Source organism: Styela clava, chromosome 12, assembly GCF_964204865.1.
Source record: "Styela clava chromosome 12, kaStyClav1.hap1.2, whole genome shotgun sequence".
Classification (NCBI taxonomy): Eukaryota; Metazoa; Chordata; class Ascidiacea; order Stolidobranchia; family Styelidae; genus Styela; species Styela clava.
The window spans coordinates 1,379,306-1,667,663 of NC_135261.1; the positions used below are offsets into that span (position 1 = coordinate 1,379,306).

Here is a 288,358-nt window from a genome sequence, read left to right on the forward strand (position 1 = left end):
AATAAGGCAAACTCTACAGCTTGGTTCTGCTGCCCCCCTACATTGGGCTGCCCGGGGCGGTTGCCCCTTTCGCCCCCCTCTAGGCACGCCACTACGTGCAATGCCCACATGTCACCTATATAATGTTTTGACCACAATGCTCAACTAACAGACCGCGGTTCGAAACCGGACTTTTCGTGTACGTATTTGAAGATTTTTATCATTTGCTCATATTTGCACTTGCTACACAAAAAGAACTGACGCCATATTCAACAATACGAACTATAGCAAACTGTAATGCGCACTACGAAATGTTTTGCGGGTCGAATTTCTTACGGCAACTCAGTATTCTACGAATCGTTTTTCTGTTACCTCATTAACATTAAAGTTAAAAGTACTGAAAAATATTTAGGCGCACTGTGACCGAATCCCAGTGATTTGAACTCCATGTTCTTATATCTGAGTGCGCTCTTTAACAACCAAAAAACGAGAATATCGGTCAGAGACCGAAGACTTATCGTTAGGGGATCCCCAAAACAGCGCTCTTACTAATTAATTAGTGACACCTAATTAATTAATAACTCGCTAATTATACGACATAATTATTACATTACACGACATTCATCCAAAATCGATAGGCCGACATATGATGAATGCACATGCAAAATCTGGAGCAGATTCAATCTCTCGTTCGTGAGATATCGCGTGCATCTAACAGACAAACAAACAGACAGACAAACAGACTAATACCTATCAACATACTTACCGATTAAAATCGATAAGTAAAAATCGTGTTACAGCGTCACCAATGTAATTATGTACACCACTGTGACATTGCTTCACAAGGCCATCGTGTTCTTGAAAAATGTAAACTATATGCCACGGGCTAAAAAAGAACATTTATCAGTTATTTTTAAAATATGTATGTTTATATATAAACACAGTGCACTTAATCTGTATAATAGCAATGATCACGCCACGCGTTCGAAGCAAATCGCATTATAGGCTTTACCATTATGACGAATAATGCGTCACGTGTCAACCGCAGTAACGACTTTCGTATCAATGTGATCGCGCTACTGGCATTCAGCTTCCTGCCATTATGACCTGGAAAATTTAGACGAGGCGATTTTTATCTCCAATGCATGGCCTAGTCATAGTGTATAGGTTATCAAAGTGCTTCATACGGATGATAGAAACCCAGAGGCTCCGCGAGCTATTCGTTTACTTATTAAAATACTGACTAGGATAATTTTGTAACTGTCCAAATTAGCAATAACGGTATGGAATATGGAAAGCCTTGTTGAGAGAGAAAAAGCGTTTTATAAAAAAAACTGTGTCCAGGGACGTAGCCAGGGGAAGGGGAATGCCCCTTCATTTGTTCAATGTTTGATTTTGATGGATCCTCATTAGTGTTATGCAAGTCGCACTCTCGTTTTTACACAGATTCAGATTACATCGTGTGATAAATAGTTATTATAGTGATAATGAAAAACTAAAAAACGTCAGTAATACTACAGGAAATACTAAGAGAAATTCCTGTCCAATAATCACAAAATTTAAACCTAATCAAATCAATCATTAATTACCAAAACCTATTCCACGGCTCGCCGGGAAAGAGTTTATGGTCTACACAATTATGCTTGTGTTAGATATGACTTTTTTGGTGTTGCAGGTTAATATTCCGAGTTCATTGTCACTTTGTTACTTAGATTGTCGATGATATCGTAATACACAGTATTATCTAGTCCGTAACGAGTTTGACATTTTGAAAATTGCGGGCTATTTACAAAGATTTGCGAATTAAAAGCTAAACAAACAACATCGACCTTTTATCTACATTGAAGTGCATGTTTCGAACTCATGTTGCGTAAATTTTGAATTTGCGAATTGACATTCAAAAGATGTAATCCATTATCTTCTAATCTTCCACCTCTCCTAATTTGAAAGTTGTTGAAATTACCTGAGAGGCAGTTATCGTTTAATAGTCACAGTAAACAATTCCAAATTTGACAGAAAAAATTAACAAGAAAGGAAATTGAACGCGGTTTTAGTTTAAGGATTAATCGGAAGTTAAAACTGAAAATGTGGCCTGGAGATAATAAAACGGATACCTGCTTGTATAGCGTTGTTCAGAGAGTAGATGAGGAAATACATCATGAAAGTATGATAGCTGTTGCTAAACTGACCTTATCAAAAAAAGGGTCGTTAATTCGCTCAAAAAGCCCAACTTACGTAACCCTCTCCCGCCCTCAAGTGTGTGCGCAATAGCCTAGTATTTGTTGCGTTGGGTGACCGTACATTTGAACCCACGTACATTTGAACCCATGCGTATATCCACGGGTTCAATCTATATGCGAGTGCTAAAACCCATGGGTTAGGGTTAGTACGGGTTTAACTATCCGTGGAACAAAAAAAATCCATAGGTGCAATAGCATACAGGTGGAATTGTCATGGGTTCAAATGTACGTGGGTTCAAATGCAATGGAACCGTTTTTATTTGGACGCATCTTTTTATTTATTGGATCGTTGGCTTCACTCCGGATAGGTGAAGATTTTCTTTTATCAAATGCGATTATAAACAATGCGAATAGCGCTATCCTGTTTAGCGAATAATTACTAGTCGGCCGAGTAATCGCGTGTTTAACGATGTCGAAGTGTAATTTCTGGAAAGACCGGACCCCAGTGATTTTGAAAGTTTTGTATAAAAATAGGTGAGTATCCCTCGATTTAAAGCACCGCACGTGACAAGACAGCGATTTAAAACAAAAATGCGTCACCGCATATTGTGCTGATGTTACATTCTTAAATACATCCACGTTTTATCACGAATTTATTCCAATTATTATCATAGTTTCCACAAAACAATATTTTTCTATAAGCCGTGGCTTGTAACTCATTACATGAATACATGCGGTTTTGTTAAAATCAAAATGTCGTGATTCCGACATTGAACTAAAACAAGGTGAAACCTCTCCGCATCATTTAAAGCCCTAAAATCGCAATTTAACATTTCATAACAGACCACAGAACACGCGTCGATTCATAAAATTTTTTGGTAAAAGTATATACAGTGTGTAAGGAGAAGCTCAAATACAATAAAAAATCTTGATTAATTTATGAAAAGTGTCATTACCAGGACGTGGCCAGAAATTTTTAAGAAAGGGTTCCGAAATTTCTAGTTGCCAAGTTGGACCATATAAGCTAGCGAGTCCGGCCGACATCATATAAAAAAATTAAAAAAAATGAAAGCAAGTATAATATATCAATTCAACCTCCATCTATTTGTAAGTCTCATTAAGTTTCTTTTTATAAATTTCGATGTCCGAGGAAATCAGAAACATTTGGGCTTCATAGCAATTTATGGAAATTATTTAAAAGTAAATTTATGTGACATTGAAATGTTCAAGACGTCTTCCTGTGATATAATATGGGTAAATTATTTTTATTTGCAACGACCCAATTTTCTCAAAATTATTTATTTTTAAAGTTTATTTAAGTCCTATATTTGGCAATAAACAGGATCAATTTCAGGAAAACGAAAATTGATTTTATTTTCGTTTTAAAAATGGCAATTTGTGGATTCACCATGAAAATGTGGATATGGTTTGGGTAGTTTTACTTCGGCGAAATTGAAAAAGTTAATGACAAAATACACGGAAAAAATTTGTTTTTTTTATATCTAATTTCTTTGAGAAAATGCGTTTTGTGGAGAAATTGTTATTCAATGTTTTCAATGGAATATTACTTTTTTGTGGAAACTGTGAAAAGTTTTCACTTTGTAACTTGTCTAGTAGTCAATATTCTGGATTGGATGTTTTTTGGTTGCATGCAACTGTGAAGTATTTCATGTTTTAACCAATCCCGCCACAAACCTCTAGACTGGACATTCATAAACGTTGCCTTCCAGTTTTGATTTTCTCTTTGTACTGCTTAATAACTGTGTTTTCAGGCTCCGTATTTGTATGTTTTCTGACGCAAGGCGTTTTGCGCTACTAGTGTGTTTCAAACACGCATAGCCTCAGATGTTAAATATTGAGATAGAAATAGGTTTAACTAGCGGTTACCAACCGGGGGCCACAGAGCAGTTGGAGGGAGCCACAATGCTAGGCTCTAAACCAGGGGTCGGCAACCTACGGCCCGCGGGCCGGATCCGACCCGCGGAGCAATATAATTCGGCCCGCGACGCTTCACGGAATTATAATAACAAATTATAGCTGTTTTGTCGATTATATTCTTTACGCAAAAGGATTTACGTGTAGACTAAATTATATTATAACGTAACAAGTATATAGTTCACAATTACTCGTTTAATGAGCCTATAATTTAATTATAATTTAGACAAATGACAACAAGACGCAGAAAAGTTGAGGCTAAGTGCAAATGGTTTAATGGCGCAAAAAATATTCAAATTTCAGTATTCGCGCGCTGCTTAAAATTTAACTTCTTATCTGTGTGATAAAATGTGATTCATCGGTCACCGATTCGATTTTTAACATTCTAAAAATATGTGCGGCCCGCCAATGATTTGCAACCTTTAATTTTGTCCCGCGAGCAACAAAAGGTTGCCCACCCCTGCTCTAAACTGACTTTACTTTTCAATTTACATTAAAACACCTCATTTTTTCAAGTTTCATTTCTTGGCGTTCCACAGGACTTTCACTTTGTTGAGCATGAATTGTTTGAACATAATGGATTTGGAATCTATCAATCAAAATAATGGCTGGAATGATAAACAGGGGCCACATAAAAAGGTACATCGCAGGGTTGTATAAAACAATTTGACAATTAGTTAGGGAAACCATATGAGTTGGGAATAATAAACTGTGGAATCACCACTAGATTGTAGATAGGGTTCCGGTATTTTACCTCGGCGAAATTGGAGATATTGATACAAATTACATTAAAAGAAAAGAGAAAAGTTTTTTTTGGCCACGATTACATAAAGTTTTACGAGTAATATATGCTTACGCAACAATATATAAAAAGTAATAAGAAAGTCGTTACTATATATATATGGTCTCCGGTAGAATAAACTTTTTTTGGAAAATTCACACAAAGTATAATAACAGTCGATGCAGTATTTTCATGGAAACAGTTAATTCCCGTGGTTCCGCTCTATGGCGTTGCCTCATGTAAGTTAAACACAAGAAGCACAGTGCATCAAGACTGAAGGATTAGGACGACTAGTTCAAACTGATCATGTTCAGCAACATCTTCTTTTTATAAAACATTTTGACCTATACCTTTTTTAAAAAAAGTAGACTCTCCTACGAAAAAGCAATTGTTTTTTGAACTTGAATCTTTATCTGCAACAATTGTTATTTGCAGTATTCGCAAGATACCTTTTACATAGCTTTTCGGGAATAGCAAAAACGAGAACAACAAAAAGAAAACTATAAATACCGAAATGTGGTTGTTAAAGTCGACGGCAGACCTGGGGTTGTATTTCTTGATCCCAGGTCGCGTTTAGGCCGTCATTTGAAATATTCACAAGACAGATGAATTTGGGAATAGCAAACAACGAAACAAACTCAAAAAAAAAACTATAAATACCAAAACTCGGTTGTTAAGACCGACGGCAAACCTGAGCTTCTATTTCTTATAAAAGTGTCTGCGATAACAGGATGTTATAAATTTAATGATCCAATTACTGCATATACGGCTGGAACTTTGTGTCGCAATGGCGGAACTGGGTTTCTCTCGTTCACTTTCCACTTACAACTCAGATATGGCCATTATGAGTCCAATTATGGTTTTTACACGAGCAATTTGAAGTAAATATAGTTTTGATACGATCTTACATCAGAAAAGTGCAAATTACGTCTCGGTCTCGGAAACAGATAGAGAGTCCGAAATATCTCTAATAGGAATCAAGATAGCGATCCTCAAATATGTGGACACGAAGATACGGGAGTCACTTGACTTGTCCCCAAACTCGTAATAGGACTGAACATCAAAAAGCGGACGCGGAACCGCCCCGAGGTGCGTCATTGCAATTTTCTGACGTCATCGCAACAAAAAAAATGATACCCATAAAGCCCACAGAAATTTTGAAAATGAATAAAAATATTAGCCTTCTAGCGAAATCTACAATTTTTACCCAATGAAAATCCCAAAGCAATTGAACGAGTAGTTAAAAAGAGTAAAGCGACACAACACAAGATAAAGGTTTCTAATAACAACATAGTAACAAAACGTTCCATTTGTACATTTCGTGTCCTATTTCAATGGTGCCTATTTCAAGAAATTATGATCAAAATTATGGAGAGGGAGACATTTATATTTATTTAGAAAAGATTGCACATGGCACGGGAAATATCTAACTTCAAACAAAACAAGACGTGTGTAAGTTTGTTGTAAGCAATGGAGAGAACATTTAAATATTAGTAAATTGTGAAAATGACCTTGCAAGAATAGTACCGGTAATTGGATGCACTTTGGTGATGAGACAAACAAAACAAAACATTCTCTTATATTTTTCAACAAATTAAACTTAAAGTTTGTAAAATAAATGCTTGACTTGCGTTATTTTCGATTTTAATGATATCACAACATGACACTTTCATGCTGAATTTCACCGATTACGTTCGCATGTCGACACGACATCCCTATATTAGACAACTAATGTAAACTAGTGCAAAGTGCGCGTAGACAATTACTCGACAAGATCGTTCCGGTCACTTGCAGAAACATGAAAAACATTGAGCATCTCACACGAAGACCAAACCACTAATCTTACGAATTGAATGTGATCAAAATTATCAGAGTTTATCAGTAAAATTTCCGAATTTAGAACATGGGACTAACAATGGATAGCAGGAGGGTTGAGAGCCGGAACCCCCCTTTCAAATGTAAAAATAAAAGCCGCTAGTTGGCACGGTCTAATTTTTCAATTAGAAATCTCAGATACCACCCCCCCCCCCCCATTTTTGAAAATGCCAGGCTACGCCCCCGATGGGTAGACTCGATTCGTGACTCGGCTTTAGGTACTTTCACCCATCAGGGGGTACCAGAGCATGACGGTTTCATATCAAAAACCACTTTTTCACCATCATGCGTTGCACGATTTCCCCTAGCTATTGTAAACCGGTGCAAAGTGCGCGTAGACAATTACGCGACAAGATCGTTCCGGTCACTTGAAGAAACATGAAAACATTGCGCATCTCACACGAAGACCAAAACACTAATCCTTTGAATTATACTATAATCACGTAGTTTCAAGAGTTCAATGGCAAAGAATTTCGTTATTTTGTGTCTTTGGCGAGTGAGATTCGAGTTCCCCCTTGAAGATGAAATTGGAGAAGCAAATGTAGAGTTTTAAGTTGGCATTTGTTCAGAACAGATTTGAGCATGGGCCATAATCCGGCCCGCTAAGCCATTTAGTGTGGCCCTTGTCTGCACTCAGATTTTCTCCCATAGAGAATAAAATTATATTTCGACAAGTTTATGTTTGAAAAGACGCCCCATGGAAAAAAAGCATAATGTTTTCTTTCTCTTGTCAATGCGTTGCATTTATTACTGTAAAGCTAAGCATTATCCGTATTCTCCACTTGTCTTCCTCGCTTAATTCTTTATGTGGCCCAGCTAAATGTCTGAGGTTGGTTATATGGCACGGACAAAAACTGCTAAACTCTCCTGGACCGAACGAATAAAGACGCTGTCACTATTCGAACAATTATAATGCTTCAATTTCAACTACAAAATCTGTTAGTAGTTGAATTTAAAATCTGTTTGAATTCACTCACTTTGAAACATGCATTGGGACCTAATTATCATTCTGTTAGCAGGTCCTGGTAAGTTGATAAATTGTTGGGACATTGTTAGGTCATTATGTGCGAGTTTGACCTCTTTTTACAAATTCAGCCATGCGTAACTGTGTAAACAAAGATAAGGGATTGTTCGGAACGTTAGACTGATTGTTGTGCTTCCACCTTCTGTATTTACTCCACGATTAACTAAATCGCAATGCTTAATTATTTAATATTAATTGATTAATTAATTAATTATTTAATAATTTAATAATTAATTAATAAAAATAGCCTTACTTAATAAAGCAATCATCTGCGAGCATAAACAATTCGAGAGAGCTCGGATAGTGTGGTCTCTAGCCCTTCATGCTCACGAAAGCTGTAATAAATTAAGTAGGTGATGCGGAGCGTAAAATTTTTTATTATCCCAGAAATGAAAGTTGGTGTCAACAAAAGCTTGTATTCTTTGGTGTGAAAGCGGAATTGAGCCCTTCATAATAAATAAACTTTTTTGTGCGAAGAATTCCTCTCTCAGTTAGAGCAACGTACGTGATATTCCTTCAAAACCAAGCATTCGCCGATAAACAATTGTAACGCGACACGAATGCACATGTGAACTCGTGTGTCTTCAATTTCACAAGTATCATAAAATACTTATTTTCATGTGAAATCATTTTGATTCAATTTCACGTGAAGTTTCATAACACACATATTTATATGTAAACAAATGTGGATTCAATTTCACATGAAGAATGATAACATACTCATATTTGCATGTGAACTCATGGGAGTTAAATTTCACATGAAGTATCATTAAATACACACATATATGCATGTAAATTCAATTTCACACGCAGTATCATAACACAAATATTTGCATGTAAACTCATGGGGGTTAAATTTCACATGAAGTACCATAAAATACACACATATTTGCACGTAAACTCGTGTAGATTCAATTTTACCTAAAGTATCATAATATCAAAACAACATATTGAACTGCCATACCATCCATAATCCAATAATAGCCCTAATTCGAGTCGTTAAATTTCACTTCAAAGATTTCCCACGACAGATCATTATCAAATATGGCGGTCAGAAAAAGGAAGCGACACCGCTGTTACGTACGCTTTACCTACATCTGCTTTGAACTCTTTATCTTTGTTTTCGACTTCCCAAATTTGGTAACAGTACCTGTCGTAATGATGCTTGTTAGCGACTTGCAATTTCTGTGACATCCTAGTTTCGGATCCGATTGATCGAAGCATAGATAAGCGAATAGGTGTCGTTCATGTTGAAAATTCGCTGCATCAATTTTTCATGCATTTTTTAACCTATAATTATGTGCGTTACGCTATCATGGCATTCCTAAATCATTCTCATAGCCCTATTTGACACGAAATGTACCTATGGATCGTTTTGCCATCATGTTGTTATTGTTCGTGTTGGTATTTTTTTATTCATATATAGCAAATATATCAAGCAAATATACCCCCTGCCCATAGGTTTCAGTCGGCGAACAAAATTAGTTACCCGCATATTGGTACACATACTTTTAAAGCGCCATATTGCTAAGTATACTCGCGTTACTGACGTGTGAATTGCACTGATAGGAGGAGGAGGAGGAGGAGGAGAAGGATTTACATATTTATCCCGGAGAGAGGAAACCAATAAGACGGCTTATCCATATGGCGAACCACGGCCTCTCGTCCGGTTACCATTCCAAGTCGGGTATGGGATTAGTTACGGGAAGCATGGACTTGGTGGTGGGGGATGCCGTAACCGACCAGCGGTTACGTGAACCACCCAACGACGGCGAGGAGTCCAGCAATCCTCTCGCACATAACCATCTCTGCATGGGATTCGAACCTGCGAACCCACGCAGAGTAATTAGAGGTGCGGTGGCGAGCGTGTTCCTAACGCTTAGCCCGTTGAGCCATACCGCCGCGCCAATCTAATCTAATTACGCGCGTGGAATAACCGATGTGCAGAAATTCCCCCAAAAGCGTAGTCAACCTAAAGGGAGAGGGGCAAATTTTTTTTTGTATAAGGATTTCATACAACGCCTACTCGTGCCTTTCGCTACAAACAAGGCTAGATACAAGCGGCCACTAATATCTAACAATATCGAATCTATCAGATTTACTGCGCTGTCGAAGCTATCCAAGGTATATAAGCGCGCATTTCCATCTATCTCGGCTGGTTCATTTGGGGAAAGGATTATTGATAGCAAACCAGGAAAAGTCAGTAAATCGTTCAAGGATAGAGTAAAATGCTGTTGGACAAGGCGTAAAAATTTATTTCTCACTGCAAACTATTTTGCTCTACCATTCCAAATAAAGCAATCGGTAAACTCCATTATATATTTACTTGACGTTGTTTCTTATACTTACATAACTCAATGGCGTGAGCAGTTCCAAAATTTAGGGATCTTTGGTACAAAGCCTCTGCCACTAATGAAAAATTGTGATATTCGAGAAAAACACACCCGTCGCGTTTTGAAATAACAAATCAGTGATTATTCAGTTCGGGTTAGAGTTCGGAATGATTCTATAGTATGGGCGTATCTGGGGTGTGGTAGCCATGGCCACATTGTTCATTACGAAAGATGTTATCAGATACACTATGGCGTCACAAATATTTGAAGTCAATATTTCCACAATGACTCAACAATGTCATTAAAGTTACGACAAACTAATATATCAATGTCAATCTGCATTTCTGGTGCAAATCGTTTGAAGACGTATGGCCGTGACAATTTACGATGAATTCTTCTTTTTTACATACTCACTATAACTTATCCGGTAACGGAATATCTTTTGCCGATTCGTTCGACATGTTTTACTGTGTGTAGGTTATTCATTCAACAGTCGTGCAGAATAATATGGTATGTATACTCGCTATCTATTCCGCAGTTTCCCAACCTTTGGATCGCGACCCAAAACTTAGTCGCCTGTTTTTACAACAAAAACTTGAAAAGCGCATGATTGCCACCAGGTTTATCCATGTCATGATAAATAAATCACAACCGGGGTAATTCGAAACGTCGGCAAATTACAACGTTTTGCTATACACTGGTTGTGCTTTATTTATCATCGACAAAAAACTTGAAAGTTATTGATTTCATTTTCTAGTGGATTTTATTGTTTATTTTATATTTGGTATTGAAGTATTGCTCGAGATTAATTGTAAATTATATGTGGGAAGTATCGAAGCATAAAAACTTGTCAGCATTTATTTTCTTAAGTAAAGCCACGACACGATTTTAAAAACTCATTGATGGAAAGCAAGTAGGTTCTCACTTTGAAGCAATTTCACGTAGAACAGCGCTCTTCAACAGGGGTTCCGCGGAACCCTAGGGTTCCGCAACACATGCAGTGGGGTTCCGTGAGTTTATAGGGTTTCCTTAGAGGTTCCGCGTAAAGGAAAAATTGACTGCTGGGCCAGTAATGTTGCAAAAAATGATTATTCTTCTTTCCCGTTTTGGGGTAATTTTCTGAGTGCGCAACAGCAAGAAGGACTTCTAGATATCCGTAATGATATTAATTCGGAGGAAACCTTTGAAAATCATGGAAAGGAATATTTTTGGAATTCTCTTCACAAAGAGGGTACAGCAATTGCAAAAGAAGCATTAAAACTTCTGTGTCAATTTCTCAATATATATTTGTGTAAATCATCATTTTTTGCTTTAACAACTATTAAAAACAAAAAAGAAGTTTTTAAAGAGTGTAGACATGAGTATGAGAATTGCTGTGAGCGCCGTGGAGCCACGATTCAAGAAGATTGCAAGGGAAATGCAAGAACAACATAGTCATTGAATTTCACGCTTGTTACCTTCTTTCTGTTTCGTTGTTGAAGTAGAAATATTTGAATTACAAATATTTCGTGTTACGAGTATTTCGTGTTTTATTTTTGTTATTTGGGGTTCCATAAAAAACGAAAAATGATATCAGGGGTTCCGCAATAACAAAAAGGTTGAAGAGCACTGACGTAGAACAAACGTTACTCCCAAAGTATGTGAACCGAGATGGCGGACACCGAAACGTAGTATGTGGTTAGGGTTAAGCCATAATTTCCGATACAAATACTACGTGGATCACTTGGCTAGTCCCCGAACTCGTAATCGAACTAAAAACAGGAAAATTGGATTAAAATTATGGCCTAAACATAACCTGGTACACATACTTGGTTCCGGTATCCGCCATCTTGGTTCACATACTTCGGCATTACCGAATAAATGGTGTATATTTTAAAAATTATTGTTTTGTATATAGTATTTATATTTGACTCCTTGAAGGCACTACATGCCGTTTAGTATTTGAGGATATCCTTGGGTCAAAGCTTTTACAAACTTGATTTTTTTAAATTTGAGTTGCTTGAAAAAAGGTTCAAAACCACTGATCCAGTCCATGCACGGCGTATTTCTTAATACGGTCGTAAACTTCTCTCTCATACTGCGTAAGTTTTGACGCAAAAGTTTTCTCTCACTTTAGGTTGACTACACGCATTACGCATTCTCTCAAATTTTAAAACGAGAGAATCACGCACATCTCACGTTTTCTCACTCTAAAAAAATTAAATCAAAAGAGTAACAAAGGCTTTGCCGCCAGGGGCGTAGCCGGAATATCTTAAAGAGGGATCCTGAAAATTCTAATTGCCAAGTAAGACCGTACAGCTAACGGGGGCCGGAAACGTGGGTTTCAAGAGCTTTTAGGGTCTAAAAAGCGTTTCAAGTTACGACAAATTGCTATGCACGTTACAGAATTTTTTTTACATATTATAAGGGAGTCCCGACTCCCAACCCCCCTCCTGGTTACACTCCTGGTCAATATAACAATTCCACATTTGTGGCAAATGTGCATGGATTTAAGGTAAATAAGACCCGTCTGTCTACTTATAGCACTTTCTTCTGCCTACTTTACAGTTAATATACGTTTTAGAAGAAGAGGTCTTTGGAATTGACACGGTCAGTAATGGAATTGACTTGATACTTTTTAGCGCATCGAACAGTTATTAAGCCCAGATCTCCAGTGAAAAGTAAATATTACAGTCCACACACATTCCAATCATAATCCCTCTTCTTGTAAGTAGTTTTTATTAATAAACGATACCACTACAATATACTAATAAAAATAGACATAATACTCTAATAGGATTAACGCTTATAAGGGTATTGAACAATTTGTTAAGTTGCCTGTCTTTGCTTGAAAACCCAAAGTAAATCACACATTCCAACCCTAATCCCCATCTCGGAAGCATTTTGAACTGACAGCCGCAATGTTATTGAACTCTAAATAATAGGTCTGAGTTAAAAATAGATTCGTCAAGTCGGGCGCCTTTTATATGGAGTTAATTACCCGTATCGCTCGGGGTTCGGATTTGGTTTATCACGGGCGGTAATTTCACTTTCTGAAAAATAGGTGAAAGATTTTGCTTTGATTTTTTATTGACGTGGGTTCGAATCCCACTCAAGACATTGGCATTTTCATTGATGAAATGGTCGACATCGATTTGTTTCTGGTGTGGGTTCGAATCCCAATGAGACCAGTATTAGCATTATTTTTATTTAAAATGGGTGGAATAGTCTACATCAATTTGTTTTTTGGCTTTTATACGAATCCTACAGGGCAGCGAATGTTTTCAAATCAAATAGGTTTTGTGGTCAAATCAAGCTAATAAACAAATTTTTTGAAATCATTGCAGTGATGAGTCTTTTTTACTTCTGAGTGAGTGCCCGCGAACTTGCTTGGAGAGAGCTTTCTTCCAAAAAAAAAACAGTCACTGGTTATTTTACATATGAGCTTCGATGATGCTTCGAAGTATCAGATGAACCATAGGAGTTGTAGGTATGGTTACTAGCTTAATATAGTTTCGCGCTCAATGCAAGTGCGTAGCCAGGGGTGGGGGTCAACCCCCCCCCCCCCCCCACTCCTCCTTTGGAATGTAAAAAAAATATTTCTGTATCATCATAGCAATTTTTCGTCTGAAACGCTGTTTAGACAATCGAGGCTTTTGAAACCCCACATTTGACAACACCAGACCCGCTAACTTGGCAATTAGAAATTTAATATTCCCCTTAAACCCCATTTAAAAATTCCTGGCTACGGCTTCGTTGTGCGATATTATATCTTCTGAAATTTTCGTAGAATTTTAACATTTGTTTTGGAATATAATTATCGTTCACAAGTTTACGGGTATTACCTTCTGAAAGAAACTTCTTGGTTATTGTTAAGCTCCCATTCATTAAGCAAAACAAAAGAAAACATTCAGATCATTTTTTGAAAAAATTCGTCTGCGGCAAGGTTACACGCACTCAGTCAGAACTAAGGAAACTCGTACTTAGGCAAAGTTATGTAAACTTAGTTCTATGGAACCGCACTCATGCCGCCGTGTCTCTGTCAATATAATGGTTCAAGTGAAGAACAACTAATTTATCAATGTCAGCGTTTCGGTGGTGAAATTTTGTCCGTTTCTGTAACTCACGGGCGGAACTAATTGGCACCAAAGACCAGCGTTTCTCACAAAAACAAAAATGCAAATGCATGAATAATCATGTTTTCTCGATGATATTTTCAACATTGAAGTGTTTTTCTCTCACTTTACCATTCCTACTTTGATAATTACCTGATAATATTTGCAGAGGGATTCCAGGTCGTTGAGAATACCATAACATTGCTGATAATTATATCATATTGAAGACGCCACGTTAACTACTAATGATACACTTATGTTTGTAACATGTTTTGGAAATTTAATTAACGGCGCTCCGGAAGTATTCGTACCAAGATGACGCACAACCTGAACAACTCTAACTTGGTACACATAGTATGTTCAGGTTGTGCGCCATCTTGGTACACATACTTCGGGAGCACCAATTTAACAGGTTAGTGGCCTGTCCCTAGTTAGACACGAAGACGACCTATTCTTGTTGTTATGAAAAAAATCGCCTTTTTCATGAATTACTGGACTAACTGCTTTGACTTTTTCAGTAGTTAACGACTGTATTTTTCGCTAGAAGGTTATTATTTTTATTTATTTTAAAAATTTCTTTGGCCTTTATGGGATTCGTTTTTACAAAAGTTAAAAGTGTTCAATAAAGACTTTGAGGAATTGGTGCAGTCGAGGCGCTAACGTTGCTATTTTTCGTGTGACGTCACAGGGAACCTTTTCGTCAGCAACAAACCAACAACAAGTCCTAATATTATTAGGCCGCTCCGGGAGTATTTGTACCAAGATGACAAACAACCTGGACAACCCTAACCTGATACCCATACTATGTTCAGGTTGTGCGCCATCTTGGTACGAATACTTCAGGAGGTATACTTGACGAATACTTGGTACGAAAAAAGGTCACGGATTTTCACGTTAATATACCATCTTCTCTGAATTTAACGAGGTACTCCCGAAGTATGTGAACCAAGATCACGGACACCGGAACGTAGTATGTGTACCAGGTTACGGTTAGGCCACAATTTCAGGTACAAATGCTTGGAGTCACTTGGCTAGTCCCCGAACTCTTAATAGGACTACAATAAAGAAATTGGAATAAAATTATGGCCTAACCCTCATCTGGTACACATACTACGTTCCGGTGTCCGCCATCTTAGTTCACATACTTCGGGAGTATTTTTTAACTGTATATTATGACTCATATTGTGCCCATCCATTACGACGCATGCTGAGCCTCACGTATAAAGATGCAAATACCGCTAAACATTGATAGATTTGTTTGTCGTTAACTTTTAATGACATTGTTGAGTCATTGTGGAAATATTTTTCTCGAGAAATCACGTGACTTCAAATATTTGTGACGCCATAGTGTATCTGATAACAATTTTCGTAAGGAACAATGCTGCCATGGCTGCCACACCCCAGATACGCCTCTGACAATAAATAAGTAAATATAAAAACGTCATATTTTTGTTGGTTTAAATTTATTCACAGTGAATGTTCATGAGTAGAAATCCATTGTTTTCCGCGCATTAATTTCTTGTTATGCAAATATTCCTTGCTCTGTATCTTTTAAGGCTTTTAGTTGATTGATATGCGTGTCCCAGCGACTTTAGAAGGGTTAGCTGTGATGTGAAGAAAAATAAAGTTAAATAAATAAAAAATGAAGTTATTGAATTGAAAAACGAAATAAATTTGATTATTGAATATGTGTTGGTGGATAGGTGGATATTTGTGTTAGAGTGGCCTTAAATGCGTTAGTCATTGTGATGAAATTGAATTAGCGCCACCTAATGTGGCCAACGCGGCACCATCGTCGAGCGATCTGAAGATGTTAATAGTCGCATGGCAAAACTTGGGTTTTATTTGGTTAGCTTGCGTCAAGGTTGCTACATCTTGTACTTTTTTCTTTTCCTCTTTTTAGAATAGCAGTGATATTTAAACTAATAAAAACCTAGAAAACGGTCTAAATGAGTTTTCCTCGAATTGTTTCACTGCAATAAAAAAAAGAATATATATATAGTTAGATAATCCAAACAACTGAAGTTACAGAACAAAATTGCTTTTAATGGTATGCATGTGAGTGCGTGTAGGATGTGTGTACGTGTTTGTAAGAAAACCATAAAATACGATCATCAAAAATTTAGATAGTGAACATTTAGAAAGTATGTGTGAATATGGCTTGTGTGTGTAAAGTATAAAATAAAAAACGAAAAATTCAGTTATAACTAATCATGTTTAGAACGTATGGGCGTGTTGGTGGAGTGTGTGTGTGAGAGAGGCGTACATGTTTGTTAGTAAGACCGTAAAATATCGCCGATCAAATCAAAGTAAAAAAAAATTCCTAAAAATATTAAAGACATGTTCACCTGTGATGTAGATATATGAATTATGCGCGTGAATATAAACCACGTGACTTTGCCACACCCATTCTCTTGCTCGTATCTCATTGGTTGGTTTAGTATATGACGTATATGTCTCCCTCGTCTGTTGTGAGTGTCACTTAGGAAGCTGTAGAAAAGAAGTGGTAATGTCTTTGAAATTTGTGTTGTTTTTGATTAGTGGACATGAAAACGCACAAATAGACAAAAGATTTGAATAAATAGGACAAGATTTACATATTTATCCCGGAGATGGGGAAGCCAACAAGACGGCTCAATCATATGGTGAACCACAGCCCCTCGTCCGGTTACCAGTCCATGTCGAATATGGGATTAGTTAGTCAGTTATTTGATTCAGATGCATGTACTTGATGGTCGCAAAAGGTCAGAGTAATTTATTTTCTGAAATTTCTGCTTTCTTTCACTCGTCTAGTAAACACTATTTAATTCTATGTTTGTTACACCGATATTAAAAATCTTTGTAAGGTTCTTACTTTTCTAATGAAGGCGGATTGCTTATCATAGTCCTTGTTCCCAACGTCCTATTTGTTGTCACTGCTTCAATTAAGTCTTTCCATTCCACATTGGGAGGGTTGTGGCGAGTCTAGAAAATCAAAATTTATCACTTAATGTTGTTGCAACATTTACACATCTTGCAATACTTGCACTAATAATCAAGGTAATAATATGATTTTTAATCTCATTGACATAATATGTGGTTGCACTATACTTTCCATGACGTCGCAGACTACAGATTTATAGTTCAAACTGATGAACGTGCCCACGGTGTAATAAATTTGACACGGTATGTACATACGGATCGTTTCAATATTATGTTCGTGCTGGTATTTTTCTTCTTGTTATGAAAAAAAATCGCTTTTTTCCTTGAAATTTTCAGAGGGTAAAGATTGTTATTTATTGTAAATTTTCTATGGGATCTGATATTTCATCTAAAATGTTGCTGTTTTAAATTTCTCCGTGGGAACACGATTTTATGACACCATGGCGGCTGGTACGGGTAGTATACTGTGACAGACTGCATACCCTTACTACGTTGTTTAGACTTTTGTGTCTATATGTCCATCATCGATTTCTTGTTTGGTCAGCGATACCAAACCCAAAATTTCTGACTTTCGGGAATAAGTACATCCTTGGGTATCAGTGGATACATATAAATAGCTTTATATGAACTGCAGGTGTCAAAATCCCTCGATAAAAAAGAAGGTAGGGCAAGAATACGGATTATTTTTGAAAATTTGAATTTATTTTAATGATATTTTCGACAGATACGTACTGCACTGTTTTACTCGATCAGCATGAAGCAAATTAGCTCTCTATTGACACGTAGCGGTACTAACCTTGATTAAAAATGTAAAGCCAATTCTCCCGAGTGTTGCATGCTTTTCATGAATTATACCGATCTAGAAAAAAATAATAATTGTTATTGTTCGCAAAATATATTATGATATATAATACATTTATCATTAGTGTGATTCGGTTATTATTGAATGTTATGTAATTTTAATCTCAACGAGGCTCTGGGTCACTTCAACTGGCTAGGGTGGCAGAACAAGACTTTTCAATTTTTTTTTACTCTCGTGTTTTTTTTCATACACTTGTATTTAATATTTATTTTGTGGTGGGACACCGACAGGATGGGAATGAGATTCACATGAGAATCCTATGAATAACTCCCGTGGAATGGGATAGGACACTGTACATTCGTATTTCCCGTAGAACAATACCCCCGTTACACCGACCTGATTACATCAGAGCTAAACTTCTAAACTTGGTCGCAGTACTCTACTACCTTTTAAATGTTTTTACTCTTTTTGTTCTTCATATACTTGTAATTATTATTTATTTTGTTATAGGAGACTGAGAGAGTTGTCCATGGGAATTGGATTCCCGTGGGGCGGGCTGGGATAGCCCACGCTTAAATTCTCATAGGATTGAACATGAAAAATGTCCTATAGGCAAGCCTGATTTTTCATTTTCATGCAAAATTTTCAGAGTCTTAAAATCACCTCAGCTGCCTTTCTTTGTCCAGCAAATGAATGTCGAGATCCCAATCTTTTCCCGGATTTCCATTTTATGTAGATTTTATCAACGAATAATTTCTCATCTTCTACGTGTGATATAAGAGATCGTCTCGGAATGGTTTCAATTTCGACTGTAGAAATAAGAATTAAGTACTGGTTGCAATGACCTAACGCAAGATGACTGGAACTGGTCAGTGGGCACTCGTTTTCCCCTAGGCCTAGGCGTATAAGGAGAAATTCTAGCGAGGGAACAAGCAAAGGCCTTCAATAGGTACCGTTTACGATGACTAAATTAATTTAAATAAATTATTTGGGACTTGCTTAATTACTTTACTGTGACTGTGATTTGGTAATTTTTTGAAAGCATTCATTCAATTGCTTTAATATGCTGACTTTTTGTATTAAACGCATGTTCCTATCTTGTTTACATTTACAAGATGAACAGTTGATTTTGGATTCAGATTAATTAGAATAAACTTATGTTTTCTAATTTTATCGTAGAAACTTATGACTTTTTTTATCACTATTGAAAATTAGGAAGATAATTTGGCATTCAATTATTTTTGCGTCGCTCTCTAGTTTTCTTTTACGAAATAAGCCACTGATGTTCAGTGTATTGAATAAAAATGCAGTCTTACTGTGTTCTCCCTTATTAGTGATCATCCATTTGTAGTCCAATGTTGAAGTCTCCCATCTGGCAATGTAGTTGAGGCCTCTTCGATTATCACACATTGGATAGAAATGTAAAGGGACATCAACGGTCTCAGATATGAGTTGTTCAGTGCATTTTGTGTTTGAATCCTGCTGAAGTCTGTCTGTTAGATATATTTAAAATGTTTCTTTATTAGATGTGTTGGATTAACAAAGTGCCATTAATTGGAATAAGCAAGTGCTTTTAGGAAACCAAGGTAATGGGGGCACCACAGAAATTTATATAGATAAATTTCATTAGTACCTCAGTGTTTAATGAAACACATATCTCAAAATTGGCCCGGTCAAAATAAAGTTCTCAAGTAGCCTATCATCTTGAACCATTCTATCAATGTTTGTAAGTACGAGAAATGTTGCAATCGTATTAATCGTATCTTGCACGCAATTAGTATTGAATATATCGAAACTTACTCATTCGATTTCAGATAGCATAGAACGCCAGTTTCATTAAAATTATTTCTATATATAGAAAACCAAAATCCTAAGCGCTTATGGCCCCTAAGGGCATTGAAAACACTGCGTAACAGAGATTGAACAAGAAAATTCTAATTGCCAAGTTAGACAATGACATCTACCGTGTTTTATTTAAAGTCTTGAGGGTCTAAAAGCGTTCCAAGCTACGAAAAATTGCTATGTTAGATACAGGAAAATTTATTTACATTTCAGAAGAGAGGCCAGATCCTCAACCCATTGCCTATGCCTCTGGTGTTATAAGCAAATCGGAGTAGAAACAGTTTATGAGTAATACTTACCCATGAAACGTCCTGAACTTGTCATTGACGGTACAAGAATATCTAAAAACATGAAATGTAATTTTATAGTTACAGTATTTACACAGAAATAATTTTGTCTGAAGGAGATACAGTTTGATCTCATTCAAAGCTTCCAAATATGCTTGCTATTACGTTTTGCTATTGGGGTATCATAGACTGCAGCATGGTGATAATTTTGATACAGTGCTATGCGTTCTCTGAATAGAAAATTCCAATGGTACCTGCGCATCTTACTTACTTTGAAACTAAAAAATGACTTTTTGGAGCGTAATAGGACGCACATTAATAGTAAAACACATGTTATACGTTTCTGAAGTTTTTTATTGACTCTCGCAAACAAATTGGGTTTCTGACGGTTGTCGCACAAAAAAAAAAGATTAACATGTGTAAATATTGTCGCTAAAACTACCAAAAATCACGCTGAAATGTGCAAAAACCGTCAAAGGCAAGGTCAAATCGTGGAATTCTGTAAAAACAGTCAAAAATAACAAAAACCTTGTTAAGCGTGCAAAAACCACAAAAAAACGCGCCAAGTACTATTCTATGCAAACTAGTCAACCAACTAATAAAATCATTATTTTATTCACGGACCTTTTTCACATATATAAAATTTCCGCTGATTGCAGTCAGCATCCATCCATGTTCCTGTCTTGTATCCGAACTGTGGAAATGCATCAAGCATAAGTAGTACCATGCAATCCTCGCCTCCGTGATTGTTCGGTTCCAAAGGCCCCCAGTTTTGAAACTTCTGTGGGAATTGAAAATAATGTTGAGCAAATAAGTGGAAACGAATTGTGTTTTTAATGGGAGAGGGGGGGGGGGGGGGGTCATGGGGAAATAAAGGGGTCACAGTCACAAATATATTCACACCAAGCGAAGCAGTACAGTAAGACACAAAATGGCGTCCGATGTCCGCAGAACGTTTAATAACGTCATAGCAAACAAAAACAAATCTCACCGAGCTAACAGAAATATTTAAAATGAATAAAATGAATGAAAATTTTTATCTTCAACCACTGAAAATTTCAAGGCAATTGGTCCGGTATTCGAAGAGAAAAGCGGTTTTTCAATATTTCCACTAGGTGTGTTATTCTGTGTCAAATAACAAGAACAACAAGAACAAGAACAACATAATATTTGAAACGATCGTTATGTCCACTACGTGTCCAACAATTCACTCTTACTCAACCTTTAATTCATTCATTCTCATGTATAACAACATCTATAATTTGTTTATCTCCCAAATTATTTTAAGTTGGGTATAAGAGGTAACATTATCAGAAAATGGCCCCAGGCAGGAGTCATGGAGGTGGCGAAGGTGGCACAAAGTTAGATCTCATTGATATATACGGACTGGTTGGGAGTCCAATGTTCCCTCTAATTTTTTGTAGTATGTGTGCGCAGAAATTTTAGTGTGTGCGCGCTTTTTTGGAAATGACTGATATTTGTGCAAAAACCAATGAAGAAATTTCGGCGTTCTAACCGGGTAATAAGTGGGTCAACAACAAACTTTCTCAACCTGCCAACCGAGCACATTGTTACATTACATCGAAATACGTTTGTGCGCAGTAAATCTATTCGTGTGCGCACCCTCTGAAAGCTGTGTGCGCGCGCACACGCGCACACCTTAGAGGGAACACTGGTTGGGACTCTGACAAATTGGTATAGATTGTGTGAATGGTGAGTCTTGAACCTTGCGACGCAAACATGGATAAATTCAGAAGAATTATTACACATTCAAATTGTTTATTTCATTTTGCCCAAAATATTACTTCGCTTCCAGGCTTTGGTACCGGGTTCAAATTCAGCCATATCCAGTTCCCCTCGTTGTTTCTATCGTGTGCTCCGACATAGAATCCAGGTTCAAACGGATCGGCTGATTTCCAGTCGGACGGAAAATACGCGTTTGAAGATTTTAGGTGATTTTCGATGGCTGATTGGAGACTAGGGTTGTCAATGACAACAAGTCTTCCTCTCCAAGATTCACAGTTTTCTGAAGCCGTCTCGTACGTCACTTTATCGTGAAATATTCCAATGCCACGTTTCTCGTAATAAAATGATGATGACGGCGCTGTTAATATGAATATAATTTATTGAAATCGGCAAATACTGTAAGTCCAAAGTGCATAAGTTTTCCAGGGCCCAGTGCAGGGAACCTAGGGGCTGCGCGAGCTATTAGTTTATTTATTAAAATACTAACTTGGCTAATTTTGTAACTGTTCAAAGAATCAATAACGACTTTAATAATTAAATATCCAGAACAGGGCGGGCATGATCAAATTAACAAATATTTTTATTTATCATTAGCTCCACGCCCCATCAAAAATAGGGACCTTCAGAAGTATGTGCACCAAGATGGCGCACAACCTGAACATAGTATGTGTGTACCGGTTAGAGTTCAGGTTGTGCGACATCTAGGTGCGCATACTTCTGGAGCACCAAAAATTGTTATGTGGCGCTCCCCACCATTTGAAACAACTTATTTAGATAAAAAAAAATCAACAAACCTTTCAATGAAATAGCAATTCGAATTTCTAAAGACAATAAAATGAAATATTGAATCTTTGGACCCAGCATCGTGCTACTCAGCTAATGTATTCATGAGACTGAAAATAGAAATATTGAATGAAAATGAGTTCGGTTAAAATATCTTCTATGTCATTACATTTAAGTAATATATCATATATTAAAGTTTGTTATAATTTTTGCATAATTGTTCCAAGAAAGAATTTACATTCTAAAAAAATATGATCGATACATTTGGGAATCAAAATAATAATAGCAGCAACAACAATTTAAATGATTCTAATATAAATTCACTTCGCGTCCAATAATAAGAAATTCTCTCTCAAACGTCTGAGCTAAAACTACCAGAACAGCATTGCTTCTAGAAAATAAAAAGGCAAATTTGTTGGGAGATTTTCCTGATTTTGACAAACGCCAAATTCCCCGGAATCAAATTGCACACTGTAGCAGTTTTGACAAATTTTTTCAAGTTCTATTCTTACAGCTATTGTAAGCTCTGACAAGACACCGTGTGACCATTTAGCCGTCATCCTTCCTACTCCGAGCGAAAGTCTGAATAATTTTTATCGTTTCTATTGGTTTTATTATGAATCTTCGCCTGAAAGGCCGATGAAAACGAACGATATGATTGTAAAAATACCCGAATCTATTTTTGCAAACAGTTTAAATCGCAGTAATTGTTTGTGGTTATGCAATACAAACACCTTATGAAACCCTTATGACATGATAAAGTTCACGGTAACGGATTGTGGTTATGCGGTTTTGGAATGACATAGCATAAACCGATACTTTGGGTTATACAAAATATATAAATGCTTGTCTGAATAGCTAATGAAAACAAACGATTTTATTTTGTACTATTTCTAAAATACCCTTGTACTATTTTTACAAAGCATTCAGATCGCAGTAATGGTTTGTGGTTTTGCAATACAAACAACCTTAATGGAAAAGTAATTGTCTGTTGTGGGCGGCGACGCTTTATTTGTGTTTTCTTATTTGTTTACTTAGTCATGCTAATTTAAATAACAGCAACGATTGCTCAAAAATAGTTTGTGCTAGATTTCAAGAAATCCTGTTCAATTGGTGTTTGCTGCGCACGATAAGCTACTATAATTTTAAATAGCAGCGGTTTCCTAACTTTGTGATCGTCCGCGCCAAATTATCAGGAACACACTCACAGCGCACTTTTACAAAAAAATGCTTCTTTTAAATAAAACTCATTTCTGTGATCGTTAATGCTTACTTTACGCCTTTTAAAGTTTGTGAACATGAAAACCTAAGAAATGAGGACAAAAGGTTAATTTTTCCTCCTCGTCTCTGCCTGATTTTCCTTCGAAATGTTAAAAAAATCGCTCATGTTCGCTAAACTCGGTTTAGCAGATAAATAAACTGCAGCTCGCTATTGCAGCAAGCAGTGTCTACCTCGATTTTTACGTAACAATAGAGGATGACACTACGTAAAGGGAAGTAAACGGCATAGAAAGGTAAAATTAATTCATTGATCCATATACACATCATTTAAAAAAAAAAAATTATAATAAATATAATATGTAAAATATTCAAACATATTTTAGTTATGTTTAACACAATTATGTTATTTAATAAGTTTAATACCAAGTATAGAATAAAACAATGAAATTTACTAGAAATAAAAACCAATGGCTTTATATTTTTATTAAAAAAGACAAGCGATTTAAGAGCAATTCTACGCGAACCAATTTTGGTTCGCGATCTTTTGGCTGGGTTACACTGCTTTTAGTTGTAGCCTGACTGCCCTGATTTGGTTACACCGTAATTCAAACCTAAACTTATGTCCCACTTATGTCTCAGGTGAAAATGGGTACTCCTGGAGTATGCGCACCAAGATGGCGGACACCGGAACGTGTATGTGTACCAAGTTGGGGTTAGGCCATAATTTTAGGTACAAATACTACGGAAGTCACTTGGCTAGTCCCCGAACAAGTAATAGAACTAAAATAAGGAAAATTGGAGTAATATTATGGCCTAACCCTAACCTGGTACACATACTACGTTCCGGTGTCCGCCATATTGGTATGCATACTTCAGGAGCACCTAAAAATGTACCCCATGCAACACTAACATCTGCCACACCAAAAGCTAAGAATTTGGGTTGTAACCTCCTATTCCTACTACGTTAAATCGCTGTTCAGTCTATACGGCATATTAACGAAAATCTGTGTATTCATGCGCGGTAACACATGAAAAATGAAATAATTTCAGCAAACTACCTTATTTGAGGCTATTCAACGCAAAGATAGGAAAGTCTGTGAATATTTATACACATTACTCCTAAAAAAATGAAATTATTTTCAATAAATTCAGAAGTTCATAAAATGCGTCATGTGATACTTATATTGATCATATCTATAGATTGTTTGTTATAAATAGGGCTGAAAGATTAAACATTTGTCTAAATATAGAAAGACCAAACATGTAATGAGCAATTCTCATGGCCTGCTTTTATGCAAAGTAATAGCTATAAAAAATTGTGATTAAGGTCATTATGTTGTGCTTATTATTCGTCAACTTTGTAACATGTACATTTGTTTTTTCTGTGATATTATGGTAGTAACTATTTCTCTTCCATGTCTCTATGAAGTTGCCGAAAAACCGAAATTCGCTAAATTTATTATGCGTAAGGAAAATTAGTCATTAGATAAAAATCGAACGAGTTTCTAAAAAAAATTGGATTTTCAAATTTAAAGCCTTTTAAACCATCAAATCAGGCGCAATATTCCCACCTACATCATTATTTGTAATATGTAATTCCCAGAAAAGCAAAATTTAATCAATTAACTATCTAGGTTAAATAATTTTCAAAGCACTTTCCGAAGTTAGGGCTCGACTTTCGATCCAATCGGAATTGGATGAACTCTTCGAAACGTGTTATATTTCTATTTAGATCTCGAGAATGTGAAATTCTATGAATTAGTCATTTATAACAAATTAGTCATTAGATCAAAATCAAACGGGTTTATATAAAATGACTTTTTGAGAAGATGTAAAGAGAAGAGTGAAATTTTATTAGTGAGTCATCCATTTTATAATAATAGCTGATGATCCTGATCAAAGTGTTCGAAACCAGTTTATCTTGTAATACACGATTACGATTTTGGAAAGAAACTCAATTTTTTGTGTGGCCCAGCTAGATGGCCGAAGTTAGTTATATCGCCCACCGACAAAAATGTTTTACACCCTTGCAATAGATCATGGAAATTTTGCCTACTTAGACTGTCGGACCATGTGAGTGTGACAAAAACGTTACATTTCATGAACAATTTTTACAGTGGAAAACAATAAGCCTCGCGCCAAAACTAAGTTTAATCGCAAACTCAACAAATTTCTTGAGCGATTTTATAGCTAAGACATCCAAATTTGATGTTAGTTTTGTTGTGGCAGCATCAGACGGTTCAGAATAAATTACTCAACAGACTGGATTTGGCCCACGGGCCGTAGTTTGCCCATGTCAGCCCTGGATCATCAATTCAAATCATGTTACGGACTAAAATTAAATATTTTGTTTTTTCTACGCACAATTAAAAGAAGTGAAGGTATCCTTGCCTCGGGGCTTCGTGAAGTATTTAAAGCAATTTTCCATCAGTTATGAGGGCGTAAATAAATATGATTACATATATAAATTATATTAGGGAAATCGTGCTGAATATAATTGAAGTAAAAAGTTTGTGCTTGGGGCACCATCGATATCAAGTAAGAAGAAAATTTTGAAGAGGTTGAACAATACAATTCTTACATTCCTAAGTAAATGAGCTCAAATTATTCAGGGCGCTAAATATACGTCAAAACAGTATAGCACATTAACCATATCTTTTTGCTCGCGATTAATTTGTATGTTTTTTTTTTGTTTTTGAAAAAAGTTCTTGTACAGTACTTTAAAACATTCATAGGAAGGCTTAAGATGATACAATAAGTACTCTATTCCAACCGGTTTAATATTGTAGTCTGTGTCGTCTGACCAAACCGAAGTGCTTTGTTTAACACTGATACAATCGTCTATAGAAAATTTGGTACACTCGTAGTATGTGTACCAGGGTAGAGTGGGGCCATAATTTTATTCCGATTTTCGCTATTTTAATTCTATTACGAGTTCGGGGACTGTCTTTGTTAGCCAAGTGAATATACCCACTGCCCATAGTTTTGGTCCATTTACACAACTTGATGTAAAATAGAAGAAAAAAATTAGTCCCCTCCATATTTGTACACCTACCTATGAAACGCCGGAAATTCTATGGTGCCCTTTCCCTTGGTGCCCTGAGAACGTGTTTAGTTTGCTTAATAGGTACTAATCCAACGTCAATTTCTGTGTCATGTCTACATATTCAATAATTATGACGTAATATTTTTTTATTATGACGTCACGTACAATAATATCACGTCAAGTTGTATCGTAGAGTCGTTATTGGGAACTAACCTTTTGACACGGCGTCTTTCACGCTTTTTTTAGCAAAGTCTGGTACATGCATGCAACCACGAATATCTAACAATTTATGAGAATTATATTTTTGACGTCACTTCCATCCCTCTGCCTTCCTCACATGAACAACAAATGATCGGTTATATATATTGAATAAAATTTATTATACAATGACAAAAAATATACTCAATTAGCGCTTAAATCGAATAAAAAGAAGAAAACAAGAAATAGAATAAACTTTGAAACATATGACAGTGCAAACATGGTAATAAGACGAGACAGTGCGGAAATGTGGATATATGTATAAATATAGAGTGTCCATAAAGTCTTGAGATTTTTTTTAAATTGCAAAGGGAATTCATCGATACCCTATATTGTTTTGGCCCTCACAGATGTATTAAATGCAGTAAAAATTCTTAAACATTTACTGATTGAAAACTAAAAACCTGGTTGAGATATATTTAGAACAGACTTCATAACAAAATTTGAAATTGTAAAGGGACTTTATGGACACCCTGTATATATGTGTTGGTGTGTGGCAAAGCTATTTAATCAATTAAAATTAGTCTTAGCATATATATGAGACACAAAAATAGGACAGTACGGATTGGACAAATCTTGGTTTGATTCCGAGGATTAGTAATATTCAACTCGTATGAATATTAGAAATATTCGAATAATTAGAAAACGTGCATTTTTTTAGGTATTTTGAATAATTTAATGGAGGGCGGCTAAGGTTAGATGTTAAATTAGCGTATCAAAGCAAAGGCCAATAAAAAACAGAAGGAAAGAAGTGATTGGGAGCATCTACCGCCCATCAACAGCCTAATCCCAAAATCGAAGAATACAAAAAAATTTTGTATCGATATTAAATGGAAAAAAAAAATTATGACTGCCACACCGCATGACCGGAACATTTAAGTTTACCGGACGGGGCGCCGGGACAGCTTATCAAAATGATGACTGTCCCGGCTAAACCGGGAGTATGGTAAGCCTACTTAGAATTAGAATTATTACTAACGCTACAGCATCCTTGTATTTTGCTGTTGCCATGGAAACGAAATTTTAATCCAGACTTTCGATGAAACCCACATTATTAAGGTGACAAGATAAGCCAGTGTAAAATTTCATCCAGATCGGTCAGCCGCTAAGACGCTACAGTTTAGAGACACAGACAGACAGACAGAACGACCAAGAATATGGAGCTCTAATAATCTCAGAAAACATATAACAGCGCAAAAAAATCGATAAGACGAGACGGTTCAGAAATGTCCATATGTATATGTTAGGATGCAGAAAGGCTATTGAATCTGCGCTCCGGAAGTATTTGTACCAAGATGTTGCACAACCTGAACAACCCTAACCTGGTACATATACTATATTCAGGTTGTGCGCCATCTTGGTACGAATACTTCGAGAGCACCATTGAATCACTTAGAACAGCATGCAATTTTTACTAACGCTACAGCATCCTTGCATTATACACATACCGACTTGAATAACGCTAGCAAGTCCAGCATTAGTATTGCAAAAGTAATAAGATCGACACGTATTTCGCTGTTGTCATGGAAACGAAACTTTAATTCAGACTTTTGATGAAGCGTACATTTCAAGAGTGACAAGATAACTCACAAGTGACGTTGCAGCTTCGACACACAGACAGACAGACGAAACGACCGAAAATAAGAGTCTCCCGGGTACTCCCGTAGTATGTGAACCAAGATGGCGGACACCGGAACGCAGTGTGTGTACCAGGTTAGGGTTAGGCCATAATTTCAGGTACAAATACTACGGGAGTCACTTGTCCCCGAATTGTAATAGGACTGCAATAAAGAAAATTGGCATAAAATTATGGCCTAACCCTAACCTGGTACACATACTATATTCACTTGTCCGCCATCTTGATTCACATACTACGGCAGAGCCATCTCCCGGATACGGTACGCTAGCATGTCTAGCATCGGACCTCCTGAATTATGCACACCAAGATGGCGCACAACCTAAACTCAGGTTGTGTACCAGATTAGGGTTCAAGTTATGCGACATCTTGGTGCGCATACTCCAGGAGTACCCTAGCATTAGTACTGTAAGTAATACCGCAAGCCTCACAGCTTTGATTCAATGTTTACGTCGTTTTTCTGTTGCAAGCTCGAGAAATTCAATCCAAATGTTTCAATTTTGAGTTGTTTTTCCGTAGCTTGCTTTAAGTAGATCGAGTTGTCGTTTTCCTGCTTCTGAATTCCCAAACAAGCAATTCCTTAGGAATAGACTAATTGACTTATAAACGTTCAATTCGATTTTTCTTGCTTCGTTTGAAAAAGTTGGGGAGGAAGGGTAGTATTGAACTTCTACCGCCTCTAGTGATAGATCACTAAGCATCGCCGCTCGTTCAAGGAGTACTGATTGCTGCATGTTGACTTTTTCTGCAAAAAATATGAATGTTTATTACATGGCGCTTCTTGTTGCTATGGCTTTTTCAGAATTTTAAAGCAAAAAGATCGAAAAATCAACTTTGTTTGTTGAAACGGTGACTGCTTGGCATTAATCGGCTCGCCTTGACATTGTTTTTCAAATAGCATATTTTGTTCGTCTTTATTCTATTTATCATGTTCTGTTAGACTGTCCCAAGGATGTTGCCGCTCGATAACCAATATTGGTTTTCGGCGTCTCCTCCCACCCCGAATTGCAATTTATTTTATTTTTCTGAATTTGTGTATGTATATTTCGCGTTTCCAGTATGTTGAAGAAATAAATTTGTGATTGCTGGTTATTTTTTTATGTGAAATTAGTGGTAATGTTGTGCGCCAATTGCCTAGAGTCACATTTATCAAATAAAAATATTATAATCCAAAAATTTCTCCAATCCAGTAATCAAATATAATTAAATTTAAATGTATATTGCATGGCGCTTTTTTGTGGACATGGCTATTTTAGAATTGTGATTAATTAATGTTCTTTTTTTCATGGTCAGCTGAAAAGAATGCGCAAGTTGAAGATTTCGGCTCCAAGCTCAATACTCCCCGCGGAAATATAAAATATAAAGATATAAAAATTAAAGCATAGCAATTCTTTACTTATCAGTCTGCTCAGCCTGGCTGTCTGCTTGTCTGAATCCCTATTATAAGTAGGGCTGGGCATTTCGAATCGAATATTTGAATCAAATCGAATATTAAATTTTTCAAATCGGTTCAAAGCTAAATTTCGAATCGCCGCCATCTTTTTTTTATCTTCCCGCTAATGGTCGAGGTGAATTCCCAATTTTTTTTATATAGGAGCCATATTTTTTCAACGCAATTGACAAATGACTATTTTATGTGGTGAGTTTTTGATAAAACGTGTTTGTTATTCTGTGTGAACGCTCAGTAATCTATCTGAGTGATTTATTCTATGTCTTCAGTAATTCATTTGTTGAGATGACCAATTACTATAATAAAGTCGCTTACGATTATATATTTTCGAGATTCGATTCTGAAATCACAAGGTATTCGGAAATGACCAGCAATAATTATAAGCAAAATATCTACCATCCACCTAAATATGAAAAAACTCCACCCCTTCTTCTCTAAAATGAAAAACTGGGGAACATAGCCATGTGGGTTGACTTGAGACCTTGAGGCCCGGGGCCTCCAAACTGATTTTGTTTTCCCTCTAGAAGAAAACACCCGTTCATCCTAGTTTCATTGCATGACAAGGTTATTTCACGGGATGTTTCCACTTTGTTGAGCATGAATTGTTTGAACATAATGGGATTTGGAATCCACCAATCAAAATAGCACTAAATGATAAACAGGGGACCAAGATTTCTAAAAGCTTCCGAAAGGAGAACGCGAGATCTGAAATGTTGAGAACCACTGCTATAGGGTTTTAGCAACTCGTCACTTTGCCATGACCAAATCCATGGTGGCGAGAAGAACAGCTGGCAAGCAAACATGCACAGTTTTCACAAAAAACAATTCAAAGAACTTACTGTCTTGCAATCCTTGGTAAACCCTTAATCGTGAGTCAGCAATTTCTTCAATTTGATGAATCATGTTATTCTTCTGATAAAGTAAGGAATTCTTCCCTGGGGATCCAAGAATACGTTCCGATCCGAATGAAGCTTTAAAGAGATGAACAAGAAATATTTTTTTAACCAAAAAATAATTAAAGTTATACGTTACTATTGGCATCGCAGGTTACACACCTCGTGTTTAAATCCCTTCCTACGCATATTTAGTCTCTTATACAGAGATTTGTTTAGACTCAGAGCGTACCACTAGAATACTTATATTTACTATACAAAGACCGACCCAAAACTCTGCACCTCCCCACACATAAATAGCTCCTTGTGTGGAGCAGACGACTCGAATCCCTATATTTACTAAACAACTTTCAATCCGCAAATGCAGAGTTCTGCATAACCTAGTAGCTTCCCGTCAGACGTAGCCATGACTTTTTGAAATCAGAAGGACTGAAATTCTTAATTGTCAAAGTCGGGTCCAGCCGGATGCCCGGAAAATATAGGGTTTCAAGAGTCTTTAAAGATATAAAAATTGTTACAAGATTGCTATGTATCATATAGAAAACGTTTTTTTTTTCACATTTCAAAACAGGGGTCCGACTCTCAACCCCACCCTCCTGGGTACGCCACTGCTCCCAACACATGGATTACTTACTTCTACAAAGCCTTTTTCAGAACCTACTATTCAAATCGTTATACTTACTATATAACTTCCAATCCACGACCGGGGATCTCGCAACTGCGCAAATGAACTCTGGATGAGTGAGTGCAAGTATTGCAGTGTATCCTCCATAACCTGAGGTGCCAACGATTCCAACATTCTCAGTGTCTATGTTTTCTTCAGGTTTCAAGTATCTGTGTAAATTGTACAAATAAAATGAACTGGGTATCTTATGATGTTTTCCAAAGCATCGATTTCCTTGTTTATATCCGTAACAATACCCAATCAGCAAAATGTCAACGATGACGTAACAATTGTAATTTTTGTATCGGTATGAACAGTATAAGTGAGAAACGTTTCTTGAGAGTAAAGGGACATAGACTGTCAGTTTTCAGTTGTGAAAAATTAGTTATAAATGAATTATATAAAAAAAAAAAAATCCGTTAAAAAAGTCGGCTCTTTTAACAAGTGGCGTAATCGCGACGCAAGAAGACGCGAGTCAAGTTGAACACAATAATATAAAAAGAGATTTTATATTCTCGTAGTTGCGACTGGTTAAATATTTTACGCGACACAAAAGTCATTATACGCTGAAAAAGTCGACTCTTTTAACCCCCTCCCACTTTTGAAAATCCTGACTGTGCCCTTGAATGCGATCTTGCTTGTTCCAGTCCTTGTTCAGAGTAAAAGTCGTTTTAAATAGATCTCGCATAAAAAATAAGCTGACAGTCATTCCAACCACTTGCACTCACTCAATCACTGCTTTCATATCTTCAATCTCAAGGTTGCCAGGTTTCTCTGCAATTGACTGCTGAAGTCGATCTCCATTGTAACCCGACCCTGAGAGAAATTATAATAAAAAATTACTTTTTGATGAAATTTAAAATTGAATTATTATTTTTGCTTATTTTCATAATATTCCTCAACTAAAAGTTTTTTATTGGGGTTTTTACTTTGGGGCTAAGTTGGTCATTTTTTATCAACTGGTGTCCACATTTTACAAAGTGATGCATTCGCTTGAATTCGGTTACGGTGTTCACCCAACACGATGAGTTTTTAATAAGATGACAAGTGGTTCCCAACGTTTATGGCTCGTGGCCTCCGTCTGGTGGGTTTTAGCACTCATGGCCTCCGTTTATCAATTCAGTAATATTTATAGTGTCATTTTGATTGGTTGATTACAAATTCCACTATGTTGAAACAATTCTTGCTAAACAAAGTGAAAACACCCCTTGACAAAACGTTATCAAGCAATAAAAATGAAAAGAAAGGAGAGTTTTCTTGTGAAAGAAAAGTAAAACCATTCTTGCGCCTAGCATCTTCAACCACTACAAACTGCCTCCAATTGGGAACCGCTGAGTTAGAACCTTTGAAACTTTGGTACAAGCAAACTTGCATGGGAAACTATATAGTTCTTTGAGCGCCAGCGGTCACTTATATTTCCACACGTACATTTTTGTGTCTATGAACTCATATATATTAATGACCTCTGTAACTCCTCTATTAGCGCTATCCCCGTTATTAGTTGAATGTTGGGGACTTTTATTTGTGTATAACACCTAGCGCATCAATTTTCAACTCTTTTGATCAACTCAAAGCCTTGTTTTGAGTTAGGAGCGAGGCTAGACTTATAGGTGCAATATAGACATGCTCTTTCCACTATTAGTTGAATGCTGGGGTCCCCGGGGACCTTGCTTTGTAACGCCTATCGCGTCTCTTTTCAATTTTTTTACAATTTTTTTGAAGAACTTGGAACCTTCTTTGAGTTAGGAGCATGGCTAGATTTATGAGTGCAATATATTTTCTTCCCGCTATGAGTTGAATGTCGGGGTCCCTGGGGACTTTGCTTTGTGTATAACGCCTATCGCGTCTCTTTTCAATTTTTTTACAATTTTTTTGAAGAACTTGGAACCTTCTTTGAGTTAGGAGCATGGCTAGATTTATGAGTGCAATATAAACATACTCTTCCCGCTATGAGTTGAATGTCGGAGTCCCTGGGGACCTTGATTTGTGTAACAACTAGCGCGTCACTTTTATTAACTCTTTTACCAATGCTTTTTTCAGTTGAATGAGCGGAACCTTACTTTGAGTTAGGAGCATGGTTAGACTTATGGGCGTGGTACTCCCGTAGTGTGTGTGTACCAGGTTAGGGTTAGGCCATAATTTTATTCCGATTTTTCGTGTTTTAGTTCTATAACGAGTTCGGGGACTGTCTGTGTTAACCAAGTGAATATACCCCGTGTTCAGAGGTTTCAGTCCATTTACCCAACTTGATGTGAAGTAGTCGAACAAAATTAGTTGCCTCCATATTGGTACACACACCCTGGAGCGCCATGAGCGCCATATACCAGAGGGTAAGAACGACACGTTAAACCATGTATCACCATGTACTTACCCCTTCCATCAACGAATGCAACCACTGCTCCCATACTCCTCACAATATATGAAGCAAGGCCGACTTGAAACTTGAAATCAACAGTTTGAGAACCGACATCATTTCTAAATATACAACGAAATACTAGTAAACTGACCTATGGAGAAAAAGACTAACATAGGGGTACAAAGCAGCATTGAATCCGCCCTCACCGCGCCTACACACACACACGCACACACACACACACACACACACACAATAGAACAGCTCATACCCTGTTGGGTATTTCTATCTTACCCTGGGCTCATGTGAGATTATTCGTGGATTTAACTTATTTACAATGAGTAATTTGTAGGAATTGAATAACAAGTGCGTTAACGTGGTATTAAACATTCGAAGCGTGAGGATATACTTCATAATATTACTCCTAAATATACAAAAAAATAAACCCGCCTTGTTGGAGTTCAAAACTTTTGGATTTATTTTGTATTAGGAATGTAAAGTTGATACGAAAAATTGGCATTTCTTTGCAATAAATGAAAATTTAAAATACAGACGATAATAATATTCAATTTGTAAAAATATTGAAACTTACTTGAAGAACACAAGAGGTCTTTTACCCGCATGAAGGCTCGCTGGAATTAGTAGTTTTGTCTTTATTGCTGAAAAATAAAATATAAATTTTGTTCACCTACTTTATATCAAGTTGTATAAAGAAACTGAAACCTATGGGCACGGGGTACATTCACTTGGCTAACACAGAGTCCCCAAACTCGTAATAGAACTAAAACAGGGAAAAATGATTAAAACTCTGACCTGGTACACACACTACGAGAGCACCATTTTCCATTCTAGTACTGAGAAAGAGTAACGTGCGAATCCGGAAGTATGACTTTTAGGCATTGTGCCTCATCATAGGCTTTCAATTTTATTAAATGTTAGTCGATCACAAGTTAAATCTGGAGTGTGCAACTTGGGGCCCGCGGGCCAAATGCGACCCACAAAGAAAAATTGTGCGGCTCACGAAACGAGTTTTCAATTTAGTTTAATCTGCTATGCGCGAGTAATTCCAAGCCTACCTGGCTCTATGCTCACGACGTTATAGTGACATAACAGCTAGTCTGGGCTAAGCGAACAACCCATGCCATAAGATCAATAATCAATAATTTTGTGCCTGAAACCTATGTTAAAAAAAAGATGCGGTCGGCGATTTCATCCAGTTGTTTGTATCTGGCCCTCCTGTATTAAAGGTTGCACACCCTTAGTTTAAACTACCAATTAAATCAGTGATGTTCAACCTTTTTTGGTGTAAATATTCCAGAGGATCGGGGAAGCCCTGTGCAGTAGTTTATTCGCATTTCCTTATCTGAATAGTATAAACCGGGGCAACTCAACTGGCGGGTCGCGGTCCGAATCCGGACTCTTCAAATATTCGATTCGGTTAACATCTGCTTTTTAATTTTGTTGCATTAGCCTCATTAACTTTGGATATGTGAAAGTTTATTTTTGCTAAATAACATTTTCATTTATATTTTTAAAGGTTAATTTATTTAATATTACAACGGGCGTTGAGAATGTTGAATTTTTTGCGTTACTCATTTTTGAGACGCTTCTCTGTTTAAACCTGTAAGCTCTAAGCACTGAAATATAGTTGGGCGCAACGTAAAATTTATTTTTTTGAAAGACCAGACATCAATATTTTTGAAGTTTTGTTTCCGGATCTTTGGTGAAAATAGTTGAGTAGCCCTGGTATAAACTATGAAATTATATTAAAACAAACCTAATATTGGCAATACAAAATGATCTTTAAAGTTTAAAGTGTAGCAAGTTTTATAATAGTGGCGAACCCAATAGGTATTAGCTATTTTTTTCAAGTGTGGCTGCGTCGAAATTAGCAAACATCAAGGGAATGCGGTGTTTTGCGGAGAGTCAGTATACGCGACAACGTCACAAGAATCTAGTATGTGCGAGTAATTCCAAACGCTGTGTTGCAATGTCTAGTGCAAAGTGACTAACGCAAGTTACAAGATCAATAACATAAATTTTCGTGTCTGCATGTACTAGATAGCCTATGTTAAGTAAAAGTGCGTCTCGCGGTTTCGCCTGGTTGTTTGTATTTATCCCTAAAAGTTGCACACACCTGTCATAGACTATTGAATTTAAAACTGTTACATAACTTCTGAATTATGTCGCGCAAACCCGGTTGAAAACCATAATAGTAAGTCTAGGAGACTGCCCCGTTGCTCAACGTATTATGTTTCTTTTCCTAATCCCAAATAAAGCACAATACACGCATTCCTGCGTTCGTTCAACAGAAAAATAATAAAAATTCAAGTAACTTACCGATTCCGTTGCTGTAAATCGTTTCATATCTTGCAAGTGGAACAATCATATGCGCCAATGATTGAATAGAAGGTTGTATGACACTAATCATCGTATTTGAGAAATTCTGCGCATTTGTACGAATGATACCACTGAATGGCAAACAGGGACCTATGAGACAAAAACAAAATTTCATTGGTGATAGTAATATCTGAAAAGCTATACCATTAAAATTAGAAACAAATTCATTTTCAATTACAAATTTTGCTTTAAAGATTGTTTTCTACCCAGAATTGGCCCGGCTCAATTCTTCATGCATTGGTTCCCAAAACAGGTCAACACGGTGAATTATCAACATGGATCAGGGGGGGGGGGGGGGGGGTATTACGGCCCGCTGGCTGGATCCGGCCTACTGTAGTTTTTCATCCGGCTCACTTGTGTCTGCTGAAATTACGGCTATAGTTTTTATGGGTATAAATTTCCGTCGAAAACATCAAGGAAAATAACCTCATAATGACCCTGATTGTTATATTGTGCTTCAATCGTCAGCCTAGCGTTTGTACATAAATTGCTTTTTAATCCCAGTTTTTCATATAGAGTTTCAAGCCCCCGGCCATAACCTAGTCAATTTTTTGTAAATGGCCCCCTTAGGAAAGTAATTGCCCACCTCTGATATACAGTGAAATAGCTTATAAAAAGAATAAACACTAACCCAGGCACCGTATCATGAACCAATCAGAACTGTTTCCGAAACTTGCGTCATAATAGAGACACCTCTTTTTCCCGCCACAAGTTAAATCTTCATTGTCGTTAGCGGAAGAGAGCGAACTGATATTCACAGAACAAGTTATACATTTCCGAACTCCGCTTATATTCACTCGATAAACGTGCCTTGATCCGGAATGCTGTTCGTTGCTTATGTAGTATACTAATCGTTTCGTGGCGTCGTAATGTAGCAGCTTCGTGACCTCCCAGTTTCCGTCTGTGAGGAATCGCACCTTTGATGGTTTCTGAATAGAGATTAAGGATGCCAAGTATGAGTACTTACAAGTATTCAATTTTAATCCGATTCCTAAATTTTCGATTCCGAATCTCGATACCTCGACATATCTTACCGAGAAACACATACCCACCTAAGCAATATCATATGAAATCGGACAAGAGCACGATGTTCAAATTTTGGACGGAAAAGAAGGCCGAAACTAAGTAGTATGGGTATCCAATCTGTCACAGGAGACAAAATCGCACAAAAAAACGAATCTCTCAAAACCTACAAAGATTTTTAGAATAAATAAACGTTAAAGCCTTCTAGCGAAATATATATATATATATATATAGGTATATGATATATAGTGAAGTTTTCGGCGTCGTAGCAACTCAACATAGCAGTGAAGCAGTTTATAAATATACGTGGAAGAAATTGTCACAAAACGTTACACATTGTTTGCAATCCAAGTTTTAAACTCGAGAATCGATTCCAGTGCATCGTAATCGATTTTTGTCGATTCCGCGAAGAATCGATTCTGCAATCGAATCCGGACTCGATTCCGCCATCCCTAATGGAGATATGTTCTTGTTAGATAAAAATGTATATTCTTCTACAATATGTTATCAATTGTGTTTCTGTGGGACTGACTACTTGACCTTTTTCTATGCTTGTGTACTTGTGGATTCGTATGCATATAATAATGAAATATGGTGAGAGTAAAGGTGACTATTCTAAGCAAGAAATTGCTGACTAACATAAGCGTCGATAAAGCGTAGTCAGCAACCACAAAACGGGAAAAATCGTTTCATGTGTTTGGAGTTATAGAAAATCAATAAAATTTAAATTCGACAAGAGAAAAATTATATCAATAATTGAAATAGGCCACACTACAGAAATTGAGATGAATAAGATATGCAGAATAATGAAAACATTAAGTATATGCTTTCAGATACGGTAATCTATCGTTGCCGACAGAGCGACAAGCGTTTAATAAAAATTATATCATCATGACTTGCTGAATAAATCCAATTTAAAAAATATAAATTAAATATTGCGCGAGTCAAAAATGGGAAAAAAATGACTAAAGAAGTCACTCTTGCTTTGTTTGCTTTGCTTACAACAAAGAAACTGCTGACTAACATGACGCGATAAAGCGTAGTTAGCAACCACAAAACGGGAAAATCGTGTTAGGTGTTTGGCGTTACAGAGGATCAACAAAATTTACATTCGACATTGAACTTATATTAAATATGTACGATCGAACTATAGACAAAAAAATTGTGGGCAAACATGTTTTTAAATATACATATATATGATACTTTGAATGTCATGATGGTATGCCAAAAACCGTTATATATGATTTGATTATTCGTGGTAACTCATTGGAACAGCTTTCAAATTAACAGCCCGCTTAACCTTCTGAAATGAAAAAGAGCGCTAGCTGAAGCGGTCTAAATCAGTGGTTCTAAACCTTTTTTCTTTCGTGGCCCATTTTCGTTGCCCAAAAATTGTTGTGGCCCAGTTACTCTTTATTGCGAGGGAAAAACTACAAAAAAATCAAGATCTCCCTGCGAAAATAGACACTTTCACTACAATAATTAGAATGAAAATTACCACTCTGCAGCAAACAACAGCATCGTAATTGATTGCTGCTACAATGAAAGTTGGGACCTCCTGAAGTATACGCACCAAGATGGCGCACAACCTAAACTCAGGTTATGTACCAGGTTAGGGTTCAGGTTGTGCGACATCTTGGTGCGTGTACTTCAGGAGCACCGAAAGTTGCCTATTGTGACATAAATAAAACTAGCATTTTTCGATAGCTCTGTGGCCCACCACAAAATCTTTCTGCGGCCTAGCAGTGGGCCATGAGAACCAGTGGTCTAAACTGACAATTACAAATTTAAAACCCGACTCTCTCTCCATTTGAAAATGCCTTGCTATGTCCCTGTTGCTTACAATATAGGACTGCTTGTACAGAGCCGTCTTAACAGTGGAAGACACATGAAGCGACGTATGAAACATAAATTACCTGAGTTTTATTGACCATAGCAAGATGGCTGAACTCCCCTTTTCCTCCATGATCGTTCGGTAAAATATGAAAGAACACTGCAGAATTGCCCGATGGTAGGGATGGTTGGTTCTGTTCAAGCAAAAATATCATTAGAGCATTTGTGCATTTCCAACGTTGACAAGGCTATATGTATAATTTGTTTATCCCCAAATTATTCCGGAAGTTAGGTATAAGGGGCATCATTATCAGAAACTTGACCTGGGCAGCAGAAAAGTGAAAAGTTTGACACGTCACTGAACAAGGTTAAATCCATTGCTCTAATGACTGGGTGAGCGATTCCAAACTGGAACGACTACAGCTCTTCTAAATTAATCAACTCTTTGAATACCAGTGTATTCTGGTACCCACGGCTTTGGTCTGAGTGAGGGTGGGAGTGAGAGTGGGGGTTAAGACAACGTGTGAAAAACATTTGTTGAAATTTAGACTCACAAGGTTATTTAGCCATCCTGCTTTAGTATTTGGCTCTTCGTTTTTTGGGGGGACAGTTCGTCTGAGAACGTTATCCATGCATGTCGAAATATTTGAAAAACATTGTTGTGTCACACTTGCTGTCATTGTTCTATTAGACCACGTGATCAAAAGTTCGTCGTCATTTAACCATGTGAGAGAATTAAAAGTATCGAGTCGTTCGCTGTAAAAAAAGAGAGCAATGATAAAAGATGTGCACCGAGCGAATATTGGGTCTCGTGGGACTCTGATGAAATTTGGAAAAGGGAAATGGTTTCTAGTGTTTCTGCACTTCTATTCTATTTCTAGTGTTCCTCATCTGCCCCACTCGTACAAACATGTTCCTAATGCACAAAAGATTTTTTTTGGTAAGAATTGGCATTTCTTCACGCAGGTAATCTGCGACGATAATCTGAGATAAGCGAACAGTCAAGTCAAGATATTTTTCATGCCTAATACAAATAAAAAATAATCAAATTGTTTTTGTTTTAAATGACGTTTCATCCTTCACGCCAAACTAGATCATCCGGTTCAGATAAGCTTACCGTACATATCATTCAAAGAACTTTTTGTTTGCGTTTACACTCGCTAGTCCCTGGGCCCGCTACGTGTTAAGGACAAATCTTCACAATTTAAAATTTCAGACTCTCTCCCCCATTTCTAAATTTTTGGCTACGTTCTTGGATTAGGTTTTTATTCCGTGTTATCCAGCGATATCGATAAATTTACGTTCAACGTTCTAACTTCACAATTAGAGCATTTCATTTGATTTTCAGGCCAACAACCTGTCCCACTTCTTACCCATGCAATGTCGGCTTTATAAATGTTACTTGGTCCAAAGTCTTCATGTCGATTGAATGAATGCTGACAACGGGATTCGGATATCCGGCCTGAAAATAAAGAATATCTCGTGTTACAAAGAATTTTATTTCTTGTGTTTATAATAAAAAAGTTAAATATGTGTGAGTTTATGTTTACCTTTCTTTAAGCAATTGGCAGGAACCTAAACGATAGCTTAATTTGCAAAGACTATGAATTGTCGAGAAGCATAGAGAGAAGAAAAACTGCAGACACTAGAAAGCCTGGACCAAACTTTAATACTGTCACAGTTTAGGTTTTGCCACTCTATATTTGAAACATAAAAAACAGACATAGAGACATAACCCAAAATCAGCCGATCTCCAGCCCGGCGGTCGAAGTAGAAAGCTCGAGAAACATTTTTTCTGCACGTGTGACGGATGGTCGGAGTCTAATAATACAATACTCAGATCTGACAAAGCAGCATTGATCGAGGTGTAAACATATAAACATGAGAAATATATCACACAACATAAATACCGACACTATGGCCCGTTACGTTACAATACAAATAAGCAAAAAAAAAGACAATGACCTCAGAGAAAACACTTCCGTCTTCAGCAAAAAAGAGGAAAGAAACTAGTCAATAGATGGATGTCTAGGATGTTAATATTTCGGTACTCCCGTACTGTGTGTACCAGGTTAGGGTTAGGCCTTAATTTATTCCGATTTTTCTCATTTAGTTCTATTACGAGTTCGGGGACTGCCTGTGTTAAGCAAGGGATTTTAGAGATTTCAATCATTTTATACAACTTGATGTAAAGTAGGCGAATAAAATTAGTTTCCTCCATATTGGTACATACATTTCTGGAGCGCCGATTTTTCTCAATGACTAATTCCTCAACAAGTTTGCTTTGTGTCCATCAGCATTTATACTTTAAAAATTGTGCTACTTAGGAAATTACAAACACCAAACTACATTACACCAAAAAAATCACAATCTTCATAAAAGTCATAATATAAAGTGTAGCGCCAGAGTATCATGCATCATCTATAAAACCCCCAATAAATAGAAAACGCCGGCGGTCATATTGAATTAATTGAAGAAGCTTTCACTACTTACTTTCGGATATTTGTACTTTATAGTCTTCTTGTATATTGTGTTATCACTATCATACTCTGTTACGTAACTATCGTGTACATTTCTGTCATCAAACGTTGCATAAGCAAGGTATTGGCCATTTGGCGACCACCAGAGTGCGGTAGAGGATTGAAGAACTTCTTCTGAAAAACAAATAATATATGTATTATACGAGAACAATGTTGAAATAAAGGATGTTTATAAAGTCCTTTTATAATTTCAATTTTGTTATGAAGTCAGTTCTCAATATATCTTAACCAGGTTTGTTGTGTTTTGAATCAGTAATTGTTTAAGTATTTTTACTTCATTTAATACATCTGTGAGGATCGAAACAATATATGGTATCGATAAATTCCTTGTGCAATTTTAAATATCTTGGGACTTTATGGACATTTTATGTGCACAAAGGGAGATTATCATAATTTTTGGTGAAGCGATTGAACAGAATTATTCCAAATTTAGCAGAAGTTGACTACAAGCCCAGGGAAACCGCTAATGGGCACACATAAATATGACTAATATTAGAAAACGACTCTAACTTCCGTCCTGATGATAACAACAACAACATCTAACAAACAAAACCAATTTTGCAAGTCCATCCAATTTGTATTCAGTACATTAATCTTTTAGTGGGAAAGTCCGTAATATCATAAGAATTTAACCATTTATGGATTTTGAAACTATTGTGAAACCGCTAGATGTCGGTAGAGGAATAGGTCGCACAGATATATTAATATTCAGATGGCGCTAGAAGTCGCAAGCGGTGCATTAAGTTTGTATGCCGGTCTCAAATATAGATATTTTTTAAGCTTTTATATATTGGTTACATGAGCACAATCTAACACTTTCTGATTATTAAGCTTGGATCATAAGCAGAAGGTCCGCCACTTATCTGTATGTAAAAACTTTTGTACTTTTGTTAAAAAAAATATTGATCAAATGTGAATGATTTGGAACAAATAATGAGACCCACCATTACCAAAATAGAACCAGGATTTAATTTTCTGTGGAAAAATAAGCAAACACATGAGTCTCATTAAAGTTCCTGGAAGTCGCAAAAAAATTTGTTCATGCCAAGTGGGTCGTAATGAAAAAAGTTTAAGGGATATTTTCTAGATATTAGGTTTTCCATATTTTTCGGGATAAAGGAAAGTTAAATCACAAGGTTGTCTCTGGATCGGGGCTGTTTAAACATGCAATCTCGATCCCCGGTGGGTTGCGAAAGGGCTCAATGGGAGCCGCAGTATCAAGAATGTAAGAGGATTCAATTTTAAGCAAAGCAATTAGTAACTTTACCTCCATAAACCCAGTCAGTCATCCCATTCTGATACACTCCCAGAATCCCTCCGCTTGTCAGTTTTTTTCTCCCACTATCTTGCTTTAGGTACAAATCTCCGTTCAATGAATACAATATTGCCTTCCCATTTGGTGTGAAGTCAGCGTACTGAAAAACGCTCACTGTTTCATCATGAAGTAACTGTTCTTTGGTTCTAAAAAGGTAAAAGGGAGCACCTTGTCTATAATATTAGTTCCAAAAACATGAGTGAACACCTAGTCGAATACTTTGATTCTAAAACTAAAACAGGTTGAACACAGAGGCAATATCCATAGAATTAAAAACAAGCAAAAGCATACACCGACTTGAAATCTTTGTTCAAGTCCAAATTGCAGAAAAAAATCGCAGTATGACGATCAGTATCCCAACAACATGTAGAGCATTTCCTATTAGCCTATTTACTGGGGATAAAGTACCCAGCTTACAAGTATTATCATAGATTGATTGAAATGTAATACAGCAAAACAAATCAATGGACATTTCAACCTCACAGGGAGTACATTAGGTTGAGTTTAAGGATTTTCCTTCCGTCCTAACCTACCTCAAAATAAATTTTATAGCCAGATGTAAATAATTTGAAGATATATATAAATGTTTTGTCTCATATTAATCAACTTGTTGCTAAAATCAGGATCATCCATCACGTTAGCTAGGATTGCTTGGCTTTTTCAGCCGTTGAACAGTCAGAAACATGAGAATATTTGGAGGGTACATAAGCGATCTATAAATTGTCAAAGTGTCATCGATGAACAGAAAGTTTGGGAACCCTATCTAAACGTATCAGGGGCTACTTATGCAGACACCTGTTGTGAATGTGCGAAAGTTTCTTTTAAAAAATAATTACTCAGAATAGACATACCTTGTTTCAATGTCATAGATATAGTGAGATGCGTTGCAAGAGTAGGTATAGATCGGGACTTTGTTGTAGATCAGCAAAGCATATCTTCCGTTGTTAGAGATCTTGTAGTCAACTATGCCGTTGTGTTTCTGTGAAAAAAGGTTTTTATGAATATTTTTTTAACGATTTTTCTAATAGTTCTCTCTAAACAAGGCTCTGTACGAATAGCCACTGATAATTAAGTAAGAAGATACTGCATGGGGGAGTTTTGCCCCACTCTGCGTGTTTTACAAGAAATGTGATGCCCAATGCCCAATATTGCAGAGTTGTACAATCGAATTGAAATTCAAACAGATATATTGAAATATACTTGCATAAAGTTTACGATTTCTATCTACTGTATACGCATATGCAAAACAGGATCCAGAAATCAGATGCAAAAACGCTTCTACATGGTTATAGAGCAGACATGGGCAAAGTAAGGCCCGCGGGCCAAATCCGACCCGTTAGGTTATTCAAACTGGCCCGCCTGATGCTGTCACAACCAAACCGAAATCGAATTTTAATGTTTTAGCTAAAAATAGCTCAAGGAATTTGTTGAGATTGCGGTTAAATTTAGTTTTTGCACGAGGCATATTGTCTTCCACCTTTGCTTTGTAACACCGTAAATACTGTTCATAAAATGTTAATTTTTACGTCACACTTGCATGGCCCGCCAGTCTGGATGGGCAAAATTTTTGGCTCCACGTTCAAAAACCTTGAGCTATAGAGTCACTATTGGCAATAACGACATAACTCAATTTCTTTATAAACCAAATACTTACCAATGTCTTTCCTGTAATCAACATTCTAGGTACGTCATCAGGTGACGTCATCATGACGACATTTCCTTCTTGATCTTTATATACAAGGTTTGAACCTCGCCAAATTCCTTCATCAATTTTCCATTTCTCTTCCATTATATCAGTCAAATTAACGTTTGGAATGACAGGAAATTTACTTTCTGTATGAAATCAAAAAGAAATTAGTCCCTTTTTTCTACAACTCTTATCCACTCCTTTAGTTACGGATAAGAATCTAGAAAAGCAGTCACCGATATCTGATAATGATCGCGCCTTCAATGCTTTTTAGAGGTCCCAAGCACTTAAGATTTTGATGCCTATATAAATGGAAGAATAAGTTTGAAACTAGTGATCCATGTTATCTGAAATTACATATCCTCGCACATAAGCCGAGTTTGAACCCCAAAAAAGTTGCTAAACTGAGGGATCGGATTATACGCGGTGCCCTGCACGTGCTTGTTTTGCTTAATGGTTATTTTAGCCCTCTTTTTGTACACATATACACATCCTCACGGTGTCGCAAAGTTGTGCATGTCCCAACTGTTCCGCACTCATCACCTTATTATCCCACTGTGACCCCACTGTTCTGAGTTAGGATGAATGTTTATTGATCAACAAATATTCGTAGTATCTACATACGTTTGTTGTTTGGGCGCTCCAGTAGTATTCGTACCAAGATGGCGAACAACCTGCTATCCCTAACCCGGTACACATACTATATTCAGGTTGTGCGCCATCTTGGTACGGATACTACGGGAGCACCGTTGATTCAGGTTGTGCGCCATCTTGGTACGGATACTACGGGAGCACCGTTGTACGTAGCCTTCATTGTTTGGAGCATTTGCGTGATACACCACGTAAAATATTATTAGTAATAATAATTTTACATTGAGCAATCTTGAAAACCAATATCTCTGTACTTTTGTAGCTATTCAGGAAAACCTTATATTCTTTGACGTACTACTTATTATTGGGAATGTTTGGGCATATGCTGACCACGGGACTAAACCGTGCTCTACAACTTTTCCGGGTCAGGGGGTGGGTATGGGGTTCGATCCCGAGGTCTTTAACCTACGATGCATAAGTAAGCATCCGCTCCATGTACTTACCCGGGGTCAATAGGACAACTGATAGTACGACGAGTCCGCAAACGACCAGAATCACGAGCAAAGCAATGGCGATTCCTTTCCAATTTCGGCTTTCAGGATTGCTCCCAACAAGCTCCTGAAAAGCAAGAGGAGATAGGATTAAAAATGATGCATAACACATACAAGTATGTGATTCCCCTTGTGTGTGTGTGTGTGGCGAGTATGTGACTTGGAGTATGTGTGTGTTTGCATGTGATTGGCTTAACACAGAAAAGTATGTGACTTGGTGTGTGTGTGTGTGTAATCGTATATGTGATTTGGTGATATGTAGAACCATTGTCATAATTGCTGCTTATATGTATATACAAGTATGTGACTTGGTGTGTGTGTGGAATCGTATGTGATTAGGTGATATGTGGAACCATTCACGGAATCGTTGTTTATATACATATATTGCAAAAAATAATAAGAAGAAATAAGTTGAAATAATACATAACAGATAAAAGCATGTGATTTTGTGTGTGTGTGGGTGTGGAGGGAGGTGGGGGTGACAAGGTAACATGTAGAACCACTGTCAGAAACGTTGTTTATATAGATATATTGCCAAAAATAAATAAAAATGATTTTGGAATATTACATAACAGATAGGAGCATGTGATTTTGTGTGTGTGTGTGCGGATGTGGAGGTGATATGAGGAACCATATTGTCGTAATATTTGGTCACTTTATGAGCAAATCTATATGTGTATCGGAATGTGTATGTATGTGTGAATAAATACAGAAAGCTGAACAATACGAGTTTTTGTTTCCCTCTCTATATCATTATATGTGTACTATATGTTTGCGTGTGTGTATGAAAAAACACATAAATCATTGCCACAGGTGTTGATCCATACAGCAAGAATACAAACAAATCAATTCCCATCTTGCTGTTGGACATGATTCTAAGCTTACAAATAAAACAAACATAAGATACTGAACTATAACTATACGTGTCTTTGTTTGTCTGTATGTGTGTGAATAAACACATAACGCATTGCGATCATTCATGCAAATGAAAAAATCAATTTCCATTCTGATGTTTGGCATACTTCAATCGGAGAACAAAACAAAATGTCAGACACGGAATATTTACGAATCGGTATATGTGAGTTTTCGTGAGTCGCGAGTGCAAATAAAAAATAAACATTACATATTTTAAAAATATATATATATATTCGGTTCCGCATGTATTTCCCAAATTAGTAGACCAAGTGGAAAACATTGGATCCGAACCCAGGATTCTTAACTTGTTATGCCAACAAAGTCAAGTTCAACTCCACATTACCTGCCAAATTTATCAAATAAGGTGGAGGCCAAGGGATTCGAACCCAGGATTCCTAAATTGTGATGCCAAAAAACAAATTATAATTCTCATTAGTTGCCCAATTTACTAAACGAGGTGGCGGGCATGGGATTCGAACCCAAGCTTGTCAACCACAAGCCTAACGCTTTATCTATAAGGCGTTCGCCGAAGAACAAAACAAATTATAATCCTCGTAATTATTTACGAATTGGGAGGAATCCAAACTTTCCATTAAGCAACGTATTCACAACTTAGAAATGTTAATCCTGCATTGATCTCAGACTGTTCCAATCCCAAGAGAGAAAAGTTGTTGTACTTAGCGCTTCTCTTTGATGAATATATAGGCCATCCATAAAGTCTTAAAATCGCATTTATCGATACCATATATATTGTTTTGGCTCTCACGAATGTATTAAATGAAGAAAAAATACTTGAACATATATTGATTTAAAAACAACAAACCTGGTTAAGATATATTGAGAACTTACTTCATAACAAAATCGAAATTGTAAAGGGGCTTTATAGACAGACACCTTAGTTGTACTTTGCTTACATGTATTCAAGATACATTAGGGCAGTGTCCTGCCGAGTATTTTCCTGTGGGCCTCCAATGAATTTCAATTATGACAGTGATGCACAAAAAAGGTTTAAAAATCCAACATTGGATATTAATTTTTTTAAATGGTTTATGTTTTTATATCAAACGATCATACATTACGTTCCTTTCAACTAAACAAATGAATATCCATCAACAAGTTTATTGCGGGATTAAATCGATTACAAAATAAAGAATTATACTAAAATATTACATACACGTTTTAGCTTTTCTCTATTCCCAGTATGTTTTAGATAAATTCATTTTTTTAAAGCAGCCAAATATTTTTTATTAGAATACGGGCTGTCCGGATGAAAATTTGACTATTTTTGCTTTCGCTGTACTATAGTTATTTTCAGCCCATTGGTTTCGTGGCTACTTGGAAATTAAATGTAGCTTGTTCTTAAATTTTTCTAATATTTTAATAAATTACGCCACGGCGCTGATTTCCGACTCAGTCAATATTGGCCATATAGCCATCGTTATATTAAACAGTCTATGTGATCTGCCCAGGGGTGTACACAGGGATGACACCGTTCTCCCATTTTGAAATGTAAAATAAAAATCATTTTTCGGTATCATACATAACAATTTCTCGTTGCTCAAAACGCTTGTTAGACCCTCGAAACCAACGTTTTCCACCGGTTGGACCCGATAGCTGTTATGTTCTAACTTGGCGCATAGATATTTCAAAGTCCCGCTTTCGAACATTCCTGGCTCCGATCCTGACCCAATACAAGCTTTTTAAAAGTCGAATAATCCTTATCTTTCCGATTTATTCTCTCTGATTGATATTCCGCGTGTCTAATCAACATTTTGAATAATTAATGTGATGGCTGTTTTCAATATGAGTCAAATTGTGAATCTTATCATAAAATTATCTAGAATATATACAGAGATGGCTTTAGAAAATAAAATCGCCTTCACATATAATTATCGTTTAACCATGTACTACAGCGTTATTGAATGAGAGTATAAATAGAAGCCATGTGCAAAAAACAAAAGACATAGCGTTTCAATCCCGACAAGCATCTGCATATATTGCTACTGATATGCAGGAAACTACATTTTTCACTGGGTTCGTTTATACTGCAGTGGTTACGAACCGGGGGTTAGTGGCTCCCAAAGAGAGCCAAAGAGCAGTTGAAGGGGGCCACAAGGCTAGGCGCAAAACAGATTTTACATTTCTTTTACAAAAAATCCCCGATCTCTCCAGTTTCATTGCTTGACAAGACTATTTCACGGGGTGTTTTCACTTTATTGAGCATGAATTGTGCGAATGTAATGGGATTTGGAATCTACCAATCAAAATAACACTATAAAAACCACTGGAATGACAAACAGAAGGCCCATGAGTGCTTAAAGCCTCCAAAAGGAGGCCACGAGCCATGAAAGGTTGGGAACCGCCGGTTCATGGATTACGTAAAGCAACATTAAAACTAGGGAATGACAGTTTTTATTGCATATTAGTTCTTGAACACAAATAAAAACTATTTACTAAATAAACAAAAACCCCAAAACATAGAAAAAATGTACGAGTTTACAACAATACATCAAAATGTGTGTCTAATCTGACGTCTAAATTACAATTTTACGTTACGGGTAAGGTATTACCCATTGGTCCTCGTTACGGAAGTAAACAAGAGGGTCAATACTCAAACAAATGAACTACAAACCTTTCCATCCTCAGAAGAGTTCTGGCCTCCATTTATTTTCTTTATAGACGAAGGAGGTGGCGGAATGCTGAAATCTTTCATTAATGGCATAACAGCAAACGCAGGAGTGAATAAATTTGATCTTGCGGCTAGCATGATTGCGTTTACTAGTTTCAAAATTTTTAAGGAAATGTCTAGACTTTTAAAAAGTTCAATATTTTTTTAAAGTAAATCAGGTTGACACACCCGTCTGAACAGGCAGTAAAGGCCAATATTGCCGTTTTATCTAGCTTTAAATCTTTTCAGTATTAGTTGGTTATATAGCCCACCGGCAAAAAGTGCTGCACACCTAGGTACTAAAACGATAAAGAATTATGATGGTGCGTGACGCGGCTGTAAACGCGGTTGCCGCAGAATTTGTAGAAACTTCCATTAACTTATGAGTACCATCGCTATTTTTAACTTTTAAATTAATTAATTAATTAATCTGAATACCAACGACCTAATAAAAAAATCAATATTTCACTTCCAAACCGTTTCAACCTCCGCCTAATACAAGAGGACGATGCTCAAATATAAATGGACACGAAGCCGAAACGTACCGTAAACTTCACGACTAACGCAAACGTAACCGCCACAAGATGCGCATTTTTATATAACACCCTCGCACACAAAAATCCAAACCCATACGAAAATGTTTAAAAAAATAAAAGTGATAGCATTCTAACGAAAAATACAATCTTCAAGAACTGAAAATTTCAAAGCAATTGGTTCAGTAATTAAAGAGGAAAGCGATTTTTTACAACAAGAAGAAAAAAATAATACTAACAACAAGATCAAGAACAACAACATATTTAACAGAACAACATTTTGTACATTTGTGTCCGATGATTCTATTCTACATTTATTTTCACAAGGCTTGCCAATCTGAAGAATATTATACGAAATAACTGAGCTAAATGTATCGGAATTAGTTGAACGGTGCAGTTTTTGGCTATACTACTTAGGGATGGGACGAGTCCGGCATTACAGAGATTCGTCGAATCCGAGTAATAGGTCGAGGACTCGAATCAAATCTGCCGAGTCCGTGACGTCATAATAGAAAAACAGAAAAACAGGTTTTTGACCATGCTAAATTGAAATAAGGAATATTGGGATAAAATTATGGCCCAACCCTGACCTGGTACACATACTACGTTCCGGTGTCCGCCATCTTGGTTCACATACTTCGGGAGTACCTAAATACCTATCCTTTGAGGGTGTCCTGATGTATGGAACTCTGCTCCATACAGACACATCTCTATATAAAGACTAAAGAAAACTGAACTAATTTGAGTGAAAAGACTTGCCAATCTGACGAATTTGAACGGAAATAAATTAGCGAAATGTATCGAAATGAGTTGACTCTGAACGAATGATCTGACAGTTGCTTGTCTATAAACCTTTCAATATCGCGCATTAACGTCGAGAAGGGTGAAATAAATAGGACTTAGTAAATGAATTAAAGACAAAGACTGAAAACGCCTAAATAGATCGATTCAATATCTAAATAAATAAATTCGATAACTTTAAAATTCGCAGTTCAGGAAATATGAGGTGAACAGTTGGTTAATTAATAGTTTTCTATTCTTATTTTAGAGTTTTCGAGAATTAAATGAAGCCGTTTCAATCATACTGCCTAACTTCAACTGCTCTGAATATAGCTCTGTCTTGCAACTCTTCTATCAATACTTTTCCACTTTAAGCTGACGGATTGCTGACTATTTTTTAATTTAATCAAGCTAATCCGTAATATAATTTAAGCAATGATTCTATCCTTATGTTGACGCTACATTTATTTAATTAATCAAATCAATGAAAATCAATTTCTCATATATGAAATTGATTTCATTAAATATATGTTCCTTTATTTGGGGATTTTAAAAATATAAAAAATGTGTTTAATGTGGCACTTTTTATGACTCTTAATACGGCTCCACAGGGGCGTATGAAAAGGGGATTGAGGGCCTGGACTCCCGTTCCCCCTCAGCCATTCGAAATGTAAAAAAGTGCATTTTTCTATACCATACATAGCAATTATTCGTGGCTTGAAACGCTTTTTAGACTCTCAAACTCTTGAAACTCACGTTTTTCGTTCTTTGGACCCGCTAACTGTTTCGGTCTATTTTGGCAATTATATTTATCGATAATATATAATCGTTTGATTTTGTAACAAACCGACTCCTTATGAATTTATTCTGCACTTTTCACTACAAACCGAGCTTTGAACAAACAGCCAACAATGCAAAAGAGCTTTATAATATTTCCTATTTCTTTGGGGGGCTGGCCCAGTTAGATAAGCCGCATTATTTACTTATATATTGGCATGTGGTATTTTAATTACGTGTTCAATTTAATTCTTATATAGATTAAATATCATTTGCATTTATTTTTCAAATACTGTTTGAGCCCACCTAAGAAATAAAGGTACTCAAAGTCAAAAAGTCTCGTACATTATATCTTGCTTTGTGTAACGAAGTTGATCCAATGAAAGCTCACAAAATATACTTGCCATTTTCACGGAAAGAAACTATGCTATTCCTATATCGTCGCGGCGGTGTGGCTCAACGGGCTAAGCGTTAGGAATACGCTCGCCACCGCACCTCTAATTACTCTGCGTGGGTTCGCAGGTTCGAATCCCAAGCAGGGATGGTTATGTGCGAGAGGATTGCTGGACTCCTCGCCGTCGTTGGGTGGTTCACGTAACCGCTGGTCGGTTACGGCTTCCTCCGCCACCAAGTCCATGCTTTCGAAAAAAAAATAAAAAATACAGTAAATCTAATCCCATACCCGACTTGGAATGGTAACCGGACGAGAGGCCGTGGTTCGCCATATGAATAAGCCGTCTTATCTGCTTTCCTCTCCCCCGGGATAAATATGTAAATCCTATCCTATCTATCTTATTCTATCTCGTACAAGCATCCTTGTGGCAACTAACACATATGGATCCGAACTAGAAAGTAAACAAGAAGAAAGAACTTGCAGTTCAGTACACAATACCCTAATATCTTCTGTATATTATGAAGGTCCGGAATATTTTCGGTACGGCATTGCCTACTCATTACATCCGGGGTGAGGTCATTTCCGGTATCAACCAGGGTACTTTAACATACGATGCGAATTGCAAATATTGGAGATAAAATGGACCTTTCAATCGTTTTGATAATATTATGTTGTTAAACTTGGTGCTTTTCCTTCCGTGTTGTAAAAAAAATCGCTCTTCTCAGTAAATAATGAGTGCTCCCGTAGTATTCGTACCAATATAGCGCACAACCTGAACATAGTATGTGTACCTGGTTAAGGTTAACAGGTTGTGCGCCATCCTGGTAGGAATGCTACGGGTGCGCCGAATAATGGACCATTTGCTTTGAAATTTTCAGGCTATTCTATTTCATTTAATTCTAAATTTTCTATTCTATTCAAAATTTCGGTATATTTATATTTTCATAAAATCACGGTCTTTAATCCGCCAAGCGTGGCGGCTGTTTCCGAATTGACGCGACGCTACGCAAAATTCGGAGATTATTTGATACAGATGGGCGCGGTACGAAAAGTATTTTGTTTTGGATTTCGTGTTTAAATATATGAGCATCTTTCACAATATTTCTCCAAACTAAAGCCGCATGAACTCAGTACGAGGTCACAAACGTCCGCGGGCATGCAAGTTATCAAATATTCAACAAGTCGCCATCAGATATTGTCCGGTACGAGGCTCAGTGCATTTCAAGTTAACACGGACCGGAAACAGTGTCAGTAGCCAGATTTATTTGCAATAAAAACAACCGTTGATGGAAGAGCTCTACCATTGGACGAATAACAAATCTAAAAGCTTTTCTCTATACAAGGATGCCGTGGCGTATCTATGTAAAATGACGCCCATGGTGAAGTTTAAAATTTCACCCCCTTGATCGTTAATTGACAATTTTTAATAATCGTTGTTGTTAAAATGGATTCGGTGTACGGTATTATTTAAGAAAAAGCACGGTCTCATTTATTTTTCAAAACCTCGTACGATCAAAACTTTTAGCGTTTTCAAACGGCGCCCAGGTCACGAGCCATGGCATCCATACTCCAGATGCAACCACTGTAATAATGCCTTCTTTGCTTTTCAACATTTCTGCATTATTAAACCTATCTTGCGATTAAAACCTTGTCTTTAATCCGTTAAATCTATCTCATAATGTAATTCTGTTTTATATAGTGTCTTGCAACCTTTGTTCTTAGAACATGAATCTGTGAGCCAGCCTTTACACAAAGGAAGCTACAACTTCCAAAGAACCTCAATTATTCCTAGCCTCGAACCACCTACATCATTACAAACTCGATATCTTGCATAAGCTAAGCGACTAATGAACGGTCATAATAAGCTGCCTTAAATGAATTCCGCGTAAAGTTAAACCTTTAATAAAATAATTTTTGAAATATTAAATATTTGATCTCGGCCATGCCTATATTCATTCCTTCCCCTTTAATCATTTTCTGAGCCGTATTTATTTCACCATTCTCGACGTTAATGCGCAATATTGGAAAGCTTACAGACAAGGAACTGTCAAATGAGTCAACTCATTCTGAGATGAATGCATTCGATTAATATGGAGCGTAATAAGATTGCAGTATACTAAGTATAAAACAAAAATGCTTCTGATATTCTGTACGGATAACCTTTGCAACCCTAAAATATGAGACCATCATGCCATCAATCAATCTTACTGCATTTAAGCGTATCTCATTACAGTCTAACTTAATTATAAATTAAAGTCACCTTCCTATCAAAATTACCTGACTGCCCTTCCTCCCTCCTGTATTTGATAGGTCATCTTACTCTATTAGTAAGTCTATCCATTTTGTTGAAAACAATAAGTGACCCAAGGAAATTTTCAAGTAATCCAGTTTTGGTTCGCGACTCATATGTTGGGAAACATTGCCCTAAAAAGGCCAAGTACTTAGCTTAAAAAAACCTGTTTTAACGAACATAACCAACATACTTGAGCAAAGATGACAGCCTCTGATAAATTTGTCGTCTCGGAAAGCATCGCCCTAAGTGCTATGTTTGACAGGTTTTAATTTAAATAAACATTAAATTTTAATGCAAGGTCGCGTGGCCATAATGTGGAATTCAGTGTGTGTAGTGCAATTTAAAATTGAGCCTTGGAATGCAAATTTTATGAACTGTTGATCACAGTCTGCGACCACATCTTACAGAGTGTAAAAGTGATAATAATGAATTATATATGAAAGTTGTGGCGAGCTGCGCCAGCCTCAGTTTTTGGTGAAGGAATACAAAAGTAATCATCATAAAGTTTTATAATAACACATTCATAAACACGCAATTCCCAATTAATAGAGGTTAGGGGCATAGGCAGGAATATTCGAAGGGGTTAGGGAGGTATGTGGCTTTTCAAGAGTATTAAAAGCGTCTAAAATTACGGATGGGATACAAAAAAATCCTTTTTTTTTGCATTTTTAAAAAGGGTTCTGATTCTCAACCTCCCAAAGCTACACCCCTGTTTACGGTAACTAATCACTCCCGACATTATAAATACAAGTTTGAACGCCGCATGAATAGGATTCATCTCACACAATTTACATAATCCCTATTATTTTAGACAGTGCGACATGTGTTCCAGAAAGTAAATCCGGCCCGTCTGGTCAAATTCGGCCAGTTGGGTAATTCAATCTGGCCCGCCTGATGCTGCTACAACTAGACTGAAACCAAATATCGATGTTTTTACTAAAAATAACTCAATAAATTTGTTGAATTTGCGTTTAAATTTAGCTTTGTCACGCGGCTTATTGTTTCCCACTCTTGCCTTTGTAACACTGTAAATATTGTTCATAAAATGTAACTATTACGTCACACTTACATGGCCCGCCAGTTTAGATAGGGACTAGCTAGGGTTGCCCACCCCTGATATCGATTTAAAAATAAACTTGCGGGAAATCTTGAACTTAACTAACGAAACCCTGAGCTGCTGCAGAACCCGGGTTGAAAACTACAGCCGCACAACAACATATGAGTATTCTTCTAAAACTCTGCTTGGTGAAGTCATTCAACGCCAGATAAATACATCGACTAATCGCTCTTAAATCCTGCATCAATCTGCGCAACATTCAACGCAGAGCGTACACTCGAGAGACGTTGTTTACGTAAAGCGTAACTCACGCAAAATACAATAAAATGCATTATGCGTAACGTGCGTCATGTTCGTCGCCCACGCTCCAAACGTACAATCAATAAATCAATGCTACGTCCAAATATTTATTTAATTTATTTACAACGGGGATGGTTATTTCATTTTAACTGAGAATTCCTAATGTGTAAAGAGAAGCGTGGTTTATAAATTAATGGATTCCAACTGGTTATTTTTCCTCAGTACTTATTATTTGATCTAATTTCCTTGATACTTTATTTCTTAGGTAAAGTCAGGATATCGTCACGATTTTCGGATGGTGGACAGAGCCGTAACCAACCAGAGCATACGCGAACCACCCTCGGCGACGAAGAGCAATCCTCACACAATTAATTATCCTCCACGAGATTCGAACCTGCGAACCTATGCAGGGTAATCAGAGGCGGCAATGCGTATGGTGTGGCTTCTTGCATAGAGCCATGTTCGGTGTGACGGTTCGGTTCGGCGAACTGCAGGGTAATCAGAGGCGGCGATGCGTATGCTGTGGCTTCTTGCATAGAGCCATGTTCGGTGTGACGGTTCGGTTCGGCGAACTGCAGGGTAATCAGAGGCGGCGATGCGTATGCTGTGGCTTCTTGCATAGAGCCAGGTTCGGTGTGACGGTTCGATTCGGCGAACTGCAGGGTAATCAGAGGCGGCGATGCGTATGCTGTGGCTTCTTGCATAGAGCCATGTTCGGTTCGGCGAACTGCAGGGTAATCAGAGGCGGCGATGCGTATGCTGTGGCTTCTTGCATAGAGCCATGTTCGGTGTGACGGTTCGGTTCGGCGAACTGCAGGGTAATCAGAGGCGGCGATGCGTATGCTGTGGCTTCTTGCATAGAGCCAGGTTCGGTGTGACGGTTCGATTCGGCGAACTGCAGGGTAATCAGAGGCGGCGATGCGTATGCTGTGGCTTCTTGCATAGAGCCATGTTCGGTGTGACGGTTCGGTTCGGCGAACTGCAGGGTAATCAGAGGCGGCGATGCGTATGCTGTGGCTTCTTGCATAGAGCCAGGTTCGGTGTGACGGTTCGGTTCGGCGAACTGCAGGGTAATCAGAGGCGGCGATGCGTATGCTGTGGCTTCTTGCATAGAGCCATGTTCGGTGTGACGGTTCGGTTCGGCGAACTGCAGGGTAATCAGAGGCGGCGATGCGTATGCTGTGGCTTCTTGCATAGAGCCAGGTTCGGTGTGACGGTTCGGTTCGGCGAACTGCAGGGTAATCAGAGGCGGCGATGCGTATGCTGTGGCTTCTTGCATAGAGCCATGTTCGGTGTGACGGTTCGGTTCGGCGAACTGCAGGGTAATCAGAGGCGGCGATGCGTATGCTGTGGCTTCTTGCATAGAGCCAGGTTCGGTGTGACGGTTCGGTTCGGCGAACTGCAGGGTAATCAGAGGCGGCGATGCGTATGCTGTGGCTTCTTGCATAGAGCCATGTTCGGTGTGACGGTTCGGTTCGGCGAACTGCAGGGTAATCAGAGGCGGCGATGCGTATGCTGTGGCTTCTTGCATAGAGCCATGTTCGGTGTGACGGTTCGGTTCGGCGAACTGCAGGGTAATCAGAGGCGGCGATGCGTATGCTGTGGCTTCTTGCATAGAGCCATGTTCGGCGCGACGGTTCGGTTCGGCGAACTGCAGGGTAATCAGAGACGGCGATGCGTATGCTGTGGCTTTTTGCATAGAGCCATGTTCGGTGTGACGGTTCGGTTCGGCGAACTGCAGGGTAATCAGAGGCGGCGATGCGTATGCTGTGGCTTCTTGCATAGAGCCATGTTCGGTGTGACGGTTCGGTTCGGCGAACTGCAGGATAATCAGAGGCGGCGATGCGTATGCTGTGGCTTCTTGCATAGAGCCATGTTCGGTGTGACGGTTCGGTTCGGCGAACTGCAGGGTAATCAGAGGCGGCGATGCGTATGCTGTGGCTTCTTGCATAGAGCCATGTTCGGTGTGACGGTTCGGTTCGGCGAACTGCAGGGTAATCAGAGGCGGCGATGCGTATGCTGTGGCTTCTTGCATAGAGCCAGGTTCGGTGTGACGGTTCGGTTCGGCGAACTGCAGGGTAATCAGAGGCGGCGATGCGTATGCTGTGGCTTCTTGCATAGAGCCATGTTCGGTGTGACGGTTCGGTTCGGCGAACTGCAGGGTAATCAGAGGCGGCGATGCGTATGCTGTGGCTTCTTGCATAGAGCCATGTTCGGTGTGACGGTTCGGTTCGGCGAACTGCAGGGTAATCAGAGGCGGCGATGCGTATGCTGTGGCTTCTTGCATAGAGCCATGTTCGGCGCGACGGTTCGGTTCGGCGAACTGCAGGGTAATCAGAGACGGCGATGCGTATGCTGTGGCTTTTTGCATAGAGCCATGTTCGGTGTGACGGTTCGGTTCGGCGAACTGCAGGGTAATCAGAGGCGGCGATGCGTATGCTGTGGCTTCTTGCATAGAGCCATGTTCGGTGTGACGGTTCGGTTCGGCGAACTGCAGGATAATCAGAGGCGGCGATGCGTATGCTGTGGCTTCTTGCATAGAGCCATGTTCGGTGTGACGGTTCGGTTCGGCGAACTGCAGGGTAATCAGAGGCGGCGATGCGTATGCTGTGGCTTCTTGCATAGAGCCATGTTCGGTGTGGCGTATAAGATGACTTGTCTTAAACGCTTGAAACATTTTCAAAAGAGGGGGGTTCTGACATTTTTAATTGCCAAGTTAGACCGTAATATTTAACGAGTCTAGCGGATTCGGCGGAAAACGGTATATAGGAAGTTTCAATGGTTTTGAGGGTTTAAAAATTGCTTGAAGCTATGTGTGATACAGAAAAATGCTTTTTTCATACATGTCAAAAGGAGAGGTTCCAATCCTCAACCCCCTCCGTCTACGCTCCTGGCTTGCGAAATAAATGTTGGAATTTTATCCATCAAATTCTCTCAAATCCATGCCAGTCAAACATTCCCTAATCATGTATGCATGGGTGAGCATTATGTTATTCTGTTTGATGTTTATGCATCGATGGACTAAGTACATGCATTGTCCGCAGTTTGTTTTTACAAGTACGAGAGAAGATACATGGAAAATAGAAAAGTGGGAATTTTTTTTTTGATCGTATAATATGACTAAAAGTCATCGACGGAGTAAGCCCAATGGGCCTTTTTTATTGATGTATATTTTATAAAAAAAAAAAAAAAAAAAAAACGATATAAGAAAAACTTCCTTCAAATAGGGCCGCCCACCCCATAGAATTAATCAATCAATCATTTATTTGCAAACAAAAATCAAAGACATCATGAAAAACGTGTTGAATAATATTAAAAGCCTATATATTGTATTGTAAACGAACTTTAAATATGTGACGAGATTCGCAAGGGACCACAGGAGGCGTTTAAGTATCGAACATTACCCAATGATGCACAATAAAGGGCGCTCCGGAGGTATTCGTATCAAGATGACGCACAACCTAAACAAACCTAACCTGGTACACGGACTATATTCAGGTTGTGCGCCATTTTAGTACGAATATATTGGGAGCACCCAATAAAGTACAGACTGACTTTGAGAGAATTGTACTTGGGCACAACGTGCCAATCACAGAATCATCGCGCGACCGAACGTGAGCGAGCTACCATCTGTAATGTGTATGACCAGCTTGGCAACATAGTGCGTTTTAGTCATATATGATTGAAAAGTTGGCAACCATAAGCGTAAATCAATCGATATTAGAGCATATACCTATTCCCTCGAGATGTCGCACTCGAGAATTAGAGAGTAAGTCCGGTAAATTCTGGAAAAATGTAGAATAAAGCATAAGCAGCATTGAGCATTGCTTGTACTCAAGATTTTGTTTTGGAGAAATAGACGTGGACTGGTAACCGAACGAGAGGCCGCAATTTATCATATGATAATGTCGCAGAAAGAAAGAAAGAAAGAAAGAAAGAAAGAAAGGGGTTTGATATTTTGTCAACCAGAAAATGAGCATTGCAACAATAATAAAATATAAACAAAATACGCAAAGTTATTCGGTATAGACTTTGGGGGGGGGGGGGCTACGGTCATCAAGGTCAGAATCCCCAATATTCAGTATTTGTGAAGGGGGTAGCCAAGGGGGTTGGGGGGGTCGAACCCCTCCCCATTTGAAAGTGGAAAAAATAAACTTTTTTTGTATTCCGAAACGCTTTCATACCCTCCTTGGGACTCTTGAAAACTCATGTTTTCCGGCCGGCTTGCTTATACGGTCTAACTTGACGAAAAGCAAATTTTAGAATAACCCTCTGATCTATCTTAATATGTGTAAGATTACGTCTGTTGTGCAGATCTAAAAAAGAGGCCAACTGTTGGAGAGTGCTTTGTTAACTCTCGTTCCAGCTACTGCGCCACCTAGTTGGGCAAAACAGCTCCACGAAGATCGAGCCAAGCAGAGATTACCAGCGACATCTCGCGACCATTCATCGATGTCCCTAATTCTACACTCGTTCTAGTTGGCCTCAAAGGCGACATATAACGATTGAGAATATTGGCAATAGTAATGTACTACGATCAGTACTCAGACAAAAGCCTTGACGCCTTGCTACTACCGACTAAAGATGCTAAGTATGACTACTTACAAGTATCCGATTCTTATCCGATTCCTAATTTTCCGATCCCGATTCTCGATTTCTCGAAATATTTTACCGCGAAAACATACCCGCTCAAACAATGCTATATGAAATCAAACACGAGAGCGATGATCAAATATGTGGACAGACAAGAAGGCCAAAAGTAGTATGGCTATTCAATCTGCCACAGGAGATCAATCGCACAAAAAAACGAATCCCTCGGAACCCACAGAGACTTTTGAAATAAATAAACGTAAAGCCTTCTAGCGATAAATACATATATATATATATATATATATATATATATAAGTGACGGCCTTGCCATAAAACATTACACATTGTTTGCAATCCAAGTTTTAACCTTAAGAGTCGATTCCGATTCTAGTCCAGACTCGATTCGGCCATCCTTACTACCGACACATCAATACATACAAACTAAAAACACATATGATCATAATCTTACCATTAAGTTCCCCTGCATTTGCGCGATCTTTATCACAGGCGTAGATCTTCTGCCTCCCAGAGTAAATCGTCTCCCTCTTAGGTATTTATCCATGGTTTTACATTATTTATTTACACTAGCATACTATCGTAGCAAAGAAAAGGACAACAAGTTAGAGAGAGAGAGAGAGAGAGATAGAGACAGAGATTTATCATTTGTCAACCAGAGAAAACATAAATACATTGAAAATATTAATAAATATAAAGCAATACGCATAACGTTTCTTCGGTAAGAACTGGAGGGACCATGCGGTCATCAGAGTCAGCTCCCACCACCGTCGTGAGACAGCTTAGTTTTACCCTACTGATGTAGTGTTGTTGCGATAGTAATTCTGCTCAGTACGAGAGGAACCGCAGATTCAGACATTTGGTTCATGTGCTTGGCTGATAAGCCAATGGTGCGAAGCAACTTTGAACCAACGGATTTAATCACTAAGCAAATATGCATTAGCGGAGGTGCAATGCACTAGTGGCTAAAGCAGTAGTTCTCGAACTTGCTAATCTCAGCCAACTTTTTAGAGTTTGCCAAGTCTCGTGCCCCAGCTCAAAAATAATCAGTCAACAAAAAGCTACAAATAACAGATAGTAAGTATGTTTTAATAAAAAACACGTTGAAAATACGTGTTTATTTGAAGAAATGTAAACAATAGAAAAAAATGTAAATATCCAAAGTAAGGCGTGCACGATGAAATCTAACAAATATATTTTTTTCTAACTAACTTCACACCTCTCAAAAAATTGTCTACTGCCCCCTTGTGGCGTGCCCCATCATTTAAGAAGCACTGGGTTAAAGCATTAGACTCCACTGGGCTGGTATCACGTGGAAAAATCTATCTTTCATAAAAATAGTAGTAACATAGGTTCTAGGAAAATTCGCGGCAGGTAATTTCGACGCATAGGAAAAATCGCCGCATGAAAAATCGCCTTATTTAAAAAATATTCGTTATTTAAGAACATGCCCTAAGCTTATAAACCTGACTGTTTTATTCACAAATACTTGTTTCACAGCAAAATGCTCCTGCGAATTTTCCTATGCGGCGAAATTTCCTGTGGCGAATTGTCCGGATATGGCCACATATACAGTAGCTAAATAGCAGTTCATGCTTACACAGGGACTCGTTCAGAGCGAATGGCGTGAGCAGGCGTCTTATAAAAAAGTACTAGTTGTAAAAAAAAACTTCTTATTCAAAAACCTATATTTTCTAAGTTTTCCTGACATTGTGACTTGAATTTGAAGTTCCAACCTCTAACTACCGGTATATCCTCCACAAAAATAAATCACTATTCACAGATTTAGTGCTTGCACGTATTTCTATTTATAATTTTTTTGATTTTAGTTGAAGGTCGGGAAAAGGTAGAATGTGGAATACAATAAACCCGACTTCTTAAAATTCACTCCAGTGAAAGATCAATAAAGTTTAATAAGAGGAACCGATATTTATAGACGCACTTGGCATTAATATTGATCTGTTTATTACTCCGAAGCGGTGATTGTCAACCGGGGTTCCGCCAGTACAGTCCGGGGATTCCGCAAGTTTCCTTTGAACTATGAGAGTCTTTAACTGACATGGGCATACTACGGCCCGCGGGCCGAGTCAATCTGGCCCGCCTGATGCTGCACAACATAACTAATAATCAATTTTGATGTGCTAGCAAAAAATAGCTTAAGGATTTTGTTTAGATTGTGATTAAATTTAGTTTTGGCACGACGCTTAATGTTTCCCACTTTTGCTTTTGTAACACTGTAAATATTGCTCGTAAAATGTATATTTTCACGTCTCATTCACATGACCCGCCAGTCTGAACGGTCAAAATTGTTGGCCCGTGGCTCAAAAACTTTGCCAACCAGTGGTCTAAAATAATATTTTCATATTTTCAAATATATACTTGCTACATTTTAAACATCATTTTGTTTCATCAGTATTAAGTTTGCTTCTATATATATATTTATAGTTTATGCAATTCAGACAATAAAGGTCAAACGGACTATTGCACGGGGATTCCCCGAGACTCTGAGATGTTTCATTGGGATTCCAGTCTACCAAAATAGCTGAAAACCGCGGAAGAACTTCTCCCATAACAAAGTTACCCATTAACTTGTCTTACCTCTGTTTATTATTGAGTAATAAATGAGCATGGACATACTCTATAACAGGGCTGGACACGGTTTTTCGACCAGGCGCCGAACATTTTGGCCACCTAGACTGGCTGGCCGTGTAAGTGAGACGTAAAGAATATATTTTATGAACAATATTAGGTGTCACAAAAGCAAAAGTGGAAAATAATAAGCCTCGTGCCAAAACTAAATATAAACGAAATCTCAACAAATTCCTCGAGCTATTTTCAGCTAAGAAAAACACAATTTGGTTTTAGTTTGGTTGTGGCAGCATCAAGCGGGCCAGGTTGAATCACCCAACGAGCTGGATTTGGTCCGCAGGACGTACTTTGCCCATGTCTGCTATACAACCATTCTCGATTGCAAAAAAGCTGATTTTTTCATTGTACTGGCTTTAATCAACACAGTTACGGAGCTTGTTTCACGAGGTGAACACATGGATTGTTGTGCAAAAACGCTTCGAAATTGCTTTTCGACGCATAATCGGGTCAATTGATTTCAAATATTCATGACTAAAAGATGAAAAAAGTCGCTCGGAAGATAACACTTTATTTTTAAATTCTCCAGCTATTTCTAAATGTAGAAAGAGTACACAATGACGAGTTGCTAGGCTGTTCAAAGCTAGGCGGAGTACCATGAGCAACTATTTACCGCAAAAAGCGACATAGATGTAAGCGTAGACGAATAGATCAAAGAAGACCAGTTGTATACAAGTTTTTTCAAATCCAAATCTCAAGCTCTCAACTAAAAGTTGAAAAATTACCGATACTGACTCACTAAAAGCTGTATTTCTGTTTAAAGCTGAATAACAATTGAGTATAGTGATGTGGCAAGGACACACTGTGCCTATCCTATACTGAAACATGCTCTATGTCGACTCAATTTCATTTTAGAATAACATGAGCACAATCGATTGAGCGTCATATCTTTTGCCAACCTATCGCGACTTCTAGACCTGACCTCATATGAGATAATCTTGTCGCCACCTACTCAATTATTTATCAGTGCGACCTGATGCCGTCAACAACATCAAGCATAGGCGAAAGAACTTTGTAAACAACCGAACAGGATGACCTTGTAGTACAGACATGGGCAAATTACGGCCTGCGGGCTTTTATAATGGTGCTCCGCCTAGCTTTGAACAATCTAGCAACTCGCTTTTGCGTACTCTTTCAACAATTGGAAATACAAGGAGTCCTCGGGTTACGACGTTTGCGACTTACGCTGTTTCGAGGTTACGAACGCACTCCATAAAAATATAAAAGATAATACTGTACTGTAATATCTAAGCCTTTAAACTGGATCATTGTGATCAAGAAAATCAGTGCTTTGGGCTCATTGGTTTTCGTCATTTACATCGTACTTTTCGCATTATATGCGGGCCAAATCGAGCCCGTTGGGTAATTCAATCTAGCCCACCTGATGCTGCCACAACCAAGCTAAAACCAAATTTTGATGCTTCAGCTATAATATCTCAAGGAATTTGTTGAGATTGCGGTTAAATTTTGTTTTGGCACGGGGCTTATTGTTTTCCACCTTTTCTTTGTAACACTGTAAATATTGTTCGTAAATTGTTACTTTTTACGGCACACTTACATGGCCCGCCAGTCTAGGTGGGCAAAATTATTGGCCCCTGGTTCAAAAATCTTGCCCACTCTTGTTGTAGAATTATAATCCGTTGTTAGTCAAAGATCGCAGGTTCAAACCCCACTATCACCACCTCACCCAAGTTGTAATAAATTCTGTAGGCTATGCCGAATCAGAACGTGTAGAATTATAGTTACTTATCGATTTTAATCGGTAAATATGTTGATAGGTATTTGTCTGTCTGTATGTATGTCTGTTTGTCTGTTAGATGCACGCGATATCTCACGAAAGCGAGGTTGAATCTGCTCCAGATTTTGCATGTGCATTCATCTTATCTCGGACCAGAAGCCTATTGATTTTGGGACAAATTTTGTCGTATAATTAGCGAGTTATTAATTAATTAGTGATGGGACACAAGGTGTCACTATGGAGTAAGAGCGCTGTTTTGGGGGATCCCCTAACTTTTGATCGATAAGTCTTCGGTCTCTGACCGATATTCTCGTTTTACACTGTTATTAAGTCAAAATTGTGGGTTAAAGTGGGTTCAGGCCCCATGTCCCCCACGGAATTCACCCCGCCCTTTGTGAAGTAAAAAAAATTCTGTACCTTACATAGCAATTTTTAGAAGGTTGAAACACTTTTCAGACTCTTGACACTCAATGGCTGACCAAAAGCGTAGCCAGCCCAAAATCGGGGGGGGGGGGGGGTTACGAATTTATGTCTCACTGCAAATGTCGCAAAATTACATTTTAAAAATAGGTTGAATTTTTGGGGGGGCGGAGAGGGCATGGCCCACATGCCCCCCCTGTCTATGCCTATGTGGCTCGATCTTCTTCAACATTGCTCTTATCACCAATAACTACTATTCTTTCAAATAGATGGCGAATTTGTTTATTTCGATATTTCGACCTATATAACTGACTTGTACCCTGGTATTAACGTTGTCGTGACGAGGTGGTTACGTACGGATTAATCCGATTTATTGATTTATTTCATGTCCTGAGGCGTTATTTGGGATGAATAACTGTTTACTGTATTATTATATGCCTTTCGTGGGGAACTTTTAGCGTTTGGATTACAGAATTGGGTACTCCCGAAGTATGTGAACCAAGATGGCGGACACCAGAATGTAGTATGTGTACCAGGTTGGGGTGAGGCCATAATTTTACTCCAATTTTTCTTTTTTTATTTCTATTACGAGTTTGGGGACTAGCCAGGTGACGTAGTATTTGTACCTGAAATTAGAGCCTAACCCTAACCTGGTACACATACTACGTTACGGTGTCCGCCATCTTTGTTCACATACTTCGAGAGAACTCAGAATAACAGAGCCGTAAATATGGCCCAGTAGTCAGAACGTTGGACTTAATTATGCTGGAATTGTGGGTTCGAGATTGGAATTAAAAAAATTTCGTAACAACCTACAAAACGAGAATATCGGCCAGAGACCGAAGACTTATCGATCTTAGATCGGTAATTAGTTAATAACTCGCTAATTATACGACATAATTAACCCAAAATCTATAGGCTTCTGGTCCGAGGTAAGATGCATGCACATGCAAAATTTGGAGCAGATTCAACCACGCGTTCGTGAGATATCACGTTCATCTAACAGACAAACAGACAAACATACAAACAGACAGACAGACAAACAGATTTTAAACGACGTTCGTTTCAGAACTGATCGCGCTCCGACTGAAGCAGAAAACTCCAGAGAAAGTTTCTTAAAAAAAAAATGAAGTACATTTCTCAATGCGGCCCTTTGGGAAAAAGATTCTACAAATTCGGCCCTTGCAAAAATACTTTGCCCTGCACTGCGACATTGTGTGAATAAACAACGTGAGTTTCAAGAGTTCCAAGCGTCTGAGAAGCTACTAAAGATACGAAAGCTACGAAAAATTGCTATGTAAGATACAAGAACAGTTTTTTCTTGCATTTCAATAAAGGGGGCTACGCACTTGGCACTAACACATTGAACCTTTTTGTTATTGTGGAACCCCTGATATAATTTTTCGCTTTTTATGGAACCCCAATTAATAAAATTAAAAAACAACACGAAATACTCGTAACACGGAAAGCTGAACAACAACTCTACTTTGTAGTACTTACTCTCGATCAATATCTACATACTTTGAACATCATGTAACTATGGTGCAACAATAGCGTTCTTGTTAGTTGCATAACAATGACTAAAGTGACGCAACAAACGAAAGTATTTCTGTTTTGTCTATTAACTGCTTAACTGCACTGTGACTAAATTTCCTGTTCAACGAACTTGCCTACATGGAGTTTGAATGAGACACGGTGGTCTAAGAATAATTATAATGACGCATCAACATGCTGAAGCAAGAACTGATTTCCTTTAAAAAAAACGCGGAACCCCTGAGGAACCCTATAAACTCATGGAACCCCAATGCATGCAACCCTTGGGTTCCGAGGAAACCCTGTTGAAGAGCACTGCACTAACAGCTCGACCCAAGTTATATATGAAACGAAATAATAAAATACACAATGCGTAATATTTTGAAGGAAAACTTCTTTCGGATACTGACTCCTGTCCTGAGTGCGACAACTGATTTCAGTCAACACTATTACGACAAGTTTGCGATTTCTTTGATATTATCCCTCTCATTTGCACAACACTATTTAGGCCATAAACTGTACCTGTTAAGTAAATTAGTAAGATATTGACAACTGCTTTGCTTATCGATAACTCTGCCTTCAAGAGCAATTTGACTAATTCATCTTGCGTTGCGCGCTAATTACTGTTATTATAGGACAAAAATTCCATTTTAAGTGCAGTGAGTTTCCTAATTGAATATTTATTTATCCAAACGACAAATGTGTTATTTTATATATACATCAAGCGAAGTGATAGGCAAGAGTTTTGAACCAAATTCTATGGTGCATCAGAATGTGTGCGACATTTTTCAGACATCTAGCTGGACTACAAAAAAAACTTGAGTTTATCCAGAAACTACGAACAATACAAATTCAAATTTCCTCCAAAAATAAAACGATGAAATTCCACAAAGAAGAGATATTTCATCCTCGTTGCGAAACACTACACTATATATTGCAATTAAACTACACGATAATTCTCTGCAATTAAAATACCACCCCCCCCCCCTCAAAAAAAAAATTTAATAAAATAAAAATCTCTCAATCCCAATCTCACCGATTGGAAATTGTTCCTCTAACACTTACAATAAAAATCTACTATCATTCATCACAATTGAAATTTATTCTACAATAACAATAAAATCCACCAATGTGGAGGAACTTTCCTTGTGGAAAAATGCTGCACTAAAAATTCCAACGACACTTCACAATTATTCTCTCCCCGATCGCATATTCATCCACGCGACGAAATAAACTAATAAAGGCAATTTCCCGAGATTGAATGCAATTTATTTTCTTAAGTGCACTCGAGGGTGACGAAAAGCTTTATGACATGAATAATTTAATATTTTTAACCAGCCAATCAATACGTTACAGACGAACTCGTCATGAAGCCATTACTCCGTTGTTTCGAATGACAGTAATGAACCGGCGCCGTCATAATTTGACATTTTTAATGGGTTTATGCTAAGAGCGTTATGTCGAAATATGTTGGCATTGTATATTAAGGGTCAGGTTGGACCCCCAATTCTGTAGCCACTCCAAATCATGGGAGGGGGGGATATCTTTTTTTTTGTATATTGACTTGATACGACGCATACTCGTGCCTTTTGCTCCGAACAAGGCTAGATAATATCAGTCACTGACATCTACAAATATCTTGAAGAATCTCTTTACAGGCTTACTTCGCTGCCGAAGTTATTCGTGCTATATATGCGCGCATTTACATCCAACTTAGTTTCTCCAATTGGAGAAAGGATTATTAATTGTAAGCCAGGAAACGTCGGGTTTTCAATGAATCGCTCAAGACTAGAGTAAAATGGTGTTAAAAAACCCGTAAAAATTTATGTCTCACTGCAAATGCCGTAAAATTGCACTAAAAAATATAAACTGAAAATCATGGCCCTCGGCTTTTCCTTCCTGACTACACCTATGCTCGAATCCCATGACCAGCATCTTACCCAGAGTGCAATACAGGGAACCCATAAAGTCGCGCACCAAGGTTACACTCACAATTTATTATGACGTCGATGTACGTCAGTAGGTGACGCGGAATAGGTGACGTGATTGTTATCACGATAAATCAGAGAAGACTGGGTGCTCCCGAAGTATGCGAACCAAGCTGGTGGACATCGGAACGTAACATGGGTAACAGGTTAGGGTTAAGCGATAATTTTTTTCAAATTTTCCTTATTTTAGTCCTATTATCAGTTCGAAGACTAGCCAAGAGCCTCCCGTAGTATTTATACCTAAAATTATGGCCTAACCCTAACCTAGTACACATATTACATTCCGATGTCCGCCATCTTGGTTCGCATACTTCGGGAGCCCCGAAGACTGTGTATCAAGATCAATTTGTTTTGCACAAAGTCTCCACTACTAATGCAAAAATGTGAGATTTGAAAAAAAAACACTCCCGCCACGTTTTGAAATACCAAATATGTAACTATCTAATTAGGTTTAGGTTCGGGTTAGAAATGATTTTAAAATTTAATTTTTAAACGCAATCAGCATTCCTCGCCCCAACCCTAACCCTAACTAGATAATTACTTTTTTTTTTTTTTGAGTGGCGAAGGGGTTGTTTTCGGACGGGTACTTTGTACTGAAGATCCAACTTCTTTTGAACACTAACTCTACCTGTCTTTCTTGAGCGCTAACTGCTTTGAGTCAACACTATTATGATAAGTTCGTGAATTCTTCGTTATCGTCCTGTTATAGCCCCACCACTATTTTTCTGATTTTTTTTCTTGATTCTGTTCATATTATTATACAACATGAGGTGAAAATAAAAAGTTATAGAAAGGGTTTAGCAAAAACTTATACTCATCTAAACGTAACTAAATCAAGAAAAATTAATGCAGAAATTAATAACAAAACATTACCTAAAAGTGAAATCGGCGGCCGCGGTTCACATCCAACAATTTAGAGTGTCCCTTGTGAACACGCAGATTTTTCGCCATCAAGCATAAAATCCGAATCCGAAAGTTTATGTTTATTAAAAAGTTTCTCACATGAGGAAAAATGCATAATGTTTTTTTTTGCTTTTTTCGCTGCGTTAAATCTTTCACCGCTTTGCCCGGTACATTTATTACTGCAAGGCTAGGCAATGGCCTCATTCTTTTCTCTTGTCTATTCATGCTAAATATTTTTGTGGCCCGGCAAGATGTCTGAAGTTGATTATATGGACAACCGACAGAAAATGATACACACCATTGACCTAAACTTATTTGAGAAAGCAATTCCACTCGTCTTCTTTAATCCTGCTCAACTAACTGTCTGCCGTAAACTTCTCGTCTCTCGTTCGAGAACCCAGTCAATTTTGTGGTAATTCTCAAACGTTGGGACGCGCCTCACAAGGAGTACGTAGACATGTGAAGCTAATTAAAAATAAAAATATTTGATAGACTTGATCGTACCCGCTTTATTTTGAATATTTACATTCCATAACTTTTCATTTACGTTCCATCAACGTATTTTCAATTTGTTTTTTGAATAAAACTTACTTTCACTTTACTATCTTATCTTTGTAGCTTATTGTTAGCTAGTTATTTTCGAGGTTGGGCGCGAGACTTGATGAATTCTAAAAATGGGACGCGGCCTAAATAGTTTGCGAACCAATGATTTAATAGACCACAAGACACAGCAAAACTATACTAATCTAAAATCAACATTATCAAAGAAAATTATGGTGAAATTAATAACATCTAGCTAAACATATTTGAGAGAGGAATTCTAATCGTCTTATTTAGGCCAGCTAGCTAGTTACTTGTCTACCGTAAACTTGTCGTCGTCTCCCTTTCGAAAACCTAATCAAGTTAGTGGTATCTTTGATATCATTTTAATTAGACCACAAGACGTTATATTAAAGCCAACGCGGCATGCGCTGACGAAAAAGTCTTCTGTCCCAGACTTGAGTATGTGACCTCATACATGGAGTATTATTACAGCACACAAGGGATGAGTATCATCATTGTTGTGGAATAATGGACTTTTCGTGTACAACAGCTATTTAGCATATTGAATCAATTTTTTGAGGTCGCTCGTTTTGCTTTGTCGTGTGGTAATGGTGGGTGTGAAAGAGGTGTGTCTACTTTGCATGCAAAAGTGTTAGTTTTTACGAATTCTGGATTTCAAAACAAATTATCTTATACATTTCGCCACCGCCGTGTGATGTCTTCTATTTGATACTTAAATTTAGCTTTCGGCTTTTCGGAATTTTTTTTGTGAGTTCGCGAGCGTTTGTTGTACAAGTGCTAACATTATTACAACAAAAAATTTTACTCTGTAAACTCCCGTCTGATCGCAGTCAGACTTCTTCAGACAAGCAGTTTGAATAAAATATGTGGATATTTTGTACAAAGCCCGTTTTAATTCGATTATGATATAGAATCATTTGTTTCGACATTTGTGGTTTCGTTTCAAACATCATGAATATCAAATAAAACGGGATTTTTTGTATAAAGCCTCGCCACTAATGTAAAAATGTGAGATTTAAGGAAAACATCGCCACCACGTTTTCAGATAACAAATTATTAATTATCCAGTTGGATTTGGAAATTTGATTTTCCAGCGCAATCTTCATTCATAACCCAAACACTAACTTGATGATTACTAATTTTCTTATTCTGATCGTTTTCAGTTTTTTTTAATAGTAGAAATAGCAAGCATATTCGTAAGCGTTTGTTAAGTCAAAGTTGATGTCTTTCAGACAAAACAAAATATTTTCGTATAAATACTGTAACTGTAAAAATGCATATCATGTTTTCAGATATTATTGTACCATCAATGACGAGTTCAGGACGTTTTATGGGTAATGATGATGATAATACTAAATAATTATTAATTTTCGTATTCTAAGCGTTGGCGGGATGTTTTTTGGCGGAGTTTTGTACATTAGAACCAAATTTGCTTGATGCGTGGTGAAGCATTAGCTTATCGAATACATTATAATCCTTGCAGTCTGTAGTAGTTCAGCACGTTAAATATACAGTCATTGTAAGAATTGCAAGTAAATCACACACAAAATATTCAAATCATTTTAAAGCGAAATTTACAATCCAATTCTCACTCAATTTCTGACATACTCAGATATTAATAATTTTAATGTAATACCATAACTACAATAATACTACTATTGAATTTTCATTAAAAATTTTAATTAGTTTTTTTAAATATATCAATGTATGATACAAACAAACAAAATTTTATATTTTAAAAAGGGGGGTTTCCGACCCCACCCCCCGGCCCAACGGCCCCTGCCCCTACGGCTTAATCGAATAAAATGTGCCAAGCGCCCAATCCCCCAAGGTCAACAAAAAAATTGCGCCAATTGCCCGTAATATATTACGAATAAAAGTCATAAATATTCACATCCATTATCGCTCTGATAAATTATTGATACTAGTTCAGTGGAAAGCAATACCCAGGGGAAATCCTAATTTTAAACATAGTTGCGATAATATCGGGAAATCCCCTGGGGATACATTAATTTTGCGGTCTGAAACTGATTATTGTAATACCGCGTGTCATACATGGGCCTTGCGTGGTTTTAATAATAAATTACTTTTAACCAGGGAGTCGTGACATCAATCGTGAGATAATACCATGTAATAATGCGAAAACGATGTTTATTATTTGAGCCGCTCAGAGTTTGAGCACAAATGAAAACTCAGTCAAAATGGAGACTGTTAAGTCCACTGTGATAATTTAAAAATTAACGTTATTAGTTGGAAACGTGAAAAAAGATTTTGCCTTATATATGCTCAGGTAGAATCAAGTTTACGAGGAATAGCTGGGCACGATGACGACGTCATTTTCGAATATATGATGATTTCAGAACCGAATACTTTCTTCGAATCTCGAATACTTGAGAAATACGTAGTTGTATTGACCGTTTCATTGTGATGGGTCCTTCAGACACAAAAATTAGGGAAAACGCGTAATCCATCTCACAGACAGATCACCGACTAGCTCACTCGGAAGAAAAGAGTCATATGTCAGAATTGCATTGAGGGATCCATCTTGACCTGCAAGCGAAAAAAAAAAGATGGCGGCGATTTAATATTATCTGTATTAGCCGATTCGAATAATTCGCTATTCTATTCGATTCGAATATTTGTTTCGGATTGCCCAGCCCTAGAGACGACTTACCGTATAAGTCCACAGTGCGTTACCGGTATCGAAAAACTTCGTTCGCAAAATCATAGCGGAAGACTGACGTCACTCTTAGCGGAATGAAAAACGTGTTCCCGCGAATAAAAATAATACACCTAAATTTTGGGTGAAATGTCGAATCTCATGGGATTAGTAGAAAATTGAGAAACGGATATAGGTAATAGCCTTCAAGTGACAATAACAGTCTTTAATCATCGAAAAGGATCGGTTCAATCGGTCCAGTAGTTAAGGAGAAAAGCGATTTTTTTCGTAACAACACAAATTCTAACAAGGAAATTGAGATGGAAATAAAAAACGAAAACAACATAATAATAAAACAACCTCAACACATAACACGTCGTGTCCGGTGATTCGTCAATTTTCTGAACTTATAAAATTCTTCGTAAAGGTCTTACTCGGACTGACATCGCTTGACTGACGTCACAACTCCCAACTTGCAAATGTAAAGTCTCAAAATCTATATCACATTGTAAGACCTGACAACATACAGCTAGAGCATCGCGCTCGCAATAAATTTTGTTGATATTTATGTCATATGCGTGACGTCACAAATAAAAGGCATTCATTGAAATATTGTTTTTGACCTTATTTATTTGAGTCGGCAAAAGTCCAACCTTTTTTCACAATGCTGCCAAGATTGACGTCACATGTGTGACATGACAACTTGCAAAGAGAAAAACTTGCTCAAATCAAGCCCACACTTTTAGTCAGATTTACGTCACAACTCACAACTTGCAAAAATAAAATCTCAGCCAAAACCTAAATACAATACAAGGCGCTCCGGAAGTATTCGTACCAAGATGACTCTCAATCTGAACAACCCGAACCTAGTACACATACTAATTTCAGGTTGTGCGTCATCTTGGTACGAATACTTCGGGAGCACCCAATGTAAAGCCTAACAACCTACAGCTAGAACATCTCGCTCGCATTATTTACCGATCTAGCAAATGCACCGTAACTGATTGTACATGAATAAATAATTACTTTTCAGTTTGCGATTATTCTCCTGTGCCTACTTGCTTCAATGGGCAATTATTCAGCTTGATTGCGTCACAAAAATTAATTAGAAAAAGTCGCTGAGACAGAAATGTTGCACTTGGTAGCCCATAACCAGAGAGTGTTGAGGGTCGTCAACCCGCACTCTCCTTTTTAAAATGTATAAACGCATTTTTTCGTATATACATAGCATTTTTTGTCGCTTGTAACGCTCAAGACACTTTTAACCCCAGCCCCCCCCCCCCCCCCCCCCCATCAGCCCCCCTGACGTCTATTTTGAAATCCTTTGTACAGAGCCTTCTCCCTCATTTGATCGATTAACATTGCAGAAACAGTGCCACTCTTCCCACTGAGATCACATTAATGGATAATAAATGTATTATTATGTTCATGTTTAAATTTGACAAATTGATGAAAATTTTAGTTTATAAAAGCGTAATTGAGCTTTTGTTAGTTTGAGTTAGACGTAACGATATCAAAAAGTTTTCAAACTATTGGACTAAACCAGGGGTGTGCAACAGGCGGGCCACAACCCGGCCCGCCAAGACAATTAGTGTGACCCCTGTTAACATTTTTGCCCATCAAGCATAAAATCCCAATCCTACATTTTTTGTTTAAAAAGGCGCTCACGTGAATAAAAATTGATAACGTTTTTTGCTCTAGCTGCGTTGAATCATTCGACATTTTGCCTACAGCCTTTTTTATTGCAATTCCTTGTGTGCACGCGAACACGAATCTTTTGTGTGACCAAACTAGATGTCTGACGTTGGTAATATGGCCACCGACAATAATTTTGACCACCGAGTCTGGCGGGCTATATTAATGTGATGTAAAAAGTTACATTTTATGAACAAGATTTAACAACGAGAATATCGGTCAGAGACCGAAGACTTATCGATCGAAAGTTAGGGGATTCCCCAAAACAGCGCTCTTACTCCATAGTGATACCTTGTGTCCCATCACTAATTAATTAATTAATAACTCGATAATTAAACGACATAATTCATCCAAAATCAATAGGCTTCTGGTCCGACATATGATGAATGCACATGCAAAATCTGGAGCAGATTCAATCTCGCTTTTGTGAGATATCGCGTGCATCTAACAGACAGACAAACAGACAAATACCTATCAACATACTTACCGATTAAAATCGATAAGTAATGAGCATCGTGCCCAAACTAAATTTAATCGCAATCTTAACAACTCTTTGGGCTAATTTATAGCTAAAACCTTAAAATTTGGTTTCTGTTTGGTTGTGGCAGCTTCACGCGGGCTGGATTGAACTACCAACGGGCCGTATTTGGGCCACTGGCCATCGTTTGCTCATATGAAGCTAGAGTCTCCTTTGCTCAAACTTTAGGAAACAAAAATGAAAAACAATAAAAGTATAATTTCATAACCGTACCTCCAAGTATTCTTGCTTTACGTTAACCGGTAACAGGTCTCTTTTTCTTCGGAGGGAATTTCGTCCGCTTGACTGGGAATTCATTTCCCCGGCAGTCATAGCGGCTGCTGTGGTCTCTTGATTCATTTTAGCTAGTTTATGTGTTTGTTTGAAAACTGACAAAAAAATAGATTGGGAAATCCAAAAAAGAATCTAAGTCATACAACAGCGTAGCCATCCCCAGTATTATTTGGGGGGGGGGGGGGCAATTTTTTTATAAACGACGTTTGACTAGTTCAGTACTTTATGTGTTTGGAAACTAACAAATGGATAGATTGAAAAACACAGAAAAAGAATAGAATAGTACAAGAGCGTAGCCACCCCTCATTTATTTGAGGGAAGGGGGATTATTTTTGGGGCTCCCGAAGTATGCGAACCAAGATGGCGGACATCGGAATGTAATATGTGTACTAGGTTAGGGTTAGGCCATAATTTTAAGTATAAATACTACGGGAGGCTCTTGGATAGTCTTCGAACTGATAATAGGACTAAAATAAGGTAAATTGGAAAAAAATTATCGCCTAACCCTAACTAGTTACCCATGTTTCGTTCCGATGTCCGCCATCTTGGTTCGTATACTTCGGGAGCACCTAATTTTTTTTATACGACTCTTACTCACGCCTTTTTTTCGAAGCGTTTAATTTTACTTTGACTAGTTCATTACTTTACGTGTTCGGTTAACTAACAAAATGATAGATTAAATCAGAAAAAAAGGAAAATCAATGTATTGCTTCTCTATAAACGGGATTCTTTTTTAAACTGGCCCCGACCATATTCAGCTATTCCCAACCTGCTGGCCATATCGCAGTTAGTATGGCGTCTATTAGCGATATGAGGCCATTTATTCATCCCTTTTTCGAAACTGCTATCCATATGACAAACCAATAGCCCTCTGCAGAGAAGACCAAATAAAATGGCAATTTTGACCATAGGTGTATGCGTATGACATCCCTATTTCGAACCTACTGTCTATATGGCTGCCCAATAGCCCTGTATGAAGGAGACGATTTCAATCGCGATTGATACCCTATATCCATCCTTAATCCTAACCTGCTGTCCATATGACAGTCCAATCTCCCTCTACAGAAAAGAAAATCCAAATAGCAATTTCGACCATATATCCATCCCGTATTCCTAATGAACTATCTATATGGTAGCCCTTATGAAGAAGGCCATTCAAATGACGATTGGGACTTTATATCCATCCCTAATCTCAACCTGCTGTCTATATGGTAGCGGTCTATATGGTAGCCCTCTACAGAGCTGTCTATATGACAGTCCCACATGCCATTTACAAGAGATGTAATTTCGATAGCTATGTAAAACCATATTTCCAACCCTATTCCCCACCCTTGCTATCCATATGACAACCCAATAGTTCTCTACGTGGGATACCACCAATATGGCCCTATCCCAACCTATTCCAACGACAAGTTTACAATAACAACAAGAAAAAGGCGAACCAAGTTTATACAAACCCTCAAACCTACGTCAGATATAGCCTCGACATTTACAAACCAACTTTCATATACAGCCCTAATTACTTGACCAATAACTCATTGAGTAATCACGCCAAACTAATTAAAATCACATCTGTAATGGCACACTGCGGTATGGTACTGGTCCCAAAGAGAGAGGCAAACTTAGCACGTTTTAAAACATTTTTTAAATTCGCTTCTTATGTTTATAAGTTCACCTAAGTTCTGCAGAGTGTTTATCTTGCAAATATAATCAATTTTATCATATTTTCAAGCATGGGGGTACTTTAATCTCATTTAAAAAGCTTTTGTTATCAGTATACCATACGTGATAAAATATATTCAAAATTGTAATCGGAGTGGTCGCATGGCATCGATATTCGCGCGTGTCGAACCCTCTAGGGAACGATATCGCCGACATCTCGTTAAGTTGAAATAACATTACATGTATCCATATAACGCAAATTATGGTATAATGACCGTTTGCTTGATTGCCTATAACAGTGGCTCCAACCATGGCTCGCAGCCCCTTCAGAAGTCTTTCTGGACTCATGGCCTTTTGTTTAATATTCCAGTGGTATTTATAGTGTCATTTTGATTGGTAGATTCCAAATCCCATTATGTTCAAACGATTTATGCTCAACAAAGCATCTGCTCTATAATTTAACCATAGAATCATTTCGGAAATTAAGTTTATCGTTACAATTTTCATGAGCAAACTTTTCTCGCCTTTGCAAGAGGGTTCACTTAACTGGTGAATTGCAGTATAAATACCACAAATCATATTATATTGGGTATTTACTAAATTGCCTATAATTTAACCCAGGGGTGCACAACACGGGGCACGTGTGCCAAATTTGGCACACCAAACGCTCAAACGTGGCACGCGAACGGTTTTGTAAAAAAAAAAAAAATTTATGATATACATTAAAATATCACGTTTATATCAAAATCAGCAGTTTTTCAGGACATTAAATTGTTGCAATAAATAGATATCTGTTATTATGTATTATTATTGAAATTTGTTGTTTGTTTTGCATGAGTTAATTTACAATACCACAACTGTGCGTGGCATGCCACAAGTTTATTTTGAAAAATTTGGCACGTATCCTCATTTGAGTTGTGCACCCCTGATTTAACCGCACGCTATAGGCCAGTGGCTCCCAAATTCTTTCGTTAAATTTCCTTTATTGCCTATTTTGGAACTTTCTATTCTCCCATCACTATGCAATAAAAATTATTTGTTAAATTTTGGAGATTTAGCTAGAATTATGCGTCAGTAGCACTCGTGCTATTTTGCAGTTTAAGTAGTTTATGTGTTCATAAATAAGATTTGGTAGTGATGATAACGAAAAAATAATAAAGAATATTTGTACTATATCATACATATAGATTGCATACCCCACTGTCCAGACTCTTTCCAGATTACATAAATGAACATGAATGAACCACTCAAACAACTCAATTTGAATTTCGCTTTTTTTCTCCTTTTACGCAGGGTTTCCCAAACTAGGGGACCTTTCAGATGGCAAGCAACGAATTTAAGGGATCGCAAAAAGTATACCAATTTCACACAAAGTACTATCTATTGTACGTTTTTGGACTTTTGATTTGAAACACGATTATTAAAACTAGTGCAAAACATAAATCTCGCTATTTCAATAGAATACATAGGATTGGAGAAGCGGCGAAATTGCATAACGACGCTGTCTTCACAGATACTTCGCAAATATATATATATTCGAAAAAGGGGGCTCCCGAAGTATGCGAACCAAGATGGCGGACATCGGGATGTAATATGTGTACTAGGTTAGGGTTAGGCCATAATTTTAGGTAAAAATACTACGGGAGGCTCTTGGCTAGTCTTCGAACTGATAATAGGACTAAAATAAGGAAAATTGGAATAAAATTATCGCCTAACCCTAACCTGTTACCCATTTTACGTTCCGATGTCCGCCCTCTTGGTTCGCATACTTCGGGAGCACCGGAAGAAGTCGCGAGCTTAAAAGTTTGGGGAGCCTTCATATATACATATGAACTGTAGTATTTATAACCTTGAAAAGTGATTATTCTTTTATTCTCGTACTAATCACTAGTGAGAGGAAACACATTTAATCCTTGTGTTAAATGTATACGTTTTAATAGTTCAATATAAAAGCGGAAAATCAATAATGTCAAAGGTGAAGGGAAGTGCAGTAATTGTTCCGGTAGAGCAACCAATAGCAAACAACCCATCTATGTGCCTCTCATATATAATCCAAGCTCGATCTAATGTCGGAAAATCAATAATCCAGAAGACGGCAAAGGAAGCATCACTTTGACGCAAGGCAAATAGGCAACTAAATGTGGTACAAAAAACAACTGAATACCGCCACCAAGCGAATGCGCTATAATGTGAACTTTGCCCGCACGGGGTGGGTAAACTGCACAAAATTCCCACGACTCAATATTAGCAGTTTTACCACATATCTGTATAATTTGAAATAAATTGAACGGTACATTGCATACAAAAATGGCAAAACAAAAACAAAAAACGTGATCAAAAATGTAAAATTTTAATATATGGGTAAAATAATTGATTGTCTATATATGAATTCGCATATATATTTATTATGGTTATCGATTAATGATATTGTAGTTGTACCAATCAACTGTGCCCTTTTATATATCAATAAATATCACCGGCAATTCAAATGTTGTGTAGTTTAATTTTCATGGGGCTTTTTGACATATTTGTAACGTAATGTGATTACTTAAATGATGAGTGGGGCAACAACTCTTAAATGTTGGTGGCCGCGGGCCAAATCCGGCCCGTTGTGTAATTTAATCTAGTCCTCCTGATGCTGCCACAACCAAACTGAACCAAACTTCGGTTTTTTAGGTGAAAAATAGCTCAAGGAATTTGTTGAGATTGGGATTAAATTTAGTTTTGGCACGAGGCTTATTGTTTTACACTTTTGTATTTGTAACACTGTAAATATTCTTCATAAAATGCAACTCTTTATGTCACGCTTACATGGCCAGTCTAGGTGGACAATACTTCGGTCCCTGGTTAAAAAACCTTACCAACCCAAGATTAAAAGCGATTTACAAAAATTAGGTCACATATTAAGTATACAAGGATAAACCCTCTTACTTCAATTCTCGCTTTCTTCTCTTTTCGTTCTGTTTCTCCGTGATGGTGGTGCGTACTCAACATGGCTGTCCCATGAAAAATAAGAAGAAGTGAAAATTGAAACTGCCCACATGCCATTACCATATGTTTGCAAACTCCAAGTGTGGTTAAATTAAAAACTAATTTAAGAATGACATACTAATATACTGCTACTGCTACTATTGATATATAACGTTTCCACGTCTCCGAGGCCCCAGTAGAAAAATCTCAACCAATCTTACAATACTGAAATAATATACGATTTTACCCACCAGTTAGGACGCATCACCGTTTTGTCATTCCACAATTTGTTGCTCTTTGTGTCTTATTTTTAGTTTAAGTTTATAAAATTTGCTCAACTGTACGGTCGTAAATCTAAACAAGAGAGCTATGATCAAATATATGGACACGTAGCCCCACCCAGTGGCAACAATTTTGATGACGTCATAGCGAGAGAAAAAAGTAATAGCCTTCTGGAGAAAAATTTTATCTTTAACCACAAAAAATATCAAAGCAATTGGTCCAGTATTCGAGGAGAAAAGCGATATTTTAAAAATGGAGACGGAGACAAATAACAATAACAACAAAATTTTGAAACGATCGTTATGGCCACTAAACGTGTCCAATTACAGTGTTTTTGGACCTTTTTGGTGGTGCGGGACCCCAGTAAAGCATTCCAGAGGCTCGAGTAACTCACGTGTAATAGTGTCTGAATTGTATAAACTATAAACTTCAAATATATGTAACCGGCAATAATGTAATACTGGCAAAACAAAATGGTCTTCAAAGGGTAGAAAGTTTAACAACTAACAGTTGAGGTTGCATGAAACTAACTACCTTTCCTTGCTTTCTATGCCTTTGTGCAGGTGGATTAGTATGCGTATAACGCAAGGATGCTATAACAAGAGTGAAGATAACTATTCTATTCAATTCAAGGGTCTTGCTGCACACTAACACAAATGTATTTCTGTAACGTTTCGTCTGACCGAGGTCAGACTTCTTCAGACAAGCATTTTACAATATTTATTTCTCTCTATCGTAAACAAACCCAACATTTGATACCATTATTTATGTGCATGTTATTGCGTTTCTTGCCACAGTTGTAAAATGCTTGTCTGACCTGAGAAGTCTTAGACGGAAAGTTACAGAAATACATTTTTGTTAGTGAGCAGCAAGAGTCTTGAATTGAACAGAAAAGTTTACCAATAGAAGGAAACATATTAGGTATTTGAATATGTCTAAACCAGTGTTTTTCAACCGGGGTGCCGTAAAATAATGTCAGGGGTGCCGTGGAAAATTCTCCAATTTGTGTGTCTATGCGTTGTTGCGCTCGTCAGAGTAATCTGTTCCATATCAGAATGTGGCAGCAGTAGGTGGCGATTTGCCTTTTTTTCCTTGTTTTATTTGATTACTATTCAAGATGTCCAATTCAACATCTTTCTTCAATGTTAAAAATCTTATATTAACAATATATCACTTATATTGTGAATATTAGGTCTTTTCCCCACATTTTAAGCTGGGGGTGTGCCGCGGGATTTTCTCAGAGAAAAAAGTGTGCCTTGGCTCGAAAAAGGTTGAAAAACACTGGTCTAAACAATATTATTAATACAGTTATTGGCATCGACTCTCGGAATTGGATGGTAACTTGCGGAACCCCTAGACCAGGGGTTCCCATGCTTTTTCAGGGCGACCCCGAAGACAACTTTCAAGTGTCCAGTGCGACCCCAGGTCAATATATATATATATTTCATGGAGCTTTAGAGCTTCTTTTACGGAGCTTTTGAGTTTGGTCATGTGGTGGTATTAAGTAAAATAAGCTAAAACCAAACAGTGATGTCACAATAAGCACCTACATTTTCTATAGCATAAGCATAGAGCGATGCATATGGGCTTGTTTTACAGAAAGTCACGGTACGAAGTGCTAAATTTAACATGGTTTGTCGAATCTTAGATGTTTTGTTCATCCACCCTCTACCATACCTTATCGACCCCACCGACCCCATGACCTGTTTGCGACCCTACCTACTTATCACTCCGACCCAACTTGGGGTCGCGACCCCTGGTTTGGGAACCCCTGCCCTAGACAATATTGGCGGAACAATAATATAGTGCCACGGAACCCCGGTTAAAACCACTGTAATGTGGTACCCTAGTGCAGGGCTACTCAACTATTTTTAACGAAGATCCGCACACACAACTTTAAAATCACTTGGGCCCGTGGTATCCAGAAATTATATTCCTACATCCTTAAACGCGCACCTCCTCGGCCGACTGATATTTATGACTAATCAAGATTGTTTATTATGGTGTTATAGTTCTTTCCATATATATTCAAAACAATAAAAGTCGTTTTATAAAGTGAAATTTCAAAAGTGGGGCTAATGATCCAAAATAAAGAATTAGGTGCGGTCCGAATCAAATATTGGAAACGTCCGAATTCGGACCGCGGTCCGCCAGTTGAGTAGCCATGTTCTAGCGGTCCACTGTCACCTTTCCCCGATTCTGAATATTTTCGGCTAATGCCTGGATAGACTGAGCCATTTTTTCAGCAAAAAAAATTTGAATCTTGAACATGTGTGAATGAATTTAGGAAACATACGAGGATCGCTTGGTAGGTTTGGGGAGAGGATCTCTATATCATCCGAATTTAGTTTTTTTATAACTTTACTATACATACCTTATAAATTCCTCAAAGTCCAATCAGTTATCAGCTGGTGCTTGTATTATTCTCGCTGCCACACTCTCGCATCCAGATTAAAGTAAGATTTTTATTAGTGTCCTTATCTGTAAGATGCGAAGATACTAAAATTAGTTATGGGTGACGTGAAATCACAAGAGTTGCTGACCCCATATAAAAGTATGCTGGTGCATTACGCACACTCACTTAGAGGTAAAGAAGATTCTTCTCTGAGCATAAAATGGCCACTGTAATGCCAAGCGCTACTGAAACTATATTATGGCGGAGCATTACGTGCCTCTGAGCAAAGTTACGGAAACTCACTCTTGAGGAAATAAGACTCATCTCTGAGCAAAGTTATGTGCGCTTACTCAGACGTAAAGGAGACTCATCTCTGAGCAAAGTTACAGGCACTCACTCAGAGGTAAAGGAGACTCATCTCTAAGCAAAGTTTACGTGTTGTGTTAGTAAACTGCCAATTGGCAAGGGGTTTTAAAACAGTTAGATTTATCACGATTTTATAGCTAGGTATGTTTCATGTAAATTTGCTAAAAACAATCACATGCACTCATTCAGAAGTGAAAAATCTTTCTGCAAAGTTACGGCGACCATTGAAATATCGAGATTTACTGAAAATATATAGAATTATGGAAGTGCATTACGCGTTACTAATTGTCGATTGTCGCGAGACTTAAGCAGTTCGATTTAACACTAGAGCTAGGCCTCGCCTCATGCAAGCTAGCTAAAAACGAGGTCACACACACTCATTCAGGGTTAATGGATTCTCATATTGAAGCAAAGTTACCGTTGAAATGCTAAGACCAACTGAAACTATATCGACTTACAGAGATACGTAACGCGCACTAATTCAGAAATATAAGAGGCTCATCTGTTAGCAAAATTACAATTGGCCACTGAAATAGACAAGGCTACTGAAACCCTGAACATATGTGGATTTATGATTGTGTACTCAGGGTAAGTATTTTTAATGGAAAACTTGCAGGCACCACTGCCGGCCTGAGGCTATCAATACGTCTATTAAAAACTTTGCCTTTTCTGAGTCCTCACGTTATGTTAATGAAATGTATTCTAAATTTCTAACGTTTCATCTTTCACAAAACTCAAAGCTTAAGTCTAAATCCAAAGCGATTGTTATCTTTTTTTATTATTATGCATCGTTTATCGATACTGTTAAAAATACACGCAAATAACATTGGAATTTCGTGATCCTAAAAAAAGAGGTAATTTTCAAGAATATTTCATATCAATCACTGGGGACACATTCCCGATAGAAACAAATCACAAAAAGGATTCTTAGGAAAAGTAAATGTGACTCATCTCTAAGCAAAGATATAAATAACAATTCAAATATCAATAACCACGCAGTTAAAATTTACCGGTAGCCAAAAAATACGATACTTTATTGAAATGTTTCCTAATAAACTGACGTTTAATCTTCTACTGAACCCCAGGGGCGTAGCCAAGGGGATGGTTTTGGGGGTCGGAGCCCCTCCCCTTTTGCAATGTAAAAAAATAAAAGCATTTTTCTGTATCGAACATAGCAATTTTTCGTAGCTTGAAACCCATTTTAGACCCACAATCAGGAGCGTAGCCAGAAATTTTCAAGGGGGGGGGGGGGGTGAAATTTTTTTTTTGTCAAGTCAGATTGAAACAGTTAGGGGGTCCGATCGAACGCTGGATTACGCGTGTTTTTATTAGTCTTGAAGGTCTAAAAAGCATTTTGAGCTACCGATACAGAAAAATGATTTTTATTTACCTTTTAAAAAGGGGTGGGGTGGTGGACCCGCAAAACCCCTCCCCTGGCTACGCCACTGCCCTCAAGACTATTAAAAACGTTTTTCGGCGTTCGGCGGAACCGCTAGCTGATTCGACCTAACTTGGCAAATTGAAATTTCAAGTTTTTAGGGTGATTCAAATTAGAAAGTGATACACGATCCCCCGTTACTATTAGTCAAATTGTAACTAAACCTATATAGTTTTGCGGTATGATGACTCACTCAAAAAAAATAGGAAATTCTCTCTGAGCAAAGTGACAAACGACCATTGAAATACCAAGAATACCAAAACTAAATAGAATTAAGGTTTTACATCCAGATAAGAGTAGAAATAATATTAATAGATAAGTTACAAGCGCTCACTGACGCACTGAAGCTATTAATACGCTCAGAAACACTTAAAAGGCTGCCCTTCCTATTTTTATTAGATCTACAACCCAATAACTAGACGCTTAATCTTCTACTAAACCCAAAGCTCTCGTTTATTGTTTTGTTCGATTACGCGCCCTTTTTCGATGCTGTTAACAATACACGTAAATCACATCGGAATTTCATGATCATACAATTTAATCACAAGGAAAACAATCGAAACAATTTGCTTCAAAATTCAAAAAGAATAGGATCTTTCGGACAAGGCCTCACCAAAAAAAGTATTCCCGCCAACGCTCAAAAGCAGAAAATTAATATCTATTAAGTTAATGCTAGGAAAGCAGGTTACGCTGAGAATTGAAATTTTCAAATCATTCCTAACCCGAGCTGGATAATTACTAAATTGGTTATTTTAAAACTGAACAGGTCTTTTTCTCAAATTTCACATTTTTGCGATTGCGGCGGGGGTTTTGTATAAAATACCTGAAAATTTTTTTTCAGAAATGACTAAATGTTATACGCAGGAGATTGCTTCTAAACGATACTGGTAAAATATTTCCAATCGCTTAATGACGCAATAAGATTATTATAGGCCAACACTACAATATAGGTGCAGTTTTCTAATTCATTGTTAGACCAGTTATAGCGCTACAAAGAGAGGGTGTCCATATAGTTCTAAAAAATTTTCTAATATTGCAAAGGGCCCTCACAGATGTATTAAATGAAGTAAAAATACTTCAACAATTACTGATTAAAAAACAACAAACCTGGTTAAGATATATTGGGAACTCGCTTCATAACAAAATTGAAATTGCAATAGGAACTTTTCGGACGACACCATATATAATACATAAAAGCAACTAAATAAACGATTTTTTGAACAGTGTTCCCTTTTAACCAACTTCAATCTAATCTGCATCCATTATTCATCACCCACAACAAACGCGGGTTTGTAATTTTGTTTTATTGCAATCCCGGGTTGCAAATAGACCAATAAAAATTGATTGCAGAGTTTCGGAATTACAGCTCTGACATTTAAATTGTGTTGTTCAAATTTGGTATTTTCAATCCGCTTTTACGGAAAAAGGCTTTTAGCAAGCTATCACTTTCACGTAGAAGTTACTTGCTAGATTTTAAACAGACCGAATTTTTTTCGTTTTGACATTGTCTACCCCTAATGTTTAAAATAAACTCAAGTTGATGGCACATTTACTTACTGCTATTCAAATCATGATGCATCGAAAACAATAATTTTACCGTATTGCACTAAATTTGTTAAGTAAATTATCAATATATAAACTACTAAACAATTAAATTAATTGACAGTTTTATATTATATGTACATTTGATCAAGCATCCTTATTTTTGGGTAATACCGTGGTATGTGTACAGGGTTAGGCCATAATTCCCGATTTTCCTTATTTTAGTTCGGGGATTGTATGTGTTGGCCAAGTGAATATACCTATTGTCCATAGACTTTCGTCCCTGTACACAACTTGATGTAAAGTAGGCGAAAAAAATAGTTACCTCCATATTGGTACACACACACTTCTGGAGCGCCTATTCTTGTGCACAACATAAATAGCGTGGTTAAATGTGCGAAATAGCTTATGTATCCTTCTCTCAGCTTTGATTTCAACAATTTTTATCATTTCATGAAGAGTCCAAAAGACAAGCAGAAGAAGATATGATTTTTTAGGAAAATAGCTGATATTTGGCGAAGCACAGTCAAAACCACTATCCTTTTCAATATTATACAATGTGATGAACAACTGGTTTGAACCCGTGATTTTTACCTGCAATATCGACATCTTTCGAGTTAAACTCATTACCAATCTCTCATACTTACACTCGTATATAGACCGACCCCCTGAAAACGGCACCAACATGTGAATTTATAAAAGTTTGCTAATAAGCTTACCAATCGCTGCTTCACGTGTGCGCGTGCACGCTCTTTTCTTGAGAACTTAGCGTGGTTTAAATTGTAGCTGTTGGAATTAAATTAGCATAATGTCATTTTGTTTGAGTGCGATCAAAGTTATTCTTGTATAAGCTAGCCCCTTAGTTTGGCAGCTTTCAGTTTCAAACTTGCCTTATATGCGAGGGTATATTTTATTGCTTGCTAACAAACCTGTCATTGACTTGGTGCCAGTAACGCAAAATGAACAGAAGTTAAGATGAAATGCTACTCAAAACTTTTAACGACTGACACTATTTAACAGTATTGAATTACTTTGAAATGCCATTCAAACATTCCACGACTGACGCTTTTTAACAGTTACTTTTTTAACGTTGCCATAACGAAAAAATTTACCTTAGTTGTGCGTAACTTTTTTACCACCCTGTATATATACGATTTTCATTTAAATAACTGCGACTTGTAGTGACATTGATACGTGAAGAGTTACTTGTGCTCGTGATCTAAATCTACAATTTCACCGTAGCGTAGTCCATAGTTTCTCAAAGTGCTCCGTACGGAGCCCCAGGGCTCCGCGAGAGAAACCCAGGGGCTCCGCGAGCTATTCGATTACTTTTCAAAATAATGACTTGGCTAATTTTGTAACTGCTCAAAGAAGCAATAACAGCTTTGATAAAATTTGACAACAATATAGCCTCGAAAAATGGCAAAGATGCGGAATCGAAAAATGACATTATTTATAAGCTGGAGCGCAGCCAGGATTCTTAAGAGGTGGGGATTTGAATCGGAAATTTCTGCGCAACATTCTTTGCGATTATAAAAAAACGGATAACCAGATTTCTGTTGCGTAAAATATTCAATGCATGGCCGTTAAAGTGCCTTGTCGTAATATTTCAATTGTACTCATAGTTACTCACGTTTCATTCGAGATTACTATTAGGATTACTGAAATGAAAGAATACTATTCTAAAATAACATAAAATACGTGATAAACTGCCAACTATAAATAAATTGGAGTCGTATTTTTGCGATATTGAAATTTGTCAAACTTGATTTGTTCTTTTGCACTTGAGATTATAATAAATAAGCAAGATATCGCAAGATATCGTCGTTTTCAATCAAGAAATTTGGGTTGCGGATTTACCTCTTTATTATTTATTATTATTTTTAGCACTTCGTCGCCGATGACTATATGGTAACATGTTTTTCACATAAAACTCATAATTCCCCACGAGAACAAAAAAGCAATTATCGTCGTCATTGTGGAACAATACATGTATATGCCAAAGAAAATTTTTGATTTAGGGAGAATAAACACCGGCGTAAAGATGTTTAAAAACATGCCATGCTGACGAAAACTATCGGTGATTGTGACAAAATGCAATCGCGCACGTTATTAGCGGCCTTCCGAAAATGTCAAAAGGGAAAAGATTCGACCCCTAGTTTAATATGTTTGTCAAGTGTCAAATTTACAGCTTTAGTAAGAGTATATATAATTTATCTTTGAAATTGAGATTTATTTATGACTTGCATTAACCCTATTAAAAAAGGTTCAGCATTTAAATTAAGTAAAGTACGTTTAACTTGCTCAGGAATATTAATCTGAAAGTAACAATTTTAACATTTATTTTGGGGCTCCGTGAATAATAGTCAACCTTTTCAAGGGCTCCGCAACACCAAAAGTTTGAGAACCCCTGGCGTAGTCCATCCAATTAAAGAGTCCTGCTGCACACTAACACAAATGTACTTCTGTAACGTTTCGTCCGACCAGAGTCAGACTTCATCAGACAAGCAGTTTACAACAATGGCAAGGACTTCTCGTGTTTCCAAAATCATCATGCACGGTGATAGATAGACAGACTTATTTACAATTTTCATTATTCTACACTAAATATTAAATGCTCGTCAAATCCATACAAATTCGATCTGAAGGCAATTTATGGGGACAATCAGGCGCCTGAAGCACTTGAGAGCAAATAAATGTCTGTTAGATCGATATAAGTACACTTTGTCGAAAGTGTACCATAAATGTATTACAAATCGGGGTCACGCTCATTCGCATGTCGATATTATTACCTGGACAACGTTTTCAAATTCTCGAACAAGGCAAAAGACAAGCCTTCAGTGACGTGTCTTTGTAATATCGATAATATTTACACTTCGTCGAGAGTGTACCATAAATTTATTACAAATCGGGGTCGCGCTTCTTCTCGTGCTGATAGTACTACTTGAACCACGTTTTAAGTTATCGGAACAAGGGAATAGACAAGACCTCACTGGCGTGTCTGTGTAGGATCGATATGATTCTACTTTGTCGACAGTGTACCATGATTGTATTACAACTCGGGGTCGTGCTTTTTTGTGTGTTGATAGTATTTCTTGAATAGCGTTTTTAAGTTCTCAGAACAAGGCAAAAGACAAGCACTAATGTGTCTGTTTAAGATCGATATAATTTACACTTTGTCGAGAGTGTACTATAAAGTATTACAACTCGGGGTCGCGCTCATCGCATGTCGATAGTATTATTTGAACAAGCTTTTAGGTTCTCGGAAGATGGCAATATATAAGCCTTCCCTGGTTTGCACCTGGTTGCCATGCCTTTTGGAACCACTGAAAGCTTTCTTGTACAACATTGCGGACGGAATGTGTGGAAAATTTGCAATTTTAGCCTCGAAAAGAATACCGGAAAGTCAGGGGCGTGATACACTTATGAATAAAAGAATGTCTGTGTTTAGTCGATATGGTTAATGATGTACCATAGACTTGTATATATCATCATAGTATATCATCATAGTATGTTGGTGATATACCATGGATTAGTTAAAAATCGGGGTCGCGCTTCTTCTTATGTATTTACAGTACGGTATGTAACTTGAACTGCGATACCATAGATTTGTTAAATATCGGGCTCGCGCTTCTTCTTATGTAAATCTATGTGAATGTAACTGCGATACCATGGCACCCATAGGGGGCATAAGAAGACGCGCGACCCCGGCATTCAAGGAATCATTGTATCGCAGTTCAATTTACATGTAATTACATAACAAGAAGCGCGACCCCGATGTTTAACGAATATATGGTATCGCAGTTCAATTTGCGTCTATATACGTAAATAAGCGCGACCCCGAAATGTAGCAAATCTATGGTATCGTCGTTCAGTTAACGTATAATATCATAAGAAGAAGCTTAGATAGATTACATAAATATTGTGGTCGCGCTTCTTCTTATGATATTATACGTTAACTGAACGGCGATACCATAGATTTGTTACATATCGGGGTCGCGCTTATTTACGTATATAGACGCAAATTGAACTGCGATACCATATATTCGTTAAACATCGGGGTCGCGCTCCTTGTTATGTAATTACATGTAAATTGAACTGCGATACAATGATTCCTTGAATGCCGGGGTCGCGCGTCTTCTTATGTATTTACAGTATATGTAAATTGAAAGTGATTCAAGACTCTTGCTGCACTCTAACACAAATATATTTCTGTAACGTTTCGTCTGACCAAGGTCAGACTTCTTCAGACATACATAGTTCAACTATCAAATTGAACTGCGATACCATAGATTTGTTAAATATCGGGCTCGCGCTTCTTCTTATGTAATTATATGTCAATGTAACTGCGATACCATGGCATAGATTAACTAAATATCGGGGTCGCGCTCCTTCCTATGATATTATACGTAAACTGAACGGCGATACCATAGATTAGAACATATCGGGGTCGCGCTTATTTACGTAAATGAACGCAAATTGAACTACAAAACCATAGATTAGTTATATATCGGGGGCGCGCTTTTTTAGGTAGATATACGCTGAATGAAATGCGATTTGATACTTCGTCTCGCCATTCTCCCGATCAAAGGCTCTTGACGACAGTCACCGAAACAAACACAGTTCAAAAGTTCTGGCTACGCTCCTGCACTCGGCTAACATATTTGTTTCAATTAATGAGAAAATTTTACCTGACTGGAGCCTGTCCAGTTCAATGATCAATCCCTAAATATGATGTTCCGTCTCTACCGAAACCAAAGCAAAATACGAGCAACGAATTACACCTTTGGATCAGAACATTATATTAAATAATCTCATCTTAGAATGCTGGTAAAATGACCAGAAGAGCATATTAATAACAGTTTTACGTGATAGAATTAGATAGTACTTGGAAATTAAAACAACACTATAAATACCACTGGGATGATACACAGGGCGGCAAATATTGCTGAAAATCTCCAGAAGGGGATCACAGTATATAAAAAGCTGGGAACCACTGCTGTATAGTATAACATTAAATTAAATTTTAAAGGAATATAAACATATTAATATGTGTTTTTAAAATTACTTTTATATTGCATAAAGCAAAAAGGTATTTCTTTCAAAAACCTAAATAAACGAAGGAAAGCAAATCCTCTTTGTTAGTTTCAGAAAACAAGCTTGAAGCGAACATGATTTTGATGTTTGGCTGGTGATTTTGTACGAACAATGATGTCATCCGATGATGTCACTCAGAGTGACGAAATAAATTGTCAGTATTTCAACATTTTTATTTGCTGAGTTTAATGTTGTCATAACAACAGTGATGTCACTCAGAGTGACGCATTAAATTGAAAGTATTTGCTGAAGTTGATGTTGTCATACCAACAGTGATATCATCCGGTTACGTCATTCAAAGTGACGTCATTCAAGTAGGTATTCCATAATTACTTTTCAACAAATCAAGTTTTCGTTTCCCTTCTTCGGAATTTCGAAACAGGCAATTCTTCAAAAATAAACTGATTGATTTGTGAATGTTTGATTCAATTTTCATCGATTCTTTTGAGTTTTTACCAGAAGGGGAGGAGTAATATTGTACTTTTACCGCCTCTAGTGGTAGATCACTCAACATGGCTGCTTGCTCAAGAAGTATGGAGTGTTGCATGTTCACTTTTTCTGTGATAAACGAGATAAATATGTTTTAAATGAAATGAAGAAAACTGAAATTGTCGTCTGAGTATGTTCCTAATAATTTGTATATGTTTTACATGCACGTTGACACATAAAAAGTATGCGTTATGTGTTGACAGTGATGAACCTGATTTTTTAAGTCAACGGCTGTTCACTGGGATCTAGGGTTCTTAGCGCACCAATGGTCGCTTGCAAATTTTTTATCGGGATCCTCAGATTGTTGGGTTTAATTATTATTATAATTATTTTTGACATCTCCTTTTCAAACGAGCTTATGGTCAAGCAACTACTCCACTTTTCCCGGATCAGTACTGATCGTTGTATTGGGCAGACAATGATCGTAACTATCTCTATAGCCCAGGGGTCGGCAAGGTGTTAGGACCAGAGCCAAAAGTTTTGTCCGACTAGACTGGCGAGCCATGTCAGTGTGACGTTAAAAGTTACATTTTATGAACAATATTTACAGTGTTACAAAGAAAAAGTGGAAAACAATAGGCCTCGTGACAAAACTAAATTTAATCGCAATCTCAACAAATTCTTTGAGCTATTTTTACCTAAAACATTGAAATTTGGTTTCAGTTTGGTTATGGCGGGCCAGATAGAAATAACCAACGAGCTGGATTTGGCCCCTGGGCCGTAGATGGCTCATATCAGGGCTAGCTGGGCCGAAAATGTTATTTAAAGAAAAACAAAACTATGAACGCTCAATGAAAAACAGACTGGCCTGAGTTAGTCAAACCGTTAACCCAACATATCTCATTCTGATGAATCAGAGTCCAAAAAACTTTGAAAATTTACCGAAAATTACAGTACTTCAGTATGTCTGAATTTAGGCTTGACAGAGACTATATCAGAGAAATCAATACCATCAACAAACAAACTTACTGTCTTGCAATCCTTGATAAATCCTTAATCGTGAGTCAGCAATCCCTTCAATTTGATGAATCATGTTATTTTTCTGATAAAGCAAAGGATTTTCTCCTGGAGTACCAAGTAAGCGCTCAGAACCGAACGAATCTGAAAATAAATTTTCCTATTTTACCATGAACGTTTCATTTTCATGTAGCAATGTTCTGGATTTGTATATGCTAGGGCTCTAATACTCGTTTCTGGCTCCATCGTTCTAAAAACGACACCAGGTCCGACTGCGATTAGATTTATTTTCTTGTGTGTGTTTTCCCAATTGTTTTTCTCGTAGTTATTTTGATTTGAGTCCTATTAATACTTCGATTGGTCCCATCGAACCAAGGCACGAAGAAGGCACGGTGCTCCAGGAGTGTGTGTACCAATATGGAGGTAACTAATTTTGTTCGCCTATCAAGTTGTGTTAAGGGACTGACTGAAACCTATATAGGGCAGGGGGTATATACACTAGGCTAACACAGACAGTCCCCGAACTAATAGAACTAAAATAGGAAAATCGAAATAAAATTCGGGCCCAAGACTAACCTGGTACACACACTACGTGAGTACCGACGACACGAGCGTATCTGCTCGCGTGATTATCCAAGTCTGTTGTGCCGCTTTAAGTTGTTTTATTCGCTGTTTGATTAGGAATAAAGAATCGGCAGTCGAACCTTGAGATGTTTCGAATTTTAGCGTGGTTGATGGCGTTTGAAGTATGAAGAAAAAATGGACCTCCAGAAGTATGCGCACCAAGATGGCGCACAACCTGAATATGATATGTGTGTACCGGTTAGGATTGTACGACATCTTGGTGCGCATACTTCTGAAGCACCGAAAAAAGAAAGAAATCTGCGAAACGACGAAGGGACTTCGGGATGCCAACTCCGAATTGCAAAAAAAATTTGAACAAAATCTTTGGTGTATGCGAAATTATTTTAGTGTCTGTCAAGAATGCGTAGTCAATTTGTTTTTCTCTGGTTTTAGGCAGGAAGATTTGAAATACCACCATGAAACGTTTGGAATTCAAACCCTTTAACTCGGGTCGGATTCGCGTAAGACTTAAAGATACTTATATTGAAAGATTAAAAATAAATGTTATAGATTACTAACAACTTTTTATTAGCAAGATAACAAGTGACACTAACTGTACAACTTCCAATCAGTCACAGGATCTCTGGCAACTGCACATCTAAACTCCGGATATGTGAGAGCAAGAGTCGCAAGGAAGCCTCCGTATCCGGTATCTCCGACCACACTTGCATTGTGGACATTAACATCGTCTCTTTCGGCGAGGTATCTATAAGAGATGAAAATTGTGAAATTTTCTCAATTAGGTGGACTGAGTTTAATTATATATACAAGGGTATTGTATGGCATGGCATATTAATTGAATAGTTGCAAGTCTAAGAATCAATCTTTATGTTTTGAGCTTAACCCAAAGCAGGGGCGTAGCCGGAAATTTTTAAGGGGGGGGGGGGGGGGGTTGTGGGTTGTCAAGAATCTTGAAGAGCTAAAAAGCGTTTTGAGCTACAAAAAAGTGCTATGTATAATACAGAAAATTGCTCTTTTTTACATTTCAATGAGGGGGTTCCGACCCACAGCCTCCTCTGGGTACACCGCACCCTGGGTACGGCCCTTACATAGAGTGTAATGAATAGAGTAGGCGTCACCGGGCAAAAAGAAAGTAACAGTGACAGCGTCTGTACGTTTTGAACCTTATCTAGGGTTTTGTTTGCTTTCCTAATTTTATAGTCAGTTTGCATTTATTTGTTTTTTCAATCATTATATTATTGCTGATAATGGAGTCGAAATAAATTTATATTTATCTTATCAGTTACTTACTCCAGCACAGCTTTCATATCTTTGATCTCTAGAACGCCTGGTCTCCCGGATATAGATTGTAAGATTTGATTTCCACTTCCCCCTGATCCTGTAAAAGTAAAAATTCTGGACGTTTCAATCTGAACATTATGAAATCATTGATAGTTTAGTGTGTTCCCAACACGGTATTGCGATAATTTAGGCCTAAAGTATCACGCATCAACGTAGGTTCTGGCCCATAGTTAGCTAAACATATATATTTCAGATGGGGTATTATTTTGGTGGGCTCGCAGAACGTTGGAAAAGTTTATATTTAAGTACTTTCTGTTTCATGAACGGCTACAAGGTACTTTGATACTGTGTATTATTAACTCTTGACTGACATCAATTATCGCGACTTGAAATCCCACAAGCAGCATCTAATAATTTTGCAGGAGTACGTGTTATCAACAATATGAAGAGGGGTATTTTCGAAAACGTTATCCATTTATGTAAAGGTGTGAATTCGGAGACTAAACTCACAACTTAGGGCCATTTGAAATGTAATTCCAGATCCGACTTCCTACTATGAGTTCGACACTAAACACCAAACATACATATACAACCCTGGACATCAAGCATACCTATAAAACCAGAGACACCAAGTATTCCTATACACATATCAAAACCGAGCATGTATATACAGTTAAAACACCAATCATACATATGCAACCTACAGCGCCAAACTTACATATACATCCCAAACATTAATATACATATCCAGCTCAAACCACAAGCATACATATACAGCCAAAATTGCATACATATTCATATATAAACACTGAACTTACATATACAGCCCAAACACCAAGCGTACATATACAAACTACAACACCAAACTCACATATACAGCCCTAATAACAAGCATACATATTCAACCTAAAACAACAAACTTACATATAAAGCTCCAAACAACCAGAATACATATCCAACCCATAACACTAAGTGAACATATACAACTCGAAACTTCAAGCATAGGTATAAAATCCGAAACATCGAGCCTACATATAAAACCCAAAACACTGATGATACATATTAAACCTGAAACACAGAACATACATATACAACCCAAAACACCAACCATACATATGTAACCTACAGCGCCAACGTTACATATACAGCTCAGAACACCAATCGTACATATGCAACCTACAGCGCCAAATTTACATATATAGTCTCAATCATCAATCATACATATGTAACCCACAGCGCCAAAGTTACATATACATTCCAAAACACCAATCATACATATGCAACCTACATTGCCAAACTTACATATACAGCGCAAACATCAAACATACATATACAACCAAAAACACATATCCAAACTCACCGTGTCCATCAACAAATACACCAACAGCCCCGATATTTGTTACAATATACTCGGCCAGTCCGACATCAAACTTGAAGTTGACTGTCTGTGATCCTACGTCGCTCCTGAAAGATTGATAAAAATTTTCATAAATATCCCGTGAGGGGGTTATAGAGAGCCAATAAGACGGCAAGTCTCGTTAAATTGTGCCCACCTATGCTGAAACATAATGTCCCTATAAAACCTGAGTATTTAACTGATAACTGTTTTCTTACCCAACCTGAACTTGTGTCATTTTAATATCTGCGTTTGTGTTGTGTTAATATCTTTTTATACTGGTGTTTGGGCTGCATATGTAAACACATATGTATGATTGGTGTTTTGTGCTGTATATGTAAGGTTGGCGCTCTAGGTTACATATGTACTCCTCCGTATACCTTTTTTGCAGTATCCTAATTTAGGCAGTTCTGGTCGGGTTTGGCTATTGTGCAACATTAGGAGCCTCCGACCAACCACGAGACATGAGAAAAAATAAAATTTCGGTATTATTTTTGTCGGGAAAGACTAGACGTCGGCTGCTTTTCAGTTGCGTTCGCTGTTTTTTTTTCTCGAGAATGGCGCTGCCGTATCAATAAAAACCAATCCAGGATTTTGAGTCTTCATTCAACACAGAAATAAAAATAAACTGTGACATTAGCAACCGGATGAGAGGCATTGTTCGACTACAGCAGAAATTCTCAAATTTTATTTTGTCGTTTTTCGTTGTCGTTTTGTCGTTTGTCGTGGCGAATTTGAAATAAATATGGACGTGCTACTACTCTCCAATTGTATTTATTATTTTTCTTAATACCTAGTAATTTATATCGCTCATTTGTTTAATATTGAATTTCAAATTTTCATATTATTCCAATCTACTGTATATATGTTCACTCGATTTAGATACTGAGTTCGTTTGAACCAAACAATAAAACGAGTCTAAAATTTGAATATGATATATATTTCATACTGGAGTCTTTTGACCTTAGAATTGTCTTAAAATAACCTAACAGTATTGAAAAGGAAAACCTTTGCTGAATTACAGTAAAATAATGCGATTGCTCAGTTTTTAGATTGAACCTAGCTAAATTAGTTTCGCCAGTGAATGGCGACTTTGATAGGAACGCATTTAAAGTAGTGGGCAATCCCTAAAACAGTGGGCCCGTCACCCACTAAGGGGGCCATAGAGTAATGGGATGTGGGCCACAATGCTAGGCATAAAACTGATTTTACTTATACCTTGTGAAGAAAACCCCATTTTTTCTATTTTCATTGCTTGATAAGGTTATTTCACAGGGTGTTTTCATTTTCTTGAGAATAAATTATTCGAGCATAATGGGATTTGGAGTAGCCTACCACTGGAATAATAAACAGGGGAACCATGTTAACAGCCTTTTTTTGGAGCAAACGTGTAAAATCAAAACTATAAGTATCATGAATGCATACTGTGGTATTGTGCGTGGGTTAAGCATAACTGTTTAAATTTAAATTCTTTGTTTACGATTTGAACAAAAAATTCGAAAACACTTACTTAAAAAATACAACTGGCCTCTTCCCGACATGTATGCTTGATGGAAGCAAAAGCTTGAATCTTACCGCTATAAATAGACAACAAGGTAATGTAAGTGAGTGTAAGGGCTAGGATAGATGGAAAGCTTTGTGGACGTTGCGCCCTTCAGTTAGAGTGTTGGACTATACCAGGGATGGTTAAGGTATTTGGATCAGGGGCCAAGATTTTTCTTACGTAGACTGGTGGGTCATGTAAGCGTGACGTTAAAAGTTACATTGTATGAACACAATTTTATTTACAGTGTTACCAAAGGAACAATGGAGAACAATAAGTCTTGTGCCAAAACTATCTCAACAAATTTCTTGAGCTATTTGACAGCTAAAACATCAAAAAGTTGGTTTAATGTTGGTTGTGGCAGCATCAGGCGGGCCAGATTGAATTACCCAACGAAGCAGATTTGGCCCGCGGGCCGTAGTTTGCTCATTTCAGGACTATACTCTCTTTTCATCACGGGTTAAAATTTCGGATCCAAATCTCATGCCCATCAGCGCCCCAAATAGAATGTATACATTGGATGGGAAACGCCGAAACCGGAAAGATTACTCCTATCTTTGCTGTTATGCTGTATTGCAATTTTGCGTAATAAAACAAATAAATTGGTTGCCAAAAAATCAAATAGGGTGATACCAACCTGGATGTCACCCAAACGATCATGCTCATTCAGATTTTAATTCTGAATAACTAAGTTTTGTGACGCCATACTGATGACGTCATTGACTTACATACTTATATTAACAACACTAAATACCAAATAAACAAAACTTTTAGGCAGAATGTGGAGGAATACATTGATCAGGGAGTGCATTGATAAAATGTTGGTAACTATTGACGTACTTCAATGCTCAAGCGACTAAGACAGTGGTTTCCAACCTTTTTCGATATGAATTCCCCCTTTGCTAATTTTTGAATTTTTGACCCACTGATTCAATATAAAACTTACGCGAAGAATTTCTCCATATTGTTTCGTATCTTGCAACGGGAAGCAACATGTTAAACAGAGAAGATTCCGGCCTTTGTAGAATCTGTAGCTTGTTGTTCTTTGCTGATAAAGGAGCCCCAATATCATTATGCGTTCGCGCTTCAAGGCGCAGCGTCACACTGTATGGTAGGCAAGGACCTGGAAAATTTTTGTAAATACAGATTCGGTTAACCGGAGTTGTAGATGATGGTTAGGAATTTGTAACCGATAACCTTTATCCATTGTTGGGGGGGTGGGGGGAAATCGAGGGATTGACTTGACTCGAGTTACCGTTCATCTAAGACTCAAAGTGAGTCTAGTAATCTAAATGATATGGACTACCCGGACTGGCCAACAACTAACTATTTTAAAGTCTGGCTTTGGCATAGTTAGACTTCCTCGTAGACGCTTTTTTGATAACCATTACTGGTTCATCGCGTCTTATTTCACACTGAAATGCATATTTTTATTCTTCCTAATTATCTTTGTACAATGTGTATTTTCAGCATGTGATAAAATAAACTGCTGACTAATCGCCATGAGACCTAACTTAGTTATTGACTCGATTTCGGACCGGGCGGGAGAATCGAGTTAAATTGGGGATTGAGAGCTTCTATCAACAAAATGAGAAAATGATTACACGTTAAGCTTTCATTCAAATATATTTGTGTGAGTAGTGATTAATTACTTACGGAGAGCAAACATCCATAAGATATGCTTACCTAAGCATTTTAGTATCATCCAATCAGATTGAGGCGCGATTGTTGCGTCATAATAATGACAATTCACTTTCGCGCCACAAGTCAAATTCCCGCCACGTCGACGTAAAGGGTCATCAAAAATAGCAGATCTGAACGAACTGATATTTTTTGAGCATGACAAACATTTTCTTATTCCGGTTATTGTTACGTAATAAACGTGACGAGATCCGGATTGTTGTTCGTTGCTGATGTAATAAACAAACTCTTCAATTGCGTCATAATGTAGTAATTTCGTTACTTCCCAATTCCCGTCTGTCAAGAATTTCGTCACAAACGGTTTCTGTAATTAGAGGTTGAGAGTTACTTGGGGGTATTATTATTAATATTTGTTACATACTTTGTATCACTACGAAATTTATACACTTGGTGCGAGTGCTAATCAGAGATCCAATAAATTGAGGGTTCCCAATCTCTTGTGACCCCATTCCGGAGGTATTTCAGCAGTCATGCAAGGACATTATGTCTGCACCATTCAAGATCAATAAATGAAAATACCCTTCGCTAGCAATGAAATTAGAAAAAACAGGTAGTTTTCTTGACACGGGAAAAGGAAAATCAGTTCTGCGCCTAGCATTGTGCTAGGTATTATCCAACCTTGTATGAGACACAATAGGACTAAGTTGGCGCAATCATAGGCTACTTACCTTTGTTTTATTGATTATAGCAAGATGATTGAACTCTCCCATACCTCCATGTTCACTCGGTAAAATAGAGAAGAATACTGCGGGGTCGTTGGATGGAAGGACTGGATGATTCTGAGACAAAGAAATCACCATATTTCAGCCAGTTTTACTGACGATATTTTGTTTCAATTTCTCTTGTCTTTCGTGCGATCACGCTAGACTACGCGCTAGCTTGAGAAAACTTTCTTATATACATACATATGAATTGAGAGTTTGATTTTGCGATATTGAGAATTTTTTGTGTCATACATAGGAATTTTTCGCTGCTTGTAACGCTTTATAACTTCAAGACGTTTGAAAAATTCACGTTAACGGTTACGATCTAACTTGGTAACTTGAAATCCCCTCCTTCGAAAATTCCTCGCTACGGCCCTGGTGGTTATGACAAAAATTGTATTTGCTTATTTTTACTTTTCATGTCGACTACTTGACTAATTCTTTTCAAATTTACAGTGATAAAAAATGGAATGTCTGGAAATTTATGATTATCATGGCATTTTATATTTTTCATTCTGGGCTTGTAGATTGTTGAATTTTAGTTCAATTTTTCCTAATAAATAATTGATGAGAGTGTTACGGAATGGGCTGTCGTTTGGTTTAGTTGGACGAACTTTATTAAATTAACCTAAATGGATTTTTACCAAATTGGTCAGCCATCCTGATTTCGTATTCGGTCTATTTCCACCGGGGATCGTTTGCTGAAGAATCATTGTACATGTCGTCAATTTTGTAGAAAAACATTGTTGCGTCACACTAGCAGTCATTGTTCTATTTGACCATGTGATTAAAAGTTCGTCATCGCTCAACCAGGTTAGCGAATGAAAAGTGTCCAATCTTTGGCTGAAAATATACAAGATAATACAATAAAACACGTTTGAAACAGAAATACGCACCCTACCAAATAAGGTAGTCGATAGTTCAATAGTTTTTCACAAATCATATGTTTTTGTTTACAGTAATTGTTACTGACATGTCATAATTTCATTGCATGCTGCACTGGTCGCTGGTAGAAATACTGTTCATCCAACTGTAAAAAGAGAAGTCTGTTCTTGATGATGTTTTAAGCGTACGCTTTGTCTCTTTAAGTCATTTACTTAAATAATAAACTTTTATTCAACTTATCAGCAGGTTGGCAATACCGGAGCGCAAACCGTCCGATTCTTCAAAATTCGTAGCTTTTTACATACTAATAAATGCTATATAAGGATTTGTTTGAAGCAAAATTTACCGAAATTACCACAAACTTGAAATAAAATACTCTACTAACTTGTGCAGTGTCGGCTTCTCAAATGTTATTTCGTTCATCGTCGTCAGGTCAATGACGTGTACGTTCACAATCGGGTTGGGACGTCCAGCCTGAAATTTAGAATAATATTAAGTTTACCTCCTGTATGTCAGTGGTTCTCTTTCATGAGCCGTGGCCTCAATCGCCTCTCTAGTCTAGTTTTGCTTTTAACATATTCGATCAGGTAAAAACGAAATTTGCCAAACGAAGGTAAAAAATGGGAGTTCCAGAAGTATGTGCACCAAGATGGCGCACAACCTGAACATAGTATGTGTACCTGGTTAGGGTTCAGGTTGTGCAACATCTTGGTACACATACCACGAGAGCGTTCATAAAAATCAACGGTCTTTGCCTGTGGCCCCAAAGAACTGCAGCAATAGGCCTATAGATGCTTTTAATGCAAGGATGCTGTAGCTGGAAAAAATAACTATTCTAAATGATTCAAGAGTCTTGCTGCACACTGATACATATGTATTCTATATTCATGCAAGAATTACTCCGTAACCATCTTCCATGCTTACCACTGGACCCGTATGCATAAAAACAAGAATGATGTATGAGGAATAAAAATGACTACACTGAGCGATTCAAAAGATTTGATTCACACTAGCACAAATTCATTTTTGTGAACTTTTTCGTGACCGAGGTCAAATCACGTGACATTTGGCTGTAATATTTGCCAACATTATGGCATCATTTAACTCCCATGTACAAATATTTGAGCAATGCTTTTCATTGGCAACTGACATCTTACCTTTGGATATTTGTATTCCACCAGCTTTTTATAGGTTATGATGTCATTAACACTATCATCAGTATACATTGTGACGTAACTATCATCCACTTTTCTGTCGTCAAACGATGCATATGCGAGAAACTTTCCACTCGGGGAGAACCAGTAGGCTGTTGACGCTTTCAGTATTTCTTCTAAAAACATCAGGAATGGGATTTTTGTAAACATCAGCCTTGATTTTATTGAGGTAAGGTTATAAATACCTATCAATGGGCCTCAAACTTTCATGATATGTAACCCCTTTCAAAGGCGCTTCATAAGCATGCCCACTAGCTCTTTTATAAAGATACCCATTTATGCTTTAAACGGGTTTACACCGCTTATTTTTTGCGCCATGTTAATTGTTATATAATAACAATTAGGTAGTCCCGGACTATGTGAACCAAGATGGCGGACACCGTTACGTAGTATGTGTACCAGGTTAGAGTTAAGCCATAATTTTATTCCAATTTTACTCATTTCAGTTCTATTACGAGTTCAGTGACTAGCCAAGTGACTCTCGTAGTATTTGTACCCGAAATTATAACCCGATCTGGTACACATACTACGTTCCGGTGTCCGTCATCTGGGTTCACATACTTCGGGAGTACCAAAAATTCAACGAATGAAAGCAAAGTAACAAATACATTATAGTCAGAGTTTACTTTAATTTAAAGTAGTCATCGCGAATGATATATATTAAAGTCTCTTGCCCCCACGTTTTCAAATACCAAATTAGTAATTATCCAGTTGGAATTTTGGGTTAGTAAGGATTTGAAAATTTGAATTTCCAGCGCAATCTGCATTCCTAACCCTAACTGCATAATGCATGTTTTCCCGGGCAACGATTTCCTTATTTATATCCGTAACAATGACCAATCAGCAGTTTCTAAGCGCCAACTCTCCATAATACTGCCAAAAAAAGTATTAGAAAGTTTGCAATGGTAAAGTATAGGGAGAATTTTTCTCGAGTCAAGGGTCGGGGAAACATCCGTTATTATTTTATATATTTTGAGCAGTGGTGGGAGTGTTTTTTTTATATTTTTTTGGCGGGAGCTTCGTACGCGAGATTCGAAAATTTTAGCCAACTATGCATATCTGTTTTTTGTTGCACAGTCTACCTACCTTCATAAATATAGTCAGCCATTCCATTTTGGTAAATTCCCAGCATTCCGCCATTCGTAATTTTCTTACTCGATCCTCCTTCACATGGCCTTGTGTATAAATCCCCATTTAGTGAGTAAATGATTGTATTCCCATCGGGAGAGAAATCCATGGATTGGAATATTGTCTCTGTCTTGTCGTGAATAATCCGATGTCTGTTTCTGAGAAGATAACAAATAAAAATGATTAAAATACTTAGTCGCTAGTGTATGGTTTAATAACGTATGCAGAGCTTACGCAGAAAACAAAAAGTTTGCACCCGAAGTTTTTAAACTTTGTGTCCAAAAGTTGCGACCAGCTCTTTAGTTTGTGCGTCAATAAACTTAGGTTTATTGACACTTGTAAGACAATATTCTTGTTTCGGACATATGGCACATATGACTTGGATTTTGTAGGTGAATTACAGTATTATCATTTTTTTGTAACATAATAAGAGATTAGTCTTGAATATGGGGAAAGCATAAAACAAAAAACGAGCAATTTTTAAACATAAGGACACAGAAAATAATATAAAAAATGTGGTCAATGTGATGTCATTAAAATTGCAACTAAATGTTATTTAATGATAACGATCTCTTATTTGAAAAGCTTGTTCCAGATGAGGAAACGTTTAATCAGGTTTAATCCCAGATGTTTGGGGTACGAAACTCCCGCATTGGGTACTTCCATTCCTTGCGGTTGTTCACCAGACAAGATTAACTTGTTTTGTGCCAGCCGCTATGCACAAACTTATTTAAATATCTTATCTCGTTATAAGTCCCGTGCTACATGGAACAATATCCAAGCCCGCTCTGCGTATATTTTAACGTTCATTTCAATCTGCTTGTAAAGAACCTTGTTTAGAGTGTAGGTTGATATTTCCTCCCCACCGGAGAGTGGTTCACATAACCACTGATCGTTTACGGCTTCCTCCGCCACTAAGTCAATGCTTCCGAAAATAAACTAATTCTGTACTCGACATGGACTGGTATCCGGACGAGAGGCCGTGGTTCGCCATATGATCAAGCTGTCTTATCGGCTTCTCTCCTCCAGGATAAATATGAGTAAATCCTAACCCACCCGTTTTCAATGTCATAGATATAGTAAGATGCGTTGTAAGAGTAAGTATATATCGGGACTCTGTTGTAGATTAGCAAGGCATATCTTCCATCGTTTGCGATCTTGTAGTCAACTATAGCGCTTCTTTTCTGTAATATGAATCATTTAGTTTAATAATTAAGTATAATAAAAAGGGAAAAGTGCTATCTTGTTTTAGGTACTTTAGCAAAGAATCTATGAGAATTATTTAGCCTTATTCAAAATTAAACAATTTTTAACCGCAGGGAATATCTGACAAAAAGTTATTTAAGACACTCCAATCTTTGACTCATCTTTTTAATATCTTAGTTCAACGAAATAAGATCGCAAGTAACACATTGTATCGACCTCGAACTGTGAAAAAATCGTCAAAAATTAGAAAAAAGGTGCACTGAGCAGAGTGTAAAAATATACGAAATATCATTAAAGTGAAGTTCTTTTATAGAAAACTGTCGCCTTCATTTGCCGATCATTTCAAAGCGATTGGTTAGGAACGTGCCGAAAAAAAACGTGTGTTTCCTAACAACATGATGAACAACAATAATATAGCAGTCGAACAGCTTTTTAATCATATTGACTTCACATGCTTGTGCATAAATCGACATTTATTTAAGTGCAACCGGACGTTTTGTGACTTGCTATCAATAATCGTTTCACCAAATGAACCAAACGAGATAAATGGAGATGCGCGCTCATATGTCTTTGCTAACTTTGACAGCTTAGTACGTCAGTTGAGTAGAATATTTTTAGATATCAATGGCTACTTTATCTGGTTTTTCTCGGAACGAAAGACACGAGTAAGTGCCGTGTTAGGTCATTATACAGAAAAAATTTGCCCCCTCCCCCTCCGATCCCCCAACAAAAAAAATGGGCTGGCTACGCTCTTGCAATACACTAATCATATTTTAATATTGTTTCAGTTCTTCTTGGCATTCGCGCGATTTTGCTCAGAGTTTAGTCTTCTTTTCTTCATTGTGAGTCAATCAATGGTTATGACTCTGGTCTGGTGATCAACGTATCGCGGTTTGGAATCCCAGTGACATCCTGGAATAAATGATCATTCGCGCGACAACTCACAAAGCGCGTGCCTTTGCTTTGATCAAATAATTCTAAAAACCACTTACCATGAATTGACTAGTAAATAATATTTCCAGTTTGTGATCTTGTGATTTTCTTACGACATTCCCATCGAAGTCCGTAAACACCAGCTTCGAACCCTGCCAAGTAGTTTCACTGACTTTCCATCTCTGCTCAGCAATGTCCTTCAAAGACACTTGTGGGACAACGGGGTAGCTGTATTCTGATAATGTAAATTAACTGAGGATTAGTGCGAACCCGTTCTAGAATGACGTCACAATCAGCGGTTCTTGTTTTTTTACTTCAGAGAGCGCAGCAGATGGATAACATGCAGCCCAGCTGACGTCTATAAATGCTATATAGTCTGCTGAAAGATTCATTGAGATATTGTTAGATATCAGCAGTGGCGCAGCCAGGCGGGGGTTTTCGGCCCCCCCCCCCCCCCTTTAAATTTTTTGAAAACAGAAAAAGTCGCCGATAACGCGTGCAATTGCTATCGAGATTTTACTAACGGCGATAACGAGGTCACAAGACTGCAAAAATACGTATCAAAATTAAATATATCAGGCAGCTTATCTCATTGTTTTATGTCCACGGAAGTAATGTTTTTATTTTGACGTAGAAAGTCGAGACCGCGAGTTGCGTTGGGGACAATAAAATTAATATATACGTAAGGACATTTTAGAATCTCTTAGTTGTCATGAATTGAATATTTTACGCGACAGAAGCTGAAAAGGCGGCTCTATTAAAGAGCGCGTGATCGCGGTGACTGTTACAGACGGCATTAGTAATTTCCGATTTTGAAAGCCCCCCTTTTGAAAATCCTGGCTGCGCGCCTGGATATCAGTAACTACTTTCATCTAGCCTTGTTCGGGGCAAATCGTCGTATTACGTCATTATACAGAAAAATAATTTTTATAGTTTCAATAGCTTTTGGTATTTCGGTGGATACCGAACTCAATAAGGAACTCAAATGATCACCTAAAATCAGCAATATCACCGATAAAACGACGATTCCGCAAATAGTGAGATAGGGCCAAGCTAAGATAAGATAAGAAACTTAAATAATCACCAGGGGCCAGCAATATCACTGATAAAACGATGACCCCACAAATAGCGAGATAGGACCAGGATAATTTAAATAGGAAACCTAAATAATCACCTGGGGTGAGCAATATCACTCATATAACGAGAACTCAACAAATTGCAAGATTAGACCAGACTAAGATAAGAAACTCAAATAATCACCTGGAGTCAGCAGTATCACAGATATAACGACAATTCCGCAGACAGCGAGGATCACAAGCAAAGAGATGGCGATTCCCTTCCAATTACGATCTTCGTTGTAAGTCCCGACAAGCTCCTGAAAGAAACTTAAATTTAAAATTTTTATCGTTTGTAGGAAAATTTGCCGCAGGATCATTCGCCGCACAAAATTTCGCCGCATAGGGAAAATCGACGCATGAAAAATCGCCGCAAGAGCATTTTTCTGTGAAACAAGTATTTTTGATGAAAACAGTTAGGTTTTTGAAGTATCTTTTCATTTCAAAAATACTCGTTATTTAAGAGCATCCCCTAACCCTATAAACCTGACTCTTTACTCACAAATACTTGTTTTACAGCAAAATGCTCTCGCGGCGAATTTTTCTGCAGCGAATTCTCCGTACACGATTTTTTTCCCTTTTCCCTTGCTCCGAACAAAGTCCCATACGAGCACCCACTGATATCTAACGTTATGCAAGAAGATACTATACTTTGTAAAGAACCGGAATATTTCCGATATAGCATTTTTATCTAATTTTTTATATTTTGGGTTAATAGGCGACCATAATGAAAGTAAATACACACTAAGCATACGCGAATAAAAATATAATAAATTGCTTTTCAGTGTGGAGACACAGTAAATCAATACTGGTTATCGAGCTTAGACACCCTAGAAAAAGTCGAACGAAAATGAAAATAAAAATAAAAAAAGTCGGGTGCTTCCCAAGTATTCGTACCAAGATAGCGCACAACCTTAACATAGTATGTGTACCAGGTTGAGGTTGTTCAGGTTGTGCGCCATCTTGGTACGAATACTTCAGCAGCGCCAAAAGTCGAACCAAATATATTATACATATTGGAAAAAATAAAAGTCGGACTTCTTCTACCTTTTGAAATAGGAAAAATAAATTTTTCAGTATCATACCTAGCGATTTACCGTAGCTTGAAACCCATCTAGGCCCTTGAGGACTTAGAAAACGTCAAATCATCATTCGAAATTCTTATATGATACGTATGATCAGGGGTAAAGAGTCGGAGTCCGGAGACAAGTTGAGCGTTAGTCGAGTTAAAGTTACTACATTTACAGTCGACCAGGTTTGTATTGAACTTTTCATTGACAAGCCGATCAAAATTTGAATACCGCGACCTTAGTTGACATCCCTTTATACGGATCTTATAAACAAAGTCTCTCAAAACCGGTACAAAAACCTTACAAACGAGGTCAATCACTCAATCGAGGGGGCAGAATTTGCATTAAATATTTATGATTGTTTTTCTACCGACAAAACATATTAACTGAAAGAGGAGAAAGCGTCAAGAGGAGAAACCTGACACCATAATGCGGTAGTGTTGATACCGATACAATAGTTGTGAATATATCGTTACAGACTTTACTAAATCTCCCGCTCTAGTAGGGGTTCACAACCCTTTTTTCAAGCGCCTCTTTTTTAGAATTTCTCGCGCCCCACTTCAAGAATAACTAGTTAACAATAAGCTACAAATAACAGATAGTAATGCGAAAGTAGGTTTTATTCAAAAAACACGTTGAAAAAAACGTCGATGAAACGTAAATATCCAAAATGAAAAAAAGGAAAAATTCAAAATAAGGCGGGCAAGAAAAAGTTTTTGCTCCCATAGAAAATGTTTGTTTCGATCAAACTTCGAAATTAATAACCCCCGATTTTTAAATTTTCGTCTACCTCCTTGATCGCATTGATTACAACCTGATTGAGTTGCTGGCATAAAAATTAAACCGAGTCATGTAATCGATATTCGAATCTTTCAACCGCTAGGCAAATATTTAAACAAACCACGTTAAAGGCGGGAACTCACTTCTTCATCTTCGCTTAAGTTATCTTCTTGCATTGGACCGTTTCTTACTGTCATTCTGTTTCTTGAATGGGGTGCTTTATGGGGGGCAGACGACTGTGGGGCAGGGGCATACGCGGCTGCTCGGGCAGCTAACATTGTCTAATTGATCTACCCAATTTCACAAACTAGATATAAAACTAGTATACCGATGTAATCACAAAATACCGATGTACCGATATAATCACAGAATATTGATGTACCGATATAATTACAGAATACCTATTGATATAATAACAGAATACCGATGTACCGATATAATCAAGACATACCGATGTACCCATATAATAACGGAATACCGATGTACCGATATAATTACATATACCTACTGATATAATAACAGAATATCGGTATACCGAGATATTCACGGAATACCGATATCAATTTCAATTTATTTGTTTCCGTTACAACGTCGTATGAAATCATTCGAGCGCCGTAGCATAAAGTTAAGGTGTTCATCATACAACAAAGATATCAGTCTTTTCATGGTATTCATAAAATTCCTTTACAATTTCGATTTTGTTTTGAAGTCAGTTCTCATTATATCTTAACCAGGTTTGTGTTTTTTATTCAGTGATTGTTTAAGTATTTTTACTTCATTCACCACACCTTTATATATGCTACCATTAGTTGCACGAAGCACTTCACAGTTCATTAATCGTATTTATTTATGGACACTCTGTATACAGGTCACAATTAAACATTACCAGTATATCGGTAATGCGTATCGATATTAACTAAAACTATATCTGCACATCTTTAAATATACCAGGGTGGTCCAAGGTTGTGGGCTCCGCGGGCCACAAAATTATTTTGGCATTAGTTGCGGGCCACAATAGTAGACGAATAGGTAAACAGTGCAATACAAAACAAGCACTTCTATTGTGCAAACACATAGTTATCATTGCCAACCTAGGCTAATTGAATCCGCATTCGATTTCTAGTTTTCTACCATGCCTATATTGTTAGCATTTATTCCCGATCAAAACGATAGAAATCCAGGTAACAATTTAGACTGCCCATCAATCATCATTCAACTTCATCATACTAGTCAATTCAGTCACAGTAGTGATATAACAATATGTCAAACGATTTTTCTGATTTATTTTATGAGAAGCAATTTAAAATACGATATTTTGATTACTCTCCGAAAGCGCCGCGGGCCACAGATTATGGAGCGGCGGGCCAGATGCGGCCCCCGGGCCCGGGTTTGGACCACCCTGAAATATACTATGATTCCCACACACTCAGATACAGCACTTCAGCGTATCAGGAATCACTGTAAATTCATTTTTCCGTAATATTTATGCCGTTAGATGACTTCGACTGACCTCCCAATATTGCTGAGTAAACGTATAACCCGAAGTCTGACAAGTTAATATTAAAATTAAACTTTTTTTCTCTTTTGTATGAATATGAGAGGCTACCCTGTTACCCTATCCCACAATTAATTCTGCAGTTAAACTATACGCAGCTTGGCACACAAAAACTCCTAAAAATATATATTTTATCCAATTCATAGCGATCTATAATATTCCCTCGCTACATGAAAATGTTTTTAACAACAACACGCGCTATTTCAGCAAAGTGTTTTTCTTTATAATATGGATACCAACTTGTACCTATCAACGCACGGTCTATTTTTGACAGAAATTAGTTTAATCATGTATAACGAGGTCATGCTTGATCGAGCGTTTTTGTTAGTTCAGTCCGTGCTTGAGTATGGTGAAATAGTAATGTAAGACTTCTCGTCGTGTATGGTGCGGTCGTGAATGTTCGCCTGACGTGTGTATGTAAATATAGGCATTGAATTATTGATAGCAGTTTAGTTTCGGCGCTTCTTTTACAAATGCACTCGACCGCCACATGCTTCAGAGTACATAACCACGATGCGGGCATACACAGTGACGTATATAGGGCAGTGCTTTTCAACTTTTTTAACCGAAGATCCGTATACAAAACTTCGAAATATTGGGGTGCGGTATTTTAAAAAATTAAGTTCCGACATCCTTAATCAAACGCGCATTTCTTCGCCGGCTAATAATTTTATTCGCTAATCAAGATAGCGTTATTCGCATTTATTATTATGGCGTTACATTTCTTTTCACAAATAGTCAGGTGCAAATATGAGAAAATTATAAAATAAATTTCAAACTGTAAAAGTCGTTTGTTAAAAGGAAACCTTAACATATCCAATGTTGAGCTAATGATCCGAAATAAAGAATTAGGTGCGGTCCGAATCGAATACTCGGAAGGTCCGGATTCGGACTGTAGTCCGACAGTTGATTAGAGACCTGATCTAGGGCAATGTATCAATGGTTCGTGTCATGATACAAATACCTGGGTGAAACGGGCCGCGCTTTTTTTTAACATAAGCTTTCTAGTAGCTGCATTTTGGTTATTGATTTTATGCCATGCGTTGTTCGCTTCGCACAAACTAGCTATTGTAACGTCATAGGCATATATAATAATTAGACTCAGGTATAGACTTCGGGATTGGAAATTGGAATTACTCGCACGTACCAGATTAAACTAAAGTGAAAACTCGTTTCGAGGGTCGCAGACGATTCAAAATTGGGCCGCAAAATTCTTCGCGGGCCGCACAATTTTTCCTCGTGGTTCATATTTGTCCCGCGGGGTCATATTTGTCCCGCGGCAAAGGTCTACTTCGTATTCAAAGTAATAACAACCTGACACAAAACGAATCATAGTTTCTGACAACCTAAATGTGCTACAGTCAAAATTAGAAGACTAGGGTATAAGTATATATAAACAGCCAACGGTACCGATGCAATAGTAGTACCAAAATTGGCCAAAATTATAAGTGGGAAGATGTTCGCGAGCAGGGAGATGGGAGCGCCTGCATTGGGCCGATAGCAGTACCGATACGTTTAGTTGAGATACTGATTAATTGAATTGTTATGAATATACACGTGCTCAAACTGTGATATTATCGTAACAATTGCTAAAATCAAGAACGAAAAAAAGTAAAAACTCAAAGTGTTAAACTATTTCACTCAAATTCGGCGGGCCGTAATTGGTCCGCGGTCTTGGAACCACTGACTTAAAGCATTTACTCGACGATTCGATCGATAAAATACGTATGGTAGTGAAATTTGATGAATAAAACAACTAAATTTATGGTGAAAAATGGGCCTTTGAGAAACCAAAATAGCCTGAATGAAAAGTGTCACAATTTCTCTAATCAAAATTTTTTTGAATTTAAACAGATAGAGTAAATAATAATTTGCTAACAAATCCCGATTCTATATCTTTTGTTATAGAATAAATGCTCATAACGGGTAAAATCATTTGAACACTCTACGCGAGATATCATAGTCGAGGTGCACAAAACTGAGCAAGTTATAAGCACCATTAAACATAATAATAATAATAAATAGTTGTGATTGAAGCACTTGCTCGCCCGTATAAATCGACACAGGGTGATGCAAATTTGACAAACGATGAAAAAAAATTCAAATTAAAACAATGTGTCTCTAGAGCTGGCATGGGCACACTACGGCCCGCGGGCCGGATCCTGTCAGTTGGGTAATTCAATCTGGCCCTCCTGATGCTGCCACAACGAAACTAAACCCAAATTTTAATGTTTTTGTTGAAAAATAGCTCAAGGAATTTGTTAAGATTAAATTGAGTTTTGGCACAAGGTTTTTTGTTTTCCACTTTCGCTTTTGTAGCACTGTAAATATTAATCATGAAATGAAACTTTTTACGTCACACTAACATGGCCCGCCAGTCTAAGTGAACAAAATTTTTGGTTCCTGCCCAAAAACCTTGCTCACCCTTTCTCTGGAGAGCCCAAATATGTCTCATAATTTCTTATAATCATAATCTAAAATGCAAACCTTTATATCTTCATCGATCTTGGATTCAGCAGTTTTCCCGCTTTTAGTTCCTTCATGAACGCATTCAGAATTGAAATTTTTTATGAGAGGAACAGCCGCAAATGCACCGGGAACAAATGCATTAGATCTCACTGCTGCGGCAATCATGACGAAATTTGCTTTTTACAAGACGAAATGTCCTATTCAATATTTTAACTAACGAGACATGTCGACATAGATTTACGATATAAATGAATAAGATGATAAGTTAAAATTTTTCCATTTGTACTGTACATAATGAACAAGAAAAAAATGCTTGTCGCTGATACCAATGGACAAAAGTACTTGATTATACACGGCGGCAATCATGACGAAATTTGCTTTTTATAAGACAAAATATCCAATTCAATATTTTAGCTAACGAGACAAGTCGACACAAATGTGCGATAAAAATGAATATGTTATTTTTAAATTCATATTTTCTTTTCGTACTATACATATTAAACAAGAGAGAAATGCACTGGCCAGCGCTAAATACCCATGAAACAAAAGCATTTGATTTTACAGCGTCAGTAATCATGAAGAAATTTGATTTTGAGAGACGAAATATCCAATTTAATATTCTAGCTAACGAGACAAGTCTACACAGATTTGCGATAGAGTTGCAAATATATAAGAAAAAATGTTTTGAGTTTTCTAATCTGTCGAGACGAGTCGCTAGAGACTTACATATCAATGCGAAAAATGACCAATTATTTTTTCCCCTTTGAGAGAAGTCGACTGAGACTAACAGTATCTATGAGAAATGGGACGAAATGTTCAAATGTTTTGAAATCTATCTGGACAAGATGACATATGGGACGAAACAAATGTTCGAATTTTCTAATCTGTTGAGACAAGTCGACAGATGACACATCAATGCGAAGAAGGAATTTCCCTTTTTATTTTTTATTTTTTGAGACAAGTCGACATGGACCAACAATATCTATGAGAATTGCGGGTGCTCCTGAAGTATGTGCGCCAAGATGTCGCATAACCTGAACCCCAACCTGGTACACACCTTGGGTTCAGGTTGTGCGCCATCTTGGTGCGCATACTTCAGGAGGTCCGAATTGAGACGAAATATTCAAATGTTAAAAAATCGATTTCGACAAGTCGACGGAAACAGACAATGCAAGTCTAAGAAAATTGACTTTGAAGAATTTCTATTCCAATTCCTATTTTCTGTCAAAAAATTGAACAGTTTGAACAGCTACTAATGCACGGTATAGCAACGACCGCCCTCTGATCTCACGATACTTTTCCTATATTGAGAGTTTTATTAGTGTGAGTAAAGGCAAATTACCGAGACTAACACATTATCTATCAGTGGTTCTCAAACTTCCTTTTAAGCCGCGTCCTTTCTAGAATTTGTCAAGCCTTGCGCTCTGCCTCAAAAATAACTAGCTAACAATAAGCTACAAATAATAGTTTGTAAGACGAAAGTATGTTTCATTCAAAAAACACGTTGAGAATACGTGGATGAAATGTAAATATCCAAAATAAAGAAAAGTAAATACCCAAAATAATGAAAAATAATATCTAAAATGAAGCGGGCAAGATAAAATTTAAAAATTATTTATATTTTCAATTAGATTCACGACCCCTTAAAAAAATTTCTACACCCTCCTTGTGAGGCGCGCCCCACCGTTTGGGAACCACGGACTTCTAACTGAAATAAAGACAACGTCGCAGTCCCCTACGTTATCAAATTGTCCTTCTACCTTGTAACTGTCTTATAGTTCTATATATTGATAAACCATAAAAAATCTTCTAAATAATCTCATCTCATAATCGATAACCATAACTTTCCATCAAACTAAAATTACAATACCCTGCATCCATAATCTATGTTGAATAATGAAAACTCAACCTTTTTGAGATCCCAGAGCGCATTTTGTGCAAAGTTTCAGTCTTTCAGGCGATTAATACAGCGTTATGATCAAATACAGTCGCATTTCTTTCCTACTTTACGCTTCATGTCTCGTCAAAAATTCATGCAGTTACATACATGACTATAAGTTGGGGTTACGTAAGACTAACTATCTTTTCTTTTTTTTTTCTTTTTCTTTTCTTTTATTCATTTTTTTTTATTTGTTTGAATTCATTTTTATTTTTATTTTTTTTTTATTTGTTTGTATTAAGTCTCGCTTTTTTCGCTTCCGACTGTATCATGTCTCGATGGTTGTGTGTGTGTGTGTGTGAGCGTGCGTGCCTTAATTATTATTTTTTATTACTTTTGGGTGAGCGAAAACGTACTACTTCTTTTATCAATACCTTTCCATCTAAAATCTGTACGTTTCAAACCTTACTCTAGGTTTTGTTTGCTTTCCCGATTCTATAATCAGTTACTTTTACTTTTGTTTTTATCAATTCTTTTATCGTCTATTGCTGATTATGGAGTCGAAATAAACTTATACTTATACTTGTTCTATACCTTTGTGGAAATGGATCCGTATGCGTGTAACGCAAGGATGGTGTGGCAAGAATAAAGATGACTATACGATTCAATATAAGAGTCTTGCTGCACACTTTTTATCAAGCTGAAAAATACAACACACTGGTCAGTCTTTATTACATCTCCGATTACTTTAACATTTACACGCCACATAAATTAATATGCATAACCACTGATTCCAATAGTCTAACTAACTATTTACTCAAAGTCTTACTCTCAAATTCCTGACAAAGACAATCTCTCTTCTCAGAAAAAAAAATCTGTTTTTTTTCCGCTAATGATTTTAACCTTTGCTTATATTATCTAGAATTTTTATTCAAGCCGGCGTTCCAAATCGCGAAACTATCGTGACGCTGATTTGGCATCATTTTCTGTTAAATAATGAAAACTCCACCACTTTAGGATCCCAGAGCGCATTTTTAAGGCCTTCAAATTGATTTTTTTATCATAAATTATGTATCAGCTTCCTAGTAGGTGTCCATTAACAAATGGAGCCGCTATCACGGTTCGTATTCGCCGTAATGGCCTGTAATTACCGTCGTATGGTTTATGTCAGTGGTCGGCAAACTGTGGGCAGCCGAGCTTATTTATAAATCCAACATTACATATAATTTTTTTTGCCAAATGGTTTTTTTTCATGTATCAAAGGACAATACGTTCATTTCCAACCAATCGTGGGCCGCCAATCATCTCCTAGAAGACCTACAATAAATTTCAATTATGGCAGTGATATACAATAAAAGTTCTATAAATCCAACATTACATATCAATTTTCTGCCGAATGGTTTTTGTTCATCTATCGAACGATTACACATGCTACGTTCATTTCAACTAAGCATATTGAATGTCCCATAACAAGCTTATTACGTGGCTGAAGTCGGATGAAAATTAACCGCAAAGTCCGAATAATTAATTATATTACATGCCTGATTTTTATTCCCCGATTGTTTAAATAATTGAATTGGGCTGACCGCGTAATTAATCAATGATCCGCAATGCAGACTTCTAACTCTATTATGAATATTCAGTGCTCCCGAATTATGCGAACCAAGATGGCGGACATCGGAACGTAACATGGGTAACAGGTTAGGGTTAGGCGATAATTTTTTTCCAATTTTCCTTATTTTAGTCCTATTATCAGTTCGAAAACTAGCCAAGAGCCTCCCGTAGTATTTATACCCAAAATTATGGCCTAACCCTAACCTAGTACACATATTACATTCCGATGTCCGCCATCTTGGTTCGCATACTTCGGGAGCCCCGAATATTCTATTGCAAGGGCGGGGAAATTAAGGCTGCGGGCCGGATCCGGCCCACTGAAGTATTTTATCCAACCAACTCGTGTCTGTTGAAAGTACAAATTTAGATTTTATGGAAACACATTTCTGTTGCAAATATCGATGATAATAACGTCATAATGACTCCAATTGTTACATTGTGCTTCTTTTTATTTTTATATAAACATCAGCCTACTTGTCGAACTAGCTTTTGTAAATAAACTGTTTTTTATTCATCAGTTTCTCATATTAAGGTTTCGAGCCTCCGGCTCAGTAACCACGTCTATTATCTGTGACTGACCCACTCCGTGAAGTAATTGGCCACTCTTGTGTCTATCGCTTCGTCTGTGAACTGCTTTATTAAACACGGGTTGGATCGTTTTGTTAATAGGTTGTTGTTGTTTTTTTTTTTTTTGTTATTTCTTTTACTCTGACTTCTAAAATTTTCAGTCGTTGAAGATTGAATTTGACGCTAGAAAGCTATTACTTCTAATTCTTCAAAAAAAATTTGTCGCTCTTATGGGATTAGTTTTTTGTGTGCGATGACGTCATAAAAATTGCGCACCTAGTGGCGGTTGCGCGTTCGCTTTTGTTGATATCTGGTGGTTCGTCGACTGCGGTACGATACTTATCTATAGGAACACAATTTTATGACATCGCGACAACTGTTCTCCGCGTTTTATGACATCGTAGCGGCTGGTATCGGTAAGACTGGGATAGATTGCATAACCGTACTACATCGTTTTTGATCTTTGTGTTCATATATTCGACCGCCGCTCTCTTGTATTGACTAAATCGACACGATTCTTTTAAATATTTTATGAATGAAAATTAAAAACATCGATCGCGTGTCTATTTTGGTTTTTTAATTATGGTGTTGCCAGATATTGACGTAGACTGGATTATACCTGTGGAATTAATTCACTCCTGACATGGCTCTGTATAATCAGCCATTCATAGATGAGAAGCTACTATTTAGATTTGATTGACAGGGGCCAAAATTAGAAGCGAACAAAATTAAACAAATATAGTAACGAGATGGCCATCGGAGACCGCCGACTTATCGATCGTACGAAAAGAAAATTACCTAATTAATTAATAACTCGCTGATTATAAAAAAAATAAAATAAAAAACTTATTTATTAGTTAATAACTCGCTAATTTTACGACATAAATCTTTCAAAATAGGCTTCTGGTCCGAGATATGATGAATGCACATGCAAAATTTGGTGCCGATTCAACCTCGCTTTCGTGAGATATTGCGTGTGTCTCACAGACAGACAGACAAATACCTATCAACATAGTTACCGATCAAGATCGATAAGTAATTGAAATATGAAATAAACAAATATACAATATTTCCGCCATTGGCGCGGAGCCGAGAAAGACTAGAAAGTAAGTCATCGTGTCAGCGACACCTTGTTTGCTGAGTTGAAAAGCAGATGACATCAAACATCATTATTAAATAAGAATTATATCATCATGACTTGCTGAACAAATCCAATTCAGAACTAAATATAGCGCGAGTCAGTTAGGGGAAAAATGACTAAGTTAGAGGCAGAAGGGTATCCACGTGCCGAGAGATGAAGTGTTAAAATATTTCACTCAAGTTCGGCGGGCCATATCAAATCGTTACGCGGGCCATGATTAGCTCGCGGGCCGCGGTTTGGAAACCACTCATTTGAAAAGACCGAAATTTTTTCTGTTTGGTCGCTGTCTACCCTGGTTGAGGCGGTTGTCATTGGACTTTGAATTGATATTTTTAACCTGCTATGCCAACAGCGGCGTGGCCAAAGAGAAAGAGAAGCGCATTGAGGGTAGGGCTGGGCATTTCGAATCGAATCGAATAGTAAATTATTCGAATCGGTTCAGAGCTAAATTTCGAATCGCCGCCATCTTGTTTTTATCTTTCCGCAAATGGTCGAGGTGAATTCCCCAATTTTTTTTTCATTTGAGTCATATTTTTTCAACGGAATTCTAACATATGACTATTTTCTGTAGTGAGTTATTGATAAAACGTGTTTGTTATTCTGTGTGAACGCTCAGTAATCTATCTGAGTGAATCATTCTATGTCTTCAGTAATTCATTTTTGAGAGGACCAATTACTATAATAAAGTCGCTTACAATTATATATTTTCAAGTATTCGAGATTCGATTCGATTCGAAAAAATTATTCGAATCGGGTCTGAAATCACAAGGTATTCGAAAATGCCCAGCCCTAATTGAGGGTCGAAATCCCTTTTCCAAAATGTGAAAAAAGAGCATTTTTTTGTATCATACGTGGCAATTTTTTGTAGGTTGAGACGCTTTTTAGATCTTCTTCCGACCTCCTGCTGGGCTCGCTATCTGATACCGTTCACCTTCCAGAAGCCTCCTTTTTGGAAATTTTAGAAGTCCTTTCCCCCTTGCAATTTCCTGGCTTTTTAGACCCGCTCCCGGCCGCCTGCTTGACCCGGTCTAACCTGACAATCAGTAATTTTAGAAACAGTAATAATTAAGTCATTAGTGCCGCGCACATCATGAAATATTAATCACAGAGACCCGCTCAATCATTTTCCATAGTTTATGAAATCGGGAAAATGAATCCGCCGCTTTAATGTCAATTCAGGTCGATAAATCGCAGCTTCGAAGTTCATTAATATTCATGGTTCGTTCAGGATAAAAGTTTATTAAGAGCGTTGCTCTTCTACCAGTACCGAACGCGAATTATATCCCCACAGTTTATGAAATCGGGAAAATAAATCCGCCGCTTTAATGACAATTCGGGTCGATAAATCGCGTCCTTTATTAATATTTATAGATTGTATAGAAAAGATATTACTTAGAACGTAGCGTGCAAATTGCTATTGGGGTCGAGACACATTAATAATACGCTATCATTTGTTTGTATGAGCCACCTATGCTTGTGTATACGTCGTTTTCAACATTCAAATATTTTACGCAGTGCTCAAATATATGGACACGGAGACCAAAGCGAAGCAACAGTAGTCTACCTTTCCTTTTTACCAGTACCGTCAGAAACTACAAATTTTCGCGTAGCAAGCAAGTAGCACGAGAGAGGTTGAAGAACGGCTACGAATAATTTGTATCAATTTTTGAGAAGTCATCACATGAAACTGAGTATAAGAGTGAAAAACGAGTCACACAAAGCACACAGAAAATTTCAGCAACACAAAATTTTTCAAAGCAATTGGTCCAGTAGTTAATGAGAAAACGATTTTTTTTCATACGATAACAACAAGAAGAAAAACACCAACAACAACAAGAAATTAACAACAAATTGATCCGTGGTTCCATTTTGTGTCAAGAGAGAGAGCATGCTCAATAGAGCTAAAATATGAAGCCCGAGCCGACTTGACCCAACGCGAAATTCGGGTCGGGTCGGGCCTGAAATGTCAATCATTACGTTCTGATCGGGCCGGGCTTCTCTACCGCGGATTTTTTTCATATAAATATATGTTTATAAAAAAATATATACTAAAACTATATGTGGAATTCAAAGAACTTCTAAATAAAATATGAAATTTTGGGTTTGCTTCGGGCTCGGGCCTGCAAATCCAGTCAATTAGTCGGGCCCGTGTCGGGCCGTGAATTTTTGGGCCCGATGTTACCTTTAATGCTACAATATAAGGCACAAAAGTCCAATGAGTAACCCAGCACCAGCAGATGACGCGACACTAAAATCCGTTACCGTAAAAACAAGATTCTAGCAAAACGACCGGCGCTCCGGAAGTATTCGTATCAAGATGACGCACAACTTAAACAACTCTAACCTGGTATACATACTATGTCCAGGTTGATGACGCACAACCTGAACAACCCTAACCTGGTATACCTACTATGTTCAGTTTGTGCGCCATCTTGGTACGAATACTTCGGAAGCACAAAACGACCTATATGTACCATTCATTTCTAGCGAACGTCGTTGTTTACTGAACATAAGGATGCCACAATGTATCAGCGCAAAATCAGCGTTTTAGCGCTGTTTTGTTTCCAAGCAGATAAAAGCCTGTTCACCTACATTTACTTATTTTACTCCAACATTTTGTTAATCCTACGAATAATATGCCACATCGCATCGTCGAGCTTGTCCGACATCTTTCCCCACAAAGCTAGTGTTCACTGCTCAGCTACGTACAGATATGGATTGCTACAATAGTGCAACTTGATTTGAAAATTTGATTTGTGAAGCTATTTATTGGCGTTCGGGTGCTCCCGAAATATTTGTACCAAGATGGCAAAAAATCTGAACATAGTATGTGTACCAGGTTGGGGTTGTTCAGGTTGTGCATCATCATCAAGATTTGAGCATTACTCTCTTGCTTTGATGGTCTAATGGTACTGACAGAAAAGTTGCAATGGTCTATCTTTTCCTAGAAAGCCATGAATATTAATAAAATTTGAAGCTGCAATTTATCGACCCGAATTGACATTAAAGCGCGGATTCATTTTCCCGACTCCATAAACTGTGGGGAAATGATTGAACGGGTCTCAGTGATTAATATTTCATGATGTGTTCAGTATTATCATGTTGTTGTTGTTTATATTTTTCATATTATTCTCTGCACCTACCAGGGGCTCCATGTTTTGCCCCAATTTTTACACTGGTAAGTTCATAGAAAATATGAATAAAATGTAAATAACAGTAACAACAATTAGTCATTAGTACCTCACACATCGTGAAATATTAATCACAGAGACCCGTTCAATCACTTCCCCACAGTTTATAAAATCGGGGAAATGAATTCGCCGCTTTGAAGCCAATTCAGCACGATAAATTGCGGCTTCAAAGTTTATTAATATTAATGGTTTGTCAAGGAAAAGAGTTTACTTAGCGGTGTGTCGCTCTTCTACCAGTACAGGCACGCTAAAGTTGCGGCTCGCAGTTTCACACAGAATTGATTTCTGGACCTCCTGTATTAAAGATTTTGCTTTTTTTATTCTTTATATCTCAGGTTAAATTAGGTTATATTACGGTTCTCCAAATGTTTTTTTTTTCTATTGTGTTCAACTCAAATTCGGTCAGGATAAGCCCAATAACCTTATATATATGGAAGCAAAGAATTAGGGTTAGTGGCAGAGTAACATCGCAAACATCATGAAAGATTAATCACAGACACCCATATAGGCATCTAAGCAGTTTATAAAATTGGGAAATGAATCCGCCGCTTTAATGTCAATAAGGGTCGATAAATCGCAGCTTCGAAGTTTTTTAATATCCATGGATCGTCTGGGAAAAGACTTAACATAGCCTGCAACTCTTCTATCAGTACAGACACACTATAAAAAATGGGACGATGCTCAGATATACGGACACGAACGCCAATGAAAAAGCTCTGAATTTAGTTTTTAAATCAAGTTTCATCACTCTAGCAATCCATATCTGTACGTTGCTAAGTAGTGAGCACCAACTTTACTGGAAAGATGTCGGATTGGTTCGACGAAGCGCGCTGGCGTAGTACTTGTAGAACTACCAAAATGTTGGGGCAATATAAGTAAGTAGGGTAAGACTAGTAAACTCATTGAAAATATGAAAATATGTGAATAACAGTAAAAAAAATCAGTCATTAATGCCGCACACATCATAATATATTAATCACAGAGACTCGTTCAATCATTTCCCCGCAGTTTATAAAATCGGGAAAATGAATCCACCGCTTTAAAGTCAATTCAGATCGATAAATCGCATCTTTAAAAAGTTTATTAATATTTATAGCTCGTTTAGGAAAAGAGTTTATTTCGCGCGTCGCTCCTCTATCAGTGCGGACACATTATAAATAGGAAAGTGATGCTCACATATATTGACACGAAGACCAAAGCGAAGCCGTACCGGTAACGTCAAGAAACTTTCGAGCGAGATACGAGCAAGATAGAAGTACGGCTATAAATAACTTGTATTAATTTTTAAGAGGTCTCCATACAAAATTTCTTATTGAAAAACAAATGTCATAGAGCCCCCAGAAAGTTTTGAAATGAATAGAAAATAAAAAATACTAACTATGAAGAAGAAATTGATATAGCGGTAAATGAGAAAAAAATATTTTTTTTATACGGTGACAACGAGAAGAAAAATGCCAACAAAAACAACAACATAATAACAAAATAATCTATAAGCCCACGTCGTGTCCAATGAGAGAGTAATACTCATTACATTGTAGCTCAGATACATCGTGGCATCCCTTAAGCTCAATAAATGACGACGTTCGTTGGACATGGGTCGTATATATATAAGTCGTTTTGTTCGAGTCTTGTTGTTAAAGAGATATTCATTGTTATGGCAACGGATTTCAGTCTCGTGTAATCTACTGGTATCGCGACTACTCATTGTACCTTCGTTTCTGTATATTTGAGCAGTGCTTTCTTGTTTATAGTCGATCGGTACTGATCGAAAAGCGACGCGCTTTGTAAACTCTTTTCCCGGACTAACCATGAATGTTAACGACCCGAATTGATATTAAAGCGTGGATTCATTTTTTTTACTGGTATTTACAATTCTTCATATTTTCCATCAGCTCACCCCCCCCCCCCCCCCCCACAGTTTATGAAATCGGGAAAATGAATCCACGCTTTAACGACAATTCGTGTCGATAAATCGCAGTTATGAAGTTTAGTAATAATCATAGTTATTCTAAAAAAAATATTACTTATAACGAAACTTGCAAATTTTCTATTATTACGGATACACTATACTTATACGCTGTCATTCGTTTGTATGAGTCCCTTATGCTGTATACCCTTATGCTATGCTTTAAGATTGAAGTGTTTTGCGCAAGACAATTTAAAACCAAACTTTAATATGTCTGTATGAAATAGGTCTACAAATAGGTCTACATCACGTAGTGAAAAGGAAATGCGAGAGTTGCTCAAAATGAACTTTGATTCGAAAATCAATGACATTATCGCGGCACTCAGCTAAGTACTCTATTCTATTCAGCATTCTACTAAATTAAATACCAATAATCACAGAAAAAAATTCAAATTTCTGATTTATTACAATTTTTCTTTCTGAAATTACTCTATATATATATTGAAAATATCAAAAGATAGGTTTGAAAAGCAGCAAACTATTGCGTTCTGCTTCCAAATCGATATGAACTCGACTAAATCGGCAAATTCTACAGTTCTTTGGCGCAACCTAGTGCTTGTTCAAAAAATTTTTAATCTTACGTTAGAGGGCGCTAGCGAACAATTTCCGTTTTTATAGAATACGATCGAGTATTTGACTGATCGAAAGCATACTGATATGAAAACATCTGACTAACACTGGATTTTTATTTTTGAATTAGGCGTTCCGGCCGCGAGAGACCGTGGTTTACAAAAAAAAACAGAAGTTGCCTCATCAACACGACACATACTGTACTAAACTCTTGCAATGACAATTCAAAGAGCTAAATAAAATATAAAATTTCGGGTTTGCTTCGGGCTCAGGCCTGTAAATCCAGTTAATTAGTCGGGTTCGGGTCGAGTCGGGTTTAATGCCCACGGACCTGGGTCAGGCTGGAATTTTTAGGCCCGATCTTACCTCTACGGCGGTGTGGCGCATCATGCTAAGCGTTAGGAATACGCTCGCCACCGCATCTCTGATTACCTTTCGTGGTTTGGCAGGTTCAATCCCATGCGGGATGGTTATGTATGAGAGGATTGCTGGACTCCTCGCCGCCGTAGGGTGGTTCACGTAACCGCTAGTCGGTTACGGCTTCCTCTACCATCAAGTCCATGCTTCCGAAAACAAATAACTGGCTAACTAATCTCATACCCGACCTGGACCGGTAACCGGACGAGAGGCCGTGGTTCGCCATATGATTAAGCCGTCTTATCGGCTTTCCCCTCCTCCGGGATAAACAAATATGTAAATCCTTCCTCCTACCGCGAAATGGGCAAAATGGTGATGTGGTTTGAATTCAAGATATTAAACTTGAAAGTTCCTAGGAATCTATTATGAATTGTACACTCACCATAATTAATATCCGAGCTTTCTCAGGTTGAATAATTCCAGAGAAAAACAGCGCGTTAATCCACAAATAGTACTTATCAATACTTATCTACACTCCTTCAAAGTGAACCGTCACTTAAGTCAACACATCTAGTCTACAAATTGCAATCAATAAAATCATGAAACTTTTAATCAGGAATCAAAAACAAATAGACGCGACATTGAACAATAAATCAGTTTTATGTCATATAATGATGAACTGACTGAGATTGGGATTATTGGAGTAAAACGTCCTAATTCAAAAGAATGACGTCATTAGTACGAAAATATGACATCATAATGCTCCTTGTAAGCGCGTAGTATTAAATGACTTACTCAGATAACCCCTCAATAATGATATTTTGCCACAGTGAACATCACAGCTCACTTCAGTTTTACAACAAAATCAAAACAGTAGTATTCTCAATAAGCGCAAAAATGAAGAAAAAATTGCAACAAATCCAAGAACGCATGACACAAAAAGCTGATGTCACCACTATTAAACTATTAATAAAACATCACATCCTTGGCTACTTCCGAAGTATGTGAATCAAGATGGCGGACACCGGAAAGTAATATGTGTATCAGGTTAGAGTTAAGCCATAATTTTATTCTAATTTTCCTTATTTTAATTCTATTACGAGTTCGGGAAATACCCAAGTGACTCCTGTAGTATTTGTACTTGAAATTATGGCCTAACCCTAACCTGGTAAACATACTACGTCCCGGTGTCCGCCACATACTTCGAGAGCCATTCTTGTACTGTGGCGTGAATTCACCACTTTTTTATCATTCAAATCAGAGCTATGCAATCTGCGGTCCGCAGGCCAAATACGACTTACAAGAAAAAAAATGTGCAGCCCGTGGAGAAGTGCTAATTTTGAATAATGTGCGGCACGCGAAACTAGTTTATAATTTAGCGCGTGCGAGTAATTCCAATAATTTTGCGTTGCAAAGCCTATACCAGAGTACAATACCTGAGCTTGTGTCTTATGATCAATAATGATATCAAGCCCATGTTGAATGAAAGAGCGTTCCGCGGTGACACTCAATTATTTGTATCCGGCCCTCCAGTAAGGTTGCATACCCCTGATTTAAATCGCCCCCATCTCACTAATATTATACCCGCACTTTCCATAAACCCCTACATATCTCAGAATAACGGGTTGGGTTCTGGAACGCGCTAGAATGCACTTTACAGCGCATTTAACTCTTACTGTCTTCCCAATTATCCGAGACTGAACCAAATAACCGTAAACTTAATCTATTCTCATCTTTCCTGATTTAGTTTAATTATTTATAAACGGCGCCAACATAGCACTTTACTAGCTAGATAAGTATCAGTGTAAAGTATCTAGTCTAGGGAAATAATGTATTGGACGTAGACAATAGAATAGAAATTATTTTTTGCATGGAATCGGTTAAAGTAAAGCGACGGAATAGAAGTAATTTTCTTCACATGATTATTACTCAAAAGTATAAGTCAACTTCTTGTCACAGAGCCGAACTTCTCGCAACCGGAAAAAAATCGGAATTGGGAAATCGGAAATAGATAACACTTTTTTCAGACCTCCGTCACTCCCAAGTCTCCCGTCCCCCGTCCCACCCTTAATTATCGCGGACTAAACCGAATAGCGTATGAGCCCGCGTCAGAATTATTATTAACAGGGAATGGCTTCAAAATCGAAGTAAAAGTCAACTTCTTGAAGTCAAGAATCAAATTTTTTAAAACCGGAAAATATCGGGTTAGATAACACTTTATTTCAGAAGACCATATCCACCCCAAAAACATTTGCAGACAGAACCGAATAGCGTAAACTAATATAAACTTTTCGACCCATCGGTGACCCAAAGTCGTATTACCGCCGAGACTGAACCAAATAACTGTAAACCTAATCTGTTCTCATCTTTCCTGATTTAGTTTAATTATTTATAAACGGCGCTAACTTTGCGCATTAGTAACTAGATAAGTATCTGTGTGTGTGCAACTAGCAGGACTCTTATGGCGAAGCACGTCGGAGTCAAGTTTTTTAAACCAGATCATGCGCCAAATTCGCAGTCAAAAATTTTTGAAATCCGTTCCAAAAATCAATTTGAAAGCGAAAAAGCGAATAAAGAAACTTCGAGTCAAGTTTTGATTTAGTTAAATTATAAATAAACGGCGCTAACATAGCACTTTGATAACTATATAAATATCAGTATGTGTTGATTCGGAGTCATGTGTTTTTGTATCCGGAGCAAAAAGTAGAGTCCGGAGTCAACTTTTAAAAAGCGAAGATGTAAGTTCGGCTAAAGAGACAAAGTCATTGTATTGCCAGTCAAAGAGTCAAATTTTTCAAATCCAAAGAAATTTCGAAGCTGAGGATTGGTAATAGACTTTTTTCAAAACACCAAGCATGCCTGAATACCTAAACATGATCTGTTCTCATATTCCCTTATTTACTTTAATCATTTATAATCTTTTGCCCCACTGACAACTCCGTTGATTTATTAACTAGTCGAGTATGAATATTCAACTTGCAATTATGTAGTTTTGTAAAATTTCACTTATAGCAGCGGTTCTAAACTTTTTGAAGCCACGCCCCCGTTTCAAAATTTGTCTCGCGTCCACCTCAAAAATAACTACCTAACAATAAGCTACAAATAACTCATGGTAATGCGAATGTTTTATCCAAAAACACGTTAAAAGTACGTGGATGGAGCGTGAATATACAAAATAAGTCGATCAAGACCAAATTTACCAAATATTCAAATTTTTGATCAGCTTCATGCCCCCCCTCCAAAAAAAAAAAAGGATTTTGTCAGCGCAGAAAAAAAAGGCAACACTGGTAACTTGTCCACTGCTTTGTTTAGGAGAAAGAGCTCAAAACGCTCAGTACAGTCAGTCATTAGTTTATTTTTTCAACATGCCGAAAGCACAATTAATCCGAATTAATCTATTAGTCATGGTTAAAAGCAAGTTCAAGACCATTTCCCGCTACAGTAAGCATGATTCTGCCCGACTGGAGAACTGAAAAATTAGAATATCGGTTAGAAACCGAAGACTTATCGATCGAAGGTTGGGGGATCCCCCAAAACAGTGGTCTTACTCCATAGTGACACCGTGTGTCCCATCACTAATTAATTAATTACTCGCTAATTATAAGACATACTCCATCCATCAATATCCAATCAATAGGCTTCTGATCCGAGCTATGATGAATGCACATGCAAAATTTGGAGCAGATTCAACCCCGCTTTCGTGAGATATCGCGTGCATCTAACACATAGACATACAGACAAACAGACATACAAATACCTATCAACATACTTACCGATCTTAAGATCGATAAGGAAAAAGAGGCGACTCCTATTCACCATATAGTATCTTATAACTAACCTAGGTATACGGATAACCGGATCCGACGCCTGGTTGACAAAATTGACTCCGGATTGATTTGATCATATAAAAGCACAAATAATGACAGAATCTATCACTGATGATTAGCAGCAATGACCATTTAACGCTTCAATGAACTTTATTCTGCCTGACTGAACGGTTGATTTCATTAATTTCCAAAAATTATTAGAAACGGCTAAAAAATTATTTGATATGTTCAACCGATTCAAAAGAGCGATGCTTAAATATATGGACACGAAACCCAAAACAAAGTTTCTATGAATGAATGAACAAATCTGTAAATAATAAACTAAGTTTCTGTGTTTTGTTGAATCTGCAATTGGTTAGTGATACGCACTACTCGTACTATGGCAAATGAATAAGCTTTCTCGTCTGAGAAGGGCTGATTTAATTGATACCTGCAATAACTAAGATAACCAACTCGACAAAGAGCGTAATCTTTTATTTAAAGTAGATAAATAAGACCATGTTCTAAATAAATCTACTAGTTTCAAACTCTTCCTAAAGCGTCTTAACTGAAACTGAAACTATTAGGTACAGTCACAGACAAACAAAAGCGCGAGTGGGCTCAAATTGCCAATCTAACCGAGAACATCGAATCTTATTTATCTTGAAGCAAATCTAGAATAAATCTTTTTGGCGCAAACAGCACCGTCTCATGTTCACGGCTCATTAACAAAATCGGCAAAAAAATCATCGATCTGTTGATGTCTGAACCTGATACAAATTTGAGATACTTTGTCATGTTTAGTCGATAAAATATGACAGTATTTTGGTAACAGTGGTGATTTGTTACATGGACTAAGAAACATGGGTTCGAATCCCGACGCCGACATGAATACTCCTTGTCCAATTCAAATCCAATTGTTCGATCAATACCAAAAAAAATTTGCCCCAAATAAGTTGTAAATAAGCACGAACAGGGGCGTACACAAGAATGGGTTTGGTTCTGTGGGTCTAAACCCCTCTCTTGAGATATAAAAAAAGGCGTTTTATTGCATCATACATGGCAATGTTTTTTAGCTTGCGCTTATTTACAGTTTAAACCAGAGGTGACGAACCTACAGCCCGCCAAAGAATTTTGTGCGACCCGCGAAGTATCCTGGCGATTCAGTGTATGTTTTGCGTAAAGATATAATTCTTTAAAGACTGTACAGAGTAAACGTGAGCGCCAGTAATATTTATATCAGGGTGATCTAAGGTTGCGAGGTTGGCGGGCCGCAAAAGCTTTTGAGGATGTCTCGCGGGCTGCAGTCGGGGGGAATCCAAAAATGATCAAAACATCGCGAGTTTACTCACTTTACATATATTTAGAAAAGAGAGTTCATAGTTATAAACAGTTTTTAAAGAAGATATCTCGCGCTACCTATCTCATGGTCCTGCCTACACAAGACCACATGCGGCCCGCGGTTTGGACCACCCTGATTTATATTACTGGCAACGCTATTTCCTATTAGCTACATATTTTTTGTTAAATCATCGATAACATCCTTAACAATTAATCAAAATAACCATTGTCCCAGTATAGTTACGCTGTCTTATCGGAAACGTATAATGAAGGAGGAGTAAACTTACTTTGTGAAAGTGTAATGTTTTGATCCATGCAATTAGGCAGGCCACTTGCGAAAAATAATGTTTTTTACTGTTCTGTTATGTTGTCGGGTAATGACTTTGCAGTATTCCATTGACGACCAATACCAGTCTGTTTATAATATCATGTTTTATTAATTTAATTGTGTGTTTAATGTAACGGCGGTTGCGTCGACAAAATGAGAACATTACTATGAAATATCACGGCAATCCATGGCCATAAAAAAAATGTTCAAAGTGCACTATTATGCACGAGCGAATGGAATAAGCGTAAAAACAACATTTGATAAGTTCAAATCTAATTTTTAGAAACCATTGCCATTAACACAAATAAAATTACGTAAATTCTTCATGAATTATTTATTGTCCTGAGACCGGGGAATCCCCTGGGAAAGTACATACTATAAATGAATTTCTAATCATTACGGGAAATCACCAACATCAATGTCAGTCTGTTTTTTATCATTTCAACAGCATACACCAGCGGTTCCGGGTCTGAGGCCCGTGGCTCCACAAGGGAGACACAAAACAGTTAAAGAGGGTAGAATTCTAGGCGCAAAAAGTGATTTCCATCTTTTCCCTTAACAAGAAATTTCTCGTTTTACCCAGTTTCATTGCTTGATAAAGTTATATAAAAGCGTCTTCACACTTTGTTGAGCATTCATTGTTGGAACATAATGGGATTTAGGATCTACCATCCGAAATAACAACATGAATATCACTGGAATGATAAACAGGGGATCAATAGTGATAAAAGTCTCCGGAAAGAGGCCACAAGCCACAATATGTCGGGAACTACTGGCATACACTATAAATATATATAAAACCAAACCTAATAAAAACGACTAGTCTATATAACTTGGTACATATAGGATTTCCATGCGTCTCAAAAAAAATTTAAAGTTACAAAAGGAATTTATCGATACCATATACTGTTTTGTCCCTCACAGATGTATTAAATGAAGTAAAAATACTTCAACAATTACTGATTAAAAAACAACAAACCTGGTTAAGATATATTGAGAACTGACTTCATGACAACATTGAAATTGTTTAAGGGTTACCCGTTTATTATAATGATATGCAAATCAGATTTAATTGAACTCTTCAGTAAATTCGCTTTTCGTTTTCGGAAATATGGTCTTTAAAATAAAAATATATTGATAATTAGGTTCAAATACTGTTTTCTCCTGCTCATATCATTAATAATTGAACGTTATAAGCGTGGGAGATCCCCGGGGAAAACACAGACATTGATGTGGTAGAAATTAAATACAAAACGGGGAATCCCCCGGGACGATACTTTTAGAATATACATAGCAATAATTGACTTTGATTGAGCCGACTTGCTAAGCGGGGACGGTGTGTGTGCAACAGTTTTTCTTTAAAAACCATTTTAGTCTTCTTGAAGCAAGGTCTTGAATCTTTGACTAATACTACAAAGATTTGATCAGAACACCTTTTTCTCAGCATTATCCTGTTGTCTGCTGCCATTTGCTGTTCAATCTATGCTGCGCTTTAATCTGCAGTACTCTTAAACCTATCTTTTAATGTATGTATTTGCCTTAATTAGTAATGAATATTGAAACTTACTTAATCAATTTCATTCAGATAACATGTAAAAACAGTTTCATTCTTCATATTTTTATACATAGGGCTCCAAAATAGCACAACCTAATAATACCCATACAGTGGTGGAATTTAATGTTTTTTTAAGCCGGTTCTGTTACAAAAAGTCATACTTTTTCAGCAAATAACAAGTAACCGGTTCGCTGATTTCATAAAACTCTGTGAGACGGTTCTATAGAACCGGTGCGAACCGGCTGAATCCAACCACACACTTATTATACCTAATAAAACCGTTCCGCTGGCGTGGAAAGTTTACAAACCACTGCATACTAGATTATTATTTATACATTATATGCATAAAACAGGCAGTAAACACTAGCTATATACACATCGTATATAGAGTTCCGCATTGGAGCAAGGCGTTGGTGATATTTTGGTACTCCTGAAGTATGTTAACCAAGATGGCGGACACCGGAACGCAGTATGTATATCAAGTTAGGGTTAGGCCATAATTTCATTCCAATTTCCCTTATTTTAGTTCTATTACAAGTTCGGGGACTAGCCGAGTGACTCCCGTAGTAATTGTACCTGAAATTATGGCCTAACCCTAACCTGATACAGACACTACGTTCCGGTGTACGCCATCTTGGTTCACAGAAATTTTAGAGCTATACCCGCCTTCTCGTATCATAGCGGGGTTGAACAAATCATCTTACTTATTTATCTATTTCTAGTCATTGTCATGATGAAGTTTTCTCACTACAGAGGATTCCTCACCAATACGGAAACGTAATTTTAATGCAAACTATACCTCAATATATTCCGGTATGTTCCCTTTATCTCCTCGGCTCATAGATCCATCTTGATCGCTTTCAGACGCCATGACAGCGGCGGTTGTTTCTTGGTTCATAATCCAAGTATTTATCACTCTATTCCAGTCTTTGGGTTTATTTATATTTTACAGAAATACTTAGTAAATCCTGTTGCCAATTAAAAGCATTTTTCTGTGTCATACAGTGCAGTTTTCGTATATAAATTATCACTCTATTTCAGTCTTTTGCGTTTTATTTTATAATTTACAGAGATAAATAGTAGGCTACATTCTGTTGCCAAATCAAAATATTTTGTAGTTTCTAAGGAGTGTTTTGCTCGGAATAAGGGGCCCTAACACGCGGTATCTTACAAGTACTCTGCTACCAGTTTTTAGGAGAAAACTTGAATCTTTATGTGTCATCATAGCGTTTTGTACCTGGGCCGTACCCAGAGATTTCCGACCCTCACCCAAGGATCCCATGAGTGTGCCCCAGGAGTCGTCGACATGGAAAACAACAAATTTCAGATTCAACAGGATTAGTAAAGGTTCTTATTACTTGATAACGCTGACGCAATTTATTATAAACTCGTTAAAATGATCCACAGGGATTTGGAAATCGATTTAATTGACTAAAACCGCTACAACGTGAATTGAGAACGCTTTTTTGATACGGACTTGACTTTCAAGAATGGTATTTTTCTGTTACAGCATCACCTAACGATTTATTGGACGGATCGTTTGCCTATTATGTGGTTGTTGTCGATGCTTTTCTTCTTATTGTTACGCTTACGCTTTTCTCATAAACTACTGGACGAATTACTTTGACGTTTTCAGTGGTTAAAGTATTTTTTCCTAAAGAGCTATTACTTTCATCTGTTTCTAAATTTTCTATGAATCCTATCATCAATTTTTTGCTATATTTTTATTTTATATTCGTCAGTTTTGATCCGCCAAGTGTGGCGGCCGTGAAAGTATAAATACGCCGCATATTAATACAATTATGGAAACTAAAATAGCTCTTTAGTTTAAATCCTCAACTCACCACCTCATACAGAACGGAATAAGCCGCACTGAACAATAACGATTGCGCTCTTTTCAAAACACTATTTTTTACATATTGTTAGAAAGCTTATACAGTGTTTTGGAGTCAAGGTATAATTAAATACAACACGAAAAATAATTTTTGGACCTAATTTTTGGACCTAACTGGCTTTTCCTGCATAGCACTATAGACATCTGGGTATTTTCAAGTAACATATCCAATCCTGCTCAGTACAAATACAGTGAGCAAAATTTTTAAGGTATTTTGCACCGTTCCTACATAAAACGTCACAGCAGCTGCCTTGCCAAATGCAAACAACACTGCCTTAGCTTTTGGAGTTCAAATTGACTAAATCCTGAGAGCCAGTAAGCTATAGCCATCTGGGCATTTTCTAGTTGCATATCCAACCCAGTACTCATACAGTGGGTGACATTTTTAAGGCATTTTACACCGTCCTTACATTAAACGCCACGCCAGTTACCTGTGTTTGCAAGCCTTGTCGAATGCAAACATACCCTTACTTATCAGTAGGGCTTGGCATATTCGAATCGAATAGTAAATTATTCGAATCGGTTCAGAGCAAAATGTCAAATCGCCGCCATCTTTTTTTTCTTTCTGCCAATGGTCGAGGTGAATTCTACAATTTTTTTAACTGAAGTCCTATTTTTTCAACGCAATTCTGACATATGACTATTTTCTGTAGTGAGTTATTGATAAAACGTGTTTGTTATTCTGTGTGAACGCTCAGCAATCTGTCTGAGTGATGTATTCTATGTTTTCAGTAATTAATTTATTGACTGGACCAATTACAATAAAAAACGTTAACAATTAAATATATCCCAAGTATTCGAGATTCGATTCTGAAATCATCAGGTATCCAAAAATGCCAAGCCTTACTTATCAGTCGAAGATGTACTTATCAATAAGCCTCGCAAAATTCGCTCGCCGTTTTGCAGAACTTGTCGAATAAAAACAACACCCTGCTTTCGTCCTCGTAGCTCAAATCGACTAAATTCTAAGAAACATTGCCAGTAGACGTTATACAGTTTAGATCGGACATCCCATGGGATTTGCATTAACAGGCTATTCTATACAATGACTCGTTAAGTACCTTAAGAATAACCTTGGCAGCGATTCCCTTGGGTATTTGGATCAGTATATACGAAGCAGAGTTCGAAGTCGGGCCAAGTCAGGTTAGGTTTGAATTTAATTCGACTCTTATTTAACGCATTTCTCTCTGAATAATACCTTGCAAAAGACCTGCTAAGTGATACTGGTTAAAAGTTGTATTTCATTTATGGCATATATATGTTAACTGTTCTATGTTATACTGCTGACATAACGATGTTATTTGGGACCTCCTGAAGTATGAGCACCAAGATGACGCACAACCTGAACTTAGGTTGTGTACCAGGTTAGGGTTCACGTTGTGCGACATCTTGGTGCGCATAAGAGTATGCGTAACAAGTGGTGACCGTACATTTGAACCCACGTACATTTGAACCCATGCGTATATCCACGGGTTCAATCTATATGCGGGTGCTAACCCATGGGTTAGGGTTAGTATGGGTTTAACAATCCGTGAAACAAAAAAAATTCCATAGATGCAATAGCATATAGGTGCAATTGTCATGGGTTCAAATGTACGTGGGTTCAAATGTAATGGAACCGTAACAAGTATGCGGGTCTTTAATGATGATACATGGCATATTGATTGTTGTTGTTATATGTTTTATGGCGTTTATAACTCCAGTGGTCTTTTGCGCCTATGATCAATTCGAATTTGAAAATACTATACTAACATATGATACAATATTTATAAATAAATAATTATACAATTAAATCAATTACAATAAGTATCTAATCCTGAATATTTCTGTCCACAGACAAACAAATTCGATAACAGTGTCAATAATGTCCATGTTACTAAGCACTTCTTCCAAAGTCATTTCCAATTTGAGTTTCTGGCTTTGCTAATGACTGGTATATCGTTGACAATGCAATAGCTATAGTGGGCTACGGTCTCGGGTACAAAACACTGTTTGCAAAATCCGTCAGAATGACAGTCAATTTTATGTAAATGTGCATTCAGTGCGCAATGATCAGTTTGCAGTCGGAATAAAAAAAACTTGATGTTTACGCGATGAAGTTTTCTAGTCGTGACATCGTGGTAGGATGAAATCTCCTCAAAGTGTTCGATACGGAACCACAGGCTTCCGTGAGATAAATCTAGGATTTCCGCGAGCTATTTGGTTACTTTGGTTAAGGTTTTGGTTATTTGATTAAAATACTGACTTGGCTAATTTTGCCACTGTCCAAATAGGCCGGGGTCGAAATGTGGCAACAGGCGGTTATTCAAATATCATTATCTATAAGTTCCAGTAGATGATGCCTATTTTAATTAAAGGCTTGTTTTAACATTTCAACATTACTTTATCAATATGCTTGTCAAATGTCAAATTTGCGGGACTCCGTAAATGATAGTCCACCTTCTCACGGGCCCCACAACACCCACATTTTATGAACCCCTGCGATATAGTATGATAGGATTTACATATTTATCCAGGGGAGAGGAAAGCCTATAAAATGGCTTAATCGTATGGCAAACCACGGCCTCTCGTCCGGTTACCAGTCCATGTCAGGTATGAGATTAGTTAGCCAGTTATTTGTTTCAGATGCATCGACTATGGCGGCGGGTAGCCCAGTAATTCGTTCGCACATAGTTATTCTGCTCGGTATTTAAACGCGGGATAATTAGCCATGCTTTGGCAATCGTATTTCGAACGCACACTGCCGAGCAGGTATACGGTATAGCACTCAGGACTCGAGTACCTTGTCTGATCTCTCTTAGTAGGAGTGACCACTGCATTCGGCGGTGAGGATAACTACATTTCTGCGTCGTTAATCATCAAATAATTAGAACAAAAAAACTTTTTCACTCACCGCCGAAGACTTGTCCTCTTTTTCCTTCGACTTTGCAGCGTGTTGTGTGCTCAGCATATTGCTCAAGTAGACTCGAGATGGCGCCCGAGAGTTTCCACAGGCCTTTCGCAGTTGGAGAGTAATAAACAGCTTAGTAATTCCTAATTAATTAGTCAAAGTAATTAGTAGCTTGATTGAAGGTTCTTTAAAAAAATTGTAAAGTTAAGGTACATTCTAAGTTGTAAACAAATAAATAATTGACAAGGAGCGCACGTGACTCCTTGCCCAGACACTTGTTCAAGATGGCTTAATAGTAAACAAATGTCCAGCCAGCCAAGTATATATGTGATTTTCTGTTTAAAGCTATTCGCTGCCAAGTAATATTTTAATTATTACGAATCTCTGTAAATGTTGACATATAACTAGGGCTGGGCATTTTCATATACTTGATGATTTCAGAGCCGAATGTATTATTTTTTTGGAAGCGAATCTGGAACACTTAGAAGATATGTAATTGTATTATCGAATTCATTTATTGTAATGAATCCTCCAGGCACCTAAATTACTCAAAAAGATTGCTGAGTGTTCACACACAATAAGAAACATGGCTTCAATAAAAAAAAATGAGGTATCCACCTCCATTTTTGAAGAACAAAAAAAGAACAAGATGGCGGCAATTCGAAATTTCTTTCTGAACCAGGTTGAACAATTTACTCTTCGAATATGCGATTTAAAATATCTAGGCATGGGAATAAGACGGCGAATAACGGCCCTATCGTAAGTCTGTCAGTCCAGATCGAGTATGGAAATAGCCGGTGACTTATTTATACGTGAAAATTCTTCATAATTATCTTGGGAAAACAAAGGCATTAAAATACGGCTAACCACCCTGGTCACTCGCTCGATCACCGATCCAAGTTGAGAATGAGTTAACCAGTTAATGGCTTTCAAATAAATCGATTTTTTTTTCATATATATATATGCCGGAGGGAATGGAGACCAATATACATACATTCATTATGAGGTTACTGCCTTTCCTGCTAAATATGAAAGAATATGCTATGAATATCGAAATTACAGTAAGGCCCTACTTGCCACACCGCTTCTCTAGTACGTAGCTTGAAACTACTCTAAAATACCTCCTTGCAAACATCTGAAAACTTTAAAAGCGATATTGCTTATATGGGAATCTATTGTGCTACCAAAATGATTTCATTTCTCTTTAAAAACAGCCACCTTTTCTAGAGTGACTCTATGTCTGATGCAGCATTCGCAGAGAAAGCATAAAAACTCGTATATTCGTGCAAAAAGCTATTCGAAAAAAAAACAGTTTCTTGGGTTCCGGTATCTGCTTGTCTAAAACATTTGCGGAGAGACAGAGGGAACATTCCTCACTCTTTGCAATTGGGAATCTATTGTTCGTTTCAATTGCCTTTATCATACCAGACCGCTCACCATGTACTATTACAATGTAACGTACATTAGCAACTTAATATCTGTCATGCTGCTTTTCTAGGGCCTTGGACGGAGAGACAGCGCAAATATACCCTTTGTTGTACGTTTCAAACGATCAATACAATATTTGACTTGTTGCTCACAGCCTTGTTTGATGCTAATTTAGGCTTAGCCGATAGACAAACGATTCTTGCTCTTTGTCCTGCTCATAATAGGATGTCTCACCTGGAACACCAAAATATTCTTTCTTACTCTTCAAAGGATGCTCCCGAAGTATGTGCACCAAGATGGCGCACAGCCTGAACATAGTATCGTACCAGGTCAGGGTTATCAGGTTGTGCGCCATCTTGGTGCACATATTTCTGGAGCGTCCTTCAAAGCTCTGTGGTCCATTTGGTATAAAAAAAAATCAGTTTTCCCTGTTCGGAACATAGAATAAAAAGATTCCGGCATTTTTGCAAAACATAGTGAAAAAAAAAACATCATTCATTTATTTTAGTCTACTCTTTTAGAGTCTTGTACTGAGAGATAGTCCACATGAACATACTCCACTGAGAAACGACTCCTCGCAAATGGGATTCTATTGTACATCTATAGCGCGTTTCAAGCAATCAATACCCTAATTGCTTTTATCATACTAGACGGCCCACCATGTTCTTTTCCAATGTAACATGAAAAACCTTTTTATCGCGAACTTTAAACTACATGGACTTAGAAAAATTTAATTTTTCTGACATTTTTTTGCTTTCTCAAATGACAGAAAATATAGTAGTACATTGCTGAGTTGTGTAGCAACATGAAGCTGGATTTGATTGAAATTGTGACTTTTTATCGAATTACACGAGCCTAAAAGATAAAAAAAAATTGAAGTACATTGCTGTCAGTCGGCAGTCAGGGGTGTGCAACCTGCGGCCCGCGGGCCAAATGCGGCCCACAAAGAAAAATTGTGCGGCCCGCGGAAAGGTGACAAACTTTGAATGGTGTGCGTCCCGCGGGACGAGTTTTTAATTTAGTTTAATCTAGTACGTGCGAATAATTCCGATCCTTTTGCTTCGCAAAACCTGCCATGAGAACAACGCATGTTATGAGATCAATACCCAAAACTTTTGCGCTTACAACTACTAGAAAGCTTATCTTAAATGAAGGTGCGGCCGCCACACAATTCTTTGTGTCCGGCCCTCTTGTATTTAAGGTTGCACATCACTAGCTTAGATGCGTTATGTATCTGAAACGAATAAATGACGGGCAACTACCATACCAGACTTGGGCCGGTAACCAGGCGAAAGCTCATTTGCATGCCTTTTCCTCTATCTCGTTTGGTTCATTTGGTGAAAAATTTAATGGAAAACAAGCCCAAAAAAGTCAATTTTCAGTAAATCGTTCCAGAAGAGTAAAATGGTGTTGAAAAAGGCGTATGTCTTACTGCAAATGCCGCAAAATTGCATTACAAAAGCGAAATATTGAAGATGGACCCGCAGCCCTGGTTACGCCAATGACTCGAATTGCTAACCGACCGTGTGACCGTGTGACCATCAAAATTAGCTGCAAATTCTAATAAAATATTCTGTAGTGGTTTTTGCTTCAAAAACTGGAATTCATTAGAAAACTTTTTCTTTGTTTTCGACATTTCGATGATTCAACGACAGTACAGTTGCTCTGAACTAGGGAAGTGAGTTGCAAATTAGTGTTAAATCACCGTTTAAAAACAATTCTATATTAATATCAAATAAAAATTTACTAAAATGGGAACTGCCTGACTAGGCCGGGATGTATGCTACCCATAGCGAATACCCCCCACTTTGGCAAATATGAAAATTATTTAAGCATTCATAATAAATTGACAGGTCAATTATCACCTAAGCCAAACTTGGCAACGAACATGAGAGGCCGTGGTTCGCCTTGTCATTAATAAGCCATCTTATTGGTTTCCCTTTCCCACGGGATATTTTTGAAAAATATCGATTTATTCGAAAGTCATTAACTGGTTAATTCTTCTGATTCCCAACTTGGATCGGTGACTGAGCGAGCCGTATTATTGACCGTTTTATTGTCTATCTGCCCAGATATAATTATAAAAAAATTTCACGCAATACTCATCAGTTAATTACCGACTATTTCCATACCCGATCTGGACTGACAAGATAGAAAGACCGTTATTATGAGTATTATGAACAGGGCTAGGTATTTTGTATCGCATATTGGAATGGTAAGTTATTCACGGGCACGGGCCTCCGTTTCGTAATCTTCCTATACTAGAAATATATATAAAATATAACCTAATACTGATAAAACAAGCGGGTACTCCCGAAGTATGCGCACCAAGATGTCGCACAACCTGAACCCTAACTTCGTACACAACCTGAGTTGAGGTTGTGCGTCATCTTGGTGCGCATACTTCAGGAGGTCCAACAAGCGTGCAGCAAGTTTGGTCAAAGTAGAATACATAATAGGTGTATTATTATATTTAAACAATATTCATTTAATAAAACGGACTCTAGACTTTGAATGAAAAGTTGCGAAACACCTGGACTGTACTGACGGAACCCTGTGGTGTCGCGGAAACATGATTAAAAAACACTGGTCTGGAGACTTATTCGGAGTGGAAACCCTCATTTACCAAGTTGCTTCCTTTTAAATGCTTTCCGATAACTTTTGCATTATTTACAATTCGTTACTGTTACCCTGAATGTGTCGACTTAAATCGTTCATGGTATCATGTCAATCGATCTCTGATATTTACTCTCTTCTTACAATTCAGGAGTGATCAATTACTTTTCTGAGTGGGTCAGTCACAGATAATAGACTTTGTTATATGAAAAACTATGAACAGAAAACAGTTTGTTCACAACAGCTAGGCCAGGGGTGGGCAACTTCTCTAGTCGGCGGGCCAGATGTGGGAAAATGAAGTTCTCGGCGGGCAGGAATATTATAAAAAATACTTCGGTATCCAATCTTTGTTAAATGCTCGACACTCTCTGTCAACTTTACGTTTCTCGGGATATTCCATGGTTAATAAAACTTACTATAAAATCCAATTTATATTTAGAATTTAAATATAACTGATAACAGTAGCGGGGAATGTTTACAACGCTCTCTACTTTGACCTTATATTGTTTGTTTAACAAGTGTGCTAACGCAATTGTTTGTTCACAAAGGCAATTGTTTATTTCACTCGCACTGACAGTGCGGTGAGAGTAGAGCGATCGGCAACTTTCATGAATGATGCGTCGGACCAGATTACAGAGTGTGGTTGGATACAGTCAGCGGCCCGGTCAAAATCTCGTCGCGGGCCGTATGTTGCCCACCCCTGAGCTAAGCTAACGTTATATAATAATAAGAAGCACGTGTAAAAATCAGGGTCATTATGACGTCATTTTTAACGTAAATTTATATCCACAAAAACCAAAGTCGTAATTTCAGCAGATTCAAGTGGGTGGGCCGCATCCGTCCCACGGGCCGTAATTTTCATACCTCTGGCTTACATAATATGTTACTAAAGCTAGCTGAAGCTAAATCTGACAAGCGATCTCCTTATTAGAGACAGATTAATTGGGATCTTTTGCACGAAGTTCCGACACTAACGCAAAAATGCGAGATTTAGAAAAAAACGCCACGCCACGTTTTAAACTAAAAAAATAGTTATTATCCAATGAGGATTCGGGTTTACAATGATTTGAAAATTTGAATTTCCAGTGCAATCTGCATTCCCAGCACTTAATAAAACTTTTGTATAATTACTATTTTTGGTGCTCCCGAAGTATGCGAACCAAGATGGCGGACATCGGAACGTAACATGGGTAACAGGTTAGGGTTAGGCGATAATTTTTTTCCAATTTTCCTTATTTTAGTCCTATTATCAATTCGAAGACTAGCCAAGAGCCTCCCGTGGTATTTATACCTAAAATTATGGCCTAACCCTAACCTAGTACACATATTACATTCCGATGTCCGCCATCTTGGTTCGCATACTTCGGGAGCAACCTATTTTTTATATTTTGAGAGGTGGCGGTTTGTTTTGGCGGGGGGTTTGTACAAAAAATCCCTGACGTTTACTCTCTGCTTACACAACAGGTTGCTGAAGATATCAAGCTAAATCTGACGAGCTATCTCTATATTAACAACAGACAATTTTGAATCTCTTGTACATAGTCCTCGACACTATTGCAAAAAATGTGAGATTTGAGAAAACACCCGCCCACGTTCAAAAATTAAAAATTAGTAATTATTCAGTCAGGGTCAGGAATGGTTTGAAAATTTGAATTCTCAGTGCAATCTTCATTTCTAGCCCTATCTGGATGAGCGATAACCATATTAAAGAAAGACATGGGATCTTGGAACTTTGGTACAAAGCCACTGATGCGAAAATGTGAGATTTAAGAAAAACACCGGCAAATAAGTACCGGTAATTATCAAGTTAGGGCGAGCAATGATTTGAAAACTTGAATTTTGAGCGAAATCTGTATTCGCAAAATCTGTATGCTTTTATAATACGGTAATAAAGATGTAAAACTAATTCTGACGAGCGATATCCATACTGAGGCAATGCGATTATTTTATAAATCGTTTTGATAATAAACAAAATAACAATATAATTCATTTCATACAATGAATCATAACAATTCCATAATTTTAATATTGAATAGTTTTATATCCACATTGTAGCGAATCCATTGTAAATCCCATTTGGTGTCATCATCGATTATATGTCCCACAATGCCATTATTTTAATTAATTAATGCATGAAAATGAAAATTTTCAGTAGTTCTATTATATTAGGATAACCCTATTCATATATTTTTTGCACAATAAGTCAAGTTCTTTAAAATATTTAGGTAATTTTCGGAGTCGCTTTAATTAAAACGTCTACCCAAGTCACAAATAGACATGATACATAACATAGTGTAAAAATCTGATTGTTCACAATAAACCCCTAGTTTTTGTTTACACAGATCATTACTGTTACGTCACTATTCCAGTTTATGCTCCACTGGTCACGAATATAAACACCTGACATTCAAGAATATATATCGGCGTCTTTACAGGGCTAATGAAGCGATGCCCACCCGGTCTCGGCCGAGTATAATAATCGATAGTAAGCGTTCCATTTATTACTTTTCCACCGATGACAAAATCACAAATAAAACGATAAAGCGATGCTCAAACATATGGACGCGAGAACCAAGCGAGGCAGTAGTTTACCTTACCTTTTACATTGCGATGCCTTCAAAAAACTTACGACTTTCGCGTAGCATGAGAGAAATCAATAAACCGCTTTGTATTAATTTTCATGAGGTCATCACACAAATTTCGGAGTCAAATACGAATCACAAAGAGCCCACAGGAAGTTTGGAAATAAATAAAGGTATTAGCCTTCTATTGAAAAACACAATCTCCACCCACTGAAAATTTCAAAGCAATTGATCCAGTAGTTAACGAGGAAAGTGATTTTTTATACCAACAAGAAGAAATATCAACAAGAACAACAACTTGATCGCAAAACGATCTATAGGTCCACACCGTGTTCAACAACTTTACTTCGCGAGTTTTGCGTGTATACAAGGAGCACGCTGGCCTGTACCTGATTAGAATTTATAATGATTAAATTTAATACCTTACACTAAGAGATAGCGCGGGTCCTATGAAAGTGCAGAACCCACTGCGGCCGCACAGGTTACAGTAGCTAGAGACTGGTCCTGTCAAGAAGAACTCTAATACTGCTAATCTGAACCCAAACTGTTCTCGTCTATAACTTAAACTCGCATTCTTCGTTTTTCCTTTTGTGCATTAAGCATATTTTGACTGCAGTCGGAGTCGTATTTTTAAACTCTCCGGATTCGGGGTTGAAATTTTAAATTCGGAGTCAAAATAAAGATTTTCACATACGGGTCAAAACTTCCTGCTAAAATGCAAAATCAACTTTAACAAGTGTCCCTAACAGTTTTTATACGCTTGCACACAAAAGCGCTATCCGCATCAAAATCAAATTTTTTTAGAATTTGAAACTGGAGTCCAGATTCGAAAATAGAAGTCAATTTTTTTTTATTCTTGAGTCGGACCCAAAATTGTTATTAACCCGAATTTGAAAGTCGATAGTACAAGGTGTTCACAAAGTCCCTTTACAATTCCAATTTTGTTATCGAGTCAGTTTTCAATATATCTTGAACAAGTTTGTTGTTTTTCAATCAATAACTGTTCAAGTAATTTTACTTCATACAAATTTTTAAGATCCTATACATGCTCCCTGACTCCGCAACCGCACTATTGCATTATGAACTCAATTCAAACTGTCCCGTCGATAACCTAATTATCTGACAATCTTCGTTTTTTCTGCTTTGCCGCGAACTTACGTCGATCAATAAACTCAATAATTACTTTTGATACATGGCAGAAGCCTTTTGAATTCGAGTTGAGAAAATTCCGACACAGAAAAAACCAAATTTTGATAACAAAAAATTTTGCGCCTTCTCCAATAGACTGTTAAAACAGTCAGTAAAATTACTTTTTTGAGTGTATTAGGAAGTTTAGAATTAGTTCATCACCATTGAAAATTTGTAATTCCAAATTCGGGGAATTTATAATTATGACTCCGAATCGTGACAGTTTAAAACCGGGGCGTGCAACAGGTGGCCCGCGGGCCACAACCTGGTCCACAAAGTCATTTAGTGTATCCTTGTCTGACAATTATCTAACTTAATTATCTGGCAATCTTCAATATTTCTTCTTCGACGCGAACCTATGCCGATCAATAAACTCAATAATTACTCTTGATCCCTTGACAGAGGCATTATGAACCCAATTTCGGGTTGAAAAAAATCCGACTCCAAGGAAATCAAATATTTACACTGAATGTCTTGGCAAGTCCGGTTGCGGGCCCGGGACGCCTGTTTCACACTTATGCTCTAAAGCAGGGGTGGACAAGGTATTTAAATCAGTGGCCAAAAATTTTGCCCTGATAGACTGGCGGGCCATATAAGTATGACGTAAAAAGTTACTTTTTATGAACAATATTTACAGTGTTACAAAGCAAGGGTAGAAAACAATAAGCCTCGTGCCAAAACTAAATTTAACCGCAATCTCAACAAATTCCTTGATCTATTTTAGCTGAAGCATCAAAATTTGGTTTTAGCTTGGTTGTGGCAGTATCAGGTGGGCTAGATTGAATTACCTAACAGGCCGGATTACCCGCGGGGCGTACTTTGGCCATGTCTGCTATAAAGTCTAGCTTCTTTTAGGGGCTCCACCATTATTCGTTTACTTATCAAAATACTGAATATTTTTCAAATACAAAGCAGCAATTACATCCGAGTCATTAAATAAAGCAAACTCCGGTCTGCAAAGCCCTGAACTAATAATGTCGCATCACGTGTATAGATGAAATCGCTCTTCTTACTAAACTGATTATTCGTTTTTACTTCTTCGTCACGAACTTATGTCGATCAATAAAATCCAAAAAGTAATTTATGTTTCTCAAGTCACGGTTCCCTCTCAACACTGTTACAAATAATCGTAAAATATACTTTAATTACTCGCAATATCATCCCATTGGGGTTGAGGGTTGCGCCCCAAACTTTTATTATGTAAAGACAAAGTATTTTAGGGGGAATTGTGGGTCGGAAACAACAAAAGACCTCATTTTAAAATGTAAAAAAGAATTTTTCTGTATCCCAAAAAACAATTTTCCGTAGATTGAAACTTTTTTAGACCCTAATGACTATTGGAAGCCCACGTTAGCTGATACGGCCTAGCTTGGCAATTAGAGAAATTTCAGATCCCCTTTCCCTCCTTTTTTGCAATAATTCCTGGATACGTCACTGATGAAATTGTCTGAACGGATAAATAAAGGATGATGTAGCAAGAGTAAAATACCTATCGTAACCAATTAACCACTTTAACCCAAAAATATAAAAAGCGCAACAAATTTTCAATTTTAAACATCTAACAACGGTAAACCGTTAGACCATTTCCGTTCTTAGGTTATACAAAACTCAATACCATCTAACAACGGTAAACCGTTCGACCATTTCCAGTCTTAGTAATCAGCTTATATAAAACTCAATACCATCTAACACCGGCAAACCAATATGGAATACATGAGATGAAAGGTAACGATCAAAATTACGTATAACGGTAAACCGTTTAACTATTTCCAGGCTAAGTAATTAGGTTATGCAAAACTCAATACCATCTAACAACGGTAAACCGATATACCATCTCCAGTCTAAATGAAATACCTGATATGACAGATCAAAATTACGTATAACGGTAAACCGTTTAACCATTTCCAATCTTAGTAATAAGGTTTTAAAAAACTCAATATCAAACCCAGATTATAATTTTTCATTTCACTCCTCGCTTCTCAGCTAACTTAATTTTTCATGGCAGCCCGTGACGAGCGGTAATGAAGCTAATTAGAAAAGTCATGAATATTAAATTTGAACTTTTGACGGAATTCAAAAAAGTATGAAATGTTGAATAGAATTTTGACGTAAATTATGATTTGATCAAAATTCGTGTTATTACGGTTAAAATGTCAAATATTAACTAATAAAGTAATTACCATTTTTTAAGTTTTTTTATTTGGGGGGTTTCAAAATAAATGTTAAATAGCCTTTCGCCGTTGATTATAATTTGATTAAAATTAGTTTACACACTGTTAAAATGCATTAAACGTTAAATGGCATTTTGTCCTTATTTACCTAGATCAATTTCAGCAGGATCTTTTGTAAAAAGCCCTCATTCAAAAACGTGAAATTTGAGAAAAACATCCTCTATGGTTAGAAATGATGTAAATTTTCCAGCTGTTTTTGCTCAAGTCAAACCACCCCGCAATTTCAAGGATTTTCAGATAGCAAACATGCGGGACTCTCTCACTTTGAGGTAATTCCTGAGGAATTACGGAATTCACCTCGACCCTCGGCGGAAAAAAAAGCAAAAAGGGGGCGATTCGAAAATTCCGTCTGAACGATTCGAATAACTTACTATTCGGTTCGAAATGCCCAGCCCTATTGCTAACCTAATTGACTGACAATCTTCGCGCTTACTTTTGCCACGTGTCCTTGTATTTGACCATTGTCTGTTATTGTGTATTGATCGTTAATGACCGATACAATCGAAGTCAATGCATTTCTGACATTCGCGTAATTATTGAATTAATGAAGAATTATTACGCAAAATATGCCCTAAAGATAATCAATCTTTCTATAAGCGGTGTACCGTTTTCAATACCAATTTACAGGAAATGCACTCATGGATTATTTTATGCCATGAACACGTGGAGAAAGTAGGAACGAAGATTGCCAGTAAATTAGGTTACGAATAGGGCTGTCCATTTCAAATCGAATAATAACTTATTCGAATCGTTTCATACAAAAAAATTAATCCCCGCCATCTTGCTTTTCCTCCGCTAAAAGTCGAGGTAAATATAAATTCCTCAATATTTGTTTTACACATTTTTAAAATATTTCTTCTCAGTGAGTTATTGATGAAACACTTTCTTATTGTGTGTGAACACTTAGCGAACTGTTTGAGTAATTTATGTGCCTGGAGAACCCGTCGCAATAAATAAATTTTATACAAATGCCTATCTTCTAAGTATTCGAGATTCAAAAAAAGATATTCAAATATGAAATCACCAAGTTTTCAAAAAATACTAGCGCGAATAGCCAATGAAACAGTTTTGCGTCGGGTCCATAATGCAATAGCATGGCAGTTGTTTCTGCAGACCTCCTGAAGTATGCGCACCAAGATGGCGCACAACCTGAACTTACGTTGTGTACCAGGTTAGGGTTCAGGTTATGCGACATCTTGGTGCGCATACTTCAGGAGCATCATTTTTGCTATTGGACTGTAAAGTCAGGTTTCTGGTTATAGGGTGGTTCACGTCGTAACCACTGGTCGGGAGAGTAATGTCGCTCACAGACATCGGAGATCAAAGAGTTAAAGCGACCCTATATTCCAGTATTGCTTGCCTCACTAGAAGGAATCGAATTTCTGCAACAAGGACTGAAAAACTCGTTCAGCAGATTGTCAAATACGACTTCCGTGAGACTGATAACTTGACGTTATTTTGCAGTTCTGAGGAGGCTCAAGATATTGAAACTGTCACAGTTCGTTTTCGACCAAATCCTGGCGTGCTCGCCACTGTCACAGATAAGGTTTTGCTACTGCGTCTAATGAATCAGAAGACTCAAAGATTCCGCATTAATTATTTATTAAAAGCAGCAACTTGACACTTGCTAATGTGACGACCCTTGTTTTATCTGTTAAATGATGTCATGTGATATTATTGCTATATTTTGTATTCTTAACACTGAGGACGCTGTGACACTGTCGATCTGTACCTTGGTGTCCTGTTGGCGTGTGATGCGGTTGGTGCCGGTACAGAATGGTTGGTTTTTGGTCATCAGTGTCTGTGGGAGTTCCTCTAGTCTCCGGTAGGTTATTAGGGATGTTTGTTTGTGGTTTTGTGACTGCCGGGTGGGGATTTGTTGGATGTTTTTATGCCATACTAACATCTCAGGTATGGTTTTAGAAATGCTGACCTGATTCCCAAATATCCAAAAAATTAATTTAGATGTTAGAACGACTGCTTGATGCAAATACATCAACATCTTAATTTGGAATATAAGTCCTTGTTTGGGATGTCAATATGGCTGTCTTTCTCACATTTTCTTTACTTCACTGAAGTCTTTAGAGCTGGCATGGGCACTCCACGACCCATTGGGTGATTCAATATGGCCTGCTCGATCAAATCTTGACAACCAAACTCAAACCAAATTACGTTTAGTTTAGGCACTAGGATTATTGTTTTTTACTTACGCTTTTGTAATACTGCAAATATTGTTAATTAAATGTACTTTTCATAACGCACATGGCCCGCCAGTCTAGATGGGCAAAATATTTGGCCCCTGGTCCAAGAACCTTGCCCACTCCTGCTTTAGAGTCATGTTTTGCAGTCAAAATAACTGTATGGCGACAGTTGTCTAATCCAGTGGTCGGCAACCTTTTTTAAGTGACGGACCGGTAAAGCTTGACGAAAATTTTGGCGAACGAACTAAGCTTATGCAATAAATTATACCCGTTAGGAAACTTATGTTGACAATATACTGAAAAACGAAAGTGATGCTATTTAATGCGAGATCTGTATTTATTGGCTGGCCATTAACTGTTCCAATATTGAAGATATGGTCGACATCGACACATGTAACGTGTTTCATACAGCCTACTTCGATGTTTCGTTTTTGTAGTTATCAATATTGAAAACCAGGCCTCACATTAATAAGATGTTGGGATAGGTAACAATGCATGTAAACCTTCTAGCTGTCTCTAGTCTGGGTATTGATTGGTGTTTGATTGAACATTTGATTTTATTATTGTTTGTTTTTCCATAACTAATTTTTTACCCGATGTGTTAACTTTATGATTATCCTGATTCCTGAAGTATAGAACTAGCACTGACTAGTCATGACCAGTTAGCTATGAGCAAGTAGTGGAGTAGTCACTATTCACGTTCCTAGCGAGAATCATTTTGTTCGAGAGATCTTGTTCCGACTGATGTGAGACTTTTTTATACAGGCGTTGAGGAAACAATTGACCCAGCGTCAATGTGACATAATGACATGGGAATTGGTTGTGAAGTCAGACATGCTGCACAATGCGTTGTGTTTGTTTGGTTTGGTGCTTTTTTTAGTCGTGGAGTATGTGGTTAGATTGTAGAGGTTTCATTAAGACCTTGTCCATTTCTGTGTCACCTTTCCGCGGACCGGCAATGGGCCGCGGCCCGGTGGTTGCCGACCACTGGTCTAATCTACAAAATTTGTGATAGAAGTTAGGAAAACCTATAAAAGGAATGGCCTGCAAAAGTTATTTATTTTCTGAGCATTGCTTTGCATACAAGACAGGAATAACTTACGTTTATGTAAAGAGGCGGTAAGAAATTGTCTGAAGGCAGTTGGCGAGACGAAGAAACATAACAGGGTAATGTTTTATATCCAGTGAAAGTTGCGAGGATTCTAAAATATCTAGGCCTCTTGTATTGCTGTCTTCTATTTCAATAGATATTCCATGGGATGTACGCCAGATTCTAACGCATACTATTTTACACAAATCATGATTATTGCAAGATGAGAAATGCACACAGAAAAAAGTGGTAAATTTTTTAATATATATTTTCCTCAAAAATCATCATTTGTCTGTTTTCAACAAAGCACTGTGTGAAGTTTTTTTCCATGATTAATATCATTTCTATAACTGTTCTTTCCTCGAGATTTATTCGTTCATTCCCTGTAAATATTATGCTTTTCTTTACACCCAGCTTAAGTAATTAGTTTCCACAATTTTTTTTCTTTTTGAAAGAATTTTTTTCTTCCACTGTGTGATTAGAATTTGTTTTGATGCTTTTATAAAGCTTGATGTCATGACCGCCATACTTGCTTCCCTTACTGTATTTTCTTTCACTAGTTCTTGTCGCTTTTTGACAATTCACTTTCTGTATTCTTCACCAGCAAATTGATCACACAAGATTTGTATTTCTGTTTTGATACACCCATTTTGTTATGAAAATTTACATTTCATCCACCATTAAATCCATGCTTCTGGAACAAATAACTGGCTAACTAATCTCATATTTGACATAAACTGGTAACCGGACGAGAGGCCGTGGTTCGCCATATGTTTAAGCTGCCTTATCGGCTTTCCTCTCCCCCGGGATAAATATGTAAATCTTATCTAACGTAAGAAGATTATGAAAAACTTTGGTTTTTATTCTAATCCCTCACGAATATACAAGTGTGATGAACTCATGCAGGGCCGGATAATGAGTTTCAGAGCTGCTAAGCACGTAAAACTTTGGTGTCTTATGTATACAATACAGCAGATACAACAACAAAAACTTGTTGTTGGGAATTGTTCTCATATCTACAAAGATTTATAGGTGTTCAAATTGATATTTTGAAACGAAAAGTGCGCAAAAAAAATCATTTCAACTGAGCTGATAAATTCATTTCAACTGAGCCGATATTGAGGTCTGTGTTGGCTTATCAACTCGAATTGTTTTATTCGACACCATGATGCAGACCATGCCGTTTCTCCAACATTTTTACAAAAAGTTTTGCCATATTGGCGCTGTTTGTGCCAAGTCGGGTCCATGAATTTATGGATTGCGATTCATTGTCCAAATGGATTGGGCAGTTATTCAAGTAATTACCCTTGTATAGAATACCCAATAATGCAGTTCGCTGTTATTGGACGTATGTATCACCATTGGAATATTTAGTCAGGGCTGCTTGATGAGAGAACGATGTCCAACACCATGTACTGTATGGCATTTATTCAACAAGCCCGAAGTATTTAGAGAAACTCTTTTGACCCATATTGGTGCAGATTATCCTGCAACGTAGTCCCACAGGGAAGAAATGACTGAAACTGTGAGACAAGTGTGGTAGACGAAGAAAACGTTTTCCCTGTAATGTCTTATCAGTGGCACTCTGATTTGTCACACTTGGTTATGTGTCAACAAAGTTAAGTGATATATTTCACGGCCCTGGAAATTCATTTCCGAAGATAGGAAAATACCCTTTCTTGTGAAGTACTCACAGCTAAATAGGTCAATTGCGATATACTGTACTGTAAGAGGAGAGAGCATTTTATCGTGACGAAACAAAGCCATCACATTTGCCAACATAGGCCGATTCATTCTGATCTGACCGCCGTCGGGTGCGGAAGTGATGTTGGACGATGGAATAAGAGACTTTTGGATTACAACTTGGAAAACTGGACAAACATAAAATCTTCTAATGAATCCAATTTCAGAACTATGACCACAGAACTGTGGCAGGATCGAGCCGAAAGGAGTTGGTGCAATTTTCAGACGAAAACAAGAATATAAATTATCAGATATGTCTGAATGGACTAATATAAACAAAGTGATCAAAATAATGAAGAACCCTGTGATAGTAATATACCAACTCAGATATTTCATTTCTCCCATGCAAGAATCAAATTAATGCACGAAAAAGTGTAGAACGGCGTAGATTTTTTTGATGTCGAATATCCACGATGGGTCAGCGTGGATAGAGACGAGCCCGATGAAATCGGACAGTGGTCCTGGGTCAGCCAATGGTATTCTGGTGTCTATCGAAGATGGGTCAAGCAGATCATGACTAACTGGAGAAAAACAACAGCAGTAAAACTTCTACAGAAATTTAGTTTTCATCTGAAGTACGGGTACTGCCAACTGGTCGGCGTAAGCAAAGAACGATACATCCACTACATGTGGAAGAGCGAACCAAGCAATATCAACAAGAAATTACTGGAGTGGGCAAAACGACACACATCTGAACCAAAAGGACAGCAATACAAGGAAAGAAGAACTGTATAAGAAGTTCTCCTCCAAACTAAAGAATATGGAGCGCATTGCTACAAGACATGGCTACAAAATCGGATGAGAACGATGAACCAGATAAAGAGTCAACATAGGCCGCCAGTTAAAGCATATAAAACAGTCCAAAATATCTTAAATAACGTTGGCATAGCACAATGGAAAACCCTGGGTCGAAAAGAAGTTTGCTGTGGTAGCGTCAAGAAGTGATACGGTCGAACTTACTCTACTCCTACTATTCGAAGGGATTGCAGGTGCCGGAAAGACAACACTGGCCAAGCCACTGTTTCCGGTAGAGATAGCAAGTATCCCACCGAGTGACTCAAAGGAAGTGGGCCAGATGGAGATAGCACATAATGTCCTAAGAGTGGATGAAGCGTCTTCGGGTAACCTGTTAACGGCAGTCTACAGCATATACCATAATGAGTGGGATGCGAAAATACATTGAACGAAACAGCCTACTGAGGCGACGCTAGCTGCTATAAAATCCAAAAGGTCGTTGAGATTGTTGATTTTGGCGGAGCAAAGAGACGCTTTCTAACTATGACAATGTCAAGAACACTCACATTGCATGGAAGTTGGGTCCTGGATACCGTCTCAGGTCAAAACCTACTCTACGAATGTTTACGACGATGCAAGGCAACAGATTCAAAAACAAGCCCATATAATAAAGAAGATGACTGTACAGAGTTGGTGAGAAAATTAGAATTTATCCTCAGAGAAGATAGCGACGAAGAAACAGAAGAAGAAGAGAAAATACAGTATATATCTTATTGTATCTGCCTAAATTGACTACAAAAGTTGGGGTTCTCATGAGAAATATAAACAAGTGATCAGAATAATGAAGATCATAGTGAGAGTAGTACACCAATACTTTTATTGGTACTCCTGAAGTATGCGCACCAAGATGTCGCATAACCTGAACCTTAATCTGGTACACAACCTACGGTAAGTTCAGGTTGTGCCCCATCTTGTAGCGCATACTTCAGGAGGTCCCTTTTATTTTATGCGAAAAGTCCTTATATGCAACAATTGCTTTGCTTTCAAATTTTGGCATTTCCATGTAGCATGTTCCAGCGTTCCTTTGTTTTGCAACTTCTTCAATCAGGTGTAAATATTACCCAAATGCATTGGCATGGCTGTAACGTGTTTGCGTCCCAATACACTATGTACGTCGTTTTTTTCGAGCTTCCTAATGTTGCCATCGAAACTTTTTATAAATATCATTATGTGTGTCATTATTGGTTGACAAGAACGTGCATTTACACGTTATGAACTTTATTTATAAGTTTTGTTCGTTTTCCAGGCATTTCTGTTATATGGTTGGTTTGCTTCATTAAGTTTTGTATTTTCAAAATGCAGAAATAAATTTTATGAGCCAACCGAAAAAATGATCTAACAGTATTGATTGAATATCGCTTTGTTCGGTATGCCAGACCAATAAAAGTCATCTAGTCTGACGACGCTTATTCCAGTGAGCAACATTAGAAAAAAATAATGATAACAAATCAAAACGAAAGCGCATCAAAAAGCTGTGAGTAACTGACAATGCACACTCACGTAACTTCCAATTACACTGTGCAACAAATTTGAAGTGAAAAAAATGTACAAGATATATAAGACCTGTCTCGGTGTAAGAAAAGTATGCTGATTCCAAATCTGACATTTATTTCTCTGGATTAGGTACCATTTTCATGTGTTTTATTATTATTTATTTTGAAAAAAAAACACCGAATTCACCAGTTTAAACAACATTTGTCCTCTTAACCCTCTTGTGTAGAGTGGCATCATCCTTTTCTAAAATTCCAGCAGTAGCTCGGCTTAAGGAAGGAAACTTTTCTGCAAGATATGCAAATGCAAAGGAATCCTTGTCCAGTGCTTCCACAAACTGCTTGAACAAACCGAGTTTAATATGCAAAGGTGGTAAGTGGATTCTATCACTTTGCAGAAGTGGTTTGTGTTTGATGTTATGTTTTCCTTGCTCAATTTCATCTCTAGCGGGCCAGTGCTTGCGTACATAGTGTTCAACTCTTGCTCTAGAGTCCCATAAGCACAATAAGCAACAAAATTTAGTATAGCCTGACTGAAGGCCAGTGAGCATGGCTATAACCTTGAAATCTGCACAAACATGCCATTTATAGACGTTATACTGTATGCTTGTTAAAATTGTTTTTAAATTTTCATATGATTCTTTCATAGTTGTGCTGTAAGCTATAGGAACAGATGGCAGGATGTTACCATTGTGGAGCAAAACAGCTTTTATGCTTTCCTTGGATGCGTCTAAGAAAAGTCGCCAGTTGGTGTTATCATATGGTATTTCCAGTTGTTCAAAAAGTCCAACAATGTCATTGCAGAAGCATAAATCATCTGCCAGAGTGAAATAAACATGCAAGTTTTGTGCACGTTTTCTGTATAATGTTATTTTCACCCCTTTTCTAAGAAGATTTCGTTCTTTAAGCCTTGATGCAAGAAGTTCACGTTTGTCTTTGGTTAAATAAAGATCTCTACATAAGTCATTCAGAGCATCTTGAGAAAATAGTATTGGTTTATCATTGCTTTCTGAATCAGAAAATCCTACTGTTCCATCACTGCAATGTTCATCCCCACTGCTTGAACTCTACATTTCCTGATCAGGGGGTTTTGGTACAGGTAATTCTTTTGAGTGCCCAACTGGGCGTATTGCTGACTGCAAATTTGGGTAAACAATGTGTTTCTTCTTTTTTGCTGTTGTACAGCCGGTATAGTCCTGCTGACAAAAATAGCAATCATTAGAATGATCTTTCTGCTCTCGCCAAATCATTGGCACACCAAACTTCATGTGAACATTCTTTTTTGCATACCATGCGCTCAATGTTTTCGCACATGTAAGGCAACAGGCATGAGGAGCCCATGATTTGTCTTGGTCTCCTATATGACAATGAAAGTAGGCCTTGTACAATTTCTTGATATGGCTGGTAATGCTGCGCCTTTCTTTAGCAAATGTTAATTCGCCACATATGTAGCAGAATTTGCTTGGATCATTTTTGCACTGTCTTGAAGTCATCGTCAAAGCCTATACTATAACCCTTGCCTGCCACTCTAGTACTTATGTTACATCTGCACAGCAGGGTAGGTCTTTCCAGTAGTAGCAGTGGGGCCTATCTATGAGTAGTAATTTGTTGCAAACTGGTAAGTCACATAATTCAATAAACTGAAACTAGAAAAGTATAACATTAAGCATACAAACTTTCTTTTAGTGCTACACTGTTGTAAACTCATTACAGCTAATTACTACCCTGCCAGTTTAATGTACACAAATTCTACTACAATTCTATTTGAATAAAAAACACCTGATGAACTTTTGGTTGAAACAGGCTGTTGTGTTTTGCAAATGATAAATAATGTACATAATATGTGTATATTAAACTGTGTTTTTCTCTCAAGATTTATAATATAATACACATATTATGTGACCGCAAAGACGGCAGTAACCCATTTTTGACGTTTTTACTGAAATTCACGACTGTGGCAATTTTGCGAAAACTATACCTAATTCAACAAAAAGAAAGCCAGAAACAAATTTTCTACGTTATTATGTATACAAAAATTGCTGCAGATACCCTGTACTTTTTTTAGTGTTGCACAGTGTTCTATCAATATAAATCGTTGATTAATTGGGATGGAACAAGAACAATTATGGACTTTTCCCCGAGCATCGTTTTCCTTGTTTACTTCGTGACATTGGCCAATCAGCAAGATGCAAAAAGTCACGTAACAATGTCCTCTTTTCGCATCCGCTCAGACACTTTTTCCACTCAGACAGATTTTCAAGTGTGGTTGTAAACATTACCTCGTTTTCGCGTTTTTGAACTTTATTAGTTAGTTTTCAGTTGTGCTTCGAAAACTTGAATATAAATCAGATAATTCAATGGTCACTCTGTCTTCCTAGGAGTTTAATTTTAATGCAGTAATAAAAATTAGGGTAGAAATAGCTGTGATAGACTAGCCTGAAATTCTTTACCGGTACTTTAAAAAAACAGATTGTTGTATTCGATGAATCATAATGATGGTTTGAAACACATACCCCATTTTACAGGCGGCAACTCGCAAAAGCACTCTTAAAATAGCCACGAAAATTTTGCAATGGTAAAGTAGGCTATAGAAAGAATTTTTCGGGGGTCAAAGGTCGGGGAAAGATCCATTCTGGGTTGGTTGCATTGAGGTGTATATAACTAGAGTGCGCATTGGCGGCGCTACACGTTTGCGATTTTGTGCTGAATTGAAGGTCGCGGCGGCCATCTTACTATGCGCGACTTTCTGCTTGCGGGTGCAGTGAGTGGGTTGGATTAGCCGAGTCAACGGTGCAAAATTTTTTTTTCTTGTCATTTATATTTAGTCGAGGAATATTGTCGAAATAAGGAAAAGCAAATCTCAATGAATAAATTTTTATGGCTGCAATGACACAGAAGAACAAGTTGATTTCACTGAGGTACTTATACTAACCTTACAAAAATGCTTTGGAAACATTTGAAATCTGGAAGGAAATGCATCTACCCGTACTCGTACTGTCTGTCCCGTCCTATCCAAATCTTTTTCCTTGAAATGGTCCGAACATAACAAAGAAAATTGTGTAGGCTGCCAATTTTTTCTACGGCATTTTGATATCCATACAGACCGACGAAAAATATCTTTGGGAAACCCAAAAAATAGAAACTATGTCACACAAAAAATAAAATAGGTTGTTTTAGTAGCCTGGGGTTTTCTCTATTTGATGATCTAGTCAGTTTTCTAGAACATCATTATAAATAATATGTAGCATAATTGAAGATTATCTTATTCTTCATACAAATGTTTGATGTTTTCGATATATGACCGGGTGGTAAGAATACAATCACTAAGGTCATCCGAGCCTGTACCACCCAATATGGAATAGGCTACTTAAATAAATAGTTGACAGGTTCAATATTTTCAACTCTCACAATATTTGTAACTTTTATACAGCATATAAACATTACCATGCTATTTTTGAAATATAAATTAAAGCATAATACATTGAATAAATTTTTTGAATAAATAAAACCATATGGCCAACCACGGCCTCTCGTCGGGTTACCAGTCCATGTCGGGTATGGGATTAGTTTTAGTTATTTGTTTTTTCGGAAGCATGGGCTTGATGGCGGAGGAAGCCGTAACCGACCAGCGATTGATGGACAAATAGAATAACCATTCAGTATTTTGGGGCCATGTTCACAACACGACGTAGGTACTTCTAGTTAGCGTGGCACAACCATTTCACAGTACAGTACTATTTCACGTCACAGTAACGTACTAAGGCCCTCCAAGCTATACTAACTGTCCTCCAAGACGTGCAAACGATCACCCGAAATCGATCAAGCTATTTTCTCGTTTTCTTGTCGTAACGATCCCGATATGAGAGAGTTAGCTATCTTCGGCGAAGATGCTATATCGGGCGATCGTAGCTATATTTTGGCAAGCTTCTTGACGTGATTGTGAGGTCGCAATGATGTAATCTTTGGATGACAGAGCAAGGTAGGGGTTAAGAAAAACATATGCAAAAATGGTTGTGCCACACCAAATACAAGTACTTACGTCGTTTAGTGAACATGCGCCGTATTTTGTATATATAATTTTCTATCATATTTCTTACACATGAAAAGTTCTGGAAAATTTCCTTTTGACTAAGCTTTCCTCAACATCACTCCCCTCACTGTCACTTCTGGGTCTCTTTCTTGCCCTTTTTTTATTGTACCGAAAAGCTGAGCAAATGCCTCCCTTGCCTTTTTGTAATTCTCGCTATAAAATAATAACATGCAACAAAACATATGACAGTACTAACAATAACATGTTCTCAATCTGCAAGTCTTTGGCATAACCTCGTGCTCTAATATAAAGCCTGACTTTTAGGTTTTCTTCCCGATACACTCAGCTACTTACCATTAAAGCAACATTCTGAATTGAAAGAGTTAAATACAGGTACTGTAAACGTGAAAATTTTAAGATCAAAGCCCATGAATATCCTTAATGCTACTGTATACAGTAACGTACCGTACCTTGTTGATGGTGTTGGTGCTCCTTGGAGTACCGGTATCAATTTCCATATTGACGATGGTGCTTGTACTGGTAACATGATCCATGATTAGATGATAGACTAGGACACTAGGTACCGGTAACTTAAGTCTAAAGTTGTGGACAAAAAATTATAATAGGCATACGACTACTTACTAGGAGTAAAGGCTACCAGATTAACACTACCGGTATGTATGTATGTATGTTTATTCGTCTCGTAAAAGCAATATAAAAGAGTAAGTAATTATAAATGCTGAAGACGGGATGTATGTACGGGATGTACAAGACCATATTGGCTTAAAACGCAAATGTGCGGCATACACCCCTTACGTATGTTAGTACCGTACCCAGAAGAGTGTTATAGTTCGCTTATTATCTTCATTTGCCCAAATTACTGGTTTTCCTCGTCAAATATTAAATATGCCATAATTATAACCCGATTTATCCGGCGAACGAGATGACGAGGCGAAGCCGTCGTCGCACGGTCGCGCGTAGCAAGATGGCGGCCGTCGTCTTCAAATCGGCACAAATTTTTTGTTCCTATGCGCACTCTAGTTATACACACCTCAATGGTTGGTTGCCAAACTTTCAGAACGGAATTCTTACCGATCAATTTTGACGTGTAACGTACACTTTATTTTCGGTAATTTGAATAATTTAACGGCAGTACCGCTGCTTTTAGATGCTAAATTGACGTATTAATAATTGTGACATAACAATATAGTAGTCTCTTTTACGGAACTAGTGAAGTTAGTCGCAAACCCAGTGATAAATGAACTGCCTCCATTTCTAAAAAATATTTTGTATTGATATTTAATAAACAAAAATGTCCATGACTGCCATACTGCTTGGCCGGGACATTCAAGTTCGCCTGGCGGGACACCGAGACAGCTTGTCAAAATCGGGACTGTCCCGGCTAAACTAGGACGATTTCTAAGCCCGCGGGTAACCAGTACCAGACTAGACAAGATAAGATTTTATTTCGATTCATTCGCAAAAACAAAATAAACATATATACACAAAAGATTAAGGCGAAGAATCTGGAAAGTGAACAAAACCTAATAAAATAGGTTTAAAACGTATTAAACGCGTTCACTTACCAAAGAAGAAAGAAACGAGTCACAAACAAATAAACATGAATATTGACGGCAGTCATTACTCAGGCGTTTCACTTGGTAATCAGGTTGCGTGCAATCATTTCAAAAACAAAAAAGTGAATTAAATATCCGCTGTGCGTGTGATGCGGCATGTAAACAAACAGTCCGAAAAATCCTAGTAGGAGGTGCGAATGCATGTTTCCGTTCCATGCTCAAACATATATCTAGTAAAATCTACTAATACGTTAACACACCAATGTAAAAATCGATTGTGAATTTTCTAATATCAGTTCGTGCAGTTTAACCGTAGTAGTATATATTTACGGTTTAACATTTGTATGTCCGGTCTTCTCCATATTTGAGCAGAGCATAATTTCGTTCATCACAAAATCTTCCATTTTGCACCCATGTTGCACATTTCCAGTCCATCATTAAAAAATCTGCTATTTCTGTTATTTGTTTATTGATGTCACTAAGTCTGGGATTCACTTCTCGAATGCAGATAGGATAGGATTTACATATTTATCCCGGGGAGAGGAAAGCCGATAAGACGGCTTATCCATATGGCGATCCACGGCCTCTCGTCCGGTTACCATTCCATGTCGGGTATGGGATTAGTTTTACTGTATTGTTTGTTTTCGGAAGCATGGACTTGGTGGTGGAGGAAGCCGTAACCGACCAGCGGTTACGTGAACCACCCAACGACGGCGAGGAGTCCAGCAATCCTCTCGCACATCACCATCCCTGCATGGGATTCGAACCTGCGAACCCACGCAGAGTAGTTAGAGGTGCGGTGGCGAGCGTATTCCTAACGCTTAGCCCGTTGAGCCACACCGCCGCGGACAGGGTGGACCTTTGATTGACGTTTGATTCCGGGAATATTCTCTCTATACTTTACCATGGCAAAATTTTCAGTGCTTAATTTGAGAGTGGTTTTGCGAGTTGGCGCCTGTAAAATGGGGTATTTGTTTCAAACCATCATTCTGATTCATACAAGGGAGTCGATGCTCGGGGAAACATCCATACAAGCCCCACCGGTTTTTCGCCCACTAGGTGACGTGAGACAGTTTGGGTTATCATTTTGGGAGATCAATGAAAATATATACATTGGGGATTTTTTTTGTCAAACCAGAAAACAATAGTACGTTACCGGTACCGTTGTACCGGTAACAAAATAACATATTATTCGGGGGATGACTGGGCAGCCGGGTGGTAACGATTCAAGGTTGATGTTAGTCAGTTACTGTGTCATCCAATGCAGATACAGAATAAGTTGAGACAGTCCTGTGTTATAAACTTCCAGTATCTGATACCGGTGCGCCAGTAAACTATAATATACGGTACAGGTACGGTACATTATGTACCGTACAAAAACAATCTTATTGGAAGGGAATTGAATTTTTTTTTGTATTTATTAAACAATTCAAATAATTTTCAAGTTCCTAAAGCAAATATTTCAAAATCGAGAACTCACTGTCGAATACAGGGAGTCCTCGACTTACGACGTTGTTCCGTTCTTGAGAAGAGGTGTAACCCGAATTTCAGTGTAAGTCGGAACATGATACTGTACAGTACATAAATTACTCTATATATATCGAACTGTATTGTAAAGTATGGTACAGTAATAAAATGTACAAATAATGCAAAAAGTACGATGTAAATGACGAAAACCAATGAGCCCAAAGCACTGATTTTCTTGATCACAATTATTCAGTTTAAGGGCTTAGATATTAGTCTGCAGTACAGAATTCTATTTTATATTTTTTTGGAAGTGCGTTCGTAACTTCGAAACAGTGTAAGTCGCGACCGTCGTAACCCGAGGACTCCCTGTATACTGAATTTATTTTAATAATATAGAATGGCAGTACGGCACACTATCTCGATTCCGGATTTGTGGCGGTATTCTGGAACACAAAAAAATACATGCACGTCTCTCTATGTATACTGCCTTATATGATTACATATACGATATATTTCCGAACCATTTTATTCAGTTCAATGTCGGTCTGAATGGGGAGTTAGTCTCGGGAATTGCATAAAAATGATAATATAAAATACACATGGATTTATTGATATTTCTTTACCATTGTAGCAACATATAAGGGTACACTGCCTAACTATACCCGAATGTCCTTCAAATTCACATGCATTTCTTTTTGTTAGTTATACATTATTTAAAGGTCCTCTAGCCAGTTTTGAATGCAGCTATAGTTTATAATGTGTGCACAAATACGTGTTACAATAATACTAAAAATAATATTAAAATTATAATGAATGCGAACTAAAACTTCATATTTCTAGCCCTGGAGAGGAATTCTTATTTTCATACGCTTCAAGCGGGGCTGGATTAACCATTAAACAAAATAATCATGTGCTTGCTGAAATTCCATAGCCAAATTTTTACTAATGCCTCAGTGTTGAGTTGAATTATACGAGTTTGTCAGACGATTTAGATCTCAATAATGGGTTTGGTTTGAATGAATTTTTGCCTATTTTTTTTCTCGAGTATGATTTCAACATCTCCATGTATGCTTGTAGGTATGAGAACTGACTCCCCCCCCCCCCCCCCAAAAAAAAAAATCATGTAAATTAATCATAACTTGACTGAGTTAACTCAGTATTATTAAGCTGTTTTTGTTCTCACTGTTAGTTTTGATAGATAATATCTTGACTTCTCGTGTAGCTTATTGTGGTAATATTTTGGGAAACACACATATATATATATATAGGGTAACAAAAGTCTTCAGTGCTTAGTTCCAGCCCTGGCCTCAGGTCTGCATAGATATGAGAAATTATTCAAATACCCATCAGAACATAGCCAAAATTTGTAACATTATTTGTGTTTTAAAAGTGTATCACCTACACAAAAATTAGAGATTTAACTTCTTGCATACTGCCTTATTCCCATACCCAACATGGACTGTCTGTCACATCCATTTTTTACTCGATGGATTTTCAAAGTTTTATCTTATTATTTACAGAATAAAATTGATTAATCATCATGACAAATGGACAAGAACCCACTTTGCAGTCAAAATTCCAAGGTGTCTCTCTTGGTGCTTTGTTTGGAGACTGTTTCGGTGCAAGATTTGAGCACATGAAGGGGACGCCTATAGAAGAAGTGATCGTACATTTTGATGAAGTAGTTGAAAAAGTGAACACTTCTAAAGCACAAACTGAAAATAGTGTAGAAAAGGGATTCATGGGTTACACTGATGACACTTGTATGACCTTTGATCTGGGTGAAGCACTTGTGGATAAAAAAGGTTACAATGCCAAATATGTTCTCAAAAAATTTACGCAGACTTTCTTAGCTGCACCCCTTGAAAGGAATTATGGAGACAGCGTTCGGAAAATATTTTATAAACTGAAAACTGTCGGTTTCCGTGGTGATCCATATGAACTGGCAAGTAAACAGTTTGATGGATCAGGTTCTTATGGTAACGGTTCTGCAATGAGAGTTTCTCCAGTTCCTTTATTTCATCATAATTGTATTCCTGAGATGGTGACACTAGCCTCAAACCAGTCTAAATTAACCCACTCGAATCCAAAAGGTATCAATGGTGCGATATTTCAAACGCTCGCAATTGAAAAAGCTATGACAACAGAGAAAATAACTGACACAGGCAAATATTGCAGAGAATTATTTGAACAATTAAAAGAAACCACCCCGGCCCAAGAAGACTTGGGAGTTTACGAGGAAAAAATTGAAAATATTGTGAGTTTATTAAACGCAGATCATGAGGTAACGCTTGAGGAAATAAACGACAAAATTGGAACTGGCGTCGCTGCTTACCAGTCTGTCCCGGCAGCGCTATTTTGCTTTTTGCAAACTCTTGATGAGTCAAAGATTTCAAAATTGTCTAAGTTCAATGGTATGGTCCGAACAGCCATATATGCAACAGCTATGTGCCATGATTCGGATACAGTGGCCTCAATGTCTTGTGCCATTGCCGGAGCGTATTATGGCGTCGAGTCAGTTCCGTCGGAGTGGGTTTGGGCTTGTGAAGGATCTGATAGGGCATTGAAAATTGCAAATGCACTATTCGAGATTAACAAGAGTGGGGGGAATATGAATAAAGATAAAGAATGTAAATTGATGTAACAGCCTAAACCTATTTTTACTACACTCATAATCCCTTTTTTCATATATATGTATTTCCCCGCATACAAGCTGACCGTTTTAAGACGGTGAATTCCTAAAAATTAAGTTAGCATCACGTCATTTCCTTCGAGTGTGATCAGAGTTATGCGTATATAAGCCAAATTTTTAAATGCGATCGACAGAAATCTTACTTTTTTTTAGATTTAAACTCGTCCTATGTGTGAGGATATACGGTAGTTTACTTTTTCACCATACTGATACAAATGCGTTATTCGAGATTAACCAGAGTGGGGGGAATATGAAAAAAGATAAAGAATGTAAATTGATGTAACAGCCTAAACCTTTTTTACCAGACTCAAATAATGGTTCTTTTTTTTTCATATTACACCTGTATAATATCAATCAAAATACGGAAAGGATTAAAATTTTAAAATCAAATTTTTCTTTTATAATAATGATATTTTTACAAACTATAGCAAATATTTATACCTATATTCTTATAAAGCATCATTATTCTACATCATGTTAAATATGTACCTATTTTTTTATTAATCACTTTATATCAGTATATATAATGGTTCATATAAACTGTATTTACTCTGTGTCGAATTAATTTCTAGATCAGAGCAAAATGGTGTTGGAAAAGCATGAGAATTTATGTCTCACTGTAAATGCCGCGAAATTGCATTTAAAAAAATGTAGAAAATTTTTTGCTGGCTGCCTGTGGTATGTCAATAGCTGCTAAAAATGTTTAATATTTGGGAAAACATGGTTCTTTTGGGCTGGATTTTCAACATTTATCCTAATAGGAAAGTGGTAAGACAGCTTGATTGCATGGCGAACCAACGTCTCTCTCTGTTTACCAGAGTCAACAGCTCTCTCAAGTTTTTAAAAAAAATTGTATCAAAGCGAGGTTATGTACATCACAGAAAAGCTATCAGCCGCCACTGGTAAAGTAAAATCAGTTTTGCCCTAAGCATTGTGACCCCCTTCAACTAATCTGTGGTGCTACGCTGCTCCCCCCCCCCCTGCTCTATGGAATTCTGGCACAAGTTAATATCGACTTCTGAAATGCCAAGGGGGTACTGAAACTGTATTGAAATTCAGTTTATGATCTCCCTCAAGCTAGAAATCAGGATTTTTCTCTTCCAATCTGAAGGTTTAAGTTCCTGAAAGTTGAAATTCCCAATTGTATTTCCACCTCCAAAATTAAAGTTACATTTTTCTTTATGGTCTGTCTTGCTTTTCCTAGCAATTATCAACACTTTAAATCTTATCGAAGGTTTTGTTTGCTCTCCTGATTTCATAATCAATGTCTATCATTTTCTTGTGCCTTATTATGCTGATTATAGAGTCAAAATAAACAATATTATTATATTATTAATAACTTCAATAATGATCACTTTATTTTTTATTTAGTGTGACTTTTAGTGTAAACCTTTTAATCGTTTCCAAGTCTTAATATGCCCGCCACCAGAATAGCGCACTAACAAGGAACTCAACTTCTAGGAAGATGCTTCATACTATGGTTGATGAGCCAACAGGTAAAATTTTTGGAATTATTTTTTCATACAGGATTTACATATTTATCCTAGGGGAGAGGAAAGCTGATAAGACATCTTAATTTTTTGGAAAGCCATAGCCTCTTGTCCGGTAACTAGCCATATTCAAATATATTAAATTCGTTTTGGACATCCTTGCTCATTTACTGATGCGAAGGCACTCCCGTAGTATGTGTACCAGGTCAGGGTTGGGACATAATTTTATTTCGATTTTCCTTATTTTAGTTCTATTATGAGTTCAGGGACTGTCTGTGTTAGCCAAGTGAATATACCCCCTGCTTATAGGTTTCAGTCTCCTTACACAACCTAATGTAAAATAGGCGAACAAAATTAGTTACCTCCATATTGGTACACATACTTCTGGAGCGCCGATGCGAAAGTGTACAAGCACTGCTCCAACTTATTCTTTGCAGGCCACCATTCAGCGACTCTGATATTTCTTCATGGTTCAGGAGGGGCGGGGGTCACAGTTCGAAGTTGGATTCAGGAATGCTTTGCCAGGATTGGTGATGAAGAAGGATTACAGTTTAAGCATATCAAGGTATGAGGAAGTAAAATAGTTTTTCCCTATCGATGTGAATTTTTCAACCCCATAAAGTGAGTGTAACGATATACATTTTTGTTTGTGTGCAGCATGACTCTTCTTGCTGGCTCGGCGGTGTGGCTCATCATGCTAAGCGTTAGGAATACACTCTCCACTGGTCCTCTGATTACTCTACGTGGGTTCCCGGTTCGAATTCTATACAGGGATCGTTATGTGCGAGAAGATAGCTGGACTCCTTGCCGTCGTAGGGTGGTTCACGTAATCGCTGGTCGGTTACGGCTTCCTCCACCACCAAGTCCATGCTTCCGAAAACAAATAACTAACCAATGCCATACCTGACATGGAACTGGTAACCGGACGAGAGACCGTGGTTTGCCATATGGTTAAGCCTTCTTATCGGCTTTCCTCTTCCCTTCGAATAAATATGTAAATCATATCCTAACCTTGTTAATAATAAACAGGCAGTTTTGTTATTCGATTTAGGTATCATATTTTTCTGCGTATTATAAGTGCTTTCAGGGTTAATTTCATTTTTAAAATTTGGTGTGCGTATTATGCATTGTTGTTGTAAAATATTGATCAATGTTTTATGCCTGGCACATACTTTTCCCACATATTAAACTCATACATATTATGTGAGAAATGTGATATATAAGCTACAGCGCATTTGGAGGTCATTAACTGGAATCAAGGTCATCAACCAACCCCCAGTGAGATATAATCATTCATTGACTCAAATGACCTGTGACCTGGGGTTTAGAGACTCCTACACAACACTGTAAATGCAGTTCCCTCACAGAGGGTTGCGTCAGCATTACTTGTATCTAGTGAGACTCCAAGTTAAATGGGATTTACATATTTATCCCAGAGTAGAGGAAAGACAATAATACGGCTCCATCGTCCGGTTACCAGTCCATGTCGGGTATGGGATTAGTTTTAGTTATTTGTTTTTGCAGGCATGAACCTGATGGTGAGGAAGCCGTAACCGGCCAGCGGTTATGTGGACAACCCTACGGCGACGAGGAGTCCAGCAATCCTTTCACACATGAATAATCCCGCATGGGATTCGAACCTGCGAAGTCACGCATTGTAACCAAAGGTGTGGTGGAGAGCGTATTCCTAACGCTTAGCACGATGCGCCACAGAATTATTATTGTGTCATTACTTCAACAGCGTGAGCGATGTCATGCGCGATGTGCTGGGTAAATATTTCAATTACAATGGAGAGAGATAAGAGTGCTTATCAGCGCAACTAAAAAGGATAACATATCGTAAATGTGATTAAAATTCGGGCCTAGTTGCTAACGACGATTGCGCACAAATGATAACGTTTTGACCACGAGACGGCTGGCCGTAGATCAATGCTGTTGCGCTTATGCAAAAGATACAATCAAATTTAATCCAATACAAGCCATCTCGTTTATGATCAGACAATCACAGCTGGACAAGCGATCGCGTGTATGCGTGCACGCTTTTTATCGTGAGAACTTGGTATGGTTTGAAGCTTTTGGAATTACCGGCAAGTCGGCATAATATTTTCTCGTTGCAGGGTTCTGATACGTGAATGAGCCGATTTTTTGGTGCAATCTGAGTCATGCGCGAATAAGACGGTCCCTCAGTTTGGCAACTTTTTTTTTGAGTTTTAGACTCGGCGTATTCTCGATCATATACGGCAGGGCTGCTCAACTGGCGGACCGCATTATCAGCCCCACTTTTGACATTTTCTTTTATAAAATCACTTTTATAGATTTAAATATATATGAAAAGAACTATAACGCCATAATAAACAATCTTGAATAGGTAATAATCATTAGTCGGCCGAGGAATTGCGTGTTTAAGGATGCCGAAATATAATTTCTGGAAAGACCGGACCCAAATATTTTTGAAGTTTTGTATGCGGATCTTCGGTAAAAATAGTTGAGTAGCCCTGATATACGGTATGTATTAATAGATTAATCTTGTGTTGTTTTTTATCTACCTTTCAGGTAATCTACCCTACAGCCACCCCACAGCCATACACTCTCACAGGAGGGGAGCCAAGTAATGTCTGGTTTGATAGAGTTGCCTTGCAGCTTGAAGCACAAGAAGCCAGGAAATCAACAGATAAGATGTTAGAAATGTTGGCGGAGCTTATTCAGGTTAGAAGACACTAGAGGAGGAAAAAAAATTAAAATTATAAACATGTGGTTCAGGCTTATTTACGTGCTTATCACAATTTACCAATGATGGTGTCACTGAGGGCCAATTCATTAAATAGCTATCTATCTAACCGCCAGATTGTCTCGCTTAGAATTGGGTACTCCTGTAGTATGTGTACCAAGTTAAGGTTAGGCCATAATTTTGTTCCGATTTTCCTTTTTTAGTTCTATTACGAGTTCGGCGACTGTCTGTGTTAGACAAGTTAATACCGGTTTATCTCTGGCCATGCGTTCAGTCCCTTTAAAGTTTACAAAACTTGATGTAAAGTAGGCGAACGGAAGTAGTTACTTCCATATTGGTTACGCACACTTGTGGAGCGCAAAAAATTGTTGTAAACATGTCGGCCAGGCATATTCACGAGCTTATCACAATTGAAGAATTTTGATGTCGCTGAGGACCAGTCCATCAAATTTGTATCATAAGCAGCAGATTGTTTTGTAAACATATCTTGCTTGAATTTGTACTCCTTCATCACTGCTATAGGGCTATTCCAAGTGACTCTGCCGGACATTTCCAGAAATTTTGCATGTTGTCAGATGCAATATTTTTTTACATTTTCAGCTACATGTTTTGTGTCATTGTCCAATTAGTTGCTTTATGGGGTTTAAACAAAGTTGCAAAAAAGTTACACAAATGACTTACCGTACTTCGTGGATATAAAATATATATAGAAAAGATAGCGTGACATCCACCATCTCTCATTGAACCACATTTTAAAGCCTTAACTTAGGGGTGTGCAAGGTTTATTGACCAGTGGCCAGAAATGTCGCCCAACTAGACTGGCGGGCCATGTAAGTGTGACGTACAAAGTTACATTTTATGAACAATATTTACAGTAATTTTGAGTTGGGTTGCGCGAGACTAACTTCCTATCTTTTCTCTATGCCTTTATGCTAGTGGATCCGTATGCGTATACTGCAAGGATACTGTAGCTGGAATAAACATGACTATTCTATCCAATTAAAGAGTCCAGCTGCACACTAACACAAATGTATTTCTGTAACGTTTCGTCTGACCAGAGTCAGACTTCCTCAGACAAGCAGTTTAGTTTATGTAAATGCTTTGAGCAATCCGCTTGAGTCGAAGAATACCTCGTCCACCCAATAGTAGTGGTAGCCTGAAAGGCTCATAACGTGGTCGCAATTTGAATGGCGGATTGTTACCAATGACTGCTCTTTAAAAGCAAGGCAATGGGAACAATGTGTTGCATTAGGAATTGTGCGTTATAAAGGACGCAAATATTTACAGTGTTACAAAAGCAAAAGTGGAAAACAATAAGCCCTGTGCCAAAACTAAATCCAATCGCAAACTCAACAGATTCCTTGAGGTATTTTTGGGCTCAAACATCAGAATTTGGTTGTGGCCGCATGAGGCGAGCCAGATTAAATTAGCCAACGGGCCATGGTTTGCCCATGTCTGCTGTAAATGCTATTATACACGTATTCCAATTTTCTTTTGAAAAATAATAATAGGGCTTATTTTAGGGATGTCTTTTATCATTTACCGAAAAAAATTGCAAAGTGGAGAATACAAACGAGTAGGAAAGCTTTCTTGCCATCGACTTGGACTTATTTTAAGGGGAAGGCTTATATTAAAATCATTTTTAAAATTCATGCTAGGTCTTATTTTCAGTGAAACACAGTAATTCTAACATTTAGTGTTGGCATTTGGCAATATAGAAATTGAAAAAAAAGGCCATTTCAATTCTTCATTTTGTTTCAGGTCGAGATTGACGCCGGTATTCCTCCTAGCCGTATCATTATCGGCGGATTCTCTATGGGAGGTTCAATGTCATTTCATATTGGTTATCGTAAACGTCTAGATCTGGGAGGGATATTCGCAATGTCATCATTTCTTTATGATGACTCTGCGGTTTATCCTGATTTAAAAGAGCTCAAAAAGAAGAATAGTGATGTCACAATGCCTGAATTGTTTATGACACATGGTACCCAGGATGAGTTAGTGCTTTTTCAGTGGGGTAGGAAGACATTTGAAAAATTAAAAGAATTGGGGGTCAAAGGTCGTTTTCATGCCTCAAATCAGACTCACCTAATACGTTCGGAAGAGCTTGTTTTGTTAAAAAAATGGGTGCTTGAGAAATTGCCTAGTAACTTGATAAGTAAGCTGTAAACTGAACAAATTATAATTGCAGAGATTTGATTTTGCAATAATTTTATTATCTTTAAATTATCTTTATCGCTTATTGAGAAGTTTCATTAAATAAAATCCCTAGAAATGACACTATTTATAATATTTGATAAAAAAAACGTTTGATAGTCTTAGAACTGCAGAATTGAATGAATACATAAATCAGGGTTGTTCAAACCCAGGCCCGCGGGCCACATGTGGCCCTCGTTACATTTGCGGGAGGGTGAGAAAAAATAAACATATATTGTTACATCACTAATATCACTAAATTGACTACAATGACTAGTGTTATGGCTAGCTGAGGCAACTAGCGAAGTTGAGTAATGTGCTTGGCAGTCTAAATTGTTAACTGGCTTTCTATCTTTTTGGTCGGGAATATATGCTAATAAAATAGCCCTCATAAAAAACTAAAATCGAATGAAGGAATCCATTAGCATAAGTTGGCTATGCCTGATAACTAAATATTAATATTACAAAAAATGCGGTTTATATGTCAGATAATTTAGTAATCACTAATTACCTGAAATTAATAAATCTGAATTTCTAAAAGGGGATTTTCTCTTTATGGCACTTTCTACGTTTTGAGGGGGTTTGAAAGCTTACACTGCATGCAGAATATAGTAAGATTTTTTGCATGTTTTAGTGAGTTTTTTGATGGTTCTTTCATGTTTTAGCTTGATAAATGACAAATAATGATAATGTGTTTGAACAATAAAAGTGTTTGTTTTGTATTGCAATGTTTACCTATTCTTGGCACTATTGTGGCCCGCGAAAAATGCAAAAATAATTTTGTGGCCTGCGAGGCCGACAACCTTGGACAACCCTGACATAAATTATTTAAGATTTTAATTTTTTAGGTTAAAAATACTGTGAATCACTATGCAATGTTTGTCCTCAATTGTGGCCTTTCAAATCAAATGATAATTAAAGTGTGTATGCCAGTCTATTGCTATGCAGTGTTTTCTGTGATTGTGGTATTTGTGCCAGTACATATAAAAGCAATTTATCAATTCCTTTTTACATATAGTTGGGTGGCAAAGAGGAAACAATATTGTAGCTCATATATATTTCATGAAAGTGGTTCGATTGCCAAAGCCGTACTCGTCCATGATAAAAGTGTTCTAATAACTTAATTTCAGACCTTAGAAATTGAATTAGGTATTGAACCTTGGGTGTCGCTGTGCAGTAATCAATGCTGATTACCCGCGACTTCCCTTCCCCGGCAAAAATGTTTGTTTAATCTTGTATTTTGTCAATTTCGTAAGTAGGCTATTTTTTTACTGGATGAAAAAAAAAATTGACTATGACTCTGAGCCCTCGGCTTTACCCTAGCGAAACAAATCGCGAATTTCATACCCATCTATTTTAGGATAGTATCGCGTTTTTTCTCATCAAAGCTTATTAGGGAGAAAGCATAGACGTGGGCATGCAATATTTAAAAATAGGCTTCTCAGACATAAATAGACCTGAAGCTGATATATAACTGGAAGTCCCGAGAGTATAGTTGGGATAGAATTTACATATTTACCCCGAGGGAGAGGAAAGCCGATAAGACGGCTTAATCATATGGCGAACCGCGGCCTGCCGTCCGGTTACCAGTCCATGTCGGGTATGGAATTAGTTATTTTCGCAGGTATGGACTTGATGGTGGAGGAAGCCGTATGCGACCAGCGGTTACACGAGCCACCCTACAGCGGTGAGGAGCCCAGCAATCCTCTCGCACATAACCATCCCCGCATGGGATGCGACTAGAGCTAAGATCTGGAGCCCGAGCCCCAGCCCGACCCGATATTTCGGGTCGGGCCTGAAATATCGAGTATTGCGTTCGGGTCGGGCCTATATTGTTAATCATTACGTTCGGGCCGGGCCTAAAATGTCAAACATTGCGTTCGGGTTGGGTCGGGTCGGGCCTGACAAGTCAATAATTGTGTTCGGGTCGGGTCGGGCCTGATTTGTCAATCATTAGGTTCGGGTCGGGCCTGAAATGTCAATTATTGCGTTCGGGTCGGGCTTATATATCGCTGGATTTTTCATAAGTAAATATATGTTTATTAGAAACTATTTTTCAGAGTGGTTCCGATTTCATAAATATTAAATTTCGAAATTTTAAGTTTCGTAGTTCTTTGGGTGATGATGCTTATTCATTGCTTTTTAACGGCATACCTCGTTTAATTTAATGTGCCGCACAAGTGGAGTGCAGCGGGACATTTGACACGTTTTTGAATGCCTCTTGATGATAATATGTGTGTCGCTAGGGAATTTCTTAGTTTGCCCAGTAAAACCTTTAGCTACCCTCTATCCATTAGCCCCGCATTGTCAAATGAATGTGCAGATTATAGAGCTCACAAAAGAAGAAATATGTCCCAGCATTCCCCTATACTGTACTAAACTCTTGCAATGACAACTCGAAGAACTCCTAAACAAAATATGAAATTTCGGGCCTGTAAATCCAGTTAATTTGTCGGGCTCGGGTCGGGTTTAATGGAGTCGGGTCGGGCTGGAATTTTTTAGCCCGATCTTACCTCTAGATGCGACTAGGGCTGGGCATTTTCGAATACCTGATGATTCCAAAATTAAATATTTTTTTCGAACCGAATCTCAAATACTTGGGAGATATATAATTGTCTACGTTTTTTTATTGTAATTGGTCCTTTCACTGAAGACGTAAAATACATCACTCAGACATATTGCTGAGCGTTCACACACAATGAAAAATACTTTAATTAATTGATAACTCACTACAGAAAATAGGGACCTCCTGAAGTATGCGCACCAAGATGACGCACAACCTGAACTCAGGTTGTGTATCAAGTTAGGGTTCAGGTTGTGCGACATCTTGGTGCGCATATTTCAGGAGCATCGAAAATAGTCATATGTCAGAATCGCACTGAAAAATTATGGCATTAATAAAAAAAAAATGGGTAATTCACCACGACCATTGGCGGAAAAAAAACAAAATGAAGGCGATTCGAAATTTTGCTCTGAACTGATTCCAATAATTTACTATCCGAGTATTCGATTCGGAGCGCCCAGCCCTAATAACTTGCAGTAGTTATTAGTAGAGTAGGTAAAAATGAATATACAAACAATTGTTCTTATCTGTTAATGATGAGATCACAAAGTGTTTAGTACGTCAATATAAAATGTTACAAAAACTATTATGTATAAATGAATTTTAGGGTTCCATTACATTTGAACCGACGACACTTGCACCTGCATACTATTGTTATTGGAATTTGCACCTATTGATATTTGAACCCATACTAACCCATGGATTTTAGCACCCGCATATAGATTGAACGCGCGGATATACGGGTGCAAATGTATGGGTTCAAATGTGCTGTCACCGAATTTAAGGTGAGATAGATGTTTTGTTATATGATAAAAATCAATACAACAAGAGAGCTATGCTCAAATATATGGACACGTTTTATCTTTAACCACTAAAAATTTCGGAGCAATTGGTCCAGTAATCAAAGAGAAAAGCGACTTTTTAAAAGCGTGTCAAAGAACAACAAAAAGAAGAAGAGTGCCAGCAAAAAATGCAAAACGATCGTTATATCGACTGAAATGTCTGATTGCGCAATCGCATCCAATTATCTGTAACTTCTTTTTTATTTGATACCCATCCCGATAACACTGTTGTAGCCGATCGAAGCAATTTTCTTGCTGGCGACTTTACAGGCAAACAACACAGCGCTGTTGAGATCCAATCCTTTTAATCTGGCATGTACAAGAGCAGCTTGGAACGTATCTCCAGCCCCGAGAGTATCTACGACTGTTTCTGGTTTTACAGCTGGTACAAGTTGCTCAATATCACCTGGAACATTTCTAGCGTGAGCCGCACCGAGATCGCCCCACGAGCAGACAATTTCCCCCCTGCAACAACAAAATCGAACTGAATTGAAAAGTTGATGTTGAATGATTTTTTGATAATATTGCTGGCAAATATGGGCGCTCTATAAGTATGTGCACCAAGATGGCGCACAACCTGATAATTCTGACCTGGTACACATACTATGTTCAGGTTGTGCGTCAGCTTGGTGCACATTCTTCGGGTGCCCCCAAATATGATACTCTGTGACAGTTCTTCGCGCGATTCGGACTTGCCCATTATCAACCGATGGGCGATTCGCACTTAGGCTAGTGGGGAACAGACGTACGTGCACAAAATAACACGCAGTAAACACAATGAATGAATATTATCGCGCAATGAAAACCATAATATGTGAAATTAAGCGAAGAATGCCGCGTATAGCCAGCTAAATTTCAACATATGTTTTTTGAAGAGCAATTTGCGGCATTTCGTAGTGAGACACGAATTCGTGATAATTTTCATCATTGCTTCATCAAATTTATAATTTGCGCAGAATACCCTAGTAATCAGGAAATGTAGAGTTGACAGGTATCACCATGGACACAAGTTCCAACGCCCGAATTATGAATTCGTTACTTTGTTTCACGACCTGTGTTCTCTTTAAGAAAATGTACTTTGAGCAAATGTTGTTTTACTGAGTATGAATATAATAACGCTGGGCAGAGTCTACAAACTATGTGAAATATATAACAACAGTATAATATATTACCCGAACAAAGTACACGTTTAAATGAAAAATATGGAACATTCTAGCTAGGCGTTAAAAAATATAATGAGCCATACTCTGGAAACTAATGTTGCAGGCATATTAAACGGGAGCTTACCCTTCTTTCAATTGATGACGTAAATTTGCAACGCATTCCAAAGCAGATTGAAATCCCAAATGACGAGCAAAGTAACTGCTAATAATGATCTGTCAGAATAAAATAAATTTTTACTTTTCTTAAATGGACTGAAGAAAATATGAAGATTAATTGAGCCTCAACGATTCGATCTTCGAATTCTTTAATATTTGTTATTTGAACACCGCACACGAACTACACAAATGCAATGAGATATTACGTTACATATCTCAATTTTCTCAAATAGTACAGGTAATAAGAGCACGCAGAGTAGATGCGCACTCCCGTCTAGAACATTACAGACACGGGCAAAGTACGACCCGCGGGCCAAATCCGGCCCATTGGGTAATTCAATCTGGCCCGCCTGATGCTGCCACATCCAGACTGAACTCGAATTTTGATGCTTCAGCTAAAAAATAGCTCAAGGAATTTGTTGAGATTGCGGCTAAATTTAGTTTTGGCACGAGGCTTATTGTTTTCCACTGTAACACTGTAAATATTGTTCTTAAAATGTTACTTTTTACGTCACTTACATGGCCCGCCAGTCTAGGTGGGCAAAAGTTTTGGCCCCGGGTTTAAAAACCTTGCAACCCCCCTGGTACAGACCCATATACTATATTTGTAATGACGTCTCCGTTAATATCCCTATTAAATTATCGATGTTCGTCTTTTCTGTAAAAACATTCAAAAGAAATATACTGCACAAATATAGGTTTTAGTATTTACCAAATCCGCTAAAGGAATTAATTTAGTGAGTGGTGCGTCTTCTGGCATTTCGAGCTCCACAGACACCGATACTCGATTCTCTAACTTTTTAGTTGAATTATGTTGTTGAATTATTTTGATTTGTTTTTCCATGACATCGCAGTTTTCTCTATCCTAGAAAAAATGGTGCATGTGAATTTGTAAATAGGAGAACATAATTGGGAAAACATTTATTGACAAATCCTACTATGTATATATATATATATATAGTAATTGAACGCAGGCCAACACCCACATAAAAGGTACTCCCGAAGTATGTGAACCAAGATGGCGGACACCAGAACGTAGTGGGTGTACCAGGTCAGGGTTAGGCCTTAATTTTATTCCAATTTTCCTTATTTTAGTTCTATTTCAAGTTAGGAGACTGACCAAGTGGCTCACGTAGTATTTGTATCTGAAATTATATCCTAACCTTGACCTGGTACACATACCACGTTCTGGTGTCCACCATCTTGATTCACATACTTCGGGGGTACCCAAAAAAAGATGACCACAGAAAACCCCCAAACTTGAGACTATTTTGAAAATAAGCCTATATATATATTATATTTAGGTGTGACCTAAAATACATTATATATAATATTTTTTATCGTATTTTTAACCATGTTCAATGCATACATCTGTCTTAGTGCGTTGTGGTTATATAATACCAATTCAAAAACAATATTGCCTGGGTAAATGGAGCTCCCGAAGTATGCACACCACGATGGCACACAACCTGAACATAATATGTGTACCAGGTTAGGGTTCAGGTTGTGCGCCATCTGGGTGCACATACTTCGGGAGCGCCGGGTAAATTATGTAAACACATAGTTTACTTTACATTGAAGTATAAAATCCTATACCTATTATATTCACCTCAAAATGTATCCAACAATATTTGTTCAAATCAAGAACAGCAAAATCTTCGATAGTTAATTCATCCAGCGGTCTGAAAGCAAGAAACGTTACAGAAATACATTTGTGTTAGTGTGCAGCAAGACTCTTGAATAACTTAGGATAGTTATCTCTACTCTTACTACGGCATAATTGCATTGTATGCATACGGATCCGCCAACATAAAAGCATAGAAGATGGATAAGTAGTTAGTCTCGCAGAAACCAAATCATTAGCAATAATTGGACAACAGCCATCAGGGCAATTACCAATACCTTGTTTTCCGATATAACGAAAAAATGGAAGGATCTATTCTATATGACAATATAGAGCACTCCTGAAGTATGTGAACCAAGATGGGGGACACCGGAACATAGTATGTGCACCAGATTAGGGTTAGGTAGGATTACCATATTTTTGTGACTTCAAATCGGGACGCCTCGAAAGACAACGACCCCTTAGCTGTGATTTTGTAACTTCACATTTTCCGATTTTACTACATAGGCCTACATTTAAAGCTGTCTCGGCTGTCTTTATTGACCATATTGTTATCAAAATTTCATGCGCATATTCTCTGTCCAAATATTGGGTTCAGTTCGAAAAATAGGAAGGAATTGACGTTAACGATACCGGTACAAATAATTCGAATTTAGACGAATTAGTATTGGTTTTACATGCGATACGTCTGCCATCAATGGGAATCAGCGGGAAACGAACGCATTCACCTTCAGTAAGTAGGTTAGCGCTGCGCTACACATAAACAACAGTAACGAGAACATGTTTGTGTATTATGCTGGAAAAGCGGGACTTTTAGCTGACTTATCGGGACGGCGGGACAAAACGCTGAAAAGCGGGACGTATGGTAAGGTAAGCCTAGGGTTAGGTCATAATTCCAGGTACAATTTTCCTTATTTTAGTTCTATTACGAGTTCGAGGGCTAGCTAAGTGACTCCCGTAGTATTTGTATCTGGAATTGTGGCCTGACCCTAACCTGGTACACATACTACGTTCCGGTGTCCGCCATCCTGGTTCAGATACTTCCGGGGTACCCAATATTGGAGCCTTATCATGATTATGCAAAACTACAGACTCAAACATATCTCTTACCCCCTGTAATGGGCCATAGTGCGAGTTCCGGTTGCTTTACTCAATATAATTGATGTTGAAGGGAAGCTTTGACAATCCCGGAGAGCAAGATGTTCATAACTGACACCGGCTTGGTCGAGTTCTGACAAGCAGTATCTGTATATTTTTACAATGATATTTGTTTATAATGGCTCCAGCGCTGGGGAAAATGGTAATATTCTGATTTTTCTGAATCGAACAATTTTTAGTATCCTTATATATTGATTTTACAAAGTCTCAAAAATTATTCATCATGTCAAATTGATCTAAAATTGTTTGAGTACAAAACAAGAGAGCTATGCTCAAATATATGGACACGTAGTGGCAAATCTCGACGACGTCATAGCACACACAAAAAAACGAATCCCATACAGCTCAGCGGAATATTTGAAATAAATAAAAGTAATAGCCTTCTAGCGAAAAATTCAATTTTGAAGCACTGAAAATTTCAAAGCAATTGGTCCAGTAACCAAAGAAAAAAGCGTTTTTTTTTCTGTGACAAAGAACAACAACATAATATTAAAACGATCCATAAGTCCACTTACGTGTCTAATAAATGCGATTAGTTGTAATGGTGCGTACCTGGCTTCCTGGCTTCCCATAATAGATTGTTTCATCTTACTAATATCAGGATAAGTTCCCATGAATTCAGCTTTGTTACCGAGATGAGAGATGACTTCAGCAAAATTTCCGGCATTTCCACCTCTTTGCCAATATCGGGCTTGAGCACTGATTATCAATAATAACAGTAAAAAAGGTGAATCTCCGGAAGTATGTGCACCAGATGGCGCACAACCTGAACCCTAACCGGGTACCTATACTATGTTCAGGCTGTGCGCCATCTTGGTGCATATATTTCGGGAGTTCCAAAAAGGCAATATAAGGAGTTTTCAAATGTTCGTTCATTAATCATAACGACGACAAACTACGAGCAACCGACAGCATTATGTGATCATTTTCAGGCGCATCATTCATGAAAAGTTCTCGTTATTATAATGAATGAGCTGGATTTTATGATACTAAGCTTGACAGTATTACGATAAGGTTTGACACGAGGCTTATTGTTTTCCACTTTTGCTTTTGCAACACTTTGAATAGTGTGCATAAAATGTAACTTTTTACGTCACACTTACATGGCCCGCAAGTTCAAGTAGGCAAATTTTTTGGAATATTCGAATCGAATAGTAAATTGTTGAATCGGTTCAGAGCATAATTTCGAATCGCCTCCATCTTGTTATTTTTTTTTTCCGCCTATGGTCGAGGAAAATTACCCAATTTTTTTTAACAGAGCCATATTTTAGGAATACCATTCTGACATATGACTATTTTCTGTAGTGAGTTATTGATAAATAAGTGTTTTTTATTGTGTGTGAACGCTCCGCAATCTGTCTTAGTGATGTATTCAGTAATGAATTTGTTGACAGGACCAATTACAATAAAAAATTAGCATATAATTACATATCTCCATTGACTCACAAGTATTCGAGATTCGATTCTGAAATCATCAGGTATTCAAAAATGACAAGATCTATACTAAGTAACAAAATAATAGTAGGTCTTACCCATTTTGAGAATCTTCTTCTGGATATGACTCGCATATTGTTATTAAGTCAACACATATTTGTCCAACACTGAGGACATATTTTGAAGATTTTACGGAAGTCATTCTTGATATTAAGTCCTGAAAAGTAGAAAATCGTTTCGTACTCCCGTATTTTGTGAACCAAGATGGCGGATACCGGAACGTAGTATGTGTACCAGGTTAGGGTTAGGCCATAATTTCAGGTACAAATACTACAGGAGTCACTTGGCTATGTCTCCGAACTCGTGATAAATTATTGCCTAACCCTGTTGCACATACTACGTTCCGGTTTCGGCCATCTTGGTTCACATACTACGGGAGCACACGACGTTTTCGGTGCGAACTCGTTTTTCTCTGTACTGCGACAATACAACGCTACATTTCTCAAGTACTGTCGTCTGAATTGATATCCTATGTAGATACGACACTTTACAAATTCACGATGAATGACATGAGTCGATCAATCGAAGTTCACTCCGTGATATAAAAATTGACAGCAACAGACATGTGCAGGCGGAAATGCAAAAGCCACCGGACATCATTGATTACTCTGCGTGGGTTTGCAGGTTCGAATCCCATGCAGGGATGGTTATGTGCGAGAGGATTGCTTGACTCCTCGCCACTGTAGGGTGCCACCATCAAGTCCATGCTTACGAAAACAAAAAACTAACTAATAATAATAATCGGCTTTCCTCTCCCCCGGGAAAAATATGTAAATCCTATCCTATCAAGTTATTGAAAATATTATATTTTTTGACTTCAGTAAATTTAGTTAAAGCAATACTTTGCGATAGTTCTATTTTAATTCAAGTATTACATATCAAAACCTGATTTTCTGGTAAAACTCGTTTGATATTAAATATACATTCATTATATTGTACGTCCTTTTGATTTTAGAATGTATTGCCAAAGTATCGATCATCTTCTTGGCTATACTTGTGTTTCATGTATTCAAGAAAGGGGAAAATGTCATCACCCTCACGTACGTTCCTTTGAATGCTTACATGCTCTCGCTCGAAACAGAAGCTTCTGCTTCGTTGTTGAGCAACTTTGTGTCTGTCATTCCACGTCAAAACTCACAAACCGTGTTTAATCTTCGCGCTGTCAATCGAATTGTGACATAATCAATATCTGTTTATTTGGTAGAGTATAACAGAAATCGTAGCATAATAAGTAGGGTTAGAGTGCTTCTTGAATCATATTTGCGTGGTCAAGTTAACTTCAACAGTAATATTACATCTGTGAGGTGTGAAAGATTATAAACGTGCGCACGAGGTGGTAGATATCTAACGACGTCATATGTTAAGTCTTTGTGCATAATGTTTTGATTGACACTACGGAAATTGATTTTTTAATTGATAAAAAGGCTTTGACATACCTTGAATGATCATTTAAATGAAATTTTTCGTGACTCATTGTTGTGTCAGCTGCAATTTTAAAATTTGTCAATCAATCAATTTTATTTTGGTCACTCTGAAAGAAACAGAACAACAACAAGATAGCAATCAGAGACCGCCGACTTATCGATCTAGCGGCGTGTATCCTTCGCTCTGACTCAATAGCGACACCGCGTGTCCCATAACTAATTAATTGATAACTCGCTAATTATAGGACATTATTCATCCAAAATCAATAGGCTTCTGGTCTGAGATATGATGAATGTACATACAAGCTTTGGAGCAACCTTGCTTTCGTGGAATAGCGCGTAACATACGAAAGTATCTATCAGACAGACAAATACCTATCATTTTTTGGGGGATTTTTTTGCCTATTCAAGTCAATTGGAGCGTAATGCAACGGTTCTTTTTTACTTTAGCTTACGACATCAAACTCGCTATGAACTCGCTTCACGATGAGCGGCTAACCAAGATTAATTTTCCCATTTTTTGTCTCTTTATAATAGGAATTTATGCACACTGTATATTTTCCACAGTTGAGTATGTTGTCTGTTAATTAAGGTACTGTGGGTAGCGGTGCCCCGAGCCCCGAGAGACGTGGATCTCCCCAGATTCTGTAGTGATTTATTACGCACGTAATCAAAAAAAAGCATTAGCTATTATTCTTCAATAAAACAACGACTAATTTGACAATGAGTTTTGTCATGACGATTCTTATTATATGGAAATTCAAAATGTGTTCAATATATCTTTCCTCGAGAATATTGTCAATACCGCGTGCAAACTCTACCCTGAAGTTTGACCTCCGGATTTCAAATATATGACTCCTTGTAGCGTCATCGTTTCTATTAGCAAGACTGTCTGGATCAAAGTGACTATGATCTGGATTGGGTAGTTCAGAACTGATAGCTGTAGGCCTACATCTATCTCGTTGTTAGTAAGGATTAAGTGTCTATTTTATTCCGGGTAGAGGAAATACGGCTTATCATATAGAAAACCACGGTCTCTCGTCCGGTCCAAAGTTTATCTTTACTGTTCACTCCCATTTATAAAATTGACCAATTTGGCAGTGCAATCATCATAAATTTATTAATATGGTGTGGCAAGTAGTTTTTATTTATTTATTTTTTATTAACTACCAGTATGTAATTTTTCATGTTTCCTTTACTTAATAACTTCTATATGGTTGTGTGTGTGGGTGCGTGTAAGCTTGTGTGAAATATTTCAATTATTTTATGTGAGTGAACACGTACCACATCTTCTTGGCAAAACCTTCCATCTTATATGCATTCTGTACGTTTTAAACCTTATCTAAGGTTTTGTTCGCTCTCCTGATTTCATAAGCAGTTTTTATTTATTTATTTTTACAATTCATTTTATTGTTTTGCTGATTATGGAGTCGAAATAAACTTATACTTAATATACTTATACTTATTTGGGGCAATCTCCCACCTAAAACTAAAAAAAGTTATTTGTGCATGTTTTCAGTAAGACACTGACCTGCTGACTGACTGAAAAAGTATTTCCTAGTGAAATATTCTAATTAGTCCTAATACCTTAAATTATTTTCTCGAAATATAGACTATCTCGTGTTTGATTTGCTTATTGAAGGTCATGGCCATTTTTTCTAACTTTTGTGTGTGCATAATTGAAAGTTGCTGTTTTTTTTATCTTTTTTTTTACACAAATAATTGCTCTGTCATCAATCTGATGATTATTATGTTCAACTCTAAAAGGCATTGTTAATGATATTTCCAACTTTTTAATTATTGCTGAATCTGTGATAATACTGTAATATGATTGCTTCAATATTATCTTTATTTCTCCATGTATTTGAGTCCGGTACATGTCCAGTGAATATTTAATTATAAGAAAATATAATAAATAGCTAATTGTAAAAACCAATCTTGATATTTGTTTTGTTTCTCTGGGCCTGTCCGCACCTAAAAACTATTGTACATATTGTCGTTGTGCCTTACCTTTTTGTCTTGTGTATTTTACTAGAGTTTTATTTGTATTGTCAATTTCATGTCTGTTGTCCTGGTATATCGCATCAGTCCTAAAGTGCTGTTATAATTGTTAGGGGTACATGTCGCACATCTGTGTCTTAGGCCAGTAAGGTCTTGAACATGTATCCCGTCTCTGTTATACTGTTCAATTATTATGCAGATACTGTTACATTTTGAGGCAAATAAACATACATACTTTGTGTGACCCAGGATAAATATGTGAATCCTATCTTAGTTTATATTGCGGAAGTCAACAAACTAGACATAAATTCCAAATCTTTAATCTAATCTAGAGCTGTCACTAAAATAAAATAAATAATAGCTAAATATTAAGTTATTTCAAGATGGCTCCTGCAGTGAGAAGCCGAGCAGAGATTCGTCTTATACGACTGCTTTCCAGATGTGAAGAGATGGCTGGGTTAAACACACCTGATGACTGGAGACTTGAAAAGTATGTTGGAGCATTAGAGGAACGTCTACAAGCGGTCCAAAAGCTTGATTCCTCGGAAAAACCAAAGGAAGATATCATCAGTGAATACGCAAAGAAAATTAAATTTTTAAAACAACTTTTAGAGACTCAAAAATTACCTGTCACATCAGAAAAATCTCTCGCTAACCAACTACTCGTGCCAGCAAAGTCTCGGACGATTCCAACTAATAAAGAATCTCCGACGGGAAAGCAGATTCAAATGCAGGCATCGTCGAGATACACTACGGAAATGCGCGACGAACTCATGCTCACAGAGAAGGAGAAATCAGCCGGAGTGCGCTATAGAGCAACGTCTTCTGGTGGAAGTACGCAAAATGCAGACACTGAAGCTATACTGCAACATCAACATAAAATGCACGAAAAAATTGCTGACGAAATGGTTGCGTTAACAAGGAATTTGAAACACAACATTATGGCTTCTAACAGAGTTATAAAAGATGATTTGAATGTGATCGAAAAATCTTCTAAAAAAGCTGATCAGAATTACGGCCAACTTCAAACCGAGTCGTCACGACTTGAGAGTCATTTAAAGAAAGGGACGAACTGGTTGTTGTGGATATCTCTTGCTCTTGTCTGCGCTGTGTTTATGTTCATGATTTTTTTCATCAGGTTTTTTCCCAAAAGGTACTCTTGATTGTTCATCATTATTATTCTTGTAAGTGCCAATAATGCTATCTCAGGGGTGTGAAACATTTAAAACAGGAGGGCCAGATGGATATAACTGGGTGAAATCGCGGGCCACACTTAGCTTTTAAGGCATTATGAAGTCATAAGCCTAGATAGTAAATTGGATGTACCAAATCAAATTTAAAACTTGTTTCTCAGGCCGCACCTCATTCAAAATTGTCACTTCTTCGTGGGCCACACAATTATTTATAGAGGGACGAATTTGGCCCCAGGTTGCACACCCCTGTACTGCGCCATCGTAGTAAGAATGTAAGGAGCATACGATACAAGTTTTCTCAATATTTAATGTGCCTATAAACAGGGATGCCCAGTTCCGAATACTGCACTCTTCCGAATACATTCTAAAATAATATTTTCGAATCTGGAATTTTCAATACATTCTAAAATCAGACATACAAATTTTTGTTTTAGTAAATTACGGTAATATCCAGTAAAATAGGAAATAGCTCCAATAGAAATATTAGAATGAGGCCACAAACCAACAGTATATGTACACAAATTATTTGATAGTTTATGCCAAGTTTCTATTGAGAAAGTTAACATTCAATGAAGACGCTTCGAGAGCGATGTCGCAGATGTGTGACGTTACACAAAAATTCGATATTCCTATAAACGTTGATTCCGATATTCGAATGACGAGATATTCAAACTGGCCATCCCTGCCTATTAATCTACTAAACAAGATAATCAAATGCGAGAGGATTGCTTGGCTCCTCACAGGCGTTGGATGGTTCATGTAACCCGGCCAGTTGTTGATAACTGATAACTGATTAGGCTATCTAATTCCATCATGGATTGGTAACCGAACGAGTGGACATGGTTTGCCATATGATTGATTTGTCTTATCTGCTCTTCCGGGATAAATATATTGAAATCTTACTCTAAACCAGGGATGTGCAACCTGCGACTACGAGGAAAAATTGTGTGACCCGTGGAGAAATGCCTATTTTGAAATGGTGTGCGGCACGAGAAACGAGTTTCAAAATTCTCAAGTTTAATCTAGTACATGCGAGTAATTCCTGTGCGTTGCAAAGCCTATACCTGAGCTCTTGCGAAGCGAGCACTGCATGTCATCAGATCAATACTGGGGCTAGGCATTTTCGAATACCTGATATTTCAGAATCGAATAATTTTTTCGAATCGAATCTCGAATACTTGGAAGATATATAATCGCATGTAACTTTCTTATTGTATTGAACACACAAATTACTGGAAAAGTAAAATACATAACTCAGACAGATTGCTGAAGCGCTCACACACAATAAAAAACACATTTTCATCAATAACTCACTAATTTTTGTGCCTGCATCTACTAGAAAGCCTATGGTAAATAAATTTGCTGCCCGCGGTTTTACCCAATTATGTGTATCTGGCGCTCCTGTATTATTAAAGGTTGCACACCCCTGACCTGAACAGATGAAAAGATGCTTTACTGCCTGCCTGTTACCAGTTGTGCATTTAAATATTGAGAATCTACTTGGTACCACTTTTATAATGTTCTATTTTATTGCTATTTCTTGGTGCAATTAGTTAAAGTCTTGATGTTTGAATTGTATATTTTTGACATGTTTTGGTGAAGGATATTCTGCATTATTCATATCTTTAATCAAGGATTCAAGAACTTGGATCCAATCTGTGGATATCATTTACCTCAATTCTAAATCCCTTAATAATCAATAATTTATCTCCGTATTGATATATTGTGATCAATATTGGATTTGTTGGATTAAGTTTCACCTGAGTTGTGAGGTAGGCTGATTCTCACCTCTCTTTGTTGTATATTTGGAAAGCAACTCATGGATTATGTTTTCATGGTCATAAGCAGTGATAAGGAGGCTCCAGTCCAGGGGTTCCCAACTGTCCATGGCGTGGCCCCTTTCCCGAGGTTTTTTAGAGTTTTTTGTAAAAGGAAAAATAAAATCAGTTTTGCGCCTAGCATTGTGGCTCCCTTGTGGGCGCTCCAGTAGTATGTGAACCAAGATGGCGAACACCGGAACGTAGCATGTGTACCAGGTTAGGGTTAGGACATAATTTTATTCCAATTTTTCTTTTTTAGTCCTATTAGGAGTTCGGTGACTAGCCAAGTGACTCCTGTAGTATTTGTACCTGAAATTATGGCCTAACCTGGTACACCTACTATGTTACGGTGTCTGCCATCTTGGTTCACATACTACATGAGTGGCCCCAACTGCTCTAGTCATTGACACTAAGTCACTATTTATAAAAAGAATCAAACGAGATTTGATTTATCTGAATAAACCGACTGCGAGTGTTTGACACTTGTCCCGAGGTCGACTATTTCCAGACTTGACAGGGTCTATATATGGTCAGGTTCCCCATATGATTATGCCATGTTATTGGATTTTCCCTTGTCTTGAGATACCCTAAATAGCGTATGGAAATCTATACAGACCTACAGAGTTACCTATAGTGCAATTCCGACTACTTTGCCACGGATAGAAAGCGTTGATGCATGACAGGCCAGAATAATTGCATTCTAACATAATGGCATTTATGCTGTCAATTCTCACTTTCTTGATTATCTGGTTAAATTATATTGAAGTACTGAGCCTCATTATTTTTCCTTTTGAATTATTGCTTCCTAACTATTGGTGAAAATTATATAATAATATATTATTTTTGTTTCAACTAAGACAGTTTAATATTTATTTCATTCTTAATTAATAATTTAAAAAATGGAAGAAATTAAAGAAACTATAGAGATTGAAGTCCAACCAACGAAACAACTTACAGAAAAGGAGAAAATTATCGCAGAGCGTCTCGAGATGCAGCGGAAACATAAAGGCCATGAAACCATGCATTTAGAGATGATTTTTATTCTTATTTCGACATTAATTGTGTCACAAATAGCGCTTGTACAATGGAAGAACCGTCACCCTAAATCTTACAACATTGCGACTTTGGTTGGGATGTGGATTATACCGTTAGCTTTCTCGTTACATTATCTTTGGTGGAGATTTTTAACAACATGGGTAATTTTCACTGTCGTTACGGCGTTTGTTGTTACGAAAGCAAGGAAGAAACCACTTCGTGGTACAACGCCAAGATTGGTTTACCAATGGTTTTTAATTTTGTTTCGAATTTGCTACGCTATCGGCGTTTTCGGTTATTCACTGATTGTTTTAACAATGATGGGTGTTAATATGGCATTCAGGATTCACCCTGAGACAGCTATGGATTTTAGCGTCGTTTTGATGTTTTACGGACTTTACTACGGAGTTATGGGTCGCGATTTTGCGGAAATATGTTCAGACACGATGGCTTCAACAATTGGATATTACACAAAGACTGGAATGCCAACAAAACAATTATCTCCGGACGTTTGCGCTGTCTGCGGACTTGTTTTAGTACTTCCCGTAGACGAGGATGACGAAAATACAGAGAAAGTCTACAAATTGTCATGTTACCACAAATTTCACGATTTGTGCATTCGTGGCTGGTGCATTGTGGGTAAAAAGCAAACCTGCCCTTACTGTAAAGAGAAAGTTGACTTGAAAAGAATGTTCACGAGCCCTTGGGAGCGGCCTCATATTTTATATGGTCAATTATTGGATTGGATTAGGTACCTTGTAGCTTGGCAACCTGTTATATTAGGCTTGGTTCAGGGAATAACATGGAGTCTGGGTTTAAAATGAGAAATTTCCAAAAATTATCTTAATTTAAAAAAGAACGTTTATTTAGTGCTCTTTGGGAAGTGGATATGAATATTTAAATAGCAAGTTTCAAATAAAAAATAGTCAAATAATAAATTTTTGAAATATATTTTCGAATGTTACCGATTTAGAACATTTCTTTGCTTTGCAATTTAAGAGTCGCTTGTGCTGCACACTAACACAAATGTATTTTTGTAACGTTTTGTCCGACCCAAATCAGACTTCCTCAGACAAGCAGTTTACGTGCATGGACTTAATGGCGAAGGAAACTGTAATCACCCAACGGTTAGGTGAACCACCCCACGTCGGCGAGGTGTCAAGCAATCCTCTCGCATATAATCATCTTCGTATGGGATTCGAAGTTCGAACCGGCATAGGGTAATCAGAGATGCGGTGGCAAGCGTATTCCCAACAGTTAGCTCGATACACCACTGAGTTGCTTCAATTCGAGTGCAGAATCATTATATGCATTCACTGTCCAATATCTCCTTATAATACGATATTTATATTTAACACGAGGGTGCTTCTTGTCTTGTTACTGGATGGGAATAGCTTACAATTGAATTTATTTCTTCCTATCTTGATGCAATTTCAACCTAATTAGGTCATGCGAGTGCAACTGAATTTCAGCGATTTTTTATTATGAGGCATTTTATCATCTAAACTCTCTATAAGTAGCAACTGATACATAAAGGGATACTTTCTTTTGAAAGAACCGATTTTTCCTGTTTTGCATTGCCTACCCAATTACTTACAAACTGGGTGGTGACCATGGGGATTGACAAAAGTTAGGCAATTAGAAATTGACATGTCAGAAGTTACTGGCCTGAATTTTTCCAGTACAGCATTGCCTAGCCAATTTATTACCCACTGAGTTTCTCGTCCACATGTTAGTGTTTAGATATGTTGTGCCTAGACTGTATTTTATTGACCTTTGACCCCTGACTTTCTCATCCGCAATCAAATTTGCTATGTAATTCAAATTTATCTTCTATTTCACATTGGTCAGGGACGTAGCCAGGAGGGTGTTTTTGGGTGTCGCCCCATTTTGAAATGTAAAAAAAATAAAAGCATCTTTTTGTATCACACAGAGCAATTCTTCGTAGATTGAAACGCTTTTTAGACCTCCATTACTCGTGAAAACACACGTTTTCCAGCGTTCGGTCGGACCCGCGAGCTGTTTCGATCTAACTTGGCAAATAGAAATTTCAGAACCCCCCCCCCCCCATGTTGTGCCTAGACTGTATTTTATTGACCTTTGACCCCTGACTTTCTCATCCGCAATCAAATTTGCTATCTTAGTATCTAATTCAAATTTATTTTGTGTTTCACATTGGTGTTCACATGTTAGTGTTTAGATATGTTGTGCCTAGAATGTATTTTAATGACCTTTGCCCCCTGACTTTCTCATCCGCAATCAAATTTGCTATGTAATTCAAATTTATCTTGTGTTTCACATTAGTGTTCACATGTTAGTGTTTAGATATGTTGTGCCTAGAATGAATTTTAATGACCTTTGACCCCTGACTTTCTCATCTGCAATTAAATTTGCTATGTAAATCCAATTTATTTTGTGTTCCACATTGGTGTTCAAATGTTAGTGTTTAGATATGTTGTGCCTAGAATGTATTTTAATAAACTTTGACCCCTGGATTTCTCATCTGCAATCAAATTTGCTATGTGAATCAAACTTATTTTGTGTTTCACATTGGTGTTCACATGTTAGTGTTTAGATATGTTGTGCCTAGAATGAATTTTAATGACCTTTGACCCCTGACTTTCTCATCCACAATCAATTTTGCTATTTAAATCAAATTTATTTTGTAATTCACATTGGTGTTCACATGTTAGTGTTTAGATTTGTAAAAATTTTTCATAGCAAATATCTTTAGTTTTCTGTTTGTAGTTCGAATTGAGTGCAAAATTCATTATATGCATTGTATTTATCTGTCCTAAATTGTTGTTTTGTTTCATTACCCTCTGCGTGTTCCACAACAGATTGGCTTGTTTATTTACTCTTTCCACTAACTGGGATGGCTCGGGGACTCCTCTCATTGGGCAACAAAAAAAAAATCTAATTTTAAGCTCAATAATTGTAAAAATCCAACAACAATTATTAGAGAACATGCCACTTTGTTATTAGAAAACATGCCACTTTTATTCCTTGACTAACATTTATCAATTTACGGTTTTATTCTACAAGTAATACGTACTTCGTACCTCCTAACGTAGCGTCGTATGCTATACCAACACCACAGTAATTGTTAGGCGCTTACAATAATAAACAGGAGGGCCATAAGAGCTTAAAGCCGCCTGACCCCATAGTAGGTTAAGAACCACTGGCATAGCACAATGTGCCAGCTATCAAATCGACCTATTCTGAATCAGGTCTTGTCTATTTTTCATCTGATAGATATTTGTGTGCTAGTAAAACATTATATTTTATTTTTGTCAACATCATTATTTATCATTTTACTGTTCTAAGACAAAGTTTAATTTGTTTTATTTATTCTATCATAGAGGTATTATTTAGAAAAAAAATAACAGAATGACTTTAGAAATTGAATCTGCTGATGTTATCAGGCTTGTGGAGCAATATTTGAAAGAAAGTAACCTGCACAGGTGTGTTACCGTACATCCTTTAATATAATTAATGATTTTATAATGATGAATTTATGATTATTCGCATGCAAGCCGACCCCCAAAAAAGGACCCAAATTGTTGAATTTATGATAATTCGCTTATAAGCAGTCCCATTTAAAACAGATCTGAATTGGGGAATTTATAAAAATTCGCAAATAAGCCAACTTTACAAATCTTTGTTTAATACAAAAGTTGAAATGAACTGTTCGAGGACATGAATCGAACATGTATTTTTCCTTTTTAATCTCAACAGGTGCTAAGATATACTTCGGATTTTTAAATTACTCCAACTTTTTATTGGAACACTTTGGTGAATATTGCCTCAAACTTTAATCAGTAACTAGCTGAAACTAAGAGCATTTAAATATTTTTTTGAAATTTCAACATGTCTTGGAACATTCAAAACAAACAATACCAACATACAGGACAGAAATTCAATTCCAGTTATGTTTGATTTGTTTTGGGCCTGTCAATTATTTTACCTGTTCATTTTATTATTCCAGAACTTTCATTCAAATTGTTTCAGACCTTATCCTAAAAATTCATTTTGTTATTTCAGAACCCTGGCAACCCTTCAAGAAGAATCCACTATTTCACTCAACACTGTAGACAGCATAGATGGCTTTGTGTCGGATATAAATAACGGACATTGGGACACAGTTTTGCAGGTAAAGCATTAGACTCCACCATGTAGCTATTCTAAGCTAAAAATCTCTGGTTTAAATCACATGTTTATCACCAGGGGAATGGTTTTGCGAGTCGGAATCCCCCCTCTTTTTTGGAATGTAAAGAAAAGCATTTTTTTCGTACCATACATAGCAAATTTTTCATAGCTTGAAACGCTCTTAGACTCCACCAAGCCTCTTGAAAACCACAATTTTTGATCAGACGCCCTGGCTGTTTTATTTTAACATAACTTTGCGGTTAGAAATTTTAAAGTTTTTAAACATGTAGGACTATAGAATAAAGGTAAAAGGTCAACTCTTTTTAAGCCCACCCTTTGGGAACCGCTGCAATAGTGAATTATTTGATTTTTGCCATCCCTGGTTGATACTAAACAATTGGAGTTGCGACTTTTAGGGAACAGCCATTCACATGCAATTTTTTTCAAATTTATCCAGGCCATACAATCCTTAAAGCTGCCAGACAAGACTTTAGCGAATGAATAAAAAAAGAGGGTATTTCGTGTCATACATAGCAATTTTTCATAGCTCAAACGCTTTTTAGACCCGGAAGATCTTTCTGAGATTTCCATGAGAACAGCCATCCACATGCAAATCTTTCAAAATGTTTTACCACTCTTTATTCAGGCCATTCAATCCTTAAAGCTGCCAGACAAGACTTTAGTGGATTTATACGAACAAATTGTTTTGGAATTGGTGGAACTACGAGAACTTGGTGCGGCAAGATCTCTTCTCAGACAGACAGATCCTATGCTTGCATTAAAGCATTCACAGCCAGGTTGGAATTAGGGTTATTTTCAATTCATTTTTCATGATCAGAAAAATCTTAAACTTATCGTATATCCTTGCCGCATATAAGCAGGGTTTAAAACTCAAAAAAGTTGCCAAACTAAGGGGTGAGCTTATACTTGCGTAACTCTGATAGATACCACTAAATATTTGTCTTATATGGCAATATCTCTGATGGCACTCAAACCAAATAACAGTATGCTAATCTAATTCTAACAGCTGCAACTTGAATTTGCTGTGATAGGCAGGTATGACGTGTTGTGATTTGTAGGGTCAGCTTATATGAGAACCTTTCTAATTTCGTAATTTGTAATTTCCTAATTTCGGATAGGGCTCCAGACTAGCAAGACCAGACACTCAGAGGGCTACTATATTTAGGAGGGCCGCGGTCTTTTCATTTTTAGCATTGCCTTGCTAATGTAATTACATCCTGTGCCAGTTGGTATGTCGAAATTTATTTTATTCATTAGTAAATTTTTTAATTTGGGAGTGATTTAGAACATTTTTATATAAAAATTAGATATTCTGAGCTGTAGGTGCTGTATTTGATATTTCATATTCGAAATATATTCTCAGAATGTATCCGGAATAGTGATACATTCAGTTTGGGTAGAGGTTCCGATATCTCAAAAATTATTAGCTCTCCACATATCCATTTGTACTGAGGCGAGTTCGGAGTAAATGTGTCCATAGAGTAAAAAATGAGCACCTCAAATAGTGTTTTAATTTTAATTGCATTTTCAGATCGCTACGTTCACCTTGAAAACCTTCTGGCAAGGTCATATTTTGATCCGAGAGAAGCCTATCCCGATGGATCAACCAAAGAAAAAAGAAGAGCCGTGATAGCTCAGTCCCTGGCTAAAGAGGTGAGTTTAAATTGTTGTGTATTTTTGGAAGTAAGATCAAAGAAAGAATGGTCACTGGGTTGACTGTTGTTAAGGCTGTTGTGAAAAATCACTTCTACCTATATAACTGGGCTAATTTACCAATCTATCTGGAATTTTGTGTACTTTGAGAAGGTACAAAATGCTAACAGTCTAGATTTGTCTTAGAGTAATTTGGAAACCGATAAATTTGATACATATGTCATTCAGTACAATTCTTTCAAGAACATTTGGCTGGTATTTTGCTGATATTGGAGTGGCCGTACAAGTCAATCAACAACAGTGTCCCATCCGTATATTTAAGCATTGCACTCTTGTTCATCAGTCTAATTATCTTTCTTTCAGGTCAGTGTTGTACCACCATCTCGTCTTATGGCATTACTCGGCCAGGCTCTGAAATGGCAACAATATCAAGGACTTTTACCTCCAGGTAACACTAGTTAGCTATTTGCATAATTCGTACTATTCTGTAGTTTAATCGAAACTTCAACCTATGGGCATGGAGTTTGTGGTGTTTTTACTGACTTATTTTAAACTTAGCTGTGCAATGTATTTAACGTGGTGACCGTACATTTGAACCCACGTACATTTGAACCCATGCGTATATCCACGGGTTCAATCTATATGCGGGTGCTAAAACCCATGGGTTAGGGTTAGTATGGGTTTAACTATCCGTGAAACAAAAAAAATTCCATAGGTGCAATAGCATACAAGTGCAATTGTCATGGGTTCAAATGTACGTGGGTTCAAATGTAATGGAACCATTTAACGTCACTCTCTTTTTTACCTCTCCAGGGTCAACGATTGATTTGTTCCGAGGAAAAGCAGCAACAAGAGAGGAAGAGGATGAAAAGTATCCGACAATGCTGAATAAAACAATCAAGTTTGGTCAGAAATCTCATGTTGAATGCGCAAGGTTTTCTCCTGATGGACAGTACTTGGTGACTGGGAGGTAAGTATCAGTGGGTACTCCCGTAGTATGTGTACCATGGCAATTACCCCCATATATTTTATTTTACTGAGCCATAAAATTATTTCACGTCATGCTATGATCAAGGCTTAGTCCATGAGTCATTAGTATTAGCAAGCTGTTATCACCCTTTTCTTACATTCCCCTTTTCCTTAGTTTAGTAACTTCACTATTTCCCTGGGTATTGGTCCTTTACATAATATAGCTTCGTATTAGGGTTAGGCGATAATTTTATTCAGGTTATCCTAGTTTAGATTTTAGTTCTATTATGAGTTCGAGATTGTCTGTGTTAGCCAAGTGAATACACCCCGTCTATAGGTTTCAGTCCCTTTACACAACTTGATGTAAAGTAGGCGAACAAAAATAGTTACCTCCATATTGGTACACATACTTCTGGAGAGCCTGTCAGGTTGAAATAGTTGGTATTGGGTTAGGGTTCAGATAAATATATGCGAGAGGATTTCTGTGCTGCTCTTTGTTTCAGGGTGGTTTTCATAATTGCTGGTTTGTTATGGTTGCCTCAAAAATTAAAATTTATCTGTCCAGAACTGCCGGTGTTAAGTGCTGTCTATTACAAATCTTGCCCTGAAATAACAATAATAACTGAGCAAGAGACTGTGTATCAACATATACCAGCTTGTCTTATCAGCTTTTCTCTTCCCGGGAAGCGAAATGAAACATCACAACCTCACACAATTTCTTTTTTACAGTGTTGACGGTTTTATTGAAGTATGGAACTTCGCGACCGGTAAAATTCGTAAAGATTTACAATTTCAAGCCCAGGATCAATTCATGATGATGGATGATGCGGTTCTGTGTCTTGCATTCAGTAGAGACAGTGAGATGCTGGCAACTGGAGCCCAAGATGGAAAAATTAAGGTATAATATAGCCTTGTGGTTTAAAACATCCAACTTGATTGTGTCTTGAGTTCAAAAGGATTTTCGCTTGAATACAAATGTGTAGAAAACATGAGCGCGTCCAACTTTTCTGCTGCTCGAGTTTCTGATAATGATTCTCCTTATACATAACTTCAAAGATAATTTGGGGGATGAACAAATTATAGATTTTATTTTGTATGAGAATAAATAAAATAAAGGTAAAGTAAGATTGAAATGTTTGTATTATTATTATTCGAATCATCAAACTAAGCAACAAACTCACCCCTTATATGTGCTGCCTGGGGCGGCTACCCCCTATGGTCGCTCTAGACCAGGTGTGGGTAACTTCTCTAGTCGGCGGGCCATATGTTAGAAAATGAGGTTCTCGGTGGGCCGGATTATAACATGAATAGTATTCAATATCTCAATCACATATTTATTCGCTAATGCAAGAAAGAAAATTATAAATCACGTTTAAAGTAAAGTTTAAACTACAAAAAAATAGAGACCAAAAAACACATAATGAATTTATCATGATTTACCAAAAGTGTAATAATGTAATATCATAATGTACTGATGAACAGTCAGCAGACGGTCAAAATCTCGTCGCAGGCCGTACGTTGCCCACCCCTGCTCTGGACACACCCCTGGTAGGAAAGTTGGAATAAACAATAATCTGATTGTCCCAGTTGTTAATAAAGAGAGCGTTTTTTTCATAAGAAGGAAAGAAATACTAACAAGGAGATCAACTAGATAGCGATCAGAGACTGCCGTCTTATCAATCGTACTGCGGTTTCGATTCCTCCGCTCAGACTAAATAGCGACAATAGTGTCCCATCACTAATTAATTTATAACTCGCTGATTTAATGACATAATTCATCCAAAATCCAATAGGCTTTTGGTCCGAGATATGATGAATGCACATGCAAAATTTGGAGCAGATTCAACCTTCGCTTTCAAGATATCGCGTAACATATGAAAGTGTCTAACAGACAAACACCTATGATTATGAACATACTTACCGATCGAGATCGATAAATAACAACAAAACGATCCATAGCACGGTCCACTTTGTGTCCAACAGAATTGTGGCTGAAATACAAGTTTTTGTCTTTCAGGTTTGGAAGCTGACTACAGGCCAATGTCTGCGTAGGTTTGAGAGAGCTCATACTAAAGGAGTCACCTGTGTTACGTTCTCTAAAGATGGAAGCCAGGTATGCCGTTTGGGAAATGATGTTCAATTTTGATAGTGTATCTCACGATCTCGTCGTATGGGTGGCCATTAATCGACATTTTAAACACAAAGTTGAAGCTAAGACACAAAGCAAATTTGACATAATATCCAACGATGTAGTTTTGTTAAAGTAAATAGGTTGCAAGCGGTGTTCCCTCTAAGGTGTGCGCGTGTGCACGCGCACACAGCTTTCAGAGGCTGCGCACACGCATAGATTTACTGCGCACAGACGTATTTCGATGTAATGTGAAAATGTGCTTGGTTGGCAGGTTGAGAAAGTTTGTTGTTGGCCCACCTATCACCCGGTTAGAATGCCAAAATTTCTTCATTGGTTTTTGCACAAATATTAGTCATTTCCAAAAAAGTGCGCACACACCAAAATTTCTGCGCACACATACTACAAAAAATTAGAGGGAACATTGGTTGCAAGATAAGCTGCATGGCCCAAATTCCCATACTATTACATTGGTGGTTAGACTCCTAGTTTTGATATTCTATTTTAACCCAGAAACCTACTTTGTCACATTATCTACCAGGGGTTAGTATAAAATCCTTTTTTTATTTTCAGATTCTCAGTGCTTCGTTTGACCAAACGATTCGAATCCATGGTTTGAAATCTGGAAAATCTTTGAAAGAAATGAGAGGGCATACTTCCTTTGTAAATGAGGCTTTGTTTATCAATGACGGGCATAATGTTATCAGCGCTTCATCAGATGGAACGATAAAAGTAAGATAAGAGATAGATAAAACGTTTTATTAGCTGTTATTTACTGTTATGTAAGTTTCGGACGGCCCCTCAGTGTTTGCTCGTAACTGTACCTGAATACTGTAGTGTAATATAACGCCATAATTCTCTATTGTTTCGCCAGTCGTTGCCTGTAACTTTGCTCAGAGATGAGTCTCTTTACTTCGCAGTGTATGTGACAGGGGCGTGCGTTAGCCAAGAAATTTAAAATTGTCAAGTTAGACTGTATCAGCCAAGATGATGTCACCCGAACGGCATCATCTTAACTGTTACCATTACGCTTGTTTCTTATGGCAAAAAAGTTTTGATGCTCGGAACAAATCGGTAGTCGAACACCAATCCTGAATGGATTATTTTGGACTACCGAGGTATATCACTGTGTGTATAAAACTATACATATAACTCTTAGAACATTAGTAATAACTTGCATTAACAATTTTCTCATCATAAATTTTTCACTTTTCATTGAGGATTTGTGATCCTTTCTAAACAAACATGTATTTACAAACATGTAAAAAATATTTTATCTTCCAGGTTTGGAGTGTGAAGACGACCGAATGCAGCAACACGTTCAAGTCATTTGGAGGAGGTCAGCAGGATATCACTGTCAACAGCGTCCATGTCTTGCCGAAGAATTTAGAACATTTTGTCGTTTGCAATCGATCTAATACTGTATCAATCATGAATATGCAGGTAAAGCTTCCCCAATGGTCCTGGTTTTAGAAATCTTTATTCCTTACTCATTCTGTACTGTTGGAAAGCAGGGTTTTATGGCTGATTGGAGAATTCTAAAGTATAATAAATTTGGTTCACAAACCGACCAAAAAGGTTATGGTTCTTTCTCAAAATATTGTACCTCCTGACAGAGGCGAACCCAAGGGGGGTTTGTGAGTCGAACCCCCTTTTGAAATGTAAATTTTCTGTATCACACATATCAATTTTTGGTAGCTTAAATTGCTTTGTACCTGGGCCCGCTAGTGGTTTTGGTCCAATTTGGTAATTAAAAATTTCAGACCTCCAGTTTGAAAATGCATGACTACCCCCCCCCCCCCTCCTAATGTGGTTAGTGGAGGCTTATTCGAAGCCTTGTTTGCAGTGAAGATGTGAAAACCATCTGTTACTGTTCTACTTTATTCATTTCAAGCACTGCATTCTTTCACTTTCGTTTTGCTTCATTTATTATGTTCGCTCAGGCGTGAATAATTTTCTATTGTGTTTTGTCTTCTGTTTTCACTGTTTGGGCAGCATGCTCATTATTAGTTTGTGGTTTTGTTAATCTGTATTAATCGATGTATTGACTTTGAACTGAGTTGTATTGTCAACTTTACATGGTAGCAGAGGAAAATGACTTCCAAACAAATACCACCACCAAGGTTTGGAGGCGGTACTAGCTATGCAGAATGGAAAAATAAGTTGGACATGTGGATTTCCATAACAGAAGTGCCAAAGGAAAAGCAGGCAATTTTGGTGCGTCTGCAGTCGCTTGATGGAAATAATAAAGCTGAGAAAAAGGCTATAATTCCTGTACAAATTGGCCGAACGTTGCTGAGAATGGAGGTTGAAATTGTGAATGAAGAAAACTTGCCATTGTTACTCAGCAAAAGCACACTAAAGCGTGCAGGCACTATACTTGACATGCAGAACGATCGTGCGGTAATGCTCAAGCAAGATCTTAAGTTGCATTTATCTACCAATGGACATTATGCGGTAGATATACTGCCTAAAATGAAGGCAGAAGTTGGTTGTCGTAATGAAATCCTTGCATCAGAAAGCACTGGGCATAAAGAATTTGGGAAAGCTGAAATTACAAAATTGCATAAACAGTTCGGCCATGCGTCACAAGACAAATTAAAGAAGCTCATTCAGAATGCAGGAAAATGGAATGCAGATCTTTCGAGCCTGATTGAAGAAACAGTCAGTGATTGTGAAATATGTAAAGTTTACAAAAAACCTTCGCCACGTCCAGTTGTAGGACTTTCATGGGCAAATGATTTTAATCAAACAGTGGCGGTCGATCTACATCAGCTAGGTTCTGATATGTGGTATTTGCATATGATTGATCACTTCACTCGATACAGTAGAGCTGCCATTGTGAGAAATAAATTTTCATCAACAATTGTAAAGAAATTCATGCAAAATTGGATAGGCATTTTTGGAAGTCCGGCTCGTATTCTGAGTGACAACGGCGGAGAATTTGATTCTGAAGTGTTCAAAGATATGTGTGGAAATTTTAATATAACATTCACGACGACAGCTGCATACTCACCGTGGTCTAATGGACTCTGCGAGCGACACAATAGGACATTGACAGAAACATTGATGAAGGTTAAGGCAGCTGAGAAATGTGATATGGAAACTGCACTTGCTTGGGCTGTTAGCGCAAAAAACTCACTTGTGAATAACAATGGCTTCAGCCCTAACCAGCTCGTGTTTGGAAGGAATCCCACTTTGCCATCAGTTACTCATGATGACCCACCTGCCTTGGAAGGTGAATCTATAAGTCTCACTGTAGCCAATAATATATTTGCAATGCAAGCTGCCAGGAAAGCAGTTATTGAATCAGAATCTTCCGAAAAAATAAGAAGAGCATTACGAACACAAACCCGACAGACTCGGGATGAATTCTTCACGGGAGAAGAGGTTTATTATAAGAGAGAGGATCAAAAACGTTGGAAGGGCCCTGCAAAAGTAATTGGGCAAGATGGACCGGTTATTTTTATACGACATGGCGGACAGCTAATCAGAGCACATTCATGCAGAGTCCAGCATGCCAACCGTTATCTTCAGGATTTTCCTCGGACAAAGGAGGTTTGCATTCCAACAGATTCTAATGATGGAATTGACGCTTCGTCTAATGGTAATGATTATATAGAAGATGAGGAACAGTCTGTTCCAGAAATTTCAAATGAAAGCAATGATTCTGAAAATATGGATAATGACCAAAGTGCAATTGGCAATCCAGTTCAAGCAGCAACTGGTGGCAGACGTAATCTCAACTTGACTAAAGGCAAAATTGTCTCTTTTACATTAGCTGGTGAGGAATATGAAGCCAAAATCCTTAGTCGTGCAGGTAAATCAACCGGGAAATATGGGAAAAGCTACAATGTTGAATATTGTAATCCAGAAAGTTTTAGAGGAAAATCTGGGTACGTAGATTTTGATAAAGTGGAAAATCTGAACGAGAAGGAAATGGATGAAAACACTCATGAAGATGTGTTGGTCTTGGAAAATGTTGACTTTCTAGAAGCAAAGAAGTCAGAGTTGAAAAGCTGGAGACAAAATAAGGTCTACAATGAAGTCGAAAATGTTGGTCAACCAACAATTTCCGTACGATGGGTGTGTTCAATGAAAGATACTGAAGATGGAATCATTCCCAAAGCCAGACTTGTCGCAAGAGGCTTTGAAGAACAAACTGACGATATTGCTAAAGAATCGCCCACCTGTTCAAAAGATTCACTCAGAGTTCTTATTGCCATTGTCGCACAAAAGAAATGGAAGCTTCATACGATTGACATTAAAACAGCTTTCTTACAGGGAAATTGTGTGGATAGAGAAATATTTTTAAAGCCTCCCAAAGAGGCTGGAACTACCAAGCTATGGAAACTAAACAAATGTGTTTATGGGTTAAGTGATGCATCACTCAAATGGTACAATCGACTAAAGAAGTTTCTCGTTGACCAAGGAGCAAAAGTATCAGCATCTGATTCAGCAGTATTCTATGTATACTGCAATGGGGAATTACAAGGAATAGCTGGGATTCATGTTGATGATATTCTGTGGTCTGGCACAGAGTATTTTGAGAACAATTTGATTTCGAAACTGAGGTCAACATTTCTAATTAGCTCGGAGAAAAACGAGGCATTCAAATATTTGGGACTAGACATACAACAATCAGCCGATGAAATATTGATCAATCAAGAATTGTATGTAAAAAACCTTGAGACCATAAAAGTGACCTCAGATGATGCAGAGTGTCTTTCGTCTTCTCAAATAGATATTTTAAGAGCGAATATTGGCCGTCTTCTTTGGGCAAGCAATCAGACACGTCCTGACGTGAGCTATGATGTTTGTCAGCTTGCTTCTAACCTTAAAGATGGGAAGAAAAAAGATTTGCTCTATATAAACAAGATAATAAGAAGACTGAAAAACCAGCAATTATCATTGAAATACAAAAATTTAGGAAATGATGAATTATTAAAGATTGTCGTCTTCGCTGATGCTGCTTATGGTAACCTGAGAGATGGTGGAAGCCAAGGTGGCAATTTGGTGTTCTTGGTTGGAGAAAATAATGAATGCTCTCTGCTAAGCTGGCAGTCCAAGAGGATTCGTCGCGTTGCCAAAAGTACTCTCACAGCGGAAACACTGTCATTGTCAGACGCAGTTGACAATGCTGTTTTTATCAAAGATATGTTTGCGGAGATATATTTTGGAAAACTCAAAAGCCTACAACTCGATGTCATAACCGACAATCGATCACTATGTGAAGCACTCCGATCCAGTAAAAATGTTTCCAACAAACGCTTACGAGTTGAAATAGGGATGCTGAAGGAGATGATTCAAAACAAAGAAATCAACAGCATAAGCTGGGTCGAATCGAAAAAACAATTGGCTGATGTTCTTACCAAAAAAGGGGCATCTCCTGAACGACTCGTTCAAACGCTTACCCTCGGACAATTACGTCTTTCCTAAACTTAAAATAAAACACAGTGAATTTGTTACTGTTCTACTTTATTCATTTCAAGCACTGCATTCTTTCACTTTCGTTTTGCTTCATTTATTATGTTCGCTCAGGCGTGAATAATTTTCTATTGTGTTTTGTCTTCTGTTTTCACTGTTTGGGCAGCATGCTCATTATTAGTTTGTGGTTTTGTTAATCTGTATTAATCGATGTATTGACTTTGAACTGAGTTGTATTGTCAACTTTACACCATCCATGAATAAATCTGTTTAAAAAATGCCATTGAGCACAACATTTTTAAAAGAAACCTCAGAACGAGGCTCCTGTTTGGGAATTCAACGTAAAACCTTTATTTTCCAGGGCCAAATTGTCCGTTCTTTCAACTCTGGTAAACGAGAGGGAGGTGATTTTGTCTGCTGCACTGTTTCACCAAGAGGAGATTGGGTTTATTGTGTTGGAGAAGATCAGGTAAGGTTCTAGGCTAATCTGAGGAGTTCGAGTTTGGCATGATTTTTTTTACACAGTCGTATTTTTGTGTAATATTTTGTCATGTTTTAATTTAAATCGAAATTAGAGCCGCAACTTGAATGAAACTCTTTGCAGTTGACTTTAGCATGTTCTCATTGATTATGGAGTCTGATTTTCGATGGCCTTGTGTCTTAAAGGCTCGGACAAAGGGCTCTTTTTTATATTTTGGAAGAGCAAACCCACAACTCTTTTGCTGTGCAAGAACTCAAAATTTCATGTGTCCCACTAAAATGTTCAATAAATAAAAATTCGCATTGTTAAAATTTTTTAATTCGTTGTGCACATGGAAAATCTAAATTCCTCACCTGGACTGGCTAGTATGTGGCTATATAGCCCACTGACAAAATGTTGTTGCTCTAACGCTAACGTTAATTTTCCTACAGGTGCTGTACTGTTTTTCTACAAATTCTGGTAAGCTGGAGAGAACATTGACCGTGCATGATAGAGACGTTATTGGCATCGCACATCACCCTCACAACAATCTCATCGCTACTTACTCAGAAGATGGCTTGCTCAAGTTATGGAAGCCATAATTTAAAAGTGGAAGCTGGAAGGAAATTGAATTTTAGCTTTCGTTATATGGGATTCTGCTGCTTTAGCATGTTGTTTCCAACCTTTTTCACAGCACTAAACCTTTAATGATCTGCCTAAAGTTTATTGTAACAAACTCTGAAGATGGCTGCACAGCTATGGAAGCTGTAATTTAAATGCTGACAGTAAATATCAATTCTTAATGAAGGACGACACTCTTCATGAAATCCCAATCCAGCTAATTCCAAAAACGTGCGGCCTAAGACCCAGCTTCCAAATAATTGATAGCGAAATTTTAATAAAAAAAACGTAAAAGCAGGTTTGCCTGCTATCAAACTTTGCGATCAGGGTCTAAAGACATCTCTTTTTCTATGAAAAAACTTGTTTTTAATGAATTTTCGTCAGTTGTTTATGCACATTAAATAATAATGCTGACCATGGCCTATCTACTTTTGAGTTAATATAGTCGTGACCCCCAGAAAGCCACTTTGTTGCCTTCTACAGGGCTGAAAGGCACAGTTTGAAAGTCTTTCCTAAGCGATTATAGCCCAGAAAAGACTTTTGACGTTGGAAATCCCTGAATCTCATCGAGTACTTGATTTTTAGAAATGACCCGGAGTTGGTAAAAATTTTGAGACCTCCGGAAGTATGTGCACCAAGATGGTGCACAACCTGAACTCAGGTTGTGCGACACCTTGATGCACATACTTCAGGAGTACCAAATTTTGACCAATAGCATTAGTCTGCTTTACTTAACTTTTTAGGATCAAATTAACAGTCCTGCATACGATTGCGCATTATTTGCCAATGTTTCATAAAGAAACAAAAACTACTGACAATGATGGGAAATTGGGCTTCTCATTTTTTTCCTTGTTTTTATCTATTTGTAGAATAAATTCAATCGGTCATGCTTTTTGTGTGTGTTTAGCGAACCTAGTGTTAGGATAATAATGTGCGCAAGTATCTCTATCTATCAACGGTTTTCGACATTTTTGAGCTTGGCAAAGATGATACAATTTACGCCCCAGGAAGACAGCTCAATCGCAAGCCATGGCCTCCCTCTCGTCCGGCTGCCAATCGTTGTCAGATATGGCATTAGTTTGCCAGTTACTCTGTTTTCAGAAGCATGGAATTAATTGGAGGAAGCTGTAAACGGCGAGGAGTCAGTCAGTCCTCTCTCTCACATAATTATCAAGTGGTGGCCAGTTACTGCTTCAAGTTTCATGCAAAAGACTGACTGTCTGACTGGCAAACTGTTAATTAACATAAACTTGCTAAACTGACAAAAGGTCACATAATTATCAAGTGGTGGCCAGTTACTGCTTCAAGTTTCATGCAAAAGACTGACTGTCTGACTGGCAAACTGTTAATTAACATAAACTTGCTAAACTGACAAAAGGTCGCGATTTGCTACGTGATTGAGCCGTCCTATAATTTTTACTCCCTCAGATAAAAATTGAACTATGAAGAACATATACATATATATATATGGTTTCCTTATTTCCTATAAGGTATATTATTCAATCATTTTATTTTGGTCACTCTGACATGAAACAAAACAACAACAAACGGACAAATAAATAAAATGCAGTGATACCAGGAAAACCAGTATAAAACTTTGAACGAAGTTAAAAGTGTAAGAGTTACGCTCTCGTCCAACAAAGACAGTTACAGCACACGATGAAATAAAAATATAAGACCCTTTTACCGTGTTGACCCGAAAATAAGATAGTCAATAACACAAATTTTTTTTTACCTAATCGATAGCAAGAAATCTCTCCCATACGTTTTAAATGATTAATCTAAACCGTGTCATTTTAAGTAAATGGATATCGGTTTTTATATTTGAAAATCTCCAAAACATTGTACCCTTCAATTTTGTTTTTGATAAATATAAGTACAAGACATCCCCCGAAAATGAACCCTAGTGTTATTTTTCGAAAGAAAATTGAAATAAGACACTGTCTTACGGTAGTAGGTTTCAACACTTGTATCACAGACTGTAGCACGACTCAGTAACAGTCTTTCTTGTGAATGTGAGTGGGTTTATGAAGTTTTTTAATACTTCCATCTCACAATAAATATTCTCCTAATTTCAAACCAGGTTGGCATCAACACGACCTATTTTGAGTTGCTTCAACAAGCTTATGGCGGATAGATGAGCCTAGTCGAGCCTTTCTGCTAATATACCTCCAGTCACATCGAGTATTTGACTCGAATCCTAGTCGAGTCCACCCAGCACTACAGTCATGAATTTGTGTCATTTGGTATTCGTTCTACAATCCAATTTCTAAGCATCAATAACTCTTTGAAACCAATCTCATGAAAATATTTAAACTTATGAAATTGACCTTTAACCCCCAAGGAAGTTAATTTTTGAAATGTTTTCTTTCCCCACTCAAACAATACAAGAGGATCTTTAGTTCCATGAGCCATGAATAGTTCTGGCATGGAGTTTTCAGTTTTTTGATGTTCTATTATTGAATCATAGACAGTAGATTCAGCACTGAGAAATGATGACAGAGCAAATACTCCTCCAAGATCCAAATGATTTCGAAAACCAAGATGAAGCGCCATTGAACCTCCCATTGAGAATCCTCCAACAAGGATGCGAGATGGAGGTATTCCAGCCTTCACCTCTGCCTGAAAAATAAAACTTAACAGATCTTGGCACTGATTTTGTATTTATACCAGTGGTATAGAAAAATGACTCGTATTGTAAAACACGAACTCTCACCTGATTGCCAGTCCGTGTTTGGTATGGTAAGAATAATTCCCAAATTTACTGCTTTAATTAGGACTTAGCCTTATACAAGATACAAGTATTTCAAACTTCACAGTTCACACTAAGTGTTAGTAACCCGCTTGACATTGACCCAATGATCAGTCTGTATTCTGGTATTTGAGTTCTGGAGCTGTGGATAGGATAGGAGGATAGGATTTACATATTTATCCCGGGGGAGAGGAAAGCCGATAATACGGCTTATCCATATGGCGAACCACGGCCTCTCGTCCGGTTACCATTCCAAGTCGGGTATGGGATTAGTTTTACTGTATTGTTTGTTTACGGAAGCATGGACTTGGTGGTGGAGGAAGACGTAACCGACCAGCGGTTACGTGAACCACCCAACGACGGCGAGGAGTCCAGCAATCCTCTCGCACATAACCATCCCTGCGAACCCACGCAGAGTAATCAGAGGTGCGGTGGCGAGCGTATTCCTAACGCTTAGCCCGTTGAGCCACACCGCCGCGCCATGTGTTTTCGAACCTATGGGTCGCAAGCCAAAACTGGGTCGTAATATTTTAGCATGTTTTTGGGTCGCTTGAAAAAATGGTTAGAACCACCGTGCTAGAGGATTCCTGTACTCCTCACCATTGCAAAGTGGTTCATTGAATCGCTGAGCAGATATGGCTTCTCCCATAGAAAATCACGAGTTAACTCTGCTCATACCTGACACGCCAATTATTAAATTTAACCTCTATAAATGATAGTCTTTATTCTATACATTCAAGGGATTCTGCACTAAACTAGAGGCAAATGGGTTGGATATGTCATTTCAGTAGTGTGAGATTTTTTAGGGAGTTTTTCAATAAAATTGAAAATACGAATTGAAAAAAATATGAAAGAGCCACTGCAATTATTGAAAATAATACCTGAATCAGTTTGTCCGACATTTCATCCACAGATTTTGCAATTTCAGGAGTATCGTAAGATATTTTGTGGCGGTCGAACCAAACGTTACTGATTCTACCGTTCATTGGGGTATATGGCTGAGGTGGTGCTGTTGGATATATAACCTAAAATTTTTTAGACTGTTTCAATTTATGTTAGAAACAGGGGCGATAATTAAATAATGAAGTAATTCTGAAACGGCTAGCGAAGCCGGAAAATGTGGGTTTCAAGAGTTTCGAGGTTAGTCTCTAATCCCAGAGTTTTTATTTTATTTTAATAAAAACATCACTTTTTATACACATGATAACACATAAATACTATTGCACTTAAAAAAATGAGTTTATGATAACTTTCCACTATTTATGTGGATCGACAGTTTACATTTTCTAGTTGCAACACTTTTTTCACAGTTGTACACACTTTTTATCATATATAAAATTGGTCTAATCCCAGAGTTACGGATCAGGTCGCGCAAAGGTCAACAGAATCTGCAGTTGAGCATTCCCAACACTGCCCTGAACCACCTCTTGTCTCAGAGAACGCACTATATTTTTTGATACAATTTATCTTGTTTAAATTCATTTTTTCATCAAACTTCGCTAGGCACGTCAAGTCCGTGCTTCCGAAAACACCTGGCTAATTAATCCCATACCCGGCCTGGACTGGTAACCGGACGAGAGGCCGTTGTTCGCCATATGGTTAAGCCATCTTATCGCCCTTTCTCTCTCCTGGAATAAATATGTAAATCCTATCCTATCCACGTACGACTTCATTAATTTAGATTCTCTGACAGCAATGCATTTATTCTTTAAACACAGCAAATAAAATACCTGTCAGAATCCAATGAAAATTAAAAAAACATCTCAGGGGGCAAAAAGATAAAAAAAAGTTTGTGAACCGCTGCCTTTTTAGCCTCACCCACCTTAATATGGTTGAAATTAAATCCTTGTTTATCTCCTGTACCATCGAAGCAGTCAGCAATCCAGCTCTGAATACCGACCCCTGTGTCCCCAGATCCGTGAAGAAATATTAATGATGCTGTGTGCCGACCTGAAAATTAAAAGCATATATGTTATTTACAGATTTAGAAGACATATAGAATTTGCATTCATTCATGTAGACCAGTGTTTCTCAACCTATGGGTCAAGACCCCAAAGTGGGCCGCACTTTTTTCGACAAAAATATTGTCTAAAAATATTTATTGTTTATTATATATTTAATAATGTAGCGTTGCTCAATAATGATTTTGGTATGTGGGAGCATCTCCTTAAATCAGGGGTTCTCAACCCTTTTTCTGTCACGTACAAGACCCCCCCCCCCCAAGTCACGAAACAATCAACGCGAACCCCCGTAATCGGGCATCGAGCAAAGTTGTGACATATTGACTAACAATCTGTTGCAACAACAATTTATTGACCATAATGTAAGTATGTAACTAAATTTAATCTTCGCTTTGATATTATTGCCCTTCATCTGCCTAACTGATGAATTCGTAAAAATCTTTCCCAAGTTTCAATAAGCATAATCGCTTTCTCGAATGCTCGCAGCACACTGCCTTAGAAATTTCAGTTTGCATGCAAATTTCACATTGTTGCGTCACAATCACAACAAAGCAAGATCAATGAAAATCTACGTCAATTGGCACGCATTTTTCTCTGGTAGCAATTAAGGATATTAAAAACAGCAACACACAAAAACTCGATTGCCTTCCAAGTACCTAAGGGGGTTCGTGAATCCCTGGCTTAAATATATAAACCGCCATTCCAAAAACTCACTGATGGAAAACAACTATCAACTCTGAATTACGGTAATTTCTGTTGGGATAAATATTATGTAAAAATGACTGGTTTGTTGTTGCCATTTAATTTTGCAGCCATAAACAGACCATCAATGGGTCCCAGGATTTTTTGGCCACTGACCCACTGTTGTAACTCACTTATCATTTTTAACCCACATAATATTTAGGCGCGGCGGTGTGGCTCAACGGGCTGAGTGTAAGGAATACTCTCGCCACCGCACCTCTAATTACTCTGCGTTGGTTCGAATCCCATGCAGGGATGGTTATGTGCAAGAGGATTGCTGGACTCCTCGCTGTCGTTGGGTGGTTCACGTAACCGCTGGTCGGTTACGGCTTCCTTCACCACCAAGTCCATGCTTCCGAAAACAAACAGTATAACTAATCCCATACCCGACTTGGAATGGTAACCGGACGAGAGGCCGTGGTTCGCCATATGGATAAGCCGTCTTATCGGCTTTCCTCTCCCCCGGGATAAATATGTAAATCCTATCCTATCATTTGCTCCAAATTCATTAGCGGAAGAAATTGTTACTGACTAGCAGATATTATTGGCTCCACAATATAAATCTATTTTTCTACAGTATAAATGCAGCGGACGAGTTGGATTCTTGGACCCAATTATGTTGGAGCGGGTTACCAATCTGATAATCTGCCCACCACTTAAACTAGGGTGTAATAGATAGATAAAGTGCTGTTCGGAGTGAAAGCCAAATAAAAAAAAAATTCTTACCTGCAGGCATCACAATAGTCCTGTGCAGCATTTCTGTAGGAATCCAACACAACTTGTTATGAGAAGTAATTAAACCATTACAGCTTCACTTTGCACTAATACCTCTAGTAAAAATTTAATGTAAATGGTAAGTTTTTAGAATAATAGAAAGGTTAGAAGGTACTTCCTAAGTATGCGCACCAAGATGTCACACAACCTGAACCCTAACCTGGTACACAACCTGAGTTCAGGTTGTGCGCCATCTTGGTGCGCATACTTCAGGAGGTCCGGTTAAAATTGTTGTGATTACCACCAAGATCATGAGTTGGATTTGTTTACCAGACTGGAATATTTACAGTCTCTTATACAGTGGTTCTCAACCTTTTTCCTTTCATGGCCCACTTTTGTTGCACAAATATAAAACACGGCGTGGCACGGCGGTGTGGCTCAAGGCGCGGCGGTGTGGCTCAACGGGCTAAGCGTTAGGAATACGCTCGCCACCGCACCTCTAATTACTCTGCGTGGGTTCGCAGGTTCGAATCCCATGCAGGGATGGTTATGTGCGAGAGGATTGCTGGACTCCTCGCCGTCGTTGGGTGGTTCACGTAACCGCTGGTCGGTTACGGCTTCCTCCACCACCAAGTCCATGCTTCCGAAAACAAATAATACAGTAAAACTAATCCCATACCCGACTTGGAAAGGTAACCGGACGAGAGGCCGTGGTTCGCCATATGAATAAGCTGTCTTATCGGCTTTCCTCTCCCCCGGGATAAATATGTAAATCCTATCCTATCCTACTTCCACTTTAAAATAGGAAGAAAATCCCCACACTGTAGGAAAATCAAATTTATCAATAACTCTAGCAATTTTTAATAGGTTTGTGGGCCAGTGCTCTAATATATTTTGAAATGATCTTTTTGAGTATTAAGGTTTGGGGAGATCTTATCAAACAGTTTTTCGCCATTCCAAGATTAACAGGGTGGAAAGGATCTTCATATGATCACAGGTGGATCTTCAGTTGAATTATATCATAAATTGAAATTACGCTAAACAAGGAAATTTGCGCACAAATAACACAGGGCTGTTGAATTTAGTAAGTTTTCATTGAAGCAGTTTTTCAAAAACCACAGAGTAGAAATCTCAGACTTTTAATGGTGATAATCAAACCAAAAATTGTCGATATTAACTGAGAATTAATGCCACTAACAATCCTAGAGATTTTAGAGTTTTCATTTTCATCAATTCAACGTTAATTAGGTATGTTTCATGCTCAACAGCCCAGGTTTGTAGAGATTGAAAATAAAAGTAAAAATTTTGAAGGTAGTAGAGGGTAGGAGGTAGTTCGAAGTCAGAGGTTAAATAAGAAAATAATCAGATGTCAAAAACGCCACACACAAAATTTTCTAATGAAAATATGTTCTAAATAAAATAAAAAATGTACTATATCGATTATAAGCAGAAGTATCTGAACCGCAAGAAAAGGTTATCAGTATGGCTGGGAATGGTTAACCGATTTCAGATCGTTCACGGTTATGATTTATTTTAATCATTAACTGGCATCCCGGGTACAAATCATATTTATAATGTACAATTTTTTCAAAAATGATCCCCTGATCATTATCCCCTGAGACAAATATGAAAATCTTATTCTACTTTTTTCAGTTTGATAGGTTTGAAAATTATTCCTTCCTTTATAACATTCAATAGATTCATTCCACTTTGAGAGTTCCCAAATTTGACTTCACTTTTCACAGACTTTGTACTAGAAATTATGGAAGAAGGGCTCGCGTTATTTATTCCACTTTGAGCACTTTTCACAGACTTTGTACTAGAAATTATAGAAGAAGTGCTCGCGTTATTTCCATCTTTTCTTTTTGATCCATGTTCAGACTGCATATGGCGGTCCAAATAATCTTTATATATATAACTTTCATTACAAATTTCGCATCGAATTTGTTTTCTTGAATGACAGTTTTTGTGCATGTTCAAGGCTGGTTTAGTTTTAAAATCTGCCCCACATATTTCACATGGATATGGTCTTATGTTGCTGTGACAGACCATATGATTATTGAAGTTTATTCTACGACAAAATGAGATTCCACATGTTAAACAAGTATGATTTTCCAGGTTTTTTGGGCGATTCAAAACATGTCTTTTCAAAGTTGCCTTTAGAGAAAACTCCATTCCACATAGTTCACATTTGTATGGTGCTTCGTGATTAGCAATATGATTACGTAATTTATATCGATACCTGAAGCTTTTCCCACATAATTCACATGAAAACGGTTTTTCATTTGTATGTATTTTCAAATGATATCTCAACCGCCAAGCACCTTCGAAACATTTCTTGCAAAATTCACATTTAAATGGTTTTGTGTGGATACGTTGATGGGAATCCAAAGCTCGCTGGTTTACGGACACTTCTCCGCAAATCTTGCAGACAAAGCGACTATCATTGTCATTACTTGCTATTTCGTGACGTCTTGGTTGACTTTTACGTTTTATTCTTCTTGTGTTTTTTACTCTTTTATTTCCGAAGATTTTTTCAGTTTCATCGACATTTTTCACAATGTCTGCCAATGAATTGCTGTAATGCCTTTCATATATACTTCTTTTCATCGTAGGATGTTTCAAAGTTTTTTCAGTTTCATTGACATTTTTCACAATTTCAGAAGAGTGTTCATCCTGCACATTGTCCAGACCTTCTAGTGATTCAGTTTCTACTTTTGCCTTCTCGAATAATTTTATACTATTCGAAGCGTTTATGGATGTTTCAGTAACCCATCCCTGATCAGTATCTTGTTCAGAGGAAAACTATCATCAACTAGACAAGCATTTAAAAAAATGTATTGCACATGCAACCTTTCGAATGATTTGAGAAATAATAGCCTAGTGCTGTAGTGAAAAACAAGGATGTGTACCGTAACCCTTGTGGGCTGTGGGTTACTGGTTTGCCATCTCATAAGGGCTGAAGTGATTTCACGATACCCATGTGTAAAAACGCAGATTCGCATCTAGTAGTAGCACATCGTCATTAATATTGTAGCTGCGGATCAACGGGCTAAGCGTTAGAAATACGCTCGCCACCGCACCTCTAATTACTCTGCGTGGGTTCGCAGGTTCGAATCCCATGCAGGGATGGTTATGTGCGAGAGGACTCCTCGCCGTCATTGGGTGGTTCACGTAACCGGTGGTCGGTTACGGCTTCCTCCACCACCAAGTCCATGCTTCCGAAACAATATAACTAATCCCATACCCGACTTGGAATGGTAACCGGACGAGAGGCCGTGGTTCGCCATATGGATAAGCCGTCTTATCGGCTTTCCTCTCTCTCAGGATAAATATGTAAATCCTATCCCTATCCTGCATGTCGTAGCTAATACAGTACGCCTTAATACTTATCGATCTAGCGACGTGTATCCTTCGCTCTAACTCAATAGCGACACCGCGTGTCCATCACTAATTATTCAATAACTCGCTAATTATACGATATTATTCATCCAAAATCAATAGGCTTCTGGTCCGAGATATGATGAATGCACATGCAAAGAGCAGATGCAACCTCGCTTCCGTGAGATATCGCGTGTATCTAACAGACAAATACCTACCAATCAAGATCGATAAGTAATGATTCAAACATTCAACAAGAATATCGGTCAGAGACCGAAGACTTATCGATCGAAAGTTAGGGGATCCACCAAAACAGCGCTCTTACTCCATAGTGCAGTGACACCTTGTGTCTCATCACTGATTAATTAATAACACGCTAATTATACGACATAATTCGCCCAAAATCAATAGGCTACTGGTCCGAGATATGATGAATGCACATGCAAAATCTGGAGCATATTCAATCTCGCTTTCGTGAGATATCGCGTGCATCTAACAGACAGAAAAATACCTATCAACATACTTACCGATCAAGATCGATAAGTCTCCAGGTATGGAACATTTTATTGAAATGTATCACCAGTAAAAATAATTCTTGCTAAATAAGGTCATATAATAATGAATAGCATAGTTAAAAAGAGAAATCACAAACGGAATTGATAAATAGGTGCTCCTGAAGTATGTGTACCAGGTTAGGTTTCAGGTTGTGCCCCATTTTGGTGCACATACTTCGGGAGCTCTGATAAATATATTGCAAAAAGGCAAGTGAGAAGGAACAAGTGATAAAAATATTTGGCGCATATGTACAATTATTTCACTTAAAATATCAGGATGAAATTATAAGATAATTTCCTTTGAACTCACATGCTAGAAAGAAAATATGAGTAATCAATAGATTGGGCAAGTAAGATTTCGATACTCCAAAATGTATTATAATTTATAACCAGCTTATCCAAGAGCTTGTTCTCAGATAATACATTATTAGCACGCACACAATCTAAAATCCAACAATATGGCAATCGAAAATATGATGTATATAAGTTACAAAATCAATCAGTACATTAATTGGAATGTTCTGGATTAAAATAGGTGAAAAAATCAAGACAAAATAGTAAGGTGTAAAGTGGGATTGATATAAAAAAGACTTACAAAGGGTGTTAATAATAACCTTCAACCTCAAACACACAGAATTAATAATCACAATTACCGTTTATATAAAATTGTTTCAGTGCATAAAAGACACAAACTCAAAAGATTGTAATAAAATATTCAAAAACAAGCAGCTGTCTAGTAATATTAAAGATAGAAAAACCTGAAAAATGGCAGTCCATTCTGGATAAAATATTTAAACTGTAAATTTTAAAACATTGCACAAGTATATGCTGAAACTACACATTATGTGTAGAGATCGATAAGTAATAAAATCATTTTTCTGTATCAAGCAATTATTGTAGCTTGAAATGCTTTTTAGGAGTCTTGATATATTCCGGGTTACGCCGCCGGCTTAACAAAAAGAATTATTGGACACGTTTAGTGGACATAACGATCGTTTTGTTGTTATGTTGTTCTTTGACACCTTTTGGACACCTAGTGGAAATATAAAAAAAACGTTGGACCAATTGCTTTTATTTATTTCAAATATTTCTGTGAGCTTTGTTTTTGTTTGCTATGACGTCACTGAACGTTCTGCGGACAGCGGACGCCATTTTGTGTCCGACTGTACTGCTACGCTTGGTGTGAATATATTTGTAGACTGTGATCTGACGGTACGGTAAACCGTACTGTACTGCGAACAGACGTGTCCATATATTTGAGCATCGCTCTCTTGTTTTACATTAAAGAGCATCCGCTGCTCTTCTCTATACCTTGATTAATATCATGTAATGCATTTGCAAGTTTCAATGCCTTTCTGGATGCCTCACAAGCCCAAACCCACTCTGTGGGAATGAATTCGACCCCATAATAAGCCCCAGCTATTGCTCCTGCCATAGAAGCTATCGTGTCAGAGTCATGGCCAACAGCTGCAGCTGATATAACACAACGCACCATTCCATTGTAACTAGATAACTCAGGTATTTGGTTTCGATTTAAAGTGTATAAAAAGAAAAATATCGCAGCTGGAACTGATTCAGTGGCACGTACATCCGTCCCGAGTTTTTCAATTATCTCCCCAGGGGAAACCCCATTTTCGGCTTTCAATAAACCAACTACACTTTCTATTTTTTCTTCGTAAATTTCCAACTCTTCTTTAGCCGGAGTGACTTCTTTCAGCTGTGCAATTAACTCGTGACAGAATTTTTCAGTGTCTTCAATTTTTCCCGATGTCATAGCTTTTTCAATCGCAAGCGCCTGAAGTACAGCACCATTAATACCCTTCGGATTTGAATGAGTAAGTCTTGATTGGTCCGCAGCAAGAGCCACCATTTCAGGGATATTATCGTGGTGGAATAACGTGACGGGAGACACACGCATTGCAGATCCATTACCGAACGATCCCGTTCTCATAAATTGTTCGCTGGCCGCTCTATAAACATCATGTTTGTATTCATCGATTCTTCGTTTCCGAAAACAATCCGTAACATGATTACCGTAGTTCCTACCCAGTGGGGAACGGAAATAAGTATCTGAAAAACGCTTAGAAATATCATTGGGATCGTAGATTTTCATCCTGACTAAAGATTCCCCCAGGTCAAAGGTCATGCACGTGTCATCGGTATATCGCACATAACCTTCTTCGATGCTAGAAAATCCAGATCTTCGTGCGTCAGTAACTTCGTCATTGATGGTATCATAATATGATTTCACAGTTTCATAAGGAAGTGTTTTCCAGTCATTTTCAAAGTTAGCTCCCAAACAATCTCCAAATAGTGCACCGAGAGATACTCCTTGAAACTTTGATAAAAGTGTTAATTCTTGTGCAGCCATTCCCAGATAATATATTAATTTATAACTTTTATTTAGCTGTGAATATATGAAGCAAATGATTAAAACACAGCACAATACAATGATACATATTCAGAATAAAGAAAATATTACTGCAATGAACTTTATAGTAATACTGTAAACACAAATATTATAGCACAGTAAAAATGCTAGTAGTAATGCTGAGCTGGGACTTTCAAAAAAGACTTACCGGTACATATTATGTACAAGTAGTGGCCTCAGTAGGCTTATTAACTCCGAAATAGAGAAATATTAGCTGGGGATGATTGTAAATAAGCTATAAACACAAAAATATTGTCTGAACAGAATGCAATGATAGGCAATATTTACATAGATGGAAAATCATAAAAAATTTTATGAACAACCCAACAAGTACAAAAAAGCAAAAATTTTATTGGTGGACTCAGAAGAGTATTGCAGAGACTCATTACTTATCGATTTTAATTGGTAAGTATGTTGATAGGTATTTGTCTGTCTGTATGTCTGTTAGATGCACGCCATATCTCACGAAAGCGAGATTGAATCTGCTCCAGATTTTGCATGTGCATTCAAGCGAGTTCTTAATTGATTAGTGATGGGACGCAAGGTGTCACTATGGAGTGAGGGCGCTGTTTTGGGGGATCCCCTAACTTTCGATCGATAAGTCTTCGGTCTCTGACCGATATTCTCTTTTGTTTATTATTCCAGACCCACGAGGTCAACATCAAAAACATGAAAATGCAAATAAAGTAGGCAAACTAAATAAAATATTGCAATGCCAACAAAAAAATAATTGTAGCAGATCTTGAAAAGAAAATTTTCCCAATAATTAAATATGAACAGATTTATTTTGATAAAATTGTCCCAGGGAGAAGTATACAAATGTAATAGTTTTCTGACACCCCCTCCATCTTCGAAGTATTCAAAAGTTGAACTTACTAGGTCCAGCACTTGCTAAGAAATTCAATAAGTCTATATCTATGCGATACTTAAGTCCAGTTTCATGTACACCAATTGAAAAGGCCACATTGATAGCCCATCAGATAAGGTATCTTGGAATCGAATAATGATTGGAAAAGGATGTTAATTGTTTTTCTGTATCCTGTCAGAAACAATCAAAGATATTTAGTACGAATAAAATAGACATCTTACTGCAAACAGGTAAATTTGAAAAATGAAACAGTAATATTTATATTTTAATATATATTAAAAATTTGTACTATAAACTATGAGAATAGCTTGTATTTTAATATAGCTGAAATCATCAATTAGAAGAGCCTATAAATTCACAGCCCTTTTTAGGAATATTCAAAACAAGGCCGCGAGAACTCAATAAGAAAATAAAGACAATGATGAGTGAATCTATAGAGACGACAACAAAACCCCGAGAGCCATTCACCCTACAACGATTCAAGATTTTTTATTCTTTCTACTGTTCTCATTCATTTTATACAGCTTATTAGCAAGTTTCATAGCCTTATCAGAACCCTCACAAGCTGTGACCCATTCTGATGGGATAGAATCCACTCCATAATATGCGCCAGCTATTGCCCCTGCCATACAAGCAACTGTGTCAGAGTCATGGCTCACAGAAGTGGCGTAAAGAACAGTTCTAACCATGCCATTGTAAGTTGATAATGTTGGAACATTGTTAGTTTTTAGTGAGTGTAAGAAAAAGAAAATTGCTGGCGGAACGGCCTGGATAGCTAACACACCCGTACCAAGTTTCGAGACAATTTCTCTTGGTGTAACTTCACTCTCTTTTTCAAGTAATTCCATCACATTTGACATTCCATTTTCAAAAATTTCCATGTCTTCTTTAATAGGTGTGATTTCTTTAAATTGATCTAATAATTCTTGGCAAAATATTTTAGCATTATCAATTTTTCCCGATGTCATAGCTTTTTCAATTGCAAGCGCTTGTAGTACGGCACCGTTGATTCCTCTTGGGTTTGTGTGGGTTAGCTTAGATTGCGCAACTACCAAGGTTAACATCTCGATAATATTATCATGATGTAACAAAGCAACTGGTGAAACCCTCATAGCGGAACCGTTTCCATAGGAACCAGAACCACCAAACTGTTCACTTGCTGGTTTATAAACATCACCACGGCAACTGTTTTCTTTCAGTTCACTAAAGACTTTCGCAACATGTTTTCCGTAATTCCTTTCTTTTGGCGAAGCAAAAAACGTCTCTGTAAATCGCTTAGCGACATCTTGTGGCTTGAACTTCCTATTTTTAGTCAGCGATTTAGCAAGGTCAAAGGTCATGCAGGTGTCATCAGTGTAATGAACAAAACCAGAATCAGCTTTTGGTGTTTCCATAGCAACCTTATCTTTGATTGTTTCATAATAAGAGATAACTTTTTCATATGGCAAAATGCTCCAATTATTTTCAAATTTAGCTCCCAAACAGTCCCCAAATAAAGCTCCGAGAGAAACTCCTTGGAACCTTGACAGAAGAGACAATTCCAATTCTTGAGTTGCCATATTTAAACCAAGATAACTAAAAATCTGGCATGAACAGTATGTTTATTTGTCACGTAAATAAAAAATTGACTACATTTAAAAGTTAGATGAATATACATATCCTGTCTTCAACCACAGTATACTGCAATAGCACCAATAACACTCGGCCATTCGTAACGCAAGGCACAGTACCGCATAGTTCTACGATTTCGAGAATAGCCCCACATTGAAAGACATCAATTATAACAGTTAGAGCATACCCTTCCTTTACAAGACGGTTGATTTACAAGACAGTCTGCGACTCCAAGAATAGTCCCACATTGAAATATACATCAATTATAACAATAAGTGCAAACCCCTCTATTTAGGACAGTCTGGGCCTCCATATAGGCAAACCGACACTGCAGAATATAATAAAAGCAAGCGCAATCTAAAAACGTTACCATTGAATTCCTCAGAAAAAAATAGTTTGATTCACCAAAGGAAAAAGTATATTTTCATAGCATTAAGAAAAAAAAACCAACACGATTAATTTAAATCATTACCAGTACCGTATCCGGACAAACATCAGAACATAATGTGATATGGCAGTTGAAGTCTAACTAGGCAATTCAAAATATTAAAAAAAACCTTGACATCGCAGTTTCAGAGCACGAGTTCAATTTTTTCACCTCAAATATGGTACCGGTACGGTACGGTACCTATCCTAGAGCTCAACTAATCCAAGATGGATCATCACTGAGACTTAGGTATATAAAATTCATAGTTATGTAGTCTAGCTCTCTGCCTCTCTCTCTTGTCACTTTCATTCTTTTACAAAAATCATGACGATAAATACGTAGTACTCTACCACACCTAATTTTACCTAGGTAAAGCTAGCGGCCACTTCCAGCGGACAGTTACCAATTTTTCCAAATTTGAACCCGCCATGTTCCACGACAGTTGTCGCGAATTCACTTAATTGCGGCTACATGGATGCAAAAAATTAGGTGATTCTCCCTTTTAGAAACTGACGACAGACCTGAAACATAATAAAAAACAAAAATGATTGAAACAACACATTTTTTCCTCGATAAAATGAATTATTGTTCAGAAGCTCATTTATCGACAAAATCTAAAATTCAACTGAGTTGAAGCGTAATTTATGCAAGAAATAATTTTTTCTCATCCAATTCATTAATACAGTGAATTTGATGAAGATATATAAAACATATATTAAATTTTAAAACAATTCCACTATGCGGAAAGTTGGGAAATACCCCCCAATTAAAGGAAAATTTTTAGGAAATTGTCAAAATAACTCAGTTAAAGCGTCATTTATGCAGGAAATAATATTTTCTCATCCAATTCAGTAATACAGTGAACAGTACAGTGAAAAAAATGCACCTTGCGGAAAGTAAAAAAATTCCCCCCAGTTTAAGAAAAAAATATAGGAAATCTCAAATTTAACTCAGTTAAAGCGTAATTTAGGCAAGAAGGAATTTTTTCTCATCCAATTCATTAATGCAGTGTGTTTGGAGGACAAATATAAAATACATATTAAAATTTAAAAAAAATCCACCGTGCGGAAAGTAGGGAATTCCCCCTCAATTAAAAAATATATATAAGAAATCGTCAATTTGACTCAGTTAAAGCGTAATTTAGGTAAGAAGGAATTTTTTCTCATCCAATTCATTAATGCAGTGTGTTTGGTGGACAAATATAAAATACATATTAAAAGTTAAAAAAAATCCACCATGCGGAAAGTAGCGAAATTCGGTACTCTCGAAATATGGACACAAAGATGACGCACAACCTGAATATAAAAGGTGTACCAGGATAGGTTCAGAATTAGAATCTAGATTGTACGCTTTTGGGAGCGCAGGGAATAACCCATTTATGCACAAATTAATTTTTTCTCATCCAATTTATTGATACAGTGTATTTGGTGGACGAATATAAAATACATATTAAAATTTAAAAAAAATCCACCGTGCGGAAAGTAGGGAAATTCCCCTCAATTGAAGAAAAAAATATAAGAAATTGTCAATTTGACTCAATTAAAGCGTAATTTAGGTAAGAAGGAATTTTTTCTCATCCAATTCATTAATGCAGTGTGTTTGGTGGACAAATATAAAATACATATTGAAATTTAAAAAAAATCCACCGTGCGGAAAGTGGGGAAATTCCCCCCAATTTAATGGAAATATTTGAAAAATCGTCTATCCAACTCAGTTAAAGCATAATTTATGCAAGAAAAAATATTTTCTCATCAAATTCATTAATACAATGTATTTGGTGGACAGATATAAAATACATATTAAAATTTAAAAAAAATCCACCGTGCGGAAAGTAGGGAAATTCCCCCCAATTTAATGGAAATATTTGAGAAATCGTCCATCCAACTCAGTTAAAAAATAATTTATGCAGGAAAGAATATTTTCTCATCCAATTCATTAATACAGTGTATTTGGTGGACGAATATAAAATACATATTAAAATTTAAAAAAAATCCACCGTGCGGAAAGTAGGGAAATTCCCCTCAATTGAAGAAAAAAATATAAGAAATTGTCAATTTGACTCAGTTAAAGCGTAATTTAGGTAAGAAGGAATTTTTTCTCATCCAATTCATTAATGCATTGTGTTTGGTGGACAAATATAAAATACATATTAAAATTTAAAAAAAATCCACCGTGCGGAAAGTAGGGAAATTCCCCTCAATTGAAGAAAAAAATATAGGAAATTGTCAATTTGACTCAGTTAAAGCGTAATTTAGGTAAGAAGGAATTTTTTCTCATCCAATTCATTAATGCAGTGTGTTTGGTGGACAAATATAAAATACATATTGAAATTTAAAAAAAATCCACCGTGCGGAAAGTGGGGAAATTCCCCCCAATTTAATGGAAATATTTGAGAAATCGTCTATCCAACTCAGTTAAAGCATAATTTATGCAAGAAAAAATATTTTCTCATCAAATTCATTGATACAATGTATTTGGTGGACAGATATAAAATACATATTAAAATTTAAAAAAAATCCACCGTGCGGAAAGTAGGGAAATTCCCCCCAATTAAAAAATATATATAAGAAATCGTCAATTTGTCTCAGTTAAAGCGTAATTTAGGTAAGAAGGAATTTTTTCTCATCCAATTCATTAATGCAGTGTGTTTGGTGGACAAATATAAAATACATATTGAAAGTTAAAAAAAATCCACCATGCGGAAAGTAGGGAAATTCGGTACTCTCGAAATATGGACACAAAGATGACGCACAACCTGAATATAAAAGGTGTACCAGGATAGGTTCAGATTTAGAATCTAGATTGTACGCTTTTGGGAGCGCAGGGAATAAATGACCGTCTCACTGCTACTGTTCCCGACAGACAACTCAGTAACAATTCTACCTCTACATGATTCCAAATGGGATATAAAAGTATAATTTATTCAATCACAAGCAATTAAATAATTTTTATAATTCGTTTGTAACTGTTCTCAAATTTTTTGATCGGCACATACTTTCAGACTATTATTTACTCCTTTCAACTGATGACAAAGAATCGCCGTGATGTTTACGTTATGGATAGTTATATTGCTGGTTGTGTTTTTCTCCAACATGCATCACCATCTAATGACTGATGTAAGTCAATCTTTCAATCTTTGATGTTTTTAATTTTTCAGGCGGATAGGAAACAACCAATAAATATATCCGAGGCTCGAGAACCCCGGTGTAATTGATATGTATAAGTTGATTTCATGATTACTTTTGTTACAAAAATATGAAAAAAACAATTTGACGCCGAACACCTCGGATTTGAATGTAAAACTGCTGGAATATACTTGCGGAACTATGATCGAAAACCATTGGTATAAACAAAATTAGGGTTGGAAAAATCGACATTGTTTTTTTATCTAAAAAGTCCATATTCATCTTTCCTACAACACTTTAATATCATACTTATATCATCTCATTTGTTTTACAGTTAAATTTAGGAAACTATAGCGTGATTGTTTCTGCGTGCAGGATAAATGAAAATCACTGGGTTCTTTTGCTGAGGATGAAGTTTTGTTTTGAAATTTTAATAATATTCAATAAATAAGAAATTGTTGTGGCAAAATTACATATTGCCTTTTTGTATTTGATTCTTCATTTTGATTCGAACAAAATATCTTTGCAATTCATTGACACAACGAGAATTAATTTCTACTTTCTGAATCCGTATGGAGGTTCAATTGAAGAGACCACTCACGCATGTGAAAATTATAAGTGAGTTCAATTCCTGAAATACATCTTATCGTTAGCCATTTCAACTACAAGCTAAAGTAGGAACTCAATAAACCTTTACTTCACTGTTGCCAGATCGCTTTCAAATCCTGGAGTGGATTTTTTAAAATGATCTTCTTTACAGTTATCCAGTCCTTTATTTTTAATATTCCCTTTCTCTTGTTGAAAGTATTCGGCTGTTTTTGTAAAAACGTGTCCTGTTCTTACAAGTAATATATAAACTACATAATCACATTGTACCAGTAACAAACTGTATTTACAATTGGAATGACATTGACAATTGTGAATGACATTGAAATTGAATGAAAAGTATTGATTTTAAAAATCAAGTTACATGAGAAATATATTAGTAAAACTGAATTTACACACGTTACAACACACAGAAACTGGATGAATTTACGAAAAGAATGCGAAAACTGGACACCAACGGTTACTGAACATCCCATTCAGAGGGATGGATCCAGTTGTGGAATTTACGTGATAAAGGTATATAGGAAGTCATACAAATTTAATTATCCATACATCAGTATATGTTCTTTGTCAATTTATTCACAAGTTAAAAAATACATTTTTGACAGACTGCGTGGAGACGTACTGCAGTTTTTGTGGGGAGACGGGAGAAGCAGAATGGGTAAGTAACCTAATAGGTGTTCAATAAACATGCAATATATAATTTTATATTCATGGTATTTTGACTTTTTTTAAAGATTGGCTGTGATGTGTGTCCGCGCTGGTTTCATGCTGGATGCTACAACGGAGATATTGCGGAGATATTGTACGTACTTTGGAAATGTCCAGCATACGAGGCCGGTTGGCATTAAAACGCATTTGATGTAAAAATAAGTTTCAAAGGGTTGCCACTTGACACTAACAAGTAGATCAAATGGCCATTTCCCGTTAACCTGTCCATTGAGTACAGAGCCATGAATATACAGTAGAAGCGCTACCCACGAAATTAATTCGTTCCGAAGACCCGTCGTATTACATAAGGCGTTTTACCTGTAAATGCCCTAATCCGTTTTAAGTCCACGTAAAACTCGGACATCATTTTCGTATAAATTATATTAATGCTTAAAATCCAACAACTACATGTTAGAATTAGATTACAGCATAATAAATAAACAAAGAACATACGGAAGGAAGTAAGAACATAGTAATAACGAATAAAAACTAAGAACGGTATGCTTATGTACCTTTGTTTACCATCGTCATAATCAAATGATTGATTCCCAAATTACCGTCCGCCACTGATGGAGAATTAAGACCTGAAAACTTGTTTTATTTTTCAAGTCGGTTTTTATTTGATTTGAGTCGGCGCTAATCTTTCATGTCTGGTGTTATTATTTTAATTTTGCTTATTGATATCGCCAACTTAAAGTGAACGATATTGTCATCAACGACGTCGGGATAATGATAAAATCCGCGTTAGATATTAAATAACATTTAAAGGTCATTTTATAAACTCTTAATTGTAAGAAATGAAAAAAATTCCTGTTATGTTCGGTCGCTATCGAAATTGAGGGTGAAAACAATTAATTGCGACACAATTTGCTTTCAGATTTATTGGAATAGACGATAATAATTGTGAATATTGTGTAATAATTGTAATTGCGCTTTTTGAATTTCTTTCATGCTGGCCATAATTTAGTGCCACAACGCGCACGGCTGATTTCAATTGCGATAAAAAATAGAATGGCTGTGAATATTTTTTTTTAAATCGAAAGTTTGACGGCGCTAGGAAATGTGCGTCATATTCGGTATTCTCAAAAACACCAAAAAAACGATATTCGAAGGTCGCAATATTCAAATATTAGGTTTGTATTGAACATCCCTGCATTAAATTAATCTAAAATGAACAAATATCACTATGCAAGTTTTCGGAAAAGAATTGTTGGATTTTTCGTATCCAGAGCCTTTCGTACGGAGAGTTTCTACTGTATACAAGTTTTTCGTGATATTTTTTGCTTCCATTTTTTTGTGATTGGCGAATAAAAAACGATTTGTTGATTGATTCATGTGAAAACTTCATTTGGGAATTGAAAGTTTCTTCATACGTTTACAGTGATCGTAGCGGCTGCTATCGATCGTATCGTCGTTTCTTCCAACGTCTTAGTACGGTGTGCCATACTTCCTTTAGCTCTTTAATACAGTTTCACAGTCTTTCAAATTCTGAGATATTTTTTAACAACAGCATTAAAAGGTTCGGCGACATACATACATACATATTCGACATAACAAATGAAGCGCCATAAGTGTCAAATCGTTACTAATCTTGATGACGCCACCTCATCTGTTAAGGTTGACAATACTATTCTGATTTAGGCTGCTGATGTACTGGGTTAAGGCTGCACGTTCACCTAAGGTGACCCAAAGATACCAGCATAAGTTACTACTGAGGTTTTAGGGAAGGTAGTGCTATATGGAGTGAGAGGGGGTGTTACGAGGTTGTAGTGTAAACCAATAAAATGTAATAAGAACATGATAAAACTTCAAAAATAATATTTAGTTATGGAGGAGAATGGGAATGATCAATAAATATGACAAGATTTCGCTTTAATTTATATAAATTTACGATTCCGTTGATTTTAACATAAGTTAGATTTCTTAAATATTTCCATTAAATTGGGGGGAATTTCCCCACTTTCCGCACGGTGGATTTTTTTTAAATTTTAATATGTATTTTATATTCGTCCACCAAATACACTGTATCAATAAATTGGATGAGAAAAAATTATTTTTTGCATAAATGGGTTATTCCCTGCGCTCCCAAAAGCGTACAATCTAGATTCTGAATCTGAACCTATCCAGGTACACCTTTAATATTCAGGTTGTGCGTCATCTTTGTGTCCATATTTCGAGAGTACCGAATTTCCCTACTTTCCGCATGGTGGATTTTTTTTAACTTTTAATATGTATTTTATATTTGTCCACCAAACACACTGCATTAATGAATTGGATGAGAAAAAATTCCTTCTTACCTAAATTACGCTTTAACTGAGTCAAATTGACGATTTCTTATATATATTTTTTAATTGAGGGGGAATTCCCTACTTTCCGCACGGTGGATTTTTTTTAAATTTTAATATGTATTTTATATTTGTCCACCAAAAACACTGCATTAATGAATTGGATGAGAAAAAACTCTTTCTTACCTAAATTACGCTTTAACTGAGTCAAATTGACGATTTCTTATATTTTTTTATTCAATTGAGGGGAATTTCCCTACTTTCCGCACGGTGGATTTTTTTCAAATTTTAATATGTATTTTATATTTGTCCACCAAATACACCGTATAAATGAATTGGATGAGAAAATATTCTTTCTTGAATAAATTACGCTTTAACTGAGTTAAATAGACGATTTCTCAAATATTTTCATCAAATTGGGGGGAATTTCCCTACTTTCCGCATGGTGGATTTTTTTTTTAAATTTCAATATATATTTTATATTCGTCCACCAAATACACTGTATTAATGAATTGGATGAGAAAATATTCTTTCTTGCATAAATTATTTTTTAACTAAGTTGGATAGACGATTTCTCAAATATTTCCATTAAATTGAGGGGAATTTCCCTACTTTCCGCATGGTGGATTTTTTTAAAATTTTGATATGTATTTTATATCTGTCCACCAAATACATTGTATCAATGAATTTGATGAGAAAATATTCTTTCTTGCATAAATTATGCTTTAACTGAGTTGGATAGACGATTTCTTAAATATTTCCATTAAATTGGGGGGAATTTCCCCACTTTCCGCACGGTGGATTTTTTTTAAATTTTAATATGTATTTTATATTCGTCCACCAAATACACTGTATCAATAAATTGGATGAGAAAAAATTATTTTTTGCATAAATGGGTTATTCCCTGCGCTCCCAAAAGCGTACAATCTAGATTCTAAATCTGAACCTATCCTGGTACACCTTTTATATTCAGGTTGTGCGTCATCTTTGTGTCCATATTTCGAGAGTACCGAATTTCCCTACTTTCCGCATGGTGGATTTTTTTTAACTTTTAATATGTATTTTATATTTGTCCACCAAACACACTGCATTAATGAATTGGATGAGAAAAAACTCCTTCTTACCTAAATTACGCTTTAACTGAGTCAAATTGACGATTTCTTATATTTTTTTCTTCAATTGAGGGGAATTTCCCTACTTTCCGCACGGTGGATTTTTTTCAAATTTTAATATGTATTTTATATTTGTCCACCAATTACACTGTATTAATGAATTGGATGAGAAAATATTCTTTCTTGCATAAATTATTTTTTAACTGAGTTGGATAGACGATTTCTCAAATATTTTCATCAAATTGAGGGGAATTTCCCTACTTTTCGCATGGTGGATTTTTTTTAAATTTTAATATGTATTTTATATTTGTCCACCAAATACATCGTATAAATGAATTGGATGAGAAAATATTCTTTCTTGAATAAATTACGCTTTAACTGAGTTAAATAGACGATTTCTCAAATATTTTCATCAAATTGGGGGGAATTTCCCTACTTTCCGCACGGTGGATTTTTTTTAAATTTCAATATGTATTTTATATTCGTCCACCAAATACACTGTATTAATGAATTGGATGAGAAATTATTCTTTCTTGCATAAATTATTTTTTAACTAAGTTGGATAGACGATTTCTTAAATATTTCCATTAAATTGAGGGGAATTTCCCTACTTTCCGCATGGTGGATTTTTTTTAAATTTTAATATGTATTTTATATTTGTCCACCAAATATATTGTATTAATGAATTGGATGAGAAAATATTCTTTCTTGCATAAATTATGCTTTAACTGAGTTGGATAGACGATTTTCTAAATATTTTCATTAAATTGAGGGGAATTTCCCTACTTTCCGCACGGTGGATTTTTTTTAAATTTCAATATCCATTTTATATTTGTCCACCAAACTCATTGCATTAATGAATTGGATGAGAAAAAATTCCTTCTTACCTAAATTACGCTTTAACTGAGTTAAATTGGAGATTTCCTATATTTTTTTCTTAAACTGGGGGGAATTTTTCTACTTTCCGCACGGTGGATTTTTTTTAAATTTTAATATGTATTTTATATTTGTCCACCAAATACACTGTATTAATGAATTGGATGAGAAAATATTATTTCCTGCATAAATGACGCTTTAACTGAGTTATATTGACAATTTCTTAAAAATTTTCCTTTAATTGGGGGGTATTTCCCAACTTTCCGCATAGTGAAATTGTTTTAAAATTTAATATATGTTTTATATATCTTCATCAAATTCACTGTATTAATGAATTGGATGAGAAAAAATTATTTCTTGCATAAATTACGCTTCAACTCAGTTAAATTTTAGATTTTGTCGATAAATGAGCTTCTGAGCAATAATTCATTTTATCGAGGAAAAAATGTGTTGTTTCAATCATTTTTGTTTTTTAATATGTTTCAGGTCTGTCGTCAGTTTCTAAAAGGGAGAATCACCTAATTTTTTGCATCCATGTAGCCGCAATTAAGTGAATTCGCGACAAATGTCGTGGAACATGGCGGGTTCAAATTTGGAAAAATTGGTAACTGTCCGCTGGAAGTGGCCGCTAGCTTTACCTAGGTCCTAATTTTGCATATTACTATCCTATTATCGTCTACCTCGGGGTGGTCCAAACCCAGGCCCGCGACTACAGCCTACCAGGGTACCGGTACCGTATTTCTATAAAATTTCAATTATGTTTTTAACATAGCCTTGCGGAAATAAAATATCTCACTCTCTATAACTGCACCGTCATAATTATGGGATGGTTGCGCTAACATTATTCACCGGAAATACGTACGTCTGCTGGAAAGTGAAGTCATGACGTATAATAATAAGTATAAGTTTATTCCGACTCCATAATCAGCAATAGACGATAAAAAAATAGATAAAACAAAAGTAAAAGTAACTGATTATAGAATCGGGAAAGTGAACAAAACCTAGAGTAAGGTTTGAAACGTACAGATTTTAGATGGAAAGGTATTGATAAAAGGAGTAGTACGTGTTCGCTCACCCAAAAGTAAAAAAAAAAATCTAATTAAGGCACACACGCACACGCACACACACAATCATCGAGACATGATACTGTCGGAAGCGGAAAAAGCGAGACTTAAAAGTAAAAAGGAAGGAAAATATACAAACAAATGAAAAAAAAAATGAATAAATTCTTTTGTCACACCAAATTAATAATTTTATGAGGATTGCCAAATTGGATACCGAATTAGTCAACAGTCAGTCAGTCAGTAGTTTATTTAATCCCAAACCGAATGTAAACATTGACGAACAAAATTGAAAAAAATGAAAAATTACATTTCAGTGTGAAGGGAGACGCGATAAACCAGAGAAGGTTATCGAGCAGCGTCACCTTTGAGGCAGTAAGTCTAATATTAAATCATAATGAGAAAGAAGTCAAACATAAAATACTAACAAAAGCCGGACTTGAGACGCCATTAAGCGACCCGGTAACCCGGATAATAACGAAAGAAAGCAACTCCAGACACGACAGGCCGCGGTCGCCACGGTGACCGCATATCATTGAACAACCAACCAAGAGAGCCGGACTGCCGTGGTTATTCTGTGGCTGCGCTAAAGACTTTTGTCCTCTTGGCGCAGTGCCGGTATCGCATTTGAGAGGGACATCACCGGATAGTTTTAATTAATTTACAAGCTAAGCAATGTTTTAAATACACACTCGTGGGGCTATGCAGAGGCTGTGTGTTGGAGGTAAATAGGCTAATATATATACGATAACAATAAAAAGAGTTAGAAATGGGAAAAAAAAATAAGAGGTAAGTTAAACATTATTCTGATGTATGCTAAGTGGTTGTTAGACCGAAACGTTGTTATGTATTGTGGATAGAAAAGTATTCCTCAAAAGATATCGTCAAGCTGATTGTAATTGGAGCCATCTAATGCCAAATTGCCCAATCAGAATTGCCAAGTTGGATGTATGAAGAGGTGGGCTAGACCTGCTTCACTCATCAAATAGAATCTACAACAAGCCAAATAACGACCAAATTATTTTAAATACTATTAATCAATAACAGTATCGGTAATCATAATTAAAATTAATTAGGGCGGTATGATACAGAGGTAGGAAAATTGGTTAAGGGAATATATATGGTGTTTAAGGTTCAAGTAAGGTTTCTAGGGTCATGGATTATAGGCAAGTAACTTTAATTGAGGTTGTTGATTGTTACTGTTCTACTTTATTCATTTCAAGCACTGCATTCTTTCACTTTCGTTTTGCTTCATTTATTATGTTCGCTCAGGCGTGAATAATTTTCTATTGTGTTTTGTCTTCTGTTTTCACTGTTTGGGCAGCATGCTCATTATTAGTTTGTGGTTTTGTTAATCTGTATTAATCGATGTATTGACTTTGAACTGAGTTGTATTGTCAACTTTACATTGATCACTGCGGTCAGTTCAAATTCATCACGGATGATTCATCAGTCTCCAAGTTTTGTTGATGTATACACCTTTCATGTTGACATAGATAGCATTTAAATTGATCATCATGACGTCCTGAAAAACGAAAAATATATCTGCGAGTACAATATTCAATGATTGCAAATAAGGAATCAATAGAAAACTACCCTACACCTTTGAGTGGAAGTTGTTGAATTGTGTAAATATTGATTAATATTAATTAAATATCATTAGACTGCTAGTTGAAAGACCTGAGAGAAAAGAGATTGTGGTTGGGACACAAGAGAAATTGTTCACGGACCATGCAAAAATCTTTCGATGTCGATCAAACCACACACATGTATGCCATTATCTTAGTCATTAATATCACACTAACCCTTACACATTTGCATGCTATACACAGCATAAATTCGACCAAGGATAAAAACTTTGTACACACGCAGGACACAGCATATAGTACTACAGCAAGTTAAAATGTAGGGGAGAATCCAAATATACCTCAACTGGTCACCTAATTACAATATTAGGTAGGGTATTTTGCGCAGATGTAAAAAAAAACGAAAACTTTAATGTTATTAGTTGGGTAAAACAGCCATCGAAAACTCCCCACCGACGCTGGCCAGGTACGGCTCTGAATCAGCATATTATTTATACAATAATTTTACACGGATGTACTGAACAGTACCGGTAGCTAAAGTCGCACAAACACTCTCAAATATTGTTGCTTTTTCAGTGTATAGTTAAACAATTGTGAAGTTATGTTAATATAGGCTATAAAAAATTCAGATTTTTCAAGTTTTTTTTTATTAAATAACCACAGGTGTTGACACAGCAAACTGACGCAAAGACACGATATCCATTTTATTAAAATATCGCGATCCATCGAACCTAAGTTTCGGCAAACGCCTTCATCATGGTAATGTATTTATTTGTGAAGACCATTTTCATACAAAAGAAATTCATAAATGTAAGTATTCTACGTTTGTTTCATTTATACAGATGATTGTATTTTTTCTTTCCCAGGTATAACAGTAACCACGAATTGAAGCCGCTTTCTATATATATTAGTTAAATACATTTGTTATTTAATAAAGGTTTTGTTTTTTTGTAGCGTCAATAAAATCGTGGCTTCTTCCTGGATCACTTCCAAGTCTGAAGTTACCCGAAAAAAAACTTTCGCATCAAAAACCAATGGCAAGAAGAAATTCAGTTAGGAGACCCGCAGAACCACACAGAATTTCTAATTATTTCCGAACTCCGTCCATCTTTTAAGAAAGAGTTGTCCCCTTCATATTTGAATCAGTCAAATCATCAAATTCATGCTGAATAATTCGAATTACACAACAGACACAATCTTAGAAGTTAATGAAGATCTAACCATATCTTTATATTTACACGGCATTCCAGTCCCGAAAAATCCGTTATTGGATAATATATGTATAAAAACTATGCCCATTGAAGAGTGCCTAAAAATTATATATATCTGAACTTCATTTGTGCAAGGGATATGAAAACGTTTATAAGCCATGCAATTGGATTCCGTGCCCAATTTATTCAAAACAAATTCATCCCACATACAAGGCGAGTCTTTAGCGATACCTCAACAAAATATAGTTGGTTACCTCTAATATTGCTGTACTGATAATACTGATTCTTTTCTTCCATGTTCAGCACTTAAATCGATTTATCTAGGTATCTCAGCAAAAGCTGTCAAGTTGTCGTACAGCATGAAGGTGCGTCTTGTACTTCGTGTATATCAAAGTCACATGATAAAAATTATAACGAAAGTAGATCAGCAAAGCGTGCAAAAGTAATGAAAAATCCGGCCCAAGACGGATTAAAAAATCTTAGGCTTTGTAGAAAGGAACGTCTCGTGGCAATTATAATTCAAAAAGATAATATGTGAGCTTAGGTTTAAAATATTCTGAAAACTCGGAACGAGTTTCTAATTACCGGTAATACCATAGAGCAGTGGTCGGCAACCTTTTCCAAGTGACGGACCGGTAAAGCTTGATCAAACTTTTGGCGGACCACCTTTATACAAACGAACTAGGCCTATGCAATAAATTATACGCATTAGGAAATTTATGCTGACAATATGCTAAAAACGACGGTGATGCTATTTAATGTGATGTCTGTATTTGTTTGATGGTCATTCCCTGTTCCCATATTCGAGATATGGTCGACATTGACACACGTAGCGTGTTTCTTACTTCCAGCCTATTTCGTTTTTGTAGTTATCAGTACTGAAAATCAGGCCTCGCATTGAGATTTCGGGAAGGTTAACAATGCCTGTATCGTTTTGTTGGGGAGATCTTTGTCGGACTGATGAGAGACGTGGAGAAAACAATTGACCCAGCATTATTGCGACATACTGACATGGCAATTGTTTATGAAATCAGACATGTTGCTCAATAGTGTTATGCAGTGGTCGGCAAACTTCATGTACTTGCGGGCCAAATATAAACATTTCTGGTAGCGCGCGGGCCGCAATATTCCCGCCTTCGAACAATTGCTTCCATAGTTATTAAACTTCAAATTATGGCGCATTCGCATTGCTACTCTTCTATTGCTGTGTTGAAAGCCTGTCCCAATGAGATGTATAGGTGGCGTTTTATTTTCCAGCGATACATTGTTTTTATGTACTTATTATCAATGTGAAAGATGATGTTTTATGGCAACACGTCGCTCAAATGATGATCTGACAAGCGAGTACTAAATTTAATCTAAGTGTAATGCATTTTAGATGAAGCTGCTCAAGGCCATATGTTCTTCCGAACGTGCACATTACACGTTTTGCACTGTCGCACAGATGAGCTGGGGCGCAGTCCCGGGGTCGAATTTTCGACGACTCGTTTCGTAACGAGTTTAACATCGAAACCCTCGACAACTGCGATGCTGACTGGGCATATCGGGCAAACCGGTTTTGGAATGCGCAAGGAAGAAAACATTTTTCCGTTCAAGCACTTTGAAATGCTCGACCCACGTCGCTCCGTTTTGCAGACATTTTCAAATTTTAAAAATCAAAATTAACTCGAACGACATACAACTGACGCTACTTGTTACATAAGAAGCGCCGTACAGCAGCACTTGTCACCACATAAATCCGCGTAAAGACAATAATAAATTCGGGATTAATTTTTGTTTTATTTATTTAATGTCGGGTCGTTCAAGGGCCACAACGAATTAGCTGGCGGGCCGCATTTTTTCCGACCCCTGGTGTTGTGTTTGTCTGGTTTACTGTTGGGTGCTGTTTTTTAGTCCTAGCGTTTGTGGTTAGATTGTAGAGGTTTTATTACGGCCTTGTCCGTTTTTGTGTCACCTCTTTGCGGACCGGCGATGGGCCGCGGCCCGGTGGTTGCCGACCACTGCCATAGAGCAGGGGTGGGCACACCGCGGCTCGCGCGACTTTTTGTGCGGCTCTTCTCGCTAACATAAATTATTATCCAAATTTTAACTAAAAGAAAAACTTTAATGTAAACTTTTTTAATTTATTAAAAGTTATCTATAAACATCATGTTTGTATTCATCGATTCTTCGTTTCCGAAAACAATCTGTAACATGATTACCGTAGTTCCTACCCAGTGGGGAACAGAAATAAGTATCTGAAAAACGCTTAGAAATATCATTGGGATCGTAGATTTTCATCCTGACTAAAGATTCCCCCAGGTCAAAGGTCATGCATGTGTCATCGGTATATCGCACATAACCTCATTCGATGCTAGAAAATCCAGATCTTCGTGCGTCAGTAACTTCGTCATTGATGGTATCATAATATGATTTCACAGTTTCATAAGGAAGTGTTTTCCAGTCATTTTCAAAGTTAGCTCCCAAACAATCTCCAAATAGTGCACCGAGAGATACTCCTTGGGACTTTGATAAAAGTGTTAATTCTTGTGCAGCCATTCCCAGATAATATATTAATTTATAACTTTTATTTAGCTGTGAATATATGAAGCAAATGATTAAAACACAGCACAATACAATGATACCAATTCAGAATAAAGAAAATATTACTGCAATAAACTTTATAGTAATACTGTAAACACAAATATTATAGCACAGTAAAAAAAATTACGGCTATCAATGGTGGAATCGCTACCAGAAAGAAATAAAATAGGCAGGTAATGCTGAGCTGGGACTTTCAAAAAAGACTTACCGGTACATATTATGTACAAGTAGTGGCCTCAGTAGGCTTATTAACTTCGAAATAGAGAAATATTAGCTGGGGATGATTGTAAATAAGCTATAAACACAAAAAAATTGTCTGAACAGAATGCAATGATAGGCAATATTTACATAGATGGAAAATCATAAAAAATTTTATGAACAACCCAACAAGTACAAAAAAGCAAAAATTTTATTGGTGGACTCAGAAGAGTATTGCAGAGACTCATTACTTATCGATTTTAATTGGTAAGTATGTTGATAGGTATTTGTCTGTCTGTATGTCTGTTAGATGCATGCCATATCTCACGAAAGCGAGATTGAATCTGCTCCAGATTTTGCATGTGCATTCAAGCGAGTTCTTAATTGATTAGTGATGGGACGCAAGGTGTCACTATGGAGTGAGGGCGCTGTTTTGGGGGATCCCCTAACTTTCGATCGATAAGTCTTCGGTCTCTGACCGATATTCTCTTTTGTTTATTATTCCAGACCCACGAGGTCAACATCAAAAACATGGAAATGCAAATAAAGTAGGCAAACTAAATAAAATATTGCAATGCCAACAAAAAAATAATTGTAGCAGATACTGAAAAGAAAATTTTCCCAATAATTAAATGTGAACAGATTTTTTTTGATAAAATTGTCCCAGGGAGAAGTATACAAATGTAATAGTTTTCTGACACCCCCTCCATCTTCGAAGCATTCAAAACTTGAACTTACTAGGTCCAGCACTTGCTAAGAAATTCAACGAGAATATCGGTTGGAAACCCAAGACTTATCGATCGATAGTTAGGGGATCCCCCAAAACAGAAACTGCAGTTTCGATTCATCCACTCTTGTAACTTGCGCATCGCACACACACACTCGGCGGGTTTCAAAATTCTCTCGCTTTACAAAAATCTAGATCACTATATCAATAATTGATTGATAACTCGCTAATTATACTACATGATTCGCCCAAAATCAATAGGCTGCTGGTCCGAGATAAGATGAATGCACATGCAAAATCTGGAGCAGATTTAATCTCGCTTTCGTGAGATATCGCGTGCATCTAACAGACACACAGACAGACAAATACCTATCAATATACTTACCGATCTTAAGATCGGTAAGTAATAAGTCTATATCTATGCGATACATAAGTCCAGTTTCATGTACACCAATTGAAAAGGCCACATTGATAGCCCATCAGATAAGGTATCTTGGAATCGAATAATGATTGGAAAAGGATGTTAATTGTTTTTCTGTATCCTGTCAGAAACAATCAAAGATATTTAGTACGAATAAAATAGACATCTTACTGCAAACAGGTAAATTTAAAAAATGAAACAGTAATATTTATATTTTAATATATATTAAAAATTTGTACCATAAACTATGAGAATAGCTTGTATTTTAATATAGCTAAAATCATCAATTAGAAGGCCTATGAATCCACAGCCCTTTTTAGGAATATTCAAAACAAGGTCGCGAGAACTCAATAAGAAAACAAAGACAATGATGAGTGAATCTATAGAGACGACAACAAAACACCGAGAGCCATTCACAATATAACGAGTCAAGATTTTTTATTCTTTCTACTGTTCTCATTCATTTTATACAGCTTATTAGCAAGTTTCATAGCCTTATCAGAACCCTCACAAGCTGTGACCCATTCTGATGGGATAGAATCCACTCCATAATATGCGCCAGCTATTGCCCCTGCCATACAAGCAACTGTGTCAGAGTCATGGCTCACAGAAGTGGCGTAAAGAACAGTTCTAACCATGCCATTGTAAGTTGATAATGTTGGAACATTGTTAGTTTTTAGTGAGTGTAAGAAAAAGAAAATTGCTGGCGGAACGGCCTGGATAGCTAACACACCCGTACCAAGTTTCGAGACAATTTCTCTTGGTGTAACTTCACTCTCTTTTTCAAGTAATTCCATCACATTTGACATTCCATTTTCAAAAATTTCCATGTCTTCTTTAATAGGTGTGATTTCTTTAAATTGATCTAATAATTCTTGGCAAAATATTTTAGCATTATCAATTTTTCCCGATGTCATAGCTTTTTCAATTGCAAGCGCTTGTAGTACGGCACCGTTGATTCCTCTTGGGTTTGTGTGGGTTAGCTTAGATTGCGCAACTACCAAGGTTAACATCTCGATAATATTATCATGATGTAACAAAGCAACTGGTGAAACCCTCATAGCGGAACCGTTTCCATAGGAACCAGAACCACCAAACTGTTCACTTGCTGGTTTATAAACATCACCACGGCAACTGTTTTCTTTCAGTTTACTAAAGACTTTCGCAACATGTCTTCCGTAATTCCTTTCTTTTGGCGAAGCAAAAAACGTCTCTGTAAATCGCTTAGCAACATCTTGTGGCTTATACTTCCTATTTTTAGTCAGCGATTTAGCAAGGTCAAATGTCATGCAGGTGTCATCAGTGTAATGAACAAAACCAGAATCAGCTTTTGGTGTTCCCATAGCAACCTTATCTTTGATTGTTTCATAATAAGAGATAACTTTTTCATATGGCAAAACGCTCCAATTAGTTTCAAATTTAGCTCCCAAACAGTCCCCAAATAAAGCTCCGAGAGAAACTCCTTGGAACCTTGACAGAAGAGACAATTCCAATTCTTGAGTTGCCATATTTAAACCAAGATAACTAAAAATCTGGCATGAACAGTATGTTTATTTGTCATGTAAATAAAAAATTGACTACATTTAAAAGTTAGATGAATATACATATCCTGTCTTCAACCACAGTATACTGCAATAGCACTCGGCCATTCGTAACACAAGCCACAGTACGGCATAGTTCTACGATTTCGAGAATAGCCCCACATTGAAAGACATCAATTATAACAGTTAGAGCATACCATTCCTTTACAAGACGGTTGATTTACAAGACAGTCTTCGATTCCAAGAATAGCCCCACATTGAAATACATCAATTATAACAATAAGTGCAAACCCCTCTATTTAGGACAGTCTGGGCCTCCATATAGGCAAACCGACACTGCAGAATATAATAAAAGCAAGCGCAATCTAAAAACGTTACCATTGAATTCCTCAGAAAAAAATAGTTCGATTCACCAAAGGAAAAAGTATATTTCCATAGCATTGAGAAAAAAAAACCAACACGATTAATTTAAATCATTACCGGTACCGTATCCGGACAAACATCAGAACATAATGTGATATGGAGTTAAAGTCTAACTAGGCAATTCAAAATATTAAAAAAAACCTTGACATCGCAGTTTCAGAGCACGAGTTCAATTTTTTCACCTCAAATATGGTACCTATCCTAGAGCTCAACTAATCCAAGATGGATCATCACTGGGACTTAGGTATATAAAATTCATAGTTATGTAGTCTAGCTCTCTGCCTCTCTCCCTTGTCACTTTCATTCTTTTACAAAAATCATGACGAGAAATGCGTACTCTACCACACCTAATTTTGCATATTTCTATCCTATTATCATGTCCCTCGGGGTGGTCCAAACTGGCGTCACATTCGGAGAGTAATCAAAAAATCGCATTTCGTGTTGTTTCGGCATAAAATTAATCAGAAAAATCTTTTGACATATTGTCATCACTGATGTCAATGAATTAAATAGTGTTATGGCTAGCTGAGGCAACTTGCAAAATTGAAATTTGAATTATGTGCTTGGCAGTCTGAGTTGTTATCTGGCTATCTAACTTATTGGTCGGGAATATATGCTAACAATATGGAAATCAGAGAAAACTAAAAGTTGGATGCGGATTCTATTAGCCTAGAATGGCTATGCCTGATGACCATGTGTTTGCACAATAAAAGTGTTTGTTTTGTATTGCACTGTTTACCTATTCTTGGCACTATTGTGGCCCGTGAACAATGCAAAAATAATTTTGTGGCCCGCGGAGCCGACAACCTTGGACCACCCTGGTCTACCTAATACAAAGTGTCGAATCGTGGAATAGATTCATCTCCCGACACATTTTGTCATTTTTTCTAATTTTATATTGTCACAATCCATTCTGACAATCTGATCAGAGTACCGGTATAATAAAAGTCAGATGCCTCGATGACCTGCTACGGTCTTGCATTCCAGTACGGCACACTATACAAATCAGGTTACATTGTCCCGTTTCAGAGAAACCCATTTTACAGATGATCAGACACCCCTCCTTCGGGAGACGTCTGGACATTGTTGTCCCTCAATGTCGATAATACTACAGTATAATGAAGTTGCGCAAAATACTACAAAAAAGGGCAATCTAGTAACGTCATCATTGAATTCCTTGGGAAAAAATAATCCGATTTACCGGAGGAAAAAAATTTTTACCGTAGCATTAGAGTTTTCAGCAAAAAACGGCAATTTTGGTCATGTGACGGCCGCGATTAATTTAGATTATTATTGAGACAAGCATGGCGTGATATGAAGCATCTGTCGTGGTCCCAGACGCCCCTCGTTTGTGAGACACATGGAGTGTTTGTTTTATTGATCCAAATGGAGGGAAATTCTTGGAATATGGATAGTGTGCTGTACTGCATTCCGGCACCTGTACGGTACCGGTACAGATCAATCGTGTACGGCAGTGGTGTGCAAACTGCGGCCCGCAAGGTAATATTAAGCGGCCCGTGGAGAAGTGCCAATTTTGAATGGTGCGCCCACGAAACAAGTTTTTAGTTTGGTGATTCTGGCACGTGCGAGCAATTCCAATTACTTTGCGTGGCAAATCCTGTACCAGTACCGGTACGGTACCGTACCCGAGTACCACAGTCATATTAGCAAAACTAGCTGGCAAAAACATTTTTTGTGCATGAAACTACTATAAATTATGTCCTAAACAAAAGTGCGGCCCGCGGCTTCACCCAATTACTTGAATCTGGCCCTCCTGTAATAAAGGTTGCACACTCCTGGTGTACTGGTGTACCGGTACCGTACCGTACGGTACCAGTCTGCCAGTGGGGAGGCGGACAACTCGACTACAGCCTACCAGTGTACCGTATTTCTATAAAATTTCAATTATGTTTTTAACTCCATCTATAATCAGCTTGACAATATATTTTTTTATAAAAGTTTATTTTTACTGTTCACTCCCATTTATAAATTTGATCAATTTGGCAGTGGCAATCGTGATAAATTTATTAATATGGTGTGGCAAGTAATTTTTATTTATTTATTTTTTATTAACTACCAGTATGTAATTTTTCATGTTCCCTTTACTTAATAACTTCTATATGGTTGTGTGTGTGGGTGCGTGTGAGCGTGTGTGAAATATTTCAATTATTTTAGGTGAGTGAACACGTACCACATCTTCTTGGCAAAACCTTCCATCTTATATTCATTCTGTACGTTTTAAACCTTATCTAAGGTTTTGTTCGCTCTCCTGATTTCATAATCAGTTTTTATTTATTTATTTTTAGCATTCATTTTATTGTTTCGCTGATTATGGAGTCGAAATAAACTTATACTTATACATATTCTTGCGGAAATAAAATATCTCACTCTCTATAACTGCACCGTCATAATTATGGGATGGTTGAGCTAACATTATTCACCGGAAATACGTACGTCTGCTGGAAAGTGAAGTCATGACGTATTTTGCGCAGATGTATCTTCATGAAAAAAAAACGAAAACTTTAATGTTATTAGTTAGGGTAAAACAGCCATCGAATAGTTAAATTGTAAAAACGATAGGACAAATCAAGGCGTACCCCAGACAGACTGGATTCCACATTCCACCAAAGTGAAAATAGTCACTATAGTCACTTTGGATTCCATGGAAGGTGCACGTCCGAGGGCGCTAGCGCTCCGCAAAAATGCACGCGAGCGAATTCAATTTTGCACGCCGAAAATTTAAAATTGCTCACCAATGTAAATCGGTTTAAATGGTTTTTAAATCAATAATCCAGTAATATAAAGATGCCAAAAAGTTATAACTCTACAATTGTCGACTAATACTAGCTTGCAAGATTTGGCCTGATTGAAAAATGCGAACCAAAAAAGACCATATCGTGTTGAATGATAGGAATCCCGTGAGAATAGTTATGGGCGAAAAGATCGCCTCCCCACCGACGCTGGCCAGGTACGGCTCTGAATTAGCATATTATTTATACAACAATTTTATACGGATGTACTGAACAGTACCGGTAGCTAAAGTCGCACAAACACTCTCAAATATTGTTGCTTTTTCAGTTGTGAAGTTATGTTAATATAGGCTATAAAAAATTCAGATTTTTCAAGTTTTTTTTTATTAAATAACCACAGGTGTTGACACAGCAAACTGACGCAAAGACACGATATCCATTTTATTAAAATATCGCGATCCATCGAACCTAAGTTTCGGCAAACGCCTTCATCATGGTAATGTATTTATTTGTGAAGACCATTTTCATACAAAAGAAATTCATAAGTATTCTACGTTTGTTTCATTTTATACAGATGATTGTATTTTTTCTTTCCCAGGTATAACAATAACAATGAATCGACGCCGCTTTCTATATATATTAGTTAAATACATTATACATTTGTTATTTAATAAAGGTTTTGTTTTTTTGTAGCGTCAATAAAATCGTGGCTTCTTCCTGGATCACTTCCAAGTCTGAAAATACCCGAAAAAAAACTTTCGCATCAAAAACCAATGGCAAGAAGAAATTTAGTTAGGAGACCCGCAGAATCACGCAGAATTTCTAATTATTTCCGAACTCTGTCCATCTTTTAAGAAAGAGTTGTCCCCTTCATATTTGAATCAGTCAAATCATCAAATTCATGCTGAATAATTCGAATTACACAACAGACACAATCTTAGAAATTAATGAAGATCTAACCATATCTTTATATTTACACGGCATTTCAGTCCCGAAAATCTGTTATTGGATAATATATGTATAAAAACTATGCCCATTGAAGAGTGCCTAAAAATTATATATATCTGAACTTCATTTGTGCAAGGGATATGAAAACGTTAATAAGCCATGCAATTGGATTCCGTGCCCAATTTATTCAAAACAAATTCATCCCACATACAAGGTGAGTCTTTAGCAGTGGCGGCGCGTGGTCATTTTGACAACCGGGGCAAGCTACTGCGGGATCAAGTCACCCCCATCTACGGGGACAGGATGAGCGCTGTAAGTTCTCCCATCATTTTATGAGTATAAAAACCATTCCATCGGTAACAACCAATCGGCAAAAGCGACAATTTTTAACGATAAGAAAGTGTCTTCAAAACCGGTCCAAGTCAAGGAATTAATAAATATAGACATAGTTTATTTTGAAGGCAATATTTACCCAGATAAATACAATGACATATTAACAGAAACTTCGGGAAAGCAGACAAAACCTAAAATAAGGTTTAAAACGTTACTATGAAGAAAGGAAAGGTAATGCAAAGATAAGGACATGCGTCGCTCACTCATAGATATATATGCTGTTAGACTTCTACTGCTTGAACATATATGCAACACGCCGCGCTTTCTTGGAAGAAAAATGCTCAATAACGCGCTGATTAAAATCATGCATCCCAGAAATAACGTCTCTGTGAATGGATAAAACAGCCAAGGAATTTAATCTATCTTGCTTCATTGTGTTTCTGAGATACGTTTTAATACGCTTCAGCGTGCTGAATGTTCGCTCTGCGTCGGCGGAAGAAATAGGCGTCGTCAAAATGATGTCCAGAAATTTTGCAGACGCCGCAAAGGTAGTTACTAGAGTGTTATCTATGAGGAACCCATAGAGCGCGCAAGTTGATGTGATGTTCAAAAAAGTTTGATTGGTGTATATACATCGCAATTCATTTTCCAATTTACCCACGTTTATCATGGGGTAAAATTTGGAGACAGTAGCCAACAAATGGATGGGAAATTGACGTGCAAATTTTGAAAAATTTTTGGGGTTCATCAAAGAGAACGCGGCAAGGTGTTCAGTGCGCAGACGATCGCCTATTTGATTCACCAGAATGTCACAGCATTCCTTTGCAGACAAAATCAAACGCTGCGTTGTTTGCCCGCGGCGTAAAGAAGCACTCCATGTGTCGTCGTATTTTATTGTTTCCCGGATACGAGATACAGCATCGCAGAAGTCTGAAATACACGACTGCACAGACGCTCCATCCATTAGCCTTGACTGCAATACGCCCTATAATCAGGGTTGCCATACCGTGCTTATTTCTAAGATTTGTGCTTATTTTCTAGCGCGTGTCTTATAAAGTAACGATGTGCTTATTTCTAAGAAAAGTGCTTATTTTTGAGTTACGTGCTTATTTTGTCTTAGAAACATGGATGACTCGTTCATGTTTTGCGTACAAAGCTTCCGTAGAAACGAGGGACCATGTCTTTTCATCATACGCAATGCATTCTCACGCTTCGCTACGTTATTATTGTGACGTAACAATTAACTACGTTCCACTTCACGTCTCGCTCACTCAGCGGGAACTGTTTCTGTGAATGGTAGGGTTTGTGGTATATCCAGACGAACACACAGTTACAATAGACCTTGCTTATCTTTATAGAGACAATGAGTAAGCGTAAGCATGAGTACCGTTACGAATATGAGAAGGAATTTGCTAATGTGAAACAAAGCCGAAAGGGTAAGAGCTATGCTCACTGCTGCTATTGCGACAGCGATATCAACCTAGAGGCCATGGGAAAAACAGCCATTAGTGCCCACAATACTACAACAAAACACAAGAATTTTGCAAGAAGGATTGTAGGAAATCATAGTATGAAAACCTTTTTTACAAGCAAAACCTTGCCGACAAAAATAGACTACCAAGTGGCGGCTTCTGAGGGTGCTTGGGCATTTCATACTGCAAAACACCAGCAATCATTTCTTTCCAACGACTGCACCACGCAACTAATCAAAACGATCTTTCCTGATTCCGAGATCGTTAAACAAAGTCTACAGCCATTGTCACAGGAGTTCTTGCTCCATATGCTCATAAAAAAATGCTGTCAGAACTCGGAGATCAGCCATTTTCAATATCCGTTGATGCCTCCAACCACAACGAAGTGAAACTTTTTCCTTTGGTCATCCGATTTTTTAGCTCCAGAGTTGGAGTTAGGGTGCGTATTCTCGACCTGCGATCGATGCCCTGCGAGTCCTCTGAACAGATAATGAACTTTATTGTTTCTTCTCTTGAGGAAAATGGCCTTGAGTTGGAAAAGGTGACATCCTTCTGTGCTGACAATGCAGTAGTAAACTTTGGAGGTTGCAAAAAAAAGTTCAATCGTCTAAAAGAACGAACTTCTGCACGGCTGATCCCAATTGGCTGCCCAGCACATATTTTGCATAATGCGGCCGAAAGGCTCCCAGTCGACATTGAAACAATTGTACTTAAAATATGTAGTCACTTCAAAAGCCAAACTGCCAGAGCGGAGAGTCTTAAGCAATTCTGCTCTCAACTTGAAGCCCAGTACACAGCTCTACCTACTCACACGCCAACGCGGTGGACTACATTAGACAATGTGGTGGAAAAGATCATAGATATTTGGGAACCACTCAAACATCATTTTTTGTCATTAAAGTGTCCGCCTCGAATTCTTGAAGAATTTTTTAAATCAGAACAATCGCTGATTATTATAACCTTCCTTCACAGCGCTCTGCTAGTTTTCAAGAAGCCACTATTACTATTACAAAAAACAACTGCATTATTTCCTCAATTGGCTGATATAATCGATTCGTTCAAGGACGCAAGTTCTGAGTTTTATGGGGCAACAACAGCTGAATTGTTAAAAGGGCTCAAGAATGACCATGCTGAGATGCTTAAATCAAGGTTTCAAGAGTTTTACACAATCACTATGGATTACATTGATAAGTGGTATCGACCAGAAGAGCACCCAGGTAACTTAGACTGGACATTGCTGAGAAATCGGAAAGTGAAATACGAAGAAGTATTAGAAATGGCTAAACAAATTGATCCCCATATAGCGATGGCAGATGAGTTGTTTGATGAGGTATCAGCTCTCAACAGCCTACTGGAAAATATTCCTGATGATGTGTTCGACAAGGATGATCCAGAGAAGAAGTGGATGAATATTTTATCTGAAACCGATTATCTACCGCTAATATACAAGCTAGTCAGCATCGTATTTTCTATCCCTGTTAGCAATGCCTTCGTGGAGCGGGTATTTTCTCTTGTATCAGCGCAATGGACCAATGAAAGAAACCGTCTACGCGAACAAGCTGTCAGAGCCCTGATACAAGTTAGGGTAAATTTAGAAGATTTCAGTTGTCCTGAAATGCACAACCTAATTTCCAGTGACCAGAGACTGCTGAAACAAATTGTTGGTGGCAATAAATATAAATGATTTGACCGGTGTTCAGCTCAATAAAGTTGATATTTAAAATTATGTGTTTATGTTATTTAGAAATTCATTTGTTACCTACATTTTGGGTTAGATGGCTGCGCAGACGCCCTTTGAGTTGTTGTTTCCTGTGCAAGATGTAGAATGCTGGATGCTTATTGTGTGTACCTACCTTTCTGTAGCTTATTACATTTTAGAGGTTGCGTTTGGCTGTTATTTCGTGGTTTTCCATGGCTTTGCGCGATTTCGGGACTGCATGCAACCTTGTTCAAAGCGAATTCGAATAATAAAAAAAATAATAATAATAAAAAAGTTGAAGTGCGGAAGAGACTTGTGTATGATTCCTTCCTCATTCTCATTCTGCGTTTCTGCCGTTGTTAAGTTCACCCCCCCCCCCCCCCCGTGCTTATTTTTGGCTCCAGGCCGATGGCAACCCTGCCTATAATACATCCACGTGATAGAATATTGTGGAGAAAAAAGGCGAGAAAAAATGAAAACTCACCATCTTCTAGCAGACGCTTTAAACCTGCCGCCTCCCTCACAGAGCGTTCGTCCAGACCGGAGAGCTCTGAATGCCATTGAAACACTCAATGAGCACAAACCTAATTTCGGACACGCCCTGCACCACGCGTGATTGGAAGTTCCAACGTGTTGGTGCACAAGCTGGGAGACGGCGGCTACATCATCATCATTATTCGCTATTTGATTAAGAGTACGGTTGCAATAAACGCACTGTTTGATTAAGGATAATATAATGTAGACTTGTAGAGTATGGATTCTTCCAAGCGTCCAATTCCTGATTCGCCAAGTACATCACAGGAGGAAGATAGCGCACTAATGGCGGTTATAACAAGCACTATTCTTCGCCAAGTACTGATACAATTGCCATCAATGATTGTTTGACCACCAAAACAACACCATCCAGTCCATCGGATCTTTCAAGAGTTGCCGAGTCTAGTTTTCAACACATTCTGAGTTCACTAGACTCCTCATTGAAAGATATGAGAAGCGAACTCAGTGTGATTGCTAAAGCTCAGAGTGACCTCAGGGACAGCCAAAAATTCTTATCAGATAAATTCGACTCGATTAATAAATCTCTTAAATCCACACAAGATATGGTGAAAAAACAGCAGAAAAAGATTAAAGATCTAGAAGAACTCGTGGAAGACCTTGAGGATGAATGCGACCACCTGGAAGACCGTGTTGAAAACCAAGAGAGAAGATCACGATTGGAATGTCTCGAGTTCCACGGTATAGCTTATAATAATAACGAAAACACCGACCTGCTTGTATGTAAACTGTCAAAGATCATTGGAGTGAACATTACCACCGCAGATATCTACAACTCACATAGACTAGCACATGATAACTCAGATAAACCTTCTGCCATAATTGCTCGCTTCACCTCTAGGAGAGTCCGAACCAACATAATTACAAATAGAAAAAAACTGAGAACAGCAAAAGACCCTAATAAATTCTTCAACTTCTCCAAAATTTTCATTGCGGAGAACTTAACGAAAACAGCTAGATCGCTTTATTTTCAATCAAGGGAACTAAAAAGACAATGTGGATACAAATACCTTTGGACTAACAATGGGAGAATTTTTGTCAAGAAAAACGATGACACGAAAACAAGACAAATCAGAAATGAGAATGACCTAGCATTCATCAAATAGGTCAGTTGCAATAATATTTTATTACTCGCATCTTCTTATATTGATTCTCTATAAATTCATGATGTTATTCTCTTAACGTAAATGTCCAACAATTTTAACATTGTCTGCAACAATATTGAAGTTTCGAAATTGAATTCTATTCGTATGTCTTCTGGTCTTATTATTTTTCATACTAATATTCGCTCTCTCCATAAAAACCTTGACCAACTAACTTTCTTATTATCCTGTTTCTCATTACCGCCACACATAATAGCTATAAGTGAAACCAAACTAGTTCATAATTATTCTTCAAATATTAACATAGATGGGTATACTTTCATCCATGCACCATCTCTTACTAAAGCAGGAGGCGTAGGTGCGTATATTAGAAATGATGTTACCTATACTGTAACCATAGAAAATAGCATTCGGTACTCTAATTGTGAAAATTTATGGTTTGAAATTTCTTTAGAAAATTTTATAGATAACCTGGTAATCGGTATTACCAGGTTATCTATACTTTACGAACTTTACGAACATACTCGAACAATCCCTGTCTAAATTGGCTAATAAAAAATTCCTCATTGTTGGTGATTTTAATATTAATTTATGTTCAGCAATTAACAGCACCCAAGTTGCAAATTACATTAATATGCTTGTGTCTCACAATGCTATTTCATTAATATCCGAAGCCACAAGAGTCACCCACACCTCAGCCACTCTTATTGACCACATGTACACCAATTTGACACATCTAGAAATTGACTCCTTTGTCGTGCATTCCGATATAACTGACCATTTCCCCATACTTTGTTGTTTAAGAGGCATTAGACCCACAAAAACGAATGAGTGTGTATTGTCAAGAGATGCCTTTCGATCTGAGGTACATAACATTATGAATAATAGTGGATCCTATTTCAGACCACCTGCCAGTCCTGGTTTGCATTCCATTAAGAAAAAAACTTCGCAAGGCAGAAAACGAATACTTCAGGCAATATAATATCTCAAATTTAGATAATTTTAAACTCATGTTAGAACAAAGTGACTTTTCTGCTGTGTTCAGCAAAACAGATCCTGATATAGCCTTCAGAATTTTTAATGAGTATTTTTCTGAATCTTTTAAAACTTGCTTCCCTCTGAAGAAAAGAAATATTAAAAATAATAATAAATGGTTTGACAAGGAACTCTTAAAAATGCAGAAAAAAAAGCATAAACTATACAAAAACTATCTTACTGAAAAATCAGAGCAGACCAAATTTAAATATTCAGAATGCAAGAAAAAATATGAGAAATTGATAACTGCTAAGAAACAAAATTATTACAAGTCATTACTAGGTAGACATCGCAATGATCTTAAGAAAACTTGGCGTACTATGAACGATCTGCTTGGGCGTTCTAAACCAAATCTAACAAAAGTATTTTCTATTAACGGCCAGGAAACCTCGGATCCTGTCGAAATAGCAGATCATTTTAACTCGCACTTTTCTACAATTGGAAATAAAATGGTCGAACGGTTTACTCATACTAGAAGGGATGACTTTAAGCAATATATGGGGCATCCCAGTAAAACCTCCATGTTTCTTGCCCCGACAACAGCTTTCGAAGTCCAAAATATTCTGAAATCTTTTCGACCCAAAACCAGTTGTGGAATAGATGGAATTCCCTTTAAAGTTATACGAATGATGCCCTGGAATTGTATTTGTGCTCTCGCACATATCTTTAACTGCTCATTACAATCTGGTAAATACATAGACCAGTTCAAATTATCCAAAGTTATGCCATTGTTCAAAAAAGGAAATGCAAAAGATGTAAAAAACTACCGACCGATCAGCTTACTTCCTGCATTTTCAAAAATTCTAGAAAAAATTATGTACAAACGACTCAACCATTTCCTAGACCAAAAAAATTTCTTTTATTCACAACAATTTGGCTTTCGTCAAAATCATTCAACATCTCATGCAACATCCCTGCTTGTCAGTAAAATTCTAGAAGGATTTGATAAGAATGAGTATACTCTCAGTATGTTCTTGGACCTTTCCAAGGCATTTGATAGTATTGACCATGACATATTACTAGCCAAATTGCACCATATTGGCGTTAGAGGTCAGAGTTATAATTGGTTTAAAAGCTACTTATCAGGAAGGAAACAAGTAGTTATATACAATGATGTAGCATCTAGCACATACTGTAATTTGACTGTAGGTACTTTACAAGGTTCTATTTTGGCTCCATTATGTTTTTCAATCATTATTAACGACTTTCCGAATTCTCTTCTCCACTCTGATATCATACTTTTTGCTGATGACTCAACGCCATATCTTCGAGGCAAAAACTTGCCTGAACTTTTGACCAAGGCAAATACCGACTTAGAAAATATTCAAGCTTGGTTGTCTGCGAACAAACTCACTATTAATGTCGATAAAACTAAATATATGATATTTAGCACGCCGAAGCAAAAGTGTCCAACTCTGCAACAAAATTTGGAATTAAATGGAATAAATATAGAAAGAGTTAATCAGACTCGCTTTCTGGGTGTAATGATCGATGATAAATTGTCTTGGAAACAACACACCAATATGGTTCTATCGAAAACAAGGTCGTCTCTTAGTGCCATTACGAAAATAGCCAACTACTTAAATACATCTTGTTTAATATCTCTATACCACTCTCTGATAGAAAGCCATATTCGTTATTGTGCCTCAGCCTATGTTCATCGCCAATCGTCCTTGCAATCGCTTTATTAGAAGAGTTTTTCATAGAGGTAATCGCGAAAAAATTGATGACTTATTTAAAGAGCATAGGCTACTACGAGTTGTGGATTTAGCTAAATTCGAACTATGTAATATGATGTTCTCTTGTCACATTGGAGAGCTTCCGTCCAGCCTGAACAGCCTGTTCCAAGCAAACCCAAATTCAAACAGCAGAAATAAAGATAATTTTTTTATTCCATTTGTCAGTAAAAGTATTTCACAAGAATCAATCGCAGTATGTGGACCAAAAGCTTGGAACTCCCTACCCGATGACATCAAAAATTCAAAATCGAACTCAGAATTTCGTTCCAAACTTAAACAATATATATTATCATCATATTAGCAATTTTCTCTGCTTTGAACATGTTACTGTTTGGAGATCATTTTTTTTAAGGTCAATTCAACACTGAAAGGGAGAGCTGTTGATTATTTGGATTAAATGAACTATCAGGAAACTGTCCTCCTCTTCAGTCACCATAGACCAGCTGACAATTTCAATAACTCCACAGGATACTTCACCCGGATTCAATATAGAACAATGGACTGAATTAATAACTAGCACACCATTCTAATTTCATTATAATGCGTAATTAGACAACAACAAAAGTACAGCAATTTAGGTTATAGATAGAACGCTCAAATAGTAGGGAATAGGGACAATGGTTTTTGTTTGAGTAGCATGCTGTTCAATTTATTTCCATTGTTGCTACCACTTTTTCTTCTGCTCATCCCGGGATACCGTATAATTTTATTATTTTAATTTACATTGGAAAATCCATGACATGGTAAAATGGCTTCTCTTTATAACTTATCATTCCCTATCCCACTGTACCTTTATATCTTTCTAATCTTCTGGCTGAAATGCAACCATAATAGGTTTTGTGGAAATGCTTTTTATTAATTTTTTTTATTTATTTTTTTGAAACTTCATTGTTTTTGGCCGAATCCAGAATTTCAAAAAAAACCTTATAATAGTGAGTCATTTGATACATACCTTTATTATCATATTTCGCCAAAACCTGTAGGGTCACATTTTGGCCAGAACAGCCATAGACCACTTATAACACTGTCACCCTTGAGTGGTGCATACCATATATGTACACACCCTTTAAACTTGACCATTCCCGCTTTTTATAGTATGTGGTATCATCACTCAATGGTATTGTACATTCATCCAAATTCTTAATTTTTTTTTTTTTTAGAAAAAAATTTCATTACTATATTCATATGCATTGTGTTTCATGTTGTGTTGTGTCTCTATTTATAGATGTTGTTTTGTCTAACAAACTCCTTTGTACAAACAGTTTTGTACACTCCACCCATATCCCTGTTACCGCATCCACCCACCCTCCTCGCACAACTGCCTGTATAAAGGACCATATTGTACATATTTGATTTACCCTATTATAATTTATATAAATCAAAGGGGTGTATGCCGCACATCTGTGTTTTAGGCCAATATGGTCTTGTGCATACATCCCGTCTTCAGTATTTATAAGTATTTACTCTTTTATATTGCTTTTACGAGACGAATAAACATACATACATACAATAATCGATTTTCCTCAATTAATATAACTGCTGAGAACTTTGACAACACATTTGACAAATTCATACAGTCATTCGTTAGTACCATCGACCGGCATGCCCCATTTCGATCTCTATCGCGTCGTCAAAAAAGGCTGAGGCTAAAGCCATGGCTAACCAAAGGGTTAATCACTTGTATGAAACACAGAAATAAGTTGTTTAAAACCCATTTTTTACGTGGAACCCCCTTGCAACGCTCATACTTCAAAAAGTATCGCAACACACTTACTTCCGTATTAGACAAAGCGAAGCAAATTCACTACCAAAATCTTATTTCCCAGACCAAGGGTAACCCCAGGTCTACGTGGCAAATCATTAATCAAATCACAACCACAAAAAATAATTCCAAGCGTTCGATAGCTGAAGTATGTCTTGAAAATGGCAGTACAGTTAAAGACGGTTGCTTAATCGCAACCGAATTTGATAAGTATTTCTCAACTGCTGGATCTAGCTTGGCAGCCAAGTTTTCTAATGACATGTGTGAATTTAAGCCATTTCTTCGTAACCGTGTTGGTAAATCAGCTTTTATGACTTTGGTTACAGAATCCGAAATGATAGTGGAAATTCTAAACTTGAGGGAGAGAAAGGCAGTTGGGCCGGATAACATTCCTCCCCGCTTCCTGAAATTCGTTGCTGACCCGCTTGCGCCGCTTCTAGTTAAATTGTTCAACTGCTCGCTCTCGCTTGGAATTTTCCCCTCATCCCTCAAAGTTGCTCGTGTAATTCCTCTCTTTAAATCTGGCAATAAAAAACTTGTGTCAAATTACAGGCCAATTTCAATTCTTTCGTCAATTAATAAAATATTTGAACGTTTAATTCATAATAGGCTCAGTAATTTCTTTACAAAATATGACGTGATAAATAAACATCAATTTGGTTTCCAGAGTAATCACTCTACGTCTCATGCAATTTTAGACACCATCTCTTACATTTATGACAAATTAGAAAAAAAAGAATTTGTTAGTGCTATATTTTTAGATCTCAAAAAGGCATTTGATACCGTTAATCACAATATTCTAACCCAAAAGTTATGGCATTATGGTATCAGAGGTATACCAAATAAACTTCTCTACAGTTACTTGAGTGGCAGAACTCAATTCGTTCAAGTAGGAACCCACTGCTCCCCAGTCTTACCAGTGACTCACGGGGTCCCACAGGGTTCGACGTTGGGTCCATTATTATTCCTCGTCTATATAAATGACCTCACCCACTGTTCTTCTTTCTTCGCAAAACTATTCGCTGACGACACTATACTTCTAGATAGTGACAAATCTCTACCAGCTATACAGTCACGAGTGAACTCTGAAATTGTAAAAGTGGTTAATTGGATGAAGGCTAACAAATTGACATTAAATATCGATAAATCTAAGTCTATGCTTATTTCACCAAATAAACATAAAGCCAATCATAATTTATTAATCTGTATTGACAACATTACATTAGAAAAAGTCAATTCTTATAAATATCTGGGCATATATTTAGACAGTCAAATGAAATGGGATAGACAATAAGTTTATTTCGTCGTGCAAGAAATCACAATACAAATTCAGTATTACAGTACATTTCAAATACAGTAACGGATTTCATCGCAATTGACAGGAAGTCGCGAAGGACCAGGAATGGTCATCACAAGTCTGCGACACCAAGATTAAAAACGAGTCAATAATAAAAAATTGAAATAAGTGAAAGCAATATGCACAAAGAAAAGCTTATCCATTCATAAATTAACCAACAAGGTTGATATGAATCATTATATATGATTTGGGAGAGAAAGTAAAAATAAAAGTCGGGAAAATTCAATTGATATACAGTAATTATAAAAATAAATCACCATATCATTCAGCTGTGTTTTTGTACAATTGCAGCGATTAAATTTTTATATATTGTCATATGCAACATTAAATTGAGCGATCATTTTATTTGATGAGAAAAATTAAATTAAGCAACCTCTATGTACGAATTATAAGGCACAATTCATACTCAATGTACAACCATCCACATAAAACTTTTAGGGTAGAAAATAAAATTTGGCACCAGGTGGATGTTAGGCGCATATATCCAGATCGGAGGCGACTCCAGCCACATCTTAGTTACAGTTGGTTAGCTACGGAGGGCAATCATTTGTCAACGAACTGGAAAATTGTTCAGGTTGCTGAGCGACCGCACGCGCTTCAGAATCTGATTTATAGAGACAGAAAATTTGAAAATATGTGAGTAAGTAAGATAATACCATATTAGATAACTCGGAAGCTATATCACGGTACACAGTGAAGCGAACTAATGAACCGCTATCGTTTATATGACACAGTATAAGTATAAGTTTATTTCGACTCCATAATCAGCATAACAATACATTTGACAGATAAAAACAAATAAATAAAATCTGATTATGAAATCAGGGGAGCAAACAAAACCTTAGATAAGGTTTATAACGTACAAAATATAAGATGAAAGGTTTTGCCAAGAGGAAGTGGTACGTGTTTACTCACCTAAAATTATCAAGTTATTTCACACACGCTCACATGCACCCACCAGCCACACACACACACAACCACTGAGAAGTTATTTAAGTAAGAATGAAACGCGATAAATTTAGGGTATACTATACAGTAAACAAAAAAATAAATAAATAAATACTAGAAAAGAAAATTATCTGCCACACCATATTGATATTTTTGTAATGGTTGCCATTGCCAAATTGATCGATCTTCTAATCGTTAATTAGGTATATAAAAGGAAGATTCTATTGAAAACATATTGCCAAGCTGATTATAGTTGGAGTCAAATGCCAAGTTGCCCAACCAAAGTTGCCAGAATTGGGTGCATGAAGAGGTGGGCGAGACCATTTCATTCCCCAAATTAGAGCCTATTATTGCCAAATTATAGTCCAGATTGTAATAAGTAATTAAGTTACCGGTAACAGTAAAATTACTATAATTAAGTAAAGTAGGATGTGGAAATAAATTGGTTACAAAGGGTCTAAGTGAGGTTTTTCATTCTTGGGTATTGAATTCAGACAAGGATATGGGAATGAGGTTGTTATTTCACAGGATATCGGGAGTCTTTTTTTGTTTTTTTCCGTATGTGTTTTACTTCATTTATTCACTTTGAAGTAACCTGAAAAACAAAAAAATAAAACTGCGAGTAGATGTTTCAATGATTGGGTGAAGGGGAACGCTCTGAACTATTTATTACAGGCAAAAAATAATTGTTTAATTAAATGGGATGTATTGTCATTATATAGCGATGGATAGATGATCTATGATGACATTCTGCTTGGGACAGAGAAAAATTTATCACACCATGCAAAAAACACACAAAAATTTACTATCTATACCTTGGCCAACAAGTCAACTCAAACACCATGCCTTAACATAAAACGCATGCATACATAAATGATATAAAAACCACATCCAATTACAATGACCCACAGCAAATTAAAATCTGAAGGGGAGAATCCAACATAGCTCTACTGCTCGCCTAGTTGCAATAATTAGTAACCTTGCAGGAACAATATTGTACTATCTACAACCCTTATACCACCACTCAAACATAAGACCAAGCGTGTATGATAGGGACATCACAGCTAGAAAAAGATAAAAACACGAGCGTGAAGTGATAGAATGTGTGCAGTTATTTAAAGAAAATATCATCCGAGTACGTTAGCTACCTATATATTTAAAAATATATATATATACTCATGCATGTCACAATACCATTTCTTTGGTGCTGGACTAGTTCTGGCCAAGTCGTGGCAAGATATTATTATAGTCGTGGCACAATATTATTATAGCTGTTCAACATTTTCATTAAAACAATAATGTGCAAGTGTGGAGTGTCCCAAGTTTTTGTCATCGAATACCACCAGTAGTAATTTTTAATATTTAATATTTGGAAACTAAATGAGACTTGACTTGTTTTTGAAAAGATTTTTTGGACTTTAACGTCTTCAAATTTAAGGGAAGAGAATTTCAAAGTTTAAAAGACAAGGAATGCTGACTCACGGATTTACTCATGAAAGGTACGAATAAATCAGAACTACTTCTTCGGTTGGAGGTATTTTTGACAAGTATGTCATTAAAGCAATTGGGCAGCGCATTATTATGGAAGTCGTGAGCTAGAGATAGTATTTCAAATTTCATCATATCTTCAACCTTAAGTATATTTAGTGATTTGAAGTAAGAGTCTACACTTTCACGTTTTCTTTTACCAAAAACTATTCTTAAAAAATTATTACAAATACTCTGCAGTTTTGAGACAAGTGTTTTATTACCATGAAGCCAGACTGAACAACAATATCGAATATGGCTAAGTAGTAATGATTGAAACATTGCTAGTAGAGCTGATTGATCAACACACTGGGATACTTTGGCAGAAACTGCTAGGTTTCTTTTTGTTTTACCAATAACATGCATTATTTGTGATTTCCATGACAGATTTTCATCAAAGATAACTCCTAGAAATTTTATTTCTTTCACTCTTTCAATTTCATTGCCATTGAGCAGTAGTTTTTTTGAACAACTCACACTTTTATGCTTGCTTGGATGGAATAATACAAATTTAGTTTTGTTAGCATTCAGAGATAATTTATTAACTAACATCCAGCTATGAATGTTGGTTAGTTCTTGGTTTGCAACTGTGAATAGATCTTCAAGGTTTTCCCCATGAAGAATCAAGTTAGTGTCATCAGCAAACATGATCGACTCAGAGGATTTCAGACACCTGGACATGTCATTAATGTAAGCTAGAAAAAATAATGGGCTAAGTAAAGATCCTTGTGGAACTCCGTGCTTCATGACACAAATATTTGTAGAGAATGAGTTGTCATATTGCACAATTTGCTTCCTGTCTTGAAGGTAGCTCTTGATCCAATTGAATGGAACGCCTCTAATTCCATAGTGATAGAGCTTACTTAAGAGGATGGAATGGTCAATGGTGTCAAAAGCTTTTGAGATATCAAGAAATATTCCAATTGCATGTTGTTTGCATTCAAACGCATTGGTCAGTTTGTGTACCAAAACATTAGCAGCCATAGCAGTGGAGTGATGCTTGCGGAAACCAAATTGATGCGAGTGGAAAACATTGTTAGTTTCAAAGTAGTTTGACATTCTACTATACATTATTTTTTCAAGAATCTTAGAAAATGATGGTAAAAGACTAATAGGTCTATAGTTTCCAAGATCTGAAACACTACCTTTTTTAAACAGAGGAAGAACTTTGGATGTCTTGAAGCTTTCAATGAATAATCCACTAGATAGTGAAAGATTAAATATATATGTCAGGATATCAATAATATGTTCTGGAACATATTTCAATATTTTAAATGGAATACCATCGATTCCAAAACTTGACTTGGGCTTCATATCGCGTATAATATTTTTTATTTCTAATGATGTAGCTGGCCTTAAGAACATGGATGAGGATTCTTGCTTCCCAAGATATGAAATGTAATTTTTGTCACAGCCAGCTGGTTGTGGCATACAGTCAAGCAGGCTTTGTGCCACTTGGGAAAAGTGTTCATTAAATTTATTTGCAGTTTGTGTATTACTGCAATCAAGTCCAATCAAAGGACAAGAATTTGTTTTATTTTTACCAATAAGCTCATTAATTGTTTTCCACACTGCCTTGATGTTGCCTTTGTGAGAAGCAAATTTAGATTTGTAATAATTCGATTTCTTTTTGTGGAGCAATCGAGTATAAAGGTTCCTGCATTCATTGAACTGTAATTTGTGCTTGTCATTTATGTTTTTATTGTTTATTAATTTCTTATAAAGTTTTTGTTTGACTTTGTTGAGTTTGCGTAACTCAGTATCATACCAAGGTTTGTTTGATCTGTTTGTCTGTTTTTTGTAAGGAAAAGATTGAGAGTAAGCAGTGGAGAATTTTTCAAAAAAATTTTCAAAGCAAGTGTTGGGATCCTGGATGCTGCTGAAGTCATCAATATCAATAGAATTCAGTTCATTCTTAAACGTATTCAAGTTGGACGAAGTAAACTGGCGATAAAGCGTTTCAATTCTGGTCTGAATTTGCTTTTTTAGAAGAGAGCATTGTACAATCGGCAGATGATCAGAAACACATTCTGCTAAAACAGCACTGTTAATTTTTTTATCATATACGTTTGTCCAGATATGGTCTATACAGGTAGCAGAACTTGAAGTTATCCTGGTGGGGCAGTTTATCAAAGAATAATAGGCCAGGTTGTGCATAATATCAACAAATAGGCTGGTATTCATATTGGACTCATCAATAAGATTATAGTTGAAGTCACCCATTATATAATTATAATTCAACCTGTTCATCTTTGAGAGAACTTGGGACAAGAGATTCCGAAAGTTAGCATTGTTCAATTCATCAGTTAGTGGTGATCTATAAATAGTACCGCAGGTTATTGTTTTATTTTCCAATGATATGTCAATGAATATAGATTCAAAAACCTTTTCGCACATTATAGTAATATCTTTGCGGACAATGTATTTCAAATCATTTCGAATGTAGAGACCAACACCACCACCTCGGTGATGAGATCTACTATTAGAGATAAAAACATAGCCATCCAGTGCATTGAAATGGCCATTTGTACCAGATACAATCCATGTTTCATTTACAGCAATTACATGAGGCTTACAATTCAGTGAATTAACTAGTGCTTCAAATTTTGTGAAGTTTTTGAAAGAGGCTAAAGATCTGATATTGATGGAGAGAGTCATGAAACCACTTAGTTCAAGGCTGTCGTTGAATTTAAGGGCATTGACATCACTGGAGCAGATATATTGATTTGAGCAATTGTACAAGAAAACACTATCAATGTTGTTGAATTCATCAGTATCAGTATTTGCTGATTCAAGAAACATTTTGTTAAGGTATTCAGGATCAAGAATTTTGGCAAGTGCCTGGGCTTCAGCTTTTTCTGTATGAAGGGGGACAAATAACTCAGATATTTCAGAATCAGAGAGACAAGAGAATGGCATACAGTCTATTTCACAAAGGAAACAGCACCAAGGTATTTCATCAGCTTCAGATTCAAGATTTTCATATTTTTGTCCAGAAATATTGGTACATTTTAAATGTATCCAAGAAGAACAAATGTCACAATAAAGAGCTTTTTGATTGATTCGAACTGATTTGTGGCAATTTCTACATGGGTATTTTAAATTAGTTTTCATGGCAGTGGCACAACAAAATAAAAGTAAAAAATAAAAATGAAAAAAAAAATAAGTTAAATATCTAGTCTGGCTATATAGGTTTCCAGATGTTTAAAAGATGGAGAACCATTGATTAGACAGCACTAGCCTATTCAAATAAGAAAAATGGAGATTATGAATGAGTTAATCGTTCCCCTCCGCTCATAGGCTACCGCTACGTCTTGAGGTTGGTCCCACTGAACGGGCAGCAGCCTTGGAGTAGAGGGGACGAGAGAGAGTAGTGATATCATTTGAGGAAGATATTACTCGCCTTTTATCTAGGTAAGCGTAGATAATCCCATTCATTGTGCTCACTTTTTGTTTTCCGAAGGCTTCCTTGGCAGCGCTGAGTAGCTTGAGCCTGCTACGGGTCAAGGACTCAGTGATGGACAATCCGCTGCCTTTGAGTTCTTTTTTTCTACCATACACCATATTCTTCGTTGATCTTCTGACGAATTTGATGATGATGGGGTTCTTCGGAGATCTTGATTTTAATTTGTGAGTAATATCAATGTCAGTGTTCACAATAGGATGGTTGGGTTTAAGGCTGTCGTTGAGAGTTTTCACTACAAAGTCTTCGAACTTATGGTATTCAGTTTCTGGCACAGAACTACAGCCATGGAGAATCACACAGTTTCTTCGGCTGTATTGTTCTAAATCGTCCTGTTGCTTTTCACAAGTCTCCTGGATCTTGGAGGAGATTTGAGCCACGTCATTCTGGAACTTAATGATGTCCTGGGACTGGTTGCCATGGTCTTTAGAGGCAGATAATAGAGTTGCAAGTGACATTAGCTCCTCTTGCTTGGCCTGGAGAGATGAGATAGCTGCCAGAATCTGGGTTTGGACTTCCTTGTTCATCTTGAAGTAACGTTAGTGCAGTAGTGTGATTGATTGCAAGGTGAAATTAGGTAGGTATGCAGATAGTATATCCAGTAAGATCCACGTACAATAATAGTACAGAAGGTAGTAGGCTATCGTACTTTCAGTCTAATCAAAGATTACAATAACATCTGCAAACTTGGACAGCAAATAAGACAGTACCGGTAGGTTACCACGGTACCGGTATGGTGCTGTATGACACTGTCCAGCTGTCAGCAAAACCACAGTTTATGAAGACTAACGGTACCGGTAGTTTTTGATTAAATATTTTTTATATGTATTCTTGAAAGTCGTGTAGCCATGTGATTTTACTTCATGTGGAAATATTTTAATGCCCGTATACTTGATTGAGTTTTGTGTTCTTGCAGTGGAATATCTGGGCACAAAATAATTTCCACGCGCAGAAGATCGGGTGTAGTGTGTGTGTGTGTTTTAGACTGCTTAGTGAAATATTTATCGAATGCTTCGGGTAGGGATTTATTTTGGTGTTGATGCATTAGTTTTGCAATTTCAAAATTGAATAAGTCTGTTAATTTTAGAATGTTGAGTGACGAATAAAGATGATTAATATTAGTTCTAGGTGCTGCATTGCAAAGAGATCTAGCAATTCGGTTTTGTAAAACATTAATTTGTCTTAAATATTTTTGTGCAGCAGCTCCCCATGCTGCGATTCCATACTGGACATAAGATTGAAAAAGTGAAAAATACACAGAGCGCAAGGTAGATGTAGGCATGTATTGTTTGAGCTTGTAGGTGATACCAACTGCTCTGGTTATTCATATAACTAACTTGGCTGCTAAGTTATCTGAGTCGGTGGGAATACTGTACAAACTCAGGCATTTTATACCAATTTCAACTTTACGTATGGTTTACCACTCGTTATTCCAAGCCCATATTCAATACGGTATTTCTGCATGGGGCTCCGCTGATAAAACTCTTTTACGCAAAATTGAAATAATGCAGAATAGGGCCATTCGTGCTGTCTCTGGCAGTGGACCTTATGCCCAACTTGATCCAATCTATTATAAACTTCGTATTATTAAAATGGTGGATATTTATAAATTAGAGATATTGAAATTGATGCACCAACATCACAACAAAAAACTCCCTGTTACATTCACTGATTATTTCTTGAAACAAAGCAGAGTGCATTCTTATAGAACACGATCCTCTGCCAGTAGTTCCTATTATGTAACTCATTTTTCAACCAAACGTACTCAAAATTCGATAAAATATACAGGCGTTAAATTATGGAATGCTGTATCCGATAACATTCGAATTATGAATTACAATTCATTCAAACAAGCTTTGAAAAAATTTTACCTGGATTCCTATGTATCCTTTTAGTCTGCTTCAATAAGTGGTATAGATCCCTTATAAGTATAGTAGTGTACCGTATACAACCCATGTCCCCCACCTTTTGTGTGGCTCGATTTTTCTATAACTGGTCATTCGGTCCAGGATCTCTATTTTACCTAAACCAGTGTTTTTCAACCTTTTTCGAGCCAAGGCACACTTTTTTCAGTGAGAAAATCCCGCGGCACACAACCAGCTGAAAATATGGGGAAAAGACCTAATATTCACAATATAAGTGTTTTATTGTTAATATAAGATTTTTAAAATTGAAGAAAGATGTTGAATAGGACATCTTGAATAGTAATCAAATAAAAACAAAGACAGAAAAAAATCGCCACCTAATGCTGCCACGATCTGATATAGAACAGTACTACATGATTACTCTGCCGGGCGCCACACCGCATAGACACACAACTTGGAGAATTTCCCACGGCACCCCTGACAATATTTAACGGCACACCGGTGTGCCGCGGCACCCCGGTTGAAAAACACTGACCTAAACGATCGTGACTTTTTTCACCTCCTAATGCCATTGGCATTGTCACCATTTTTCTTTATTGTCCTCACAGAGCACGACCATTATCACTGAGTTTGCATCATTGCCCAAAGTACATGTGGAATGAACTTTTCCCATCAAAACTGTTTTTCCTGTCTGAATTGTACTTATATATTTATTTATTTATATATTGCCGTATCAGTACCGGTACTTAATCCAACCCGGCTTCCCCTGTTAAGGCCGGTATACACGACAGTGTGCAAACTCACCGCACCGTATTTTCTTTGTTTGTTTTATTCGTCTGCGGTGGTCTGCGCTCCGCTGCGCTGAGTTTATCTACGTTGGCGAACGCTCGAGTAGCGTTTTCTGAACGCAGTTCGCCGTACTGACAGTCTTGCTCCGCTCGTCTTGGTGGTTTCCGAAGGGAAACTGGTTGTTTTTCATGTGATAAGTGAAAGTTTTGAACTTTTTTCCTGGTTTTCGAGTTGGCTTTTATAACTATAGGCTTCAGAGTGTAGAAGTTCAGAATTACTAGAGCGATTTGTATCATCTGTAGATAGTATTAGTACCTGCGGGTTCGGACATGGTACCGGTACCTATCCGCCCATGGTAATTAATTTTGTGCTGGGTAGTGTGTTCTTATGGTTTACCATAATCTGACAATATCGTTAGACTACCGGTATTCAAATCATGGAGCTTTCACCAATTTGGATTTTTTTCAGCAATTGAATAGGTGCGGTAGTCAGTTTTAATTTAATATGGAGGAAAAACTCATTGCTCTAGTTGAGGAATATCCTTGCCTGTATAATACCACACAGGACTCGTACCGCCGAAAGGATTTCAAAGGCAATGCTTGGGCAGAGATAGCTCGAGAGATGGGTATGCCATGTAAGTAGTCTGATTAGTGTAGTTAATTTTTTTAGACTTGGCCTATGGCTTGTCAGGAACTAGTCCAATTTTGCAGCAAATGAATTGTTTTATACTGCTGAAAATGATAGTAGCCTAATCGATGTAAATAAGCTAAATGATGACTAGATTACGAGGTATCGGTATTGGTTAATTTAGTTGAATCGCCTTTAAAGAAAGTGCTATGTTTTGCTACAAAGAACTAGTTTCCTCTTCATATTCTGTAAAGGGCAAGAATGCGAGAATAAGTGGAAAAACCTTCGAGATAAATATAGGAGGGAAAAGAAGAAAAGGGCAGAATTGAAATCTGGTGCGGCGGCAAGTCATCGGGTTGAGTGGAGCCTTATGAGATCCTTAGAGTTCCTTGAACCGTTTACAGCCATGAGGAGGTGGGTGTTTGAACAAGGAGCCTGCATTTTCTACATATTGTCAGTGTATCTTTTGATAATAAAGCTTTTACCAAGGAAAGGCTGTTAGTTTAGACCAGAATCGTGTTTTGTAGTTGACCAGGATATGCATAAAGGTAACTTTCAGGGTACCAACACTAAATAATGTACTATTCGAAGTTTATACAAAAATTTTATTTTTGAGTATGGTATCTTTATCAATTTCCAAATTAGATTTCATATTAAAAAATATGAGGCAAAGAATTAGGAAATGTAAAAAATTATAGTTGAAGATATTTCGAACAAAATTGATGTTGAATAGATTTGGACATTTTATACATATTTAACATCTGTGTTCTTTCTCATAGCTATGTTCAGAATCCTAAACTTATTATACAGTATGTCTGTGTAATTTAGGCATCAGTACTTAGGTAGCTCAGAACATTCTTTTGTATAAAGTGACCAAAATTAGGCACTGTAATGTAAGTACAAGATAACGTCTTTCTGCACAAACATTTACAGTACAACATCAAACCTGCCAATGCCGGATACACCATCTTCGAGTGGTGTTGATGTTACATTGGAAGCGGTATCAGGTAAGCACCAAAATATGATTTTAAAATATTTTATAAATTTTAATTGTCAGACGTATAATACTGTATTATGAAATATCCTAATATCATGCACTGTTGCAATAAATAAGTTGTATTCGCTTTTCTGAAAAAATGCTTTTGAATTCTATACTATTATATGATCGAATATGCCATTCTTTTTTTAGCAGATGAAACAGACCAATTTCAACCACCTGTGGCAAAAAAGCGTAAAAGCAGCCGGGATGACCTCAGTGCTGTGTTAGAAAAATTGCAGCAGTCATCAGGTAAGTCAAGTCGAGCAGTGATTCTTATAAAGTGAATCGCGGTTCATAACTTGGATGCCTGGAAACCATCTTGAGTCGCTATTTCAAAAAAATTGGCGCTCCCGTAGGATGTTAACGAAGATGGCGGACGCTTTGAACGTAGTGTGTGTATCAGGTTGGAACATAATTTTATTCCAATTTCCCTTATTTTAGTTCTGTTAAGAATTTGAATTCTAGCCAAGTGCCTTCTGTAGTATTTGTATCTGAAATTAGGGTTGAACCTTAACCTGGTACACATACTATGTTCCGATGTCTGGCATCTTGATTCACGTACTACAGACACCTACATTATTTTAGTTTAAATTGTTGACTTTCTCATTTGTGTAAATAATTTTTGGTGAAATATTTATGCTTCAGATCACTCAAAAAAATATCTACTTACTGGTACGTATCAAACCAAAATTATATATATATATAAATGTTTCTTGTTTTTAGAGAAAATACAGGAAGATCCTGATGAACTCTTCTTGTTGAGCATGGCTCACGAGGTTAAGACGATGAGTGTGGAAAAAAGATGGAGGTTCAAAGTTGGGAGTCACGAATCTCATTAATGAAATTAAATACTCTATTGAATAAACTATTGATATTACTTAAATATAAATTTTCCTGAATATTTTTTTTATTTTAAATCTTGCCAACTAGATATCATTGCTCAGTAGCTTTCGTACATCCCTGTAAGTGCTAACCCAATAGTGTACCTAAAATGTCAACCAGTCTGGTGATTTACCCTCGTAGTTGCTATTGATTTACCCTCGTAGTTGCTATTATCTCCACTGCGGCAACAAGATGAAAGATTCCGCTAACCAAGTCGGAAGCAAAATTTTTTTATTCAGAAAAGGTGAAACGAAGCAATAAAACCAAAAAATAATAGGGGGGATAGTGCATTTAGATCATATTTCGACCACTCGAGAACACATATTTATCCTGCCATGGCAGTGCCCCTTTCTCACTAACAAAATATTCGCTGAATTGTTCTCTAACTTTTACTGCCTCCTTCGCACTCGGCCTCCCAATCTTCCTGATATTTAACATTGCTGAATTTTCTTCGGCCTTGCACTGCACCTTCACTGACCTCGTGATCTACGAAATCCGCCTCAAAATAATTAGAATCATATCTAAGAAAGTTGTGAAGGACTGTGCATGCTTTAATGATATGGTCTGTTCTGGCTGGTGATACGCATATAGGCCTGCGGAAAATTCTGAATCGAGATACCATAATGCCAAAGGCATTCTCCACAACCCTGCGAGCTCTCGAGAGGCGATAGTTGAAAATACGGGACCTTCTTGATAATCCAGTACCTGGAAAAGGACGCATCAAATTGGTTTTTAAGGGAAAAGCCTCGTCACCAAGAAAAACGTGTGGTAGTGGCTCCATCATCCCTTCCAATATGGTGCTTTTTGGCAGTCTAATGAACCATCCAGGAGTTTTTTTCCAAAAAATGATGAAGCAAAAACATTCCCATCACTCTGCCGTCCATACGCTCCAACATCCACGTAAATAAATCTGTACTTTGCGTCTGAAACTGCAAGCAGTACCAGACTGAAAGTTTTTTTATAGTTGAAAAATGATGAACCACTGTTTGCAGGAGCTTGTATGACAACATGTTTCCCATCAATACTTCCAACACAGTTTGGAAATTGCCATAATTGTTTAAAATCGTTTGCAATAATCTTCCACTGATTTTCACTTGGGACTGCCATGAACACAGGCTGCAGGGAATCCCATATTGCAGCGCAGGTTTCTGGAATAATTCGCGATATGGTCGTTTTATGAATCCTGTAAGAGAACCCGATGGTCTGATATGAATCCCCCGTCACCAAATATCTGAAAAATATATAATGTTGTATTTAGCGATAAACTACCATATGTAGACTAACGTTAGGTACTGTTCATTTATATTTTAATCAATCAATCACGATTTCACTCATACTGTGGGTGAAAACCCTATTTCAAAATACCTCAAAGTGACTGCAAGTCGTTCCTCAGGCGGAATTGGTTCACGCATATTTGTAGTTTGTTTCACAATCTTGCTCTCTATCATATTCAAAAGACGGTCAAATGTAGATGGTGTCATGTGGAAGTACTGTTTAAAATAGGCTTCTCTTTCCATTCTCATCTCCCTAACCAATCTGTAGTATTCTCCTGAAATTAGAGGCAAAGAAGGTGAGTATAGGCTTCGTGAGACTGAGACGTATGCATTTAGTGTATTGTAAAAAAAAATTACCATGTTCCTTTCGTCTGCAAAGTATTGGGTGCATCCACAATCTCTTGCCGACACAGCGCTCATCCTCTTGTAATCTAATACAGAGAACCACAAACAATAACTTCAGCTGATGTCGGTACAAGTACTGCTTGTAGCGCCGTGACCGAAAACGACTTATTCTTCTTCGCGATACGATACCCATTTTAATAAAATTAATCTTGCAACGATCCCCAAAATATCCAAAACAGAAATAATACAAAAGACGAAGGACAAGTCCGTTTCCCGCCTGACCTCACGTCACAGTACACTGCGCAGAACTGTGGTTCCGTGCACACTGCACAGTGCGGAGAGTCGCTGTGCGGTGAGTTATACTACTGCCGTGTATACCGGCCTTCATGGTTGCTGGGAATTCCCCTTCAGTTGCTAAGTTTCTGCAGCGTCCTGCCAGTCAACAATTTCATATTGTGATTGCGATCACCCGAGCATGACGCTGCGAGACTGACATACTGATTTATCGTAAACGCGTTTTTTCTGACTTCTACTCGACACGATGGATATTTGTTCCCATTTAAACATTTCTCTCTCGATTCCATTCACATTTCTTTTTAAACCTTTCTCTTTTGACTTGCTCTCTCGATTCGATTTACGTTTTCTAAATTTCCCCTGAGCTAACTTAATTCTAGATTAATCATTTCTTCCTCGACTCTCTTGATTCCATTCATGCTTTTTATTTAAACTTTTCTCATTTGGCTTACTCTCTCGATTCGATTTACGTTTTCCAAATTTTTGCCCTGATCATATATAACTCAACCTTAATCATTTGACGTTTTTTTGACGTCATTCAGCTTTAATGGTGTCGCTGACACGATGACTTGATAGTCTTTCGCGGCTCCTCGTTAATTGCAGTCGAAACATTATGTGTCTGTTGTTTTCTTTTGCCTTGATTTACTATGCTTGTGTTGTTCATAATGTTTCTTGCACGACGAAAATAAATTATCTGAATCATATCTGGCGAAGGAGGTTAGAGCGCTTCGGCGAAACGGAAAAAAATGAAGAAAACCCCGAAACATTTGCAAAAAATATACGGACGAGAGGGTATCAAGACACATATTTTTAATAACGAGGTTAAATTGGTGTGCATAACAATGTAAAAAATGCGCATGAGGAAAATCTTCTTTTATATAAACTTGAACACCATGTTTCGACCCACTCATGACTGCCGCGCCGTCATAAGTTTGAGCTATCAATTTTGACTTCGCGTTGTAAGGCTGTAACACTTCTTTCAGTACAGCCGATATCCCGCAAGCCGTGCGATCAACGATTGGTACAAAGCTGTGAAATCTCTCGGTAGGTTTACCATCTTTCACAAACCGAAAAATCACAGCCAGTTGGGAAACGCACGTGATGTCAGTTGTCTCGTCAGACTGGATTGAAAGGAACTGGCAATTCTCAATTTCCAGAGCCAAATGTTGTAAATAAATTTTATACATTGAGTCGAGCAAATCATTTTGGATATCCTTAGATGTCCCTTTCGAAACAGTTGCGGCATCAAGATGATCTCTCAATACTGTATCTAGGGATGCGGTGTATTCCACCATATCCAAAAATACCCCTCTATTAGAAGAGCCAGCCCGTTCATCGTGCCCACGGAGGGACAGCTCGTGACAACCAATGAACTTCAAAACATCTATCAATCGACCGAGAACATTGGTTGTGCCGACGAATAGAAACCGCGCGTCCTTCATCCAACTGTGCTGCAATATTAACATTTCCGAATGTTCGGTATTTTACTGCATTGTCCAGTTGCTCCATAGAAGATTGATGATCCCTGGCACGCTCGGAAAGATGTTTAAGATCTCTAAAACCAAATTTACACCAACGTGAGTCACGGGCGGTAGCAAAAAGTAGGCAATAAAAACAAAAAAGTGCATTTTTGTCCTCGCTGTAACACAACCATTCGTGTTTTTTATACCAAGTTTCTGCGCAGAATGTACGCCGACGCTTTCCTCCGTCATGGGATTGTTCCAGTGAACAATTTTTTGGTTGATAAGGCCCAAGACGTTGTACCTCTAATTTTTGTTCCAGCGGCAGCTGCGAAAACGGAGTGCGAAGTAGTGCATCAACCTTATTCATTATGAGGTCTAAGGCTAAGAAATGCGAAGCCGGAAAGAAGTGAGGAGCTCAAAAGGAATGTGGAAAATCGAAAGCAAATGGACTAAAGGTCTCTAACTGATTCAAATAGCGAAACAAGCGACAAAAACGAAGGCGAGGAAACTATCAACTCTTCAAGCAAACAACGAACGAGAAGGAATGCGTGAATATGTCAACACGTTGTTGTAAGAAACGTCGGCATTGTGTCGTCATAATTTCGGGGCTAGCCCCGATGATTTAGTAAAAGAAACAGAAAACAAACGAGACAAACGCGGCGAGTGGAAGATAAAAGAGCGAATACGATATACAATAAGCAACCGGGGCAAAATCGGCGTCGCCCCGTCGACGTTCGGCGAAGGCTTTGCGAGCGAAAAATGAACCATGTCGGGAGAATATGGCTAGTGTAGACAGTCTGTGCAACCGATATTGAGGTATTTTTCGAATATTTTTTATTATACCGAAAAAACAACCGGGCAAAGTCAGAATGGGAAGAAGAATACGCATTTACCAGAGAATAAACCTTTGTGCTCAATCTGCCATAAGCTACTAAGTCAGAATAAAGTCAGCAATGTTAAACGGAACCATGAAACGAGAATCATGAAAACTTCTTACGAGACTACCCTCGTAAATCAGCTATAAGGAAACACAAATTAATTGAGCTCAAATTGTGCATATATTTGAGCATAGATGCTTTGTTTATCTATTTATTGTTATTAGACTCTAGTGTAAATTTCTTTTCTGTTCATGGTATTTTAATAATAATGAATTCACAAATTCTGCGGCTGTTTTAAAGTTCTGACTTGCAGTATGCGGCTCTTATACTAAAAAAATTGTGCCCACCCCTGCCATAGAGGGTAAATTATAAATTCCATCAAATAGCCTTCAGAAATTGGAAAGTAAATTTGGAGAATCAATTTTAGTGGATGATAAAACGTTCGAAATTATAGAAGGAATTAAGGTTTTCCACAAGAATGATTAAAAAATGTTTCCGATTGTCGCAGAAGATATCCATCATCTGAATTCAGTTAAATGAACATGTGTTACTTATATCGCTGTATTTTTATTGCGGTACTGGGTGTCAGAGACATATAATTTTATAACGTTTCATTCCAAGGTATCGCCTTAAACTTTTTAATAAGAGTCCCGCTGCTTATGAATGTTTGAGATCTCAGAAAGTACTTGTATTACCTTCCGAGCAAACCCTTTTGAAGGAGAGGAATGCCTCCAACTTATACTGTTGGAAATTGGAATTACCGCGAATATTATGGAAGAGATTCCACAAACTGTTATAACAGCATCTTGCGAACACGAAAGAGTGGTGCTGATAATAATTGATGAGATGAAGATCAAGGGTACTGTAATGGACGCAGGTCGCATTTTGGTATTTCTTCTTTATCGCATTCGAGAGAGTGAGATTAGCTATGTCGCAATATGTGTTTACCTATCGGCCGACGACGACTCTTGCTCTGTAGTTAGTATATTGTATTGCTCTCTGCGTGCGTGAGCCAGACGAGCTGTGATGGCGCAATCTGCCGTTATCTGCTTCGCCGGTCTTTTGGGGATTTAGAGGAGTGCATGTATTATGAATCGTTTCAGATTTCTGTTAGTTTATTATCCAGTAGGATATCATTATGTTAGTATATAGCAGGGCTACTCAACTGGCGGTCCGAATCCGGACCTTTCGAGTATTTGATTCGGACCGCACCTAATTCTTTAGTTTGGATCATTAGCCCCGCTTTTTGAAGTTCCCTTTTATAAAAGACTTTCATAGTTTTGAATATATATGTAAAGAAATATAACACCATAATAAACAATCTTGATTAGCTAATAATCATTAGCCGGTCGAGGAAGTGTGCGAATAAGGATGCCGAAATATGATTTCTGGAAAGACCGGACCCAAATAATTTTGAAGTTTCGTATGCGGATCTTCGATGAAAATAGTTGAGTGGCCCTGGTATATAGAATAGGCTGGGATTTATTGTGTGATGATATTTACTAACTGTTCTGTATCTTATTTAGTTATTTAATCCCGTAATCTATCAATATTTGAAATCAAACTCAAAATAATTTTTAGTCAAACTCTGTCAGTCTGTGTCTACAAACTCAGTGCTGCAGTGTGCTATTCTCAAACTCATATTCCAGTATTCAGTTGAGCCACAAACACTGTAGGCATTTTGTGAGTGCTATTGCCGTATTTTCTGTCGTGTTTTCAAGCGGAATATTACAAAAAAGTTCTTTTAGTTCGTGTGAGGTGTTGGGTTCAAAAGTTCAGTGGTTCAAGGCTGATGTTCAGTGGTTCAAGTGAGTGGGGACTGATTGTTACGAGTTTGCATTGCAAATTGTAGGAGAACCGGGACGTGGTACTTGACAGTGGTGGTTGAGTATAAACGTAGCGCAATTTCGAGACTCCAATCCGTGCGTTACAGGTACGTCGTTTATAAAATGACCATAGTTCATAACAATTTTAACGTAACTATCGGTTTTCGGGAAATTTTTTATACAGAAAGCACAGTGGAGATTTGGTGGGATATGTAGACTACGGTGACGAAAAACTTACAAGCTTAGTTTCAGATACTAACGCGGTTGCAAGTCAAATACTAGCGGTCTATCTCAGAGGTAGGAGGTATCAGCGTATAAATCTTGGTTCAGGCTCATAACAATACATTATTGAATTTTTCCAATAGGTGTGACCAACAATTCATTAGACCGTCTAATCGCATATTAGCCAACTATTGGAATTAATTCAGATGTATGGTTTGTGCTCCTGTTAAAAGTTCTTCAGCAGTCACAAATAATAACCGGTAATGCAATAATTGGAGTTGTAGGTAAGTCAACGAAAGCCATGGTTATTGGTACATGGTTGTATTACTTGTATATCGACTTTAGGGCTGGGCATTTCGAATCGAATGGTGAAGTTATATTTTTATTTATTGATTTTTGGTTTACAGGGGTCGGTCTTCCCTCCAGCAAAAAATGTTTTACGAATTTATGCCAAGCTGAAGACGGCGTACCGAAATACAGAAAGAAAAATCCCTGCAATTTGAATAAGTGCCATCCCCCATAGTATGGTTTAAACATATTCAATTGAGTTTTGTTTTTTCTTTTGTTTTTGTTTTCCTCTCTGTTAGTTTTGTTAATTTATTTTCGGTGTATGCTACTTCAGCTCAATCGTTTAAAAAATGGTAATTTTATATTTTTTTAAAGGCTGTGACTGACTCGATGACCTAACGGTCGCTTCGTCACAGCCTCGTCACAATGCCTTGGAAATTAATTTTGAAATATTGTATGTTGTATTTTGATTTTGACATTGTTGACGAAATAAAATACTACTACTACTAGTACTGCAATTGTAGCAGTCAGTTTTTAGGCAAATACGATATCGCTACTTACGTTAATTTATTCTTATATATTAAGGAACATCTATTTCATAAATGATCCTCCACATTTGATAAAAACCGTTAGAAACAATATTATGTCACCCCACCGAGATTTTTGGAATAATGGACCGATTGCCTGGAATCCAATACAAGAAACGGTAAATGCGGATATGATGCTCCCTCTGAGAAAATTTCCAAAACTTACTCATGCCCATGTCACACCAACAAGCTACGAAAAACTGAAAGTTAATCTGGCAGCACAGGTCGGTTTTTGCCAAAATGACAATGTATATATGTATAATATAACATATTTTTTTTTTTTTTTCAATCAAAGCAGTCTATTTCATACTGGTCTTATCTGCATCTGTCGGATTCGAAATGTATAAAAGAGGATACAAGCTTTTTTCTGAGTTGATATTTAACATTTATTATTGATTGGTTCGATTTAATGAACCGTGACCACTGGAGAAAGAGAAAAGAACATTCAGCGCCGTACACGGATCCCAACGATGCACGGTTAAAGTGGCTCACATCAGATTTTTTTGGTAAGTTTAAATGTCGGGCCAAAACATTCATTGAAAGTATTGTGATGGATGCCAAAATAATAATACGCGAACATGTTATAACAGATATGGCTTTCCTCAAATTGCAATTTCATGTAATCTGTTTATTTCCCAGAATATATAACGGCTTGGAGACAACGCGCCGGAAGCAGGCCAGATTTTTCTGGAGCAATGCTTTTCACAAAGAGCACTGAAGAGGGTTTGTTTTCAACATCAATTGCCATGGCGTCACTGATAAAAGATTGCCTAAATGTACATAAAGCGCCCTATATCATCACCAGACGTTGTAATCAAGGTTAGTTTCTATCACATCAAAAATATGTTACACATGGACGAAACTGCAAGTAAATATTTAAATAAATAATATTCCAGATTGTTTGGAGTCCTACTTCGGTCACCAGAGGTGCATTGAAGGAGGAGCAATAATCCCACGGTGGTGATTTTGGCTACAACGCCAATACAATACGGTCTCGCGAGAGTGTGTAAGATTCCTAAATTTTACTATAAAGATAAAGCTTCATTTCGAATTAGGCAAAGTATTGCAAAAAAACTACTATTTCCGATCTGTATCTCTCCACTCTGTTTTTTCTTTAAGAGACTGCCTTAGCGAACATTTGCCACTTGTGCAACCACTGCTAAGCATTTCAGCATAACCGAAACTTATGCTGATTATATATAAGCGACAAATCTTTTCAATACCTCGTATTGTTGCATTGACTTCATCAGTCTCAGAAGAATGCACTAAATAGGAGAAGTCATTATTTTCTGAATTGGTACGACCTTTAGCCTTGTTGCAAAACATTCATTCATTATTTTCTGTAGATTCATTAAAAAATGAACAATGGAAGGACTTGCAGCCCACAGTCCCCCTCTATCGTGGCATTTTTAAGCGTCAGGAAGCTGTTCATTCGCCATCTTCTTAATGAAGTTTATAAAATTTGTAACATCATTTAAGCGGAATCACTACAGACAATGAAGGGAAATGAGGAAATGTTCCAAAAATATGAATGGCTAAAAAATCTGATTGAAGCACCCCAGAGGATATTTTCTGCTATTTACTGTTATTGTTTGCTATATATTTTATACTAAAAATGACACCATATTTGATAACTATGGTAGCTGTGTTGTTTGTATATGTACGTGATTATTCTTATGTCATTATTTGTTGTTATTCATATTAGTTAATGTTTGCTATATGTTGTGAACAGTAAGATTCGACAAATCTGGTAGCTATGTCGTATATGTACATAATTATACTTATTTGATTATTATGTAGAGACACACAAACATTCAACATATAGTTTTCACCATATAGACATATAGGCGACACAATAACATTTGATTCGAACAACTGAAAAAAAAGTTTCACAATAAACTGAGCATAGAACGCTAGGACATGTAATCTAGTGAACAGGGTTTATCAAGCGAACAGAGGTACCGTATTATGACCTAAATATTCATACTCTTTCGACTATGGACCTTTCCTCGACATCAAAACATCCGTATTTTCAACCAATCACAAGCGAGCAGATGTAAACAAACATTCTCCGCTGAAAAGTCGCTCAGACAACTTTGGACGCGTTCCGCACATGTTGCTGACGGTTTAGGGAGATCTTTGTCCTTTTTTTCGCTTTTTGTTCTCTTCACAGGGCTGCGAGAATTAGAAAGCGGTAATACTGTATGTTACTTGTTGCAAATCACGTTCACGAAATCTATATATCGATACTAAAAGGATGTACAGGTACGGTACCGTACAGGTCAACCAACTGCTATTTCGAACCAAAAAATAGTAGACAGTTATGCTGATGCAATCAAGGGTACCGGTAGCCTACCGTATGTCCATACGAAAGAATTCGCCTTCGATCGATGTTGCATTTTTATTAAACAGAATCTACTAGTGAATTATTTTGGTAGACTAACTCTTTGGATATGGTATTTGCCGGTCTGACAACCGGTACCGGTACGGTACCCCTGCCGTTCAAATGGAGTAAGATTTGTGCTATTTCCGAAGCTACATATTGACCGCTTAAAAGCAATGAGGTGGATGAAGGAATGCAACAGGCCTCACAGTCCATTCAATCTAGGAAAAATCACCAGAAATGCATACGTGTGTATCAAGGTAGGCCAACATTAATGTTGTTTTCGATACCTATGATATATTCAATATGTTAATTCTTATATGAAATAAATTTTCATACAAGCAATGCGTTCCATCATGCATTTTCATGGAGGCGATGGACCAACTGATGAATACCCTGACACTATATCAGATTCTTATTGCCCAACAAAAAGGCACCAACAAATTGTGAGGTAAGGATTACTTATACCATAATTCAACTTTGCATCATAATTTAACAGGATCTGTCACCAGATACTTTATTTGATACAGAGACGTGCGAATCTGACGAAAGTGAGAAAGGATTGTCAGGGATCCAACCAGATCTGCCCCCAGACTCTTTAGTTGAAACTACCTCAAGTGCCACTGAAGAAAATGACAGCGCTTTGTCAGACAGCAGAAAATTGTAAGCAAGCATCATCATCATTTTATTATGGTTCTCTGGCATAAAACAACACAAAAAGTCAACATGCAAACAAAATGCAGAGAAAACTGGAAGTCGAGCATAACTTAAAATAGATTTCAAAAAGTACGCGGCTACCTACTAGAAAAAGAAATAATAATAAAAAAAAGGGCACTGAAGAATTAACAAGAATCAGAATCGGGCAACACTTTTAACATAATTCGAAATGAGAAAACACATACTTCCTACAGCATTGGTGTCATATTTGCTAACTGTAAAAATGATGAATAAAGAAGGAAAATTAATATTGGATAGAATAGGATTCACATATTTATCCCGGGGAGAGGAAAGCCGATAAGACGGCTTATCCATATGGCGAACCACGGCCTCTCGTCCGGTTACCATTCCAAGTCAGGTATGGGATTAGTTATATTGTTTGTTTTCGGAAGCATGGACTTGGTGGTGGAGGAAGCCGTAACCGACCAGCGGTTACGTGAACCACCCAACGACGGCGAGGAGTCCAGCAATCCTCTCGCACATAACCATCCCTGCATGGGATTCGAACCTGCGAACCCATAGTTTCTTGGGGTATCCAGGTTTCAGTGAGTGCAGGAGTGAGTTAAACGATGGCGGAACATACGACTGCGACTCTGTGACGAAAGAAGAAGACTGTAGAACTCGTAGCTTGTGAACTGCGAACTATTAATAATGTTTCACGACAAGATGACGCAGAAATAGACGCTGGTACAGGCATTCAGGAGAGTTAGGGCAACCAGGAAAAAAGAGGTATACACGTGAGTATTGCGGACCTCCCAGCCCCTAGAAGAAAGGAAGGTAAGATAAGAGTATCTGTTCCTGCTAGTAAAGCTACAAGAAACTTACCAAACAGCCACTCCTTATAAACTTCGCAGTGATTAGAAAAAGTAGAAGAATCCCAAAACTCGAATATTGGGATGCAAAGTGAGTGAGTTTTACTGATAACCTGCCTAACGGATCGACATATTTGCTTAAAGACATGGAAAACTACGGTCTCAACTTTCTTGCAGAAATGGAGTAAGAAGAGGATATTTGTAGAAATTTATTATGATGTGATGACCCAGTCTGTCCTGCGACTGACAAAGCAAGCTATACAGTCGACACTAATATTAGGTTGATCTCTGGTTTGCGAAACGCGTTTATCTGGGTAATTCAATACTATTAGAATCCGAGATAATGTATAAACATTGTGGAAAATTCAGACGCCCGAAATGAATTTTTGGAGTTTACCGTTTTTAGCTCTTGTTTACAATTGTGTGTGTAAATGTGTTCGTGGATGTTGCAGTCTTTCGGAGGCAACCGGGAAATGTTCAGGTCACTGATCGACAGAATCTTTTTACTGGATGCGTGACACAATTATATTATACGTAATTATATATGTTTTTATTTTGCAGGTAATTATGTTTTTCGCCAAAACTGAGGAAGAACAAAGACATAAATTGGCTTTGACAAAATATATTTTGTCACTGCACTATTTGACTCAGGGCCTTAGTATCAAAGCGTTTTTAATATTATTTCTTACCTTTTAGAGTTCTTTAGTATATAACGTGATTACTGAAATAGCTAAAAATGAAAAGGGCAAAGTGGTTTTTGTCTGATGAAATTGAGGCACTGGTAGCTGGAGTTGCCCAACACCGTCAACAAGTGTGTGGGGCTTCGGCGCTTACTCTGAGAGTGTCACGACACAAGCAAAAGAGCAGCGTGGAAAAATATTTCAAACAAGGTATGTACGAAGTATGGAAGTTTATGAAAACTACAGAATGCTATAAGTTAAATTTTTGATAGGTTTACTGGTGGGATAGCACTTGTTATCATCTATCGAAGCTTGATAGAAAAAGATTAGCATGAACTTGTTTTAAAGTAGTCCTAAAATTGATAATTTACACTATGAAAAATTCAATCAATTTAGAATATTCCCAGTACCAGTACTTTCAAAATGATTTGCGGTTAAGGCGCTGACTTCCTAGCTAGAGTTTTAAAGTTCATTAAACGTACTTTGACTTTGTTGCCTAGAAATTCACGTCACTAAATCGTCACAGACAACGAAACCGCCAGTCTGATTATGTTACTGAATTAGCTAAGGGTTTGTCAATTTTGAGGCAAAAATATTTTTTTTTTCACAATCAGAGTACCCGACTCAGAACTCTAAAAATTGGACCATTTAAAATCTACTCTCCTAAAAAATTTGCATATGACTCACTCACGACACCAGGTTGATGGAAATTTTGACTCCAGCATAAAAACCTCATTTGTCTATAGAGAATTTTCGGTCAACATGAGACATAAACTGCGGTCTCGATTCCTTCGCTCTGACTCAATAGCGACACCATCACTTATCGTGTCTCCATCACTTATTTTCCAATAACTCGCTAACTATACGAAACAATTCATTCAAAATCACTGGGCTTCTGGTCCGAGATATGGTGGATACAAATGCAAAATTTGGAGCATATTCAGCCTTGCTTTCGTGAGTACGAAAGTATCTAACAGACAAATACCTATCAACATACTTACAGATCGAGATCGATAAGTAATAATTGCAACTTATATAGAATATATATGTATATCATGCAGCTATTGACATAATACACTCAGATAGTGAGGGTTCGCGACGATCGGATGACACTCACTGTGAAGTAAAAAGACATAGACTGACACCTAAAGAAAACAGTAACCTGAAAAAGTAATTTTGCTTTCAGTTACTTATAAGTATTATTTTCATCAAGTAAAAAATTAATAATTTGAAGAGTTTTTTTTACCATTGCCAACAAAGAGTATTATTTTTAGTATGGTATTGTGGGTGAAGCAAGCACTTGCATGATATGAAAAAGACAACAACGTCTTTCAATTCCAAGATGACAATCCTCAAAAAGTATCTATGTGGTAAAACTCCTGTACAATGGTAAGTTTTCTTAAATCCCGCTGTTTTCATAATCAATGCTGTGATCTGTCGACAAGGTGTGCTTGCAAAGGTTCAAATTTCAAAAATACTTAATCCAATTTGAGTTCCGTACCATAGCTGACAAATTCAGGTACTGAGAGCGTTGATAGCTCTTCAAGCTAATGATTGACCTATTCTGAGTATAAGATTAAAAAAATATAGTTTAAACATGTCGCAATGCGCCAGTTATTCTCATAGATAGGATGGATTAGGTCGCGTTTGGGCATTTTACGTACTCTTTAACTTTTCGAAGAGAGATTGCATGTTGGGATATGTTTGTAATTTTTATAACAAATTGTGTAATTGTATACTTCTTGCTGCCCGGTTTTATTTACATCGTTGTAAGATACAGAAAAAGAAACAACTGTTCAATGATTTTACCACATATCTGTGGTAGACTACTAACTTGTTTTTAGCTAATACCTTCTGATATCAGGGCCACGAGGTGGTGATGTGAATATTCATGATGATTTATGTTTATTTTGACAATTACTTTCTTTCAAATATATCTTTCAATTTCAAGTAATTGAATAATTAAAAAGAGCACACAAGTTTGTGCTGCGCACGAAACATGCATCTACGCCAAGAAAACAAAGCGCCAGAACCACCGACTATTGACATACTGATTCAATAAACTCTGGATCTGTGAAAACCTTGAATGTTTGTTTTTTTCACGAATGTAAGTGAACATAGGGTAGAAACTGTTTCACTACACAAGAAATATCTGAAATATAAAATAGAATGTTTTTAACTAACTGACATTCATTTGCCTTCATAGTGGTAATAATTATGCAATTTTCTTTTGAACAGTTCAGATATTCTGCAATTAAATAATATTTCCGAACATAAAGCCAACTATTCAACCATTTTCCATCAATAAATATGATATTTTCTTGCAGAAATGTTCTGCCTACATCTCCTGTCACTGAGTTACCATCTGTCACTGAGTTATCATCTGTCACTGAGTTATCATTTGTTACTGAGTTATCATTTGTCACTGAGTTATCATCTGTCACTGAGTTACCACCTGTCACTGAGTTACCATCTGTCACTGAGTTATCATCTGTCACTGAGTTATCATTTGTTACTGAGTTATCATCTGTTACTGAGTTATCATCTGTCACTGAGTTATCATCTGTCACTGAGTTATCATCTGTCACTGAGTTACCAACTGTCACTGAGTTATCATCTGTCACTGAGTTACCATCTGTCACTGAGTTATCATTTGTTACTGAGTTATCATCTGTCACTGAGTTATCATCTGTCACTGAGTTATGATCTGTTACTGAGTTATCATCTGTCACTGAGTTACCATCTGTCACTGAGTTATCATCTGTCACTGGGTTATCATCTGTCACTGGGTTATCATCTGTCACTGAGTTATCATCTGTTACTGGGTCACTTGAAGGTTAGTCAGTTTTATAGCAAGAATTTTTGTTTTTTTACAAGCAGAGTACCCGACTCAAAACTAAATTTTGGACCATTTGAAATCTACTATGCTAAAAAAATTTCACTCACGACTCCAAGTTGATGGAAATTTCGACTACAGCATAAAAACCTCATTTGTTTACAGAGAATTTTCCGTCAACATGAGACTTCACAGATTTCCACTTCACCAAATCTCTCGACACGAAGCGTTCGACATCTGCGCCTAATTCCATGCTAAGGATCAAATAATTGCAACTTATATAGAATATATATATATTTCATTCAGCCATCGATATAATACACTCAGATAGTGAGGGTTCGCGACGATCGGATGACACTTACTGTGAAGTAAAGACATAGACTGACACCTAAAGAAAACAGTAACCGGAAAAAGTAATTTTGCTTTCAGTTACTTATAAGTATTATTTTCATCGAGTAAAAAGTTAACAATTTGAGTTTTCACCATTGCCAGCAAACATAGTATTATTTTTCGTATGGTATTGTGGATAAATGGAGCACATGCATGATATGAAAAACGTCTTTCAATTCCAAGATGACAACCCTAAAAAGTATCTACGTGGTAAAATTCGAAGAATAATATCTTCCTGTAGGGTGGTAAGTTTTCCCAAATCCCGCTGTTTCCATAATGCTGTGATCTGTCGACAAGGTGTTCTTGTAATGGTTTAAATTTCAAAAATACTTAACCCGATTTGAGTATTCGTACCATAGCTGACAAATTCAGGTACTGAAAGCGTTGATAGCTCTTCAAGCTAATGATTGACTTATTCTAAGTGTAAGATTAAAAAAATATAGTTTAAACATGTCGCAATCAGAGATGTACCGATACCAGTTTTGTCGTCCATACCGATCCGATACCAACTGAAAACGCCGATATTACAAAGCGGCCGATATTTCGATACTATGTAAATAGTGCCTCGCGTGTGCAGGGCAGACGGGTTAAAACACTGCTCCGCGAAGCATTTCCAGGGGGTCCGCGAATAAATTAAAATTTTAGGAAATTATTTGCAGTTTAACATCGTTTTTTTTTTTGTAATACGATCGAACATTTGCTGCCTATGACAATAGCCTACAAAAACTATTTTGATTTATCTCCCGTAGACCTATTGTGACAAATACGAGTTATGACATGACAATGATAAATACGAGAACGCAGCTACAGTGATCACTTTCTCAGTTTTGGTGCGCCATATTGCCGTCGTGCCCGAAAGTATCGATGGAACATGGAAGCATTACGTGTTATTGTTCCATTCGCCTCCACTTACCTTTGTGAAAATGAATTTTCTGCTCTCGTTCCTATCAAATCCAAGGCTCGTAACCAACTAAACGTCGAAGACGATATGCGTCTATCGTTATCAAGAACACGACCACGTATTTCAAGACTTGCTTCTGATATGCAACAGCAGACATCCCATTGAGTGTATTCGATTTGACAAAATAAATGAAAATGTCCACTAGTTTGGTGTTATTTTTGACTTGGTCAAATATGTATGGAACATTAGGTTGTTGTTTAAGCTATAAACTAAATTTTAAATAAAAAACTTTTGAGGAGTCCGCGACCGCTTTGAGAGCATCAGAAGGGCCCGCAAAGACAAAAAGGTTGAGAACCACTGTTCTATAGTCTTTCGGGCTGCAGTGAACAACCAGTACAAATTATCAAAAGAAAATTGGATCTTTGCTAGTACCATCTACAGTTGACCTTTTATTGCAAAAGACAAAAGGAGGAATTTTAAAAATAACCATATTTGGGACCAGAATGGAGTCACATTGATGTGAAGTCATCTCTATCAGTTCTGAAAGACTAGATAAACAGAAAATATATCTTCAGGCTGTAGCGGATAACCAGTACAGGTTAGTGTTTTTTCTTTTAATTCTTACCAGTATAAGTTTTTATTTCAATCACATGTATGGTTTGACCAGAGCTACAATTTTATATTATTTGGCTTGCTACCGGATGTCAGATACAAAAGTGTAAAGATGTCATATAGCCTCCACGATGCCACAGTACATCTATAGGAAATCGCAATGTCTCCAAAGGTAAGAAATGTTGAGCATTACAAATTCCTAAGTGTTTGAATCTTACTAAATATACAATTCTGATTCACGTTCATATAACCATCAGGCATCAATAGAGATTCGTTGGTGATAGTTACCCCTATTGGCTTGACTACTAAGTGCATTCTCTAGGTCTGGCCCTATACACAAACAAGAGGTGTAACGAACACAAACAGTGAGATAATTACCGTATCTTCGACAGGTGCTTATCAGATGCCTAAATAGGACTGTTGAGGTATTTTCGCAGGTACCGGTATTTATGACTGTGGCTTGAGAGAAGGAAAAGAAAATTAGTTACTTCCGAGAACAACTCGACTAGTATTGGTAACAAATATTGGTCAATAAAGCAGCCAAAGCACTCAGAAATGTGCGGCTGGAGTAAAAATATTTAGATACTTTCAAGGCCAACTCGGCTAGCAAAAATCGAACAATAAAGCAGCCAAAGCACTCATAAAATATGAGACGGAAGAAGAAAAAAAATTAGATACTTCCTAGGCCAACTCAGCTGGCAAAATCGATCAATGAAGCAGCCAAAGCACTCAAAAATGTGTTGCGGGAGAGGAAATAATTAGATACTTCCCAAGCCAACTCGGCTGGCAAAAATCGATCAATAAAGCAGCCAAAGCACTCAAAAATGTGTTGCGGGAGAGGAAATAATTAGATACTTCCCAGGCCAACTCGACTGGCAAAAATTGATCAATAAAACAGCCAAATCACTCAAAAATGTGTTGCGGGAGAAGAAAAAATTTAGATACTTCCGAGGCCAACTCGGCTTGCAAAATCGATCAACAAAGCAGTCAAAGCACTCAAAAAATATGCGACGGCAGAAAAAATAATTAGATACTTCCGAGGCCAACTCGACTGGCAAAAATCGATCAATAAAGCACTCAAAAATGTGTTGCGGGAGAGGAAATATTTAGATACTTCCGAGGCCAACTCAGCTAGAAAAATCGACCAATATAGCAGCCCAAGCACTCAAAAATGTGCGACGGGAGAAGAAATAATTAGATACCTCCGAGGCCAACTCGGCTGGCAAAAATATGCAACAGGAGAAATTAGATACTTCCTAGCTAGGCCAACTCGGCTAGCAAAAATCGATCAACAAAGCACTCACACAATAATTTGCGACTGGAGAAGAAAGTAGGCTACTTTCGAAGCCAGCAAAATCTTCAAAAAGGCTACTTGAGCATTCAAAATGTGGGATGGGAGGATTCGACGCTAACTCGACTGGCAGAAATCTATAAATAAAGCTGCCAAAGCATTTAAAAAATTTGCGAAACTCCATTGCAAAGGGCAAAAAGAGAATTGTAATAGAATTACAAATAGTTGTATCTTGAGAAACAGGCGGCTACAACAAGAAAGAGTTGCAGAATGATAGGAAATAAACATCTTTCTCTAATGCAGTGAATTCGTAAATTCCGTTTTTCACTGTTTTTGCAAGGTTTCTAGTGGTTGTTAACAGTTTTTCACTGTTTTTGCAAAGGCGACTGCAACAAGGAGGAGCGGCAAAATGATAGGAAATAAACATCTTTCTTTAATGTAATGAATTCGTTAATTCCGAATCCATAAAACCCCTTTTGAAGTCAACTATGTGTGAGCTATTTTTTCAGATACATAGGACAGCCGAGAACAGTATTGGTCGCCTGAGAAGCAGATAATGTATTCTGCTACGACTTGACGTAAAAGTCTTAAGGCACACAAGGTTGTTGCTGCAAAACATTCACGCAACGGAACAATCACATGTGTCAAGAAAACGAAGCAACGAAACCACCAACTACAGAGTATAGACATTCTAATTTCAACACCTGTGGAAATGAGAAAAGAAAGAAAAATCAGACTCTTTCGTCGTCAACTCGACTGGCAAAAGTCGGTAAATATAGCTGCTAAAGCACTCAAAACAGCGCGTTAGGTGAAAGTAGGAAGAATTAGGGATTTTTTCGACGTCAATCCTGACTGGCAGAAATCAATAAATAAAACTACCAAAGCAATCAAAATGTGCGATGGGAGAGGTAAAAAACCAGATTCATTCGACCATGAATAAAACTACAAAAAATGTGCGTAACTTTATTGCAAAAGGCAAATAGAGGAACCCGAAACAAACTTTGATTGGAAACACGAATAGAACCAACGGTTGCTAGCGCAATTTTGAGATAACCGAACTCATTTGTAAACAGTTGGTTTTCGAGAGAAACACACAGGCGGCTACAACAAGGAAGAGTCGTGGAATGATAAGAAATAAATATCCTTGTTTAATGCAGTGAATGGCCTAAGTTCATTCTGGTTTATAAATTTGTTGTTTTCTTTTTAGATTGTTTGTTTACTAAGCAAAACAGAAGGGAATCGTTATAATTTGCATTTCGACAGGAGCCCTAGCTACGGGGTCTGCTCTCAGACTTAATCAGGATGATGAATACCCCAGCGAAGTAATTAATTATCTCACACAGGTACTTTAAAATGTACAAACAGGCCTGTTGAACTTAACTACGTGTGAGCTATTTCTTCAGGTAAATGTGGCAGTTGGGAACAGTTTTGGTCACCTGAAAGCCGGGTGGTGTATTCTTATTCGGCTTGACGTACCGTGTTTCCCCGAAAATGAGTCTTATCTAAATTTTCTACCGGAAAATAACACTAGGGCTTATTTTCGGGGGAAGTCTTTCAATTTCATTTATCAAAAACAAAATTACAAAGTGAAGAATTACGAGATTTTCAAATATACAAAATATGAAAATCGATACCCATATACTTATAAGTAACACGTTTTTATTCAAAATAACTGCAAAACATAGATTATCAATCATTTTAAACGTGTAGGAGAGATTGGTTGCTATCGACTAGGTCAAACTGAAAATTCGCATTATTGACTAGGTCCTATTTTAATTAAGGGAAGGGCTCATATTAAAATCATTTTTCAAGATCCAGTCTACGTCTTATTTTCGGGGAAACACGGTACCTCAACCCCTCAACTAAACACTTGTGAAAATAGAAAAAGGAAGAAGAATTAAGACTCTTTCGACGCCAACACGGCTTAATAACGATAACAAAGAACTAAAAAAAATGTGCGAAACTTTGTTGCAGAAGACAAAAAGAGGAACTTGTAAAGAACTCTAAATGAGAACAGAGGGTGGCTAGAGAAGAGTTCCAGGAAACGAGAACAGAACTTTGGAAATGGTCGACGCTGCCCACAATATTTTACGTATTGATGAATCCTAAGAAAATTTCTGGAATATTGGCGACAGTGTATTCGATGTACCACAACGAGTGTGACGCCCACGCGGTTAGAATTTGAAAATTTAGGCCGCAAACCAAAAGCTGCAGTGCAAAACAAGTAATGCACATCTTATAACGTTGATGTTAGTTCTGCTCAAATCGTTTTGTTACGTAACAATGCTAAGGAGTCGTCGATTTTCGGCGTCTTGTGGTTTGATCGCACCGGCAAAATTACGAAGGCTTTCAGAATGATGTCGAAAGCGAAACCTCTCAGTGGCGCACAGAAACGCAGAACAGGAAGAAGGTACGAAAAAAATTAAAGTAACCAAGATAAACTGCAAATTTTAGGTTACCACTGCCTTTTTATAGCGACATGTTATGCTTTTTGACAAAATAAAAAAAGCGCTGTTTTAGCTTATGTCCGAGAGTTTTTAAGGTCATTTCCACGAAATATTTTTGCGGGGGGAGGGGGGGGGGACACGAGAGTCTTGCTACGCCACTGCATAGTGACTTTTTTAGAAGTGTGCATTGAACTGGTAGCCCTCAGCTTAATCCGTACCTAGAAAGTAGCACACGGCTTCGGAAAAGCTGGTGACCCCTGACATAGTGCAACAAGCATTAGCTAAAATTGATGGAATTGAACCATATGACATTGTGCTAATTTATGTCATTATGGATGGTGGCAACATGTTAGAAGAAGACTAGCTGTTACCACCACCAAAATCGTTTACATTACGCAAAGCGCGCTTTTTATTGTAGGCTTCCCTGCGCGGCCGCAATAAAAAGCAGTCGGGATGGTAGTGGCAATGGCAGTATACTACTATATACCAGTGGTCCTCAAACGCCGGTCCGCGGGAACCTTGCTGCCGGTCCGCCAAATATATTCCAATATTAATATATTATAAGCAAATTGCAAAATACAGAGTATAGAATAGACGATATTTCCATTCATTTTGTCATTTTTTTCAACACTTATTGATTCGTAGTACCGGTATTCGTCTAACAACCAAACTCGGTGAGCGGTCTTCTACCCATTCTAGGCCCAGAACGGCTGGAGTTAAGTCTATGACCTCATAACGGTAGCTAAGGTACGGTACCTGATTGAGAACTTTGCAGTTTGCACGTTCCGTAGTTTGAAAGTAGTCCTATAAACTTTTGGATTGTTAATCCTCTTGCAAAGGATATTAATTAGTGCAATCTTAACATTGATGAGAAAGAATCGATGATTTAGCTTTCCTGCGATATCACGTTGATGTCCAAGCATAAAGTGTTGCCATTATAACAGTTTCGGATATTTCTTGAAAACGAATATTCCGAGCTCAGTGACAAGGCCAATAAAAAACTGCTGTTTTTTGTACAACTCATCTTTGTGAGAATAGATTTTCATCGTTATCTCTCATCAAGACCAAACAGAGAAATCGTGCGGAATGATGTGGGACTCTTGAAGTGCATAGAACCAAACAACACAATGAAGCAACGTTAGCAGTTATAACATCCAACGAGAGTAATAATATTCAAAGATTTGGTGAGATTGCAGACTTTGGTGGAACGCAAAGACGATTCGCAGTGATGACAAAACTTGCTATGTGAATGGATGAAAAGATGGAACATTAAAGCAGCAAAAACATCATCAGCACAAAAAGACGAAGACTACAGGGAGATGATAAAATAATACTAGGGAGAGAGACGATGAAGGAAAAACAGTAACGACATATGACTGTTAGAGAATATGGGAAATTCCACCAAAAAACGTAAACGTTCTATCAATCCATTATTTCTCGATAAGTACGGGATTGCTGAGGTTAGTGGTAAAGGAATATGTGTTGTGTTACTGTCATGTCAGAAGAGGCCCACAAGAGAGTTTTCCATTATTAGTTTAATCAAGCCGTAGGCAGTTTTATGCAGACTTCAATCACAAAAAGAAAAGATTGAAATAATTTTTTTTACAATACCGCTTTTCTTATTGCTCAGCATAAGCGACCTTTCACTGAGGGTGGGACTATCATAAAGCCTGCTTTAAACAACTTTTGTGAAATATTTGAGGGTGAACTATTTGCTAGAAAAGTAACCTAGATTGAAATAAAGTGATTGAATGTGTATGGGGAATGGATGGGGCCCCATGAATGATGGGAAAGAATATTGGAGTTCTGGGAATTCTTTCAAGGGAGTATCATCACATTAAGATAAACTACTGTATGATCCATCGTCAGAATTTGGCCTCAAAAAACTTGTCTCCAAAATTCTCTGATGTGATGCAGATAGTCATATCGACTGTCACTTACGTGAAAGCTAGAGAACTAAATTGTCGCTTGTTCAAACAATTGTGCATTACTGAAAATTTAAATCATCACACATTATTAATGCACACTGCTGTCAGGGGGAAAAACTTTGGAAAGGGTTTTCCTTCTTCGTCGTAAACTTGCCATATTTTTGCAAGAGAATGCTCGTGTTGAATAGGCTTGCACGTAATTGACAAAAATCAATTCCGTAATTACGGCCAAATCGATTACGTAATGACCCCGTAATTGCGATATTTTTTTCACACATTTAAACCTATCATAACAACCAATTTAATCCACTTCTATTCCGAATGGGACATCGGAGTTTGGTTTTCATATTACCGGCAGTACTACACGCCGGCTACAGATGTTAAAGACAAATATCAAGAAGTGAATTCAAAATAATTTTATTCTGATTTTTATCTTTCGTATTAGCTTTGATTTTTTTTATCCACTTTATCACCAAATTTTATGCGATCAATTTTATCATTACCAACACTGGTAATATATTTAGGAAACGATAGTTCACTTTTTAAAAATCGTATTAACGTATTAATACGACTTTCGTATTAAATAAGAATTCCGGGTTGCTAATTTATTAATCAACTACAAGCGTATTCTCTCGTTTGATTATACTTTCGCTTGACTCGCGACGAAGACCTGTTATTTCACCGTTTTCTACAATATCCGACTTTACTACTTAGTTAGCATTTTATGATAATTATTGATGCCGACTTATTGACGATATTCCGAATTCCATGCTTCATTCTACATTAAATCATTTCGCGGCCTAAAAGTTATAACATTATTTGCGATAAATTTAGATCAAATATTAATTATTTGCGCATTATTTAAAATACCGTACTTATATGACATGCCTTCTCCGAAAATACAAAGTTATGTCGCAAAACAATGCATTTTGTGACATTTATTTTGCACTCATGAAAATATTAATTTATTTTTCTAACTCAAGTCGACAATCCTATTTGCCAAGATTGACACAAGTTTGGTCGAGTGCCGGTGGTATTCGAGTCGACGATAAATCAAAATAAGTTGCCGCATTTGGTAAAGACAGGTAATCATATTTGGCCGACATATTGCGAGGCATTGTGAAAAACATATTGAGAAATGCCAAGTCCGGACAGATATATAACGATAAAATCGGTAACAGAACATCAAGATTTTGTAATAGAAAATGGATCTCGCGCCGAAAAGACTAAGTTGCGTCGGTTCATTACGCAATTTCTCTTCCGTCTTTATATTGCTGTTTGATAAGCGCGACATTAATTATCACGGCATTTACAAAAAGACCATGTTTTATAAGTTGATCTCTTACATTCTTTAGTCATTTCACCCGAAGAAGTTGAAACCAGGTGTGTTGACGTCCATCGGTCTCAACACAATTCTATTCTTTATCTACGGTTAATATGTACATTGGCCATCCTAGATAAGTTGATAATAGGTTAGTAAATGACGCGTTATGCCTTCCCCATCTGCCTAACAAGAGAGAGAGAAACGGCTGCGAATACCGGAACTCTAACTTCTTTTGCTTAAACTTTAATTTTTTACAATCGACGGAATTGACTGCTCTGAAGAGAGCTCGTTTCAATCGCGAAAGCGCTCGACCAATAATTACGACTTTACGTAATTCGTAACTTCCCTTCCGTAACTCGAAATAATTCCGTAATTCCGTAAATCCGTAAATTACGTGCAAGCCTAGTGTTGAAACGCAAAACATTGCTGCAAGCAGTAAGAAAATCTTCGCTAATGTTTTGGGTCTATTTATAGACGGAAGCTGAATTCATGTGAGGCCACTGTAATGGACGCAGAACGCATTTTTGTATTTCGTGTTTATTTCTATTTATTGCTTTTGAGAGAGTGAGAATTAGTGAATATGTTTATTTTGCACGCTATTGGTCGCGGCATTCGACCGACGACGAGACTTGCTTATTGTTTGCTTCTTCTGTTGCTGTCGTTATGCGTGAGTGGGGCGAGCTATTATGGCGCAATTTGCTGTTAAATGCGTTCTACTACAGTAACCATTTTTCATTGTCGAGGAAATAACAAAGTTATCTGCAATTGGAATCGCTAAAATGTCCGTGTACTTTGCATGTTTTTAAAATATCTAACTTTTTCAGGTGAAGGAAAGAAAGAAGCGGAGGAGAAGGGAATTAGAATGAGGAATTGATTACATAGATAGCTTACCTTGCCTGGGAACGATGAGACAAATGTTGTCAGATGGTATAAGGAGAGGGTATCAAGCCAAATCACTTTCCCAAACAGAAACAGCAACCCATTTGATTCTGAAATATCGAGGAACAATCTTTGAATATACTTCCATTTTGAAATTCCATGAAAAATTTGTATTCTTTTTAGGAAAAAAAGAGAAGCATTGGATATAAAACCTTTAAAATCACCAGGTATGTTTTTACTATTTTCAAAAAAAACTTGACTTCAACCATTTTTTCAATATCATAGCAGTAGCTAGTGGAACTATTAAACACAATATTTCGAAATATTATATATTTCATTTACGTATGGCTGTATGGATTCAGTGTTGTGATAATTAGTGTTATCAATTAAACTCATCATACATATTCATAAATGCTGATATTCGTCATTTTTTTAGTTAATCAAGATCAATTGCAGAAATCTGTGCTTGTAAAATTACAATATATTCAAATTTTTATGGTTTTTCAGTTGTACCTGAAAGGATCGAGAGTTAATTGACAAGTTTTTTTTATATCACTCGCATTCACCATGAATGTACAAGTAGACACTGATATTTAACAATATGTAAGGCAGTGCTTCTTAAACTTATCAAGTCGTGTCATTTTTTAGAATTTGTGAGGTCTCGTGCCCCACCTCAAAATTAATCAGCTAACTATAAGCTACAAATAACAGATAGTAAGGCGAAGTTTGTTCCAGAATCTGTGAACTAACAGCATGAATTTGAACTTGTAAACATGCTCCACGCTAAGGATATTAGAGACAAGCACAACAGCTTTATGTAATCTCAAAAAAAAAGAAAGAAAAGTAAATATCCAATATAAGGCGGGCAATATCAAGTCCAACAAATATTTTCTATTTTAATTAGCGTCACATCCCCTAAAACCGTTAGAGCATAGGTTCTCAAAGTGCTCCGTACGGAGCCCCAGGGCTCCGCGAGAGAAACCCAGGGGCTCCGCGAGCTATTCGATTACTTTTCAAAATAATGACTTGGCTAATTTCGTAACTGCTCAAAGAAGCAATAACAGCTTTGATAAAATTTGACAACAATATAGCCTCAAAAAATGGCAAAGATGCGGAATTAAAAAATGACATTATTTATAAGCTGGAGCGCAGCCAGGATTCTTAAGAGGTGGGGATTTGATTCGGAAATTTCCGCGCAACATTCTTTGCGATTATAAAAAAAACGGATAACCAGATTTCTGTTGCGTAAAATATTCAATGCATGGCCGTTAAAGTGTCTTGTCGTAATATTTCAATTGTACTCATAGTTACTCACGTTTCATTCGAGATTACTATCAGGATTACTGAAATGAAAGAATACTATTCTAAAATAACATAAAATACGTGATAAACTGCCAACTATAAATAAATTGGAGTCGTATTTTTGCGATATTGGAATTTGTCAAACTTGATTTGTTCTTTTGCACTTGAGATTATAATTAAGCAAGATATCGCCGTTTAAAAACTCACAAGATCTGGGCAAAATACGAACGAATAAAATTTATTTTAACGCATGCGGCTCCGTCGGTAGAATAAAAAAAGATAAATCGCGCACACAATTGACTGTGTTTCGATTTCGCAGTTACTATGCGATGAATAACCGAAGAAAACCTAACATAACACCAAATTTTGTGATTTACAATGCCTATAAAAGCGTTTTAATCTGACGTGAGTCTGCTAAAACCAAACATATAGTGTGATCTTTTATTTTGAGTTTTAATATTTTAGAATGCCGTTTTTCAATCAAAAAATTTGGGTTGCGGATTCACCTCTTTATTATTAATTATTATTTTTAGCACTTCGTCGCCGATGACTATATGGTAACATGTTTTTCACATAAAACTCATAATTCCCCACGAGAACAAAAAAGCAATTATCGTCGTCACTGTGGAACAATACATGTTATATGCCAAAGAAAATTTTTGATTTAGGGAGAATAAACACCGGCGTAAAGATGTTTAAAAACATGCCATGCTGACGAAAACTATCGGTGATTGTGACAAAATGCAATCGCGCACGTTATTAGCGGCCTTCCGAAAATATCAAAAGGGAAAAGATTCGACCCCTAGTTTAATATGTTTGTCAAGTGTCAAATTTACAGCTTTAGTAAGAGTATATAGAATTTATCTTTGAAATTGAGATTTATTTATGACTTGCATTAACCCTATTAAAAAAGGTTCAGCATTTAAATTAAGTAAAGTACGTTTAACTTGCTCAGGAATATTAATCTGAAAGTAACAATTTTAACATTTATTTCGGGGCTCCGTGAATAATAGTCAACCTTTTCAAGGGCTCCGCAACACCAAAAGTTTGAGAACCCCTGCGTTAGAGTACCACTGATGTAAGGGGTGTATATAGGACTTGAATCTGAGATGTTGCGATGCCAACACAGTTTAGCTTTAGCCCAATGGTTTTATAACAGTTGGACTACTGATAGGCTTTAATTTCAGTAATCTTACATGATACAACTAATCGCTGGTGTAACCTCCATTCCACTTGACGGGACTTTCACAGTAGAAATTATAATAACGTATGGGTTGTGAAAAATATTCCACTACCTATTAGAGAGAAGATGGATACCGTTGTGGCCATTTGATAGTTATGTTAGCTCTTTAGCCAGACATCTGTATCTACAATGGATCCTGACACGAATAATGCAAGAAACACATATATAAGTATCAAATAAGGAATTCAACGACTTAGAGAAAATCACTCAGAATGAAACTAAATTATATCGCCAGAAGCTCTGAGTCTAGATCTAGAACAATTCTAGAAATACTTCTAATCGGTTCCATTACATTTGAACCCATGACAATTGCACCTGTATGCTATTGCACCTATGAAATTTTCTTTGTTTCACGGATAGTTAAACCCATGGGTTTTAGCACCCGCATATAGATTGAACCCGTGGATATACGCATGGGTTCAAATGTACGGTCACCCTTCTAATCACATTAATTATCACATATTGCGCACCTCATGTTTGTTTGTTGTATTCTACACTTCTCTTCATTTCCTTGTACAGATATAGTAGAAACTGCAGGCAATGTTCAAATTCCAAATCCACACCCAAGTTTTTACGCCCGAATTTCCTTTGATGTTTTTTATTTTATTTACTTCAATGTGTTGTTTGCTGTGTGGGATAAGTGGGTACATGACATGCATCAGCGAGTCCTAAATCTTTTTTCGATTTTGCCACTCGATTTCCCGTATATTTGTTTGTTTTGCCATGTATTGCTTCGTTATTTTGTTGTAGCGGAAAACCTAAATAAGCACTTGGCCTACTTCCTAATTTTTTTTCAGAAGTGTGAAGTTGTGTCCACGGCAATGTCTCCAAATATAAGTAATCTTAACCATTACAAACTTTAAGTGTTTGATTCTTACCAAATGTTATATTCTGATTCAGGGTTAAACAACCATCAATTTTTTAGGAAATATATCACATGCTTGACTTTGTAGCGCACAGTACGTTTACATATAAATAAATTTACCAAGTCCAAAATATTTTCTAATATG

The 288,358-nt window shown here is 37.2% G+C and overlaps 19 protein-coding genes and 4 long non-coding RNA genes across 33 annotated transcripts; 12 read left to right on the top strand and 11 right to left on the bottom strand.

The window, feature by feature from the left end:
- Positions 1-15,676: 15,676 nt before the first annotated feature.
- On the bottom strand, positions 15,677-19,335 carry LOC120329755 (uncharacterized). The gene is made up of 6 exons (XM_078118350.1): positions 19,242-19,335; positions 18,589-18,734; positions 17,920-17,982; positions 17,056-17,165; positions 16,550-16,691; positions 15,677-15,805 (listed from the first exon to the last, which is right to left on the bottom strand). The coding sequence occupies exons 1-6, from the start codon at positions 19,333-19,335 to the stop codon at positions 15,713-15,715; spliced, it is 648 nt and encodes a 215-aa protein (XP_077974476.1). The 3' UTR covers positions 15,677-15,712.
- A 2,503-nt stretch (positions 19,336-21,838) lies between these two features.
- On the bottom strand, positions 21,839-22,684 carry LOC144430418 (uncharacterized). Its single transcript, XM_078118352.1, has 2 exons — positions 22,595-22,684; positions 21,839-22,158 (listed from the first exon to the last, which is right to left on the bottom strand). Exons 1-2 carry the CDS (start codon positions 22,662-22,664, stop codon positions 21,839-21,841), a joined length of 390 nt encoding a protein of 129 aa, XP_077974478.1. The 5' UTR covers positions 22,665-22,684.
- A 4,522-nt stretch (positions 22,685-27,206) lies between these two features.
- On the bottom strand, positions 27,207-79,991 carry LOC120329838 (inactive dipeptidyl peptidase 10-like). Of its 4 annotated transcripts, none has more exons than XM_078118648.1 (17): positions 79,917-79,991; positions 45,997-46,111; positions 44,870-45,048; positions 44,067-44,194; positions 43,168-43,361; positions 41,854-42,014; positions 40,734-40,822; positions 39,915-40,116; positions 39,444-39,554; positions 37,136-37,433; positions 36,445-36,594; positions 34,697-34,763; positions 34,123-34,226; positions 32,480-32,567; positions 31,770-31,921; positions 31,034-31,165; positions 27,207-29,489 (listed from the first exon to the last, which is right to left on the bottom strand). In XM_078118648.1, the coding sequence occupies exons 1-17, from the start codon at positions 79,977-79,979 to the stop codon at positions 29,239-29,241; spliced, it is 2,484 nt and encodes an 827-aa protein (XP_077974774.1). In that variant the 5' UTR covers positions 79,980-79,991; the 3' UTR covers positions 27,207-29,238. The 4 variants fall into 4 exon arrangements, with proteins under 4 accessions (XP_077974774.1, XP_077974772.1, XP_077974771.1 ...); XM_078118646.1 differs by lacking the exon at positions 79,917-79,991 and adding an exon at positions 75,264-75,411 and having other exon boundaries at positions 41,854-42,011; XM_078118645.1 differs by lacking the exon at positions 79,917-79,991 and adding an exon at positions 75,264-75,411.
- Positions 79,992-90,762: 10,771 nt separating this feature from the next.
- LOC120330072 (inactive dipeptidyl peptidase 10-like) lies at positions 90,763-135,361 on the bottom strand. Of its 5 annotated transcripts, none has more exons than XM_039396894.2 (17): positions 135,189-135,361; positions 106,358-106,472; positions 105,157-105,332; positions 104,015-104,142; positions 102,917-103,116; positions 101,774-101,946; positions 101,002-101,090; positions 100,376-100,574; positions 99,696-99,806; positions 99,013-99,331; positions 98,273-98,449; positions 97,294-97,360; positions 95,748-95,851; positions 94,397-94,484; positions 93,700-93,851; positions 92,534-92,665; positions 90,763-91,633 (listed from the first exon to the last, which is right to left on the bottom strand). In XM_039396894.2, exons 1-17 carry the CDS (start codon positions 135,243-135,245, stop codon positions 91,386-91,388), a joined length of 2,535 nt encoding a protein of 844 aa, XP_039252828.2. In that variant the 5' UTR covers positions 135,246-135,361; the 3' UTR covers positions 90,763-91,385. The 5 variants fall into 5 exon arrangements, with proteins under 5 accessions (XP_039252828.2, XP_039252827.2, XP_039252829.2 ...); XM_039396893.2 differs by lacking the exon at positions 135,189-135,361 and adding an exon at positions 131,201-131,355; XM_039396895.2 differs by lacking the exon at positions 135,189-135,361 and adding an exon at positions 123,814-123,930.
- Positions 135,362-146,343: 10,982 nt separating this feature from the next.
- On the top strand, positions 146,344-201,519 carry LOC144430347 (uncharacterized). Its single transcript, XR_013479477.1, has 2 exons — positions 146,344-146,401; positions 201,292-201,519. It is a non-coding gene; the product is annotated as an uncharacterized LOC144430347 (long non-coding RNA).
- Positions 159,598-163,686, top strand: LOC120330059 (ADP-ribosylhydrolase ARH3-like). The gene is made up of 2 exons (XM_078118688.1): positions 159,598-159,708; positions 161,144-163,686. Exon 2 carries the CDS (start codon positions 161,164-161,166, stop codon positions 162,265-162,267), a length of 1,104 nt encoding a protein of 367 aa, XP_077974814.1. The 5' UTR covers positions 159,598-159,708; positions 161,144-161,163; the 3' UTR covers positions 162,268-163,686.
- Positions 163,677-169,701, top strand: LOC120330060 (lysophospholipase-like protein 1). Its single transcript, XM_039396875.2, has 4 exons — positions 163,677-163,811; positions 164,243-164,370; positions 166,359-166,511; positions 168,295-169,701. Exons 1-4 carry the CDS (start codon positions 163,781-163,783, stop codon positions 168,700-168,702), a joined length of 720 nt encoding a protein of 239 aa, XP_039252809.2. The 5' UTR covers positions 163,677-163,780; the 3' UTR covers positions 168,703-169,701.
- Positions 171,418-177,920, bottom strand: LOC120329809 (ketohexokinase-like). The gene is made up of 7 exons (XM_039396592.2): positions 177,768-177,920; positions 176,788-176,934; positions 176,188-176,322; positions 175,063-175,135; positions 174,166-174,318; positions 173,422-173,510; positions 171,418-172,599 (listed from the first exon to the last, which is right to left on the bottom strand). The coding sequence occupies exons 1-7, from the start codon at positions 177,869-177,871 to the stop codon at positions 172,335-172,337; spliced, it is 966 nt and encodes a 321-aa protein (XP_039252526.2). The 5' UTR covers positions 177,872-177,920; the 3' UTR covers positions 171,418-172,334.
- On the top strand, positions 181,455-185,025 carry LOC120329913 (vesicle transport protein USE1-like). The gene has a single exon (XM_078118258.1). It carries the CDS (start codon positions 181,538-181,540, stop codon positions 182,315-182,317), a length of 780 nt encoding a protein of 259 aa, XP_077974384.1. The 5' UTR covers positions 181,455-181,537; the 3' UTR covers positions 182,318-185,025.
- Positions 185,040-188,565, top strand: LOC120329912 (E3 ubiquitin ligase Rnf121-like). Its single transcript, XM_078118257.1, has one exon. It carries the CDS (start codon positions 185,067-185,069, stop codon positions 186,024-186,026), a length of 960 nt encoding a protein of 319 aa, XP_077974383.1. The 5' UTR covers positions 185,040-185,066; the 3' UTR covers positions 186,027-188,565.
- LOC120329527 (WD40 repeat-containing protein SMU1) lies at positions 188,562-201,049 on the top strand. Its single transcript, XM_078118256.1, has 12 exons — positions 188,562-188,666; positions 189,247-189,355; positions 189,998-190,148; positions 190,904-191,025; positions 191,389-191,473; positions 191,839-191,995; positions 192,724-192,892; positions 194,012-194,107; positions 194,696-194,854; positions 195,407-195,565; positions 199,911-200,018; positions 200,462-201,049. Exons 1-12 carry the CDS (start codon positions 188,593-188,595, stop codon positions 200,609-200,611), a joined length of 1,539 nt encoding a protein of 512 aa, XP_077974382.1. The 5' UTR covers positions 188,562-188,592; the 3' UTR covers positions 200,612-201,049.
- Positions 195,992-199,797, top strand: LOC144430759 (uncharacterized). The gene has a single exon (XM_078118841.1). The coding sequence runs from the start codon at positions 196,217-196,219 to the stop codon at positions 199,559-199,561; it is 3,345 nt and encodes a 1,114-aa protein (XP_077974967.1). The 5' UTR covers positions 195,992-196,216; the 3' UTR covers positions 199,562-199,797.
- On the bottom strand, positions 200,911-201,418 carry LOC144430348 (uncharacterized). The gene is made up of 2 exons (XR_013479478.1): positions 201,282-201,418; positions 200,911-201,104 (listed from the first exon to the last, which is right to left on the bottom strand). It is a non-coding gene; the product is annotated as an uncharacterized LOC144430348 (long non-coding RNA).
- A 620-nt stretch (positions 201,520-202,139) lies between the features above and the next one.
- LOC120329530 (lysophospholipase-like protein 1) lies at positions 202,140-206,948 on the bottom strand. Of its 2 annotated transcripts, XM_078118266.1 has the most exons (4): positions 206,811-206,948; positions 205,205-205,332; positions 204,243-204,407; positions 202,140-203,252 (listed from the first exon to the last, which is right to left on the bottom strand). In XM_078118266.1, exons 1-4 carry the CDS (start codon positions 206,839-206,841, stop codon positions 202,857-202,859), a joined length of 720 nt encoding a protein of 239 aa, XP_077974392.1. In that variant the 5' UTR covers positions 206,842-206,948; the 3' UTR covers positions 202,140-202,856. The 2 variants fall into 2 exon arrangements, with proteins under 2 accessions (XP_077974392.1, XP_039252112.2); XM_039396178.2 differs by lacking the exon at positions 204,243-204,407.
- On the bottom strand, positions 206,914-209,590 carry LOC120329528 (zinc finger and BTB domain-containing protein 41-like). Its single transcript, XM_039396174.2, has one exon. It carries the CDS (start codon positions 209,406-209,408, stop codon positions 208,434-208,436), a length of 975 nt encoding a protein of 324 aa, XP_039252108.2. The 5' UTR covers positions 209,409-209,590; the 3' UTR covers positions 206,914-208,433.
- Positions 209,591-210,725: 1,135 nt separating this feature from the next.
- On the bottom strand, positions 210,726-213,115 carry LOC120329753 (ADP-ribosylhydrolase ARH3-like). Its single transcript, XM_039396531.2, has one exon. The coding sequence runs from the start codon at positions 213,102-213,104 to the stop codon at positions 212,010-212,012; it is 1,095 nt and encodes a 364-aa protein (XP_039252465.2). The 5' UTR covers positions 213,105-213,115; the 3' UTR covers positions 210,726-212,009.
- A 1,396-nt stretch (positions 213,116-214,511) lies between these two features.
- Positions 214,512-215,591, bottom strand: LOC120329749 (ADP-ribosylhydrolase ARH3-like). The gene has a single exon (XM_039396526.2). The coding sequence runs from the start codon at positions 215,589-215,591 to the stop codon at positions 214,512-214,514; it is 1,080 nt and encodes a 359-aa protein (XP_039252460.2).
- Positions 215,592-233,000: 17,409 nt separating this feature from the next.
- LOC120329752 (ADP-ribosylhydrolase ARH3-like) lies at positions 233,001-234,080 on the bottom strand. The gene has a single exon (XM_039396530.2). It carries the CDS (start codon positions 234,078-234,080, stop codon positions 233,001-233,003), a length of 1,080 nt encoding a protein of 359 aa, XP_039252464.2.
- A 6,281-nt stretch (positions 234,081-240,361) lies between these two features.
- On the top strand, positions 240,362-241,723 carry LOC144430420 (uncharacterized). The gene has a single exon (XM_078118353.1). The coding sequence runs from the start codon at positions 240,362-240,364 to the stop codon at positions 241,721-241,723; it is 1,362 nt and encodes a 453-aa protein (XP_077974479.1).
- Positions 241,724-258,349: 16,626 nt separating this feature from the next.
- Positions 258,350-260,437, top strand: LOC144411659 (uncharacterized). The gene is made up of 5 exons (XM_078118794.1): positions 258,350-258,512; positions 258,760-258,919; positions 259,439-259,512; positions 259,695-259,793; positions 260,268-260,437. Exons 1-5 carry the CDS (start codon positions 258,383-258,385, stop codon positions 260,381-260,383), a joined length of 579 nt encoding a protein of 192 aa, XP_077974920.1. The 5' UTR covers positions 258,350-258,382; the 3' UTR covers positions 260,384-260,437.
- A 3,322-nt stretch (positions 260,438-263,759) lies between these two features.
- LOC144430737 (uncharacterized) lies at positions 263,760-268,573 on the top strand. 2 transcript variants are annotated; one of them, XR_013479693.1, is made up of 8 exons: positions 263,760-266,613; positions 266,691-266,803; positions 266,872-267,012; positions 267,136-267,235; positions 267,602-267,827; positions 267,902-268,109; positions 268,243-268,422; positions 268,500-268,573. XR_013479693.1 is itself a non-coding variant. In XM_078118792.1 (7 exons), exons 5-7 carry the CDS (start codon positions 268,013-268,015, stop codon positions 268,565-268,567), a joined length of 345 nt encoding a protein of 114 aa, XP_077974918.1. In that variant the 5' UTR covers positions 263,760-266,613; positions 266,691-266,803; positions 266,872-267,235; positions 267,602-267,827; positions 267,902-268,012; the 3' UTR covers positions 268,568-268,573. The 2 variants fall into 2 exon arrangements, 1 of the variants encoding a protein (XP_077974918.1); XM_078118792.1 differs by having other exon boundaries at positions 266,872-267,235.
- Positions 268,574-269,681: 1,108 nt separating this feature from the next.
- LOC144430755 (uncharacterized) lies at positions 269,682-272,863 on the top strand. 2 transcript variants are annotated; one of them, XR_013479701.1, is made up of 3 exons: positions 269,682-270,246; positions 270,329-270,437; positions 270,486-272,863. It is a non-coding gene; the product is annotated as an uncharacterized LOC144430755 (long non-coding RNA). The 2 variants fall into 2 exon arrangements; XR_013479702.1 differs by lacking the exon at positions 270,329-270,437 and having other exon boundaries at positions 269,895-270,246.
- Positions 272,864-276,320: 3,457 nt separating this feature from the next.
- On the top strand, positions 276,321-285,046 carry LOC144430364 (uncharacterized). Its single transcript, XR_013479490.1, has 3 exons — positions 276,321-276,920; positions 277,031-277,106; positions 284,749-285,046. It is a non-coding gene; the product is annotated as an uncharacterized LOC144430364 (long non-coding RNA).
- The last annotated feature ends 3,312 nt before the right edge of the window (positions 285,047-288,358 follow it).

What these genes read in the sequence shown, in the direction of transcription:
- LOC120329528 (XM_039396174.2), bottom strand. Translation starts at nt 209,408, where the DNA reads ATGAAAAGAAGTATATATGAAAGGCATTACAGCAATTCATTGGCAGAC.
- LOC120329749 (XM_039396526.2), bottom strand. Translation starts at nt 215,591, where the DNA reads ATGGCAACTCAAGAATTGGAATTGTCTCTTCTGTCAAGGTTCCAAGGA.
- LOC120329838 (XM_078118645.1), bottom strand. Translation starts at nt 75,389, where the DNA reads ATGAATCAAGAGACCACAGCAGCCGCTATGACTGCCGGGGAAATGAAT. An exon ending in GATTTACAGCAACGGAATCG is followed by an intron (nt 34,764 to 36,444) that starts GTAAGTTACTTG and finishes TTTATTTTTCAG; the next exon opens with CAATAAAGACAAAACTACTA. An exon ending in AGACCTCTTGTGTTCTTCAA is followed by an intron (nt 34,227 to 34,696) that starts GTAAGTTTCAAT and finishes TTGTATATTTAG; the next exon opens with AAATGATGTCGGTTCTCAAA.
- LOC144430759 (XM_078118841.1), top strand. Translation starts at nt 196,217, where the DNA reads ATGACTTCCAAACAAATACCACCACCAAGGTTTGGAGGCGGTACTAGC.
- LOC144430418 (XM_078118352.1), bottom strand. Translation starts at nt 22,664, where the DNA reads ATGCTGGGTCCAAAGATTCAATATTTCATTTTATTGTCTTTAGAAATT. An exon ending in AATTGCTATTTCATTGAAAG is followed by an intron (nt 22,159 to 22,594) that starts GTTTGTTGATTT and finishes TCATATTAACAG; the next exon opens with CGCCGTCATCATCATTTTAT.
- LOC120330059 (XM_078118688.1), top strand. Translation starts at nt 161,164, where the DNA reads ATGACAAATGGACAAGAACCCACTTTGCAGTCAAAATTCCAAGGTGTC.
- LOC120329913 (XM_078118258.1), top strand. Translation starts at nt 181,538, where the DNA reads ATGGCTCCTGCAGTGAGAAGCCGAGCAGAGATTCGTCTTATACGACTG.
- LOC120329753 (XM_039396531.2), bottom strand. Translation starts at nt 213,104, where the DNA reads ATGGCTGCACAAGAATTAACACTTTTATCAAAGTTTCAAGGAGTATCT.
- LOC120329912 (XM_078118257.1), top strand. Translation starts at nt 185,067, where the DNA reads ATGGAAGAAATTAAAGAAACTATAGAGATTGAAGTCCAACCAACGAAA.
- LOC120329530 (XM_078118266.1), bottom strand. Translation starts at nt 206,841, where the DNA reads ATGCTGCACAGGACTATTGTGATGCCTGCAG. An exon ending in GACTATTGTGATGCCTGCAG is followed by an intron (nt 205,333 to 206,810) that starts GTAAGAATTTTT and finishes TTTAATTTTCAG; the next exon opens with GTCGGCACACAGCATCATTA. An exon ending in TTAATTTCAACCATATTAAG is followed by an intron (nt 204,408 to 205,204) that starts GTGGGTGAGGCT and finishes AAAAAATTTTAG; the next exon opens with GTTATATATCCAACAGCACC.
- LOC120329755 (XM_078118350.1), bottom strand. Translation starts at nt 19,335, where the DNA reads ATGTGTGATAATCGAAGAGGCCTCAACTACATTGCCAGATGGGAGACT. An exon ending in CACTAATAAGGGAGAACACA is followed by an intron (nt 18,735 to 19,241) that starts GTAAGACTGCAT and finishes TTATTTCTACAG; the next exon opens with TCGAAATTGAAACCATTCCG. An exon ending in GACAAAGAAAGGCAGCTGAG is followed by an intron (nt 17,983 to 18,588) that starts GTGATTTTAAGA and finishes ATTTTTTTCTAG; the next exon opens with ATCGGTATAATTCATGAAAA.
- LOC144430420 (XM_078118353.1), top strand. Translation starts at nt 240,362, where the DNA reads ATGCTGTCAGAACTCGGAGATCAGCCATTTTCAATATCCGTTGATGCC.
- LOC120329752 (XM_039396530.2), bottom strand. Translation starts at nt 234,080, where the DNA reads ATGGCAACTCAAGAATTGGAATTGTCTCTTCTGTCAAGGTTCCAAGGA.
- LOC120329809 (XM_039396592.2), bottom strand. Translation starts at nt 177,871, where the DNA reads ATGACTTCCGTAAAATCTTCAAAATATGTCCTCAGTGTTGGACAAATA. An exon ending in GAAGAAGATTCTCAAAATGG is followed by an intron (nt 176,935 to 177,767) that starts GTAAGACCTACT and finishes ATTGATAATCAG; the next exon opens with TGCTCAAGCCCGATATTGGC. An exon ending in ACTATGGCCCATTACAGGGG is followed by an intron (nt 175,136 to 176,187) that starts GTAAGAGATATG and finishes TCTTGCTTTCAG; the next exon opens with ACCGCTGGATGAATTAACTA.
- LOC120329527 (XM_078118256.1), top strand. Translation starts at nt 188,593, where the DNA reads ATGACTTTAGAAATTGAATCTGCTGATGTTATCAGGCTTGTGGAGCAA. An exon ending in AAAGAAAGTAACCTGCACAG is followed by an intron (nt 188,667 to 189,246) that starts GTGTGTTACCGT and finishes TTGTTATTTCAG; the next exon opens with AACCCTGGCAACCCTTCAAG. An exon ending in TCAAGGACTTTTACCTCCAG is followed by an intron (nt 191,474 to 191,838) that starts GTAACACTAGTT and finishes TTACCTCTCCAG; the next exon opens with GGTCAACGATTGATTTGTTC.
- LOC144430737 (XM_078118792.1), top strand. Translation starts at nt 268,013, where the DNA reads ATGAACCGTGACCACTGGAGAAAGAGAAAAGAACATTCAGCGCCGTAC. An exon ending in GCTCACATCAGATTTTTTTG is followed by an intron (nt 268,110 to 268,242) that starts GTAAGTTTAAAT and finishes TTTATTTCCCAG; the next exon opens with AATATATAACGGCTTGGAGA. An exon ending in CACCAGACGTTGTAATCAAG is followed by an intron (nt 268,423 to 268,499) that starts GTTAGTTTCTAT and finishes ATAATATTCCAG; the next exon opens with ATTGTTTGGAGTCCTACTTC.
- LOC120330072 (XM_039396891.2), bottom strand. Translation starts at nt 112,251, where the DNA reads ATGATTGCCGCAGCAGTGAGATCTAATGCATTTGTTCCCGGTGCATTT. An exon ending in ATCTATGACATTGAAAACGG is followed by an intron (nt 103,117 to 104,014) that starts GTGGGTTAGGAT and finishes TTATCTTCTCAG; the next exon opens with AAACAGACATCGGATTATTC. An exon ending in GAGAAGCCGACACTGCACAA is followed by an intron (nt 100,575 to 101,001) that starts GTTAGTAGAGTA and finishes GTATATTTTCAG; the next exon opens with CCAAAGATTGGACACTTTTC.
- LOC120330060 (XM_039396875.2), top strand. Translation starts at nt 163,781, where the DNA reads ATGCTTCATACTATGGTTGATGAGCCAACAG. An exon ending in TACAGTTTAAGCATATCAAG is followed by an intron (nt 164,371 to 166,358) that starts GTATGAGGAAGT and finishes TCTACCTTTCAG; the next exon opens with GTAATCTACCCTACAGCCAC. An exon ending in TGTTGGCGGAGCTTATTCAG is followed by an intron (nt 166,512 to 168,294) that starts GTTAGAAGACAC and finishes ATTTTGTTTCAG; the next exon opens with GTCGAGATTGACGCCGGTAT.
- LOC144411659 (XM_078118794.1), top strand. Translation starts at nt 258,383, where the DNA reads ATGGAGGAAAAACTCATTGCTCTAGTTGAGGAATATCCTTGCCTGTAT. An exon ending in TCGAGAGATGGGTATGCCAT is followed by an intron (nt 258,513 to 258,759) that starts GTAAGTAGTCTG and finishes TATTCTGTAAAG; the next exon opens with GGCAAGAATGCGAGAATAAG. An exon ending in AAAATTGCAGCAGTCATCAG is followed by an intron (nt 259,794 to 260,267) that starts GTAAGTCAAGTC and finishes TCTTGTTTTTAG; the next exon opens with AGAAAATACAGGAAGATCCT.